Below are 287,403 nucleotides of genomic sequence, written 5' to 3' on the forward strand. Positions count from 1 at the left end.
TGAAAGACCGTGACTAAAGCAATTAGCACAGTGGCAGACCAAAGCCAGGGGGACCCACTCAAGCTTTCTCCTCCCATGTGTTTCAGATTTGTGAAATGCTCCAGAAATCGGTGACCTCTGATCTACAGCCTTATCTCCAAACTCTGCCGGGTAGGCTACTCCATCCATCTCTGGAATACTCTATTAATTTATATATGCACATATTCATACCTTATAAAACTTTAAATGGGACAGAAATGTAGAAAGTAATAACTTTAAGTATCCTTTTCACCCCCAGATTTTCTTCTAAGAGGTAACTTCTGTTTGGGATATAACCCCTTAGATATTTTCTTTTGTATATAAAAATAAAGGGGGCAGTCCAGGGGGCTCAGAGGTTTAGCGCCGCCTTCAGCCCAGGGTATGATCCTAGAGACGCAGGATCGAGTCCCGCGTCGGGCTCCCTGCGAGGAGTCTGCTTCTCCCTCTGCCTGTGTCTCTGCCTCTCTCTCTCTCTCTGTGTCTCATGAATAAATAAATAATCTTTTAAAAAATAATAAAAATAATAAAAATAAAGGGGCACCTGAGTGGCTCAGTTGGTTAAGTGTCTGCCTTCAACTCAGATCATGATCCCAGGGTTCTGGGATCGAGCCCCACATTGAGCTCCCTGCTCAGTGGAGAGTCAGCTTCTCTGTCTCCCTCTGCCTCTCCCCTTGCTTGCACGGTCTCTGTCTCTCTCTTAAATAAATAAAATCTTTATATATATATATATATATACAGAATTCTCCCCATTCTGTGGCTTCTTTGGCATGAAGTTCCAGGTATGGAGGGGATACCAGAGCTGGGCTCCTCCTGCCCTCAGGTGTGTGTGTGTGTGTGTGTGTGTGTGTGTGTGTGTGTGTCTGTATGAGGGAGAGAGAACCCGGAACCCACTCAGGCCCCAGCTGAGCATACCACCTGTTCATCGCAAGCCCACCAGTGGGACAGAAGAACCATGTCATCTCTCTTTGGAGAAGCAGCTCTTTGCTCCAGGGCTGGGCTGGGTAGAAGGTCTCGAGGCAGAGGGGCAGGGGGCCCTGATGAAAGTCAGAAGAGTGTGGCTCAGTCGGAGCCCCCATCACCTGGCTCCTAATTCTTCCTCTCTCCTGGTTCACAGTCACAACACAGATCGACAGTTTCGCTGGCATTGATTACAGTTTAGTGGAAGCCCCTCGGGTAACAGCCCAAATGCTGGACGTGATGTTTAAGGTGAGAGTCCTAGACCAGGGGCTTGGATGGGTTCGGCCCCAGTGTACCGTACCCTCAGGGGCAGCCCTTACTTAGGGCCTCCTGTCTCTCTGGCTTCAGATCTGTCCTCATCTCCCAAGTGGTTCCAGCTGTTTTGAGGATGGGGCAACATGGAGTGGTGGGGAGTGTTTCAAGAGCCCGGGCCCCAACAGGTGTCTTACAACTCTTGGGACTTGAAACTCACCCTCTTCCCCTCCTCATCTTGACTACCATGCAGGTGAGGTCAATCAGAACTGGGCTAGATGGTAGAAAGCGTACAATGGGCTAATTTGCCACAGTCGGGGAGTTTTTCATTTATAAATTCTGGATACACAACCCTTTGATCCAAAGAAAAATAGTTTTCATGGGAGAGTTTTAGGCAACGACTTGCCAGTGCCCCCTCATCAGGCTGTATGAGCAACTGCCCAGGTCAGATGTCTAGCCCTGGGGTAGACTTTGAAAAGTTCAAATGCATCCTATTTCTCTCTCCAGGGTGAAATCTTTAACCGTGATCACTATTCCCCAGTTACCTTCCTGGCTCCTGTCATGAGCCTTCCTGAGGAACACAACCGAATGGTCTACTTCGCCATCTCTGATTATGTCTTCAACACAGCCAGCTTGGTTTATCATGAGACAGGTTACCTGAACTTCACCATCACAGATGACATGGTGAGTGAGGATGGTGGCAAAGTAGCACTCACAAATGACAGGGTAACCTGTCCTTCTTCCTTCTTTCCTTTCCATCCCATTTACATAAATTAAATAGGAAGTTATTGAGAAAAAAGATTCAGACAAGGAAATATCTACATTAGCACAATTTCCCTTTTCATTTTGGTTGCCAGGAAGTTCAAGCCAAAATCCTTTCTCCCTCAGAACCATGAAAGACTGTGACTTCCTTGTCTGTGTTTTACTTTTGTCCTCTAGACCTGTTGTTCTAATTAATATTTTCTCTCATGTTGGTTTGTAGAAGTTTTTTTTAAAAACTTCTAAAAAATTAGTAAGTGAGGCAGGATAATAGATACACTAATAAATGCATAAAGTTTTATTGAGTAGGAAATTAAGACCAAGTTAAAAGTAAAGCACACTTATGAAAGCACTTATAAAAAATCTATTTGGGACCTTCCTTATAGCCAAAGTGAAAAAGGTCCATGATTTCATGATTCCTGGTGAAAGGAGAGACAAAGGCTTCCTAGGATTTACCTCTAAAACAAGTGTTTCAAGTGGGACTTTGTATAAGGAATATTAAATTTTATAGTGGATCACATCTTTAATAATTCTCAAGTTTCTTTAATACTTCTGGGTTTCAGAAAATTATTTCTTGTGGCCTTTTGTAAAGCTGAGGACTCGTGAACAATGTCAGGATGATGAGGGAAATGCAGTGCAGTCCCACTTGGTTGATCAGCTGGCTCTAATAATATTTGAGGGGCCATCTTGTGGGTGGATGGAGTGGCTTTTTGTCTTCTCAGTAACTTCTCACACTCACACACAGGCCTTTTACTTCTATTATCGTGTTTGAATAACCCACCCCGCCTGTGGTGCAGTCCTTTCTTTTAGTGGATTGGATCATGCTAGCGGTGTTTTATAATAGTTATGCGCTGGGCCTTGTGCTAGGTGCTTTGTACCCACTGTCCCACTTAGCCCTCACAATGACCTGAGAAGTGGGAGCTCCTATTATCCCCATTTTATAGATGAGGACATTGAACCTCAGAGAGGTGAAGGGACTGGCTTGTGACCACACAGTAACAAAGCCAGGAGCCATCCCTAGGTCCTTATGACTGCAAATCTCCCCACCACAGACCCTCTGGGTGTGCCCCACATGTCACCTATGTCCCGAGGAGAGTGGCCAGGACTCTGGCAACTGCTGCTTGTGCTGAGTGCAGGGCAGGTATCTCACTGTTGCTATGGTAACCAAGGTAGTATGGTATCCCTGCCCCTCACCTCCCCATCTTTCTTAGACCTTCAGCTGCAGTGGGAGCACCCAAATAAAACTTTGTATCTCTTTGCTGCAGGTTCCCCCTGGCTCTAACATTCGTCTGACCACCAAGTCCTTCCGCCCCTTAGTCCCCAAGGTAAGCCTTCTCTCAGGCCTAGGCAGATGCAGGCCAAACCCACTAGCCTTCTAGGGGTTTCTCTTTAAAACCATGATACAAGGGATGCCTGGGTTGCCCAGTGGTTGAGTGTCTGCCTTCGGCTCAGGTCCAGATCCAGGGTCCTGAGATCGAGTCCTGCATTGGGCTCCCCGCAAGGAGCCCGTTTCTCTCTCTGCCTGTGTCTCTGCCTCTCTCTCTGTGTGTCTCTTGAATAAATAAATAAAATCTTTACAAAAAAACAAAAAATAAAATCCTCGGTACTATTCTCAGTTTAACCAAGAGTCAGAATGTGGCAGTGAGGCCCCCAGTGAGGGCAGGGATTTCCTTCTGCAGGCCTCAGGACCCCTTCTCTCCAAAGCCCAAACAACAGAGACCTGAGCCCCATGTCCCTGGGACCACAGGTTGCCCAGTCTTTTATCAACGATATCTGAGAATCCCAAAGAATGCTAACATGTCCCACCAAATGCATCCTAATTAATAATATCAGATGATTGCAGAGGGCACCCTAGGGACCAGGCACTGTTCTTGGTCCTTTAAAATTTATTTTTTGACTCAATACTAAATTCTCATGGTTCAACACATAAGACATAAGAGATCCTAGAGTGGAAAATTTTCTGTCCACTCCTGGCCCCTAACCACCCAGTTCCCATCCGGAGTCTACATTCTTCTGGGGATATTCTATGTATATGAGAACAAACGCTGTGAATCTTTTCCATTTTTATACAAAACAGAGACATATTATACACACCAATTTGTACCTTATTTTTTTGCCTTACCGTCCTAGGAGATCATTCTGCAGAGGTAGAAAGGAGCTTCCATACTCATGTTTTCCTGGGCACCCAGCCGGCCATTGTATGGACTTACCCCATAGCTTGCTTAATGGGTCTCCCAGGAAGGACTTGGAGTTGTCGCCAGGTGTTGCTACAGCAGTGTTGCAGTGACTAACCTTGCAACTCTCATCGCGGGGCTTAGCTCGTCATTTAATCCCGCAGAAATCCACTTGTCCTCTCCCCCACCTTCCCAGTCCTCCCAAGACACAGTTCAGACAGGCGGTCGTGTTGAACATGGCTTGTAGAAGGCCCGAGGATGGCGGAGAGAATTATAATGGGAAAAGACTTTAAACTTCGAGTCCTGCAGTGCCTGGGTCGTGTCCTTCCATAAGGTAGCCCTCATAGGCCCTTTCTCTCCCTTGAGCCCCAGAACCGTTCATCCTGCTGCCAATTTGTCAGAACTAGATTTGGAGGGCCCTTGGTGGCCACATCCTGGCTCCAATATCCTTTATGTCCTAGAAAGAGGAAGATACTCTCCCTCCCTCTTCCTGCTCATGTCAGCAATAACCTGGCAGAGAAGCAATTCAGCCCACCTTCTAAATAAAGCTCTGTACCTTCTTCAACCTTTTCAGTGCCTCCCTTTTACAAGAGGATGTAAAGTTTACACATTTCATAACAACAACAACAAAAAGCTCACAGGGACTGTCATCCTTCCCCCTAAAAAGGAGCAGTTTTGCCCCTAAGTTAAATACTAGTTAAACAGAAATTTGTGAGTACTTTTGAAACTGTGGGATCTAGTTGTGTCCTATTTCAAAATTGCTGGGGTCTGGTCTCCACGTGTACAGTTACCCAATTACAATAGCTCTCACCCCGTGCTCAGGGAGGGAGGGGTGTGACACATTTGGCCCAATGTTTTTGGAGGACAGTTTGATAATACCCATAAAAGGCTTGAAAAATATCCCTGCCCTTTGACTCAGCAGTTCCATGTCTAGGAACATCCCCCATCCTCCCACCCTCACTCCCAAATAGCCAAGGTACACATAGCAGTGATCATTATAATGACAAAACCTTGGAGACCACCTGATGCCCACTGTGGTTACATTACCCATGCCCGGTAGAACCCAATGCAGTCACGAAATACATGGTGCAGACTCTGGATGTCTGACAGGGCAAGATCTCCAGTTGCACCATTAAGAGATAAAGGGAACAAAGCATTTTGTGAAAATAGAATCAATTAAAAAGCATTCTCAGCTTCATCCAACTCCCTCGGGGTTCCCTTGGTAAACCTGCATATTTCCTTCTCTTGACATAGTATCGTCATTCTGCCCCCAGTTAGCCCGACTGTACCCCAACATGAACTTGGAACTCCAGGGAACAATGGCCTCAGCCCCATTCCTGAACTTCAGCCCCGGGAATCTGTCTTTGGCACCCCTCATGGAGATTGAAGCCTTTGTGCTCCTGCCCAGCTCCAGCAGGGAGCCTGTCTTCCAGCTTAGTGTGGTAAGGTTCAGAGCCTTTGCAAATGCTGTTCCCTTTTCCTGCATGCTCTTCCCCCTTCCTTCAGATCTCAACTTAAATATCACTTCCACAGAGAGGACTTTTTGGATTGCCTCTTACCACCTGAGGCCCCCTGTCATTTTGTTTTCTTAAAGCGCCCTATTATTTTTCTGCATAGCATTTATTATAAAGATACTTACGTAGCTGTCTGCAGGTTTATTTGCTTAATGCATATGTTTCCCACTAAGTGAGAAAGGGCTATTGTTGAGAGGAAGGCATAGTAGGGGTCTTTGACTTGTTTGCTCTGCATCTATATCTGACCCCTGAAGACTACATTTCCCAGGCTCCCTTGGACTTTGACTTCTAACCAAATCAGCAAATGAAAAGCTCTGTGAAGAGAATAGAGGGCAGGAAGAAGGAAGAAGACAGAATATTTCTTCCTCTGTCTTTGTCCTGGACAGAGACTCAAGCAGTGACTGTGTCTCTTCCATGGTGGTTCCCATAACCCCAATTCCTCCTTCTGCTCTTCCAGTCCTGGGGTGGAAGCAGCTTCCTGCCTCTGCTAGTACCTGAGTCACCCCTCTAACTCTCTTTGGCTTCTTGGCAATTCCATAATTCGTGTAGCCAAGTCCCTATGTTAAAGTCCCTCTGAATTAAATATTGAGGGGGGTGGTGTCTCTCCTTTCTCAATGTACCCTAAGAGCGAAGGGATTCTGAGTCCTTCTGGGTTCCTGCTCACTGGTTGAAGAACTTCACTCTCTTGTTTCGGGTTTGAAATTCAACAAGACAAATTTCTGGAGGGATGATTGCTTCTAAATGCTATATCTGCAATTTGATTTGTCATTGTTGTTATCAAATTTGTTGTTATTATATGTTATAAATTAAAACAAAATATCCCAAAATATAAATTAAAACAAAATTATTTTTATTATTATCACCACTAGAATTGACTCTTAGCCCTGAAACAATCCCTTTAGAGATCTCCAGGGATAGGCACTCTATACCTCGTGGTAATCTATTCGAAGTTCAATCACTATCACAGTCAGCAACTTCAAGTAAAAAATGTTCAAGTCCAAGTTCAAACATTTATTGAGTACCTATGATGAGCCTTTGGGGAGTCTGCAGTCTAGTGAATAAGTTCCTGCTTTAACTTACTGAGTTGTTTGTTTAAAGGAAACAGCAGGTCCAAATAGTATCCTTCCTATATGTGACAACCTTTCTCATTTAAACCTGTTTTCTTCTACTGGAATTTCCAGGCTACTAATATATCTGCCACGTTGACCTTCAACACCAGCAAGATCACTGGGTTCCTGAAACCAGGAAAGTAAGTCAGCCTCCTGCCCACATGGAGGCACTCAACTGAGCTCCTTCCATCTGGACACTGTACCCAATTCTCTGCAGCTGGGCGTAGGGATGTGAGCAGATCTTCTTCTCAATGTTAGGGCCCTGCCATTAGGGAAGGAAACTTATATTTTACCCCAATTGGCCCAATTCTTTTGCCCCACTGGTCCTGCCTCCACAAACTTCCTTTCCACCTAATCCCCCATTACTTCCAAATTTCTAAAGAATTTACTAATACTGCTTTTTCTCAATCTGTAAATTTTCTACATCAGCTATATTGAGTTTCTGACACACACTACCCCTTTGTGAGTCTTCCCAGTAAGGTTGTATCACTGATTTGAGTTCTTAACCATCTTTTCCAGTCCCATCCCTACCCTGTCCTCAGCTCTGTGTCTTCTCAAGCCAGTACCTCCTTTCTGGGGACCCCCACATTGCTTAGGTTTCCCATGGACATAATGCCCCCATCTCTGAATCTTCTTTGATTCATTATAGGGTACGAGTGGAACTGAAAGAATCTAAAGTTGGAGTGTTCAATGTAAGTTATTATTGTTTTTATTTATGAAATGATTAAGGCATTAACTAATTTAGTGTGTTAACTAAACAATATTATGGCACCTATAGGAGAAAATGGAAAAATGAGAAGAGCTACTCTGTGCCATAGAAAAGTGTAGAAGTTCTCAAGGACTTGAAACATCGGGCCAAACAACCGTTATATCCCAGTAGAAGATAAGATATAATTAAATTGTCTGTTGAACAGAATTCTTTTCACTACAAGAATAGAAAGCCAACTAAAAGTGTCTTAAGCCAACAGAAGGAATTTATAGGGTCATAAAACTAAAAAAAAAATGGAAAAAGCCAAGGCTAGAAGTTTCAGGCAAAACTGGATCTAGGTGCTCAAATTAGTGCATCAAGAATCTCTCCCCAAGTCTCCCTTCTGCTTTCATCTGTGTTGGCTTCGTTCTCTGATAGGTTTTTCCCACTGGTGGAAAGTCTGAAAATTTTGTAGTTTAATTCTTTTTTTTTTTTTTTTAAGATTTTATTATTTATTTGACAGAGAGATTGAGAGAACACAAGCAGGGGGAGCTGCAGAGGGAGATGGAGAGCAGGCTCCCCACTGAGCAGAGAGCCCATTGTGGGGCTCCAACCCATGAACCCGAGATCATGACCTGAACCCAAGGCAGACACTTAACCGATTGAGCCATTCAGGTGCCCCTGTAGTTTAATTCTTTAAAAATCCAGGTGCTAGCTCTCATTAGGTTAATCTGAGTCATGTGGCCATTCTTTAGTCAATCACTGTGGTTAAAAATTGGACAAACATGGGTTTCACCTATACTCTTGGAGCCAGGATGTTCAGTCCCAAGCCATATGGACTGAGATCGGAAAGGAGGGTCCCCCAGGGGAAAATAGGGACTCTGTTATTGAAACAAGAAGGAATTAAGTGCTGGGTAGGCTGAACCAAGAGGTGATTTCCACAAGGAGGGACAAGTGGCAAAATGGATGGCCCTATATTAAAATAAGAAAGATAGTGGGAAGATCAGTGTGGGCAGAAGTGATCAGGGAGAGATTTCTGACGAGAGAAGGTAAGGAGGAAATGGGTAGAACTTACCTGTAATAAGTATCTTACTTTTCACCATCCTGCTAACACTGGTCCCTCTGGCCAGCCTCCCCCTACCTTGCGCTGCCCAGATCCTCCTTTACGGACTTACAACTTGGAAATAAATGCATAACCTGTGGGGAGAGACGCTGCTCACAGGGACCCCAAAGGATGACCCCTTTCAGGGAATGAAGGAGGAAGTAAATGATGACACACTAATATTGCATCTGTGTGTGGCATGTAAGAATGTTCTCGGAGGTAAAACACTCACATGTAAAGATTCACAAAAAGTTATCAGATTTCGGAACACAGAATGCAGAAAGCAAGAACTATAGAATCAGATAAATCCGGGTTCAAATTCTGCCCCTGCTGCTGGTCCTAAAAGTCACTTTCATTCTGTGGCCTCGGTTTTCTTGTCTGTGAAGTGGGGGCAGTAATACCAACTTCAAGTGGTTATTGTGAAAACTGAATCAGATATATATATAATGCTCTGAGCCCTATACTGGGTACATGGTGTTAAAAGTGGTGTTTTATAATTTTTGTTTCGAGAATTTTTAAAAAATATGTCTTATACAAGCAATTCAAGATAACATGCTGTGAAAAAAAATTAAATCGCAAAAAAATAAAAAATAAAGACAAGGCTAAGCCAAACCTTGATGTTCTTCCTAGAGGAAAGACAATTGGGTGTATAATCTTCCAAATGTTTCTGTCTCTTGCACACAAATGTGTGTCTCAAAATAGTTTTATCTCATTAAATAGTAGCATGAAGTAGGCATCTATTCAAAATTTGAGTTTTTTCAGTCTTGTTTGCTGTGTCAGCACATACAAAACTAGCCCTTCCCCCAATCCCAGGTCCGCCTTGTGGAAGTTTGTTGGTGGGCACAATGGCACACGTGGTCACGGTGTATCTCTCCTGTTCTCCGCCAGGTGGAGTTGTTGGAGGCACTACTCAACTACGGCATTCTCCACACCCTCTACCCCAAGGTCAATGGTAAGGATCACTAGGGATTTTTCCAAGTCAAGGAAGACAGTGCTCCTTTGAGGGAAAAGTTGCTGGACTTGGAGATGGCAAACAGAGCTCTTCGGCAGGCTGAATGACCTTGGCATTTCTCCTCCTTGACCTTCAGCAGCCTGCGAGAAGGGCGCTTTGAAGGTGGTCTCATTCCACACACCGCCCCCCGCCCCAAAGCCCAGGGCTCTAGTGAGCTCTTTGGAGCACAGAAAAGCTCTTCCTAAGAGAGAAGTAAGGACTCACAGAAATGTGCCCCCTATACCCTGAAATGGCAGGTAAAAGACTGAGGACCAAGTTAATATAGAGGGCACAGGGCAGCTCACCTCTGAATTCACGTTTCCCAGTCAATTGCCAACTCCCTAGTCAGAAAATAAAGCATAAAGCCCTAAACGCTGTTTCTAGAAGGCCCTGCTTCATTTGGCTGCAAGAGAAAGCAGGACAGGGGTGGAGGGCAGAGAGCATCGTATGCCGCCCCATACCTGCCACTCCTCCCATACAGCAGCAGGGCTGGGAGCTCAGCCTCCTGTGGCAGCCTGCCTGAGTTGAAATCTCAGTTCTGCCTCTATGACCTTGAACAAGTTACTTGGCCACCCCGTGCCTCAATGTTCTTATCGGTAAAATGGAATTAATAATCTTATCTACCTCATAATCTTTGATGATAGTCAAATGGGAACATACTGTGTATAGAGTCTGCAGAGGGAAACTTGTTTTTTCTATTACTTTATATATTTTTTTAAGTTTTTATTTATTTTTTCATGAGAGACACAGAGAAAGAGGCAGAGACATAGACAGGGAGAAGCAGGCTCCTCACAGGAAGCCAGACACGGAACTCGATCCCCAGACCTGGGATCATACCCTGAGCCGAAGGCAGACGCTGAACCGCTGAGCTACCCAGGCGTCCCTCTGTTACTTTATTTATGATTGTCATTTATTAACAAATCTCTCTATGTTATGCCCCAACCTCCAGAGAAGTTGGCAGATGGCTTCCCCCTTCCTCTGCTCAAGGATACTCGGCTCTATGACCCTGTTCTGGAGATCCACAAGGTCAGTGGGTTCAGGTGGACTTTTGAGGATTTGGGGAGGGGAGTTGGTTAGTTTTTCAGGTTCAGAGGCCATAGTTCAGTGGGTGGGACCCCACCCGGCCTGCAGCTCAGAAAGGGGAGGGTTGCCCCGGGTACGGCTAGGTGCCATGCAGCCATCAATGTGGTCTTCAAAAGTGGCCCCCCTACGGAGGCAGGGGGCATTTGACACAGCTTGTGCCACACTGCCTTCCACACCCCCACGATGGGTGACCTGGGGAAACCACAAGACCAGCTCATCCTGAAAACACTGCCATGGCAACAGCCCAGCTTCTAAAAGCCATTTGTAAGTTTTGAAAATTTCTTCTAGATTCTTAAGTGGAAAGGCTTTATCAGACATACAGGTCTGATGTGCTCCCCCTCATAAACCCATTGCCCCAGCAGGCACACAGTTTGAATTTTGGTGTGCTGCCTCCCACACAAAAAAAGTCTTTTTGCTTTCTCTAGGTATTTTTAAAACTGTGTGCTCATTTGTTTGTTTGTTGGAGATAGTTGTGTTGGTCATACTTATGCCTGTTTTCTTTCTTTGCTGTTTTTCTATTTTGTTGCAATCTATCCCTGCCTCTCCAATGTTAATACAGTTGTATCCATCAGAGACCATAATTTATGGAACTATTTTAATACCAAGGAATACATCTGATCTTCACTCTTCTCTCCACTGTTCTGACCAAGCATTTTCTGGTCTGTCTGTGCCCACGGTTCAGGTTATCTTTCTAGAATAGCATCTGTAAGGTGGGATGGCTGGGTTGGGTAGCCCTGTGAGCAGTAAGGGCGATGCTGCGTTGTGTCTGGTACATCGTCAACATCCAGCAAGTAACAGCCACTAAAGACAGTGAAGGGCAGCAGAGTTGTCAGGGACCTGGAAACATGGACCAACTGCTGTATTTGGAAGACAAAATATCCAAAGTCCTTTTGGTCCAGAGATGCTCAACATCCTGCTGCTGAGTGTTTACAAGGAGTCAGACAGCTGGTTATTTGAAGTAAGGACTGACAATTCACGCAGCTGGCCTCAGCAGGGCACATCAGAAGATTTATTATAAGCTATCATGCTCGTTAGACTGTTGAGGTCATTTGTTTGACCCCCAAAGACAAGGGCTGGATCACTGTAGGAGAGGATTGGATATGGACTTGAGTTCAGAGTTCCCGCCTCTTCGGATGATGGAAACTTCCAAGGAGCTAGGAGAGTAAACTTCAGCGGTGCGCAATTTTGTGTTATTTGTGAAGGAGAGAAAATTTAGGTGACACAAAGGACATTTATGGGCCCTGCCAGGAAGCAGCAGCTTGGGAAATGACAGATAAATTGCCACCTTAGAGAAGGTGGCTGGCAAAAGCTGTGCTTTATGGAGACCTTGGGGATGGAGGCACATTCACGATTTATGCTCTGACCTGGTTTCTGGAAGAGCTTGTGCTTCCCCCAACGTGGGCCTCCCTTTATGTTGGAGATGCATCTTTTTGGCGTAAGGAATGCTTTTGCCATCCTGTCCTGTCTTGTCTTTTCTAGGACTTCCTGTTCCTGGGCACCAACCTCCAGTACCTGAGAGCTTGAGGGCAGGGACACAGCCGGGGTTTGGAGGCCACAGCCGGATTGGCAAATTGCATTTCCAGATGTGCAGCGTAGTACTGGCAATTCTGGGAAGATGAAGACTTCTCTGTTCTCAGCTCTCAGGGAGAGCTCCACCTGGCTTCTGCCCCCACACTGCTCCTCTTCAGCAGGTGCACCCACACCATCTCTGACTCTGGGCTTTACTCCCCCCACCACCACCCTGCTCCCAGGATGGACCATCTTCCCCCACTGGCCTGTACCGTCTTTAAGGGCAGGCATCATTTTTTTAGTCATCATCTGATCCCTGTGCCTGGCACTTAGTAGATCCTCAATAAATATTTATTGAATGGTTCAATGAAGGAACCACTTGGTACCTAGTTGAGCCTCTCTACCATTCACTCTCTTTTGTCTGAGAGGTCTTTGGATGGCTAGCCCCATCCATGGTCTCCAAGGCTCAACCCTGACCACACTCCCCTTTCTCAGTGGCTGCTGCTGTGGGAACCTCAATGAGAGAACAAGAAATTCCACTCCCCACTGGGCCCCAGACTGGCCCTGGTGCTCAGATCTGGCATTTGTCTATCTCAGAGCATGGGCCGCTCATGGGCTCACTTCAGTGTGTGCTTCTTCCCTCACTTCTTGCCTGCTGCAGACAAGGGCACCAGTGGGTCTCCAGAGCAAAAACTCAGCCTCCTGCTGCTCTCCCCCATTGAAATGGATATAAATTAGGAGGAAATGGATCCCCCTAGGTTTTTGGTCCGACCCAAATAAAAAGCTCATCCAACTGTTGTTTATGAGCCCTAAGCCCGGAGGAAGAGGCCATGATTTCTAATTACTGAACAACCAGCCTTTGATCAGACTTACTAAAGAGTCATTTCCAAGTTATGTAGTTGGGCCTCTGGGGACTGGGAATCAGAAGGCTCATTTGATATTTTTTTTATAGTGTTAATGAGCAGATGGATGGAGCTGCTGGCTAACCGATAATTCACAAGGAATAGACCCATTTACCCTGTGTGTGACAGAGATGCATTCCAAGATGGGACACTGTGCTGTCACCCAGCTGTCGGCAGGGTAGGCGATGGCTTCACATCTTCCCTCCTCTTTCCTTTGGTTCACTTGTCCACCTGCATCATCCATCCTTACGGTGGACAGTTGATAGACTTGGGCTTTGTCCATTACCAGCCACGTGGCCTTGGGCAGGTCCCTTTGCCCACTCAGGGTCCTTATCTATAAAATAAGGATGATACTGATAGTAGTCACCTCCTAAGCCTGTTGTCACGGTGATCTACATAAAAAGACTTATTTAGCTGTACTGGGGATTTGATGTTTATTGTCTGGCTCTGCTTACTGAGCATCTCCTGTTTATAGACTTTGCGTGGGGGAAGTAGAGGCAGCACAGACCCCATTCCAGTCCCTGCTTTTAAGAGTGTTGCCTCAGTTTTGGTGGAAAGAGCCAGTCTGGACTCCAGTTTACTTGCTTTGGGCTCCCAGGCAAGTCCTGTGTCCTCACCTGTCAACTGTGATTGGGAATCCCTCCTTGCAGGGTGACCAGGGACTCCATGAGTTCATATCAAGCCCTTGGGGTTGCGCGGGCCATAGTAGGTGCTGGTAAATGGCTGATGCGGTCATCACCTGCCTTACTTTGGGCTCCTTGGATGCAGCCGTGGGCACAAGGAGATGAGTCCAAGTAGTTTATTTGGAAGAAGATCTGGGGAAGTTCCAGTGGAGGAGAGAAAATGGGATGGGTTGGGGGAAAGCAGCCTATAAGGGGTACATGATCAAACCAAAGGTGACCACAGCTTAGTTCAACTGGGAAAACTCTGGAATCCAGTGCAGGACACTCTTCAGAGTGCACACCTAAGGGCCATGGGAACGGGAATATTTATACACCATCTCCTACCACTCACTGGTTGAGGGAATCTTCTGGTGGACCTTAGTTCTCTGGTTCTTCTAGTCTTGGCACAGAGGGCTCTAGCAGCCCTTAGAAAACTCTCAGGCAAAGAAATACAAATGCCGGCAAGCAGAAATCAGGTTGCTGAGCCCAGCTGTGGGGAGATGGGAGGGGCACTGACCCAGTCCCACAGTGAAGTAGGAGCTCACCAGCCCAAAATCCCATATATGCTAGAAAACTGTTTGCTACAATGCCTGGAAAAGTTGTTCTCCTGTGCATATTTTTAAGAAACTCAGGCTAGTTTGCAAGCAAACTTACATTCTGAACATTCTAGGACGTTCCAGAACATGCCAAGAAAAGACTCGGGGAAGCCCAGGCAAGTTCTTGAGGAGTATGGGACAACCAGTTTGCTAAGAGACAGAGGCTTATTTGTAACGGAACAAAATATTTTTTATTCACAAAGCAAGGAAAGTCTGTTCTTACCCAGTGAGACTAAAGGCATGGGTTTTGTGACAGAGTGTCGTCATATCTTGCTGAGATAGGTCCAGGGCAACCACAGCTGGCGCAAAGCAGGTCTGACACCCTGAAGTCTGACTGTGGGCAGATGACTATCTCGTACAGCTCAGACCTGTATAGGACTGGCTTTGGGACAAGACATTCTGCTATCAGTGATCAGAACTCTGAGCTGTCAAAGAACCATCCAGACCACAGTCTCATTATACACCATGGACTCCATCCTCACACCAAGCAGAGATCCACCCTGGAGACCCTCCTCTTGTCTACAAGCTGTAGCTCCCCCTCTGTTCTTCCCTGACTTCCCCACACGCCCTCCTTACTGCTACAGAGAATTCCATGCTTGTATTGATACAGGACAACTCACTCTTTCTTAAAGATGCATAGGATCTCCCTGGTGGGGAGATGCCACAATGTATTTCACCCATCTCCTACTGATGGGTTCTTATGTTGTTTCCAATACTTTACTTTTATAAATGAGGAGTCCGCCTCCTTATTTTAACAGAAGTCAGGCATTTTCACCAAAATCTTACATGTGCTTTCTGAGGCCTGACATAGGCAATTAGAAAGGCTTTGTCTGACAGGCCTCCTGGGGGAAGGCTGGCCTCCCCACACCAGACTTGGTGAACAGCCAGGGCATTGGATCTGGGAATGCTTCTGGCCCATCATGCTCTTTGCATATTTGCGTTCCTAGCCCAGGCACCGTGGGCCCTCTCCATCTGAGGCCCTCGACAGAGATCTTTAGGTGCTTCTGCAAAGGACCCTTCACAGGGAGAGAAGGGGGATGCCTTGCTGACACTTTTCCCCAACTGTGACTCAGTACTCAGTACTTTCTACTCCCAGCCCTACCCCCCCACCCCCACCCCATCACTCCCTGCTGGCCCAGGGTCCATAAAACTGCCCGAGGCTTCTCTTTGGGGCTTCCTCAGCAGTGAAACAATCCCCACATCTACACTTACCCAACTGATCCACCAGCATGCATTTTGAAGGGGGAAAGGGAAGAGGGGGTTGTCGGTGCTTTTTCCAGTTTGAGCCTCTTACACCATCATCAGAGTGAATGACTAAAGGCTTCCCTCTTACTTTCATTTTGGTTTGTTGTTGCTTTAATCAGCCCCTGTGACACCTGGCAGCTCAGCTCCCTTTCCAGCTCAGCCAAGCTCTTGACAATAAATAGTGCTTCAGTGAATAGCTTTATCCATACATCACTTCTATTCACACATCCACTCAGGTATACGCACAGGTACATCTGTAAAATCAATATCCAGAAATTCAAAGCAATAATTGAAGGAGACTCTTCCATAATTTAGCCGGTGGGTATTTGCTCATGGTCTCTCCTCTTACACTTGCTCCCCTTCTCCCGAGGTGGGGCCTGAGTCCCTGGAGAATCATGGCAGTGGAGTGGGGGGCTTTTGCAGTAAACAATTCAAAGAGAGGACTGATCTTTGCTCTCAGCCTGAGAGGTAATCTCTAAGCCACTCAGAAGTCTTGCTTGATCAGAGCGTCTTGTCTACCTGGGGGCACTGGAACTGCCAGTCTAACAATGTGATCGGTAGTGGCAACTTGGGGTTACATGGCATCATCTGGACCTCTGAAGGGGCTGGAGACTGCAGTTACCCACGTGGGTGGTCAGTAGTGCCTACAGATGAAGGTCCAGTAGAGACCCTGGACACCAAGGCTTGGGCGAGTTTCCTGGTTGGCCACACTCTGTGTCCGTAGTTACACACTGATGTGGGGGTGGCAGGGCAGGGGGAGAGAGGAAAGATGTCCAAATATCCCCAAGGAGAGGTTGACTGGAAGCTCTGTGTTAGGATCTTTCCTGGGTTCTACCCTATGAGCCTCTTCCCCTGGCTGATTTTAATTGGTATTTTTCACTTTTAACAAACTGTCACCATGAGATTAATAGCTTTCTGTGTGCTGAGTCCTTTGAGCAAATTATGGAATTTATGTGTGGTCTTGGGGACCATCAAACTTGCAAGGGTGTCAGAAATGAGGGTGATCTTGTTTGCTGTGTGCCTCTGTCTTCACAAGGTGTATTCAGTTCTCTGACTCCTTTGACCACCAGACACACTACTGGCCCCAGACACTTGATATCTGTGTTCTGTGACCTGGCCAGGACTGGAAGGCCCCCACTCCAGCTGCCAGCTGACTCATCTTCAACACTGTTCTTGTTAGCACTGCAAACCCTGTATTGGTCAGGCTTCCTAACTGCAAAGTTCAGAATCCTCTTTGGTTAGTCTAGGCAGGAAGGAGGTTTCAGCCTCCAGGGCTTGGAAGACCATCAGTGGTTGCAATGTCCCTTATGTATGTATCTCCAATCCAGACCTATCCTGAGACTCCAACCTATCCCCTAACTGCAGGCCTGACATACCCCTCGGGCTGACTGGATTTGGGCAGTACACGTGGCCTGTGTGACAAAGGAACCTATAAAGGCATCCTGGGGACTTCCGTGGGAGTCTGGTGCATAAACTACCCCGAACACATCCGCCTGGGCCTGCTTCTCCTGGTCCGCAGAGGAACGCTGGTAGTAAAACACAGCAGAACAGACAACTGTTTTATGGGCCAGAAGAAAACGATTTCCCATCTGGGACCACTAAAGAATCCAGAGCTCAGTTCTCCACTTCCCTTAGAGAAGGCTTTCCTCCCGCCTCAAGTGATCTCCTGGGGCCCTTACTGCAGACCTATCAGCAAAAATTCCAGGGACAGGAAGGCTGTTTTTAAAAGGATGCTCTTGCTAGGGAACCTGGGTGGCTCAGTGGGTTAAGCATCCAACCTTCAGTTTCTGCTCAGGTCATGATCTTAGGATCATGAGTTCCAGCCCCTCATCAGGCTCACATGCTCAGTACGGAGCATGCTTGAGATTCTTTCCCTCTCCCTCCCGCTCTGCTCCCCCTTAGCTCCCCCTGCTCGTGTGCTCTCTCTCTTTCTCTCTCAAATAAATAAAACCTTTAAAAGGATGTTGTTGCCATTACCATCTCATCTTGGGGTGTTGGGTGCAGGAGTAGCACCAGAGCCATCACCTGAATCCCCCAGATCCAATCAAGCCCAGCTTCCTTCCAGCCCCACCCCTCTGCCACAAGCTAGCCTTCTAGGACCTGTCATTCAACCAAGAGTGGTCCTCCAAGAACTGCTCCTGCCCCTGCCCCTGCCCCTGCATAGAACCATTTTAACAATATAAAATGGTTAAAATGAAGCACACAAACAAAATCTCTGTTGGCAAGAATGTGGAGTAACTGAGACATGTGTCCACTGCTGGTGGGAGTGTGCGTTGGTACAACCATTGGAAAGACATCCCAGAGTTGAATGTGCACATGCCCATGACCCTGCAATCGCAGTCCTCCATAGATGCCCAGTGGAAATGCCTCCACACGGTCAACAAAAGACACATCCCAGTATGTTGATAATGCACCCTTCCTAATATGCCCTAACTGAAAATAACCCAAATATCCATTAATTGTAGATGGATAAATCGTGGAATATTTACACAGTGGAATATTATACAGCAATGAATACAAATCAACTTCAAACACAGGCAATAACATAGATGAATCCTGCCAAGACAGTGCTCAGTTAAAGAACCCTGACACCAAAAGTTCCATGCTGTGTGATTCTACTGACACAGTTCAAAAACAGACAAAACCAAGTCGTGGAAGTAAAAGTCAGGAGAGTGCTCATGCTATCAGGGAGGATGAGTAACAAGAAAAGGACACGAGGGTCTCCTTGGGTCTGGAAAATGTTCTGCTTCCTGATCCATGTGCTGGCTGGCTGGGTGAGTTCACATTCATACACTTACTGTTTGCACTTTTTTCCTGCATATATGTTTACTTCCAAGAAGTACACATAAGATGATTCTATCTGTGTTTACAAGACTTCTTACATTGCCTTTGATTACTGAGCCTCCTAATAAACAAAATCCTGTGTCTCCGGGTTTTTTTTCATCTAACACACCAAGATGTACACTTTGTATAGGCTGCTCACTCACTGTGGCATTATTTGTAATAGCAAAAAAAATCACAAAGTGAAAACTGAAAGCAACCCATGAGACCTTTGATTAGATCTGGTAGATCGATTAGTGCATCCATGCAAAACAATGCCATACAGTCATTAAGAAGAATGACTCTGTGCACACATGAAAAGATATCAAGGCATTATTAAATGGAAAGAGTGAGCTATAGGACAGTAAGTACAGTATTTAAAATTTCCTTTTATTTAAAATGATAGGGACACATACACACATGCTTAGATGTCTACAGGAAATTTCTTGGGGTTTACCTAAGATACTAGAAGCAGAGGTTACCTCTGGAGCATGGGAAGAAAGAGTTTATAAAGTTGTGAAGCTTTGATTTCCCCTCTTGCACCATTTTGTATTGTTTGGATTTTTTACAACAGTAATGGGATTACTTTGTCAAAATATAAATTCAAACATGTCAATCAAAGTAATTGAGCACATGCTTTAAAAATCTAATGTACAGGGCAGCCTGGGTGGCTCAGCAGTTTAGCGCCACCTTCAGCCCAGGGCCTGATCCTGGAGACCCGGGATCGAGTCCCACGTCAGGTTCCCTGCATGGAGCCCACTTCTCCCTCTGCTTGTGTCTCTGCCTCTCTCTCTCTCTCTCTCTCTCTCTCTCTCATGAATAAATAAATAAAATCTTAAAAAAAAATCTAATGTACAAAAGGGCCTGTATAAGCAACACTCGGCACAGAAAGAGCAACTTCGAATTCCTTAAATGTTTGGTTTTAGTTCTGGATACCTCCAAATATCAAGTAATGCTTCTATTCCCCCCCCCCTTTTTTTTTTTAAAATACCAATTTTAAACAAAATTACTGACTTCATGAGGGTTAAGCTCATGAACCTGTTCCACTTACCTTCCCTCTCTCAAAATAATTATGTAACTCAATATTTTGGTTCCTCTATTGGTAAGTGTATAATTTTAGATATTATATTGACAATTTTTTTTTGCTCCATCAACTAGTTTCGATGGTCTCTTGACTTCTCTTTACTCACTGTGTGACCTTGAACCTCCCTGAGTCCAAGTTTCTTCCCCTGAAAAAGAGGCAGGTGTGAGAGAACCTAACTAGATAGCTATCCACAAAACCATTTCTCTTTCTTCTTGAACACACAGCTATGTCCCCCAGCTTCTCTTTTAAGTATATGTGGCCATTTGGCAAATGGAATGTGGGTAGACATAATGTGCACCATTCTGGGCAGAGCCCATAAAACACGACCTATATGATCCCCCTCACCCCGTTTCTCTCTCTCTCATTTTCTCTCTCTCTCCCACTTCCCCCATAGCTGAAGCTGAATGTTGACACCCAAGGTGACTAGAGATAATATGTGTTGAAGACGACAGAGTCTCTAGCAGCCTGGGTCTTTGAATGATTGTATGGAGCAGAGGAGCAGAGCTCCTGCCATACCCAACCATCATTTGGACTTTAGAAGAGCAGAAATGAACTTCTTCATATTTAGCAACTGAGATTTGGGGATTTATCTATTACAGAAGTTAGAATTGGTTTAAATTGTTACAGAAGGTAGTGATAGCAACCCATGGAACTGTTGTATGACTTAAATAAGGGCGCTAGGGTGGCTCAGTGGTTGGGGGTCTGCCTTCGGCTCAGATCATGATCCCGGAGTCCTGGGATTGAGTTCTGTATCAGGCTCTCCATAGGGATCCTGCTTCTCCCTCTGCCTATGTGTCCGCCTCTCTCTGTGTGTCTCTCATAAATAAATAAGTAAAATCTAAAAAAAGAAAGAAAGAAAGACTTAAACGAGTTAAGTACAAAGTATGTAAATTTCTGAGTCTGCAGTCAGGGTTCAATAAATAGGAGCAATAATTATTGCTTATACACTCCTTAGGTGTCAGATTGTCTCCCGCTTCTCCATCCAGAGACTTCCATGATTGTCCTGCTCAGTCATTGTTTAATATAGTGATGTTTATTTTAATTGGAATTCTAAAAATCGTTTTATTATGGTAAAAAAAGACATGAAATCTACCCTTGTAACAAGTCTTTAAGTGCACAGTACAGTATTGTTAATTCTATATACATTGTCGAACAGCAGTTCTCTAGGACTGTTTCATCTTGCTTGACAAAAAGAGCCACAATTCCTTACTTCCCTTCCCCAGCAGCCCTTGGAAACTATGATTCCACTTTCTGCTTCTATGAGTTTGACTACTTTAGATACCCCCAAATAAGTGGAATCATGCAGTATTTGTCCTTCTAGGACTTAGTTCACCCAGCATAATGTCCTCAGAGTCGATCTATGTTGTAGCATATAGCAGAATTTCCTTCTTTTTTTAGGGCTAAATAATATTCCATGGTATGAATACACCACATTGTCTTTATCCATCCATTGTGGACATTTGGTTTGTTTCCATCTCTTAGTTATCATGAATAATATTGCAATGAACATGGGAGTGTAAATATCTCTTAGAGGTACTGTTTTCAATCCTTTTGTATATATACTCAGAGAGGAAATTGCTGAATCATGTGGGAGGTCTACTTTTAACTTTTTGAGAAAACCATGTTTTTCATAGTGGCTACACCATTTAACATACCCACCAATAGTACACCAGGGGGTTCCAAGTTCCCCATATCCTCACTAAGGTTTGTTATTATCTGATTTGTTGGTCTGTTTTACAATATCCATCCTAACAAATGTGAGGTGATATCTCATGTGGTTTTCTTTTTTTAAAGATTTTATTTATTTATTCATGAGTGACACAGAAAGAGGCAGAGACATAGGCAGAGAGAAAAGCAGGACTTGATCCAGGACTCTGGGATCATGACCCAAGACGAAGGCAGATGTTCAACCACTGAGCCCTCCAGGTGCCCCTCATGTGGTCTTCATTTACGTTTCCCTGATGGTTAATAATGTTGAGCATCTTTTCATATACTAGTTGGTCATTTGTATGTCTTACTTGGACAAATGTCTATTCAAATCCTTTGTGCATTTTTAATAGGGTTATTTGTTTTGTTTTTGTTTTGCTTTGCTTTGTTTTGCTATTGAGTTGTAGGATTTCCTTACATATTTTAGATATTGTCCCCTTACCAGATATATAGTTTGCAAATATTTTCCCCCATTCTATGGATTGCCTTTCATTCTGTTGATTGTTTCCTTTGAGGTGCAAACGTTTTTTTAGTTTAATGTATTTTTTTCTTTTGTTCCCTGTGCTTTCCGTATCATATCCAAGAAATCACTGCCGAGACTAATGTTACAAAGATTTTCCTCTATGTTTTTTTCTAGGATTTTTATAGTTTCAGATCTTATGTTTGGGTCCTTAATCCATTTTTAATTTATTTTTGTGTATGGTATAAGATTGTAAGTCCAATTTTATTCTTTTGCATCTGGATATCCAATTTTCTCAGTGTCATTTGTTAAAGACTATAATTTCCCCATTATGTAGTTGTGGCACACATCTTGAAGATCATTTGACCATATATACATGAGTTTATTTCTGAGCTCTATATTCTCTTCCATTGATGTAGATGTCTGTCTTTATTCCAGTACCATGTTGTTTTGATCACCACAGCTTTGTAATATGTTTTGATATAAGCAAGTGTAAAGTGTTTTGAATTCAGCTTTGCTCTTCTTTCCCAAGATTGTTTTAGCTATTTGGGATCCTGTGGTTCTATATGCATTATAATGTTGTAGTTTTTTCCTATTTCTGCAAAAAAAGCCCATTAGAATTTCATAGGGATTGCATTGAATCTATAGATTCCTTTAAGTAGTATGGACTTTTTAACAATATTGTCTTCCCATCCACGAACGTGGAATGTCTTTCCATGTATCCCTGTCCTCTTTAATTTCTTCTGCAATGTTTTATAGTTTTCATTGTACAAGGTCTTCTACCTTCTTGGTTAAGTTTATTCCTAGTTAGTTTATTCCTTTGGATGCTGTTGTAAATGATATTATTTTCTTAATTTCTTTCTTGTAGTGTTCATTTTTAATATGGAAATGTGATGGAATTTTGTATGTTGATTTTGTATTCTGCAACTATGCTTATTTTATTAGCTCTAACAGTTTTTTGTGGAATCTTTGGGTTTTCTACATATAAGATCATGTCATCTTTGAACACAGATTATGTTACTTCTTCCTTTTTCATTTAGATGTTTTAATTTTTTTTCCTTGCCTATTTGCTATTATTTTGTTGAGGATTTTGGATCTATAATCATCAGAGATGTTGTCCTATACTTCTCTTTTACTGTTTTTGTCTGGCTTTGGCATCAGGGTAACAATGGCCTCATAACATGAGTTTGGAAGTATTCCCTCCACTTTAATACTCTGGAAGAGTTTGAGAAGGATCAGCATTAATTCTTCTTTAAATGTTTGATAGAATTCTCAGTGAAGCCATCTGGTCCTGAGATTTTCTTTGTTGGGAGATCTTTGATTACTGATTTAATCTCCTTACTAGTTATAGGTCTGCTCAGACTTGCTATTTCTTCATAATTCAATCTTGGTTGGTTATACGTTTCTAGGAATATATCCATTTCTTCTAGCTTACCCAATTTATTCGCATATAATTGTTTATGATACTCTCTTATCATCCTTTTTATTTCTGTGTCATCAGTTATAATGCCTCCTCTTTCATTTCTGATTTTATTTGAGTCTTCTTTTTTTTTCTTAGTCTAACTAAAGGTTTATCAATTTTGTTGATCTCTGCTAAAAAACATCTCTAGGTTTCATTGGTTTTCCCTGCTCAGTTAACCCTTTCCTTCCCCAGCAAGAAAATATGTACCTATCTAGATCATAAATAAACAAATAATATCTCCTGGTTCAGAATTCTAAAAGCTTGTTATCAGCTCTATAGTTCATTTAACAGCTGGTCTTGTGGTATTGTAGATTACTATTTAAATATTTTGTTGTTCTAGTTCTCCTGAGTTTTATGTCTAACCTCCCTAAGTAAATTATAATTTCCTTGAAGGCAGGAAATAGATATTAGATGTCTTTGTGTCACCCATGGCTTATTGCAATCCTGAGTTGAGCACTTAATAAGTACCTGGTGATTTGATTTGAAGTCTCTTAGCACTTAACCTAATACTCCAATCTTTTCCCCAGTTACGGGCTGCCTCAGGCCCTTATCACATAGCTCCTCCAATTTATAGTCAGTTGTTAATCATCTCCATAACTTTGCCTCTGTTTGTGCTGCACATGCTCAGTAGTCCCTGTATTTCACTTTCATGTCATTCCTGTTCAAATCACAGAGCATCCCGAAGGACGTCTCACTCCATTCTCACTCTTTCTCATTGTTCTAAGCTATTGGAGCTCCAAAGGGTGCTGCTCAGGAGGGAGATGAGTCATGAAATGTTAATCCAAGAGGATGGAAACCCAGGGCAGCAGAAAACAAGAAAGGACCCAGGGGACCTGCATTTTGGTGGTTAATCAAGGCCTGCAGGGATGAGAGACCTGTTAGATTGAAATGACCTTTGCCATAGTTAATACTTTGGTGAATTTTCTTGACAATATTTCATTTTAGGAGACTCTATTCATGGTAAAGGCCATGTAAAGGGACTATAGAGTGGGGTGGCTCCAACAGGAAGAGTCTCTTTTAGCTCTAGCATTCCATGATTTGAAGTAACTTACTGCTATGAGGTGAACTGTGTCCTCCAAAAAAAGGATATGCTGATATTTTCACCCCAGTACCTCAAAATGTGACCTTATTTGGAAATAGGGTCTTGACAGAGGTAATCAAGTTAAAATAGGATCATTAGGATGATCCTAATCCAATATGACTGGTGTCCTTATAAAGAGGAGAAATTTAGGGATCCCTGGGTGGCGCAGTGGTTTGGCGCGGGCCTTTGGCCCAGGGCGCGATCCTGGAGACCCGGGATCGAATCCCACGTCGGGCTCCCGGTGCATGGAGCCTGCTTCTCCCTCTGCCTGTGTCTCTGCCTCTCTCTCTCTCTCTTTGTGTGACTATCATAAATAAATAAAAATTAAAAAAAAAAAGAGGAGAAATTTGGATACAGACACACACACACACAAAGGCAAGATGATGTGAGGACAGCTGTCTGATGACAGACGCAGTGCTTGGACTAATGCAGTTGCAAGCTAAAGAATGCTTGAGGCTACTGGAAGCTAGGAAGAGGTAAGGAAGCTTCTCCCCAAAGTCTCAGAGGGAGTAGCCCTATGGATACCTTGATTTCAGACTTCTGGCCTCCAGCACTGAAAGGCAATAAATAGCTGTTGTCTGAGCCATCCAATTTGGGGTCTTTCTTTACAGCAGCCCTATAAACCAATATACTGACCTCCTCCATACTTCTTTTCCTTACCTGTAAAATGGGCACCTAACATCAACCTCCCAATGGTGGGAGGGTTTCAGCTGAGATAAAGATATCAATGGACTTTAAAATAGTCATACAAAAGTCATCTCGCTGAAATAACAACAGGTATTTCAAGTAACCTTTTAAGAGGAAAATTTTCCAAAGTGTTCCCTGGAAGTGTGGCTCTCAGGTGGCCATGTTCTTTTCTCAGGACAATGTCCCAGACTGTTCGGCAACCCCAAGACCACCCCTGCCTGCCCGTGTGAGTCTCAGGTGTGCTGAGAATCAGATGGTGGTAGCTGTTTGGTGTTCAATTATTTGGAAAAATTCTTTTTGTTTCCATTAGTACTTTCAGTTTCCCCGATCTACATGCCAATGGGAGGGAAAGAAAAAATTTACTCATTCCACAAATATTTATTAAGTCTGCACTATATGCCAGGTGTTGTTATGGTACTTGGCCTATATCAGTAAACAAAACAGACCCTCAAATCCCCACCTCTGTAAAGCTTATATTCTAGTGGGGAGAGAGAGGCAATAAACAAAAACATAATATGTTAATTATATAGTTAATTAAGAGATGATAATGGTTATGGGAGAAAACAGAACAAGGTTATAATCCAATCTTCATTTTGTTGCTCAAATAGGCCCTGCTTTAAGCCATTAGGAATAATTCAGGTTGGCTTCTGTGTCTTTTCACTGTGACCCCAGCATTTTCTGCCCACTTCCTTTCTCTCTAGCACCATAATATGTTCCAGGCTCATGTTGTACTTTCTCTATCCAAGCTCTGGAATTAATCATTTCTCCAAGGAACTTTCTTTTTTTTAATTTTTTTTCAAAAAGTAAATTTTTTTCTTTCTTTCTTTCTTTCTTTCTTTCTTTCTTTCTTTCTTTTTAGATCCACTTATTCATTTTAGAGAGAGAGAACATGAGTGCAAGCGTATCGGGAAGGGGCACAGGGAAAGGGAGAGAGAAAATCTTCAACAGACTCTCCACTGAGCACTGAGCCCATGGTGCGGGGCTCAATCCCATACCCTGAGATCAGACCTGAGCTGAAATCAAGAGTTGATCCGCACATCTGACTGAACCACTGGGGTGCTCCTCTTTCACTATAATAGGAAAATGGTCTATAGAGGCCATGAGCCGGACACTAGATATCTCAATGTGCTCATTGCCACTGGGATGTCACTGCCTTCTGAGAGATCAGAACTAGGAAATACACATGGATAGATGAACAAATTCATACAGGTATCGTATTTATTTCTATATTTATCCATCTGTAAATATATTAAAATCCATGGGTTCGTACTTATATTTTTGATTCTAGAACACCACCACACAGCATTCATCCTGGGTCTTTCCTTATTACTAATTTCTTTTTCTGACAGTGAGAAACCTGTCTCTCATGGTCCATAATGTATTTATTTTTTGTTCAATACTAGTAAACATATATTTACTAAATTGAGTTTCCAGTCAAAATACTGTTTTCCAAAGTTATGTAGATTTGTTCCTTTACTCCCCATATGTTTCAGTGGGGTTATCCTAATCACTTGTAACCCAGGTTTGTTTGTTATTCTTTGCATGCCATTTTGGGTTTCTCCCATATATCCCGGTTGGTTTGGGTTAATCATTTGTTTATCGGGTATATGAAACATTATTCTGGTTCTCTGAGTCAGGGCTATACTAAAGGGTGTACTCCCTAGCACTTGGTATTGTCAGTATTTTAAATTTTAGCCATCCTTAGAGGTGTGTAATGGTATCTCATTGTGGCTTCAATTTGCATTTTCCTAACAGCTAATGATTTTAACATCTTTTCATGTGCTTATTTGCCATCTTTACATCTTCTTTGGTGAAATGTGTTTTCCATTTTTTTACATATTTTCTAAGTTGATGGTTATCTTAATGTTGAGTCTAGAGAGTTCTTTCTATATTCTGGATACAAGTCTTTTTTTTTTTTAAGATTTTATTCACTTATTCATGAGAGACACACAGAGAGAGGTAGAGACATAGGCAAAGGGATAAGCAGGCTCCCTACAGGGAGCCCAATGCAGGACTCAATCCCAGGACCCAGGATCACACCATGAGCTGAAGGCAGATGCTCAACTGCTGAGCCACCCAGGAATCCCTGGATATAAGTCTTTGCCAGATTTGTGATTTGTACATATTTTCTCCCAGATTGTAGCTTGTCTTTTCATTTTCTTAACAGGGTCTTTTGTACATCAAATGTTTTTAGTTTTGATGGTCCTATTTATCAATTGTTTTTCTAATATGTCTTGTGCTTGGTCTAATATTGAAGAACTCAAGTTTGCCAAGCCCTAGGTCATGAAGATTTTCTCCTAAAGGCTTTGTAGTTTTGCATTTTATGCTTAGATTTATGATTCATTTTGAGTTAATTTTTGCAGACAGTGTACAGTTCAAGTCAAGGTTCATTATTTTTCCTTTGTAAGTCCAATTGTACCAATACTATTTGTTGAAAGGACTATCCCTACTCTATTGAGTTGCTTTTGCTTCTTTGTCAAGAATCTGTTGGTCATACTTATGTGACTCTATTCCGCTCCCTTGATTTTTGTATCTATCCCTACACAAACACCACTTTCTTGATTACTATAGCTACATAATTAGTAGTAAAATCAGATAGTGTGATTCCTCTAATTTCATTCTTCATTTTTAAGTGTTTTAACTATTCTAGTTCCTTTACCTCTACGTACATTTTGGAATCAGCTGATCTGTACCTACAAAAACTCCTACTGGAAATTTGATGGAAATTATGTTAAACCCGTGAAAAAATCTGGGAAGAAATATCACTTTGGTTATGTTGAATCATCCAGTCCATGAGCACAGTCTGTGTCTCCATTTATTGAGGTCTTTTACTTCATAATGAATACTTCTTAGTTACCATCATGTAGATTTTGAATGTGTTTTGTTAGACTTGTACCTAAATACTGCAATTTTTAGAGCTATTGTTAATGATACTGTGTTTTTCATTTCAGTTTCCAATTGTTCATCGGCAATGCATAGAAATATGACTGAAATGACTGATTTCTGTGTTTCAACTTCCCACCATCTGGCTATCTCTGTTATTCTTTAATTATATTACTGAATTCTACTTCTTAATCTTTCATAGAGGTGTTCTGCTTCAATGTTCATAGATGAAATTAGTTGGCTTAGGCAGTTATAACAAAATACCATAAACTGGGGGGTGTACACGACAGAAATTTATGTCTCACAGCTCTGGAGGCTGAGAAGTCCAAAATCAAGGTAATGGCCAATTCAGTTCGGAGGGTCCAAATCCCCACTTATTAAATAGCTATTTTCTTGCTGTCTTTTTTTTTTTTTAGATTTTATTTATTTATTTATTTATTTGAGAGAGAGAGAGAGAGCATGAGCTGGGGGGAGGGGTGGCACAGAAGGAGAGGCAGATTTCCGGCTGAGTGGGCAGCCCAGCATAGGGATGGATCACAGGGCTCCATTCCAGGACTCTGGGATCACAACCTGAGCCAAAGGCAAAAACCTAATGGACTGAGCCACCCAGGCAACCCTCTTGCTGTCTCGATCTCTCTTGTGTAAGAGGGCTCTACCCTCAACACCTCTTCCACACCTAATCACCCCCTAAAGGCCCAACCTTCCAACAGCATCACACTGGGAGTTAGGGCTTCAACATATGACTTTGGAGGGGAGGACACAATTCAATCTACAGCAATATAGGTGCCCTTCATAAGAATAACTGGGTAGTTTACCTTATTTCTTTATGCTCTGGAAGAGTTTGACTTTTGGCAGGGAGATTACCTGTTACTTGTAGATTTGTGACAAACTATGAAGTTCATTTGGACTTCCTTAGCTACTTCCATAGTTACTAGTCTGTTTAGCTGTTCTATTTATTCTTTTATTTATTTATTTATTCATTTGAGAGAGAGCACAAGCAAAGGGAGAGGGAGAAGCAGATGTCACTGAGCAGGGAGCCCAACGTGGGGCTTGATCCCAGGACCTGGAGATCATGACCTGAGCCAAAGGCAGATGTTTAACCATCTGAAACACCCAGGCGCCCCTGTTCTATTTATTCTTAAATTGATTTTGGTAATTTGTATTTTTTAAACTTATATCGGTTTGAAATCATCCTAATTTTCAAGAGATTAATATTGCATTGTGTTAAATGCAACAATTAAAGAGAATAAAGTAGATCTATATATGCTGACATGGAAAAATCTATGACATAATAGGGGAGGGACGCAAGTCTCAGAAAAATGGAAAATCTGTTTTTTAATACAAACTTTTATTTTGGAATTAGAGTCTCATTTTTATATATATAATGGATGTAAAATGGTCTGAGGAGATACCCACTAATATCTGATGGTAGCAGTTTTATATTACCCTTAGTCCCAACCAAGAGATGCCTCTGCCTTGGGCTTGTACTTCCAAGGGGCTTACTTTAGCCCCCTCTAGATGCACCACACCCCACAGGGGACTTACTCTTCTAAAGCCTGAGCCTTCCTTCTAGACCAGGCTCCTATTCCTGGGACCCTGGAATTTTTTCCAGGGTGTGTGGGAACCTCACCCACGTACATCCTCCTGAGGATGATATGACCCCTGCAAGGTCCAACCAGTAACCAAGGAGCACTGTCTGAGGTGGGGAACGAGCTTGGGTGTGAGGTTGGAGACCCCATACATACAGGTGTGCGTGGGGCCCTCGTGGTGCGGACAGAATCAGGTATGGGAGCAGAAGGGTGGCCCTACTGCTACATCCTGGCAAGGAACTCTTGAGACTCCAGGAATTCTAAATTCAAACCTGGTTTTCCAGGTCACATTTTTATTTAAGGGTGTGTCAGCTGGCTTCACAGAAAATACGTAGACACCTGGCATGTGAGCCTCAGTCTGACCTTTGTCCTGGGCCCCTCAAATGTCACGGGAGGCCTCGTTAGTCAAGACACTTCTGGGGAAAGAGGGAGCTTCTGAGGGAGAAGGTGAAAGGGGGTGTTACAGGCTGAATTGTGTCCCCACGCAAATCCATGTGAAAGCCCTAACCCCAGTACCTCAGAACGGTACTGTGTTTGCACATCGGGCCTTTAATGGAGTGATTAAATTAAAATGAGGCTATTAGGGTGGGCCCTCATCCATGCTGGCTGGTGTCCCTACAAGAAGAGGAGATCTGGACACACACAGACACCAGGGGCACACACACAGCAGGACCACGTGAAAAGACAGCTAGAGGCTGACGCCTGTACCCCCAGGAGAGAAGCCTCAAAGGAAACCAACCCTGTAGGCACCTGGATCTCAGATTTCCAGCTTCCCAAACCATAAGACAATACATTTCTGTTGCTTACGTCCGCCCCCCCTCACCCCCAGCCTGTGGTATTTTGTGAGGTAGTCCCAGCAAACAAATTTAGAGGGCTTTCACCTTTTACTCTATCTTTTCTTATGATTTGCCTCTTGTTTCTAAAGCATGTGTATCCGTGCATTATTTATGTAATTAAAAATGCATATTAAAATGCTCTCATCATGCTTATCTGTCATTTCTCTTTCCTGATTGTGCCTTCTCCGTCTGAGTTTTGCCCTCTGATTAGGCTAGCTAGCGGCTTAGCGGCTTATCTGTTTTCCTGTATGGGGTCCTTTCCCCCCCGCAATGAATCAGCTCCTCCATTTATCAATTCTACCTTTGTTGTGTTTTCTGATTCATTAATTTCTACTTGTCTTCATTCTGTCCTTCTTCCCTTGGATTGATTTTGTTACTCATTTTTTATCTTCCTGTGTTGAATGGTTGATTCCATTTTCCTTGTTCTTCTTTTTCAGAAATTTCAACGTTTAGGACTGCATTTTCTGATCAATATGGGTTTAGCTTCATCTTGTTGCTTTTGATGCATAGTGTTTTCCTTCTTCCTTCAATCTGGTTTAGCTTGCAGTTTTTACTTCCTTTTATTCTAGATTGGAATTTTAAATTTTGAGGAGGGGGTTTTGGTCCCATTTCTTCTCTTGTTTTAATTTCTTATTTTATTATTTGGTGGCCAAAGAGATCTCCATATCTATTTTGGGGAGAGGTATTGGTATTTCCTTTATAGCCATGGTCAATTTTTATAAAAACCACATGCAATTTTTTTAATAAAAGCTCTGGTGGGTGTTTCAACAGAAGGTATATTCTCTGTTTGCAGGATACACCATGCAGTACCATCACTAATGTCAGCCTGATTAGTTCTTCGATGCAGATTCTTTGCATTCTTTTGTGACCTGGGGCTCATGGTAAAGACTTTGAGCCACCTTGTTTCAGTGAGATTTAATTTCTTTATGTCTGATTAGCTGGCATCATGCAAGAGTGATGTCAAAGTATCATTCCCACCTGTCCTCTCTTCATCTTGCCCTCAGGTTGTTGGTCTGGATGAGGAGCCCAGAAAACAGAAGGGTGGTAAGGTCACTGGGTCCTCCGTACAGCTCAGATTCCCACCACCCTGGGGCTTGAAGACAGGCGTGAGGCATGATCTTCCCTAACTCATCCTACCTCTGCTCTGAGTCCTTATCTTTCCAAGGAAAGACGTTGGCCAGACCTTTCCAGATCCTCTCACTTACTTTTGGGAAACTAGACCAACATATTATCTGAGAGATAGGCAGAGGCTCTCAAGACGTCCCTTATATCCCTGTATCTGGAAGACACTCTTTTCAATTTGCTCAAATCGCTAAATTCATGATTGACGGCGTGTTCGTCTGTGACTGGCTCCACCATTTGTCTCTGTTGTTGTTGCTGCTGCTGCTGCTGCTGCTGCTGCTGCTGCTGGGGGTCACCAGGGGCCTCCACACAGCCCTCTTCCTCCTCACACTCATTTGAGCCAATTGTTTCTGCCTGTTGCCATATTCTATGAAAGCCAGGAGCTAGATCCTCACTAAATTGAGAGACTATGTGTTGAAGTGTCTGACTCAAAATAAAAGCTATTAACTTTGTGGATCCCTGGGGACACCTCAAAGGTCATTCTAAAACTGGAATTCAATGGGAAGCCCATGTGCCTGCTGATGAGGACAGATGAGGCATGCTAAGATGCTGTTGAGAGAGAACACAGTGGCTTCAAATGTCTCGTGGATGGGGAGATGCTCTGAATGGTGTCTCACACGGGCGACTTAATGTGGTCTTTAGGTAAGCAGCAACCAGGCTTTACTGGTTTAATAATATTCCTTTTATTTTCCTAGGCAGCATCAGGGAATCTGTTGAGTGGTGTACAAACACAGTATTCTCAAAAAACAAAAAAAAACAACAACAACAACAAAAAAACACAGTATTCTCAAACTTTCTTTGCTTTCCCCTTGACCTTTTCCCTTTCTTTTTCTTCTTTCTATTTTGTTATTTGTATTCCTTCTCCTGACCCTGAAACAAATCTGTAAGTACCAGTATTTCTGATGCCCAGGAAATGTTTGTAGGACTCTTTCTCTTTTCCCTTGAATAAGATCTTGCTAGTTCTTTCTTTAGCCATGTTCTTACCTCCTCACAGTCATTTAAGAAACAGAGAAAACTTCTACTTACTTTAACTGGCAATTGTTATATAAAACATTCTTCATGTATTGGTCAGGTTTCACCGGGTATGCTGCAGAACAAACAGCCTCAAGATCTGAGTGGCTTATCCCCACAATGGTTTATTTCTCATTCACATTACCCATCAGCTGGAGTTCTGCTCCAAGTCCTCTCATTCTGGATCCAGTATACAGAAAGAGAGAGAAAATCAAAGTATAAAAGGGACAAGCCAAACAGACCTAATCCCTTTTAAAAAAAAATTTCCAACAGCACCCTCCCCCCCTTTCCTGGTTTGGGTGCAGCCTCATTCTGCAGCCTCCTCCATTCCGCATGGGCAGCGCCTCCAGTCCCTGGAACCTGTGGTGGGTGACAGCCAGCAGCACTGCCACACCAGCGGCTTCCCCCAACATCCCCACCTCTGGTGATTTTGTATCCCAGTGCCTTTACTGAGATACCTCCTGTGAATAACTTTCCTTGGTACCATAAGAGGGCAGTTTTCTGGTAAGTTCCCCCAGCACAGACTACAATGATGTCTCTGCCATGCAGTGAGCCACAACCTTGCCATCTCCAGCAAAGTCTAGATCTCAGCTCTGCAGGGAGAGAATGGGGGAGGGAGGAGCTGTAGCTCAGCTCTAAGAGTAGTGGCTGCTCCTTATCCTGTGTCCTCTTTACTTCTTACTAGCCAATCCCTCATTACTGCAATCCCCTGTTTTGGTTAATAATTCTTTATATAAAACTCTCCCTATTCAAATTACCATGTGGTTTTTCTCTCCTGATTGAAGCCAGACTAATACACCCACCCAGCATTATTGGTTCACGTCTCATTGGCCAAGACTAATTGCCAGTGCTCTTTAGCTGGGTAGGTGGCCACTTCAGCTAATCTGGGGTTCTGCTAATAAGAAAGAAGAGGAGCTGAGGTCTTGCATAGGCAACTGGCAGTGTCTGCTTCAATAGCAATATATACTGATAAGGATACTTTCCAGAGCCCCGAACTTCTCTGTTTTCTAGGACACTTCTCATGACCATACTCGGAGGTAAAAATTCTCACCTGTCCACATCACCAAGCTCATTTCACATCACCCTCTCAGATACCTTGGAACCCATCTCTTGAAAATCTCCTCAATGCAATCTGTTAGAAAAAGGATTAAATATGTAGAAACAAATATTAACAAGTATGATTTGCGCTATTATGGGTATCAGAGAAACCAACTGCCCCACAGTGTCCCCCCAGTCTTTCAGAGGCTCCCATCCCTTCCAGCCCCCCAGAGTCTGCTAGATAGCAATCCCTTTGAGTCTCCTTCACATGGGGGTGCTGACCCAGGGTGTGTCCTGGGCAGCTCCAGGCCCAATCACACTGGCCCCCACAGGCAGGGAGGAATATCCCTTTCTCAGGACACTCCCAGGGCTCTCACGTCATATGCCTATGGTGCAGACATTGCTCCCCATCCCCTCTTCTAACTCAAACACAAGTTCCAGCCAAGATGGAAAGGAGGTAGTAACAGTGGCTTACTATGTGACTTTGGGCAGGTTACTTCCTCTGTACTAATCCTTCAGGGTTTGTTGTGAGCATACAGGAGACAATGAATGAGTCATGCTTGCCAGTGTCAAGGGCACGGTAAGCTCTCAGTAAATGCTAGACATGGGTAGTATTCCTACTATTGTTTTAACAGTTCCTGGCTAGTTTTTCAGAAGAGGGGTCTCTCACTCAGAAGTGGGGATCATCTCTGGCTGAGGGGCCTCTAAGTGAATTCCGGCCACTTTGAGGTCTTGAGGCATCAACAGAGGTCCCTCTGAAGGAACAAGATGGGAGAGCAGGAGGCAGGCAGTTTAAGGAACCAAGCTCTCCTGATGGATGTTAGCCTTGTATTCACAGGAAAGCCAGCACAGTGAGATCTTTCCAGAAGCCTAGAAGCTGCATTCAAAGTGCAGACTGCACTGCCATCTGCTGGCCATGTCTTAGAGTGTAGACTTGAGGGAACATAGGTAACTGGTCACCTAAAATGCTGGTTAATCAGGTAGGTTCCTGCCCCATGCACCCAGGGGTCCTGGAGATGTCCGCATGTTTGTCGAGTGCCTCAGGGGATTCTCTGCAGGCAGTCCAGTGCTCCCACCTCTTCCTATGAAGACACCTCATTTTTCAGTTGTGAACAAAAATGTTCAAAGTGGTGTGATAAACTGAGATGTATTCTCCTGCCCCAAAACACTTAACCTGAATCTAATTGTGATGAAACGCCAGGCAAACCTAAAGAGACTGACTGGCTTGTACTCTTCAAAAATGTCAAGGTCATGAAAGACAATTAAAACTAGGGAGCTGTTACCAACTCAAGCCAACTAAAGAGACAGGACAAGTGAATGCAAGATTTCTGTTTTGCTGTACAGGATGTCATGGGGCAATTGACAAAATCTGAATATGATCTTCCGATAATAGCATCATATCACTGCCAATTTCATGCTTTTGACCCTTGTTCTGTGACTACATAAGAGCACGTCCTTGCTTTTAGGGAACACACATGCAAGTATTTAGGGGTAAAAGGCCACCAGGTCTGCATCTGATGTGCAAACAGTTCAGGAGGAAATATATATGTGTGTTTAGTCTTGGTGAAGGATGTTCAAGAATTCTTTGCACTGTTTTTGCAACTTTTCTTACAGCCTGAAATTATAACCAAATATGTTTAAGATTTTTCTCACAGCCTTCCTGAGAAAATAAAGGGTGACAAAATGCCACCATACGTTCAGTTATGCACTCCAACAGGAACACTTCACAGCTGGGAGCTACGCTTGCTGTGACCAGAACGTACCGTATAGGCTTGTGCAACCACCATGCTGTACATCTGCAGCCACTGTGACATCCTGTGTCAACTATACAGTTGTGTGTCAACTATAAATTAATTAAATAAAACAGGAACACCCCAGCTTTTTATGGCACCTCAAGAGATACCAGGCATGTCCTAGTTATTTTTCAAGGCTTTCCCCATTTATCCTCACCACAATCCTATGGTAAAGATGCTATTATTCCTCATCAGTTTTCAGAAGAGGAAACCTTCACTCCACATAGCTATGCACCAAGGTCACACAGCTAACAAGTGATGAAACTGGGATCTAGAGTCCTAAAAACCCAACTAGCAGCAGGTAGGGTCTACCACTCTAGATGACTACAGGTCACATCACTGTTGAAAGTCCTCATTGCCCTTCTCACTGCCTCCAATATCCCTCCCCTACTTCCTCTTCTGGGCTGAGTCACCTCCACGCCAACCCCCCCCCGCCCCCCCCCCCCCCCCGCAGCCCATGCCCTTCCATGGGAGTGCTCTCTCCCTCTTCTGCTGTCCTATGGTTTTATAGCATCCCTCTCTCCAAGATTCCCACTCTTCCTCTTCCACTATAATTCCTTTGACAGAGGCAGAAAAGTGTAGCTTTTGCTAGCTCCAGCTACAGACTTAGACCTGGTGTCAAAACCCAGCTCTGCCATTTACTGGCTGGGTGATCCTGGGCAAGTCGCTTACCTCTCTGAGCATCTTAGAAGCAAAACAGAGCTGTATAAGCCAACTCATTATGAAGAGAAAGTGAGCCAAACTATACAAAACCTCTCACATAACATCTGGCAAGCAGTAAGCACTCAGTAAATGATAGCTCCTATTCCTATGTCCTTTCTCCATGACTGTTTTAAATTTCTCAGATAAATTAGTTATAAGCAGGTGTCAAAGTTTTATTTCAATCTTACCACAGAGCCAAGTCACAGTTCTCTTTTGTTAAGGACATTTTGCAGGAAAAGAGAATGGTTGGATAATCACTATTAAACTGAATACAAGACAAAGAATGTCTAATAATCAGCTGAATGTGTGGGTAGCTGATTTCCCCAAAGAGGTTTTAATCTTGTTAAAGTTTATCAGAAAATTGCTTAAGCATTTATCAGGAATGCTAATTTCCTCCCACAAGGAGGCTGTGCATTGCATCAAGCAAGAGAGTTCTACACCAGACCGTGATTGGGGCACTTTTTTCTTAATCACACCCGTAATAATTAAGGCTGACATTTCTTGAGGGCTCACTAGGCACCCAGGCCTAGTAGATCCTGTTAGCAGATCTTGAATGCAGCTCATCATTGCCGCCTGCTCACATGGAACATGCTCCCACATAGTTCAGGGTCAGACTATGTGGGCAGCTGCTAACTGCTGATGGAATGGGTGAATGGGAGCAGTAGCCATCATGTCCCAGGCCTCTGTGCAATGTGGGGCACACACCCTGTCCTGCCCTCCACACCACCAAGATGGAAATAAATGGGTTTGTGAAAGTAGAAACCATCCACTGCTTCTCCAGTTTAATGGGGTGTTAAGTAGGTGCTATTTAGGAAAGTGTGATGTGGTTAGGCTTTCTGGGCCAATACTGTCAAGTGGGGCCTTTACCAGCTAGATGACAAGGTGCTTTATTCTGGCCTTAAAGCCCAGCAGAGCAACCAAGGGCTCATTACCAAGCATGGATGCCTTTTCTCTGACAGACAATAAAGAGTCGGATCCAAGTTGCTCGTTAGCTTCTTTGGGGATTTGTTAGACATCTTGCTACTGTTTGAACAAACAGATGGACTTGGCTCTTGGCTTCAAGGATATTTGGAAGGAGTAGATCTGCCTACCCATTGTGAAGAGCAAAACACCATATCCAAATGGGGTGCACTGTGTCCGAGTTAGTTTGAGATGAGGTCAGTGGTCCTCAAAGTGTGGTACCCTGACTAGCAGCAGCAGCATCACCTGGGAACTTGTTAGAAATGAGAATTCTTGGTCCCCACCCCAAAACTACTGAGTCAAAAACTCTGGAGTGAGGCCCAGAAATCTGTATTTAAGCAGGCTGTCTAGGTGGTGTGGATATATATTCTAGCTAGAGTAGAGTCAGGCTATCGTATTTGTGTTGCTTTTCATCTTCACTCTCTTCCTATCTTCTCCCACCCATCCTCCCCTCTAAACCAACAACTTCTCAGAAGCCCCTGGGGTTCCATCTAAGCACCCTAGCTGGGTTGTGAGACCCCATGGACCACAAGGAAGATGGAAGATTATCACCAAGCTCCCAAAAATGGTCACGTTCTCCTAGCTGAATGTTGGTGAGCAAGCCTGCCTGGATAAACTAGAAAACACCGTGATGGCCATCTGAGGCCATGGCTCCGTATGCTTCTGGGGCAGAAACAAGACCAAGCCTCAGTTTGGAGTCTATGATGTTCTGCAGCCAGCCTTAGCTTCACAGAGATGTTTGAAGTAAAATGGCATAGGCAAGGAACAGCCACCGGAAGAAGCTAAGAAGTAACCACAGGTGACCATAGAGAAGCCTGGAGCAATGGAGCCATTCAGAGAAAAACAAAACAAACAGCTGCAGGACAAATCTATTAAAACATATCAGCAATTTCTAAAGACTCAAATGGATTTTCTGCAGAGCTGGGCTGATATTCAGTGAATGTTTGAGGATACAGTAACTCCTGAAGGCCAGAGAACTGGAGACGCTCAACTGCAAAAGGATGTTACAGTTGATTATTTCAATAAGCATTTGCCAAGTGCCAACAGGTCACCATGATGCAGGCTGGATTTTAAACAGAGGACAGATCTGGTACCTCACTCTGGTGAGGTACCGTGGTCCCTTCTGGCAAGCTCTGCAGCCAGCTCCTCAGCAACTCATGTGGTTGGGTCTGCTCAGACCCCTCAAGATCCCAGGATATCTCGGGGAAACTAAATTCCAAGGCCCCCTGCTATGGACCATATTATGTCCCTTCAAAATTTATATGTTGAAACCTAACCCCCAGTGTAACTATTTGGAATAAGGAAGTAATTAAGGCAAAATGAGGTCATCAGGGTAGAGCCCTGATCTAGTTGGATTAGTGTCCTTACAAGAAGAGACACCAGTGAGGTCTCTCTCTTTCCCTCTCTCTTCCTCCCTCTCTCTCTCTACCATGTGAGGACACAGTGAGAAAATGGCCATCTGCCAGCCAGGAAGAGAGCCCTCACCAGAAACCAAATTGGCTAGTACCTTGACCAGGACTTGGCCTCCAGAACCAAGAAAAAATGAGTTCTGTTGTTTAAGTCACCCAGTCTCTGATATTTTGTTATGACCGCACAGCTGACTCAGGACCCCCCACCCCAACTCTGCCCAGCCACTACAGGTTAGCATTGAGAACTGTCCCAGAGGGGTGCTGAATTGCAAGAAAGGTCAACAATTCCCTCCTTGACTTCTTGTTCTCTCTAATCCACCTTCCCCCTCCAAACCTGAGTCCAGAGAAGGGAAATAGGGCACTCATCTTAGCCATTCATTTCCTGCTCCTCTATTCTCCTTCCTCAACCTCTGGAGGTCAAAAAGGTGATAGGCTTTTCTTTTGTGGCTCCTAATTATATCTTCTTTTTTCCTGACTCCAGCTAAGCCTTAATGGTGGACAGCGGTCCCTACTCCACATCCCTGAAAATTTCAACTGGGACAGATTCTCCAAGTTTGCTTACTGATACAGGAATTTGGAGAACTGGCCTTGCAAGGCTATTTTCCTGTTGTATAATCTGATTTTTGAATGGCAAGAGCTGGAGTTGTGTTCCTTGGCATTCTTTGTATAACAGATTTGAATCTCCACTTGGCCAGAAAGATACCTAGGGTGTAATGGAGAAAAAGATTATGGCTAGGAAAGACAAAAGAGAAAATCACATCAAAATAAAAAGAAGAGGGGGCAGGGGTAGTGGCACCCGTGGTCACCATGGCCAACCACCCCAGATGGGGTGGGGGTAAGGGTTGGAACCAACTGTGCCGTCGCTTGTGGATTGTTACTTCACTCTCTGGTACAAAGCCAATGTCAAAGGCAACCCCCATGCGGACCACTGTACACTATCGCACTGCAGCCGAATATGTGTCATCACATTGGCAGGCTCTCATCCAGTTCTTCAAAGTGGAAAAGCAACTAAAAGCATCTCCTACATTTCTATACAATAACAATGAAACTGAAGAAAGAGAAATTAAGGAATTCATCCCATTTACAATTGCACCCAAAAACTTAAGATACCTAGGAATAAAGCTGACCAAAGAGGTAACTGATCTATACCCTAAAAACTACAGAACACTTCTGAAAGAAATTGAGGAAGACAGAAAGAGATGGAAAAATATCCCATGCTCATGGATTAGAAGAATTAATATTGTGAAAACGTCAGTGCTACCTAGGATAATTTACACATTCAGTGCAGTCCCTATCAAAATACCATGGACTTCTTCAGAGAGTTGGAACAAATCATCTTAAGATTTGTGTGGAATCAGAAAAGACCCCAAATAGCCAGGGGAATATTGAAAAAGAAAACCAGAGCCGGGGGCATCACAATGCTGGATTTCAAGTTGTACTACAAAGCTGTGATCATCAAGACAGTGTGGTACTGGCACAAAAACAGACACATAGATCAATGGAACAGAATAAAGAACCCAGAAATGGGCCCTCAACACTATGGTCAACTAATATTCGACAAAGCAGGAAAGACTATCCACTAGAAAAAGAACAGTCTCTTTAATAAATGGTGCTGGGAAAATTGGACAGCCACGTGCAGAGGAATGAACCTAGACCACTCTCTTGCACCACACACAAAGATAAACTCAAAATGGATGAAAGATCTAAACATGAGACAAGAATCCATCAAAATCCTAGAGGAGAACACAGGCAGCACCCTTTTTGAACTTGGCCACAGCAACTTCTTGCAAGATATATCTCTGAAGGCAAGAGAAACAGAAGCAAAAATGAACTATTGGGACTTAATCAAGATAAAAAGATTCTGCACAGCAAAAGAAACAGTCAACAAAACTAAAAGACAACCTACAGAATGGGAGAAGATATTTGCAAATGACGTATCAGATAAAGGGCTAGTATCCCAAGATCTATAAAGAACTTATTAAACTCAACAACAGAGAAACAAACAATCCAATCATGAAATGGGCAAAAGACATGAACAGAAATTTCACCAAAGAAGACATAGACATGGCCAACATGCACATGAGAAAATGCTCCACATCACTGGCCATCAGGGAAATACAAATCAAAACCACAATGAGATACCACCTCACACCAGTGAGAATGGGGAAAATTAACAAGACAGGAAACAAGTGTTGGAGAGGATGTGGAGAAAGGGGAACCCTCTTGCACTGTTGGTGGGAATGTGAACTGGTGCAGCCACTCTGGAAAATTGTGTGGAGGTTCCTCAAAGAGTTAGAAATAGATCTAGGGGATCCCTAGGTGGCTCAGCGGTTTAGCGCCTGCCTTTGGCCCAAGGTGCAATCCTGGAGTCCCAGAATCGAGTCCCACATTGGGCTCCCAGCATGGAGCCTGCTTCTCCCTCCTCCTGTGTCTCTGCCTCTCTCTCTCTCTCTCTCTCTCTCTCTCTATGTCTATCATGAATAAATAAATAAATAAATCTTAAAAAAATAAAAATAAAAATAGATCTACCCTATAACCCAGCAATTTCACTACTGGGGATTTACCCCAAAGAAACAGATGCAGTGAAACACCGGGACACCTGCACCCCAATGTTTATAGCAGCAATGTCCACAATAGCCAAACTGTGGAAGGAGCCTCGGTGTCCATCGAAAGATGAATTGATAAAGAATATAAAAATAGTGAAAGGGATTAAAGGGGAAAGGAGAGAAAATGAGTGGGAAATATCAGTGAGGGTGACTGAACATGAGAGACTCCTAACTCTGGGAAATGAACCAGGGGTTGTGGAAGGGGAGGTGGGTGGAAGGTGCGGGTGACTGGGTGACAGGCACTGAGGGGGGCACTTGGCAGGATGAGCACTGGGTGTTACGCTATATCTTGGCAAATCAAACTCCAATAAAAAATATACAAAAAATTAATTAAATTAAATGAAAAAATAAAAAAATAAAAGCATCTCTTATAAAATCAGTACTAACTGTAGCAGACTTCAGAACAAAGTCTCTGGGAAATTTAAGCGAAGGGACAGTTTCTTTCTTTTTTTTTAAGATTTTATTTATTTATTCATGAGAGACACAGAGAGAGAGAGAGAGAGAGAGAGAGAGGCAGAGAGAGAAGCAGGCTCCATGCAGGACTCGATGCGGGACTCGATCCCGGGACTCCAGGATCATGCCCTAAACCACTGAACCACCCAGGGGTCCCTGAAGGGACAGTTTCTAACAAAGCCTGCCCCTCTGTGTGAGATTTACTGCTCAGATGGAGAATACAGCACATCTAGCTGCAGAGGACGGTTGATGGAAGGGAATGGAAACACTGTCCATAAGCCATCTATTCTGCAAGAGAAGCCATCCACTGAAGGCTACATTGCAGTTAGTGTTTCCCAAATTTGAAGAACGTGAAAGCATAATAATGGAAGGGTTACTGACACAGAAAACAGTATGAAGAAGCTGCGGTGAAGCGCATTAATGCCACGACAGCTACATCACAGGCCCTGGGATGGAGTAACGAGCAGAGCAGCGTGCTTAGCCCTCCCTGGCCTGGTCTGCGCGCTGAAGGCCAGCACATGTGAAGCGCTTCACACCCAGCCATCTGCAGAGAGGCCTGATCTTAAAACTTAACCTCGTTTCCCCTCTTTGTCTTATATAACGAGCCTTGGTTCCCATTTTGGCCTCGGCCTCCCACATCTGCCCTGCCCGTGTCCTCACCCTGTTCTGTTGCTTTTCTAACAACTGGCAAGCAGAGGATGTTTTTCTGATTAAAAATAAGGCACCCTGAGGAAAATTTGGACAAGACAGATAAGCATTAAGTAGAAATAATTCACCCATCGTCCTATAACCCCCTGGTAAATACTACATTTTGACATGCTGCGGTTTGAACGCTATGGCATGGTTATTGTGTTTGCCTCAGTTTTCCTTCAGTTTGAAGTGGAAAAAATGGGCCTTTTTTTTTTTTTTTTTTTTTATCCAATTTGCTTCCAAATAACACTACAGAAAAGGCTAGCACAACCTTTTCAGTCCCAGGTCTTCTCTCTTTAGGTCATAGGGCGGAGCATAGAGTATACATAGCTCTGGACTGCCCCTCTGAAACAAAGTCAAATGTAACACTGTGGCTTCCTAAATGAGGGATTCAGGAAAAGGCTTGGAATTCTGCAAAGAGCTTTCCCAACATGGAAGTATTCTCATGCAGTGGGAAGCTGCTTACTGCAGTACGTACAGTGTAGCTGCTCAGCCTCACACTCCAGCTGCAGGTTAGCTGGCCAAGAAGTTACCGAGAAGTTGCCAGAACCCAAAGACATAGGTGCCTTTGAATGGAACAAAAACTTTCACATCATCTAAACTAAACACAGAACTGACTTATGGTTTAAAATTGTCTACTTATTTACACTCAATTTCAAATAAAAGGACTTTTTAAATTGTTATTTTTTCCTTAAAGGCTACAACATGTGTACATTTAAATATCTCTGTAAATAAAACAGAAGAATGTCATATTAGAAAAAAGAAAGAAAGAAAGACAGAAAGACTACCCTATTTTAAGTATATATATATGCTCAAATATTTTTTTACTCAAATATTTTTTTTAAGTTTTATTTATTTATTCATGAGAGACACAGAGAGGCGGAGACACAGGCAGAGAGAGAAGCAGGCTCCATGCAGGGAGCCCGACATGGGACTGGATCCCGGGTCTCCAGGATCACGCCCTGGGCGGAAGGCGGCGCTAAACCGCTGGGCCATCCGGGCTGCCCTGCTCAAATATTTTTTAACAAAAAAATTACATCATGTTTTATATACTTCTGTGCTCCTAGCCTCATTCATCTACAAATATCTCCTTGCCCTTCATCTTGGCACACAGAGATCTCTCTCATTCTCTACCTCTATGGTCCCAGCCAGCAGCATGCCTACCCTAGAGCACTGCCTCAGTCTCCTACCTGGCCACCCTGCTTCCACTCTTGTCCTGCCATTCTCTGCTTTCCAAACAGGAAAGAGGATCTTTAAAAAACAAATAAACTAACAAAAACACCATAAAGACAGCAATAAGACAAAACTCCAGCTAAGAACAACTGGAAAAGGTAGATAAAATATAAAAGACATACTTTTAAAGACGCCTGAAAGTTCCAGAGTCCAAAAGCACTAGAGGCGTTGAGTTGTGGTGATGGGGAAAACCTTAACCCCTTCTGGAGAGGGTAGCTGAGCATGTGCCCCCTCTTTTTTTGCTGGGACCACTGTCAATCTTATGTGGGCTGGAGGCTGCAGATCTGGGTTTGACTCCTGACGGGAGTCCAAAAAATGTTAAATTATACCTATGGCTCATGTTACATTTCTACTGTACAGCTAAACTAAGATCATGAGGTTTGGGGAACAAAGACTGTCTAAGACTACACATGTCAGGATGTACCCACTGTGTGAGGAACTATATGTCCTTTGTTTTAGAACAGCTTTATTGAGATGTAATTCACATACCATAAAATTCACTCCTTTAAAATGTATAATTCAGTGTTTTTTAGTATTTAGTACAAACATCACCATTATCTAATTCCAGAACATGTTCATCACCCCCAAAGAAATAACTGTAACTCTGAATAACCTAAAACAACTCTAAGCCTAAAACAACTTTGAGCCTTTTAACAACTTCAGATCTTTTCCATTTGGGGGCTCCTGGAACTATTAAAAATTGAAGAAATTCTATATAGGTTTACAGGTTTGATTTACACAATGTGTAAAAATTTAGATACTTATATTTAACATATAAATACTATTAAAATATCATACAAAAATGCCGTGAAAAATAACTGTGCTTAGCTAAATATGGAATCTTTTTTTAAAACATTACTTCACAGTGCACCAGAAGCAAAGTTGGTCCAGTAATGAGACGCAAATTTATCTTTGCAGATTAGCTTCTGAGAGTTCAAATCAAGAGGTCCCTAGAGAAAAGAGGCCCAATCAAATATGGCCTTTTTTTCACTGCTGCCCACCCCTAGCATTCTGGGCCTTGCTAAGGTTATTTTGGGATTATGAAATACTTTTATAAGTGTTATCAATGCAGACCCAAAAAAGTACACCAAAAAGGACTGACTTTTATTAAAAATTAGGGGGAAAAGCTATTTTTTTAAATTTGGGAGATCATGTGATGAATTTCACCCATCCCTTCTTAGACCAAGGCCAATTTTTTCAATCTCATATGCCCAGAGGCCCCTTCCCCACCAGCTTCAAATGCTCCTTTACTGAGAAAATACAAGGAATGAAGAAATTGAAGCATCTCTTGGCTACTGGACTGTAGTAACCAGTCTCCACATGGGACCAACCTCTCTCCCTTGGTCAGTGTAAGGCCTTATGAAGTTTAGGTTTTGTCCTAAGAGATATGAGGAGTCTTCAAAGTGTCTTCAACCAGGAAGTGACATCATCAGATTAACTTTTTTTATAGGATGGCTCTGGTTGCTATGTGGCAAGTGGACTACAAGGGAGCAAGAATGGAATCAGGGAGACTAGATAAGAAGATATTTGCCATGGTCCAGGTAAAAATATAGGGATAGCTTGGACAAGCAATGGTAATGGTAAGAGGTGGTCCAATTCTGGACACTAGCACTGACATGACTTGCTAATGAACTGGAGAAAGTCTGATGAGAAGAAGATCCTCAATGACTTGGCTTCATTACTGTATGGATGTGTGAAGGAGCCCCTTGAGGTGCCTACCAGATATCATGTGGAGATGTTGGGCAGAAATTTGGTGCTATGAGTCTGGAGCTGGAAATATAACATGAGCCTTAAACAAATAGAAGATATTAAAAGCCAAGAGACTAGATGAGGTTACCCAAGAATGAGAAATGAGAGGAAGGCCCAGACCAGAGCCCAGAACACTCCCAACATTTAGAGGTTGGGAAGAGGAACAGGTGTGAGCAAAGGGCCTTGAGAAGAAATGGTAAGTGAGGTAGGAGACAGTGAAGGAGAAGGTGTTGTCCCAAAAGCAAATGTTTCAAGGAGGGAAGGATCAGCTGTCGAATGCTACTGAGATACTGGCCCATTTGAAGGATGAGAACTGATCATGGGTGCAGAATGATGGAGGTGACTTCAAGGAGAACAATGTTCATACAGTGGTGAATCTGAAACATGACTATTGTGAATTTAGAGAATAATAAGAAAGAGATAGTAAAGGAGTTTTGCTGAGAGCCACTAATTTCCTATTTGCCCTTACTGAGGTACACTTACTCTTCCACTCTGCTCTGTGGCCAGGGAGCTGATCTGTGTGGACCACAGCAATGGGCTCCTTACCCTCTGGCTTCTGAGGGGGTCTGGCAGGGTCTGAGAGGGAGGACAATGATTGGGGCGTCCTCCATAGGAGGCCTCTCTACAACTCTCTTCTCAGTTCCAGCAACTGTGTCCTCTCTTCTCTTCCTGCGCCTGAGGTAGAGCAGCTCAGCTGTCACTAACTCCAGGTTCCTGCACTGTCCCTGTGGCTTCTCTATGCCTTGCTCTTTCTTTTGAAAGCAGTCCCTTTGGGGCACCTGGGTGGCTCAGTGGTTGAGCATCTGCCTTTGGCTTGGGGCATGATCCCAGGGTCCCAGAGTCGAGTCCCTCACCAGGATCCTTGTGTGGAGCCTGTTTCTCCCTCTGCCTGTGTCTCTGCCTCTCTCTCTCTCTCTCTCTCTCTCTCTCTGCCTCTCATGAATAAATAAATAAAAAATTAAAAAAAAAAGAAAGCAGTCCCTTTGTAATTAAACCCTCCATGAATTGTCCTAACTTAAATGTGTCCTCCATTTCCTGTTGAGAGGCCGACTTATATAAGCTATAAGCCAAGAATTGAGCAGGTATCTGGAAACCTTAAAAAGAAAGCAAAATAACTTTGTTATTATGACAAGTGTCCATATATATTATAGTAGAGAGAACTTTAAAATAAACTCCCAAGGACTCATTACTCAGCTTGAGCAACTAATTTATGGGTTCTCTGATTTTCCCTAATTCCTGCCTGCTCCCCACCATTGCCACTGGATTCTTTTTTTAAGATTTATTTATTTATTTTATTTGAGAGAGAGAGAGGGAGCAGGGTGGGGGAGGGGGAGAGAATCTCAAGCCCACTCCACCCACCGCAGAGCCCAATCCCACCCCCCTAGCACCATGACCTGAGCTGAAACCAAGAGTTTGCACACTCAACCAACTGAGCCACCCCGGGCAGCCCCTGGATTATTATATTTTTTAAAGATTTTATTTAGAGAGAGAGCACACATGCATGAGAGCAGGGGGAGAGGCAGAGGGAAATAGAGAGAGAATTCCAAGCAGACTCTGCACTAAGCACAAAGCTAAACATGGACTCAATTTCACCACTCTGAGATCACAACCCGAACCAAAATCAAGAGTCAGATGCTTAACTGACTGAACCACCCAGGTGCCCCACCACTGGATTAGTTTAAAGCAGATCCTGGACATCCTGGACATTAATCCATAAGTAGTTCAGTGTGGATCTCTAACAAAGTAGAGCATTGTTTACATAACCACAATGCCATTATCACACTTAAAAGTAAGTACTAAATTGGGGCACCTGGGTGGCTCAGTCAGTTAGGCATCCAACTCTTGATTTTAGCTCAGGTCATGGTCTCAGAGTCATTTGGTCAAGGCTCTGCATTGAGTGTAGAGCCTGCTTAAGATTCTCTCTCCCTCTCCCTCTGCCCCTCCCTCACCACCTCCCCTGCTTGCACGTATGCATGCTCTCTTTCTCTCTAAAAAAAAAAAAAGTTAATACTAAATCACTAATATCATCAAAATACCTAGTCAGTGTTCATATTTCTCCAAATTATCTCATCATTTCTATGCTACTCAGTTGGTATGTGCCAGGATCCATACATCCAGGATCCAGAATCTCTCAGGAATCCTAAAGCTTCTAAGAGTCCCCTACATCTGCTTTTTACCTTTCTCATTCTTTGTTTGAAGAAATCAGATCATTTATCCTGTAGAATTTCCCATTTTTCATTTTTCTAACTGCATTTCTATGGGGTCATTGAACATGTATCTCTTCTTCTGCACTTTCTGTAAATTATTAATAAGATTTAGTGGCTGGTCTGATTTAGATTTAAGTTTGTGGCAAAAAAATAAAATACTCCTAGGTGTCTCTGTGTATTTCTATTATATCAAGAGTTACACCATACCTTTTCAGGTGCAGTGAGTACACCTACTATGCAGATCTCAATTTCTAAATACCATTCTCCACTAAAAGGATCCAGGCTACTTAGAGAAAGGGCTGATACCAAGGCTGGTGCAGGAAAAGTATGAAATGAATGTGAAGTATCTTCTTTTTTTTAAGATTTTATTTATTTATTCATGAGAGACACAGGGAGAGAGACAGAGACATAGGAAAAGGAAGAAGCAGACTCCCCACAGGGAGCCCAATAGTAGACTCGATCCCAGGACCCCAGGATCACTACCTGAGCCAAAGGCAGATGCTCAACCGCTGATCCATCCAGGTGCTCCAAGGAGTATCTTCTAGCACCACAAAGTAAGGACATGGTCAAAGGATGATAGAGACACATTGAAAGGACATACAAGCCTGCTTCAGTGGTCTCCCATTGGACACATCTGGGATATTTCAAGCATCAAACTAAATAATAGTATTAATGAATTAGAACTCATGGAATAAAGATCCATTAGTCCATATGGATATAAATAGATAGGTGAGTAAAGAAGAAGAAAATTCTCTTCCCCTATAGTAAAATGTCAATGAGTAGGTAACTTTACCTCTTGGTAGCTTTTTATTTTGAGATAATTTAAAAGTCACACAAAAGCTGCAAAAATAGAACAAAAATCTCCTATCTACATTTCACCAAGATTCCCCAATTGTTAACAATCTCCTATATTTAGTTTATCTACCAAAACATAAAGTTATATACTCGCAGTTGAATTGTAGTATGTAAATTTCTACCCCCATTTCCCCTCCAGCGTGTCCATGTGCACACATGTTGGCCAAGATCTGAGATAACATCCTTACAGTAATTTCTTGGCAGTGAAATGAATGGGTCCAAGTAACTTAAACTTAAAGATGATCACACTGTCCTCTGTATCAGCTTCCTAGAGCTGCTGTAACAAATGACCAGAAACTTCATGACTTATGACAACAGAAATTTATTCTCTCCCAGCTTTGGAAGCCAGAAGTCTGAAGCCAAAGTGTCACCAGGGCTATGATTCCTCCAAAGGTTCTAAGAAAGGATCCTTCTTTGCCTCTTTCAGCTTCTGGTGGCCCCTGGCGTTCCTTGGCTTGTGACAGCATCCCTCCAGTCTCTGCCTCTGTCTCCCTGTGGATCTCTCCGTGTGTCTTCTCCTCTCCTTACAAGGACACTGTCTTTGGATTTAAGCCCCAACCTAGTCTAGTACGATGTCACCTCTCTCCTTACCTTAATGATATCTGCAAAGACCCTATTTCCAAATACAGTCAGTCTGGGGTTCTCACGTGGATTTTGGAGGGACACTAGTCAATCCACTACACCTCTCTGAAACGTGCAAATTTACACTCCAGCAACAGAGTGCTCATTTGGCCCCATATTGCTAACTCTCAGTAGCATCCATATTGTTCAGCTTTTAAAACTTTTTGTTGCCCAAGCCCAGTCCCAGCTCCACTGAACCAGATCAATTCGTAAGAATTTCCCTGGAAAAGCAAGTGCCTGACCACAACTTCAATTCCTGTTCCAGTTCTCTTGTCCTGCAGCTGCCGCTGGTCCACTGTGTTCCTACATCTGCCCTGGGTGACTTCCAACATTGCTGGAAGGAAGAGGAAGTGCTCCCCCACAAATATCCCTTCTTTAGTCTGCATGGCAGTGAGAGAGGAAAAGCCCCATCCATTCCACTGAGGAGGACCTGTGACCTGCCATGCAAACACATTCAGGCACCTACGCCCTGGCAACCACGATAGTTTGCAGGGGAAACCAACCACGAGAGGACAATCTGGCAGCTTTTAAGATCCATGCCACCACCTTCCTTGCATTTCTAAGAACATTGTGATTTCCAATGTCTCTTTCTTTGGGTTTAGCACTTCTACTTCCTTCATCTGCCACAACCCTGGGAGGTCACCATGTTTGTCCAGGTTTTATAAAAGGAATGCAAACATTTACAGAGCAGATAAACTTTCTCCAGGTCTCTACCAGTTGTGGCAGAACTGGTATCCTCAGCACATCACATGACACTCTTCTGATAAACATTTCTTCTTCCCAGTGTTCTCAATGCTCTTGTGGGTTAGATTGAGCTAATACAGATTGGCTGAGATCACCTTCATTTGCCTCTTGGGTCCACAAATCTCTCTTTTTTTTTTTTTAAGATTGTATTTATTTATTCATGAGAGACACAGGGAGAGAGAGAGAGAGAGAGAGAGAGAGAGGCAGAGACACAGGCAAAGGGAGAAGCAAGCTCCATGCAGGGAGCCCAATGTGGGACTCGATCCAAAGACCCCAGGATCATGCCCTGGGCTGAATGCAGACGCTCAACCACTGAGCCACCCGGGGATCCCTGGGGCCGACAAAACTGGGAAAGATTTTAGCCACGCATGTGGACATCCCTCTTGTAGCCAAAATGGAGAAAGGGAGGTTGATGAAAAGGCATTTCAGTGTACTCTGTCCAATCCTATTTCAGGGCTAAAAGGAACAAAGTAAAGTCCAAGAAAGGGTTCTGTGTGTGTGTGTGTGTGTGTGTGTGTGTGTGTATTAAATAAAAATAAACAAAAATAGGGGTGCCTGGCTGGATTAGTCAGTAGAGCAGGTAACTCTTGACCTCAGAGTCATGAGTTCAAGCCCCATGTTGGTCACGGAGCTTACTTGAAAATAAATGAATAAATAATAAAGACTGAAGAAATACTATAGTTTAAAAACATAATAATATACATATATATATAAGTAAAATACCACAGACATTATTTTTTGTATTTTAAGCAGAAGGAAAATTTTTGCTACAAGGTGCATCACATATTATTATGAGTTGAATGAGTGTCCCCCCAAAATATATTAAATCCTAATCTCCAGGGCCCTGTGAATGTGTCCTTATTTGGAAACAAGGGCTTTGCAGACAATCAAATTTCATGAGGTCATTAGGGTGGGCCCTAACCCAATATAACTATGTCCTTAAAAAAGACAAAATTTGGACACAGAGACAGACATGCATAGAGAGAAGGCGATGCGAAGGCACACGGAGAATGCCTTCTAAAAGTCCAAGAATGCCGGAGGCCACCAAAAGCTTGGAGTCAGTCCTGGAAGAGATTCACCCTCCAATCCACCAGAGAGATCCAGTCCTTCTGACATTTCTATTTGAGAGTGTAGCCCACAGAACTGTGAAAGAATAAGTTTCTGTTGTTATGAAGCATCTACTTTGTGTTCATTTTTTAAAATGGAAACTCTAGGAAACTAATGCACCTACTTTAGAAGAAAATAAGGAGGACCAAGTAAAATGAAACTTGTGAAGCACTTTGCACAATGCCAACACATAGTAATGATAGTCAGCCTTATTTAATTTTTAATTCCAGTTTCCCTTTTCTAATCATGTAATTGTTTAATAGCCACCTTCTCTGTTAGATTCTATGTTCCATGAGGATAAGGACTGCGACTGCCCTCATTAATACAGCCACCAAACATATCCTGAGCCCCTACCATGTGCTTTCTACTGTGAGCAAAGGGATGCAGTTATGAACAAAACAGACACAGTATTATCCTCATCTTCCCTCAAGAAACATATAATCTGATGGAAAGGTAGAAAATTAAAAATAATAAAAAATAATTTTAGTCAGAATGGCTATAATCAAAAACACAAGAAATGACAGATGTTGATGAGGATGTGGAGAAATAGGAACCCTTGTGCGTTTTTGGTGAGAATACAAACTGTGCAGCCACTGTGGAAAACAGTATGGAGGTTCCTCAAAAAATTAAAAATAGAGTTACCATATAATCTAATAATTCTGCTCTTGGATATTTATCCGAAGAAAATTAAAACATTAATTCAAAAAGATATAATGTATATTGCAACATTACTTACAACAGCCAAATTATGGAAGCAACTCAAGTGTCCATCAAGAGATGAATGGATAAAGAAGATGTGGGATGGATAGATAGATAGATAGATAGTATTCAGCCATAAAAAACAATGAAAGCTTGCCATTTACAACAACATGGATAGATCTAGAACATACAATACAAAGTAAAATAAATCAGTCAGAGAAAGAAAGAAAAATACCACTTGATTTCATTCATATGGGGAATTTAAGAAACAAAACAAATGCATGAAGAAAAAAAGAAATGAAAAAGAAAGAAATGAAAACAGACTCATATATAGAGAACAAACTGGTGGTTGCCAGAGGGGAGGTGCGCGGGAGGGGTATGAAACAGGTGAAGGGGATTAAGAGGACACTTAGCATGATGAGCACTGAGTAATGTGCAGAATTGTTGAATCACTATATTGTGTACCCTAAAGTAATAAAACACTGTATACTAATTATAATGGAACTTTAAGAATAAGTAAATGAAAATAAAGTAAATTTAAAAGCAAAAAAAATCAAATATGAAGTGCAAGGAAAAGAATGAAGATTCTTCTTCATCAAATATTGGCTCAGTAGCTCCTATCAGACCGCCCTCCCTTATATAACAACTCTAAATGCTGGACAAGAAGTGCAGAACAGCCCTCTGAAGGCACTGGATATAGCAATGTCCAAAGCTGGGAGATACCAGAGGGGAGTTAAAAATTGAAATAAAGGATCACCACAGGCTGAGTTTCCCAATTTGTATCGCTTTTAATTTGAGTGAAGGCGACAATCTTACTGGTTTGAAGAACCTGAAGACAGAGTTTGGAGCAACCACAGTGGCTAAAAGTAAAGGAAAAATCCTCTTAGAAAAGGAGGAGCCTTGAATTCTGTGTATAAAGTCTGCCTAACTCTCTCTTAACAGTGTCTCAAATTTGGTGAAAGGTATAAAATTACAGATTCAAGAAGTTCAATTAAACCTAAGCGGGACAAATACGAATAAAACCACACCAACGCAAAAAAAAAAAAAAAAAAAAAAACACACCAACGCACATCATAATAAAACTCTGAAAAGCCAAAGATTAGGAGGAAAGTGTTGACAGAAATCACAGAAAAATGTCACAAAAGAGGAACAGTGATTTGAAAGATCCATGACTCATCAGCAGCTATGGAGGCCGTGAAATAGTGTAATATCTTTAGAGTGTTGAAAAGAACAACCGGTTTCTATAACCAGCAAAAGTATCATTCGAGATTGGAAGGTGCAACCAATTACAGAATGAAGGTCACTGATGCCCAGGTAGAGCAAGATGATGGTGGTGTGAGGGTGGGGCCCATGGGAGTAGAGTTCCAGCTGATAGTTTCCCCGTTTGGTAAAGAACCTGACAGCTGAGTAGCAGCCAGCCTTGGGACAAGGCTCACACCCTATCACACCTTTGCTCTAGCATGTACCAACAGGTGCACCATGCATTTGTCTGAGATGAACAAAGGGAAGAATATATGGATGAAATGTTGTATGTGAAAGACATCAGGCTTTGTCTTGACAGTTCAAGAGTCAACTAGAGTCCTAGAGCCAACATGTGGAATTTGCAGAAAAACAGAAAAGTATTCTCGGAGTTCTGGTAATAGAAAAGGTTTTGATGGCTGGAAGTTTCCCAAGGTGCAGAGCAACTGGTGAGAGGAGTGACAGAGACTCTAGTGCAAACTAGGAGAGGCAGACACTGATGGAAAACCCCACTGGTCCAAATGGACAAGAGGAAGTGCCTCAACTCAGGTGAGTGGGCAGGTTTCTCCGGGAAGATGATTGAAGATGAGTGATATGTTTCTTACTCTTCAGCGGGCAGGCTGGTCAAAGGTGCAGGCTGGTCAGAGGTGCAGATTCCTGAGCCCCACCCTTAGGGTATGCTGTGGTGTGGCCATGCTGCACCCCTGGAGTCTGCACGTTAAAGTATTGGGTTATTTAATTGCAATGACTAGAGGGAAAACACAGGTTCATCACAATATGCTTTAGACCCTTGACCACTGGAGAGGAGAAGGTGAAGTAACTAGACCTCCCTAACTGGAGAGTATGATGCTGCAACAGAAAATCCAGCAAAGCTGGTCCCCAAAATGCATGCGATCATCAAAAATCACTTTATCGAAGGCTCTCTGACAGCACAGAGAAAAGTATGTATGCTTGGTAAAAACAAACAAAAACTAGATAATTACCATTATATTTTACTCTTATCTACATTTACTTCGTATGTACCGAAACCAAGAAAGGATACTGGAAGGCTATGTCTCAAAATGTTGAAATTGCTCATCTTTGATGATAAGGAAACAGAAATCTTGTATTCCCTTTGTGCTTGCCTCTGTTGCCAAATTTTGAACAACACACACACACACACACACACACACACACACACACACACATTTATAGTACTTTTATTTAATTTCTCCCCCTGTTGGATAGGCAAAACAAATTCACAATACACAAGGCTTCTGGAATTTCCAATGTCCCTAGTTTGCATTGTAAATGCACTTCAGGCATGTGAGTTTTATAACGTATCAAGGCATTAGATTCCATTTAGGATGTTTTTGGTTGCAAGTAAGAGAAAATGATAATGAATTATTGTCTCATGTAATAGCAAATATAATAGTCAGCAGCTCCAGATTTGGCTTATTCAGTGACTACATGTTTAACCAAAAGCATAGCTTCTTTCTCTTTCTGCTCTGCCCTCATTAGCATGCCAGTCTACCCTTGACTGGTTCCCCTCACTGTCCCAAGGTGGCTGCCACAGTTCCTGCTATCACATACTCACAGGACAACCTCCAGCAGCAGAGGGCTATGTCTCCCCCTGCAGTTTATGCACTGTCAGGAAACCCTTATTAGGGGACTTTAACACCTCTCAGTGGCCAGGATTAGATCACATGCCTTTTCTAACCTAATTACTGGCAAAGGAATGGAATTGACTGACTTAGATGAGTCAGAATTTACTAGAATGACATGGAGGAGGAGTGGACAGGGACAAAACCCAAGGTTTCCTCGAAGGAAGGTGACTTTGGGTCAGGCAACCAATTGGCTTTCTTACCATAATGTTTCTTCATTTTGCCCACTGAGTGTGAGAGAGATGAAAAGTCAAGGTCTTAAGTTTATCAGCCTCCCTTCACTCATCCATTCATTCATTCAGGCATCCATCCAATATTTATCGAATGTCTACTATAGGTTAGATAGCATGTTGGGAGTACGATATTCAGTTGTAAATAAGATAAGGAAGACTGTCTTCCCACACAATATATGTATTTTAGGATGTGATTTTCACTGTACGGCACCAAATATTTTTTTGGGGGGGGGTGATTTTTTTAAAAAGGTGGTTTATCTGAATAGGAAGTAGATCTGAGACAGGCCCTACATGAGAAGTGTCTTCTGGTTCCTAGCCCAAGTTTCCGAGGCAAAGCCCCCACACTTCCCCCAAATGAAACAGACAGATGTGAATGAGTTCAACTTGTTGGAAGGAAATATAGCAACAATCTAGCAAAACTTACAAATATCCCACCAGCCAAGTATGTGCTTCTAAGAATTCCCACAGAAATAGTCACACAGGAGCACAAATACAGTTGCACAATGATACTATCTGCAGTGTCTTTGTCACAGAAAAAAAAATGGAACTAATCTAAATGTCCATCAAGAGAAGACAAATCACACAAATCATAAATTTCCATACAATGGAATACTCTGGGGTCGTTCAAACAGATAAGCCAGATTCTCTTGTGCTGATGTGAGACTATCTCCAAGGTCTTTTTTTTTTTTTTAACATTTATAGGCAACTCTTTAATGAGTCTTATTTGAGGACAAAAAGGTGAGGTCAGCCAGCTGCTCTTCATGTGGTTTTTCTTGCAGTTAAGTCCTTCAAAGAATGAATACTGAAATAAACTCATTTCTCCTGGAATTTTTCCTTCTTCTTATTTTTCTTTCTTAGAAGGTTATATATAAATGTATGAGGGGGCCCCTGGATGGCTCAGTTGGTTAAGTGTCTGCCTTCGGTTCAGGTCATGATCTCAGGGTCCTGGGATCCAGTCCCATATGGGGTTCCCTGCTCAGTGAGGAGCCTGCTTCTCCCTCTACTCCTCCCCACTGCTCGTGCTTTCTCTCTCTCAAATAAATAAATAAAATCTTAAAAAAAATAAATAAGAGGCACCTGGGTAGCTCAGTGGTTGAGCATCTGCCTTTGGCTCAGATCGGGATCCCTGGAGTCGTGAGATCAAGTCCCACGTCAGGATCCCCGCAGGGAGTCTGCTTCTCCCTCTGCATATGTCTCTGCCTCTCTGTGTCTCTCATGAATAAATGTATGTATGAGTATATGGACATCATAAAAGAGAAGGGATATCCTTTGAGGGAGGACATCAGACAATAAATCCAAAAGAACTATGGAAGTTAAAAATTTGAACTTGGGGGAGGGCAGGAGGCAAGACATTCTTTTCACAGAGCCCTTCCACCCCATGCAACTGTCCTCAAAACCAGGAATGGAAAAAAACTGGCCACTCAGCTGCAGAAGGAAGCAGGGGTGTTGGCCTCTTAGCTTTTCTTAGTTTTTGGAATTGAGCTGAGCATCAAGTGCCTTTTCCAGAATAGGCCAGAGAAATTAAGTCCAACTTCGGTTTTTAAGGCATTAGTCAGCTATGTGGCCAGCAGCTGGTGGAGGGATCCACCCATGTGGGAGTACTACCCAGTTCTGTCCCCACTGGATGGTGAACATAACCAGATTTGCTTGTTTGGGGTCTGCTTGTTGATCTACATTTCCATCCATTTGTTTATTTGTTTTTTTTAAAAGATTTTATTTATTTATTCATAAGAGACACATAGAGAGAGACAGAAACACAGGCAGAGGGAGAAGCAGGCTCCCTGTGAGGAGTGCCACTCAGAACTCAATCTGAGGACCCCAGGATCATGCTCTGAACCAAAGGCAGACACTCAACCACTGAGCCTCCCAGGCATCCTCCATCCAGCTTAGTTGTTAAAACACCATTCCCAGAAGAGACATCATAGTCTTCCAATATGTAAGGTTTGTCTGGGAGGTCTGCAACAAACTCTGCTAAGGTATCCAGTGTCTTCTCTGCCAGTCTCTCATAGGCAGTCTCATCCAGAGTACCAGGGTCGCCCAAAGTTCCTGCCATTCTCATAGTCATCAGACTGCTTTCTGATATTCACAATCTGATTGAAGGGGTGAAGGCTCAAACTATTGTGCCTGGGTAGATGGGGCGCTGCGATCCCACTGTGCAGACCCCTGTGGCTGTAGAGCTGGTGTCCCTTGAGGTCCCCAGGGCCCAGCACTGGCCTGGCTGAGCCTGTAGGGTGGGGGTGAATAGATGCTTTGCCTTCCCTCCAAGGTCCATTAAGTGCAGAAAGTAAGATGCAGAGAACTTGTGTTATCATGTGTGCTTCTGTTGTCACAAAGTACTTTTTTAAAAGATTTTATTTATTTATGTGAGAGAGAGCAGAGAGAGAGAGAGAGTATGAGCAGGAGTGAAGAGCTAGGGAAAGAGAGAAGCAGGTTACCCGCTGAGCAGGGAGCCTGATGCGGGGCTCAATCCCAGGACCTTGGGATCACAACTGGAGCCAAAGGCAGATGCTGAACCGACTGAGCCACTCAGGCACTCTCACAAAGTAGTTTATAAAGAAGAGAAAGACACTGCCTCTGGGGCAGAAAGCTGGAAGCCTGGGGATGGCAGTGGAAGGAAGAACTATTGTCACCCTTTGTACCACTTGGACCCTTTTCATCATGTATAGATATTGCCTATAAAGCTATCTTGTAATCAGGGGCACCTGGGTGACTCTGTCATTGAGTGTCAGACTCTTGGTTTCAGCTCAGGTCATGATTTCAGGGTGGTGAGATCCAGTCTCATTGGGGCTTGGCACTCAGCACAAAATCTACTTAGAGTTCTCTCTCTCCCTCCCCTTCAGTGCTCCCCTCACTCACTCCCTGTGCACTCTCTCTTTCTCTCTCACAAATAAATAAAATCTTTTTTTTAAAGGTATTTTGTAATCTGTAAGCTAGAGCTTCAGCCCAGTCCTGGAAGAAGCTGAGGGGTGGGATTGAGCATGGATAAAGGACACGTGACAGACACAGCGCCCCTGCAGCAGGTCAAGGTCTGTGCAGGCCTGGGTGCACCCAACAGAGAGGTCAGGTGGCCCTGAAGGAGAAGAAAAATGCCAAGGCTAGGCCACCTGTGGGTGTTCACAGGTAGACATGCACTCCCCATCCCTGGAAGAAGAGGGATTTTGGTGGTAGACAGTGAGGAGACAGGTCTCAGGACAAGATGGCAGAGGGCACACCATGTCAGACATGTGCAAGAGGCCCAGGAAGGCCCTATGACAGGGACAGTGCCTGTAAAAAAATGCCTCAGAGGCTTGTCTTCAGCGCAGAGCTTTTGCGGGGCTTTAATCCTGGAGTTCTGACATGAACCTTCAATCTCCTGGCCATGACCTCAAGTTTCAGCCAAAAGAGAAGTGAAAGCCACAATTAGGATGTTTTCTCTACTGCTGGTTTCACGTCTTTGGCAAGATGAGATGTCTCAGGATGCCGGCTCAGGGGATGGTCCCCAATGCATATGACCTCACTGCCATGGCTCAGCAGGTACCAGACACTTCCCAGATGTTAACTTATTTAATCCCCGCAAAAGCCCCACCAAGTCAGTAGCATTACGCTCTTTTGGGGAGCGGGGGGATACAGGCTTATGGAGGCAGTCATGTAGGACCTTGACGCAAATTTCAGCATAACCAAGACTAGAATTGCTATCCTCACTCCTTACAACTCATGGGACACTGTTAGGAGTTGGATTGTGCCTCCCTCAAATGCATATGTTGAAGTCCTAGCCCCTGTACCTATGTTGTTTGGAAACAGGGTCATTGCAAAGGTAATTAGTTAAGAAGGACCGTTAAGGGGGGCCTCCAATCTAACGTGACAGGTGTCCTTATGAAAGAGAAATTTGGAGACAGCCATGAGACGGGAAGAACCCCATGTGAAAATGAAGGTGGAATTTGGGGTGGCACATTTATCAGCCACGGAATGCCAAAGATCAGCAGAGAGCCTCGGTAGTGAGGGGAGAGGACTGGAGCAGATCTCCCTCACAGCCCTAAGAAGGACCCAGTGCCACCAATACCTCAATCTCAGATGTCAAGCCCCTGGAACTTCAAGAAAAGAAATTTCTGTTATTTAATCCTGCCAGCTGTGCACCCTATCACAGAGGCCCTGACAAACTAACGCAGCCAGTTCTGTCTCCCAAAACATTCTGGAGTCCAAGCCCATGGGTACCCTTCACGTAGATCTTCTCCATCCTCCGACTGCTGCTGCTGGACCTCTGAGCAAACCCCAAACCTGACCTGGACAGGATCCTAATGAAACTATTTCCAGGAGGTTATAAACAGAGCCCCTCTACTACCCTCTTCTGCACCATCTTACAGGACAGAGGAGATTTTTGACTGTTCCCCTAAACAAAGCTGAGACAAAAGGGCTCCCAGGAGAACCACACCTAGAAAGGTAGGTTCTGCAACAAGTAGACAAAGAAGAGGCAAAGACTACCTCTCTGATGTCCCATCTACCAAAGGGAAGCGAAACTGGACTCAACTCTGGCCACAGGCCTATGTCGAGGACGTATTGGGGGTCACAGGTCAAGGACAATTCTTCCAAGGGTTGATTGTTGCCTGAAACAGCTGCTTGGAATTGAGTCCCTCACTACCAGAGCCCACGGGGGCCTCTTTTTACCCTCCTTGAGTTGATGGATGTCAAGCTTGATCAGTGCCAATGAGCCCCAGCAAGGGCCACCACCACTGAGATACACGAAGAGGTCTTCCAATTTCCCCCCAATAGCTCTTCCCTCCTCTTTACAGGTCAGAGCAGGAAAGAGGGAGGGGTATGTGAGAGAAAACCAGCCCTACACGCATATGCACACACAAGGCACGCATGCATACCCCTGCAAGCACACAGACATGCATGGATACCCATGCACGCACACATGCTCATGTACAAACACTCACTCATGTGTGGACATACGTGCACACGCACCAGCACACACATTTGCCGGCTCCAAGCCATGAGAGCCTCCAGATGCCTGCCTGCGACGGAGGGAAAACATTATGTGGTGGACATGAGATTGGGGCTTATAGGGACAGGACCAAGTCTTCAATTAAGCTGAACATGATGGAAGTGCTTGAATCAGGACTGAGTTGTCACAAAAGAAGCCCCCTATCCGGGGGAAAAGGAGAATTTAACACAACATAGGGATTGCCAAGGAAGGGAAAATGAAAACTCCTGTGTTCATACTTCAACCAGGCCCTCCAAGAGGAGTTTGCGCCCATGCTTGTGCCTGCTCTTCAGCCATGCTCTTGTCCATTCCCACCCCTCACCCTTTCCTCTCCCACAGTTTCTCGTGCCTTCCAGAATGTGCATCGCTGCCTCAGGCTTCCGTGCCCTGGCTCGTGCTGTTCCCTCTGTCCAGGATGCCTTTCGTCTCTGTGACTGTTTGTCAGACTTCAGAACCCAGACCAAGCGCCTCTCCCGTCTTGATTGCTCTTTCCCTGGGCTCCCACAGGCCCTAAGATGTAAGCTGTCAAAGCACCTTCAATGTCCCCTATCAGTCCCCCATCAGTCAATGTCCCCTATTGCCACATGGCAATTTTATGTTGATTTGACTCAGAGGAGATAGGAGCTGGGAAGATGCAAGAGGGTTAAGAGCCAGACTCCTCACTGTAGGTCTTGTTATATTGATTGACTGTTGAGCCATGTGAATGTATTTCCTATTTGAAGAAAATTAAAAATACGATTCAATGCAATAAAAGGATTGATCCAACAGCTGTGTGGAGCACTACTCTACAATAGACAGGAGTGAATTATTGACACACAAAATAACATGAATTAATCTCAGAAACATAATGCTGCATGAAAGAAGCCAGTCAGTACAGTCGAGATGTGTACTGTATGGTTCCATTCCCACAAAGCTCTAGAACAGGTGAAATGAATGGATGGACACAGAAAGCAGGTCAGTGGTTTTGGAGAATAGGAGACGGGATCAGAGATTTTCTGGGAAGAGGCATGAGGGGAATTCTTGGGGTGATGCAAAAGTTTTTATCTTGATTATGATGCAGTTACATGGATATATACGTGTGTCAAAACTCATTGAACTGTACACTTAAAATGTCTGCATTTTATTGCATGTAAATTATACTTTAACAAAGTAGATTTAAAACAATGTAGGCAAGAGAAAAAATCCAAAACCATCTGCAAAATCCGTTTGTTGTATGTGTGGCCTGACTTGAGATGGTCTTGCATGGTGTAAGTGGGGAACGGTGAGTTCCAGGGGAGCCAGAGCACAGGGTTGGCAGGCTGGCCTGGTAGAAGGTCCAGTTGGAGAGGTGCATTGGAGTCAAGTTGTGGCAGCCCCCGCTGCCATGCTGGATGTTTACATCTCAGTCTGTAGATAATGGAGAATGAATGGAGGTGTTCAGCTAGAGAGAGAGGTGCTACGGGAGTCTCCTCTGGCAGCATTAGGCAGCAGAGCTTAGAAGAGGAAGCGGTTGGAGGTTGTGGTCCTGTTTCCACTGCCCTCTAGGCCAGAAATAAACCTTAAACAATTTCGCAAGCAACCTTCTTTCCATCTCAAGTTGCTGAAAATTGGGCTGCCCCAAAGCCTTGAACCTTCCCCACCCTCTCTCCCAAAGGATTCAGTTCCTCATCTGGCCCCAGGCTTTATAAGCATCTCAGCGCTACTGTCACCTTCAGTAAAGGAGGCTTCTACAGAGAGACTCTGGCCAACCTCTGCCCAAGACATTGCTGAGGATGATGGCCAGACCACACTGCGTGGTAGTGGTCCTACTGCTGCTGGCAGTGGTCTCTGGGCTTGAAGAAGGGGCATCTAATCCTGGGTTCGTGGCCAGAATCACCAGAAAAGGCCTGGAATATGGTAAGGGGGGGCGAGGGTCAATCATTTTTCTGGTGCTCATTGTTGCTCACCAGGTTGGTGTGGTAATCAGGACGAGGGACCACAGGCTTGAGTTCTGCACCTGCCTGGCTCAGAAACCTTGGATATGCCTGCCTCTGGGCTTCAGTTTCCTGGTCTTGAATACCAGAGGCAAAGGATGGGACTAGACCAGCATTTTCCCCTGGGGGTCAGTGGACCACACTGGAATTGCTGGGACACATGTTAAAATGCAGATTCCAAATATCTATCTATTATCAACTGAAGCTAGGCTTGGGAATCTGCCTTGTTAACACATGGCCCAGGCAACAGTGAAAAACCCGAAGGTTTGACCACGCTGCAGTAAATGAGTCCTCAAAAGCCCTGCTGTATTGTATCGTTGCTTCTACCACCTTGTTGACTAAATAATACTCGCCATTTACCTGGCACTTTGAGTTCATGATCTAATTTAATTCTCCGGTCCCAATTGGTATTATTACTACCACCATTGTACAGATGGGGGGAAGTGAGGCTCAAGGAATTTAGAGGACTTGCTTGGGAGCACACCAAGAGTACATGGCAAGTCCGACATTCACTCCCAGTCCGTGTGATTCCAAAGCCTGGCCACCCGACTATTGGGCTTGGCTTCCTCCCACGGAACGAGCTGACTGCCGCTGTTTCCCCACAGCCCGCCAATACGGAGTAGCCATCCTGAAGAAGGAGCTATCCACAATTGAGTTGCCTGATTTCTCAGGAAGCTTCAAAGTCAGTTGGATTAAAATCATGAGCTATGAGTTTTACAGGTGAGGTCTCCATTCTCCACCATAGGGGCAGTGGAGGAAGCAGAATGGGGGCCTAGGTTCCCCGGCGTAAAGGGATAAACATGGAATCATCATTTGGATTAAAGGCAAAAAGGATCATGGTCAGCTCTTGTGGGGCTTCTGAAAGGTGCTATATGTTTCTTGAATCGTCAGGATGGGAAAGAGAGCCTTAGAAACCATTCGCAAGTCCCAAGGTCATTCTTGCAGAAACTACCTCTAAATTTTTGCTCTGCCAGAGACCCCCAGCTACTTTCCTGACTGCCCAGATGAGGAATCTGCTCGAGATATGCGGTCCTTCCCTCCAAAGCCTTTCAGGGGTCTGTAGTGAAGGACTTTAAGTTCTTCTGGAACCTGTTCACATTTTATTTGCATGCTACATCTTGAGGATAGCATCCACACATAACCCTATGGGAAATAAAGCAGATGACCTCCTGGTCCCTGGTGAGCAAGCTCCCTCTCCATAAGCCTTAAATGAGCTTAATCTCCTGTAGCTTTTACACAGTCAATCTTAGAGTCTTCACACCTTAGTGCTTCTTTATTCATTCCTTGGCTGCATGGATTTTTCTTCCCCAGCCCCATAAGTGTCCATAATAGGTTCTTGTGGGTCATTTATTCATCCCTGATAGAAAAGATTGTTCCTTTGAATCTTCCCAAAATCTCTCAAGACAATTTCCTGAAGGCAGTGAACAAAAAGGAGCTACTTTAAATTTGTACATACAAGGGCACCTGGGTGGCTCAGTTAGTTAAGCATCTGCCTTCAGCTCAGGTCATGGTCCCAGGGTCCTGGGACCAAGTCCTTCATTGAGCTCCCTGATCAGCGGGGAGCCTGTATCTCCCTCTCCCCCCTGCTTGGGTTTTCTCTCTCTCTCTCTCTCAAATAAATAAAATCTTTAAAAAGAATATTTTTAAAAATTTGCTCACACACACTCTGTTCAGGCCTTGCCACTTAGAGGTCAAGGGCCCTTCCCACAGCCATAGAGTACCCCTTGCATCTAGTCTTCACAGTGGGCCGCCATAGTCTGTTAACACATCCAGATTTGCCACCAACTGTGAGCTCTTCAAGGACAGGGACTACATTGTGAATCTCTGTGGCCTCTGTGCCTAGAGCCAGGTCTGATGGAGCAGGATCTCAATGGATATTTGTTGAGTGAGCTAATGAATGTGGATCTGACAAGAGCCACAAACTCAAAAGGCCACAGAGAGGGTATAATATAGATGAGTGGACCAGGCAGGGTAGCCATATCCATCACTGACCAGCAGAAATCCACATGAGGAATCTAATACAGGGAATTTTCTTGAAAGACGTTAAAACAACCAAAAAGCCAAATAGGGAACAGTGAAGCAACCCCAAAATTAGCCGTAACAGAAAGTCACTGATAACTCCAGAGCTGGAGACCCTCATTCGGAGGATTAATATGTACCTGGCTTTTCTGGGTTTGATATTCTGCTTTCCTTCCCCAGACTGAAGATACATGACTTCGAGCTCAGGAACTCAGATTTGAGGCTATGCCCAAGGCAGGGGGTCAGAGCCTCCCTGTCCAATAACTACGTGTCTGTTAGTGGAAACTGGAAGATAAAAAAGGCTTTCTTGTGAGTAGTGCTTGGATTAGAATGTCTCTCAGCTTTGAGCGAAGGCATGTCCTCCCACCCTGGGCTTCCATTTCTGGGTGCTCAAACAACCAGGCCCTTAAGGAGCCAGATCTGAGCCTCTCTAAACTTGCATTTATTTACCTGTAAAATGGGATTCATAATAACCCATCTCCTTGATGCAGTTGTAGATTAAGTAAAATAACAGATGTAAGTCAGTTAGCAATGGGCCTGCCCAGCATACAGCAAATCCTCAATAAACGCTGGCTGCAAAGTAGAGGCTCAGTTAGGATACACAGCTAGTTAGTGGTGAACTGGGGACTGGTCTGCATTCTTTTGGCTCCTCTTCCTGGAGGTGACTGATTATATACCATTTGCTTCTCATAACTTCCAATCAGCTCCTTCGATGGTACTTTCGAAATGAAAGTGGATGACATTTGCATCTCAGCTTTTCTGAACCTGGGCAAGGACCAGTCTGGACGGCTCACTGCCTCCATGGCCCACTGCAACAACTCCATTGGCCACATCAGCATTGACATTTCCGGAAAACTAAGGTAAGTGACTCCATGCCCTTGCTGGAGGTTTGTCAGAGATGCCTCAACATCCAGCTCACCCAGGGATGCTCCTGATGGAGCATAAGAGCAAGATTTAAGGTGCATCAGGATCAGAGGTCCGCAAACTAAGGCCTGCAGGCCAATCCAGTCTGCTTCATGGTTTCATAAATAAAGTCATTGGATCACAGCCACACTCATCGCTCACATACCATCTATAGCTGCTTTCATGCTACAACAGCGGAGTGGAGTAGTTGCAACAGAGACCATGTGGCCTGCAGTGCCAAAAAATCTACTGTCTGGCCCTTTAAGAAAAAGTCTTCTGGGGCGCTTGGGCGGCTCAGTAGGTTGAGCATCTGGCTCTTGATTTCCACTCAGGTCATGATCTCAGGATTGTGGGATGAGCCTCACACTGAGCCCCATGTCAGGCTTGGCGCTCAGCAGAGAGTCTGCTGGAGATTCTCTTTCTCCCTCTCCCTCTGCCCCTTCGCCCTATTCACTCTCTAGAAAGAAAGAAAGAAAGAAAGAAAGAAAGAAAGAAAGAAAGAAAGAAAGAAAGAAAGAAAGAAAGAAAGAAAGAAACGCCTGGCCTTTGGCTCGGGTCATGATCCCAGGTCCTGAAATGGATCCTACATCAGGCTCCCTGTGAGGAGCCTGCTTCTCCCTCTGCCTATGTCTCTGCCTTTCTCTCTGTGTCTCTCATGAATAAATAAATAAAATCTTTTAAAAAAAGAAAAGCAGGTAGGAAGGCAGGCCAGAAGGAAGGAAGGAAGAGAGGGAGGAAAACCTGCTGACACCCGGGCAAGATGGCCTTTAATGGCAATCCAGCATCCTGAAGTGACTTGCCAGGAAGAGATCATAGTACACATTTATCTATTTTTTAGTGAATAGCAAAGGAATGAGTCCAGTCCCAGAGTGACTGCCTTCTCACTCTGGTTGGTTGGCACCTCATCCTTCAATTCCTGGCAGGACATAGAGGCAGCTCAAAAGGCTTAACTGACAAGGATCTGATGAAAAGAATCTTCACAGGAGTGTGAGCAGGATAAACAGATGTTCAGCAAGGGCTACTGAAGTACCTGGACACCCATGCCAGTAGGGAGCTATGACTACCCCTAGGGTTGAAGGCGAAAGGGGAGGGAAGCATGTTACCAGAGCCCAGAAAGAGTTGGTGGAAACTTGGAGAAGGGGCCATAGGGCAGGTGTGTAGTGGCACAGCAGGGCACGCCTGAGTACAAATACCCCAACTCATCCCTCCTTGCTGCCTATACCCCTCGTTAGTCAGACAGCAAGAGAGTCTGAGAGACGAATCTGCACATGTCAGCCCCCAGGACACAGGGAAGTAGTGGTGAATAAACTCTTTTATAGCCAATTACCTCTTTGCTGGATATTTATTTGCTGGGTGGCCATGTTGGAGGGAACAAATGTCAACAGAAATGTAGGGTCCTTTAATCTTGTCAGTTTCAGGGGAATTTATATTTTTGGGGAACCCAGAAACTATTAGCTGTGCATTTACTCAACTGACAAATCTTTTCTGCACAAATACTAGAGCCTTTGAACTTAAGTCTGCCTTTTGGAAAAGGAAACTTTTAGTTGAGCCTGGATAGTTTCAAACCACTGTGTTGTTTTAATCAGGTGAGCATAATACTCCATTTCTCAAGATCAAAGTCATGAAATTCCGTGTGGTTCACACACACACACACACACACACACACACACACACACACACAGTGGAGATGGGCACACTGGTGGCCAGAGAAACATTTTAGCTAGTTTGTTACGGTGGCGATAGCTGCATAGTTGGGTGCTATTGATATGGACACAGAAGTGTGAACACCCACGGTCTTGACCAAAATGAGGAGTTGGTAGCCTTATTCAATCATTCATTTAACAAATATTTATTGAGGCCCTATTATTCAACAGATCCTGAGCTAAATGCTAGGAATACAAGACGACGCAAGGTGGGGACCTCTATTGTAGATGCAATATACATTCTAGTGAGAGAAGGAAACATAAAGTATTTTAATATATTTTGAATTACCTTCAACATAGTTATGATAACATGCTTATAAGGAGAGAGTCCAGATGCTATGAATGTAAAGGGTAAACAATTTACCTAACATTTAGAGCATAGACAGTTTCTTCAAGGAAATTAGTCTTGAATTTTAGCAAAAGACGGAGAGAGGAGAGCTTCTCTGGTGGAGGAAGAAGCATGTGAGAAGATCCTGAGGCGTGTGAAAAGCCTGTGCCTCCCAGGAAGTGAGCTAAAGTCAGTGTACCTGAAGGGTGGTGATTAATTAGAAAAAGTGAAGAGACTAGGCAGGAGCCACACTCTAGTCTTTATCCTGAAGTTAGGCAGTGGGAAGCCACTGGAGGATTTTAAGAAAGGCAGTGATATAATCAGATTGGCTCTTTTAAAAGATCACTTTATTTAGAGGAGATTAGAGCAGGGAAGAGTGAGTGGAGGGAGACCAGAGAGGAGAGAGGCAGTTGTCCAGGTGAGAGACAATGATGCCCCAGGACAGGCGATGGCAGCAAAGGTGGGGGAGAAGGGCCTGTGACAGATTTAAGAGATTGGACTGAATTTGGGCAACAGGAGGAAGAATGGGGCCAGAATGACTTTATGTAGTCTGCGATCTGTGGAAAGTGTCCTACTGCTTCAATCTGTTATATTTCAACTCAATGTTGGAGGAGTACCCAGGGACGTTGGAGGGGACAGCCTTTTCAAGCAACACCCCACCCACAGCTGTCAGGGACTCCTGCCATGGTCTCTACATCCAGGGTCATTCAGACCTACCCAGGATCCAACGTTCAACCAGTCTGTAAGTCCTGGGCTTGCCCAGGGGACAGAACCCTGGAAAGTTCAAGATGCTTTCTGCAGAACACCCAGGAAATACTTGTGTCCAATTTTAGTGCATGAATTTATAATATACATATATTCATAGTACATATCACTCAATCAGCAAGCGTTGAATGGAAAAGAAGCATTTATGGGAGGAAAGAAATTTTATCAGACCTAATTCCACTAACTTAGTTCACTTATATCCCACAACCTCTTATCCTTACCCCAGGTGAGAACACAGTTGTGCAATGTCTGTTCTGGGCCACGATTCTCACCGAGTGCGATCTGTGGTGGGGAAAGGTCTCTGAGGGCAGTTTTATCTGAAGTGGGTTAGATCCACACCATGAGCACCATGAAATTGTTCACCAATGTCCCTTCAACACCTTATTCAGTGCTTACCCCATCAGAGCAGCTCAGTAAATGTTTGTTGAATGAATGAGGGAGTGACTACTTGCTAAAATGCCAGGTAAATTGTTCTGTGGATCTTGTAGGGTATAAAGAATAGGTCTGACTCTCCTTCTTTTTCTTTTATTGAGGTATAAATGACAAACAACACCATACTAGTTTCAGGCATTCAATACAATGGTTTGATACTTGTAGATACTGTGAAATAGTCAACCTCAGTAAGTCTCATTAACATCTGTCACCACGCACAGTTACAAAATATTTTTATTGTGATGAGAACTTTTAAGATCTACTCTTAGCAACTTTCAAATACACAATACAGTATTATTAACTATAGTAACCAGGTTGTACATCACATCCCCCTGACTAATTTATTTTATAATTGGAATAAGTCAGGGGAGTGTGATGTACAACATCTTTTGATCCCCTCCACCCATTGCACCCCCTGACCCTGCAACTGCCCATGTATTCTCTACATCTATAAGCTTGGCTGCTGTTGACTTTTTTTAGATTCCGTGTATAAATCAGATCATGTGGTATTTGCCTTTTTCTGTCTGACTTATTTCACTTAGCATAATACTCTCAAAGACTATCCATGTTGTTGCAAATGGTAAAATGTCTTTTTTATGGCTCACTAATATTCCAGCCGGTTTCGTGTGTGTGTGTGTGTGTGTGTGTGTGTGTGTACCACATTTCCTATATCCATTCATCCACTGATGAACACTTAGGCTGTTTCTCTATCTTGGCTATAATAAATAATGTTGCAATGAACATAGAGGCAGATACCTTTTCAAACTGGCATTTTTGTTTTCTTGATAAATACCCAGAAGTAGAATTGGTGGATCATATGGTAGTTTATTTTTAATTTGTTGAGGATCCTCCACATTGTTTTCCATAGTGACGGTACCAATTGACATTCCCACTAATAGTATATGAGAGTTCCCCATCTGGTTGGCTCCTTTCTTGGATAACATGGAGGAAGATCAGATCCATGGGTAGCCATCATTTTGGGAGTCCTAGGTTAATCATAAAGTGGATCCTGACCCTCTTTCCTCTTTTTTCCAGCTGGATCCTGAACCTCTTCCATGAGAGAATTGAAAATAAATTCAAAAATATCTTGGAACAAAAGGTAAACAAAAGGACACATAGATTTGTGATTAATACAAGGGTCATTGGCATGGACATATTTGATATTTGGAAACAGCCTTGTCTCTTAAGTACACTGTCATTTGAATTTGCTTAGTAAACTTTCTTCATTCGTGGTGCAAAGACTAACTTCAAGGCTTTCCCAAGTTTGTATGACCACATATGTTAAATTGGCATTTGGAACTGGCAGAGTGTTTGAGATCTAGTTGTAGATAATATTACAGAGATATGGAGAAGTGACTTGGATCTTTCCCTCACACCATACACAAAAATCAAGTCTAGGTGGTCTAAGGATTTAAATTCCAGAACCAATCCAAAACTTCTTAGGAGAAAATCTAGCATATCTTTCTCACTCTGAGGAGAGGAAAATATTTCTTAAAAAAAGACTCACCTTCTACTCTTCCCCCCAGAATGCACTATATGGAGAACAATAATGGGGCTGGCTTTAGTACACATCACCTCAGGGAAAAAATTTTGGAGGCAGAGTGCCTCTTCCATTTACCTGGTGTGTATCTTTGGGCATGTTGATGGGCCTCCTGGAGCCTCACTCTACTCATTTGTAAAATGTGGACGATGACCCCTACCTACCTTAAAGGAGGCTAGTAGGGATTGATAACCACTTAGTGCACCTGGCACACAGGCTTTGCTCAGAGCACTCATCATATTGCAGAGTCATTTCTGAATCATGTTTCACCTCATGGAATCTTCATTCTTCAGTACATGGGTTCTGCAGTCCGACTTTTGGATTTAAATCCCAGGTCTGCCCCTTTGCTGGCTGTGATGCTGTGGTTAACAGGCTTACCCTCTCTGAGCCTTGAGATTCTTGTTTATAAACCGGTAATAATGACAGCATCTACCCTGCAGGGCTGTTGGGAGGGCTGTATGATGTCATACACACAGGCACTAATGAGTGCCTCGTACAGAGGAAGGACAGAGTAAATGGTTCAAGGTTATTTCCCCAATAGCCCTGTGCAGCAGGCTGAGGCCAGAGGCAAGTTGTGGTCTCTGCCCTACAAATATGGAAACATGGTCCAGAAAACTCTGGACATCGGGCAGCCCGGGTGGCTCAGTGGTTTAGCGCCACCTTCAGCCCAGGGCGTGATCCTGGAGACTGGGGATAGAGTCCCACGTCAGTCTCCCAGCATGGAGCCTGCTTCTCCCTCTGCCTCTCTCTCTGTCTCTGTGTCTCTAATGAATAGATAAATAAATCTTTGGAAAAAAAAAAAAAGAAAACTCTGGGCATCATGTGTCCAGGGGGCATGGGGCTGGTGCCAGAAAGGCTGAGCCCAAGGAGCGGTCAGTGTCAGGGGATGGGGGCACTGGCTGCAGACCCCACAGGGCTGAGAGTACAAAGAGAGGTATGAGGAGAGAGAGGATCTCTGACCAGGGGACTTGGGGTGGATGAAGTCAAGCCCCAGAAGGGCTGGCTGCCTGGGTGCTCCAGGTCAAACCCACCTGACACAGGCTGACTTGGAGTTTGCACAAAACACCAGTTCCCAAAGTGGGGAAACTTCCCCGAAACAAAGTGTTGATTTTAACACGAGCAATCAATCTCCTTTGCAGTCCTTTCTTTTTACATCAAAGGGGAAGTCTCGGTTTGGGGCCAGTGTATCCTGAACATGGCAATCCTATCTAGCCTGGCTTCCAGAACGTTTTTTCAAGTCCTTGTATTCTTTTCTCCCAATTATATCATGTTTATGCCAAGGGATGCCAGTTTTCCGTTGACAAGTGATATACAGTTCCTGTATTTTTTTATTAAAAGTATGTGATTTTTTAAGAGGCCACTTGCTGTAAAGTAGATATTAATAAATGAATAGGTGAGAAAGGCAAAGTCCCAGAGATGGTGTAGGAATAGCTGGAGCTAGGAAATCGGAAGCCGGGGGACTTCTGGGATCTCCCAAGCAGGACTTCTTGATGTACAGAGGAGTAGGTTGTTGGGCCTGCTGAGGAAGGCAATTCTCCAGAAAACTGTCCTTCTGGCTTTGCTTTGAGGCCCTCTGGTGGCCCCGGTCAGTACTGCCTGCAGACCTAGAGCCGCGCTCCCTGGGATCCCTTATTCCCAGCTAGCAGGAGCCTGAGCAGGAGGAGGAGGCAAAGAGGCTGAGGAATGAGGTGATGGAGCCCCTGGTTCACCTGGGAGCTCTCCCGCTTTGCCCCTCGGCTCCCTAATAAATGTGTTGATGTACTCTGCTTCTTGCCACTTAGCAGCCAAGACATTGAACTGGGACCCGTGGCGACAGCAGACCACAGGGCAGTGCCCGCGTGGCCACCATTCACTTCTAATGTAGGTTCCAGAAAAGTCTAGGGACTTAAGCTGAGCCCACGTGCGTGCCCAGCCCAAATGGGACAGTGACCAAGTACTGTGTATTGATGAAGGTAGTGGGCTCTTCTCTCTTTGGACATGCTCACCTGCCCCCCTCCTGCCTGCAGGGTGAGGAGAAAAGCCAGAGAAAAGCCAGGTCATTTGGAGGGCGGCGGGGGAGGCGCAGGGCCAAGGAGAGAGGGAGAGGGGAGCTCACCTGACTTTCTCACCCGCTTCCCGCAGATCTGCGAAATGGTCGAGAAGGCAACCACCTCTCGCCTGGAGCCCTATCTCCAGACTCTGCCAGGTTCGGAGGTCCCTTCCTTCTCTGGGCACCATCAGATGCCATGGCACCCAGGACCCCCGGAGCCATCACCACCCTCATCTCCCTAGAGTCCCGGGTGAACTTTCCCCATTGAGCACCTCTCCATCCTACAGAGCTGGATATGGGGTGACCACCTCTCTTGGGGGGTCTGCTTTGGAGGCTGGGGAGTAAGGTGACTGAGCATAGTGACTCACTATGACTGAACATGCTGGGAGGAGCACAAGAGGATGACAGGCACATGGGAGAAAAACATGCTAGCTCTGTCCTGGCTGCTTTAACAAAACAGGGATGCTCTGCAATCCCCGAGTAGGGCCCGGGATCCGCCCAGCCCTGGCCCTCTGGCTGCCACAGGGACCTTTCACAATCACACAACAGGTCAGGTCTCCCCCTCTTCTTGGAACCCAACAAAAACTCCTCTGACTCTCAGGACACTGAGCCCCGCTCCAAGTGACAAGGCCTTGCATGGTCTGGCAATGTGGCCAGCCACACAGTCCCTACATGCTCCCAATATCGCTAATTCCTCCAATCACCCTCTATGCCTCAACTGTACTCCTACTGCTACAAGATCTCTGCACATGTCATTCCCTCTGCCAGGACTGTCCTTCCGCTACATCTACCACCCTCCACCCAGTCGACACCTACTCCTCCTTCAGATCACAGCCCAAGCAACACTTCCTCTGACTCCCTGTCCAAATCAGGTTGCAGCCCCCGCCCCTCACCATTTCATCTCTGTTATGCCACTGATATCATCCTACGAACTTACGCTACCTAATAGAGTTGCAATTTTACATTTATTTTCTCAAGTATTTGATTGACTATCTTCCCCCCACCCCACCATGGACTGTCAAAGGACAGGGACTCTGACTATCTCACTCAGCTGTTTCATCAGCCCCTTGCATTTGTGCCTGGCATAGAGCAGGTGTTAATACATATCCAATGAATGGGTGAATGAATGAATACAGCACTCTCTTTGTGCCTGAAGTTACCATGGATCAGCCCCATCCCCATTCCAATTCTCCAAAGGCAACAGTCCATGTGAAAGAAGAGCCCTGCAATTGTGCAGTGCACAACACACACAACTGTGTTTGACTACCCTATTCATAACACTGTCTCTTTCCTGTTCCACAGTTATCTCAATGATTGACCAGGTTGCCAGCATTGACTACAGTTTAATAGGAGCTCCTCAAGTGAATTCTCAAGTCCTAGACACACCCTTCAAGGTAAGTTGCTATGGCGAAAGGATCTTAGAGCTGAGGGCTGGCAGAAAATAAGTTCTACCCCCCAGAGTCAGCTCCTAACCTCCTTCTTTAGTCCATCTGCCCGTAAGTTCCCATCCCTAGCCAGTGCCCACAGAAGCAATAGGAAATTAATACACCCCCTTTTTATTCCAGTCTCTTCCATGTTTCCCCTGGGGGTTGAGCTAGGTCCTGGAGTGCCATCTTCCTCCCATTTTATTTACTTAACAAACAAGTATATGCTTCTTACTCTGTGCCAGATGCTGAATATTGGTACAAATATTAACATATTTCCATTTTATGCCACCTCTATGAAGTTGAAGCCATTAGCATCATCCTTATTCTGCAGGTGAAGAGGTTGAGACACAAGGAAGCTAGGGACCCGCCCAAAGTCCCAGAGTTAGTAAGTGACAGTCAATCTCTGGAGTCCATGCTTTCCACCATCAGGCCACATCCTGAGCCCATGAGAACTCAGCACATATCTCCCAGCCGATTCTGTAATAGGGGATTTCAAGCAGCTGTCAGGTCTAAATTTTGTGGGGCCAGAAGGAAGCTTTCAGGACCCCAGGCCCACATTCTGGAGAGGAACCAGGGCACAGGAGGCTTCCCCAGGAAGGCTTTGGACACCTCTGCCTGGCACCCTCTCTGGTAGGAACCTTGGGTGGGTGATGTGTCCTTCTGTTTCCAGGGTGAATTCTTTGGCCAAAACGGGCACTCCCGAGCCCCCTTCGAGGCTCCGCCCATCAGGCTGCCAGAGAAACATGACTACATGGTCTACTTTGCTATCTCTGAATATGTCTTCAACACAGCCAGTTGGGTCTACCACCAGGCTGGATACATGAACTTCACCATTCAAAACCAGCACGTGAGTAGGGGAGGGAGGAGGCTGCGGGGGGTAGTCTCAGGAGAGAGTGGCAGGCTGGACTGGAGACCAAGCCTGGGGGTTTGGGGAGCCAGAGAAAGAATGTATAATCTGAAGCCTACCAAATGTGGGTTCAAATCCAGGCCGTGGATCCCAACAGTGCCTATTCCCCAGGGATCATATGAGCGATTCTGTTAAGAGCTTGGTGTCTGATGCATGATACATATTAGCTATTATTGGCAATACTTAAAAAAATATAAAAGACCCCGTGGTATCATATCGGTCCTCCAAGCAGATGCCAAGGTGGCACTAGACTTGGAAGGGGTAGATTAGGGGAGTGCCTGGGAAGGATGAAAGGGAGAGGAAGGAGGAGTAGGAGGGGAGAGCCCTCCCAGGGAGATGCAGGCCTGGCACCACGGAGGAGAGGGGAAGGCAAGCACACTGGTAGCAGAAGTGCTGCTGTGCAGCTCTGAGGAGACTCAGCTCAGCTGATGGAGCGCAGAGCGGAGCCTGCTGATCAGAGGGGTGCTGCGGCAGACAGAAATCCGGCGAGTCCGGCTCCAGGCTAAAAGCCTGTGCGTGATCTTTCTGGCCTGACCACAGGCAATTACAAAGGCTTGACCTGGTGGGTCCTCCCAGACTAGACTTGGTGCCTGGCCGGTGCTCGTCAGGTTCTGGAGGGAGCTGTGGCGAAGGACATAAGCCTCCGCCCCATCCCCTCCTCAGACTGGCCAAGCTCTTAGGCTTATCTGCATTCCAAGCCTAGACACCTCACTCAGAGGCCTCCTTACAGGTGGAGGGGATGGGAGATCCTCAGGTGAGATTGCTTAGGTGCCTCTGCTGAGACCCCCTTGCCAGGGCCTGGAGGACGGTTTTCTCCAGTCTGACCCGGTACTCAGTACTCCTCTACTGACCCTCCTCCCCCTCCCACACCGGGTCCATAACACAGCAGGAGCCTTTTCTTTGGGGGCTCCTCTGGCAATAAGGTGACCCCCTCCTTCCCTCTGCTGAAGCATCTGACCTCACAGGTGCCATGCCACAGGGGAAATGGAGTGGTGGGGGCCGGTATCCTTTCCTGTTTAGCCTCTTGCTTACACTTTCACAGTAAGTGAATGAGGGCTTGTTACTTTGGGTTTGGCTCATCGTCTCAATCCTGCCTGGTTGGACAAAATTCTCCAGCACTACACTGGCTGTGCTGCGCTCGGGTCTGGGGCTGGGGGCTTTCTGGGACATCGTGGCCCAGCATGAAAGTGTGGGGCCTGAATGAGGTAGCAGGGGGCTATCAGCCAACTGCCCTTCTTGCGGGAGACCCTCCCGAAGGGAGGTCTGAGCCATGCACCCCCCAAGCCAAGCACTATGATAAGTGCTATGGGAGCAGTCCAAGTAAAGATGGGATCTTGAGAGAGGAGAGATCAAGGAAGATAGGCTGTGTGCGGGTACAGGCAGGGTTCACCACACTAGAAGATCAGCAAGTCAGAGGATTGGGTAGAGAAGACTACCAGAAAGAGGGTTAGAAAGGGTTTGAAGGGAGGGATGCCTGGGTGGCTCAGCAGTTGAGTGTCTGCCTTTGGCTCAGGGTGTGATCCCAGGGTGCTGGGATCGAGTCCCACATAGGGCTCCCCGTGAGAAGCCTGCTTCTCTATGTCTCTGCTTCTCTCTGTATCTCTCAGGAATAAATAAATAAAATCTTTTTAAAAAGAAAAGAAAAGAAAGAAAGGAAAAGAAGAAAAGAAAAAAGAAAAGAAGAAAGAAAGAAGAAAGAAAGAAAGAAAGAAAGAAGAAAGAAAGAAAGAAAGAAAGAAAGAAAGAAAGAAAGAAAGAAAGAAAGAAAGAAAGAAAGAAAGAAAGAAAGAAAGAAAGAAAGAAAGAAGAAAGAAAGGAAGGAAGGAAGGAAGGAAGGAAGGAAGGAAGGAAGGAAGGAAGGAAGAAAGGATGAAAGAAAAGTTTTGAGGGGAAGACATACCTGGAAATAGATTCAATCCAGATTGTGGTGGTTATGAGATCTCATTGGCCCTTGAGGGGGCCAAAAATAACAAAAACTGACCCAAAATAACAAAAACAGACTTATATTTACTGAGGTTCCAGGCATTGCACTTAGCACTTTACCTATACACTGTCTCATTTCATCCTTGCCTGTTCTGCATGGTGAGTGCTACGATTATCATCCCCATTTTACAGATGCAGAACCTAACAAAGCTTGCCAGCAAGCCATCAGCTAAAAAATGGCGGGAGCGGTATTTGGACTCGACCTGTCTGACCTCAAACTCCGCACTTCTAGCCACATCCTGCATCTCAAGTAGCCTCCTGCTTCTCCTGCAGATTTCCCCAGACTCTCCAATCCACCTGCACACCAGCTCATTCCCAGCCCTTGTTCCTCAGGTAAGATCTTTGAACATTCACCACGGAGAATTCGGAGAACCCCATCTAGACCAAACGTGGGGATTGTAGCTGCACATCAGTGCATCCTGCCCTCCCCCCGAGCCTCTGCCTTCTTTCTCCAGCTGGCCAGGATGTACCCCAATATGGAGCTAGAACTTGAGATGTCACCTGAGTCAGCTCCATTACTGATGTTCACCCCTGGAAATGTGACCCTCATGCCAGCAATAGATGTCCAGGCCTTCGCTCTCAAGCCCAACTCCTCTGACCGCAAGCCACTCTTCCAGCTCAGGGTGGTAAGTGTGCCCCTGGACAGGGCAGCAAAGGGTTCCATCTGCCAAAGTGTAAGCCCCTCCCTCTACCAAAGGACAAGGAAGCTGATAAATTCTGGAGGCTACTTCTGCCTGGCAGCAGCGTGAGGGGACCTTGCATCCCTGGCCTGAACAGTCAGGCTTCCCAAGGGTGTACTTAATCAAATCATACATTGGCAGAATTGCAAGAAACCTTAAAAGTCATTCACACTAGCTAAGTTGGACGATTTTAGCTGTTTTTCACTGTTACATTTACTATAAAAATAAGTTCAATTTAAAGCATAACTCTTTTGAAGTGGTTATAAATAAAATCATTAAATTACCTTTTTAAAGAAGGTATAAAATGTAAGGAACTCATAATGGCAATACTCTCCAAACTGATTTACACATTCCACACAATCCCTATTGAAATTCCAGCTGGTTTTCTTGACAAGCTGATCCCAAAATTTATATGTAAGCTCAAGGGACCCAGAATAACCAAAACAATCTTGAAAAAGAAAAACGAATTGTAGAACTCATAGTTCTCTGTTTCAAAACTTACTGTAAGGCTATAGTAACCATAATTATGTGATAGTAGTACAAGGATAGACATACAGATCAATGGAATAGAATTGAGAATCCAGAGATAAACCTCCACATTTATAGTCAACTGATTTCTAACAAGGGGACCAAGACAATTCAATGGGGAAGAATAAGCTTTTAAGAAATGGTGCTAGGGCAATTGGATATCCACATGCAAATGAATGAAACCAGATCTCTTCATTATACATACACAAAAATTGACTCCAAGTCAATTTGGGACTCGAGACCCAAATGTGAGAGCTAAAACCACAAAACTCTCAGAAAAAAACAAAACAAAACAAAACAACAACAACAAAAAACACAGTATTGAATCTTCATGACCTTGGGTTAGACCTTCTTAGATACAACTCAAAAGCATGAACAAAAAAATAAAAATGGATAAATTGGACGTCACCAAAGTTAAAAACTTCGTGCTTCAAAGGACAGAATTCAAGAAAGTGAAACGACAATCCACAGAAAGAGAGAAAATATTTGCAAACCATATATATGAGAAGGGACTTGTATCCAGAATATATAAAGAACTCTTACAACTCAGTCATAAAAAAGACAATTAATTTCAAAAATGGGCAAAACACTTCCTCCTCTGGGAAGATTGAGTAGATGTCCATTTCCTTCCCTACTCCTGCTGAGTACAACCCAGAACCTTAAACATTATATATAAAATAAACAAGAAAACTCTGAAAGACAGAGAGAAGAAGATATATCAGCCAGAGGTCTCCAGATCTAAGGAACAACATGATGATGAGCTCCCTGGGGTTTCTTTTTGCCCTGCATATTCCAATTTGGGGCAACCCAGAAACACCAATAGGCATGAACAAAAAAAGCCCCAACAGCATCCCCCTCTTTCTAGCCAAAGGACTAAAAAAGGGACAACCTAGTAAGATAGAAAACTTGTAGACAATCAATAACTTTGCTACTAAAGCCAAACACCAGAGAAAAAGCTATGGCCCTAGCCCCACCCAGGCCAGCAAAGGCTGACTGGGGAGCTGAGGCTTACACTGGCACGAGGCTGTAACAAAATGCCCTGACATCCCTGCTGGGGGGGCGGGGGGGAGTGTCAGTGGAACAGAGAAAAGAACAAATGAATTCGATATAGAACAATAGAAATTACCCAATCTGAATGCATGGGCCTAAAAAAATGAATAGAGCCTCAGGGACCTGTACGACTACACAAAAGTTCTCATCTTACTGTCCTCGGAGTCCCAGGAGGGGAGAAAGTGGGAGGGGCTGGAAAAAGTATTCAAAGAAATACTTTGGCCAGAAATTGCCCAAATTCAGTGGCCTGGTTCAACCCCACACCTGGACAGGTCAGGCTTCATCCTCACACCCAGGTGTCAGTTGGTGGTGTCTTTAAAGGTCCCTAGGACTCAGGGCCTCTCTGAACTTCTCATAGTAGCCTGCTTCAAAGCTCAGTCATGCTTATTGGTGAATGGTCTCCCTATTTGAATGTTCCGTGTCTTTAGCTTGGGCTTATTTGCCCTTGTTGATGCTTCCATTAGGACCTCTAAAACCTCAGCTCACCTTTCCTAGAGTCAGCTGTGGAGTCACCAACATCCTGCATCTTCAGCCCAAATTCCTTGGGGTAGCTGCTTTTCACCCACATGTCTCATATCTTGCTGTGGTTTCTGAAGATCTGTCCCCTGGACTGGGAGCCAACAGGACTTCTATGTCACCTGAGATTCTGGGTTATCTTTTTTTGCTTTTTTAGACAACAAGCATCTCTGCCACCATCAATGTGAGCTCTGACAGGATTGTTGGTTCAGTGACCCCAGGAAGGTAAGCGGCCATGGGCAAGGGTAGGGGGAAGTGGGGTAGGATGAGGATAGCCAAGCAGCAACCTGAGCATTTAATCTGGTCACTGCTATGGCTGGGGTTACCCTTGGAAACAGAGATCTCCACTGGGGCTGGCTTCACCTCTAATCCGGGGGCCCCTTTGGAAAGACATATTGACCATGTCTCAGTGGGGAAGCCAGAAGCCAGACAAGTTGCCACATAGCCCAGGTTACATTCAGGTCCCCTCTCAGTCTCAGGCACCAGTGGAATTGCTGAACTTCTGCAAAGGGATTACTTAGGAGCCATAATCTAGTTGGAAGATATGGAGCTTTGCAAGGACTTTATATGTAAGATTGAGAAGAACAGTCAGTACTGCACATCAAAAAAAGGAGATTTAAAAAAAAAAAAAAAAAGGAGATTTTAGGCTGAGGATTAAAGATGCCCCCAAGCCACTCCTTGCTGCCCCACCACCCAGATACCCAGTCAATAGGAGCATACTCACTAAATCCAGTGAGCCAGTGGGCAGGAGAGACTAAACTGTCAGCAAGGGTTGGCACTTGCCCTGACGTCCTTCTCTGGGGCCCTCACCTGTACCCCGTGTCTCACCCACTCTGAGCGCTGCTCCTGGCTGAAGAACAGGTGCAGCGGGTCCATCAGAGGAACCAAATCCTGGCCTTGGGGTTAGATACCCATTGACTCAGAGAGTGCACTGACTTCATTAAAATGCACATCATAAGAGGTCTTTACAAAGAGAAGCTAATGGTGAGCATGTGAGCATTTTTGGAGGTCCCAGAATTTTAAGTTCATGCATCAGCCTGGCTTGGGAGGTGTGCAGTATCTGAGAGGACAGCCAAGGGCTTGGACTGTGGAGACACAGCAAAATGAGGAGGATCTAGGAGGACCTCACACCATGGTTTTATCAAGGGATTAGCAAAACTACTCTGCCCCATGAGCAGAAAGCAAAGAGATCATCAGTCCAGGGTGGTTAGAATCCCTGAACGAGGGAGCTAGGCCAGCAGCCAAGAGGATCAATGGGGGGAATTGAGGTTTGGCTTCTATAGTGACAGCACCCGAGGCCTCCAGAGTCACTCTGCCTTCCTTCTCTCCGCTGGGTGCCAGCTGTCTGCCAGCAACACTCAGGTGCCTCTCTCTACCATTGTTGTTTATTCCCATGTTATGCAAATAATACATGTTCATGGCATGGAAATTGTAAAAGCAGTCTTTAAAAAGATTTTATTTATTTATTCATGACAGACAGAGAGAGAGAGAGAGAGGCAGAGATACAGGCAGAGGGAGAAGCAGGCTCCATGCAGGAAGCCTGACGTGGGACTCAATCCCGGGACTCCAGTATCATGCCCTGGGATGAAGGCAGGCGCCAAACCACTTAGCCACCCAGGGATCCCCCTGTAAAAGTATTTTTTAAAAATCCTCTACCACCCTGCCACATAGAGACTATCATTACTAATAGTTTCATTTTTCCTTCCAGTCTTTTCTTAATACACATTTTTGTCATTGGACATACAGAGCACTGCTCTTTGCATCCCACTTTTTTTCAGTAAATATTTATACCCTCATAATTTATTTAAGTTATTGAAGATGCTCAGCAAACGTTATTTTCAACAATGCCACTTCTTCTTAAATCACTGTGCCTGCTGAAATCCTTAAATGCACAAGCACCAGGTTGCAGAGGAACTCTTAGGCACCCAGTCCCCAGAAATGGCCTTGTCCATAAGCACTGCACTCCCTAGAGGTAACTGCGAAGAAGTAGCAGCCACGTCTTGGGGTGACCCGTGCTTCTCTTTCTCCACACAGTAAGCTGAAGTTGGAACTGAAACACTCCAACATCAATTTCATCGACGTGAGTTGTTTTCTCCCAGACCCTCTTGCATTTCTTCTCTAAGCAGGGCTTCAGGGGACTCCTGGAGAAGCACCAAGGACCCAGAGAAGATGCACTACAGTCTTGCAGGAAATGGATACCATGTCTAAAAGTTAATCATTTAAGGAGGGCGCAGCCTGAGAGCTAACAGGGAGACAGGACGTGGACGTTAAGAGCACAAGCTTTGGAGGAAGATAGATTTGGGCTCTTTTACCAACTGTGCCACTTGTTACTGTGTGACCTTGGGATAATAACTTAACCTTTCTGAACCATTCCCAGTAAAATGGGAATACTAATATCTACTTCAACTACTTCAAATGGGAACTGAACATGAAACAGGGCAATGAATTCAGTAAGACACTTTGACAAAATGTCTCACATAGTAAGCTCTTGGTATATTTTCACTGCTGTAATAATAGCGGCCCAGGTGTACAATGCCTTACCCAAAGCCCTCAGGGCTGATGGGCTTCAGAATTGAGAATTTATGAGAGGTTAACTTGGGACATGCACCATGTGTTATATAACTCTTCCAGGAGGATCTGGGGCAGCAATCTCTAATCAAACACATTAATACTCCTGCAACAAAATTTTAAAATATTCATGCAAAGTGGAATAAAGAAACACTACATATCCCCATGGCAATTCAGGTCATGTTTTGCCATAAAATGAGCTCGTATGTACTGATGGAGAATGAAGTCCAGAGAGTGGAGTTTAGGAGATTGTGAAGAAGGAGTTGTAGTTGTGACAGTCACAGTCAACCTGTTTTGTAAGTGGGCTGGCATGTCAGTGTTTCTGGAGGTGAGGGCCACTAGATGTTCTTCCCTTGGACTCCTGTTTTCATTCATGTCTTATTTGCTCCCTTTGTTCTGCCCCCCCCCCCCCCGCCAATCCAGGTGGAGCTGATGGAAGTCATCCTCAATTACTATGCGCTCCACACCATATACCCCTCCCTCAATGGTAAGAATAGCTGCTACTGACAGACACTTACTCAGTTAAGTGTCTGACTCTTGATTTTGGCTCAGGTCATGGTCTTGGGGTCCTGAGATGGAGCCTCAAGTCAAGCTCTGCACTTAGCAGAGTCTGCTTGGGATTCTCCTCTCCCTTTGCGCCTCCCCCTGCTCTCTCTCTATCTCACTCTAAAATAAATAAAATCTTTAGGGGTGCCTGTGTGGCTCAGTAGGTTTAGCATCTGCCTTCAGCTCAGGTCATGATCCTGGGGTCCTAGGATTCAGCTCCACATAAGGCTCCCTGCTCAGTGAGGTGTCTGTTTCTCCCTCTCTCTCTTCCTATTGCTCCCCCTGCTTGTTCTCTCTCTCCCTCTCTCTCAAATAAATAAATTAAATATTTTAACAAAATTTTAAAATACTACCTTTAAAAAAAGTAAGTACCTGCTACTGACTGCCCCACGTAAACGTCAAATTCTACCCTTTCTGTAGGATTCATGGATCAATCAGTCATTCAGTTATTTATTCAACAAGCTGAGCCCCTCCTTCTGCACTGGCAGGGGTACTGGCAATCCATGAGCCTGCCCTTGAGGAGTTTATGCTCTGTTGGGAAGGTAGATGTGTAACAGGCAGTGACAACCAGTGTGATAAATGCTGTGACAGGAGTCACAGCTGTGGGGGAGTTAGGAGGAGGCACTGACTGTGACTCAGAGGTTGGTCCAGACTTCCAGAAGGTGAAGGTCAAGTTGAGTCCCAAAGCACAGGGAGGTAGGCCAAGGAGTGGCAGACCAAACGGCACCTGGAGAACACCTGGAGTTAGCACACCTGGGTTCTGGGCCAGGTTAGGTCATTGACTTGATAGGTGACCTTGATGGAAATAATGCTTGGCACAGTGGCTGCCTGAGAACCCATGCCTGGACTTTCTCTAACCGGCCTCGCCGTCCGACTTCTACTACCACCAGAGAAGAGCAGGGAAGTTGTCCTAGAAAAGAGAAAGTGGAAGAGATGGTGGTCCTCAGGGATGAGTCCACTGTTGTAAACACTGCATGCCCCATCCTGGGCCATTTTGGCTGGTGGGGGCTGTCCACATCTGTCCCCTCCTGAAGAAGCTGCATTTATCAGGCATTTGCATCTACATGCTCCCACCAACAGAAAACCAGCCCTGAATCCAATAGCCAACCTCATTTCGAAGTAGCCTGCCCTCTCACCGGCCAGCATCTAATGCAATGAGCGTGTCTCCGCACCTCCCCAGCCTTCCCCCTCCTGCCCGTGTCTCTCTGCTCTTTATCTTCCAGCAAAGCTTGAGGAGGGCTTTCCTCTCCCTCTGCCAGTGGATACCTACCTCAACAGTTCGGAGCTCCAAGTCCATGAGGTCAGTGAGACATGGGGTCTGGGTGGAGAGTTCTAAGACCTCCTGGGAGGGCAGGTTTGGGGCCCTCTAACATCTGGTCATAATGTTTATAGAAATTTTTGTTTTAAATTTTGGAGTACAGGTGGCAAGTTTTGATTGTATGGAATCTTGGCTTCATGTAGAATAGCTCAGTTTCCAGTATTCAGTTCAAACAGGTCAACTGAACATCAACTGTAGCAACATCAACATCAGCTTGCTAGTGTGCAAGGCCCATTAGCCGTGAATGGCAGGACTAGAGTGTGCAGAGGGGTCCAATTAGATGCACCAATTGCGGGTTAATGAGCTGAAACCTCGATGGTGGTGTGAGAGTCTCCACTGGGCCACCAGCTGGCCTTTCTGCCCTCAGCAGCAAGGGATGGTCCTGGAGAAAAATCGCCCAGGCCTTTTAGTGCAAGAACCACCTCACAAGCAGGGTCAGGGACAAGGATAGTTCACTGTATAACTCCAGAGGTGTCATGTCTTCACTGTTCACAGTATGTCCTTCCTCTGAGGTAATCCTGGACCACATCCTCCTGAATTAATTATGTGAGGGCGGTGAATCCAGGCAGCACCCAGATGCACATTGTTCTCCTAGGAGAAAAAAAAATTTTTGGAAGAGGACAGCGACATTCACGCGTGTCTTCCAGAAATCAGAGTATTGGGGGAATGCAAACAAATTCCCAGAATCAGGCAGCTAAGAGGGACAGTGTTTTCAAAAGCCCCCCCCCCCATGGTTTTGGCACTGACCTCGCGTCCCGTTCAAGTGAAAACTTGCCTCTTCCGCTGAAGGTTTCTCTTTCAGGAAACTCCTATCCTCTGCAGCTCAGAAAATGATCGTTCTTGTCTGTGCTTCTTTTGCCTTCTCTCCAGAACTTCTTGCTCCTTTTGGCCAACCTTGATTACTGAACGCTGAGGAAGAGGCAGCCATGGCTGGAGGCATGGACGACACCACAGCTGGGCCTGCCCCTGCCCCTGCCCCTGCCCCTGTCCCTTTGGGGGTCCAGAGGCTGCAGGCCACCCTGCTTTCACTCCCATCAGGGCCTCCTCCACGTGAACGCTACTCACTGGGGAGCCCGGGCCACCTGAAGACACGCCTGAGCATGGGACCCCTTCCCCACCTTTCTCTCTTCCTTCCCGTGCCCCCTCCTGTCCCCTTTGCAGCTGTCCTTAGCCCAACTCAGGCCAGCTCCACCCTAGCTCCCTGCCTGCCTGCCTGCCTGCACTGGAATAAACTCCAGTAAAGGGGAAACCATGAGCAGTGTCCAGTCCCCACAGAGCTCAAGGCACCCTGCTCAATATCGAACACGAACTTAGTTGTATGTGTCCTTCCATGTCCTGGTTATGGGAGCCAGAGTCAGACAGGGTGGGCTCAAAGCCTGGTGTTGCCACTTCCTTGGTGTGTAATATTCATTGAGATGGGAGCAGAGTCCATGCAGCCGCTCTATGAGTTCCACATTTATTCAACAAATCTCAATTTCAAATTGCTAATGACTTGCCTGCTGTGGTTTCTGTCTCTGGGCTTGGTGCTATGGGCAGAGGGAGTCAGAGAGGAAAACACACTGTCTCTGTCTTCATTGAGCTTACAGCTGAAAACGGGGGCCGGCAGACTTTTGCTATAAAGGGCCAGAGAGTAAATCTTTTTTCTTTTTTTTTGAAACAGACTTTATTTATTTATTCATGAGAGACACAGAGAGAGAGGGAGACACATAGGCAGAGGGAGAAGCAGGCTCCCTGAGAGAAGCCTGATGCTGGGCTTGATCCCAGGACCCCAGTATCACCACCTGAGCCAAAGGCAGATGCTCAACCACTGAGCCATCTAGGTGACCCAGAGAGTAAATCTTTTAGGCTTTTGCACACCTCTAGTCTCCGTGACAATGACTCCTCACTGCCACTGGACAGCAAATGAGTGGGCGTGGCTGTGTTCCAATTAAACTTTATTTATAATAACAGGCAGCAGGCCAGATCTGAGCATAAGCCACAGTGTGCCCACCTGTGGTCTAAAAGAATAATTCACCACCAACAAATAGGATTTATACCATGAATACAAATTTTGTTTTCAATTAGTAAATGTGCTAACATATCCTACCTGGTCCTAAGAGTAATTAAGAGTACAGAAGAGGCAAGTCTGGCCTGCTTTCAAATCGTGGTTCCATCACTTTGACTCTCAGCAATTTACAAAATCTCTCCAAACCCCAGAATCCTCTGTCTTAAAATAGTGGGAGCAGGAGCCAATCACCCTGCCACCTGAAGCCTCCTACTCAACCTTAAAGGTTGACTTAGTTGGACATGTCATTGGATGTAGTGATACGTGGAAGACGAGAGATTGAAATAAAGCATGCGAAAAGTGCTCAAGGCGGTTCTTGGTCCACACTGTGCTAGATCAATAAATTAGTGCTGTCATCACAGCCCACTCCTCATTACTAAAGACCCCTTCAATGGCGCCTGGGTGGCTAAGTCAGTTGAGTATCTGCCTTCAACTCAGGTCATGATCCCCAGGTCCTGGGATCCAGCCCCACGTTGGGTTCTCTGCTCAGTGGGGAGTCTGCTTCTCCCTCTCTGCCTGCCACTCCCCCTGCTAGTGCTCACTCTCTCTCTCTCTCTCTTTCTCTCTCTCTCTCAAATAAATAATTAATAATACATACAGACAGACCCTTTCGTACACTAGGAATAGGATGACACATTTTCAAATTAAAAAAAACCTGTCCTGCTCTATCAACCAATATCACACCTGTGATGAGATCATAGAGGTGTTGCGTTTATATCTTGGAAGGCCCAGGAAACAAGCCAGGAATGTCTGATGATCTTGGCTAGGAAAACCCAAGGTGTCTAAAAGTGAAGATGGAAGATGGCCAGCCAGGAGAGTGAAAGATAATGAACCAAAATGAAATATTATCCGGCAATGCTCAGTTAATTATCAAAGTTATGATTTTCCCTGTAGATTATTCTATCTCCTCTGTTGCCCTAATCATTGGCTGTTTGAGAGCAACTATAGATACTGTCCATCCTCCTCCTCCTCTGCCTCTTCTCTGTTTCTGCATCCTCTTGGTAGCCACAGGCTCCCCTGTTTCTCATGGGTTTTTTGGCCAAGGCCATTGGACAACCTTGACTACTCTCCTAGACCTTTAGGAGAAGCACATTCCCTCTAAGCAAAAAGGTCCACTTCACACACACACACACACACACACACACACACACACACACACACCTCTTCTCATGTTGGCAGGAAGAGTGCCTACTTTATATTTAATGTTAGCAGACATGCATGTAGATTGACAGATAAGCTGAGCCTCTGGGAATGAATTCTTGTTTGAAAGCTGTGAGCAAAGGCTAAAGCACACTTACTTAGAGTTTAGTGTGTCACCTTGCCTGCTGGACTCCTGGGTCAGCTAGGCCAGCTTCACAGCAGGCAAGTCTTCCTAAAGAAGCACAACACCCATTGGGCCTCATGCAAGAGCCTGGCCCATCATACACAATAACCATAAGCAGGCATATTGAAAGCTGAGAAAAGACTCGGCCTTTTAGTCATGATGCTGTGGTTTGTAGGTGACAGACACCCAGCTTGACGGTGCTGATGCAGAAAACAGGAGACTTGATCATGTAAGCAAACTAGAGCAGGGGAAGGGCCAGGCCTCCAGACGGTAAGTACCAGGGAATGGAATTCCACTAGGACTCTATCCTGTAGCTCCACTTCTGTGTGTGTGTGTGTGTGTGTGTGTGTGTGTGTGTGTGTCCTTCAACTCACACCCATTCTCCTTCCACCTGTGGAGCACAGTACCAGGCTTATCCCTGAGGGACACTTGTGCCCATCTTCCCTGTGGGTGTACAGGGTTGCCACATGTGGTTATGCAGGCTGTGCACTGTACAGCTCTTGGGAGCACCCTTCCACATTGAGGTCTATAGTTGAGATGCAGAGAGAGTGAGACACGCCATAGAAAAGGCTGGACTTAAACCAAAGTTTCTCAACCTCAGCATGGTAATCATTTTAGGCCAGATAATTCTTTGTTGCAAGGGGCCATCCTTTTACACTGTAGGATGGTTAGCAGCTACCAGGCCTCTACCCACTAGATAGTAGCACACACACTCACACAATGGTGCCAACCAAAAATGTGTCCAGACATTGCTGAAAGCCCCCTGCGGTGGGTAAAATAGCACCATGTTGAGGACCACTGACAAAGGAAAGATGTCCTCCCAGCATATCCTACTCCAGCCCATCCTAGGGGAAGACAGAAAGTTCCAACCTCGCCCAGAAGTGGCTAGTCTTACAAATAAAAAGCCACTGGAGAGTATTTTAAGGATAAAGCCCTTGTGGATTTTTTCTAGCCCCAAGATTTACTCTAAGTAGAAGGTAGCTAAACTTGGCTGAGAGTCAAACCTGTGCCAGGCTGAATAGAAATCTCGGTTTTACAAGAAGTATGGGAGCTCTCCAGGAAGCACAGCCCTTAACCACAATATTTGTGCCACTGAAGCACAAAAGCTCCAAAGACACCTATAGACTTTTTAATTGTCAAAGCTTTATTCATAAAACTGACCTTTTCCATTAAAAAAAAAAAGTGTTCCTTGACTTGGAAGAACACTTTCTATTACAGAGTTGTCCCAATAGTTGTTGGGATATTGGCCAAAGACAACATCTAGATGTAAATCCTGGTTCCTTCAATAACTCCTATGAATATCAGGTATGCATCTTACTCCACAAAACTAGGGTGGAAAAGGGTCTCATTTCTTTAGGTTGGCTAAATTAAGCATAATCTCCCCTGTGCCCTCATTTTATTGAACTATTAGGAAATTCTTCCCCCATTGCCGCTGGATGTCCTTATTCCCTCAGAGACATGTAAAGGTCCCGGGGTATTCCCTAGTCCCAAACCCTGGGGACCCCCACTGGTGTCCAGTCTAGTCCTCTGTGCTTGTAATCCCGTCTAGTGAACCCACACTGTCCCCTGAAGGCAGGGATTCCTGTCTTTCTAGACGAGGTTTGGGCATAAGGGTTTTTTGCCCAAGATCATTTCTTCTGGCACATCCATCTTTCATCTCTCACAGAGAAGGCAGCTTTGTGAGGGATCTGGTCATTGCCATGTGAAAAACATGCAACAGGAGTGCCTGGGTGGCGTTCAGTGAGTTAAGTGTCTGCTTTTGGCTCAGGTCATGATCCCAGGGTCCTGGGATCAAGCCGTGCATCAGGCTCCATGCTCAACAGCGAGTCTGCTTCTCCCTCTTCCTCTCCCTCTATGATCTCTCACTCTTGCTCCCTCTCAAATAAAAGCTTTAAAAAAAGAAAAAGAAAAACCTGCAACATACCCCACCCCCTTCCAAAATGATGGATGACTTTTCTGATCTAATCATTTCTGCCTCCATGACTCCTTCAACCCCAATACTTCTGGGACAATTCAACAAGAGTCTTCCCGAAAGCCCATGGGTCACCCATCTTTCTCCACCTCCATTCCTGTGGGACAATTCTGAAGCTGGAAGAACAGCTTGGCCCATCTCTGGTGCTCCCTGAGTATGTGTTAAACAGCCCATTCAGGATTTCCCTGGCTATCAGAATGCTTGGGTAATTTTCAGCTGAAATCTGTGACCAAAAATTGACCCTCACTTGTACTTTAAGAGCTCAGCGTGTCACCCTGATCGCTAGATGCCTCAGTTTGCTTGCAGATCTTCCTAAAGAACCCTGTTGGGTCTCATGAAAGCTCTGCCTCTGTCAGTGATGGGCAAGGCTGCATTCAGGGGGTGTTAGGTATTAGGGAGCCCTCCCGGTGGGTACAGAGCTGCCTTCCCCATCTAGCTCTTATGAACAACGCTGACATTTTCATTTCTATTTGCCTAATTCCTATTTTTCATCTGGTATGTGACTCAAGAGTGTTTAAAGGGAGCGACAATATTATCAACTCTCAAAGGACAAAGGCAGACAGACTTTCCAATAAGGAGGGGGATGCTCTCCACAGCTCAAGCTGAAGCCCTGCAGGGGCTTTGATCTTATCTTTATAGCATTACCAACTGTAAAAGATAATATTTTAGCTAAAATGTCATTTTTAGGGCAGCCCTGGTGGCTCAGTGGTTTAGCATCGCCTTCAGCCCAGGGCCTGATCCTGGAGACCCGGGATGGAGGGAGTCCCACGTCAGGCTTCCTGTGTGGAGCCTGCTTCTCCCTCTGCCTGTGTCTCTGCCTCTCTCTGTGTCTCTCATGAATAAATAAAATCTTTTTTAAAAAATTGTCATTTTTAGGTCCTTTTGTAAAACCTCAAATGTTAATTTGAGTCCACGGATAAACTTTAAACTTCAGTCACCAAACCTAGTTTTAATATATCCCTTATTCTTATACATTTAAAATAGCTATAAATTAACCAGATGGTGTGCTTTTTTTTTTTAATTCTTTTGGTGTGTTTAAATATAAAAAGAGAATACTAAATGTAAACCAATGGAAAAAAATAGTTATTTTCCTGTCTTCTAGTTTTCTGGAGTCTAGAGAAAACAAAATGTATTTACTTTGCTAATAATGGTAATTAACAAAAATGACTAAGACGATATTTGGCAGAATTATGGGAAGATGCAAGTATATATATAAGATAATACACATAGTTTGTTTAAGGGAATGATTATAATTTATTTAATGGTAAATCACTAGGATATAAGACTTTTTATGTAATATGTTCATAAAATTATATTTTGAAAATAAGATTCATTTTTTAGTCTCTAAACAAAAATAATAAATTATACTGTAAGTGTACAAACTTATTAACAATTTTTTTGACTTGAGTTATACTACCGTGTTCTTAAAAAACAAAAACCCATATTAAAAACTTTGACAAAAATAAAAAGATAAAAAATAAAAACTTTGACAAAGTTGGCTCAATGTTTATCCATAAGAAAGGTTTATAGGGGCATAGGGGCATCTGGGTGGCTCAGTGGTTGAGCGTCTCCCTTTGGCTCAGGTCATGATCCCACAGTCCTGGAATCCTGGGATCGAGTCCCACATCAGACTCCCCACGGGGAGCCTGCTTCTCCCTCTGCCTCTCTGTCTCTCTCATGAGTAAATAAAATCCTTTAAAAAAAGAAGGTAGGTTTATAAATCCTTTACTGCACACTGTTGCATGGTTGACACACACACAGAAATAAAACTAGAATTTAGGGGGTTTTTTGTTTAAAAAATGTTATTCTGTTCCCAGATACTTTAAAATTCCAGTGTAACTGACATGTTACATTAGTTCAGGTGCACAAGGTCTACTGATTCAACAATTCTATACTATATCCAACTCAGTGCTCCATCACGGAAAACGTACTTTTTTCAAACATTTTATTTATATTATTTATGAGAGACAGAGACACAGGCAGAGGGAGAAACAGGCTCCATGCAGGAAGCCCAACATGGGACTCAATCGCAGGACTCCAGGATCACACCCTGGACCGAAGGTGGTGCTAAACCGCTGTGCCACCGGGGCTGCCCAGAAAACGTACCCTTAATCCCCTTCACCTAGTTCACCCATCCCCTCTCACCTGCTGTCTGGCAACCACCAGTTTGTTCTCTATAGTTAAAAATCTGCTTTGGTCTTCTTTTGGTGGTTTTGTTTTTTTAAATTCCATGACTGAAATCACTTTTCTCTCTAGTGGATTTATTTCACTTAGCACCATACCCTCTAGATTCATCCATATTGTTGCAAGTAGCAGGCTTTCAGTTTCTTACGACTGAGTGCTGTTCCATTCTGTGTGTGTGTATATATACATACATATGTATATATACACATGTATATACACACACATTTTTATCCATTCATCTGTGGATGGACAATTGGGTTGCTTCCGTATTTGGTTATTTTAAGTAATGCTACAGTAAACAATAGGGGTGGCTCTACCTTCCCGAATTAGTGTTTTTATTTGGGTAAATATCCTATAGTGGAATTACTGATCATGCGGTAGTTTTTTTTTTTTTAACTTGCATACTGCTTTCCAGAGTGGTTGCACCAATTTACATTCCCACCAACAGTGCACAAGGGTTCCTTTTTCTCCACATCTACAAGACTTAATTTTTTGATACTAGCCCTTCTGACTCCGATGAGGTGATTTTTTTTTCAAAAATTTTTTAAAGATTTTATTTATTTATTCATAGAGACAGAGAGAGAGAGAGAGGCAGAGACACAGGCAGAGGGAGAAGCAGGCATCATACAGAGCCTGACGTGGGACTCCACCCAGGGTCTCCAGGATCACGCCCTGGGCTGCAGGCGGCGCTAAACCGCTGCACCACCGGGGCTGCCCATGAGGTGGTATTTCATTGTGGCTTGGATTTGCAGTTCCCTGATGCTGAGTGATGTTGAGCATGTCTTTATGTGTCTGTTGGCCATCTGGATGCTACCTGGCATACTCTTGATTTGTCTCAACAAAAGTTCCTTATTTATTTATTTATTTATTTTTTAAATTTTTTATTTATTTATGATAGTCACAGAGAGAGAGAGAGAGAGGCGCAGAGACACAGGCAGAGGGAGAAGCAGGCTCCATGCACCGGGAGCCCGATGTGGGATTCGATCCCGGGTCTCCAGGATCGCGCCCTGGGCCAAAGGCAGGCGCCAAACCGCTGCGCCACCCAGGGATCCAAAGTTCCTTATTTAAAAAAAAAAAAAAAAAAGTTAAGTTTCTAATAGCTATGTACTTTTTGCTGTGGTTTTTAAAATCATCTTGCAGTAACTTTTTCTTATATTTGAAAATTGTGAAGTGTTCGTTTGTCCTCTGACAATTGTTGCCTTTTCCTTTCCCAAATTCAGAATCAGATGGTTAAAATGTCTTTTAGTCCTAAGGTATCTGTGTTTCCTTGAATGGCCACCAGGTAACACAACAGATTTGCCCTTTCACCTTAAGTGTAAAAGATACAATTAGATGTTAGCATTCTCTAGGTTTCAATTAATTCAAAATTTGTGAGAGCTCTTTGTTTACCAAATTTAGGATAAAAAACACCACACTGACAGAAGTAGTTCCATCTTTCAGAGTTAATTACATAGAGATTCTATTAATATAAAAACATTTGAATAATTTTATACTTTTTAGGTTCAAAGAAACAGACTCCTGTCCAAGCAAAAAGACCGGTACAAGAATGGTCTAAAGACCAGGATGCCTGGGTAGCTCAGTTGGTTGAAGATCTGCCTTTGGCTCTGGTCGTGATCCCAGGGTCCTGGAATCAAGTCCCACATCAGGCTCCTGCAGGAAGCCTGCTTCTCCCTCTGCCTATGTCTCTGCCTCTCTCTGTGTCTCTCAAATAAATAAGTCTTTTTTTTTTTTTTTTAAGATTTATTTACTTATGATAGACATAGAGAGAGAGGGGCAGAGACACAGGAAGAGGGAGAAGCAGGCTCCATGCCGGGAACCCGACATGAGAGCTGGACATGGGACTCGATCCCGGGACTCCAGGATCGCGCCCTGGGCCAAAGGCAGGTGCTAAACTGCGGAGCCACCCAGGGATCCCCATGAGTAAAGTCTTTAAAAAAAAAAAAAAGTTTAGGGACACCTGGTGGCTGAGGGGCTAAGCGTCTGCCTTCAGCTCGGGGCCTGATCCTGGAGTCCCGGGATCGAGTTCTGAGTCAGGCTTCCTGCATGGAGCCTGCTTCTCCCTCTGCCTGTGTGTCTCTCATGAATAAATTTTTTTTTAAAATGGTCTAGTGATTTTAAAGTTTCAACATCCTTGTCAATCAGTGAGTCAGTCACAGCTCCTACTTTATCAATGTCTTCACAGCTCATGTGTTTTTAGTCATTTATCCTTCACTACATCCTCAGAAATTCCTCAAGAGGCTTTCACTCTCTTCCATGCTCATTGCTGTTTAGTCTTACTGTCTTAGTAGAGGTCCATCTCTGCGATCTTCAGGATTGGTAGGAAAATTCTAAAAGCCTGATCAATGATGTCTCTCATTCATGACCTATCTACAGCTGGATTCTGACCAAACTTGACAGTGTGAAGCCAAAACCTCAAAGACCCCTGTACCCCCTTCAAATAGACTTCAATTTTCCCCAACAATGAGCCATATGTTTGGATCATTATATATTCATTCAGGGGCAGATCCAAGATTTGTCAGAAAAGCACAGCTTTGATAGTGACCAAAAATTCATGTTGCAACCTGCGAATAAATCACCTTGTTGAGCTCTCTCCCCTGCAGTCTTTATTAAAGTTTTCCATTTTGAGGCAATTTTAATGTTGTTCATTTTGTCAAAGTATAAACTTTTATAGACAAAAAAGTAATCTGCTCTAATTTTTATTCTCATTACTTGTTTTGTTATTAAATTTCAGTCTTTTTTCTATTTTAAGCCCTAAGAGGCATAATTTTCTCCTTAGGAATTACTTGAGCTACATCTCAAACTTTGGTATGCAAAAATTTTCAATTCAGTTGTTAATATTTCTAATTCCCCTTATGGTATCATCTTCTACTAGGCTTTTGTTTTGTTTTTAAGATTTTAAGAGAGAAGAGCACGTACAAGTGGGGAGGGGCAGAAATTCACCCAGACTCCACACTAAACAGAGAGCCTGACTCAGGGCTGGATCTCATAACCCTGAGATCAGACCTGAGCTCAAACCAAGAGTCCAATGCCTTAACCAACTGTGCCACCCAGGGGCCTCTGATGAAATTATTTTAAACCATGTTTTAAAATTTCCCAAGCATAGGGATTTTTTCAAACCTGTTTGTATTGTTACTACCTTTATTTTTTTAAAAAAAGATTTTATTTATTCATGAGAGACAGAGAGAGAGAGATGCAGAGACATAGGCAGAGGGAGAAGCAGGCTCCCTGTGGGGAGCCCAATACGGGACTCGATCCCAAGACCCCGGATCACCACCTGAGCCACCCAGGTGTCCTCACCTTCTAGTCCTAACGGAACACCTCAGACTGCAGCCTGCATGCCAAGCCTCAGGATGGTGACAGGAGAGGCTCAGGGGTGAAAATAAGCTGGCTGTGATCCACTTCTTCACACCCAGCCTCAGAGGCACACAGCTCGTTACGAACTTAAAAGGCAGCCACAGTGAGTCTGTAAGACTTACTGAAATGGGTGGGCTGAGAGTAAAGTGATGAGCTGCTACAATTCAAAAGAAAAACTCTTGGTCATTAAGGTCATTCCAGGCACAGCAGAGCGACACGGGGCTGGCCTTCCCAGTCCACGGATTCTCAGGGCACTGATGTCAAGATTCCGAGCCAGCTGAAGTGGACGCCAGCCCTAGCCCCAGGGATTTCCCTCCGATCTCCTGTGTGGAGGGAAGAGTTGGTTCATAATGAGCTGAGTAACAGCAGGGGGTGCTCTGGGGATGCTTCCTCCATCCTCTGGGGAGGACTCCTCCATCCTCTGCTCTTCTGGTGTCCAATAATGCCAAGAGAATCTAAAAAAGAAAGGACAGGTGAGACCAATGGTTTGGAGTTCCCACCCTCTGGGTCCCCCAGCGCTGGGCATGAACTCACCTTGGGGAGACAGATTAGCAAATTCAGATCCCAAGTCATCCCAAGGGTCACGGACTCATTATGGCCTGGGGACTTACTTCAATAGCCTCCAGATCTAAGGCTGATCTAAGAGGGAGAAAAAGCATACAAGCATTTAGTCTCCATTGCCTCCTTCCCCAAGTGACATCACTGAGAGGGTCCCCATTAACCAGGCCTAAGCATCTAGTCTATGCATGCCAAACTAGATTATCACCAGAAGAGAGGCTAATAATAAAAGGAAAACATCTTGAAAATCCAGTTTTTATAATAAATTATTTTCTTTCAAATAGTTCATGATCAGGGCAACTGACCACATATAGCTAGCCATAGGAGGACAGCTCACCGCTGTCAGGGGCTTGACCCTGAGTCCCACTGTATCTTGAGCAAAGGAATGGACCACCATCCTCAGCAGCTCTCCCCCACATTGTCATGACTTGCCCGCTCAGCCTGCCATTCTATTTTGCAAAGTCCCACTTAATAAGACCCAGCCAAGAAAGGCAAATGCAAAATTAACTTCTGATGAAACTTGTCCTGGTTAGGTGCCCAGACCTGTGAAGATCAACACTGCCAGGCCCACTTGAAGGAGAAATGAGGAAATATCTTGAATGCTTGAGGACACAGTGTGAGGGAACCCCAACTCAATCTCCAGACTCTACCCTCAGACATTTGAATTACCAGGTCTGAAGCGGGGTATGGGGTGATTAACTGTCTTTTCAGAATGGTCACCACTGTCCCTTAAATCCTCCAGCCTGGCTGAGGAACCAGAGACCAGGAACTAGGCTACAGGACAGGACAAGTCCCCTGATGCAAAAGGGACAGAGCAGGTAGGAAAGACAAGGGAACCCTCTGGGTTCTTCAATGGCTCCTGGGCACCAGGTTGTTCACATGTTATTCTCACTACCTCCACCTCATTGTGAGATGAGAACAAAACTGGCACAAAGGGATCCCATCTGCAAACAAAATACCTGAATATAAAGGGAAGAGGTCTCGGGAACGAGACAGAAGCCCCGACCAAAAGTTGGGGGGGGGGTGTGTGTCAATGCGATGGACACCTTGACCTCAAACCTCACTGCCCTTGTTACCTGGGAGCCAAGACAGGGCTCTTAGCATCACCATGTTGTATCTGTCAGGGGCACCACGCTGTATCTGAGTATACAAAGTGAAAGCACTGTTGCAGGGTTTCTGCTCCCTGAACACATCGGCAGTGCACAGCACAAAAGGCAGCAGCCAGTCAGCCTGCTGTGGATGGAGGACCACACTAAGCACCCAGTCACAATGTCCTACAGACGTGAACTAGAAAGCAGGCTAGGAAGTCCGCAGTCTACAATACAGATTCAAAGATCCACGGCCTGAAAGTTTTTTCTCCAGTCAACCCCTAGGGTTACCCTTTCTAAAAGAACCCACAAGACACAGACGAAGTCCGTGAAAGGCGAGCAACAGGCAAGATTATAAGTCAACACTCTCCTCCATCAGTGACTGACAAGAAAACTCCAACTGCTGGCAGACCATGACATGGTAACTCCCCCATGCCCCTAGTGCAGGCCCCATCTAGATTTTTCTTTATTTATTTAACATTACTGACAGCTCCTGAAGCAATCCACACTGTGCTCAAGAAAGAGTAAAGGAGCAAAGACAAAACACACATGAGCAATGCATTCACACACTGTCCTGACTAATGTGCTCTTATGGGCTAGCCTCCACTCCCATAAATTCATAAAGCAGAACCCATGATTTGCAATTCTTATGAGTGCCATTGAGTGCTATACGGACTTATTCCAGTGAGAGACCCATACAGAAACGTGTAGACTGACTGCTGACAAGAGGATCTGTAACGTGAAAAGACAGAAAGAGCCCCCAACAGGTCAGGGGGCTAGCCCAGTCACCACATCACATAGGAGCCCGCAAAAGCCCAAGCTCTGAAGGAACAGCAGGAGAAAAAAAAGCTAGCATGAGAAAGCTCCAGGACAGCTGGATCCCTCACACACAGGAATTTTTTCAGTGATTCTTCTCCCGGCCTATCAATGACCAGGGCACAGGTAGCTTGCAATCACTGTTGGATGCAGTAGCAGAAAAGGATAGAAAGAGAGCCTGGAAGGATGGGGAGGATGGTGCCAGGGGTCTGGGGAATGGCCTGAGGGAGGGTGAGCAGCCCTAGCCAAACACAGAGGAGCTTCTGTGTACCCTGTAGAGACCCTGTAACACCTCCATGCCAGAGAGTCAAGACACTTCCAGCATAAAACACTGAAAATGCTGGCATACCTGGGTGGCTCAGTTGGTTAAGCGCCCAATTCGGGTTTCAGCTCAAGTCATGATCTCACAGGTTGTGGGATCGTGCCCATGTTGGGGGTTCTGTGCTCACTGTGGAGTCTGCTTGAGAGTCTCTCTCTCTCTTCTCCATCTGCTCCTCCCCACTGCATGCGCACGCTCTCTCTCTCTCTAAAATAAATCTTTAAAAAAAAAATTCAGAAATGCTTTTGAGTTGGAAAAAATCAGGATCATATGGTCACGACAACTCCATGAAAAAATTTTAAAACATTTCACCATTATCCCAGTTATGCTTTGCTGAAGTGGAGACTGAGAACAGGTCACAAAACTAAGTAATTTCAGAGGCTGGACCAGGGTCTCTGGTGCCTAAATCCATATGCTTTCCATCAGGGCCCACTGCTGACACTAGGGAGCTGCCCTGGGAAGCCCCTCACCTACTTGAGCAGCTTTCTAGAGGCCCATCCTCTCTTGGTACTTGAGGGGTTGCCCACAATGAGGGGACAACTGTGAGCTCACAAGACATACACTTTCATCTCACTTCTCATTTAAACCCCAGGGCACAAGATTCCAGAGAGATGTGAACACCTTACCTTGGGCCCCATGGCCTCGTGCCCACTGAAGAGATGACACCTCTCATGGTGCCTCTGCAAGTGCAGACCCACCTACAAAACACAAGGCACAGATGAGCATTCGGCAGGCCCCAGTGGGCAGAGGGCACCCAGCACAGTGGCTAGCAGATTAGAGTACCCACAAACGTGGCCTACTGCTATTCCTTAACGGTCCCACACTACTATCTCAGAGACAAAAACTTAACTCTAGAAAGGGGTCTGCAGATGATCTGTGACAGGATAACATCAACATCAACCTATGTGCCTGTGTTCAATCTGTTGCTAACCAGTTTATGCCAAAAGGTTGTCAAGGCCGAGTTTTAGGGAGAGAGCCATGCTGACAGGAAGCCATAAGCCTGGGATGAGAGGGGAAACAGGTGGTGGGAGGGCCCTGGGTCCTCCATCTAGTGTGTAAGGGTAGCTTACCTATGTGCCAACTATCATGTGTTCTGCCCAGGTGGATTACTACTCCATTCCCTGCCCCTTAATCTAAGGACAGAGAAACATCATCCCCTGGGCACCATGGGTCCAGCCCATGACCAAGATGAGAGAAACACTTCCAAGAAGAGGAGGATGCCTCAGCTTGAGCAGGCTGGCTTGCTCTGGGGCGCTGTCTTCCCAGTGACACTGTACAATGGGATGGGCCCACTGCCTTACCATGTGGCATCTCAGTCTCCTCCGCCTTGCTTTGCCCTGTCCAAGTACTACAGATTAGACACCAAGGCAGAGGCACTGCCCTTAAGACCACAGCAAAAGAGGCATGACAAGCAAATCACCAATGTCCAGTGTGACCCGGGCTGAAAGATGGTGTGAGGGAGTGGGAAGGGTGGGATGTGAAGGCAGGGAAAGCTTCCTGGGGGGAGCCCTGGGAGAAGAGGGACCTCCACCATGGCTCTACCACTGGCCCAGGAACAGAAGCACCAAGGCAGGGCCCTGCTTGGCAAAAAAGGGCACTAGGCAAGCCACACAGCCCCGAGTACCAGGAATTAACACAAATTTGTGGGAAGAAAGACGTGTATGAAAGCTCCAGGGTTTGGAAGGGATGGGATGGGCCCTTCTAACACGCGGATGTGCTTTCAGCAATTCCTCTCCCTGCACTATCAATGACCAGGGCACAGGCAGCCCACGATCACTTTCGAATGCAGGAGCAGAAAAGGGAAGTGAGTGGGCCAAGAAGGGAGGCTTGGTTGGGCAGCAACCCAGGAACTGGCCTGAACTAGGAGCCTGGCATACAGGCCAATGCCCAGACTAACAGCCTGAGATTACAGAAGCTTCTCCTTACTCACACAGAGGTTTACCACGCCCACCCAGGAGATGAAGGGAAGACAAACAGTGCAGAAATACTGAGGATTCCTGGGTTCTGGAAGACTGAGTGTAAGTGGTCACCTAACAGCGCTCAGGCTCATATAACAGCACTCAGCCGTGCACCCAATACAAATCTCAGTTTGCCTCTAAAATGCAGCCCTCTGGGACGCCTGGGTGGCTCAGCAGCTGGGCGTCTGCCTTCAGTGCAGGGTGTGATCCTGGAGTCCCGGGATCGAGTCCCACATCAGCTCCCTGCACGGAGCCTACTTCTCCCTCTGCCTATGTCTCTGCATCTCTCTTCCTATGACTCTGAGGAATAAAGAATCTTTAAAAAAATAAAATAAAATGCAGCCCTTTGTCCATCCCCACACTGCTGCTTTCCAGGTCACAGGAGCCTTCATTGGGGGCTCTCAGGAGAAGAGGGCCCAGACCTGCTTGAGGGGACAGACAGCTGGGAACACTGGGAAGCAGCCTTCACCTGCATTCATTTCCACATCACATCATCTGAACACCTGTGGCCTCACAGCCCTAAGCTCTAGAGACCCAAGCAGGACACCGCTCACCTGGGACCTCCTGATCCTGGTTCTCCCGGAGGTCACCTCTCACATATGTGGGACAGCAGACATGAGACCCTCCTGCAGGGGACAAGAAGCACTTGGCGTGGCTTTACACATCCAGGAAATCACCATGCTCACTAACAGGGAAACGCTGGGGGAATCTGGTCTGAGGAGGTGAAAGCACTAAAAGCCCGCCTCCCTCCACCTACCTCGTTGTGCTCCGTCACCTCAGGCTGTCCCATTTTGGAACCTGTGAACATCAAGAAAACCTTGCAGCTTCTCCTCATCCTGTGTTACCAATGACCAGGACAGAGGCAGCCCGTAATCACCTGAAACACAGGGGCAGAAAGGGACACCGGGCCGCTGAAATCAGAAACCAGTGTCAGAAGACCAGACAAGCAACTCAGACATGTACTGAGGGAGGACCCACACCCTGCTCCCCCTTTACAGCCTCAGAGACAGAAACCTCGCCCAGCCAGGCACAGAGAGCATGCAAGACGGCCGGCACCAGGAGGCACCTGAGAGGTGGTGAGGGGGAGCAAGTGTGGGAAAGCTCCAGAGTTTGGAAGGGACAGGAGTGGACCCTCCAAACACGGGGAAGCGCTTTCAGCGACTCCTCTCCCTGCACTATCAATGACCAGGACACCGACAGACCACGATCACTTTCGAATGCAGGTGCACAAAAGACACACGGTGAGCCAGGAAGAGAAGCCCTTCCGCGCCCCCAGCTGCGCCGCCAAGCCCAGGACCCCGAGCACCGTCAGCACTTGGTGCAAAGATTCCACCTCCCGTCATCAACAGGAAGACCACCTCCCGGCAAGATCGCCTCAACTGCTTATTCACCCCACAAACGCAGCCTGAGAACCTACTACGTGCCGGGCACTGTGGCCTCAAAGACAAAGGACACCCGCAAGGACTCTCGTCCCTCCAGAGCTCTGGCACTCTCCGCACTTGCAAGAAGCTGAAGCGCAGCACCAGGAAGTGATGAGCCAAGGTTCTGTGGCCGGCCCCGGGCTGCGGCACGATCTGAACCCGGCCCCCTCCGGCCTCCTCCCGCAGAGCCTGAGCTCCAGGGACCCCCCCGCCCCCCCCCCCCACGCGCGGCAGCACTTACCCAGGCCTCACCCCTGCACACAGGGCCGGCCTCGGGCGCCGCGCGTCACGGTCCCGCAGAGCCCGCCGGCCCCGGCACCAGGAGCGGGGGGAGGCGGGAACCACCCTCGGCCGCTCGGGGCCCGTGGGCGCCGCCGACTGGAGGCCCGGACACGCGCTCCGCACGGCCCGGCTCGCGCACTCTCCCTCCCGAGCGCTGCGGGCCGCGAGGCGGGCCCAGGCGGCTCCGCTCACCTGGTAGGCAGCCGGCCGACGGCTGGGGGCGGGGGCGGGGGCGGGGGCGCATCCCGGGCCGCGGGCCGCCTCGGCTGCGCACCCGCCGCCCGCGCTCAGCGGGACCGTCCCGGGAGCCCCTCCTCCAGGACCCGCCCGCAGAGGCCCGCCCCGGAGCCGGGAGCGGGGCCGGGAACCGGGGCTGACCTCCGCCGGCTCTCCGCGCCCGCCCCGGGCCTCAGTTTCCCCTTAAGGTGGTGGGAGCCCAGAGACCACGCGCCCGGCGACCCCCGCCCCGGACTCACCCCGGGCGCCGCGAGCTACGGCGCGGGGGCTGCGGATGCCTGAGGATTGCGGCAGACGGACCCGGGTGGCCCGGGACCGCACGCGACGCCGCGAGGCTCCTCCCCCGCCCGGCGCCCGCCGAAAGGCAGCGGGAGCGCGGGCTGCGGCCTAGAGCGGCGCCTCCAGGGGCGGATCCCGCGCGCGCGGTCCTGTCGCGCCCCCTGGTGGCGGGGAGGTCGAATTCTGACTCCGTGGGGCTTGCGATAATTTTCAAGAACAGCCTGAAATTTTGGAAATAACATTTCTCTCACTTATATTGCTTTTCTTTTTATTGTTTTGGCCACTGGTTTGTTACTAATTCATCGAAATGGTTACTCGTCCACGTAAGGAGCTGTTATTAGCAAGAGCTCATGTTAATTGCAGGTATTTTGGACCATAGGGTTCTTGCCTGATTGACCACTGCATTCACAGTACCTCGTTTTGGGGGCTGGCACAATTGAACAAATGAACGAATTCTGGCCATATATTTGGACATCGCCAGGTTAAAATATTGTTCTGATGACTTGAAAGTGGAACGTGAGAGTGACAAGGAGATAAACCTAGAGAGATGGGCGGGTGTTCTGCTAACCTTTGTCCCCAGAATGAGTCCTTGAAGCAGGAGGGACTTGATCAGATCTGCATAGTGGCAGAGAAGACAGAGAACCCATGCTCCCAGCAGGACACTGCAGACAGGGGGCTTGTGGCTCCCAAATCTCACAAGTGCTAACACTACCTGCATCCTGGGCCACTGTTCGTCTTGAACCTGAGGCAATCCTGGCACTAACTCAGCCCACATTCTGAAGTATAAACAGCCCGAGGAGAGGGTCCCCCCCCCCGCCCCCCCGGCTCAGATTCCTGTTACTGACTAGGTCAGCACAGTGGGGAAATCCAAGCCCAAGGGATACAACCGAGAGGGTGGAAGGAATCTCTGAAGGTGAGCTTCTCCATACTGCGTACCTGGGAGGAGTCTGTGGGATTTCAAGACTGTGAGAACATTGGGGAACTCTCTGATGAGCAGGGACCGCGGATACTATAGCTATGAAGACACTGTACCACGGGGTCAGGTGTGCACTCTTGAAGCCCTGGTGTCCTCTCCTGCCTCCTGTTCTTGCTTATATGCTCTGTGTGACCTTGACTAAATGACCCAACTCCTCTACCTAGCTTGAGTTTTCCTGTTCTGAAAAGTGGACAAAATCATAGCTTTCCCCTCAAAGCATTGCTTCAAGAATAATGTGAAATGATTGATATCGAAACCAAAGCACAGAGCAAATGGTCAAGCATACTAGTTGCCATACTTTAATATTTCTGAGAAAGCCAAGGTCTTCTGTCACAGCAAGGACACTGTGGGATTATTTATGAGCCTGAGAGAATGTGCTATGTTTGAAAAGTCTAAGGCAGCACTGTCAGTAGAAATATAATGCTAGCCACATATTTAATTTAAAATGTTCTGGGGTGCCTGGGTGGTTCGGTCGATTAAGTGTCTGCATTTAGCTCGTCATGATCCCAGGGTCCTGGGATGGAGCCCCACTTCAGGCTCCCTGCTCAGCAGGTGAGTCTGCTTCTCTCTCTGCCCCCCACCTCTACTTATGCACACACTCTCTCTCAAATAATAAATAAAATCTTTAAAAATAAATAAATAAAAATAAAATGTTCTGAGAGCCACATTAAAAAGGTACAAAAAAAGAGTGAAATTAATTTTTTTAAAGAAAGGCAGGTGCTAAATCATTGAGCCACCCAGGGATCCCCAAATTAATTTTTATAGTATATTTTATTTAACCCAATATAACCAAAATCTTGTCATTTCACCATTTTTAAATATCCTTAAATTATTAATGAGATATTTGCTATCTTTTTTCTCTGAACAAAGTCTTCAGAGTCGGATGCATGTGTAACACTGACATTTGGACCAGCTACATTTCCAGTGCTCCATAAGCCTCAGTGGCTGCCAGCTGCTAGGTTCATCAGCCCAGGTCTAAAGCCATCTACCTTTGATCAACTCTTTGCAGCAAGAGGAGAGAAGCAGCAAGCAGGAGGCTGAGAGCATGTCCCTTCCACAGCTCCCAGCACCCCAGGAGTCTGGGACATCCTAGGAGGAGATGGGCCTCCCTGCCTGGCTCAGGCTGGGGGCCTTATTGTCCCAAGCTGGCGATTAAGGCAAGGGTGCCCTAAGAAGATTGTAAAAGGGTAGAGCCACGATTCAATCCTAGATTATTCTCCTGCACCCTTTGCTCTCACGATGCCAGGGAAGGGATCTGGGGCAGTTTCTTTGTGCATCCCCAGTACCGAGAAGAGGCTGAGCGTCTAAAAGGTGGAGCTGAGGCTTGTTAATCATCAATAATCAATAATCAATATCAATAATCATCAATAATCAATAATCATCAATCATCAATAATCATCATCATTATTGCTTATTATGCAATAAGATGCTAAAATGGGCATTGCAGCAAGGCACCAAAGAGTCACCACGATATAGGAATAAAAAGCTAAGCAACAAGAAATTGCCCTTGTGGTAAGCAAATCGTGGCCCAGTATCGGCCATTTCTGAAGGTTCCATCTGATAAAATGGCAGCTGCCTTCCAAAGAAGGTGTTGGACCGGATGCAGAATTTAGGAAGAAAATAACTGAGCAGTGACTGCTCGTTAGACATTAAAACGAGGGAGAATTATGTGTTCTGTTTCTTAAAATAGTCCCACCCCACCACCACCCCTTGCCCCCAAGAGGGAGAACAAGTGGAGGGCCTGGGGTTGCGGCAGAACCCCGTGGGAGCTGGATACCTGCTACCCTGGTAGGGAGCTCAGGGGAGCCAGGTGTGACCCACTCCTCCGTCCAAGGCTCATCATTTTCTTCAGCAGATGTAGCATCGGTGGTAGTGAGGCAGGTGGAATAGGGAAATGTTGGGAAGCAGCAGGAGGAAGAAGGACAAGGAACACGGAGCCGACCTTACACCTGTTGGATAACAGGATACTCGTGGCGGTGAAAACCCGCAGAGACGCCACACGGGGGGGGGGGGGGGGGGGGGGGGCCACCTGCGGCACGCATGCGCAAAAGCCCCAGTTAGCCTGCGACTGACGGAAACGGACCCCTCCGCTGGGGGCGCTAGAGGACTCCGAGGAGACCGTCCCTACCGCGTGACCGCGAGAGGAGACTCAGACTGCGCCTGCGCATAGTCACTAGCCTCGAGCTTGCGTGATGCTCTATGGAGTTCTTGCAACTGTTTCCAGAACCCTACGTGTATATATTCCGCCGGTTGCTCATGACTGCCTCCCTGAGTGCACCTGCACAACCTCCTCTTCGAATGTGTACTTTTGCTTTGCAATAAAGCTTCTCTGCTCTACTTTACTCTGATTGGTCCTCGAATGCTTTCTCGCGGCCAAGTCAGGAACCTATACCCCCTGCTGGTGGTTGAGGGCTCAGGGTGCGAGAACTCTCCCAGTGTCAGAATGTCCGCCTGCTACCCAAGAGGTCCTGCCCGAGAGGGAGCCTGCTAGGGGGAGGGGACCACCTGGAAGGAACTGGCCTGTTCATATCCCTAGGACAAAGGGTAGGTTCTTCAAAGAATCCCTGAAATAGAGGCCAAGAGAGAAAGACCTATCTTAAATATGTGTCCAACCTGGAGAGGAATCTCCCCTCCACCTCAATCTTTATGCCACCTGTTCTGATCCTGGAGATACTGGGGGTAGGAAAGTAAGAGGAGTCCTCCTGGTGAAGAGAGACACATGTTGGGTAAGGGAGAAGTCTCCCCTCCACTCTCAGCTGAGAGCAGCCCACCCTGCGCTTGGCCCCAGATGGTGAGAGAAGTCGCTATGATCGCTAAAAATGTGATTAATATATTAGACTGGCATTTAAAATAATTGAGTGGAAACAGTGTTCACTATTTTCAGCGTTTAAAGACTTAGTACCTAAGAAAAGCTATGAGGCCTGCCTGATATTTTTCTAAAGACAGGGAAAAGATACTTCCTCTATTTAGAAAGTCTAAAGAGGCAAGTAAAAAAAAAAAAAAAAAGGTATAATTACATACCAGGAATCCTGCTTTCAACATACTGGTCTCATTAAGAAAGATTTGGGCTATAGCTAGGAGGCCAACATTCCACCATCCTGGAGTTTGTGACCTCACAGTGGCTGAGAGATCTCCATGGCTTGGAGCCCCTTCTCTTGGGGAAATGGAGCTGTGGCTGCTGGACAGATTGCTCCAAGGAGGTGATGCCCAGGGTCCAAGCTGGTAGTCCAGAATCAACCCTGTGAAGTCTACAGGAGCCCCAGGCCCTGTCTGTCCCTGCATTAAGAATGATCGCCATGCTAGAAGCCTTGCTGTTTCTGTTCATCATCCTCGTTTCCTTCTTGCTGCTTCTCTGTTACTGCTTCTTTCAGAGGGAATCCACTCCGGCTCCTGCAAGGTGGGGCTGAGGCCCAATGGAAGCCATGGCCAGTCTGACCCCTCAGGGCCTCTCAAGCACAACGGACTCTTCTTCCTCAGCTGTCCATGGTCTGGGTCTTGGCCTGTTTTGGGGTCTCCAACAGCCCCAGGACCTCACTGGATGCTTCCCACCAGAGTTGGCTTCCACCTAGGTCTCCATCCCTCCTTCTCCCTAGGTCCCCTAGCTGGGTTCTCTGACCCTCACACCGTATTTCATACTAGTTTTGCTTCTGGTTCATTTTTGTCCTGGGCTGTGGACCTCTGGTTCTGGAGAGGGACTCGGTGTGGGCTCAGGAAAGAGATGAATGGATCAGGCCCCTGCCATGGAAACAGACATAAAAAGAACTGGCCTCCTCCCTCCAGAAACTAGCAACTCTGGGCCCTTAAGAACTGGAATCCCAAGTAAAGACTGATAGTCTTACAGGGACACTGGACTTTCCTTATATCCGTTGTGGACAATCCTTGAAAACAACCATGTGACTACTCAATCTGGATGATCATAGTTAATTTACTTGGGTATCCCTGAACAACAGCCCTGGACCTTTCTTGCTAACTAAATCACTGAGATATTTGTGGCTCATTACTTAAACTTTCCTGGGTTAAATTTTTGCTCGAACACTTAGGCATTCCAGGATGATATTTGACTTAGCCCCATGATCTTTTGCCCTGGTAGCTGACTACATCAATTTTTCACTCTTAAGACCTTGGGTTTTCCTGCCCAAGGGAATCAGACATCCCCTCCTTCCTCCCACTCTGGCTATTTCTCTGGGACTTCCAGGAAGAAAACAGGAATGTTTCTATGATTTCACCATTATGTAGAATATTGACAGATAGTTTACTTATATATTCTATTTCAAGAAGTCTAAGAATTTTTGAAAGTTACTAATGGATATTAGTTTTCATCAGGTGATGATGATACTAAAATTTATTAAACTGCCTTCCTATAGTCCAACACCTATTTTTTAAAAAGCACTTATGGTATTGAGTTTCAATATATTATTTTACCTGCCTTTAAATTTTCTAATTGCGGTAAAATACACATAACAAAAATTATCATCTTAACCATTCTTAAATATTCAGTTCAATAGTATCCAGTACATTCACACTGTTGTGCAGTCTCCAGAAATTTTATCTCGCTAAACTGAAACTGTACACTTTAAACAACAATTCCCCATTCCACACTTCCCTAGCCCCTGACAGCCACCATTTCCCTTCTTCTCTGAACTTAACTACTCAGGGTGCCTCATGTTAGTAGAATCATACAGTATTTGATCTTTTATGTCTGGCTTATTTCACTTAGCATCATGCCCTCAAGGTTCTTCCATGCTGTGGCATATGTCAGAATTTCCTTCTTAAGACTGAGTAATATCCCATTGGTGTGTGTGTGTGGGTGTGTGTGTGGGTGTGTGTGTGTGTGTGTGTGTATCACATTTTTAAAATCCATTCATCTGTTGATGGACACTTGAGTTGCTTCCACCTTTGGCTATCATGAACAGTGCTGCTATGAATACAGGTAGACAAATATCTCTCAGATCACATTCCTAATTGTTTCAAGAATATACCCTAAAGTGGGATTGCTGGATCATAGAGTAATTTTATTTTTAACTTTTTGAGCAATTGCTATACTATATTATTTTCCATAGCAGCTGCACCAATTTGCATATTCTACCTATTTTAAAGTTTAAAAACTGAGGTTCAGAAAGATTAAGTCACTTGCTACTACAGCTAAAACGTGGTAGAGAAAACTTTTAAGTTATGTCTGTTGTATTAATTTCCTAAGGTTGCCATAACAAAGTACCACAAACTGGGTGGCTTAAAATGGCAGAAATTTATTCTGTCACTATTCTGGAGGTCAGATGTCTGACATCAATGGTCAGAAGACATTCACTGGCACCTGAGTGGCTCAGTTCAGTAAACGTCTGCTTTTGGCTCGGGTCATGATTCCAGAGTCCTGGGATCGAGCCCCACATTGGGTTCTCTGTTCAGTGGGGGAAGTCTGCTTCTCCCTCTGCCCCTCCATTCCCACTCAAGTGTTCTCTCTCTCTCTCTCTCAGATAAATAAATATTTTAAAAAAGAAAAGACGCTCACAAGACAGGAGTGCAGTTAGTGCCCTCTGAAGGCACTGGGGGCGAAGGCTGCTTCCACCCGAAAGTTGCCAATATATTTTTAAAGATGTTTACATCTATACTCATGAGAGGGACTATAATTTATTTTCCTTTTATTGACCTTGCCTAATTTGGGGACCATGGTTATTCTGTGAACTGAGAATGACTCCCTTTTTTCCTATTATCTGGGAGACTGCGTAAGGCTGAAAAGCTGGGTATGATGTCTTCTTTATGGAAATATTGTTAACTACCGACTCATCATTTTAAAGTGCTCTGAGATGAGTCAGGTTTTCTATTTTACCTTAAGACAATTTTGCTATATATTTTTCAGGAATGTGTTCATCTTTTTTTTAAAGATTTTATTTATTTAAAAAAAAAGATTTTATTTATTTATTCATAAGAGTCACAGAGAGAGGCAGAGACATAAGCAGAAAGAGAAGCATGTTCCCTGGGGGAAGCCTGATGCGGGATTCGATCCCAGTACCCCGGGATCATGACCTGAGCCAAAGGCAGACGCTCAACCACTGAGCCACTCAGGAGTCCCAGGAATGTGTTCATCTTAAGTTTAAAATTTTATTTTTCTCTGATTGTTTACTCTCTGCTCTGACTGCACTCCAACTCCTCTCTCATTCCTAAAAGTGTTTGCCGCTGTTGCTCCAGATGTGGTTATGCTAATTTTCTGCCATTTTACGTTCTGCTTTTGTAATGTTATTGATTTACTATACTTGGATCAGTTCAATTGTCCTTTTTTCTTATTATTTTAAGCCCTCTGGAGCCGACTGGGACACGTGGAATTTTTCTTACACTTTAGAATTAGGTGAGTTGTTTTTCATAGCAATAATAAGGATTTCTCCTCTCCTGTATCAACATTTGAAGCTCCTCAACTCTCTTCTAAAGTTTTTATTTATTTATTTGAGAGAGACAGAGTGTGTGCGAGAAAGAGAGAGAGAGAGAGAGAGAGCATGAGCAGGGAGGGGGGGTAAAGGGAGAGGGATAAGCAGACTTCTCGCTGAGCAAGGAGCCTGATACAGGGCTAGATCCCAGGATCCTGGGGTCATGACCTGAGCCAAAGGCAGATGTTTAGCCGACTGAGCCATCCAGGTGCCCTAAAGTTCATCTATTGCCATGCAGTGAGATGTTAAGATATGATCCCATGCAGTTCCTAAATGCTTCACATACTCATTCCCCACCTCTCCCCCACTTCAGTTTCTGAGTCTTCCTCTTCCTTTCCGTGAATGTCTCTCTGTTCCCCCCTTTCTACAGGAGCCCTTCAAAATCCTGCTAAGACACACCACTACCAAGAAGCCACCTTTTGGAAATTGATAGAAGACTGACTCTATTTATGGTTCCACAGCACAAGCCTCCAGGCTGCTTTAGAAACCATGCTTCCTCACACTCACCATGAAAAATCAAGGGGGAAAGTATCATTTTCCCAGCTTAGGTCCCACATCCAACTTTTTGTCAGAGGAGGGTGGGACATCATAAGTGACATTCCCAACAAGGTTGAATTCAACAGGGAGAGCGCCACAGGGAATCAGGGAGAAGAGTGAGTAGGTCCAAACTCTGAATGTCCTAGCCACTTATATATCTAGAGTCACATGAAAATACGTAGTTTAAAAAAAAAAAAGAAAGAAAATACGTAGTTTTCTGAGAATGCCTCTCAACGTAGGCATTATTGGTTGGTGATGGTCTGTATTACAGGAGGAAAACATCTTTTTAATCCAAGTATGCCAAAATATACTTTTCTGACCAGTAATAGAAACTAAATACTACCCCCCAAAAAGAAATTAAATATTACCAAACACATTTTCAAGCATTCGATAAATTGTTCTTAGATTGATTCCTGGATTTGAATTTTAACTCTGATGCCTACCTTAGGGGCAGCAGTCTGCCGTGGGTCCTGAGCACCTATGCATATTCTTTCTGGATATGCTAAGAATCCAAGGCCTTGACTCCTCTTTACCTAAGCCCTTCCTCAGAGTTGCGTTTTGCAGGGAGCAATTTTGAACGACGGATAAACTCTCCTCCCAGACTAAAACCAGGGTTACTTCTGTTTGTGATGAGTAGTGAATCCCCTAAGCTCAGTGTCCCTCTCTTGAAACACACTGTGTGTGCAGCAGCCATCACGCCCTGTGCACCATCCCATGGGGCCTACAAGGCACCAGAACCAACATGAATGAACATAAAGCTCTCTCTGCTTTGCCACAATAATAAGATCCTAAGACTCTGACTCAGGAATTTTGTGACCTCTGCTAGCATCTACGACACGGTAGGGTAACGGGTGAGCTTGCAACGAGGGTTTGCTCTCAGGTCATGAATGCACAGTTCTTAATACATATTAGTTGCATGATCTTGGGCACATTAACTAAACTTTCTGAGCCTTTGTTCCCTCATCAGCAAAATAGATAATAATCATATTTACCTTATAGGACTGATACAATGGTTAAATAGATCAAAATCCTGGAATATTATGTGTACTTAAAACTTAGTCATTATTTGACATTATAGTAGTGGTGTCCTTTGTCCTGTTGATGGGATGGGGCATTGCAGTGACAGATATCATGCTATGTAAAACACTGGTATTCCCTCAGGCAGGCCCTTGCTGTCCACTCTGGCTAAGTAGAACCCCACCATTGTACCACCCTGCCCATTTCCTTTGTAGTACTTGCCATGATTTTTAATTATTGCATTCGCTGGCTCATATCCCCACGAGAAATTAACAACAGAAAAATCAGGAAGCCTGTCTATCTTCAATGCATTTCCTTTTTTTTTTTTTAATATTTCAATGCATTTCTAATGCTTAGCACAGTCTCTGATATGAAGTTGCTGCTCTGTAAATTTTTCTGGGTGGGTGGGAATCTAAATGAACGAATAGAGGAGCGTGTGGGTGGATGGATGGATGGATGAGAAAGCTCCCTAAATATTTTCCGGATGAATGGACGGATGGGTGCACGGGGTGATGGGAAGATGTAGGGATGCTTGCGGTCCGGGCCGCTCGATTTGCACCTCCTATGCACGAGGGGGCGCGAACAGCCCGCGCGCGGGTGCAGCTCCGCAGACGCGGCTCTCGGCCGCAGCCCGCGCTGCAGGTGCCTTTCGGCCGGCGCTGGGTGGGTGGAGGGTGTCCCTGCGGCTGCGGCGGCCCTTCGCGTTGGTCCCGAGCCGACTCGAGCCGGGCCGCAGCGTCTCCTCCTGTCCCCGCCGCGACGGTCCCGGTGCCCCGGGTGAGTGACTGCAGGGCCGCGCTGCGCAGGGACCCCGGCGGCCTCCAAGGCTGGTGCTGCACTCCTCTTCCCCCCGACAGGAGGGGAAACTGAGGCCCGGCGCGGGCGCGGAGAGCCGGCGGAGGTCAGCCCCGGTTCCCGGCCCCGCTCCCGGCTCCGGGGCGGGCCTCTGCGGGCGGGTCCTGGAGGAGGGGCTCCCGGGACGGTCCCGCTGAGCGCGGGCGGCGGGTGCGCAGCCGAGGCGGACCGCGGCCCGGGATGCGCCCCCGCCCCCGCCCCCAGCCGTCGGCCGGCTGCCTACCAGGTGAGCGGAGCCGCCTGGGCCCGCCTCGCGGCCCGCAGCGCTCGGGAGGGAGAGTGCGCGAGCCGGGCCGTGCGGAGCGCGTGTCCGGGCCTCCAGTCGGCGGCGCCCGCGGGCCCCGAGCGGCCGAGGGTGGTTCCCGCCTCCCCCCGCTCCTGGTGCCGGGGCCGGCGGGCTCTGCGGGACCGTGACGCGCGGCGCCCGAGGCCGGCCCTGTGTGCAGGGGTGAGGCCTGGGTAAGTGCTGCCGCGCGTGGGGGGGGGGGGCGGGGGGGTCCCTGGAGCTCAGGCTCTGCGGGAGGAGGCCGGAGGGGGCCGGGTTCAGATCGTGCCGCAGCCCGGGGCCGGCCACAGAACCTTGGCTCATCACTTCCTGGTGCTGCGCTTCAGCTTCTTGCAAGTGCGGAGAGTGCCAGAGCTCTGGAGGGACGAGAGTCCTTGCGGGTGTCCTTTGTCTTTGAGGCCACAGTGCCCGGCACGTAGTAGGTTCTCAGGCTGCGTTTGTGGGGTGAATAAGCAGTTGAGGCGATCTTGCCGGGAGGTGGTCTTCCTGTTGATGACGGGAGGTGGAATCTTTGCACCAAGTGCTGATGGTGCTCGGGGTCCTGGGCTTGGCGGCGCAGCTTTCCCCTGCCTGGGAAGATAGCAGGCTGCGGACATGGGCAGCCCGGGTCCAGGTCATTGATGGTGCAGAGAAAGGATTTTTTGAAAGCGCTTCCCCGTGTTTGAAGGGACCCTTCCTGTCCCTTCCAAACCTGGAGCATTCTGCACTTTCTCTTTCCTACTACCTTTTAGATGTCTCCTGTCACCTGGTGCCAATGTCGTGCTCATTGATGGTGCAGGGAGAAGATTCAGGGGAGGGTTGTCCTCTGTTTGGAGGATCCACATCCTCACCTTCCAGTTTTACCACGTTCCATCTTCTCCGCAGACACCTTGGGCCTCGGGGGCCCTGTGTGTGCATTAGTGCCATTGTTGGGGCTTTCACTTTCTGCCCCTGCTGTTGGGAACCAGGCTATGTGTGTTACTGGAGGTTTCCTTGATGCCCAGTATAAGTGCTGTGGGGCAGCCATGGTATGCTCCTGTATATCTAGCCTTGGCCTGTCACTGCTTAATGAAGCGTTAATCAGCAATGGTCACCCTATCGTAGAGCACACACTGTCTCCCTCTTCAGAGTTAACTACTGTCATTTCTATGAGGAGATACGTAACGTGTTAAGGAAATAACAAGAGCCAACATTTGTCGAATGCTTGGTTTATCCAATAACTACTGTGTTAAGCCCTTTCCTGATGCCTAGCGTGCCCTGCTGTGAGCAGGGACAAGTTGGATGCCCATTCTTGGGTTCTTGTCTGTTGCAGATGAGCCCACTGTGTGCAGAAGTGTCATGGTTGTTGTATCAGGAACATTCTAGACCCCAGTGTCCTTGAGGTAAGATCTCTTGTTTCTTCTCTGGAATGTTGGTTCCTTGCATCTAGTACAGTCGTGTGTGGGTTCCTAGGGGCTTTGTATGAATGTATAAGGGAACTGAGAGGTGAGAAGGTAATGTCTATGAGTCTCCAGATCTGCTCCCTCAATCCCAGGCAACCTAGATCACATCTGTCCTTTAATACGTCCTCAGGGCTGCTGCAGAGGAAGGGCCTCCAGGGTCTCACTGGGTAATGAGAGCTCTCTAGGACAGCAGAAGCATGTTGTGATGGGAAATGGCACCCTCATATTGGAGACTCCTGTCCCTGGCTTTGAATCCTCTTGTGCTACTCTCTCAGTGACCTGTTCAGAACCTTATTTTCTTCATTTAAAAAACAAACTTAATCATAGAGATGACTTCTGTGCTGCTTAAGACCACAGGATTCCTATCATTTCCAGCCCTAATATTTTCCCAGCATTTTTGCCCAAAGTGACTTCTCTTTGATTCCCTTTGGCAGGGAGGTTCTATGGGGCTTTTGCAAGAATGGCTACTCTTGAGGTCCTGTTTTGGCTGGGTGATTGTCCCAGATTCAATATATTCCAAAGGCCAGTAGCACCTGCTTCTCTTCCTAGGTCTCTCTCTCTGCCCTTCTCGCACCTGCATTCAAGAGCGATCATGGGCTGTCTGTGCTCTGGTCATTGATAATGCAGGGAGAGGAATTGTTGAAAGCAGCTTCCCGTGTTTGGAGGGTCCACACTGTCCCTTTCAAATGCTGGTGCTTTCACACAGTCCTGCCCATCTCCAACTAGTGCTCTCTGGTCTCTGGCATTGAGCACTGCCTTGTGAGAGTCCATGATGGGACACTTTAGCTTGGCCTTGTTCAGCTTGGCCTCCTATTGTGGGAAACCGGGCTCTGTTTTTTTTTAGATACTTTACAGGGTTTAAGGAGCCAGGATGAATTCTGCATAATGACACTGTGCAATACTGAGTGGTTTATACTGATTGCCATAAGATTTTCAAAAGGTGGCAGCCTTTTGGATTTGGTGGCCCCGGGCAGACCTTCAAAGGGGTGGGTGTGACGGGAGATGAGAAGGTATTGGGTGGGAGTGGGGAGAGCAACCTGGGGAGGAGTTTGGCGCTGAGGTGAGCACAAGCACCGAGGAGACAGATGCAGGGGTGTATGTGTAATGACAGCAGGCTGAATTAGTGACCTTCACTCCCAGTGTGGGATGGGGATGGGTGGCGGGCTCAGTGGAAGAGTCTCTGAGCTTGAGCTCTCCCACCATCTCTACCAATTACTGTATCTGTTCTTGCCCTGAAAACGCCCCTTCTTTAAGGTAGTGTTTATTTTGACTCTTCTGGGAGCACTAAGATTCATTTTTAAGTTGTGTTTGGTGTGAAAAATAACCCAGCAGCTCATGCCTGATTAATTGGGACATTCTCATTGATCATTGATAACAGTTTGGAGAAAGATGAGATCACATTGGAACCCAAACACCTGTTGTGACCACCTGCCCTGTGGCGTCGTCCTTACTCTAGGAGGGCTGCCTTGGATCTGGAGATTGTTGGAGGAATTCTGAGGGGATGGAGGCACTGGTGCTCTCGGATTGACCTTGGTCCCAGCTGTCCTGGAGGGACCTCATCATGGTGAGTTAATGGGGCTTAGCAATGGGGCTAAGTTGGCCTGTGTTTCTGACATGGAAATTCTGGACTGCTGGCCTCATTGAACTTTCTCCTTTAGATTGTCGTTTGGGTGGATCATGGACATTGGAGTAGCATAATGAAGAAAGCTGTTGCCGTGTGAACGTTGCCAGACCTTCTCACCATGTTGCCTCAGCAAAGCATGGAAGGGCTTTTCTCTCTGTGTAAGCAGGCCAGAGGGAAAGCCCTGGGACCCTGGAAGCTTGAGGTGTGGAGCCAGAGACTTGAGCTGGCTCTGCCGTTCCCCCCTGCAGGAGTCAGAATGCCATGGACCAGGAAGACTGGTTTGCTTCGACCTGGGCCAGGTTGTCCAGTGGCATCCATGTCTCCCCACCTTCTCCTCCTCTGACTTTTCAAGAGTTTTCAGCACTGTGCATCCTTGTCCTCTCACCTGCCTAATAAATCTTGAAACTACCCTGAAGCTTGTTTTTGTTATTTCTCTTCTATTTTAAAATCCACACCTCCATATGCCAGCAAGGTAGGTATAAAGAAAGCAGATCATGAGCAGATCTTCCATTTTTTACTCACTGAGATGTTCCACTTAACATACTTCTGAGGCTTGGCCTACAGATAGGAAATGGAATATAGAGTTTGGACTAGGGGTTGAACCATCCCAAGTGCTTCTGGGAGCCTCAGGTTTGGGAGAAAAGGAAAATGTTAGAATCATTGGCTAAAAGACCTTTGAGCCAGGGTTTTGGAAGAGAGAGAAAAAAGAGAGTGGGGTGGATGGAGAGGCAGAGTCGGGCTGAAGTCCTGGAGGAGTCAGGGGTGTCCTGAGCACTGGAGGTGGGGTTCCTCTGGGGATTTCCAGGAGATGATTCTGAGTAGGGGTGGGCATGGCATGGACAGGGTTCTCCTATTCTTTGGAGAACTGTGGGGCCAAAGTAGGCAAAGGCCAGGTTCTCGTCTTTCAGATATGGTCCACACAGGAACTCTTGAAAAGGTGAGGGAGAAGGTGATTGTCCATTCCTTGCATGGAAATTGAAATCACCTTGATTAGGGCTGAAGTCAAAGCCAGGTGATCAGGCCTACCTTTGTGAGTTCAGTACATTGATGGCCTTGGTCAAACAGGAGGCATTCTTGGGGCTGAAGCGTCTACTCTGCCCACCAGTTCCGGCAGGGGCCCTTATTTCTGCCTTGCCCCTTTCCTGAATTCTTACGCAGTGGCCTGATATCTCCTACTCTCTCTTGAAGGTCCCTCCCACCACCCTCTGGGCCAGTGTCTCCAACCGTGGCCCTAGACCCCTTGTGAAAAATGAACACATTTTCACCAGCTTGGCCAAAATCCTTTTGCAGTGAGGTTTTGGTTATTGACTTGACATTTATAGATGTCTTTTCTTTCACCCTGACCAGCCCCTCATTGCCAGGCAGCTTCCTGCCAGCTTCGGTAGCACCGTGCACCACGTTCCCTTCCCCTTTATTCTGTTTCTTACAGTATTCTTAATTTACTTCCTGCCTTGCACCTCAGTCTTGTGGCATCTCTGCTGCCATTTGATCCATGATCTGTAGGAGGGGCAGCGATGGAATGTTGGGGAAGAAAGGAGGAGGTGACATTGCCATGGTTGCTGAAATGGCCAAGGAGAGGAGTGGGGCTATAGAGGTGTGATCACTGATTGTAGCTTGGCCAGTGTCATCAAAATGTCTTTCCCGGTAAGCCCAACTAATCAGGTTGCAGAGGTGTCAGTCATCTGCTGCGTGACACCTCGTACAATGATGGGATGTGTATATCAGGGAGGTAGGTACTTGCTGCAGCACCTGGCACACGGTCTGCACTCAAAGCACAGTTCTTCTCAGTCAATAACTCGTTGACTTTCAGATTGTAAATGATCCTCACCCCTGGCCCAACCTCTTCAGTCTGCCTTCCCCTGCCCTCTGCCACCCTCGCCCCATCTGAGCCTCAGTGCTAGCATTGAAATCCCACTCTCTGGGGTACCTGCGGGGCCCTCCTCACTGCCCACGGTCTGCCTATCCATCCTCAACCCACGCGCCACTCTCCATGAGCAACATCGGCCCCCTCCATGCTACTGCTGAAGGTTCCTGAATGTGCTCTCCTTTTTCTGGCCTACATGCTTGGAATGCAGTTCCCATTTCAGAGGCTGGCCTGACTCAGCGTGTGTCACTTCTTTCAGGAAGCTTTTCTTGGCTAAACCTCCAGCCAGACTGGACTCTCTGCCCTTCCTTTCATTCATACCAAGTGTCAATTATGTGCAGCACAATCCTAGGAACTGGTCAACAAAAGAAGGCAAAAGAGCAAACCCCTGCCTTCATGGTACTTAACATTTTAGAGGACAGAGACAGACCATAAATAAAGCACTATAACGTGTATTATGCCAGAGAAGGGCTAAGGGAAAAAATAATGAAGCAGAGAAATGAGACAGGAAGTCTGGGGCAAGAGGGGGAGTGGCGGGATCCCTGGGTGGCGCAGCGGTTTGGCGCCTGCCTTTGGCCCAGGGCGCGGTCCTGGAGACCCGGGATTGAATCCCACGTCGGGCTCCTGGTGCATGGAGCCTGCTTCTCCCTCTGCCTGTGTCTTTGCCTCTCTCTCTCTCTCTCTGTGACTATCATAAACAAATAAAAATTAAAAAAATAAAATCTTAAAGAGGGGGAGTGGCATTTGAAACTGAGTGGACAGGGAAGGCCTCACCTGGCAGGTGTGATTGGAGTCAAGGGAGGGCCTCTCACCTCTGGGCTTTCATGGCAGCCTGTGCTGCCTCCATTACAGTGTGGATGGGATGGTGGGAAGCTTTCCTCTGGGGTACCAGGCCCAGGGAATTGGGACAAGAGGCTGATGAGGCCACTGCCTTGCTGTACCTGATTACAAATGGCTGCTGTGTGGGGAGGGTGGTGGCCCAATCAGGTTGGGATTGGCTGGTCAGACTGGGCTGTGTGTCTTGAGGGCAGGCTTTGTATCTGCCAACTCTGCAGCCCCCTCGGCCCCCCTAACCACAGCTCAGTGAATTAGGGAAGCACAGCCACCTGAGGGCAGCCCTAACCTGTGACCCTGCTCTAGGGCTAAGACCAGGTTTTTGTCTTGGGGAGTTGTGAATATGTTAGGAGCTGGAGTAATTGGTTGCAGAACAGAAACAGGAAGAGACAGAGGGATTCAATCCCTGTTACCACAGGATCCCAAGGTACAGAGAGCACTGAGCTCCCATTGCAGATGAGGGACCATTTCTAGAACCTTTCTAGGGGGAGGATGATATTCCAATTTCCAAACCACATTTGTGTTCCACAAGGCCTGAGGTCTGGTTCCCCCTGAATTTTTGGGAGGCATGGCCAAGTAACCAAAACTCCTGTCGTCCTCCTTTTTTTTTTTTTTTTCATTAGCTTACATTTACCACCACTGTGCCATTACTAGAGGGAGCCAAATGAGCCTCTGCCCCTAACAGCTTGAAGGATACAGTGACAGACCCATGTAAGGAGCTCTGTCAGTATTCAAGGTTGAGGACGGAGACCAGTGATGGTCTTGACAATGTGTACCAGGAATAGCTCACAGAGGCCTCTCCGTCCCCTTAACTACAACTGCCATGTCACCAGGATACCTAACTACACCTGCCCTGGAAAGCAGCCTAGTGAAATCATTTAGAACCTATTGCATGTTCATGGTGTCCCTTAATCACTGTGGGGCATTGAGCATGTTCTTTTGCCTCCTTGAGCCTCAGTTTCTGGCTCTGTAATTTGACCATCAGCACCTATCCCCAACAGTAAGGATGAAATAGGGTGATGCATGTTAAATGCTTAACACAATACCTGCCTCATACTGTGTGCTCAATAAATGTCAGCCGTTTTTATTGGATGAGCACATCTAGCTTATTGATGGTTAACAAGAAAACAGATATGTCATTATGACAGACTCATCTGTTAATGTGACACCACCAACACTTTCTTCTCTGCTAACTTGCAGATATCCTAGTAGGACTGGTGTTAATCATCACCACAACTGATTGAACTTTGATTAAATGTCACGTACTGTACTAAGTAAGCCTATAGATATAATTACCTCATTCCATCTTCACAACAACCCAGTGAGGTAGATTTCATTATCTTCATTTTATAAATGAGGAAACCAAGGCTCAGAGAAACGAAGGGACCTGTCTTCTAATGAGCGGCTCAGCTGGTTTTCCATTGCCTGCTGTATTAAGTAGTGAAAAATGTTGCAGGCTGATTTCGTAAATAGCATGAGCATATCAGGTTGTCAGATGCTTGTTTGTGCTGGAAAACGAGAAATTTAGGGTATGTTACTATTCTATCCCATCTGTTTCACATTGCCCATTTCCCAGTCTTCTAAAATATTCCCCATCCGAATTGACAGTCTTTGGGATTGAACTTGCAAATCTGACATGTACAGAAACAATAGGCATGTTTCAGCCAACCCCAAAATATCAACTCTTGTTGATCTTTACTATTGCTGCTTTTTTTTTTATTAGAGACCTTACATTTACCACCACTGTGCCATTTCTGTAGGAGAACAGAGCGCCAGAAGAATGAAGTTTCACTTGTCCATTCAAAAAATTAATTGTCAGGCACTGTGCTAAGAATAGAGATACAGTGATGAAAAAGAAAGTTTCTGCCTTCAAGAGGATCACACACAAGTACATATGATAGTAAGTTTTATTAATCCACACCCTACATGTCTATGAACAGTCACCATGTGCTGAGTCTTGCTGTAAGCTGGGCATACAGCTTCGACCAAAGCAGAGGAGGGTATCATGGAGCTTATGGTCTAGAATAGCACCATCCAATAGAAACATAATGCCACCCACAAAGGTAATTTAAAGTTTTCCTAGTAGCCACTTAAATAAAAAGAGGATGACATTTTAATAATATATTTTATTTAACCCACTATATCAGAAAATATTGTCATTTCAATATGTAACCAAAATTACTGATGAGATATTTTACACTTTTCCCCCAACTAAGTCTTTGAAATCTGGTGTATATCTTATGCTTAGAGTACATCTAGGTTTAGATGAAGCACATTTCGAATGTTCAATAACCACATATGGCAGGTGGCTACCTTACTGGAGAGCAAAGATCCAGGTGGTGAGGGGTTCAAGGCTAATTCCATGCAAGAAGAGTGTTCTGAGGCCAACTCCTTAACAGGAAGGCTGCTGCATTTTGAAGAATCTTAAAGAAGCTGCTCTCACCTAGGTCCCCCGTTCTCTTGTATCTTTCCTGGGGATCCTACATCCTGGCAGAGTAAGGCCGAGTATATATTAAGTATGCCTAGTGGAGTCCTCGCATCATAATCCAGAGCCTTCCATAGTGCTTCTCTAGCACAAGCCCCACCTCCTGGGTTAAGCTGAGTGTGTCCAGAGGTTGTTCATACTTACTACTTGTTTACTGAGCACCTACTAAGCATCAGCTTCTGCATTAAGCAATGGGAACACACACCAGTAAACATAGGCAGTTGTAAGCTCACAGCCCTGTCGTGATAAATGAGTAACCCACAAAAGAAGAAATCATCACAGACTATAACAAATGAGGACAAATGAAAGTTGCTATGGAACTAAATGGGGACACCTGAGATCTTGGGAGGCATTCAGAGAAGGTCTCCCCAAGCAAGTGAAGTTAACTGAGCAACAGAGGAGTTGTTCATGTGCACAAGCGGTGTGGGGGACCTAGCGGGGAGCTGGAGGAGGGCCAGCATGGATGGTATGCAGCGCTGAGGACCAAGCGTGGAGTGAGTGTAAGAGTGCTAGCTTCATGCCACATGCACCTAGTTCAACCTATTGGGGTGACTTGGGTGACAAGAGTCACCCTCTCTGGGCCTCGTTATCTCACTTAAAGGGATGTAGTGAAGACTTATGAATACACCTGATACACCAGATACCCTGATTCATTATTAAACTATTGACCTCCGCTCTTATTCATTGATGGTTCTTCTGCACCATATCAAGAGGATGGTCAAGTTTTGTATTTGTTTCCTTGTCTTAGGGACATTGGGGCTGAATGCTCCAAAGTAGTTTTTAGAGTAGTAGAGACAGACACTTCCCTTTATTTTCCCCCTTACTTTATTTTTACTAGAAGATTTGAATGACACAAGTAACAGACTTGAGTTTTAAAAATAAATCTTTTCTTTTGGAATAATTTTAGAGTTATGGAAAAGTAAAAAACCTAATACAGAGACTTCCTGTATGCCCTTCACCCCACTGCCCCTAAGAAGCACATGGCTATTATGTAGCTGGAGTATATTTGACACAATAAAGAAATTAATATTGGCACATTACCATTAACTGAACTCGAGACTCAGTTTGGATTTCACCAACTTCCCCTGTAACACCCATTTTATGTGCCAGGATCCAATCCAGAACACCATGTTACATTTTGTCATGGTGTATCCTCATCTCCTCCAAGCTGGAACAGATTCTCAGGTCTTTCCTTGTTTTTCTAGACCTTGACAGTTCTGGAGAATGTTAGTATTTTGTAGAGTATCCCTCAATTTGCATTTCTTTGCTGTTTTCTCATGACTAGAATGGGGTTATGGGTTTGGGTAAAGAATATCAGAGATGAAGTTCCCCTCTCATCACATGTCAGGGGCACATGATATCAACATGAGTTATCACTAGTGATGTTAACCTTGATCATTTGCTAAGGAGCGACTGCCAGACTTCATTGTAAAGGTACTGTTTCTCCTTTTTCAGATCCTGGTGTTTGGAATATAAACTTGATTTTTTTAAAGATTTTATTTATTTATTCATAGACACAGAGAGAGAGGGGCAGAGACACAGACAGAGGGAGAAACAGGCTCCACGCAGGGAGCCCAATGTGGGACTCGATCCTGGGTCTCCAGGATCACACCCCAGGCTGCAGGCGGCACCAAACCGCTGCGCCACCGGGGCTGCCCCTAAACTTGATTTTAATACATATTTTAGGAAACATGTTTAGAAATCTTTGCCCAAAGGTGAGAGAGTATATATTTTCCTCAAGCACATTTGGAGCATTTCTAAATATTGACCATGTTGTATGCTGCAGAGCAAATTTCACATACCAATGCATCAGTATCATATGGACTACAATATGTAAAGACATAAAACTAAAACAAGCTTTTGAGAATACTCAGACTTGAATGAAATGAAAATGCTATATATCAAAACTTGTGGAATGCAGCTAAAATAGTACACAAGGAGTTTATAATCTCGAATAATTTCTTTGGGATTTTCTACCAGTAAGGGAGCATGTGATCCATCACACAGGAGACTCACCTGTTTTGACTCTTGTAGACAGGAATTAAGAGGGTTCAGAACTCCCCAGTGTTCTGGTCTTTGGCACTCCTTCAGAGCTGTGAGGGAACCAACTTTATTAGGGAGGTGGTTAAGGGTCAGGATGGATTCTTTGAACTCCCTCGAAATGGGCTCACCAAGGGCCACTCTTCACCAAAGAAGGGTGTGCTAGGAAAACCTGTCCTCCTTTTCTTTCCATTTTCTATGGTATTGGCTCAGCCAAGCATCCCCAGCATCTCTGCTTCTCAACAATAAACTATGATGTGAATGGCTCCTGTGAATTGTACAGTGCACGACTATATGTGGTGGTCCTGCCTACGCTCGGTGGAAGATGGATGGGGACGTGCCCTGGGATAAACCCAGTATAAGTATCTCACCATATGCAAAAAACAAACAAACAAACAAAAACCAAACCAAACCAAAACAAAACAAAACGTGACTGAGTGTGAAATCAGAAGTCCACATACAGAGAGAGGCAGAGATGCAAGACAGGGAATTTGGTGGAATCCCAGTCCCTGGTGTTTGTTGTGTTGGCCCAGCTTGACCTCTGCCCTCCCCCTCAGCTGATTCTGTAAGTTTCCCAAAAATTATTTCTTTTGGAAGCATACGTCAGGTTTCTGTCACCAATGCATCCTGGAGAAAAGTCCATTTTTTTCCTTAACTTGCCCCCAAAAGGCCAGTTATCAAGGTATTCCATGGAAGGCTTGCATGAGGCACTCTGGGCATTTTGCTTATCCAGGCTGACTTTCCCCTGTATGACACTTGCCCACCTAACCAGATTCCAGCAAATAGGCAGCATGTCAAGTTTTCAAAATAAACAAATTGTGATGGCTCTTGCTCACGGCTTTCAGACAACAGTCCAGCCTCAGTGGCTCACCCTTATTTGGCCGCAAAATTTATTTCCTGGTCTTAAAAATAAAAGAGGAGGCATACTCCCTCCAAGCAGGAAGGAGTATATGTATAATTTGGGCTTTTGACGAGAGGGGATGTTCTGGGGCACAAGCAGCTACTCCAGTGAGGCCCAGATTGGCAATTAAGATTGCCTTGAAAATGATGCTCTCAAGAGTGAGAAGAGGAGGAAGTGAGCCCAGGGACTTGGGGGGGCTACTAGGGGAGGAGGGCCAAGGCAGGCCTAATATGTGCAAGGCCTTGAGCAAATGTTTTTTGCATAGCTCCTGTCTATATAAGCAAGTTGCTTAAAGATATATCACAGGGGCACCTGGGTAGCTCAGTCAGTTAAGCGTCTGCCTTCAGCTCAGGTCATGATCCCCAGGTCCTGGGATTGAGCCCTGTATCGGGCTCCCTGCTCAGGGGAAGCCTGCTTCTCCCTCTGCCTCTACCTGCCACTCCCCCTGCTTGTACTCTCTCTCTGTCAAATAAATAAAATCTTAAGAAAAGATATTTTATAAAATCCATGGGCCCACGTGGAATATAGTGATTCATTGGTGGTGATTTAGAATAATGGGTAGGGAGGAGGTGTTGGGACTGTATTTATTGTCCTATCAGGGCACATGAAGATTCTTGGTAGTATCCAGGCACCATCTCTTCCAGTTCAAGTCCAAGAACCATCCCTTCCTATTTCTTTTTTACGGTAAAATGTGCCATTATTGCTTAATTTCATATTTCCCACTGCCAGAAAAGGTATGCTATTTGAAACCTGTTAGCACTGAAGCAATATGACCTAACTTTGTAGTCTTCTAATACATTTATTTAATGCTTGGTATATTATTACCCATGACACTACATCATCCATGAGTGGTGGTCTCCATCTACTGGCTTCCAAGGACTCAGAGATTTTTACTGTGCCTCATTGATGAGAACTATAAATACAAATCTTACCTGGAATCTGTAGGAAAATGTGAATGATAATTTATTTTCTGGTCATGTTAAATTTACCTTTTGGAATATTGTTTCATAAACATGAATGACACATATTCCAGTCATGTCTTGAGCTCCTTAAGCAATAGTCACTGTGTTCCTACAATGTGATTGCTTTCAGTGCGGACACACTCCCCTTCTACCACCAGCAGCAGGGAGCACAGGGAAGGGGTCTGCAAGAAGAGCAATCCCATTCATACAAGCTACATCTACCCTTGTCTACATGGCTTAAAGCGATGAGAGCACATACCATCACGTCCATCACAGGCAAGAAAGTACATTAATGGGAACACCATACTGCTATTGCAGAGCAAAAATTCAAGAGTTATCAGAGGAGAAGGGCACAGCAACTCGTGCCAAAGGGGGTGAGGTGACCACCCTGGGGGCCAGCTGAGGAAGGGACTGCAGAGTACACAGAGTACAGGATCCCTACTGCCACCTGCCCTATAGTCCTGGCTGCAGTAGGTCAGGGCAGTATCATGATCTGAACACAGAGGTGTGAACCTACATTTGGGCCCACATCATGCAACTCAAGCCCAAGCATCTACAGTGCACTGTTGGTAGCTCAGAGTCCTAAATTCACCGTGGCTTCAGTGTGAGTGAAAATCACCAAAATCAGCATGCCAACACTATTTTGGCAGCCTAATCTCATACAAGCTGGTGAAAGAAATTCTGCACCAGCCAGCAAGAGTGAGTTCCTTGCCAGGCTGTCCTCCTGGAACCAGAACTGGTCATGAGACTCCAGAATGATTCCATATATGTAAGTCCTGGAGCTCTTCAAGGTGTCTGGTCAACCTTACAAACAAGTGATTGGGGGTGGGGGGAGGCACGGTGGTAAGACAGAAGCTGAAGGGCTCTTCAAAGAGAAGAAATAAAGAATGAGATGCATAGGGAATGGACTTGGACTGGGGGTGCATCACCCTGCCTGGATGGCACTTTTGGCTCTGGCTAGTCTCATCCACTGGAGTGAGGTTTATAAAACTTCAAGGTTGAAATTTCCAGCTAACAGGCTCCATATGGGGCCTGGTCTGATTTGAGGCACCATACCAAGGTCACAGTGTTGACCTTGGAGGGACACTTGGAAAAGTTTAAGGAATATTGATCTTATTTAGTGCACTTTAGTGCAGCACTCCTCGAGGCAGATAGTCTGGGGCAGGGAACCTCTTACCTAGGTCTAATGATGGCAGTACCACTGGCCACTGGATATTACTCATTAAAACTTAACAGTAGAGCAAGAAAGTGGCTAGATGCAAGAAAGTGGTTAGATGCCAAGCCAATGAATTTTCCATCCACCACCCCCACATCCACCTAACAAATGTTTACTGAGTACCTACACTGTGCCAGTACCATATTAAGTTCAAGAGAAATAGAAGTAGGTCTTCCCAACCATTATCTACCCCAAACTAGTTCTGTATATTTTGAAAAAGAAGGAAAAGAAAAAAAAAATTGGCTACAGATGACATACCTCTCCTACCTCTTTTAACAACTTTTCTCAATTATGGCTCTTGAAAGTGTTTTAATTACTATGAATGCATACAATATACCCCAAAACTTAGTGGTTTAAAACAATAAAAATACTAATTTTGCTCATAATCTGCTCTTTTGGCTGGGCTCAAAATGAGTATGTTGTCTCTGCTCTGCTTGGTATCAGGTAGGTTGGCATGAAGTCTGGGGACTGGAATCATCTGAAGGCTTCCTTGCTCACCTATCTGGCCACTTAATGTTGCCAGCTGAAACATTAGCTCATGCTCTCTGAGGGAAAACCTCCGCATGGTCTCTTCATATGGCCTGGGCTTCCTCCCAACATGGTGACTGGGTTCCAGGATGAATATTGCAAAAGGCGGTAAGCTAAGTGGAAGCTGTATCCTCTTTATGACCTAGTCCCAGAAGCTACATAGTATTCCTTCTGCCACATTGGCCAGGACAGTCACAACCAGACTCAAGGGGAGGGAGCATGGATCCCCTTTGCCAGTGAGAAGAATGTTTGTTACATTGTAAGACCTGTAGGATGGGTTTTGTGTATATTTGTGTATATGTATATGTGTGTATGTGTATCTATCTATGTGATCAACTTTGGGGGGAAAAGTCTGCCAAAAAAGGTTAATATAATTCCAGTTTTCCTTTTTCGAATGCAATACCTTTTAATACACAGCAAATGGGTACATAATACAAGGTGATATTTTGACATAACAGTTTCAGATAAAGACACTCCCCAAATTTAATCTTCTCTTCTAGTTAGAAATTATGATGTGGAACATGTTTGAATTAGGCACTGTATTTGGAAAAACCATAAGGTTTCCCTCTGTATGGCATTTCATGTTTCCTCAGTCTGTTTCGTGTGGACACTTTCCTCACATGTTCAAGGTGTCATGTTTAGTCCTCTCCCTCCCTCGGGTGTGTGTGTGTGTGTGTGTGTGTGTGTGTGTGTGTGCAGGTTATAACTTTATCCTCATGCTAGTTTAAGAGAAGCCTTCAAAAATTTAAAAAAAATGGTAAAGTAAAAGGTGCAGAAATGTATTACCTTTAAAGAATGACTCTTGGGTCACCTGGTTGACTCAGTCAGTAGAGCCTCCAACTCTTGATCTCAGGATCATAAGTGCAAGCCCCACATTGGGTATGGAGCCTACTTAAAAAATAAAGAATGACTCTCTTGCATCTTTTCTCCACCAACTCCCACTGAATGTTAAATCTTATCTTCCTGACCAGTACAATAGTCCTTACACTTTGGATTTTATGTAAAAGCCATGCTCTTCACTTAAAATTATTTGTTGCTTATATAATCGTTGTTTGCTTTATTCCATAGATATATTTTTCTGTAAAAATACTTAGGTGTCTTGGGTTGGAATTGAACATGTTTTTTGTTTTGTTTTTCCATTAAAATTAATGGAAATATATTCTTTCATTTAACAGCTTTCACTTAGAGTCAGAATTTTTAGGAATGAATTGAAGTCACCAGGTGGGAGACAGACATATTTTCATTATCTTACCAGGAGCTTTCAGACAGCTTCCTAGTCCTGACCTTCCTAGTCCTTCCTAGTCTATCACTTTCCCAATTCCCATAATCTGTTCCAATTTGTCACCTTCATTATCAGCCCCTTACCAGTCTAAAGCATTATAGGTATTCAGTATTTATTATGTTAGAAATGAGTCTGGTTGAAAGTAACATATAAAGAAAAGAAAGTAAGTAACACATAACTCAACAAACTGTGTTCTAAATAAGATTGTCCCCCCTCTCATAAAACAGGAAGGCAGCTCAAGGTTTGTGCAGCTGCTTGAGTATGTCCTAAAGAACCAGGTTTGTCTTTCTGTTCCACTTTCCTTAGCACAGTCCTCCTCATGGTCTCAAGATGACTGTGGCACCTCCAGGTATTGTGCCTGAATTCCATAAATGAAGAAAGAGAATGGGAAGTAAAGGTCTCCAAAAGCTTCCTTTTTATTCCAGGAGGGAGGCTCTCCCTTAGGACTTCTGCCTGTATCTTATTGGCCAGAACTTCATTTGGTTGCTACTCCTAGTTGTAAGGGAGGTTGGAAACTATATACTTTGCTTTTTAGTCTCTAGTTCTGAAAGGCGAGGGATAAGTGGTTGGAATAGATACTGAGTGAACCTCTTATAGTGTTTGTCGCACTTTGTTTAACTGATACGCATGGCTTTGATCCACAAAGTGTCCTGGATATACAGCCCCATTCCTGTCCTGGAACATCCTTTTTTTTTTTTTTTTTAAGTTTTTAAAAATTTATTTATTCATTCATTCATGAGAGACACAGACTTAGGCAGAGGAAGAGGCAGGCTCCTTGCCGGGAGCCAGTTGGGGGCTTAATCCCAGGACCCCAGAATCAGGCCCCGAGCCGAAGGCAGACGCTCAACCACTGAGCCATTCAGGCGCTCCTGTTCTGGAACATTCTTGCCCCTTGTTCCCCTTCCCTCTAGCAACTCTCCTGGGGGTGGGGTGAGGTCTTGAGATACTCTTCTCTATCCTTTTTATGAGAAAATCAGTCTCGTCTACCTGAAGATAAGGAGTCAGCGTTTTCTCTGCTCTCTTCGGCTTTTTTCGGACAACTATACCTTCAGCACTACCCAACACCCTGACCCCGTCTTCTCTGAATATCAAGGACAGTCTGAAGGCCATGGCCTCCCTCCTCTTTTATGGCAAACCGGTATCTCCTGCTATTATTATTATTATTATTATTATTATTATTATTATTATTATTATTAATGTCTTCTCAGTTCCTTAACCAGAGGCTCTGAATTTGATCTCTGATTCATCTTTGTAATCTGCTCCTGGCCTCGAATCGAGTATTTCTTATAGTTGATACGACGCCCAGGTAATCATAGGGTGGTTAAGTAAAGGGCAACATTTCAAAGAAAAGGGTGCTCTGTAATGGTGGGAATGTGAGAAACTCCCAGAACCTGGAGCCAGAATCTTGCCGAGGAGCCCTTGACTCCGTCCGCAGGGAAACACGCGGAGTCCGGGTTGATCCACAGGCACACAGGTGCAACACCCCCGGGCTGTATGGAGACGAGGCAGGCGCATCCCGCGCTTCGCCCCTCCCACTCCACTTGATCCGGAAAGGAAGGAGGGACTATGCCCCGCGCGGCCACCTGGGAAAGCTGCGCACGCGCAGCTTCCGGCGCCGTATCTCGGGAGTTATTTGACGCCGCGGCTTCGGACCCGCAGAAGTCTCTGATCAGGCGCGACGCGCACGCGCCGTGGTCCCCTCGGTTCCGGGAGTTATTTGACGCTGCCGCCCCTGGCAGTCGGAAGTTGCCGGAGCAGAGCCCAGCCGGCCGGCCCGACCGGCCTTCGTCGTCCCCGGGCGCCCTCGGAGAGTCGCTGACGGGTGGCCGGACCGACCGCCTGAGGACAGCCGGCCGGGGCAGCGAGAGCGCCGGCACTATGGCGCGGGTGGCGTGAGGCGGAAGGCCGAGCGCGGCCGGCGGCGGCGCCCGCCCCAGCGATGCGGGCCCCGCCCGTCGCCTCAGGTAAGCGGGCGGCCCTCCCCTCTCCTCCCCTCCGGGCGGTCCCGCAGCGGCCCAATCTGTGCGTCCGGCCCGGGCGCCGCAAGGGCCCTGCCTTCGGAGCGCGTCCCTGCCTTCGTCGGGGGGCCCCGCGGGGTCCGGCGGAGCCTGGCCCTGACTCCGCGGGGCGGGGGGCGGGGGGGTGTCGGCGGCTTCTGTCCGGGCGGGAGCGACCCGGTCTGACCCTTCGGAGCTACCCGGGCGGGGCGATGCGCCCTCCCGGCCCCCCGGGGGAGGGGGCGGGTCTGGAGCGGAGCTAGACAACTCCGGCGAGGAATTTGGTCCAGCAGAAGGGTTTGCTTGAGTTGCCGCCGCCCTGTGGGGACGCTGCTGCCCGCGGCACAGTGACAGTCGGACGAGGAGAGTAATAAGGACCCTAAGCAGCCAGCCTCGTTCAGCGCTCGCTGTGCGCCAGGCGTCGTGCCAGGCCCTTACGTCCACCACGTCTCACTTCACAGCAAGCCTGTAAGGTAGGATCGTTATCCCCATTTTATTGACGAGGCCGCCGAGGCTCCGAAGGGTTTCGTGGCTTACTTGCCCAAGGTCACGTAGCTGGTAATTTGGACCCAGGCGGCCTGACTCCGGGATTCAAGTTCTTAATGAGGTCAGCGGCGCTCCCAACTTTGCTGCACGTTAGTCGGGGGGGGGGGGGCAGCTTTTAAAGATTCCCGAAGCTTGGGTAGCACATCCAGACGGATTCAGTCCGAGTGTTTTGGGGGGGAAGTGGGGGCAGACAGACTCCGTGTCTCTTAGGGAGCCCCGTGCGGTTCCAGGGTGTAGCAAACTTTGGGAACTGCTGAGACCTCAGAAGACGTTTCAGCGTGTCTCCAGTTTAAATGTCTAGGGGAATCATCTGGGAGTCCGTTAACAATGCAGATGCCACTCGCCGAGATCGCTTGTCTTTGAGGTTTAGGCGTCAGTGACGACTCCACCTTGGGAAAGCCACTTGGGGATGGAAAGTAACTTTCCCGCAGGATTTCTGAGTTGCTGTGCCCCCTTACAGTGTATACGTCTCATGCAAAACTGTTAGTTCTCAGTTTTCCTGGATTCACGATACTCATGGGTCTAGTGTCTTGGACTTCTGGGTCATCTCTGCGTATGCTGTTTTTCTGCCTGTGCTGTCCTCCAGCTCTGTCCCCGTTCCACCCGTATGCATACACTTTTGCCCTTTCTCACACAGGTGCATAGAGCTTTTTCTTCAGTCTCTGGCTGCCTAACTCCCAACATGCCCTTCGGGATGCCTCTGTCTGTGACACCCCACCGCCTTGGGTCATTCTTCTATGCTCTTTAGCATTATCAGGATGGAATATGCCAGTTCTTCTTCTGTGTTGCATTTCGGTCTCCTCTACTAGATTATGAGTAACTCAAACTGTGTTTTCTTTATCTCTGTTCTTCCCAGTGTTTTGATAAAGACGCACACAGGTCTTACTGATTGGCATATTTGAGTCCCTTCTGTGTCATAGATTTCATGCTACAAACAGATTCTTCTCTATTTCCATTTTTGCAAAAGGCAGTTCTTAGCCTATAGAGTTTTTTTTCTTTTTGCTTAGAAATACTCTAGTTAGGTTCATTAATTTATCCATCCAGCAGTTGGACAGACACTGAATTCTTACATTGGCAGGGCACTATGTAGGATTATATGTAAATAACATTGGTTGATTTTTTTTTTTTTATATCTGATTTTATTGTAATCAGATAGGGTCAGTTCTGTGGTAGAAACCTTTAATTGCCCTTAGGCCTTTGCGTATGGTCCCCACCTCATTGTCCAAAATAGTGTTTAGTTGTCATTTACTAAATGTTACTGCCTTGTTGGTACTTAGTAAATGCTAGTAGATGGAATTGGCTGTTAGTTCATTCTGTTCACTAGGAGAGATGACATAGGTAGTATTTAAGGAAAATTAAAACTTTGATGTCAGAAGACTTGACAAACTTAATATAATTTATTGTACAGTGCCTGAACTGCTATTGTCCAAAATATTTACAGATTTTAAAGAAAGGCAGGCCAGTAATTCAGATTGTATTTGTTCTTAGCTGGTCTTCAAACCATGTAAAGTTTATAAAAGGGAATGAGTGAATATGTGTGTGAAGGTCATTATAAAGAGGTTTGGGGACAATGAAGGTTTTTTTTATAGCTGTTAAATATGGTGAAGTGTGGACTGAATAAAGATATAAATGTTTTATATAATGACATTCTTTATAGGATAAGGATTGTTACAGAAAGATTCTCTTGGTTCAACTTTGTACTATTCTGTCAATTTTTAGGCTAAGGCTAATAGAGAAACTGATGGGATAATTCTTGTTAAATTCAGATACTCAAGAAACTTGCCCTTGTTTCTCTCTAATCAAATATGGACAGAGTATCCAGTTCTGGCCTCAGCACATGGAAGAAACTAAATCTTCAAGCCTCAGGCTTTACCCTGTAGTTGATATCCTAAGTAAAGGTGAAAAATTCCACGTGCTCAGTTAAAGACCAAAAGTGACTCCAATCAAGATAGCCTGAGCCGTAGAAATGGATTCTGTTTAATTTGAGATACTCATCAGTGTTAGCAGATGTGTTCTCTGACATGTATAAAGACCTTTTGGATAGAATACATGACTTCCTTTGTTACAAGATGATTAAAGTTTTAGAGTTAAAGTACATGGAGTTTAATTCTAAGTTTTTAGAGGTGAAGAAAGTAGATAATTTTCCCAAGACTACATGGTTGGGTTCTAGCACATCAAGAACTAGAAAGCAGATTCCTTCCTGCACATACAGAATTTTCTTCCACCCCTATCCCCCATGTGAGAGGATGTCTTGTTTGTTATTTGTGTGTGTGTGTGTGTGTGTGTTTGTGTGTGTGTTTTGGGGTGGGGGAAGTGACAGAGTAGTCTGCTATGTTTGAGATACTCAATTAGATGTATAATGTGAATGCTTGGTGTGTGATAGGTACTTTGCTGTGTATATCAAGGATACCAGGATAAGGAAGACATAGCCTCTGTCCTCAAGGAGTCTATAGTCAGAGTGGAAATAAAAATAAAAATGTAGTATCTAAGGCAGCTCTGTTGAGTTGAATTTTCTGCAGTGATAGAGCTGTTCTATACCTGGACTGTCCAAGATGGTAGCCACTAGCCACATGTGACTACAGAGCACTGGAAATGTGACTAGTGTGTAAATGAGGAACTGAATTTGTAATTTAAATGTGATTACATGTGGATATGGCTATGAGTATGGTATTGGACAGAGCAGGTCTGAGGCATGAAAGATGGGAAGTGTGGTGGTGCTGGTTGGGGGCAGGCAGGGAATTCATAATACTCAAACTTTTTTTTTTTTTTTTTTTAACAGACAGCAAAAACAACCTGTTTACACTTTTAGGGGGGAATACAGGCATAACCTGTCTTTCTTTCTTGTGATTCAGGTGTTTGATAGGATCCCCAACAGAATCTGGTGTATAGGTGAATACATACCTTTCTGATGAAACTTGATTGATATTTGCCTTGTAGGGTCAATGGGACTACAACAGAAATGTGAACTACAATCCTTTTGTCTTTGTCATAAAGTTGAATGGGCGACCTTGAGAGCAATGTATGCCCTAAAATCCAGTGTGGTTCATTTATTTACTCAGTGTTTTGGCACCCTGTGCCCTATTTTTCCTAAGAGAAGCAAGGCATGCCTGATAATGTGTACCTTGCCTTTGTACATCTTAAAATATGTTGACTTAATGTTGCTTTATTTGATCCTTCCCCCAAGTTACTTTAGGTAGGTACTGCAGGTGTTCTCCCTGTTTTGCAGATGAGGAAACTATGACAAAGAAATGCCAAGTGACTTGTCCAAGGTCATAATGGTGAGGTATGGAGTCAGAACAAAAGGGAAGAGCATTGGACTTTGGAGCAAAAGGTAGAGTTTCTTGTCCCAGCTCTACTGTCACTTGATGTGACTCTGAGCAAGTTATAGCGTTTTTTGTGTTCTCACATAGTGTCTAGTACATTTGTTTTACTGAACTTTATAGGCTTGTTGTTGGAATAAAATGAAATAACATGTGGATACTCTTTCAAAATGATCAGATTTATAAAGGTACATTGTTATCAAGTAAGATCTCTAATAGTTTTTCTCTTATTTGATGCTGGCTTCATAACTCATTACATCAGTTAATCATGTTGAATATTACAGTACTCTGGTACTGTTGTAGATTTTCTCTTGGCTTCCTTACTATGAAACCTTTCCTTGGACAGCCATTGTGTCCTGTTTATATCTGTGTACTTATACCTAGGATAATACCTGACACGTAGCAGGTGTTTAATAAATGTTTTTCTTCATGAAATAACTGATGTCTTGATATACTTTATGAAGTTTTAAAAAATTGTTCTCTGTAATTAGACTTGAAGCTTCTTGGGAACAGGGATCTTACTTATTCACTGTTGTTATTCCCTGTGCTGGTGTATAGAAGGCATGTAATAAATATTGTTTGAGTCAGTTGATGTAATTAATGTCAAACTGTGGTCTCAGTGTGTCTACCGCTACCACTATATCGATCATTTTGGTAATCTGTCGATTAAATCAAACCTTCGTGTTACTTTGTGGTGGTACCTACACACCATAAGCTATTGCCAGCACACAGTCACCTGATATAGAAACCTCTGGGGAGATTACCTAGAAAATGGACACATGTAGAGTTGGGAAGAAATTAAGTGATCTGCAGGAGAGCTCTGTCATATCCTCTCCTTTCTCCAGTCATGTTTATTTCCGAAGCACTGAGGTAGATAGAGACTTCTCTGCTTGTGGCTCAGGGTGATAGCTGACCATGCCTGCCTGCCTGCCTGCCTTCCTTCCTTCCTTCCTTCCTTCCTTCCTTCCTTCCTTCCTTCCTTCATTTTTATTTATTCACTCATGAGACACACACACAGAGGGAGGCAGAGACATAGGCAGAGGGAGAAGCAGGCTCCCCAAGAGGAGCCCCATGCAGGACTCGATCCTAGCACCCCAGATCACACCCGGAGCCAAAGGCAGGCATCCCTGACTGGGCCTTTCTGGGGAGGATACACAGGATCCTTAACCTAGCAGTCAGAGCCCTTAATCATCTAACTTCACTTATGTTTTCATTTCTCACTGCAATGCCCTGTCCTCTCTGCCTTGTTCCCATCCTTCCTTCCCTTCCCCTCTTCAGTATATTAGCCACACGGTAGTTTAATTTTCTGTTGTCCCTTCAGCCTGTCTTGGACACTTACACCAAATTCTGGTTCCTATTGTATTCTATGATAAAGTTAATATTATTCTCATTCTCTGCCCCAGTTTTTGCTAAATTCATTATAAAGCTCCAATCCTAGCATTCATACTCTCAAAATTGGTCACTGTGTGTCTTTGAAATCTTATCCCTTCTACATATAGCTTTCTTTTCTGCTACTCTAGGTTTTTAGTTTCTGGTGCTGTCTTTTGCTACTTGAAACAAGCACCCTTCCTTTTATATATTTTTCTTTTCTATTCACTTCTTTATACTCTCGCTCTTAATTTTCTTATTGCTGTTGAAATTGTAACCTTCCTTCAATACCCCATTTATTCTTCCCTGATCTTATCCCATTGTTTTCCAGCTCAGCCCTTCTTTCAATCAAAAGTAATCTTTTGTCCTCTAATCTTCCACAATGCCTTGCCTATAGCTTACCATGATAGGTTTAGTTAACATCCGTCATCTCCTATAGATAGAATAAAAAAAAAAAAAATTCTCCTTGTAATGAGAACTCTTAGGATCTGCTTTCTTAACACTGTCCTGTATATTCTACAGCAGTGTTAACTGTAGTCATCACGTTTGTACAGTACATCCCTAGTACTTATTTATCTTGTAACTGGAAGTTTCTACCTTTTGACCACCTTCCTCCAGTTTCCTCTCCTCAAAGCCCTCATCACTGGTAACCACAAATCTTGAACTCTCTTTTTATGATTTTGGTGGGTTTTTCATTTTTATTTATTTATTTATTTATATTCCACATATAAGTGAGATCATACAGTATTTGTCTTTGTCTGGCTTACTTCACCTAGCATAATACCTTGAGGGTCCATCCATGTTGTTGCAAATGGTAGAATTTTCTTGTTTTGTTATAGCTGAATAATACTCCATTACGTGCGCGCGCGCATATACACACACACACACCACAACTTCTTTATCATTCATCCATCAGTGGACACTTAGGTTGTTTCCATGTATTAACACTGCTTTGAACATGGGGGTGCAGATATCTTTTTGAATTAGCATTTTCATTTCCTTTGGATATATTCCCAGAAGTGGAATTGCTGGATCTTATGTTCTTTTTTAATTTTTTGAGGAACCTCCGTACTATTTTCTATAGTGGCTGTACCAGTTTACAATCCCACCAACAGTGTACAAAGGTCCTCTTTTCTCCACATCCATGCCAGCATTTATTATGTCTTTTTGATGATGGCCATTTTAACAGGCATGAGGTAGTATCTCTTTCTCTCTCTTTTTTTTTTTTTTTTGTAGTATCTCATTTTGGTTTCAATTTGCATTTCCCTAAAGACTAATCATGTTGAGCACCTTTTCATGTACCTGTTGTCCATTCATACATATTCTTTGGAAAAATGTCTATTCAGATCCTTTGCTCATTTATAATTGGATTATTTGGGGTTTTTTTGCTATTGAGTTGTATGAGTTCTTTATGTTTTGGATATTAACCCCTTAATAGATACACATTTTGCAAGTATTTTTTCCCATTCCATAGATTGTCTTTTTGCTTTGATGATGGTTTCTTTTGCCATGTAGAAGCTTCTCAGTTTGCTGTAGTTCCATTTATTTTTCGTTTTGTTGCTTGTGCTTTAGGTATGATTTCCAAAAAATCCATCACCAAGACCCACATCAAGGAGCCTTTTTCCTATGTTTTCTTCTAGGATTTTCATGCCTTTCCTACGTTTTCTTCTAGGAGTTTCATGTCTTAAAATCCATTTTGAGTTAATTTTTGTGAATGGTGTAGGGTAGGAGTTGTTTCACCTTTTTACATGTGAATATCCAGTTTTCTCAGCACCATTTATTGAAGAGACTTTTTTTTTTCCTCATATTTTGGACATTTTGAAATAAGGGCTACATAAGTATATATGTAGTTCTTGTGATTGTATTCCTGATAGCAGTGTGTAGTATTAGCAGCTAGATACCACCAGTGGCATAGCTTTTGGTGATGTGAGTTTTCTGAAATGGTCAACAGTTCCTTTTTTTTTTTTTTTTTTTTTAAACAGTTCTTACTATGGTAGGGTTCTAAACATAAAATGGCCCAGTCTTTTTGCAGTTTACATGATTAATTGCATTACTGGAAAATTCAGTACAAATTAAAATAGCACATTAAAAAATTTGTATTTTTGTATAAAATGGAGTTAGATTTCTAGGCTCAGACAGTTAAGGACAGAATGATTTTCTGGCAGACATTTGATAGTCATGTGAAAAGTAGCATAATTGTTCATTGTGCAGGACTGTCTCCTGCATTGCAGGATGTCTAGATTTCCTGACCCTGCCCATAAATGCTAATAGCATGCCTCAATCACTGTGTGAACCAGAAGTGCGTTCAATATTTCCAAAATGCCCTCTAGGAGGCAGTTCTTCCATATTGAAAACCATTGACCTAAATTCTTGAGTATGTCTTGTTGGCCTTACCTCCTAATCAGTATTGAGTTTTATCACTTGTTTTGCTAGTTTAATAGGTACAAAAACAGTATCTTTGTTGCTTTGCTTTGTTTTTTTTTTTAATTCATGTCTGTTTCCTGCTTATTTTCTCTTCATTGTTTTATTTAATTTGCCTGTAATTATAATGCACATCTTTGTCTTAATATTTTGTCTATTTGTATTTTGTTAAAATTTAGCATATTTTTTCTGTTATATACATTTTAATAGTTCAACTTTTTCACTGTATCCTTTCTATACCTTTCTACTTTACATGTTTCATTTTTTTACATTTTAACTATTTAAAAATACATTTAAAGAATTAAAATTTCTTAAGAGTTTTTAAGAATTTTTTTTTAAGATTTATTTATTCATGAGAGACACAGAGAGAAAGAGAGGCAGAGACACAGGCAGAGGGAGAAGCAGGCTCCATGTAGGGAGCCCGATGAGGGACTCAATCCTGGGACTCCAGGATCACGACCTGAGCCAAAGGCAGATGCTTTAACTGCTAAGCCACCCAAGGCGTCCCAGTTTTTAAGAATTTAAGAGCTATTAAGCCTGTTTTGATTGGTCTTTCATTGTGTGTTTGTGTGTTTGTTTAAATAATATGTCTTTCAGAATTGGGAGGGATGGCAGCTGTTTTTTAAAAATGTCTATTCCCAGGCCCCAATGCAGACCTGTACAGAATTTCAGTGACAAGAACCTGGAAATATGCAGCACCCCACCCTCCCACTGCACTTGCCCTTCCATGATTCTTATGTGTACAGTGGAGTTTGAAAGCTAGCTCTCTTCTTGTTTGTTTGGCCTTAAAACATTTTTTTCCTCCAGTAGTGTGTTTTCTGGAATGCATGCCAAATATTAATTATTCTTTAAATATTTGGAAGCCATCTATTTTCTTTAAAAACCAATAGCATAAAACAAATGGACATTTTCCAATTTTATTTGTGTATGGCTTGCAAAATTTTAGACATACCTCAGATAAATAAAGGGAACTTTCTAATATCCTCCTGTTTCCCACTGGTAAAACTTAACATTCTGAAACATTTATTTAGTATCTATTATGTGCTAGGAACTACTCAGAGATTGAGAAAGTGAGGTTTCTACCCAGAAAAAGTTGATAGTCTTGTGATGAAGGTATCATTACATGGCTAACAAGTTAATGTGAGGCTTGATATGACCAGCCTATAATAGGCACATGGAAAAGAGGTGATTTGAGATGTGTAGAAAAGCCTTACCAAAGGGAAGATATTTGTGCCGTTCCCTGAAGGAGTAGTATTTCATAAGGTGGATCAAGACTTGGCGTGGCAGTGCAATCAGTGGGAGTAGCTTGAGCAGTAACACAGGGTGGGAAAAACCTTGTTGGGTTTGAGTGATCATCAGTAGTCCTTTGTTGCCATAGCTAGGGGAAGGGGTCTGTGTGGGAAAGTGTCAGTAGAAGATGAGGCTGGGCAGGTGGACACTGAGCAATTTCAATTAGATTCCTGGCAAGATTTTGTCTATTTTTTAAATTGTATAAAATCAGCTTAAATTTTATATAGAAGAACACATATGTAATAATTTGGGCTGAGAAAAAAATTTGAAGTAAAGTTTTGAAAAAGCTAGAAAAGTTTTGAAAAAGAATGGGGGAGGTGGAAGGGGCTTCTTTCCAGGTATTAAAACATTTTGTAAAGCTACCGAATTTAAATCATTATGACATTGGCATAGGAATAGATAAATAGTTGAATAGAACAGATTCATAAATAGATTCCTATATAAATGAGGATTTAGTGTATGACAAATTGGTGTTTCAATTTGATGAGAAAGGATGTATTTTTAATAAATAATAATGGCACAGTTGACTGTACATTTACAAGAAAATAAATTGCACCTTTCCTATACCACTTACAGAAGTAAGTTCCAGATAAATATAAAACTTAAGTGTGAAGAAATAAGCAGTTGTCTTGCAGGAAATCTGGGAGATTACATGTATAGCTTAGGCTTATGTTTCCACACTTTTGGACCTAGATTGATAATAAATGTATTTTACATTGTGACCCAGAAATATGCATTTATGAAAAGTGAAACAAGTTTTACAGAACATTGCTTACCTTTACTAAATGTGATTCCTTTGTTGTATATCTTATTGCATGTAATTAAAAACAAAAGTATTACCCATTACATTCATTTCATGACCAACAGTTTGAAAAACACTGATAGAGGAGATGGGAGGCACAAACCACCTAAGCCAGAACTAAAAGCTATGAAATATAAATATGGGATTAGAACAATAAAATTTCACTTCATACCTATCACATGTTGAAGAAAGAAAAAGCAAGCAGTTCCTGGCAGGAGATAGGGAGTGAGAGGCATTCCTAATGTAGATGGAAGTTGTAACAGCTTTTTTGGGTAAGCAGTCTGACAGGACCTATTAACATTAAAAACAAATACCCTTTGATCCGATAGTTTCATTCTTGGGAACTTGTTCCATAGAAATTAAAAGGCCACTGTTTATATGAACAAGCATGTTTATTGTATCATTTCCTGGTGACAAAAAAAATGGGAAATGAAGTAAATACACATCATTAGGAGACTGGCTGAATAAGTTATACCACACCCATGCCATGGAATGTTACACAGTCATTAAAAAGAACCTATTATTAGTTGGAAGGATGTTCATGAGGCATTGTTGAATGGAAAAAAAAAAACATATAGAGAGGGATAGAATCCCTATCTATGCCAAGTATACAAATTATTTTAATATGATTAAGTTAGGTCGGAGCAGATACAGGAGGAAATGTTAGATAGTCAACATGGATTATTTACTACAGGGAAGTAAGTGAATTATTTGGACAGGCCATGAAGCCAAATAAAATGAAAAAGTTAAAAAACAAAAACAAAAAACTACACTAAAACAAAACAAAATCCCCTGTGGTATAATACTTACATGCATTCATGTAAGAAACTGTGTATATAGCATGTATATATGTATGTGTATATATAACTCTATATAGTGTGTATATGACTTCATGGGGTCACTGAAAGGTACCTGAGCCCAGAGTCTACCAGATTCCCAAAGAAACTGAGAAGATTGAGTAGGGGTGGGAATGGGAGGTATGCAGGAGGGGAAGGGAACGTGATGGGTTCCTCTGTATGGAAAAGGGAAAGGTAGTTTGGGAACAGTCTGTGAAGAACTTTGACTTTTGTGCTGAGGAGTTTCATCTTCATTCTGCAGGCCTATAATTCTCAAATGCCATATCTTTTTAAAAAACACTGATACCTGTTGAGCTGGAGTGAGGTTTTTAAAAATAAAATTGAACAATGCTAGTCTTTCCCAGTATGAAGAAAAATTAGTTTAAGGGATAGAACTTATTAAACATTAAGTGTACCCATATGTTTTGCTTAAACTCTGCTGGCTGGGCATACAGATTTCAGAACAAGTAGAAGATGAAAGTTAACAAATGAATTGGAAAGAGCTGACCATCTTTGATTCTCTTCATGAGCATGGTGTTTATGATTGTAACATTTATATTGCATTCATACAGATACGTTTTCTGTGGCTGAAAGTTTTTCATTTGCATGGTAGATATAGATCATTTCATGGAGAATATACAGTACAGGGAGAAGCAGTACATGCTATGGAGAATGTATAGAATAGGGAGAAGGCCGTATATGCCATGGTTAAGAGCATGGTCCCTGGAACCCAACAGACATGGATTCAAACCCAGATCCACCACGTTATAGCTCTGAAGCCTCAGGTAAAAAGCAAACCTCTCTATGTCTCAATTTTTTTGTCTGTGAAATAGAGATAATATTCCTTAATATTCATTGAGTTGGTTTTTTTTTTTTTTTTCAAGATTATTTATCTTGAGAGAGGGTGTGTGCATACACACACACAAGTGGGGGGAGAAAGGCAGGGGGGAGAGAGAATCCCAAGCAGACCCCCTGCCGAGTGAGGCTGGATCCCATGAGCTGATCTGAAAACCAGGAGTCAGATGCTTAACCAACTGAGCCAGCCAGGTGCCCCTGTTCATTGAGTTATTTGGATGATTGCCTGAGTAGCATGTAGTAAATGCTCATAAGTGGAGCTCTTTTTTTTTTTTTTTTTAAAGATTTTATTTATTTGAGAGAGAGTGTGCATGAGCAGGGAGGAAGGGCAGAGGGAGAGGGAGAAACACTCCCCACTGAGCAGGGAGCCAGACATGGGACTCAATCCTAGGACCATGACTTGAGCCGAAGGCAGACACTTAACTGACTAAGCCACCCCAATGGAGCTCTTACTTTGTTTTCTGAAGAACACTAACTTCCAGATGTTTCATTACGAGAAATTTGTGTTTCACTGCTGCAGGGAATGAAATATTCTCAAATAATTTTATGTCTAATCTGAGGACATTGGAGGGAAATTAACAGGGATATGTTTCTAGCATGTAATAGGTATTTGGAAATTGTTGACTGAAAAATCAGGATCTTGGAGTAAACTCTTTCCTATGTCTTCATTTCTTACTTAGGACACTTCATTCTGCCTTTTCTAACCTGGAACATAGAATGAGGAGGGCTTCCTCATGTTTTGAATGTACCAGATCAGATCATTTTATCCCCCTGCACAGTGGCGTCTGTCCCAGTTCTGCTCCAGGGCTTCTGAGGCTCTTCTGGGGAGGTGCTTAGATAGCTGCTTCCCAGGGTCTGCCTTCCTACCTGATCTTGCCACGAGGCTATTTTAGCACAATCTCAATACATTTAGATGCGTTTTTCCCCCTCAGTCTTCTTGGCAGTGTGTTTGTAGCTGCTTTATCTTACTGTGTAGGGTAAATCTGGGTTTTACTTATTTTTATTAATCTGCAGTAGTGTAATTTAACAGTAATTCTCTTTTGTCTTTTCAGGTGCCATTTGGATAGTCCTTTAGCGGCACAATGTACTCTGAGTGGAGGTCACTGCATTTGGTGATCCAGAATGATCAGGGCCACACGAGTGTGCTGCACAGCTATCCAGAGAGCGTTGGGCGAGAGGTGGCAAATGCAGTGGTCCATCCCCTTGGGCAGGCCTTAGGTACCCCTTCAGTGGCTGGTAGTGAGAGTTTGTTAAAAACTGACAAAGAAGTAAGTGTTTCTTCATTTCATTTTACTGTGTAAAAACATAATTTTGTTACTGGTGAATTTATTATCCTTTTAATGGCTTTCTGTCTAATGTAGTATGAACTTCTTATTTTGACCTTTGGGTTGAGGGTTGGGGCTGCAAGTTTGTGGGGGTCAAGGAATAGGTTGTACCATTGTGCTTGTTGGCTCCTTGCTAGCTAGACCCAATTCTCCACTTGAATTGTGCCTGAGACAGAGGCGTAAGTATCAGGCCCTTTCCCTTAAGCTCTGGGCCCAGTCTTCAGATTTCTATTCAGAGATGTGTTTGGATGTTCTTCATTGCTACTCCCATAAGGCCTCTAACGGAAGGCCTGTCTTATGTCAAGTTTTTAGGCTACACATATGCATTGAACTTAAGGCCCTCCTGTGTCTCTGTCTGTCTTTGCTTACCTGACTCAGGGGTTTTTTGTTTGTTTTTATGTCTTATTTTATTTAAATTCAATTAATGAACATAAAGTGTATCATTAGTTTTTTGTTTTTTTAAGATTTTATTTATTCATGAGAGACATAGAGAAGCAGAGACATAGGCAGAGGGGGAAGCAGACTACCCACACGAAGCTCAATGTGGGACTCGATCCCTGGACCAGGCATGCCCTGAGCCAAAGACAGATGCTCAACTGCTGAGCCACCTGACTCTCAGGTTTAAGAGTGCTGCAGAACAGCTAAGCCCATCTGGCTATGAGCCCAGTGGTTGGAATTGAGGTTGTGTTTGCTGTCCCCAAAGATAAGGGCCATTGGGGTGGCTCAACTTGGAGGTGATCCTCTGTTCTTGGGTTCAGGTGACTGGGCTAACGTGAAGTTTTCAGGGGGAGGTCATGAAGGGACCCTGAAAATGGAGGGATACAGGAACTTGCTAGTGTGATGTCTGGCTAAGATACGGATTAGAACTTTGTGCTTGAAGAAGTTTCTACAACCCTCAGACTTTGGGTTTTAGACCCACTTTTTCTCCCCATTACTTTTTGATTTCTTTTTGACAAAGGAGAGATTAGATTTAATCTAGATAGACTAGTCTAGCTACAAGACCAAAGCTTATAGCTCTAAAAGCAGTTTATTTACCCTCTGCAGGCCATAGATGGCTGGAGGATGAAGTACTTCAGTCTGAGGAACGGTTTTCTCTCTTCAGAGCACCTTAGCTAAGACTTACCCCTGAGGACCAGTGCTTGCTCTGGTGCATACTCCTCTTGGTGGGCCTGTAATCTGGGAAGAGATAGCACATGAATGGATAGAAGTGCTCTGGTGCAACCCTCATTTGTTCTCCTTTTCCACCTTTAAAATGATATGAGAGAATATTCCTTGAATCCAGTGTCCTCTGGAATCATACAATTGAGCTATTATGAAGGTATCACTAGAGATGTTTTCTCCTTTGTCTTTTCATCTGACAATTAGGGACTTGTAGTCGTTTTTAAAATCCCTCTTATATTTGTCACAACTTCGTTGTGGTGTTAGAGCCTTTAAGGTTTATCACTGTTGTAGATTATATTGTATCAGAATATCTATGTTTTATTGCTGTTACGTATTTTTACCTTTACTTAGCCTTTCTAGTTGTTTTTGAGCTTAAAATTTTGAGTACATGTATTTATTTTGTTAGATTCAACCTTAGTTTTAAGCTGTTGAAGTTTTATTGAATCCTGAATTTCTATCTAACAAGTTAGCTTTCCATTTTAGTTTTGTGGTATCTACTGATGGTCAGCCTGTAATCTGTTTTTCTCTCTTTTCCTAAGTTAAAATCTCAGCAGGGCCTTTGGCATGCCACTGGGTACCTTCTTCCAAAATGATCTTAGTACATTAACTCACTGTATTCTCTCAACTTGTGTTTCAACCACTTACAAATCCAGCCATTCTTCCTTTGGGCCACATGTCCCCATCTTGTCCACAAAGGTATCCTGCATTTGACAACAGTTCTTGCTAAAGCCCAGTTTCCCTTTAGCCAGACAAGGCTATTGATGGTGTGGTGAGAGTAACCTCAGATATCTGGCTGGAAGACTAGGGCCCAGGTTTTCAGTTTTACTATTTCTAAACCAGTGACCTGGGCCAAATTTCTTAATCTTAAGTGTCGGTTTTCTGATCTGTAAAGTGAGGATAGTTTGCTCTCTCGCACAGGGTTATTTTAATGGGTAGATGATATTTATGAAAGTGCTTTATAAATTGCCAGGGTTATGCAATTGTCCACTGCCTTCATAGTAACCTTGTTAGTAAAGGAATGAAGCTTATCTGGCATGACTTGTTCTTTTTGAGTAGGCTGGTTCCCAGTGATCATGCTTCCCTTTTATAAGTGCTTACCGATCATCTGCTTAGTAATTTGTCCCAGAGTTTCACTTGGAATTCACTAAAACTTTCCGGTTTGTAGTATCTAGAATAGTGTTTTATCCTTTTTTGCAAATTGTGCTATTTTCCCTTTCTGGCCATAATCGTCTTCATTCTTCATGACTTCAGGCAGTGGGTTGGCAATCTCTCAGACAGGTTCTCTCAGCCTCTGTGATGTGATGGCAGATGGGTCAAGAGGCTGGAACTCATTTAGTGCACCAAGTGCCTTGTTAAGATCTTACTCAGCTTAAGTCCCTTCTCACTTGTGTTTGATCTTACCTTCCCATGTTAATTATTTTCTTTAGCAGGGAAAGTCACAGGATAAGAGTTGAGCAGTTCATATTCCTTCTCGTTGTTGTTAATGTTGTATAATCTGGAAATGGAGTGTGACTGAATTTATGTATATGACTTCCCAAATGACACACACACCTATATAAAAATTAAAGGAGAAAAATTGCTAAGATGTTCTATTTCTGTGCCTCCGGTGTCTAGGGAAAAATCAAGATGACCCCATATTGCATTTTATTTCACATAGCAAACAGTAGTAACGTCTAATGGGTAAAAGCCAACATGGGCTTAATATTTAGAAATAAATAATTATTTTTTTCTTAAATATTTTACTTAGGAAATGTTGTTTATATTTTATCCATGGAAAGTACATCCTTGAGAATAAATCTGATGATATATGGTTGAGATGAATGTACTGTCACTTGAGAGGTTTTTGGTAATAAAAGAGGTAAATATTTTAAATTAGTCTCCTGAGGTATAGTAGGGATGTGTGATGATTCTGTATGTTTATTTTCTTTTGTTTAGGTGAAATGGACCATGGAAGTAATTTGCTATGGACTGACCCTTCCATTGGATGGAGAGACTGTAAAATATTGTGTTGATGTATATACAGACTGGATTATGGCTTTAGTATTGCCGAAAGATTCTATTCCATTGCCAGTTATTAAAGAGCCTAATCTATATGTTCAAAGTATACTAAAACACCTGCAAAATCTTTTTGTACCAAGGTAAGCTATATCTGTCTGGCCTATTATCAGGATTGTAATAAAATATTCACAGATACTACTTTTTTATATTAAAAGGAGCTCATTTCATTGTTACTCTTTTGAAAAGTAACTTTCATTATTGTTCAAAGAATGTACTAATATGCATCAAAGGGATGGGCTTATATAAAGTTTACTAAGAGTTTTTAAGAAGTATGTGCTCATTAAAGGTTTTTGGTTTCCTTTCTAAGATCTAATAGCTGGTAGATATTAAAATATTATGACCCCTTTCCCCTCCATTCAAAAAACATACTTTTGCCTGTCATAATTTTTTCTACTTAAGCTAAAGGCAACAAAGCTTACTACCTTAAGATGGAGCTTTCCTATGAGAGGATGAAAACATCGAAGTAAGCAGACTTGAAATTATTATGGGCAAATTCATAGGCCAAAAGATTATCTTAACAGCTTTTTTTTTTTTTTTTAAAGATTTTATTTATTTATTCATGAGAGACAGAGAGAGAGAGAGAAAGAGAGAGAGAGGGAGATAGGGGCAGAGACATAGGCAGAGGGAGAAAGAAGCAGGCTCCATGCAGGAAGCCCGATGTGGGACTCGATCCCAGGACTCCAGGATCATACCCTGGGCTGAAGGCAGGCGCTAAACCGCTGAACCACCCAGGCATTCCTCATAACAGTTTGTTACTGACTTTTTTCTCATACCTTCTGAGAGTTTGGGAAATAGAGGAAATAATGGCAAAGGAAGCATTAGTTAGTTTCTTATCCATTCATGAATATTTCTTTTAAGAAAGACCTGTTTTTAGCTATTTTTTATGTTTTTAAAAGAGGCAGAGGGGCTTGCTTCCTTTTGGAAAAATTATCATTATAGCATTTTTCTATCAGATGGTGAGGGACTTTGAATCATCCAAAAACCACTCTATAAATTTTAACTTTTTAAATTAATTATTTATTTATTATGGAACGCTTCATGAATTTGCATGTCATCCTTGAGCAGGGGCCATGCTAATCTTCTTTGTATCTTTCCAATTTTAGTATATGTGCTGGTGAAGTGAGCACTTGGCTTTTTAAATTTAGAGAGAAGATTACTTTGGGGGCACCTGGCTAGCTCAGTCGGTAGAGCATGCAGCTCTTGATCTCAGGGTTGTGAGTTTGAGCCCCACGTGTGGTGTAGTTTACTTCCTTAAAAAATTTTTTTTAAAAGAGTTTTAGAAAGAAGATTACTTTGCAAAATTTGAATTAGAAAAAATCTCCATTGAGAACTCTGATGTGTAGGATCAAGTATAAACTCCTTGCCTTGTGTGAAATAAATGCTGGCAGTAATCTGGCCCTTAGGCAGATTAGCTGCTGTTAATTCTGCACGAGTCCTGCTCATTGGTCAGATTCGTAAATTAAACATTCCCTTAAGACTCCTTAATGATCTTCCCCATCATCACCTGCCTCTTTGTCTTCCTCCTCTCTTTCTCCTAGCTGTCCACATCTCACTGTTGTTGGCTTAAGTTCTGTCTTATAAAGAGATGCCTAACTTGACCATCCAGACCCACAGTGATCATACCTTTTCTGAACCTGTGTGGTACTTCCTGTGTCATGCTTTTATGTCTTTACTGTTTTTTGTTTATCTTTTAAAGTGTGTGTCTCATTTCCCCAACTAACCAACTTGAAAGCAGGAACTAGGCTGTATATATTTTGGGCTTCTGTAATAACTGGTGCAGTACTCACATTATTTTAGGTGTGAATTAAATGCTTGTTGCTTATATTTATTGATTTCAAATAGAAGTAATAGGAAGTAGTTGGCAGTGATTAGCATATTATTTGTGTCTAATCAGGTTCTTCTAAAATGATGTAATAGTTCTAATGCCTTTGCCATTCTATGTAGGAGGCTAATTTACTAGCCTTTTCTGGGTGGCATGGGACAGTCTCAGGAGTAGTATTGTCACTGTTTCTTTACTGTTTGTACTCTTACCACTTACTTCTCCATGCTCAGTTCATTGTATTGATGAAAAGTATCAATGGCATTTGAGTTAATTGGGGGTTTGCTTTTTTCCTCTTCTGAGAACATGAGTACCTTGTTCATTTAACATTTGGTAATTAGCTTATTTTCTTGAGCATGCTTCAGAGAGGATACCGAATTGAGTACTAGGGATCTCCTGGCCAACAATGTCTTAGGGAGCTGAATATTTTCAGTACTATATACTGGGAATTAGGATCTCATCTCCCTTTATTGGAAGTTATCAGGGTTGTTTTTTAAAAAATTCAGATCACAAAATTGTCATCAAGTTTACTTAGTTTTTATAAAGGGTGACACTCAAAATAGAAAAAACTTTTTACCACTTTGCTAGAAATAAGTCAAAGTGGGGGATAACCTCCTTTGGCCTATCAGTTTGATCTCTTTTTTGTTTGTTTGCATAATTAAGTGAAGAGTGAATCATCTTTTAAAATTTTTTTTAAGGTTTTTTTTTTTTAATTTTTATTTATTTATGATAGTCACAGAGAGAGAGAGAGAAAGAGAGAGGGGCAGAGACATAGGCAGAGGGAGAAGCAGGCTCCATGCACTGGGAGCCCAACGTGGGATTCCATCCCGGGTTTCCAGGATCGCACCCTGGGCCAAAGGCAGGCGCTAAACCACTGCGCCACCCAGGGATCCCTCATCTTTTAAAATTGATTAGGATTTTCATTGCTCAAATATATTGTAGTTTAAAAAATGTAATATTCTTCTAAAGCAGTGAATGGCAAACTTTTTTGATAAGAGACAGATAGTAAATATCTTAAGGCTTTGTGGGCTGTACAGTGTCTGTTGTAACTACTCAATTCTGCTTATGTAGAGAAAGTGGTCAGAGATAATATATAAATGAGGTTGCATGGCAGCATTCCAATAAAACTAACAAAAGTAGATGGCAGACCAGATTTGATCCATAGGCTATAGTTCATCAGCGCTTGTTCTAAGAACAATTTTTTTCTGAAGAACAAGTTCTTTTTGAAAACATCTAGGGGAAAGCAAAATCTCTGGTGTTTAGACCTTTCTGTTTATTTCTTAGTAAAGATGACCTTATTTCTCTTACCTTTAGAAACTTGGACACTGCTCCTGAATTAGGCCTTCTTAGTGAGGCTACAGTTACCTATAGAATAGAAGTTTCCTTTTGTACCAGTGGACAGCCGTAGGTTACTACCTTGAAGTGTTATCATTGCTCGCTAGTTTGGAAGAGTGTCAGCCCCAGAGCTATTCTTATTTCTTATTCTGGACTTTTTGAATGGCTAGATGAGATTTGGGGCTATTACATAGTTTTGTACTGTTCTTCAGATAACCAGAGCAATAGACACAAACTTGAGCCTCATGGCTTCACAAGACATGGGACATCTCCCTGCTCTTTGTGGGGGTCTTGGTCTTTCCTAGGTAAATGTCTCATTTCACCCTACGTAGGACTTTAGGAAAAACTTAGTAGTATCATTTGTTTGCAACTTCAGGGTAAGTGTCTGGTTTTCTGGGCCATGGCCCAGAATCTGAGAATCTTCTATCCTAAGGTTGGGGTGAGAGCCCTAAGGTCATTCATTTTCTGGATTTCTTGAGGAAGCTCTGTTTTATCAGTTCTTTGTGACATGAGTCATAATATAGAAACTAGTCCTCAAGATTTATTTCAGTAATATTAATTACTTATCTTGGGTTTCACATAGGAGGTCTGGAGGCCAATTTACCACTCAGTTATGCAGTGAGTTTCCTACTGTTCTCAAAATTCTCAGGTGGTCCAGCCCGGGTAGCTCCGCGGTTTAGTGCCGCCTTTGGCCCAGGGAGCGATCCTGGAGTCCCAGGATCGAGTCCCACATTGGGCTCCCTGCATGGAACCTGCTTCTCCCTCTGCTTGTGTCTCTGCCTCTCTGTATCTCTCATGATTGAATAAATTAAAAAAAATTTTTTTTTTTAATTAAAAAAAAAAGGAGCAGCCCGAGTGCCTCAGTGGTTTGGTGCTGCCTTCAGCCCAGGGCCTGATCCTAGAGACCCAGGATCGAGTCCCACATCAGGGTCCCTGCATGGAGCCTGCTTCTCCCTCTGCCTGTGTCTCTGCCTCTCTCTTTCTGTGTCTCTCATGAATAAATAAATAAAATCTTAAAAAAAAAAAATCTCAGATGGTCCACTTTGGAGAGTAGGGTTAAGGGGCTGTGGCTTGGACCTCTGTCTTCAACTCTAGCCCCAATACTTTGATCTATTTTATTCTCTTGAGAAAAAAATGGTTCTGTGGAGATCACAGTGGCAGGTGCTCATTTGGGAGGCATTTGCCTCTGTACATCATTAGTTTTAGGGACCTGTGAGGATATTCCATTGGATCTTTAGGCTCTTCTTTAGTAGACATTAGTGTCAAAGGGACTGTGAGCACTATGAATTCACATTCTGAATTCTCGTGAATGTGTGTTTAAAAAATTTTAAAAAGAATGCAAAGACCATTCTGTTTCAATGTGAGCAACAGAAGTGGCTATGGGTATTTACTCATTCACTCAGCGGAAAACAGTATGCCTGCTATGTGTAAGGCACATTTTAGACTCAGAAAATCCAGAGGTGAAGCTTACATTCCATTATTCCTGCCTGTCCCCAATAGCTTTTCAAGCTCTCAGAGGAGTGTTAGGTTGGGATCCCAGAGTGCCAAACTGTATGGTGGCGAAATAGCTTTGAACTAAAGAGGGTGTACCTTGTCCTGTCTTCTGATGCTCTTAGGGAGCATTGCTTTCTGTGTCCATAAGTTGCCTGTCCTTGAGCCTTTGCTTTCTCTCCTCAAGGCTTGTCAGTGATATGTCTGTCTTCTTCAGACAGGAACAGGGCTCCAGTCAGATCCGACTATGCTTACAGGTCCTGAGAGCCATTCAGAAACTAGCCCGTGAGTCATCCATCATGGCACGAGAAACGTGGGAAGTCTTACTATTGTTTCTTCTGCAGATTAATGACATACTTCTAGCCCCGCCAACTGTTCAAGGTCTGTTTATGTTTTTTCTAATTTATATCTGAGCTCTGGATACAGTTCACTTTAAACTGAATGAATAATAGACTCAGTGGGGATTTACAATTTGGCATGACATTTGACAAACCAAAGTTAACGGTTCTTAGAATAGAAGCCCTCATAGGCACAATACAAGATTATTTTACCTTCACTGATGATTTTGCTAATGTAAGGAGAGACTCAGTGCATTAATGCATATTTGATAATGATAGGAACAGTAGGTTGTGTAGTTTATAGGATAGAGCCTATATAAGAAACAGTTAACTGAAGTAGAACCTGTCAGTATTGTACCTGATTACAAAGTAGTTATCAAAGTAGATGCTGAAAACTTGACAGCTACAGAACGTATTTTGTTCAGCAGATGAAACCTATAAGGTCTTTAAGGGTTCTATTTGGAAGTATGACAATATGCCATTCATTACCTTGTCATTAAGAAGCCTCCAGTTGTATGCCTTCAGACTGTATTTTAGAAGCCCTTTTGTGTATTTTATAGCACAGTGTACACAGGCTGAAAGTTGATATTCTAGTTCTAGGTTCCTTTGTTGCCTATTCATCTGTGTAGTCTCTTTGCTAGTGGACATGCAAGTGTGCTGGTGATCTCACACTAATGGAGTGTCCAGGAAAGGATCTAAAGGAAATCACAGAATTCCACTGTTGAAAGTGACTCCATAGTAGGAATACCTTTTCAGTTACTGACAATAGTAGCCAGTCATGGACTCATTAGCTCTTTGGTACATAGTCTCCATGCCAGGGATCTCAACAACTCAAAGGAAGTAATTTTTCCCTTTCTGGGGCCCAGTATTGTTGAAACTTCAGTTTTGCTTATTTGAAATATGCATCCTTATAACTTTTCCTACTAATCCCAAGTTTGCCTTGTGGAGCTATGCAGAGTATAGACCACTGCTTCTCTCCCTAGTTCGGGGCTCAGAGCAGAGGAACAAGTTTGTTTTTCGTGAATGAGGCTCCGTCCTGCACAGCACTCATCCTCTTGCTCCTTTCTTTGTCTCCCTTTCCCCTGAAGGGCAGCTTTCAAATACCTGAAAGTTTTACAATGGAGTTTGAAGGTAGAAAGATCTGTATATTTATTTGCTGTGATTCCTTCACTTACTATGTAAACTGGGACGAGTTACTTAAATTTTCTCATCTGAGTTTTCTCTTCTTCAAAATGGGTTTAATTAATAATTGGTAGAAGATATAATATTGCAGAATTAATGTGAAGAATATGTGAGGTCATGTACATAAACCAGTCGGCACAGAAACTGACCCAGTAATCACACATCATAGACATTTGTCCTTCCCCTTTTCCTCTTCGTCTGTCCTACTTGCTGGAAGATAAAGAGTTTTGATAAGAACCAAGCAGGGTGACTTGAATACTTTTTAAATGGTAATTGGTTGAGTAGTCATGATTTTCTCCATAAGAGCTCCTAAGAATTATTTCTCATTCTTACTTATTAAATGGCTACTTGAAAGTCAGAATTTAACATTGTAGTTACTTTGATTTTTTTTTTTTACCATTTATCCCAAATCAGTGAAGTAAAGATTTTTCTTTAAAAATAAGTATATCAAAGATGTTTTCTTTTTGTTGGTAAGGTGGCATTGCTGAGAATCTAGCAGAGAAGTTGATTGGTGTTCTCTTTGAGGTTTGGTTACTAGCTTGTACTCGGTGCTTTCCAACACCTCCTTATTGGAAAACCGCCAAGGAGATGGTGGCAAACTGGAGGCACCACCCGGCAGTGGTGGAGCAGTGGAGCAAGGTCACCTGTGCCCTCACTTCAAGGTAGGTTACCGTCATCCATTTACCTTCCTTCATCCACCCAGCTTAAGGCACCTTTCCCCTAGTTCTGTGTCTTTCTGGGATTTGTGGAATATGTTGTGAAAAGCCCGTATCCTGTGTCTGTTATTACTTGTATTTTAGTGACAGAATCGAGCCACGTTTTAAAAATAGATGCAGCAATTTGGCTACTGCCTGGCATATTTAAAACCTTTCAGATTAAGCAAGTATGGAAAAGCAAATACATTCTGTACCCTGCCTCCCTTGCCAAAATCCCATTCTTAATCTGATTACTAAAATATTCATGATTATTATGTTAAAGAAACCATAGAAAGGTATAAAAGAAAAAAGTTATTAGAAATTGTATTATATATGTTTATACATAATTTTACAGAAATGAGACTGTACTATAACATGCTATATTATAACCAAAATAGGTAGTTTGTTATGATAATTTTACCTTTTTTACCATTTATATGTAGTACCATGACTATTCTATGACTAAACTTCAGGTTGTATTATTTTTTTTTTTTCAGGTTGTATTATTTTTCAAACTCATTTTTTTTCATTTCAACTCTATATTTTATTTATTTATTTTTTTAATTTTTATTTATTTATGATAGTCACAGAGAGAGAGAGAGAGAGAGGGGCAGAGACATAGGCAGAGGGAGAGGGAGAAGCAGGCTCCATGCACCGGGAGCCTGACGTGGGACTCGATCCCGGGTCTCCAGGATCGTGCCCTGGGCCAAAGGCAGGCGCCAAACTGCTGCACCACCCAGGGATCCCCCTCAACTCTATATTTTAATATGTAACTCTAAAAGATGTGGATTCTTTTTAAGTGTAATCACAGTACTGATATCATACTAAAAATCTTGAGTCTTTTTTTTTTTTTTTAACAGTTCTTTAATATCAGCCATTCGATATTTAAATTTTCTTTTCTTTTTGGGCAGCCTGGGTGGCTTGGCGGTTTAGTGCCGCCTTCAGCCCAGGGCATGATCCTGGAGACCAGGGATCGAGTCCCGCGTCAGGCTCCCTGCATGGAGCCTGCTTCTCCCTCTGCCTGTGTCTCTTATGAATGAATGAATGAATGAATGAATGAATGAATCTTAAAATAATTTTTTTTCTTTTCTTTTTTTATGGTTGATTCCATTGAATAAAAACAAGCAGGGTTCACATATTGCATTTAGTTGACATTTTTTTTTTTAAATTTTTTTTTCAATTTATTTATTTATGATAGTCACAGAGAGAGAGAGAGAGGCAGAGACACAGGCAGAGGGAGAAGCAGGCTCCATGCACCGGGAGCCCGACGTGGGATTCGATCCCGGGTCTCCAGGATCGCACCCTGGGCCAAAGGCAGGCGCCAAACCGCTGCGCCACCCAGGGATCCCAGTTGACATGTTTCTTAAGTCTATCTTAAGCCATAGGTTCCTACTCTTTTTTTTCTTAAAGATTTTATTTATGAGCGATACAGAGAGAGAGGCAGAGACATAGGCAGAGGGAGAAGCAGGCTCCTTGAAGGAAGTTTGATGTGGGACTCGATCCCCGGACCCCAGGATCACGCCCTGAGCCAAAGGCAGACGTTCAACCGCTGAGCCATCCAGGCGTCCCTCTCAATTTTATTTCTTTACAGTAAAGTTTTTGTTATTGAAGAAACTGAGATGTTTGTCTTAGAATGTTTCTACTCTGAATTTTTCTCATTATGTCCTAATTGTGTTAATATATTTCTCTGTCCTCTGTATTTCCTGTCAGCTGGCAGTTATATCTAGAGACTTGATGTGATGTAGGGGGAAGGCAGTGTGGAGGCGGGGACAAATAATTTATAGGTAGCATTATGTATCAGAAAGTAGACTGGTCTTTTTCTGAGTTAGTAAAATGTTTACGTTTATAACTTTAACATTATTTAAAGTAAAAGATGGAGGTTTTGGAATATTCTGTTGATTCTGGTATATCTTAGTGAATGTCAAAATTAGAAAATAATACTTCTTTTTATCTTGCTTATAAAAGCAATACATAGAAAATTTGGATGACATAGGGAAAAATATCCATTACTTATAACCAATGTTAATGTTTTAATGTATTTTTTCCATTTCTCTTTATTACAAAAATTGAGATTATTTTATAGAGTATTATTTTTAATTTTGATGCGTCCCATTAATTACATTTGCCTTTTCCATTCTTAAATAAATCTCAAGATCATATTTTTAATGGCTTTGTAGTTTTTCATTATATAAGTGGCATTATAATTTATTTAATAATTTCTTTGTTTAGATATTCATGTTGTTCCCAGTATTTTACTTTAAAGATATTGTTGATATGAATACTTTATGCATAGTTTGTGTGTGTATTCTGGTTATTTCATTAAAATATAATTTCTAGATAAAAGATAATTGAGTCAAAGGAACTTTGAACAGTTTAAATACATTTGGAGTAGTACTACTAAATTAAGTAATTAAATTGTTGAATTACTTTTAAGGTACACCATAAATTCTGAACTTCATGCAAGTTATATAGCAGTTATTATGGATAAATTACAGCTAAGTTGTATTGAAGGAGTTTGCAGTGGGATGACTCTTAAAAATAATTTAAATATCAATTTATATTATAATTAAGCAAATAATGGTAGAAACGTAAAGCTGCATATATGATTATACAATTTACTATATATGTTATTTGCAATTATTTATAAATAAAATTTAAAAGTAATTTATAATTTTATAATTTGATTTGTAATTTTGTTATGAAATCATAAAATTATAGTTTATATATTACATATTAATGTTATAAAGCTATTATATATAAAAATAAGGTTATAATATGATATATATTTAATGTGTAATATATGTAATTTTATAATTTATGATACATTCATAATATAAATTGTATAACTTAAATTACAAAGATATATGTTACAAATAATAATTTTTAAAATAAACACATTATTCAAATGTTTAAAGGTTTTTTAAATCTTACAAAACTAGAAATCCCGTTTTTGTCTCTTATCAATGAGGGTTTTCATTTATCTTCTTTGAGGTATCATACACATGTCATCTATTTTCTTTTGTATTTCTCATCATATTTTAATGCTTAATACATATTTTAATATATTTTTCATTCTGTTAAGAAATGAACGTGGTGGTTTGCATATTTTTTGTATTCTAGATTGCTACGCTTTACATATGGTCCTTCATTTCCTCCATTTAAAGTTCCTGATGAAGATGCCAGTCTGATCCCTCCTGAAATGGATAATGAGTGTGTAGCACAGACATGGTTTCGCTTCTTACATATGTTAAGGTACTATTATTTAGTATTGTGTATGCTCTTTACTCCTATCTTAGGGCAGGAACCGTACTGTAACTTCTGTGTTGGTGCTCAGTGTGTGGCTGCTAAGTACAGCCCTCAGATGGAGCCACATTGGACAGTAGTCACATCTATATCATGTGCCTCTTGCTCTCTTGCTCCCAGCAGACTCAGGCTACCCTCAGCTGCGTTTAGTCTACACTCTAGAAGCTTGTCCCCTGTGTTATATGTAGCATTTGTTCTCTTGCCTACTGTTACATCCTGGATGATATCTCTCTCAGGACTCTGTTGCATTCTGTGGGACAGGAGAGTGCCTTGCTTCTCTATGTGACCAACACTACCTGGTCCATCTGGCCAGGAGGGCCTCTCCTCTAGTGGCCTTGTTTAAAATGTCGCTGAGGGTGATACAATAAAATTACACAGAGGGATAACTTGCTGCTTCCTGGTCTCTCTTTATAGTAATTCTATTCAGTTCAATTTTATTGCTGCTTGTTTTCTCTGTACTAGCTACATCCTTGTGTCCTATGGAACTTTTGTTCTGTTGCATACTGCCTTAATTCTTAAACCATTTCCTCTCCATATCCTCTCATTCTGGTTTGACTAGTCTCATTTTTCTGTTTGTGTATTAGTGATTCTAAATTACCCTTTTTATAAGTTAGGGATGTTAACTATTTTTTTTTTCCAGGTTGTAGTTTTTGTTTTTCATCTTTTAGTGATTTCAGTTTTTTTAAATGTCTTTTTCAACGATCATTTTCTGTTTCCTTTAAAATTAGAAAAGTCTTGGGGATCCCGGGGTGGCTCAGCAGTTTAGCGCCAGCCTTCGACCCAGGACATGATCCTGGACTCCCGGATCGAGTCCCACGTCGGGCTCCCTGCATGGAGCCTGCTTCTCCCTCTGCCTGTGTTTCTGCCTCTCTTTCTGTTTCTCATGAATAAATAAATAAAATCTAAAAAAAAAAAAAAAATAGAAAGGCTTTCTGTGTAATTAATTCTTTTTTCCTTTTTTGATAGTAATCCCGTGGATTTGAGTAACCCGGCCATTATAAGCTCTACTCCCAAATTTCAGGAACAGTTCTTAAATGTGAGCGGAATGCCACAAGAATTGAATCAGTATCCCTGCCTTAAACATCTGCCTCAAATATTTTTTCGTGCCATGCGTGGAATCAGCTGTCTAGTGGATGCATTCTTAGGTGAATTTTGTGTATGTTTCTAAATGTTTGGAGACCTACATGTAGATAACTCTAGAGTATGGATTTAGAAACATTATGGAAAGCCCAAAGAAAAAGATGAACAGCTTTGGTTGCAAATGACAAAGTAGGAAAAATTATTTGCAACAAATGTAATAGCTAGAACACTTCCATTGTCTTTATATAAATAGATCAAACAATGCTAAGAAAAAGAATAAGACTTGGTAGATAAATGGACAAAGGATATGAATAAGTGATTTGCAGAAGGGAAAAGTTCATTCTCCGTAGTAATCCAAGAAAATACAGATTAATATACGTTAGGTATGTGTCCCTGGGAATAAAATTACACCTTTTGTGAACCATTATTTTAAACCATTTTTCACATTTTAGGAATATGAAAAGTCAATATTTTTAACCTGAAAGGCAATGATATTTTATATCTATTTTTTTAAAACATTTATGTGCACTTGTTAATACATTACATAGGTAGTATATTAGTTCAAATTAAGTTTGGCTGCCACATAACAATAAAAAATACCAATGGTTTAAGCAAGATAATTATTTTCACATATGATAAGGGCAGAGCTAGGCAGTATAGGGCTGCTATCGCTGTTCCATCATTGTGAGGGACCCAGGGCTCTTCCATCTCTTGGCTCTCCATCCTTTGTGTACTCTCTCATGGGCCATGATGGTTAAATGAGTTCCAATCCTCCTTTTCAGGAATTAGGAAAGGAGGAGAGTTTATACTTGATTGGTCCTTTTAAGAAGAGTTCCTGGAAGACCCACCCCACAGTCATCTACTTCTTTATGGTCAGAACATGGCCACATCTATCTGTAAGGGAAGCTTGAAAATGTAGTTATTTATTTTGGGTAGCCATGTCCAGCTAAAATTTGTATTCAGTAACTTAGGAAGGAAGAGTGAATGGATACTGGGAGGCAGCTAGCAGTGTCTGCTGTAGTCTGTCCTGAGCCGTCACTGGTGTTGCTTGAGGAAGATTTTCTGACCATGTGTTTGAAACTATGAAGAATAACTCCATTTGTCTTTTTCTTAAAGGCATTTCTAGACCCCGATCAGACAGTGCTCCTCCAACACCCGTGAATAGATTAAGTATGCCTCAAAGCACTGCTGTCAGTACCACCCCACCACATAACCGGAGGCACCGGGCTGTTACTGTGAATAAGGCCACCATGAAGACAAGCACAGTAAGAGTTTTCATCTCCATTATTATGCTGTATAAAGTTGCCTTTTTAATCTGCCAACCTTTTAAAAAAGTCTTTCTTTTTTCTCAAACTTTTCTTGAGTGTGGATTTATTCTTGTACTCCTCCAACAGGTTAGTACTGCTCATGCCTCGAAAGTTCAGCACCAGACATCCTCCACCTCTCCTCTGTCAAGTCCCAATCAGACTAGTTCTGAACCCCGGCCACTGCCTGCCCCTCGAAGACCAAAGGTTAACAGCATCTTGAATCTCTTTGGATCATGGTTATTTGATGCAGCATTTGTTCACTGTAAACTTCATAATGGGATAAACAGAGACAGCAGCATGACTGGTAAATATTGCTCAAGAAATATGTTATCACTTTTTTCTTTTCTTTTTTTTCTTTTTAATTTTTCCTACCTGCAAGATTAATATGTATCTTAAAAAGCTTTCTGTCTCTGACCAAGCAGTGTCTTGTGTTTAACCCCTTCCAGCTACAGTAACAAATTTTTGAAAGTTTTCCTACCTGTCCTTTATATGTCTGTCTATGAGGTTTGGCTCTTGTCTGTTTTTATTAGGCACACTTTAGGTCAGCCACTTTTTGTTGAATCAAATTGCTTTACTTAGGTGGCCTGGAAGTTCCCTTCATGTCAGCCAGGATGATAATATTGATAGAAAGAATTAAATAAAGATTTTGACCAGAAATTTATTCACAAGAAGTGTTTTCTTAGATCCTGACAGCCATTCACTTATTAGTACATAAAAAAATTAGAAAATTTCTGCCTCATGAAAAACTCTTATTCTCAGGTTTTAGTCCAGAGAACTTTATTTCAGGGCACACTTTAAAAAATACCATTTGCTCTGGAACTATTTAAGAGTGGGTGAAGAATTAATAACTCAATCCTGATATCTTCATTTTGATTTTATTACAGAAACGACCCTTTCTAAATCTGATTTATTTTTGTCATCTCACTGTTGTACTTGGAAGTAGTAGCATAGTGTGCAGGATGGGAGTGTAGGGTAGTGCAGAATATACTGGATATTTATGACATGTCTTATAGAGAATAATAATCATGGCTAGCATTTATTGAGCTGCGATAACTATGCCCAGGCACTGTGTTATATGCACTAATGAGTGTATTGGTTGTTTGATAAGAAAGCACTTTTCTGATTGGGGTTAGAAGTAGGTTGAGAGAAAAGGATGCCTAATTGCATTAGTTCATGCATCTCTAGGGAGAATATTAGTTCCAAGAATTAAAACTAACATGGTGACCATAAAGGTCTCTGTTTTCTCTCAGAAATGCATTCCTAGCTATTATGAATCATCTCAGAATTAAGGTCTATATGAGCATTATACATGTATAATCATTTTGGATGTTCTTAAATTTTTAAAATAATTTAAAAAGTCGTGAATATGAAGATATTTTGGGGACTATAATTCAAGATTGCATGTTTGAGTTTACAGATTCCTTTGTTTTCTTCAAATTCAGACACTTTATATTCTTCCATTTCCATATTTTATTTAAAAGTTTGAAATTTGTGCTTCTGTATGGATAAGTATGTACTTATGGCTAATGAAAACTTCTAGAAAACCATTTTTTGGCTTATATTTTCTTATGTTCATGTACCTTATATGTTGAGTTTTCTAAACCATGTTTATATTTGTTAATTTGTATTGTATTTTCTAGAATGAATCAGTCATGTTTTTTATTTTTATTAAGGTGCAATTTTTGTAGTATAACTTTTGGGCATCAAGCTGTTGACACTAAAATCCCTGAATCCAGAATGTCTCAATCTCCTGCCTCCTTGGTGGGCTTGCTTAAGGGGAATATACAAATCTTCTCATTCTCTAGGGAGTTTGTAACAGCTTTACTCACCCTCTTGTGCCAAAAGATAGAAACCAGAACTTAGATATGTGGTAAACCAATTCTTACTTTAACCCTGAACATTTTCCTTGGTGCGGAAAAGATAGAAGGTCCTCTTGCCCCTGTTGTGTTTGGAGATGAGAAAGGCTGTTACATTACCCAGGAGACAGGAGTGTCCTGGTATTTCACTGGGTTTGGGTGCTCTTGAGAGCTGGTCTTGAAGCCGCAGGGTGGGGGGGGGGAAGGGGGCGGAGGGACGGGGAATGAACACTGTTAGTCGGTTCTCTAAGTACTGGCTGCCATCAAGGAATTCTGCCCTGCAGTTCACCTCTAACTTAAGGTCTTTGCTTCGATCAACTGGTTAGCTCAAGACTGATGCGACATTACACTGTAGTTTGCAGAAGTGGTATTGAGCTGGGAAGGGTTAATGAACTAAATTTTAATGCACGTTATCAGCAGTTCAAAACCTCAATTCTTTGTAGCTGTGTAATTTTCTTCGTTCATTGTTTTGCATGATACAAAAATCATAATTTTGGATCTGAATGCACAATTTCCTGTTTTTGAACTAGCTTGTGGTATCATAAAGCTTTTAATCTAACTTTTAAAAAGCTAAAAAGCTTCTTAACTTATTGTAAAATTTCACCATCTTTAAAGTATTTTATAATTACTGCTGTCCTTTGATTTGTTTCCATTTATTTCTATTATCTTGCAGCATCTTTTATCCAAATTCTTCTTTCTTATAAATCTTGTAAGTAGGAACCAGAAGCTTCTCCTTAATTGCAGTCATGTTTTTATTTTTTTCATAATTCCATTAAAAAATTTGATTGTCATTGTCTCTTGTAGTTTTTGCACTTGGGAAGAAAAATACTTTTCTGTGTTTTGAATGGGGAAGATTGTTGGCAAAAGCAAATTAATCTGCCTGAATCAGTCCCATTATTTCTGTACACTAGTCTGGTCATGTCATGAATTCCAGGACTTTGCACTAACTGTGTTTTGGCTTTTTTTTTTTTTTTTTTTTTTAAAGCTTTAAGCTTATTTTTCTACAGATTTAGTGTTTGATTTGTATGCATTCTGCATGTAGTGTTTTTTCAAATGTATTATTGCTGGATAGCTTATTCAGGACTAAAAATGGCTCATGGGAAGTTGCATAAAGATTTATGCTTGACTCTGCATTCTATTAAAACTATTACAAAATAATTTAAACATTTCATGTAGAGCGATAAAAGATTTCAGAGTGATTTTCAATACACTATGAAATCTTTTGTTAAAAATAAAAGCAACTTTCAAAGGGCTTCTGTTTCAGTGACAACGAATGACCATGATAATCTTTCCTACCAATCCAATTTTCTGATTTATCAACCTCAAGTTAGCTGCTGTCTGTGGTTGTTAAAATTCATTCTCATTTTGCTTGGTTGGGCGATTCTTTGGTGTGTGTTTTGGAGTTGGGTGGGTGGTGGGAATGCTCTCTCTTCCTCCCTACCCATTTCTCATCCTTACTTTGCCCTTTCCCTAAAGTATACAAACTGGCATGGGCTTGCCCATTCAATTATGATGTCTGTCTGGGGTAATAATGTAAATTGCAGTAGCTATTTTTCTTAATGTTTAAGCATCATTCTACAGGGGGAGGAAAAAGCAGAATGAATAATAGAAAAGCCAAATTCTTTGTTATATCTCTGTATGTGAATACAGATATATACAAATGTACTCTGCTGATCAAAAATTCAGTTGAAAAATGCTTCAAGTAGAATCTATTAAACTGATAATACCACTGTAAATTAATTGTTACCATTTTCAAAGAAGATTTCAGAGAGCCCCTTAAAAAAAACTAAGATATAGTTGCAAACAAAAGCATTATTGAATTCTATTTAAGTAACAATTTAATGACACCAACAATTGATCTTTGTGTCCAGGGTCCCATGAGCCTATTTGCATATTGACAAATATAATAAAACGTTCTTTTCTCTCCTCAGCCATTACAACACAAGCTAGCATGGAGTTTCGACGGAAAGGGTCACAAATGTCCACAGACACCATGGTTTCCAATCCTATGTTTGATGCAAGTGAATTTCCTGATAACTATGAAGCAGGAAGAGCTGAGGCTTGTGGGACACTGTGTAGGATTTTTTGTAGCAAGAAGACTGGAGAAGAGATTCTGCCAGCTTATTTATCCAGGTCTTAGAATTTTTTTGTTTATTTTCCCATTTATATAGTTTTGATAGTGGCTTGGTAAGGCTGAATTGAAGTAAATTTGAAGTAAAATTTGAAGTAAAATTGAAGTAAATTTTGATCTGTAGTACTTGCAAATGTCTGTTAAGTAACTGGAATTTTTGCTTGACATTCTTGCATTTTACCTGCCTTAAGATGTTTTTTTATTTTAGAAGTAGTATTTATTTCATCATATTTGACATTTATTAACGATGGAGAGATTTGGAAGGATCACACTAATGAAATATATGTTTAGCACAGTATTAGGCACTATAGATGATCCAGAAATATTAGCTGTAAATCTGGCCTCTAAGGAGCTTATTTTCTCGAGTGAGCAAAGCCGTGTACACAGGTAACAATGATCCAGTAATAATAGGAAGTTGATAGGAGAGAGGTAGAAGTAAAGTGCTGCAGGCATTCAGAAGAAGAAGAAGCAGTACACGCTTTCCCCAGGGGTTCAGGGAGGAGATACAGAGGATGGGATGATTGTCCTGGACTTAAAAAAAAAATGAGTGGTGTTTAGCCTATGTTAGGTTGAGTAGGGTCTTCTGACTTCAACCATCTCTGTGTTTGTCTCTGCCAGCCATTCAGTTGCTTAGACCAGAAACTAGGAGTCATTTTAGACTCTTCTCTTTAGAGTCTTTGTCTTTAGATGGTGAACCAAGTCCTGCCTTTCTTCTACTTAACCCTCTTTCTAATCTTTCCACTCTCTCCTCATCATGACACTTTAGACCTTGTCATTTTTTTCCTAAATTGACTTGTAGTGGCCTCCTATTTTTCTTGACTCTGTTTTGCTTTCCTGATCATTCACAAAGCTGCTAAAGTGATCAAGAAGAGCATTCACGTGTCTGTACCTGCTGGGTTCTTAGGAATGAGGATTAAAATGAATCAGAGGGGACCTAGTGCAGAATCCTAGAGGCCTGAGACAGACAGAATGGTAGATGCAGGGAGCTAATCAGGGGTATCTTACTAGGTTCTTAACTTTAAGTAACAGGAAACTCCTCGGTATGGTTTTAGCAAAATAGTAGTGAGTTATGAGAAATTATGCTATTTAATACATTCTAAGGTCAGGACATGCAGCAGGGCCTCACAAAGGGCAGGGACCAGGAATCAGAAAGTATTCAGGGAACAAAACAACTTTCCTCCTTTCTGTTTCTCTGTCTCCATGGTTTCCCAGAAGTGCTTTAGTTTTCTCTTCTCCACAGATTTTTTTCTTATATTCAATATGCTTCTGAGTTCCCAAATTCCATGGCTTTGGTATGGATGGCCAGCAGGGAAGTTAGCATTTCTGAAGCCTAATTTCAGATTCCTGGGAAAGAGGATCTGATTAATCAAGTGTCTTCTGTTCTAGTCAGCTACAGCTGTGAGGGAGGGGTCACATGGAGTGCTGGAGCTCATCCCTTGTGGTGGGGGCATGGTCTCAAGAGGGAGGCTCTGGGCTGGTGATATACCCTGAACAGTACCAATGGCAATAAGGCTATGACCATGTGCTTTCTGTCTGGCCCATAAGACTGGACGGGTGGAAGTATGAGCAACCGAAAGAGCAGATTTGTTAGAGGGCAAGTGATGAACTTAGTTGTGAAACTGTTGAACTTTAGATGCATGTAGGATATGAATCAACAAATCTTTATTAATTTCCTACTGTGTGCAGACAGTGTGTGTGTATAGGAAGTACTAGAGTAATCAGTACATGTTATCAATAATCAATAATTAGACATGCCCTGCCTTCAGGTATCCAACACACTTTTGGCTAACAGATCTGGGGCTCAGTTGGGACGCATGGGCTAGAGATTCATTTGATTATATTCAGTGGCTTAAACCCAGGTTAGCATGAGAGAGAGCTTAGAGGGTGGAGCATGACAGCCTGATGGACACCAGTATAGGAGGCAGGAGGAGTAAGAGGGTCTGTTATGGGAAATAACTTCAGGGGTCACAGAAGGAAAAGAAGAGAAGAAGGGAGTAATTAAAGGGTTGAATACTTTAAAAAGGCAGATTAAATTAAGACTTAGACATGTCGTCTGGATTTAGCAATTGAGAGGCCGTTGGTTATTTGCTGACATGGTTTCAACTGATTTCTAGAAAGAGAGGCTAGATGGCAGTGTGCCGAATAGCGACCAGGAGGTGAGGGAGTTGTTTCCGAAGAGGTTTGTGGAGAAAAGTGCCTCACAGTAGTAGAATTCACAGATATAGTTGCTTTTGAATGATGGAAGATTGAATACTTAGTTGATTGGGGGTTAGGAAAGGAGGCTAAAAAAAGGTAAGCTTAGGTATATCCCTAAAAGACTCACCTCCATGTGTGGTGGTGAATGCAGGGTTGAATGAGGTTTCTTTCTTTAATTGATGGAGAAGGGGAAAAAGACACAATACACACTTTTTTTTTCCTTCAGGAATTGGGAAATGTTGCAAAATTTTACTAATATGGAATTTAGTTCACTAATTCCTCTATTTACTGATAATTTCTACAGCCATTTGTCTTGTTTTGGTGGTTTCATTTGCAGGCACCTATAACTGAGTTGCAAGGCTTAGCACTTGAAGGAGGTCTAATAGATGTGAATCTTTTTCTCTTTTCATTAGGAAAAATTATTGGTTTATAGTATATTTGCTTTTGAATTATTCTAACTCCAGTAATACCTTTTAAAGGATAGAAGTAGTGAAGAGTGGAAATAGACTTTCAGATTACTGTAGAAAATATTAATAATTATGAAAACAATTGATCAGCAGTTTATTTAAAATTTTTTTCTTGCTTTCCTAGATTTTACATGCTTTTAATTCAAGGTTTGCAGATAAATGATTATGTGTGCCATCCTGTCTTGGCCAGCGTTATTCTAAACTCCCCTCCTTTGTTCTGCTGTGACTTGAAAGGGATTGATGTTGTGGTTCCTTACTTTATTTCAGCTCTTGAAACCATTTTGCCTGACAGGTAAGCTCTCACTCTGTACTAGCATATCACTTGTTGGGTTTGGCTTGGTCTGTTTTGGTGCTTCCTTCCCAGTTTCCTAATTTATCTGTGTGGTTGTCTTTATAGCCCAAGGGAACTCAGGTCACATTATGTGAGCATAGAGCATCCAGATACATCTAACCCCTGATTTTATTTAGTTCTAATTTGTCCATGGGCATGTTGAATCCCTTTTGGACTGGTCTAGAGGGCTAAGAGCAACCCCAGCCCAGAGGTCCTACTTTTATAGAGTAGATCATGCACGTAGAATCAATCAATCAGATTCTAGTTTAATTCTATAATAGTTTAATGTAGAAATTCACACACACAGACACACACACACCCTAGAGAATATAAACTCAGCAGAAAGTAGTTACTGCATTCTTTATGAAACCAAACCCAGTTGTGAAAAATTGACATAATGTGTATTTGGCAAAAAGCTAAAAACATACTTTGGTTTGGAAATACCAATAGCTCTTTCTTTCTTTCTTTCTTTTTCTTTTTTTCTTTTTTTTTTTTTTGGCAGAGAACTCTCAAAATTCAAAAGCTATGTAAATCCAACAGAATTGAGAAGATCTTCCATTAATATCCTCCTTTCTTTATTGCCCCTCCCTCATCATTTTGGCACAGTCAGATCTGAGGTAATGTTTTACTAAAGTTCTTCATATTCTATATTCTGTTCTGTGTGCTTATTCAAGTCAAATTTTAAAGATGGAACATGAGCTTTTTAAAAACTTTTTTTCAGATTATTTCAGACAAATCAACGATTTGTTGTGGTATTTATTCTATCAGCCAGCCAGCATGCCTTGGTCTGCCATTTCAAGTGGTGATAACTAGTGACAGCTAATTAACATGTATTGTGTGAGTTAGTGCAAGACTTAATTAGCACAGTGGCTAACTAGACAGATTGAAAGCCTCGCTTGTTAGCCTGGTCTCTTTGTCCAGTGTAACAGTTTCCACATGGGCATAGTGCACCACAACAGTTGATGTTGAATATTATGTTTCTTCCATAGGTGGTCCTGGAAGGGAAGTTTAGTAATGATGACAGCTCTTCATATGATAAACCAATAACTTTTTTGTCCCTGAAGTTGAGACTTGTGAATATACTAATAGGTGCCTTGCAAACGGAAACGGACCCCAACAACACTCAAATGATACTAGGTTTGTGTTCATATTTTCTTGTAGGTGAACCCATATACTGTTGACCCCAGGCGTGCTTGGAAGGCAGGGTCAGTGTTGGAGCCCGAGTCTAATACAGCTCTACTTAACCAGAGGCAGAATTTGTTTGCTTTTATATGCGAAAAAGTTTAAAAAGGTTAGATGAGGGAAGGGGAAAGCGTTAACAGTTGTCTTAGGGGGTCATTTTTGCTTAGTCTTATTTGTGTTATTTTTCTCTTTCCTCACTCCTCCTCTCCCCATCTCCCCTTTTACTCTCCCTGTCTCCTCTTTCCTTCCCTCCTGTATATCTGCATTCTCCTCTGCCTCCTGCCTGTTATGTCCATGGGGAACATTCTTGAGATGGGTGTAATTCTGGAAGCCATATCAGAACCCTGCCAGGAGGAAACTGAGGAGTAGCTGCTGCTGTGCTTCCTTCCTTTTTCCTTCATGTTCTCTGTTGGTTTCCTGATCATACTGATTCTCTTAAATCACTCTTAAATGACTCTTTATCATTGTGGCCATTGCCATATTTCAGGCTTCCATGATTTTTCAGCTTGATTACTACAACTGTCTCTTTCTGTACTTAATGGCTTTTCATCAAAGCCAGGACATGGTCCTAGGTACAGGTGCTCTGAGGAGAGCACTAAAGAACTGAGTGGCATGGCTTTCATCCTGGAGCAAGTCTTATTGAAGAAATTAGTATATCCTCCAAAAGTGTCAGATAATGACAGAGGGTAGGGCTGATTGCTTATCTTGTTCAGTGTCTTCAGTGTTGAGAGAAGACACCAAATGAGCAAGGAAGAATTCATAGGGAGAAGTGAAAGTTAAATTTGATATTGTAGGGCAGAATTTGAATAGGCAAAAAGGAGGCTAGGATTTCATTTCAGGAGAGGAAGTGTCATGGCCAAAGAATTGGTGATGGCAGGAGTAGTTGGAATGAGCGTTCAGGAAGTATAGTATGGTCTTCAGTGAGAAGATGGAGTAAGTGGGGAAGAATAAATCCTTTCATTCTATAAGAGTTGAAAGAACAGAGGCTAAACCTTGCTATGAGAGAACCTCCAAGTTGTAATGTTTTAGGTCATTCAAATAACGTATCACTTGAAATCAGATAATTTTCTACAAAGTCGTTACTTAGTTTTGCCTCACCCTTGTTCTGAAGAGTTCCCTATGTGCATTTCAAGAAATAGTCAATTATCATTTCTTGCCATAGATTGCCAAAGCTGTGTCTGTCCTCTCCTTACCCATTGTGGACAAGAGTACTCCTGCCCTGAGATGAGAAGCAGTATAGCTAGGCTCACTGTCTTATATCTGTTCTAGTCTTTCTAGGGTTGTAAATTCCTTGATAGTAAATATGTGCAGCTCACCTTCAGAATATGCAGCCAGGGGTAGCCCTGAACCATATGGATTTAATCAGTCTTAAAAAGTAATCTGATCAGGAGCACCTGGGTGGCTCAGTTGGTTGAGCTTCTGACCGGTGATTTCTGCACAGGTCATGATTTCATGGGTTGTGGAATTGAACCCTGCATCTGGGCCCCAGGCTTTGTGCTCTGTGGGGAATTGGCTTGAGATTCTTCTCTGCCTTTGCCCCCTTTCCCCACTCATGCTCGCTCTCTCTCTCTCTCTCTCTTTCTCTTCCTCTCCCTCAAATAAATAAATTTTTTATAAAAACAGTATGGTCAGAAAGATATAGCTGTGATTTTTATTTTGTGATTTCTTTTATTTCTAAAAGAATATGATCTGTTTTTTAAAAGTATTCTATAGTATTTTTCTTCGTTTTTATTAGCCTTGAAATTGAGATGTCTACAATCGTTTTAAACACCAATTTAAAAATACCTGATAGTGGTCATGTTTTTATATAGTTAAGTTTGGGCTTCAGACTTATTTTAGAAAATGTAGTTTTAAAACTTTGAGGGCAGGGACACCTTGGGTGGCTCAGTGGTTGAGCGTCTGTCTTTGGCTCAGGGATCTGGGATCGGGTCCCACATCAGGCTCCTTGCACAGAGCCTGCTTCTCCCTCTGCCTCTGTCTCCGCCTCTCTCTCTGTCTCTCATGAATAAATAAATAAGATCTTTAAAAAAAAAAAAAAAGAACCTTCAAGGCAGATCAGAATTAGGGCATTTCTAAAGAGTGTGTTGTTTTTTTTTTTCATGCCAGTCAATGGATTTATTAGTAATTTTATGGATATTTCAGGAATAGTCAGCTAAAATCATATTCTTATCTCTGGTGTTAATTGAGATAGTTTAGTCATTTTAGTAGTCTTGTCCTATATTTAAATAATTTTTTTTTTTTTTTTTGCTGTTACAGGGGCAATGTTAAATATTGTTCAAGATTCAGCACTTTTAGAAGCCATTGGTTGCCAAATGGAGATGGTAAGAAGCATACCACATGTAATCTGTCAGATAATAACAATACCTGATTTTATGTAAATTGCATTCCAAAATGTCTGTCCCTGTGATTTTTAAAGGCATTTGTTTGTAAATGCAGCTCAATGATTCAGAAGGATCCTATTTTAAAATGTATGTTTTGAGGTTTCTTACCGGTGCTTCCTCAACCATTTGTCAGGTCCCTGGGAGATTCTGCATGAGAGTAATTTCAACTAGATGCAGTCTTTATTTCTGGACAGTTTGCACTTAAAGCTCTTAACTTCTTTTGCTGTGTTGGTGAACTGGCTTTAGTAATCTAGGAAAACCCTCCCTATTCCATAATTCCTTCTATCCCTAGTAGATCTAACACTGGCTAGAAACAAGCATCAAGTTTATTCTTTTTCATCTCATGAGCTCTTTTAGCTCCTTTAGACCAAATTCGAAGGTCCCCCAAAACACCAGTACTTCCAAATTAAAAAACTTCCCAGAGACTCCCACTGCTCCCTGCTTCTGGCTTCAGGATATGTGATCCCCATGCTTAGAGTAGAGGCAGGAGAGTGGGGAAATTAATATGTTGGATATAGAGCTGGGTAGATATGGGATGAGTGATCAAATTATTATTAAGGTAATTATATTCCCAATAGGTGGCTAATAATAATCAGCTGATCTGGATATAATGAATTTTGTTTATATGGGGAAAAATGAGAGAAATCTTTAACAGATACCTTTCTTAGCTGCTATACATATAGGAGTTAATCTTTATACTAACCATGATATCATTTGTGTTATATAACTACATTTGAAAGTTATTATTGTTTGTTTATTTGTGTTTTCTTGAGATTGTACTCCTGTTCTGAAATTTTGCTTAGGAGGCCCTAGGGTAATTCTTTAAGGGCCCAGAGTCATTAGCTAGTTAAGTCTAGTGAAAATAGGAAAGGTCTTGGGCTGGCCCTTTGTAAACAGCAGCAAAGAAGACTCCAGAATAGACATCCATAATCATCAGACCCTTCATATCCTTCAGTAGATGGTGTCTCTGAAGAAACACCACTAGTAGTTTTAATCTCTTGTCAGTTTTTATCTGTGAATCCGTTTGTGCTACTTAGTTGGCCCATTCCCTTTTATCAGCATGACTTTTAATGACTGACTTATATCTGTGCTTGTCAGTTTTGGATGTAGCCCTCAAATACTTGATTCATTTTTATTTGACTAGGGTGGTGGAGAAAATAACCTGAAGAGTCATAGTCGTACTAATAGTGGTATTAGTTCAGCAAGTGGTGGAAGCACAGAACCCACAACTCCCGATAGTGAAAGACCTGCTCAAGCTCTCCTAAGGGATTATGGTAAGCCATGTTTGTTTGTTTGTTTTTTTTTTTTTGAAATCCAAAGTTCATTGAATAACTTTTAATGCCCAGATATATAAAACAAAATCTTTTTAAACAAAATTTTAATGTTCATAATTTTAATGTACTTAAGTATAATAGATTATTAGTCTGAAAGATTTTTTAAGAGAAAGCAAACCTTTTAAAATTAGCTCTATAACTTTTAGTAGCTAGATTTTGGATAGTTTATTAGATTTTATAAATGATTATAGTGAGTGGTCAGAAAGTCTCTATATTCTGTATCAGATACTGGTACTGCAGAGAAATAGGATGTCCTCTGCCTCAGGATGACAGAGCTAGCCAGCACATCAACTACTGGTAGTGTGATAAGTGGAGTAGTAAAATATACATTAGATGGAACCCAAAGGAGAGAGTCTTTGTGTTTAAAAACTATAAATGCTACTATATACAACTGGTTAGATTTTTCAGTCACAAATTTTAAGTGAAAGTAAGGAAACATTTGCTAGTAGAGAGCATCCTATTCAGTTATGGCTTCTACCCTTGGCAATTACTTTTATGGGTTCTTTGAATTTGTGGGTGCCTTTGTATTTTTACACATAATTATTAATATTGTATTGAATCTGTGAGTGCTAGTCTGATTTGACTGGAATGAAATCTAGATCCTTAGATGTGAATTTAATTTTTTAATTATCTGGAGAATTCATGAGCCTAGGAGTCCAAGCATGTTTAAATTTGGGTTAAGTATCCTTGAGCATATCAGATAACATCAGGTCATTGTGTGGTTATTCAATAAATTTAGATATTACATTTATAAATAAGCTATTTAAATTGTTACCTTATTCATTATGTTCATGGATTTAAGTGTATTATAGGTGAAAATTTGTTTTTCATGCTTTCTAAAACATTTTTAAACTAAAAAACTTTTGAATTATTGTATGTGTTCTAACATGAATGTTTGAAGTGATTATTGTTTGTTTCAGCCTTTTGAACTGGTGTTAGTTCTCCTTGTAATGTCATAGTTTTTATTAAGAAATCCAGATTTGTGTTAGTGTCGCATGAATGTCTCTCTTTAATGATCATTCCTTTTTCTGTTGTCACTGCCCTCTTTCTGATAGGATCGACAGGTATAATGTCCCTAAAGCTTCCTTTATAAATTCCATTTAAATTTGTCCTTATTTATTATTAGCTAAGTAGTAATTACATTTAAATGTAGAACTGGAGGCCATATAAATACATGGTGACTTGGTTATTTACTTTTTTAAGAAGTATTAAAGTAGCTTTAGAGAATTAAATGTTAAAATGTGTTTGAAAAGGCATTGCATGTGACTTTTGATAGTTTAAATCCTAAAAATAATTTCAACAGATGTTTTGGGATAGTCCTAGCATCTGAGGAGATTCTAAAATGTGAATTATTTTTTCTATAAAATTCTGAGGAAATAATTGATAGCCTTTTCATTGTTTTTATGAAAATATAACTATGAGTTAATTAAGAAATTCTAAAATTTATATTATTATAAGAATGATACTGAACTGCCAAATCCTAGTGGATGTCTGTATAAAAGTACCTGAGCTGGGAGCTAGAAGCTGCTTTGGTCCAGTGTGTGTGCCCTGTGCACTGTTGTTTAGTCAGGCTTGATACTCAGGCCAGTGGGGTGGGGAGCATAGCACTGTGTGGGTGCCCGTCGTGCTCACTGTGGCTGCTGTGGTCTGTGCCTGGTGGAATGCTGTGCTTCTCGTTACTAATGCTTAGTTGTTTTCCCTCCCTGTGGGATGTGGCATTGGGGTTATATCCTAGCTCTTAATACAGATTCAGCTGCTGGGCTCCTGATTCGCAGCATTCATCTTGTCACCCAAAGACTCAACTCTCAGTGGCGGCAAGACATGAGCATATCACTGGCAGCGCTGGAGCTCCTCTCTGGCCTGGCAAAGGTGAGAAGGACAGTCCTTTTATTTTAGCCCAACAGCTTTAGACCATGACTCTTTTTCCTGTATCTCCCAACTCCTTGGTACGGGTATCACAGTGTTGCTTATACTCAACATAGTTTGTATCCAGAGTGTGCAAAAATGAGCCTCCAAGTGAAATTTTACAAAATGAACTTTACTTCTTTTAGTAGGTTGAAAGATTATGAATAATACTTTTGCTGTTAAGTTACAGGAAACATTTCAATCTTCCTATTTATTTGCATATGCTAATAGAATACTTGTTGATTTTGTATTTGCTTATAATACCCTTAAATTTCCAACATGACATTTGGTGCTGTTGTAGGATCATATGATTTGGATAAATACATATAAAAATGTACATATGTCTCAAAAATGTTTGTGCTGAGTAGAAGAAGCTAGATCCCTTCCCCTCAAAAAGAATACAATACATATAATTTTATTTGTATAAAACTCTAGAAAATGCAGATTAACCTGTATTGACAGAAAGCAGATCAGTAGTAACATAGGAGGGGGCATAAAGAAGTGGAAGAAAGGATTAGAAAGGTGCATGAGGATATTTTGGGGGGTGATGGGCATGTCTGCTATTTTGATTGTGGTGATATGATAGTTCACAAGTGTATATTTATGCCAAAATTTATAAAATTGTTCACTGCAAATATATGTAGTTTCCTGTATGTGAATTATACCTCTGAGCAGCTAGCTATACAGAACTTTATAGCCCATAGAGCATCACCGCAGCATTGGGTTATAGGGCTTAAGAAATGTACACATGTTGCATTGCCAGCTATTCTTTTGATATCTAGCAATGATGAATAGGTGCATCTAGGAGTTTAAAACGGTTTTAGCCAATGAAGAAATATGCTAAAATGAAATAACTGTTGTAGAGTTTGAAAAATGTCCTCTGATTTTATAGAGTATTATGTGATAATTTATCTGAAATATTGTTTCTCTGTATAAATAATATTTTATTTTTAAGATATATTTATTTGAGAGAGAGAGGGAGAGAGAATTTCAAGCAGGCTCTACCCGCAGCACAGAGCCCCATCTGGGCCTTGGTTGTAAACCCTGACCTGAGCCACAATCAAGAGTTGGACACTTAATTGATTGAGCCACCAAGGTGCCTCTGTATAAATATTTTAAAAAGCAAAGTTTTCTGTGGTGTATTACTGTGTCAGAAAGGCCAGGCTACAGTGAAGATACTGTGAAATTGGTACAGTTTCTGGCTAACTGTGTTCCCCATATGAATATGCTCAGGTGAAGGTGATGGTTGACTCGGGAGACCGGAAACGAGCCATCAGTTCTGTGTGCAGCTACATCGTGTACCAGTGTAGTCGGCCAGCTCCTCTTCACTCCCGCGATCTGCACTCCATGATAGTAGCAGCTTTTCAGTGTCTCTGTGTCTGGCTGACAGAGCATCCTGATATGCTTGATGAAAAGGTTAGTTTACTAGATCTTATTTTTAATTTTTTAAAAAAAGATTTTATTTATTTATTCATGAGAGACACAGGCAGAGGGAGAAGCAGGCTCCACACAGGGAGCCCCGTGTGGGACTTGATCCTGGGTCTCCAGGATCATGTCCTGGGTCGAAGGCAGACACCCAACTGCTGAGCCACCCAGGCGTCCCAGTTTACTAGATCTTAAAAGAGGAAGGAGAAAAAAAAATGTATGTTGGGAAAATGCCTCCTAAAAGAGAATATTTAAATACAATATTGCATACTTTAAACTGAATATACTTGTTATATTTTGATAGAACACTTGTCCTTTTGAGCACAACTCAAAATTGTCATCATGCTTGTATTTGGTTGCAAATTAACCCATAGAGAAGTTCTTTTGAAAGATAGAGCCTTGACTGATTTATCTGAACTATCAAGAATATTCTTTCTTGAAAGGATGTGGTAGCCTCAGGATGGTCAGAAGGCACTTTGATCACCCATTGCCAAACTTCAAAGGGCAGTTGGTAGCCAGGCTGCAAACCTAGAGCATAGCTTGATGTAAAGGTTTGCCTGTATGTAAAAATTCCATTTCACATGTTTTCCACTTTCAGGTAGGTCCAGATATCCCAGATATCTAGGCTGATTTCCTTTGCCATTGTTTTATTTAATAATTTCCTTATATGGAGGCAGGCAGTTATGAAGAATTCATAGTATAAGTAAGAGATATCAGGCTCGTTGAATATTTATGGAGAGCTTTATATCGTTTATAAAATAATACTGTTGATTAAATCTTAGTTATTTTCTTTATGGCTTCTAATGTTATGGTACCAAGAATTGCTTAAAAATGTCAGTAACTGATGAACTTCCTTTTGGACAATCTAATATGTCTTATTAAACTACCCCGGGTTTAGCTGAATTACTGTTCTGTCTCTTTAACTTGGGCTTTCTTGATCCTATAGTCTGTGGTAATTTTATAAGAATTATGACTGATAAGATTGAATTAGATTTATCATTAATTATTATCTAACTTAACACTCAAATTCATTTCTTTAAAGAGAAATTGGGGGGCAAAGTTTATTATATTATTGTGAAATTAACATACACCTATTAAAATGAGAAGGAAGCTTGAGCCCACCAGCCAAAACAGAACCACTGTTAGCATTTTGATGTACTTATCTTCTCACAAGATAGGTATATTACAAAAACTGATTTGCTTCTCCTGCTTCTAGGACTGTCTTAAGGAAGTATTGGAGATTGTGGAACTGGGTATTTCAGGAAGTAAGTCCAAGAACAGTGAGCAAGAGGTCAAGTACAAAGGAGATAAGGAGCCAAACCCTGCATCTATGAGGGTAAAGGATGCTGCTGAAGCCACTCTAACATGGTATGAAAGTGACTGCACAGGGATTGTGCCTGGCAGTTAGATGGGGTTAGCTATGATCCATGTTGTTTCCTCTCCCCAGTTGTTCAGCATTAAGTGATATAACCTTCCAGGATACTTTTTCTCTAGAGTAAAGTGGAAAGGAAAAACATGTTTTGGGAACCAAACCAGGAATGTGGGGCTGGGAGTTTGAGTCCTTGTTTTTCTGTGCTAGTTGGCATTAATTGAAGACATGTCGTGGTAGAATTAGAAAGGATCTTGGAGAACTTTACTCTCCTCTTCACTTTGGTGCCTGAGTCCAGAGATGGGATCTGCCTGAGGTCACACTATTAGGTCTCCTCCTTTTTAGCTTAGTGGTCTGTAGTCTGTTACATTTATAGTACATATTAGAAGTTCATTCAGTCAGGATTTCTTGAGTTCCCTCTTAATAGGGTTGTAAAGATGAATCAGATTCAGTTACCGCCCTCAAAGAGCTTCTTGTCCAGTAGGGAAGATAAGAGATGAACACAAATAGCTGTAGTGTTGGGAGGAGATTAGGTGCTGCAGGAGAAGAGGTATAATAATGTGTTGGAAGGGGAAAATGAATTTTCACAGGATGGATGAAGTTTCATCAGAAGCCAGATTAAGGAGTAGTTAAGGCAGCAAGAGAAGATTCACTACCTAATCATTTAGGTAGTGAAGGAATGGAAATAGGTTGGAACCTTAGAAAAGTAGCAGCGATTGCTTAGAGAGTTTGCATTTGGCAGATAAGTGAGGAAAGTGGAAAGAGGGAAGGAAGGCAATGTAGGCCCATTTATGGATTAAAGAGAAGGAGTTGAGTGGAGAAGATTAGGTAGAATCATAGTGCAGATGGAAAGATGGGACTTAGGAAAGGGTGAGTGTGAGTGTGGGTGAATACCCAGAACACATGAGAGCAGGAAGGAGGATGTCTGGTCAGTCTGGATTGCTCGTTGTGGTCTTAAAGTGGTAGGCAAGACTACTCGCAGATTTGTATGTACATTGGCCGGTACCAAGGTCCCAGAGTCTTTGGAGTTCAGTGGTCTGTTTGTCACTTGAGGCATGCACAATAAAGTTGGATCTCTTCCTTGTGGGCTTTGGTTACTCAGTACATTTTTAGAAGCATGCGTGCTTCAGTTTAGTCCTGCTTACTACGCTAGCTAGGCATTCATTGGGATTCTGGAAGTTTGGCTAATAGCTGGAAATTAAGAAAAATGTGAATGTGGCTGTTGAAACATTTGCTTACACAGACGATGAGTATTAGAAATAATAAGAGTTCAGGGAGGTGCCTGGATGGCTTGGTTGGTTAAGTGTCCAACTCTTGGTTTCAGCTCAGGTCATGATCTCATGAATGATGAGATCAAGCTCCATCTTGGGCTCCGTGCAGAGAGTCTGCTCAAAGATTCTCTTGCTGTGCCCCTTCCCACCACTCTGTGTGTGTGTGCGTGCACGTGCACACACACACGTATGGCACACACACTCTCTCTCTCTCTCTCTTTCCTTTTTTTTTTTTTTTTTAAGATTTTACTTATTTATTCATGAGAGACCTAGAGAGACATAGGCAGAGGGAGAAGCAGGCTCCCCATGGGAAACCTAATGTGGGACTTGATCCCGGAACTTCAAGATCACACCCTGAGCCAAAGGCAGATGCTTAACCACCCAGACATCTCTCTCTCTCTCTCTCTCTCTCAAATAAGTAAATAAATATTAAAAAAAAAAAAAAGTTCACAGAGAAGACCATGTGGGTGTGGGGTAGACTGAAAAGCTTTATGAAAGAACTGAGTCTTGATGTGTGCCTGGAAGAGTAGGAAGGATATAGAGAGAATGGGGGAGAGCATTTCACACTGGGAACTCTATTATACAAGAGTAAGTCTGCTGCATCCAGCCTCAGTGAGACATTCTGATGAGAGTATGACTGGCAATGAGAGTTGGATGTGTGCTCAGAATGAGTAGTGAGCCCTGGCTTCCAGGCATCCTAGCCAGTGGTTATCTAGGTGGCTCATCTCTTTTATCTGCAGCTGTCTTGTCTCTGCTGGCAATTCCACAAATGATATCTCCAGTTACCTGTCTTGAAGAGGGCCCTGCAGAGTACTGTCATCATGAAACCTGTCCCAAAATAAATCTCACTGTTTCCTCAAAATTACGGCTTTATGTCTGCATCACTGCTGTTTTCTGGTTATGCAAACACAGACAGACCTTTGGCTTTTTTTCTGATTTTATCTCTGCTTTATTTGTCATTGACATATGAAGCCAGTGACTGAGTCTAGTAGACTTTATTTTTGGAAGTATTTCCCCCATCCCCTCTAACTTCAGCATGCTGGTTTATGCTCTTCTCACTTCTTGTCTAATTTCCCTGTTTTTAATCTTACCCTTCCTGTCCATCTTGCATTCCATTTTTTTAACTCGTCCTTAGGAACTGCTTTTTTTTCTTGCTGCTCGAGTGGTTGAAAACTGAATAGATCTCTGTTTCCTGCTATGTTGTCTGAACTCCTTGTCCAGTTTTCAAGGCCCTCCTTATTCTATCTCCACTTACACTGTCTGATATTTCCCAGCACATCCCTTCTGCCATAGTGGGACCTGGCAGGCCATTTGTGGCTGTGAACTGGGCATGCTCATACCTGTCTTTGTGTATTCCCTGGGTTTCATGACTTCCTTCTTTTCCCAGAGGGTCACGTCCTCTTACTGTTCAGTGCTCACATCAGATCTAGCTACCTCCTTGGAACCTTCCTGGCTATTCTGCTTCTGAATGATGACTCTTTTCTGCACCTCTGCTCATTTAGCCAGACCCTACTGCATAGTATGGAATTCTATACTGTCACGATCATATCTGGTTATATTTGATACATGCTAGTGTTGTCTCCCCAACTTGGGCAGAGGCCACATTTCCTTCTTTAACACCTCTCACAACGCTAAGAATAGTAGACAGTTATGAAGTACAGATTGGCTGGTTTGGGTGTTTTCTCCTTCATGTACTAATACAAATTCAGAATTAGGACTCTTGAAGTTTTTTCAGCAGGCGCTCTGCTTAGGCCACTTGTAAGACATGTTTACAGAGTATTTAGTCTCTAATTCGGGGATACTCTAACCCCCAAGGTTTCCATTTCATTTTTATTATTAAAAATTCGATGTTTACATTGAACCGAAATCTCTCCCACTTTGCATTCTACTTTTATATATATATATATATATATATATATATATATATATATATATATAAAATTTGAACTTATGGTTTTTTTTTTAAAGATTTTTATTTATTTATTCATGAGAGACACAGAGAGAGAGAGAGAGAGGCAGAGACACAGGCAGAGGGAGAAGCAGGCTCCATGCAGGAAGCCTGACGTGGGACTCGATCCTGGGTCTCCAGGATCAGGCCCTGGGCTGAAGGCAGCGCTAAACTGCTGAGCCACCCAGGCTGCCCGCCTTCTACCTTTTGTTTCTAATTCAAACTCTTTTTTTTTTTTTTAATTTCGTTTTTGATTTTTCTTTTTAAATATTTTATTTATTTATTTATTCATTCATTCATTCATTCATTCATTCATTCATGAAAGACAGAGAGGCAGAGACATAGGCAGAGGGAGAAGCAGGCCCCACGCAGGAAGCCTCACGTGGGACCCGATCCCGGGACTCCAGGATCGTGCCTCAGGCCAAAGACAAGCACTAAACTGCTGAGCCACCCAGGGTCCCTAATTCAAACTCTTGATAGAGGAGGAGTCCTTTTTTCCAGGCAGTAACAATGTCTGAAGATAGTGCTCATGAAGATAATGATTCATTTCGCCAATACTTCAAGCTATTTGTTGTATGACAGAGATTCAAGTACCTTTATTATCCTGGTTATTCTCTCAGTGGTGTGGGTTTGACTACATACCTCTTAAAGGTGGTTTACAAGTACAATATTCTAGGTGGGGTCGGATGATCTTTACACTCTATAGGATATTATATTTTCATTAAAATGTACTTGGAGACTGCACTGGGTTTTCGAGAACTTGATGATTTGCATAAAGTCAACTAAAATTAGAGTCTTTTTCACACATTTATCTTTTGTCTGTTTTTCTCATCCTGTACTTACTTGTTTGGGGGTATTTAGATGTACAGAACTCTACATTTAAACTTGAGATCTCGTTATGTAAGATTTGCCTCATTATTTGGATCCCAACTCCTCCTCTAACATACTAGTTCGCAGCTCAACTTTTGGTCAACCAAAGATTTAATGAGCCTGCTATGCATGTTTCCTAATCAAAGACACTCATGAAAATGTTGAACAGAGATAGATTCACAAAGCATATCATCAGAGTTTTTTTTTTTTTTTTTTAAAGGTTTTATTTATTGGGACAGACACCTGGATGGCTCAGCATTGGGGCATCTGCCTTTGGCTCAAGGTGTGATCCCAGTCTGAGGAGGTCTGGGGAATCAAGTCCCGCATCGGGCTCCCTGCAGGGAGTCTGCTTCTCCCTCTGCCTATGTCTCTGCCTCTCTCTCTGTGCCTCTCGTGAATAAATAAATAAAATCTTATTTTATTGATGACCTGATTTTATTTATTTATTCACGAGAGGCACAGAGAGAGAGAGAGGCAGAGACATAGGCAGAGGGAGAAGCAAGCTCCATGCAGGGAGCCTGATGTATGATTCCATTCCAGGACCCCAGGATCACAACCTGAGCTGAAGGCAGATGCTCAACCACTGAGCCCCCCAGGTGCCCCTCAGTAGAGATTTCCATTCAGATTGACAGGGATATTTTAATGATGTCTCCAGGTTTATACCATACACCATCAAAGACTTGTATGTCTTGATTTCAGAAACCATTCTCTACCTTTTTGGTCTAGTCACTCACTATATGAAGTTACATTTTCCTATTTTCTGGTCTGCTGGTATTTCATCTGTTTTCCACAAACCCTTAGAGGCTTGAACTCACCATCAGATTCTCTTGGTCTTTGAAATTTTTAGACCATTCTCCTAACAGGAGGGAAAATTTTAGATGAAAAACGTCTGTTGAGCAGTGTTGCCTTCCATTATCAAAGGTATTTGGGTTCAGGCATTAGAATGAAGGAGAAAGGGAGAGGCCACTCAGGTTAAAGATTGAGATGACAAAAATGTGTTGGAGAGTATTAGCTTTACAAATGAGGTACATATGGGGAAGGCTTCGCAGCAAACCAGTAGTATGTCTGATCTACATGAGATGCATATAAGGGATCAGGTAATATTAGGACCATAAGATAAAATTATTACAAGGTACTTTCTGTGCTTCAGTTTCTTCATTATAAAATGAGAATAATTATGGTACTTACCTTATAGGGTTGGTTTGATAGCTAAATAAAAGAACGTGTGTAAAGTGCTTAGAGCAGTGCCTCATGATAAGTGCCAATTATTGTTAATTGTATGCAGAAATTTCTATGGACATAAACATTTCTGAATGTTAAGTCTTGTGTAGTTGAATTCCAGTTTACAAAGCATTTTTTTTCGTAAATATTCTTATTTAGTAATTACAATAGTTCTGTGAGATGTACTAGTAATGCCTCTAGTCTCATCTGTAAAATGAGGACAATGTCTACTCAGGGCCACACAGTGCTAAGGCAGCAATCCCTGGTTTCTGGTTGCTTAAAGATCACTTATCACATCTGAGCCTGAATTTCCTCATCTGAAAAATTGAGATTTGGCTGGTCTTTGGGTCCTTTTCTAGGGCTAGAAGGCATTAGCTAGCACAGTCCTGATACCTGGAGCACATAACATGTTTTTTTCAATATATCTTTGGGAGCTCCTCAGTTTGGAGATGTGGTTAGTCAGGTTCTCTGGGTTAGCAAGCTCTGAGAGAAATTTCCTTGCAAGAAGTTTATTAGAAGGTGCTCTTAGGATCAGGTGCTTATGGGAGTGAAGGGGGCAGGGCTGAGCAGAGGGAAGGACTAAGCTGGAACAGATGCAGCAAAGAACTCTGGGGCTGGGTTGGGCCTTCAGGGGTCTCAGAGGTAGGGCAAGGGGCCTGGGACTTGCCCCCACACCCTTTCACTGGCTGTGGGTTGTTCTGGGACAAAACGTTGATTTGGGGTGAGGTGCTTTTTCTTGACTGAGAGCAAGTCCTAGAGAGGGATGCAGCTGAAAGCTGTGGCCACCATCTCTCTGTGCTGTGGAGGAATGAAGCTTTCAGTCTTGAAGGCAGGAATCTGGACCACACACCACAGTGTCCACCACAGAGAGTAATCTGACTTGCAAAGAGGAAGCATGGCTGTGGTCACTTAAAATTCAAAGTAGAAGGACACATTGATGCATGAGGTTAACCTAAGATTTTGCTTTGGGGATTTACTGTTATCTTTTGCATTCTCCTAGTATTATGCAGTTGCTCGGCGCGTTTCCTTCACCCAGTGGTCCTGCCTCTCCTTGTAGTCTGGTGAATGAGACCACTTTGATTAAATACTCAAGGCTGCCAACCATAAACAAGCATAGTTTCCGGTACTTTGTCTTGGATAACAGTGTCATCCTGGCAATGCTGGAGCAACCTCTTGGAAATGAACAGAGTAAGTTTCAGCACTTTGGGCCTTCTCCACTGCTAAATTGACATGTTCATCAGTACTCTCAGGCTGTTTCCAGGATCAGGGAAGAAAAGACTGCAAATTTACAGAATTTTGCATTTGTCAAAAGGTCTTCTAGCTGTGTGATAATAGTACCTGAAGAATAGAGGGTCAGAAAATAGAATATACGTATTAAACAGAATCTTTAGAGGCTCTTTGAATGTATCTGAAATACCAGAAAAGAGCTCTCTAGTTCTATAAAAAGTTTATTTTAGTGGGGTTTTATTTTATTTTATTTTTCTATGTATAAAAATTATTATTACTCTTCTTGAACTTTGGATCTTGCCCTTCTCTTCTACTGGCCCTGACTCCACTTTGTGGGGCCACCCAAACAGGTGGGAGGTTTGAGGAATTGTCTTGGCCTGCTCCTTCCTGTTTCTCCTTTCCACAATTGATGTCCAAGTTTCTACCTACCCAGTGACTCTTGAATCTTTTTTTCCTTTCCATCCCTCCCAATACATCCAAATGCAGGGCCTTATTATTTCTTACTGAGATTATTTTAGTTGCTTCCTACTTAGTCTGATCCCCCCTTCCTTCTGCTTCCAATATGTCTGACCCTGCCCCCAATCTTACTTGCTGCCACCATTGTATTCTTCCTCAAATGTGGATCTGACCATGCCAGTGCCCTCCTGAAAGCCCTTTAATGATTTTCCATTGACACACCATGCACTGGTTCCCTCCTCAACTTCAATTATAAACCATCTCAAGGTATATGATTACCACTGCAACTCAGGCTACTCAAAGTACATTTTTTTTTCTGATGGTAGTTGGAATCAGCCAGTACGTAAAGGAAGCATGTTCTCAGAGAGACCCTTATTTCTTGAAAAGTGAAGGTTACAGAACCCACAGAGAGGGTCCCGGGAATCATTCACTGTTCCTTCATTTATAGGTGAAGAAATGGAGGCTCAGAGAGGATATATGACTTGGTCAGGGTTACTCAGGAAGTACATGGTATGGCTAGGACTAGTGTCCAAATTTTGAGTGTTTCTGTTGTCCTTGTCCCATAAGATTTTCTCAGTAATTAAAGATTTGACTTCTTACCTTTACAAAGGTGAACAGTGTCTTACAGTCCTAAGCAGATTCTTTTGAGATTGTAGGAGTAGGATCTCATGAATCCATAAAATAAAGTGAGACATTTCCCTCTAGTTAGGGGATGAGTGAATACCATCACAGGTTTCCATTGTATGGTGATAAGATACAAAGACTTTAATATAAAAATAGATGTGGCCTTTAATCATTTTCCAACTCCAGAAGCGCTGGTTCCAACTCTTTCCTGCATGTACTTCTTCTCTATCCCAAACCTAGGGCTTGCTTCACTTTCTTCCCTGGTTCCCTGGCTTGTGCCTATTATTCATGATTCCTCCAGCTTTCTACTCCCAAGCCACCTGCTAAGGAGTCTGAAATCCCAGTGTCCCCTTTGGGTTTCCTGGCCTGAGGGGTAAGTGTCAGCCCTCTTCCAGATTTTTTAGGACTTCCTTTCTCTCATTCCCAGTAATTTCACTGCATCGGAAGCCTACTAAAAACATAAGCAGATGGGATTTTATAGATTTACAAGGACATTTTCATAGTTTATTTTAATAGTTAATAACAGAAGAAGTGAGAAAGTTTGAACAGGTTTAACTCTCACACCAGGACAAAAGGGAGGAATAAGAAGGAGCATCTGGGCCACTCCACAAGTCCATCCTAAGTTTTTTTCCCCTCCCATCCCCTGCCCCTGAACTTCCCTGGGGTGGAACAGTGACTGCCTGTGGTGGATAACACACAGGTCTGGATGAATGCAACAGCAGCACTGCAGAATCCCAGTCTGCCTTTCTGTACTTTGGTTCTTCTCAACACTGGAAGAGTATTGCTTAGGAGAGTGTTTGCCAAAAATGTATATTTGTACCACTGGAGGCATGTGAGATGATGTTAGTATGTTGAACATTATTTTATGTATTGTTAAACATGTGTTTAAAAAACACATTATTAGCACACCACAATTCAGAGTTTTCCATTTAAAGATACACTGTTTCCTTTTAAAATAGACTTAAGTTTTAAAAAGAAAGTAAGTGGTTGTTACAGAATAAGATAATAGTACTTATGGTCTGTGGATAAGGCAGAAACCACAGAGGCAGACCACTAAGAAAAACCATGCTATGTTTTTCAACACTATGCTAGGGCTTTGATTATTAGAGGCTTTTCAGTTGATAACAGGTGTATTATAAATAGTTGTCTGAAATAAAAACTTTTTTTTTTTTTTTTTTTTGAAATAAAAACTTTTTCCATCAATATTTTATTCCAGATGATTTTTTTCCCTCTGTCACTGTGCTGGTTCGAGGAATGTCTGGAAGACTTGCTTGGGCACAACAACTTTGCCTTTTACCCAGAGGAGCAAAAGCAAATCAGAAGGTATCCATTAGATGTTACAGGGAAGTGACAAGGAGTGAGTGAGCGCATGCTAGTGTGCATGCGTGTTATGATTTAAAGGTTAAATAACATCCCAACAAAATTCATTGGTAAATACTTTTGATCCTAGCCAGGGTTCAGTCAGTTGGTTCACATCAGAATCATCTTAGGAGGCCATAATTCCCACATCCTCTAAATTACTCTTTAAAGACATCTTTAAGGTTGATGTGTTTTCAAAAAGCTTTCCAGGTGATTCTGATATCTGTTTATGATTAGGAACTACTGTTCTGAGCTGTGGCCTCAGTTTTTAATGTAACGTTAAAATATAATAAAACTCAGGTAAACACCATATATGCAAAACATTCGGCCAGATTCGTGATCTCTCTGGCAGCAGGACTTAGTTTCAAATCATTTTTATATAATTTATTTCTGTATAATTGATAATACACCTTATAAGTTTTTGAATATGCTGTATACTGAAATCTTATTTGGGGTGGCATAGTTTATTTTCTTTATAACATTTGTAATTTTGTGAGTAAAATTTGCTTATGGGAAAAGGTTGGAAAATTCAGATAATCAGGAAGAAGTCTTAAGTCATCTGGACTCTCGCCTTCTAGAAGTAGTCACTCTTAATATTTTAGTGGATTTCTTTACAATATTTTTTACTTTCTGTACACAATAATATTAAATAGAATTTGAGTCCCATTTGTATGCTGTTCTTTTCACTTATTATATTACAAGCTTATACTTATGTTACTAAAAATTCTTTAAAATATGACTTCATAAAATGTCACCAGCATTTAAGAGAGACAACCGCAAAACTGGAGCATGTGTCTAAAATCATTTAACATCCTAGATGTCTTTTAGGTGAGATACGTTTTTACCCTGTGAGGAACACACCTCTGTTTTCATATGGTGGCGTCATGCAGATCACATTCCGTCAGCACTGTAAGCCACTAAATTAGCATTAAAGACAGGAGGAAGGAGATCAGGAAAAGAACGAAAATTTGTTGATGGTTTAATATGTGTGTTATACATTTTTATTTAATCATTACAACAACCTTGTGATGGATTATTTCCACTTCAGTTGCAAAAACAAATCTGCACAGTTAATGTATGTTAAAGCAGGGATTTGGAGCCATGAGGATCTGGATTTGGTATTCATTTGAACTCACTGTCTAGAGAGCCCCAGTGGACCTAAACTTGTACTTTGTTATATAGGATAATTTGAGACCCCTTGGGGAAGAGGAAAGTTTGAGTCTTAAGCTCTGAACTGCCTTATCCATTGGTTTGCCACTTAATATGAGAGATTCTGGCCTGGGGCAGTTGAGGTTTACAACCCGTAAGTCAAAAAATCTACAAATTGATGAACATTTTTATAATAGTAAAAGAGTACCCTGGAACACAGGCTATTTACCTTTGTGTTAGCAGTGGTATTTGTAGATTATTACTGAGTTCTAGTGTTATGTAATCCCAGGAAAACAGGCATCCAAGAGACCAGGGAAGTACATGTCATCACAGATGGCACCAAATGTAATACACATAATATTATTTGTTTTATTTTAACAGCTTTTTGTACCTGAACCTCGTCCAATTCCTAAAAATGATGTTGGATTTAAATATACTGTCAAACATCGACCATTTCCTGAAGAGGTGGATAAGATTCCTTTTGTGAAAGCAGATCTGAGCATTCCAGATTTGCATGAAATTGTCACTGAAGAAGTAAGATAAGTTATTGTCAGCTTTTGTTAAAGGGAATTACTATAAACATTCTTGAACAACTGCCATGGTTGAGACTACTTTTTTTTTTTAATTATGTTACTGGAGGTGATTCATAAGATGGCATAGATCTCTGTCATCCAGGTTATCATGGAAGACAGTTATAGTTTGTGGCTGATTGAAAGGACCTGGACTTCTCTCGTAGAGAGGTGTCTGGGCTGCCAGGGCTGGTCCGTGGTAGGTTTCTGCAGGATGGGGATATGATCAGACTCTCGTGGAGGATATTTGGAGAAGGGAGACCCATTCAGAGACTTTGCTGACCATTCAGACAGGGAAAAGGAAGGACCGCCTGACTGATACTGGAAGTTGAAACACATGGAATGTGCCGTAGCGGTAGACCCAGGCAGGCTTCAGTTGGTAAAGGAAGCCAAAGAGCTGAAGAGTATAGATTCTAAACCTGAGTGACAAACTATCAGTGCTACTTACAGAAATATGGATTAGTTAGGAAGAGGACAGATTTGGGAAGATGGGAAAAATGTATTTGGTTTTAGATTAATATATAGTTAGATTAAGTAATTGGTATCTTAGGTCAAGAGAGAAGAGTTATAAGAAGTACGGGACAGAAGGATGTCAGGATATGAGAGAACAGAAGGGCAGAAATGGAGGCTGCTTATACTAGCCAGGGAGATGAGGGAGAAGGAGCACTAAGGAGAGGCCCCTGGATTTTGGCATGAACGTGCCGGTGACCTTTGAGAGCAGTTCCAAAGGAGTGTTAAAGTCAGGGACAGGAGGGTAAGGGGCTGGGAGAGGCATGGTTAATGAGCGACAGTGAACATAGACTATACTGTTAGCACTTAAGAGAAGGGTATAGAGTAGATAATAGCATGAGGAAATTGTATAGCTAAGGCAAGGCAAAGCTAGATTTTACTTCTCTTTTTCCTTTCTCTCTTTTTTTAAACTCATGGATGTGAGGAATATGAACATGCTTAGAAGCTGAGAGGAAGGAAGCAGTGGAGAAGGGCTTGTGTCTGCTAACACTGTAAGATGGGCTAGGAAAAACCATGATTAATAGAATAAGGCCCTGGAGGCAGTAGGGTCAAGATTCTAAGTGATTGCATCTAGAAGAACCATATTTCTGGTTAGACAGAGGAGGAGAGAGCAGGTGGAGATTCAGAGACATTTAAAGGTGGAAAGGAGGGAAACTGAAGGATCTTATGTAAATTTTAATTTTAGCTCTTAGCAATGAAATAGGGAATAAAAGATGGCTCATAATATTGCCAGGCAGCCCAGCCCAAGTTAAGTAGCATCGCCTGTAGTGAAATTATTTAACTCACTGTGCTGACATTCTTCGAAAATCCTTGAGGTCTGGAGGCATTAAGTTAAAAAATTTGAGTGGTATGGAGATGGATGGGGTAAAAATATGGAAGAGTCAAAAAACATAGCCATTTATATGTTTAGAAGAGGTACTAAGATGTTAGACTTGGGGGATTAGGCTTGGTTGGGAAGTAGGTGTAGGTAAAGCCAGGTACTAAATGGCCTGGGAAAATAGGAGGAGGAATTGAATGCTCACAGTGCTGGCAAAGCACAGCTTGAGGAGTGAAAGTGTGGGAGAGCTGTAGGACGGGTCTTATGGTTGGAGAAGAGAATCTCAGGATTGTAATTCTTAAAGTACAGCTTCTCTAAGGTACAGAGTGTGCTCATGGATGGCCAAAGTTGTGAAGTTTGAGGAGGTTATGGAAATAAAAGCCAAGCAATTGCAAGGATCATTGCTCGCACCACAGAGGATGGAGTTTAAACTAGAATTGTTCAGAAGGGAAGCAAGGGTTGCGGAGAGTCTCTGAATCTAGTGGAGTAATCCGTATGGACGAGGACTTTCAACATGAGGCCCCTGCAGGGTGAGGGTGGACAGTGATCTGGGAGTGGGAATGAAAGCAACAACCCTGTCCCCTTTCATGCCTGTTTGAGGGGAAGCAGAGATAGAATGGTTTCATTTACAGCAAGGAGATGAAGGACATCATTGTTGAGGCGATAGCGCAGGGGTTTTTGGTATTTGTTTTAACCTTGAACATGTTTGCTTGGTTGCAATCTCTATTGAGTTGAAACTCAGTGTTGATCACTGAAAATTATCTGCATTTTTTTCATTGCTTAATACTTTATTTTTAAATTATGATTAATCCTAATACTTTTTTAAGATAGTTCCAAAAAAATTAAATATTTGGTTTATTTCAGTTAGAAGAGAGACATGAAAAATTAAGGAATGGCATGGCCCAGCAGATTGCTTATGAAATACACCTTGAACAACAAAGTGAGGAAGAATTGCAGAAGAGAAGTTTTCCTGATCCAATTACGGATTGTAAGCCTCCACCTCCTGCCCAAGAATTCCAAACAGCACGCCTCTTCCTTTCACACTTTGGATTTTTGTCTTTAGAAGCATTGAAGGTAATTTTCCTAAATATCTTTGAGTAAATATATTCATAAATTAACATGAAGTTGATGATAGCTAAAACATTTTTTATGCAAATAGAAGAAATTAAAAAAATAAATCTTACCCTGCATGCAAGTAAATGAAATTCTGTGGTGCTGCAATTTTTACTTTGTAAGTCCAAAACAGTTTGTCCCACGAATCCTTCAGGATTGAGGAGACAATCCCCCTATCTGAGGGAGATGCTTTGGTAATACACTAAGTTCTGAAATTCCCTGTGTAGGACCCATATCACATGTATAAATGAAATCTATAGATAATTAGAAAAAGAATATTAAAAATCTCCTAATGAACATTTATGACTGAAGGTACAGGCTATAATGAGCTCTGCTCTTTCATACCACTTTTAAAAAGTAACAAGTATTTGTGAGCCGAGAACTTCTTATGTTGTGTAGGTTCTAAGATCAGACTGGCTGGGTTTATAGCCTAGTGATGCTTGCCAGCTGTGCAGTCTTGGGCAGTTGCCTGATGTCTCTGAGTCTTAGCTCCACATCTGTGAGGAGACGATGAAAGTACCCACCTCACTATGGCTGTGTGAGACTGGGTGAGATGCTTCATGCTTTATTTAGCACACAGCTGGCCAGCCTGGAAGGTAAATACTGCCTTTTTTTTTTTTTTAAATAGGCTCCATGCACAGTGTGGGACTTGAATTCACAACTCTGAGATTAAGAGTCACACACTCTACTGACTGAACCAGCCAGGGCCCTGATATTGCCATTATTCTTTATTCCATTATCCTTAAAACAGTTTTATAAAGAAAAGAGATACTATTCCTATTTTCTAGATGTGGAAACAGGCTAAAAGTGTGAAATAGCTTGCTTGAGGTGAACTTGGGATTTGTACTAAGGCCTCTTTATTTTGAAAAGCAGAATTGAAGAGTGCTAGGCAAAAAGTTACTCATTGCACAAGTTGTCCCCTGCCCTCACTCCCTAGCAGCTGCTTGGTTAAAGGCCATTTAACTTTTTAGAAAAGAAGGGGCAAGGGCACCTGGGTGGCTCAGCAGTTGAGTGGCTGCCTTTGGCTCATGGCATGATTCTGGGTCCAGGATTGAGTCCCGTATCAGGCTTCCTGCGAGGAGCTTGCTTCTCCCTCTGTGTCTCTGCCTGTGTCTCTGTGTCTCATGAATGAATAAATAAAATCTTAAAAAAAAAAAAAAAAAGGAAAGAAGGGGCAACATTGCTAGTTTTAGGTTTCAGCACACTGATGGAAAATGTTCTGTGTTGTAGAAAAGTGAGTTGGTGATGGAGAGTATGAACATTACTCTGAGCTCACAGAAGTGGCAGGAAGGACAGAGGGAGAGAAAGAATCTCAAGCAGGCTTCAGTGCAGAGCCTGATGTGGGGCTCAGTCTCACAACCCTGAGATCATGACCTGAGCAGAAATCAGGACTGGGCCACTTAACCAAAATTACAATCATAGTATGATCTTTATTGTCTTTAACAAAAAAGACAATTGATAGGAAGTACACAAGAATGTTAAATAGTTTCTTTAGGATAATGGTGGTGCTTATTCCTGCCACTTTATAAGTTTTTTACTTAATATTTATTAAACTATGAACAAGTGTTGGTCTTATATATTTTTTTAAAGATTTTATTTATCTATGAGAAACATATGGGGTGGGGGTGGGGGATGGGCAGAGTCACAGGCAGAGGGAGAAGCAGGCTCCATCCTGGGAGCCTGACGTAGGACTCAATCCCTGGTCTCCAGGATCACGCCCTGGGCTGAAGGTGGCGCTAAACCGCTGAGCCACACAGGCTGCCCAAGTGTCGGTTTTATAATTAGAGTAGTGAAAAGAGAGAATAATTTCTCCTTTCTTCCTTTGGTGGTAGGAACCTGCAAATAGTCGCCTACCTCCTCACCTTATTGCACTTGACTCCACGATACCTGGATTTTTTGATGACATTGGATATCTGGATCTCTTGCCGTGTCGTCCCTTTGACACAGTTTTTATTTTCTATATGAAACCAGGTCAGAAAACAAACCAGGAGGTAAGATTTCTGAATTTGGGGGATAATTTTTTATGCTGTAAATGTAAGAAGTTTTACTTGCCTTGTGCTTATCCATAGTAGGAGATAGGTTATACTTGATGCTTAAAGACTCGTGAACCAGTTCAGAATGGAATTAATGAAAATTATCATGCTCAGAGTCCTAAGTCTTGACACTCAAAAGAATGTGATTAGGGAGGAGCCACAATGTGTCTTTCTTCCCCTTAAGGAATTTAGATTGATAGGACAAAAGAAACTAAAATACAGAAGGTTAGCAACAAAAAGCTAAAACTAGGCCCTGTTGTTTAAGAAGAGTGAAAAACAGCAGTAGATATTTGCTGAACATCTTCTGTGTGGCTCACTGTGCCTGGGTATAGAAGTAAGTAACAGTCTTTCCTCCTGAGGAGCTCATCTTCTAGGTAATATCGAAAGCAGGTAAATTTCAGTTGAGGCCTGCTTAGCATATGTTTGGGAAAAGACCTCCTGAAATAAAGTAAAGGGTAAAAATGGAAGACTTAAGTAAAATTTAAGTTAAAGAAAACTTTTAAGTTTTAGAGTAGGAGAATGATGAAGAAAAATAAAAGGGGATAATGGGAAACTGAGAGTAAATGACAAAAGATTTAAAGCATCTGTTGGAAATGAATAGTTGAAACACAGAATAGGCAGGCACCTACCAATTTTTGACTAGGAAAGGGCCGAAATTATATTTATCAAATACAGTATTAGATGTGTAGGGCATTATGACTACATGATCTTGGAATTTTACTATAGTCCGTGTAACACTGTTAGCTTATCAAATTGAAGATACTTTAAGAAATTTATCAAAGTCACAAAATGTTTATTTTTATTATAAGCAGTATTTCAAATTATTAGTGAACTACTAGAAAATGAGAGGTGAACAAGCTCTACAGGGTATCTAACCTCCCAAAACTACTGTCTAAGGGGGGGGAGACAGATGACTAAATAAACAAGAATTGTAAAGTATGTTAATTAGAAGCATGTTTTAGGAGCCATAACCAGGAAAACCTAACCTCGTTTGGAGTTTAGGAGGAAAAGACATTTTTCTGATATCTGCAGTTATGTTTGCAGTAGGTAAAAAGGTAGAAGCAGGTTGTTACTAACAAAGTAGTAGCATATGTAATGACCCTGGAGGTAAGAGAGAATTCCATCTTCACAAAATTCATTGTGGAGTGAGTATACTTGGAGCTTAGGAGGATATGGGCTTATGGTAGCTGGAGGTGAGACCAGTGGACTCCAGGTTTTTGAAAGAACCTCAGAATGGGGTAGATTGGAGCAATTGGGGATTTGTTTGGAAGAAGTCTAATGCATGGTTCATATGACAATAATAGGGCCATTTTTCTCCTTCCTGTAAAAGAAGACATAAACCATTGAAGTAGCTCTTAAACTAATTTAGTTACCTTAGCTCTTTAGGGACTGAGAGTGATTAGAACAATGCACATTTTCTGCAGCCTCCTGTAGAATGTCTGAGCCCCACCTTTCCTAGGCACAGGGTGGCTTTAGATTAATTTCTAGCTGCCAGTCAGTGGCTTTGTAGGTTGAATTTGACTCATCTATTGCATCTTGATGCAATACTTTTCAGAAATTGTTTATTTAAAACTTTCACTCCTGAATAAAAATTTTAATTGGAAAAAAACTGGAAGTGGCTGTCAAATCAGTTTTTTGGCACTTACATGACTGTGAAGCGCTGTGGGTGAACTACATATGTGTACTTCTAATGAGAAGTGTTTAAGACATAATGGCCTGGCAATTTTTGCCCAGTGGATTGACAAGTAATAGAAGGAACACTCCATATTTTGGTTTGATCACGCCTCTGTATGGTCTTGACATAGATCAGCATTGATGAACCACATCTGTGACTTGTGGACTCTGTCACTGTCTTTTGAGTGGGGGGAACTTTTAAAAGTAGTGATTCCAGGATATAAAATCAATGCACAGAAATCAGTTATATTCCTATACACTAACAATGAGACAGAAGAAAGAGAAATTGAGTAGATTCCATTTACAATTGCACCAAAAACCGTAAGATACCCAGGAATAAACTTAACCAAAGAGTCAAAGGATCTGTACTTAGGAAACTATAGAACACTCTTGAAGGAAATTGAGGAAGACACAAAGAATGGAAAAATGTTCCATGCTCTTGGACTGGAAGAACAAATACTTTTAAAATGTCATGCTTCAGAAAAAAAAAAAAAAAGTCATGCTTCCCAGAGCAGTCTATACTTTCAAGTCTGTACCATCAACTTTTTTCACAGAGCTAGAACAAATAATCTTAAAATTTGTATGGAACCAGAAAAGACCCCAAATAGTCAAAGGAATGTTGAAAAAGTAAACCAAAGCTGGTGGCATCACAATTCAGGACTTCAAGCTTTATCACAAAGCTATAATCATCAAGACAATATGGTACTGGCACAAAAACAGATATAGATCAGTGGAAAAGAATAGAGAACCCAGAAATGGACCCTCAACTCTGTGGTCAGCTAATCAACAAAGCAGGAAAGACTATCCAATGGACAAAAGACAGTCTTTTCAACAAATGGTTTTGGGAAAATTGGGCAGCCACATGCAGAAGAATGAACCTGGAGCATCTCCTTACACCATATGTAAAAATAGCTGGATAAAAGATCTACATGTGAGACAGGAATCCATCAAAATCCTGGAGGAGAACACAGGCAGCCACCTCTCTGACCTCGGTTGCAGCAACTTCTTGCTAGACGTGTCTCCAAAGGCAAGGGAAACAAAGGCAAAAGTGAACTATTAGGACTTCATCAAAATCAAAAGCTTTTGCGCAGCAAAGGAAACATTTGACAAAACCAAAAGACGGCTGACAGAATGGGAGAAGGTATTTGCAAGTATCTTATAAGATAAAGGGCTACCAAAATCTATAAAGAACTTACCAAACTCAACACCCAAAGAACAAATCATTCAATCAAGAAATTGATAGAAGACATGAACAAGACATTTCCCCAAAGAAGACATACAAATGGCCAACAGACACATGAAAAAATGCTCAACATCGCTCATCATCTGGGAACTACAGATCAAAATCACCATGAGATACCACCTCACACTAGTCAAAATGGCTAAAATTAACAAGTCAGGAAATGACAGATGTTAGTGAGGTTTCAGAGAAAGAGGAATCCTTCTACATTGTTGGTGGGAATGCAAGCTGGTGCAGCTGCTCTGGAAAACAGTATGGAGGTTCCTCAAAAAGTTGAAAATAGAGCTACCCTACCACCTAACAATTGCACTACTGGGTATTTACTCCAGAGATACAAATATAGTCCTCTGAAGGGGCACCTACATCCCCATATTAATAGCAAATTCCACGATAGCCAAACTATGGAAAGAACCCAGATGTCCATTGACAGATGAATGGATAAAGATGTGGTATGTGTATACACACGCACGCACACACATACACATACATATAGTGGAATACTACTTAGCCATAAAAAATGAACTCTTAAAAAAAAATGAACTCTTGCCTTTTGCTACAATATGGATGGAACTAGAGGGTATTATGCTAAGCAAAATAAGTCAATCAGAGAAAGACAGTTATGATTTCACTCAAACATGGAATTTAAGGAACAAAACAGAGGATCATAGGAGAAGAGAGGAAAAAATGTAACAGGATGAAACCAGAGGACAAACCATAAGACTCTTAACCATAGGAAACAAACAAACCCTGGCTGGAGGGAAGGGGGTAGGGAGATGGGGTAACTGGGTGTTGGACGTTAAGGAGGATATGTGATGTAATGAGCACTGAGTGTTATATAAGACTGATGAATCACTGAACTCTACCTCTGAAACTAATATATTAACTAATTGAATTTAGAATTTAAAAATACTGCAATCAATATAAATGTACAATCTCCCTAAAAGCCAATAAATTGACACCAGGTAAAAATAAAAAATAAAAATAGTGATTCTAGGATCCTACCTCTGCTGGTGTTGTGTAGAAGTCCACAATGGTCTACGAGAATCTCATGTTCACAAAATTGTACAGGTGACAGAATTATGTTGATCTGGTACTACAGAATCCATGTCAGCTCACTCCTCTCTGAATTAAAGAATGCCTCAAAACAGGATTATAGGGGAAAAGAGTAAAAAATAAAACAAGATGAAATTAGAGAGGGAGACAAACCATGAGAGACTCTTAATCATAGGAAACAAACTGGGGGTTGCTGGAGGGGAAGGAGGTGGGAAGCTGGGGTAACTGGCTGATGGGCATTAAGGAAGGCATGTGATGTAATAAGCACTGAGTATTATATAAGACTGATAAATCATGGACCTCTGCCTCTGAAACCAATAATACATTATATGTTCATTAATTAAATTTAAACAAATTTTAAAAATGTAAAAAAAATTAAAAATACCTCATCTCTATTTGCTGATTTTGAGTGCTATCAACAGTGATACCAATTGCAGTGTTGATAGGTGATCCTTGTACTCTTTGCCTTTGTGTTGTATGATTTATTTTTTTATAGACCTAAGTTCATACTGCATACTTTTAATATTCTATTTTAGATATTAAATTATAGGTTGAATGATCTTAGATTAAGAACTATAGATCAAATACATCACTTAATTGTCATTTATGCTTATAAGGTAATAATGCTAATACAAAATTAAAATTAAATGTTTTATAATTACTAAGTAAAAAGTTTGATGAAATGTCCAAGAAAAAAATATTCCCTGGGTGATTTTGATACATGCATTTTGATTTTGATAATTTGTAGAGGATTTCCCACTTTCCTGCCTTTAGCATAGAGTTTTCAACAGCAGCACTATTACTCTTTTAGGCTAGCTAGATAATTCTTCATTATGGAAGCTGTCCTATAAAAAGGACATTTAGCAGCATCTTTGGCCTCTACTCACCAGATACCAGTAGCATCCCATAAGTTGTGATTTCCCCCTCCAGGTGCCTCCTGGAGGGGGAAGTCACCCCTGTGAGAACAACAGTTTTAGGGGGTTTTCTTTTTGAGGCCATTTGTAAAAAGCCCAGGTATTAAATCTGGTATTTAGTGAGGAGCAGAGAACCTTCTGATCACCTTATTTTATGCTAAAATGGCTGCATTCTCTTCTTTGGACTAAGAGGAGGATGTTTTCTCACTTGTTTGTTAATTATACCTAATCTTCATTGAACTTATTAAAAATAGATTTGTACCTTTTACAGCCTTTGTCATGGTGTGTAATAAAATAATCACATACCTGTGTAATGTGTCTCACTAAGCAGACAGTAAAGTCTGTGAAGATAGGGACATAGCAGTTTTAGTTTACTTTTAGTAAACACATCTGGTTCAGTAATTGTTTTGCTAGAGAGGGAGCTAGAATTATCTCACTTAATCTTCACAACCATTGTTACTATCTCTGCTTTAGAGATGAAGACACTGAAAGAGTGAGGTTAAGAAACTTTCCCAAGACCCAGCCATTTGAACCCAAATCTGTCTAACTTCTATAGAAGCATCATTTTTAACTATAGAAATGTATTCCCAAGTTTATTCTGAGCTTAGGCTTGATTTGTCAGGTACTTCAAAGCTAACTGATTTTTATGGAGATTTATTTTGATATGCTCTTTTGTTTCCTTCATTATAGCTGATGATTGGTATGTATTTCAGATTTTAAAGAATGTGGAATCTTCCAGAAATGTTCAGCCACATTTCCTAGAATTTTTGCTCTCCCTTGGCTGGTCAGTAGATGTGGGCAGACACCCAGGTTGGACTGGGCATGTTTCTACCAGTTGGTCTATTAACAGTTGTGATGATGGTGAAGGACCTGAACAAGGTAAAACTCATAATGGTCATTGTTTTTTCTTGTTTTATTATTCTTAATTTCTGTCTCTTTAAGTTTGTAGTCTTATTTTACAAATAAACCAGAGGTATATTAAAGAATATTTTTCTCCTAATTCTAGTCCTGACAAGAAGTCACTTAACACTAGTTTATATATTCTTTCAGATGTCTTCTGTATATGGGGGCGGGGGGGGGAGGAATTAAAGAAAGATAGACAGTTCATATAAAATTCATGGCTCAAATGTCACAAGGCTAATAATAATAAGTTCCTAAACTAGCAGCAGTTTGCTAGCAAGTACATTTTGTCCTTTGTCCAATACAGTTTTCTATTAAAAGGTGTGTTATATAGACTTTGTGGTTATCATTAAAGGTTACATTTTTGGGATATTACATAAAAACCTTTGTAGTAAACAGCTATCTCTGAGAGATTGATGCCCATATCTACAAATCTTCCTGAGGAAGATAATCAGGATAATAAATACAAGAGCAAGTATAAATTTAAACTTAAGACCTTTACCCTCTCCTCCTCCCCCCCACAATGCTCTTTCTTCTGAGGGCTCCTGAAGAGCACTGGAGAGTTAATATCTCTGAAGGGGGTGATACCTGTGTCCACGCTTTGAATTACTAGAGTTGCTCTGTGAGCAAGATTGTACCCTCTCAAGGTTTCCAATTGAATACCATTGTGACTTGTGACCTGTCATTTTTTTCTAATTTCAGTCAAGGCTAAATCTAAGTATTTAGGGATATACTCCAATTTTAATTTACATATATCCTTTAATATATGCTTGAGTATATCTAATTCCCATAAGTAAATTTATAAAGGATATGCACATGTTTCAATTTGATAAATGTATCATTGAATGCTTATGGTTGCAGTAACAGAAGACTTGACCCAAACTGGCTTATATTTTAAAAGTCATTTATTGTCTCATGTAGTAAATGAAAATTCTAGAGATTAGTGTACATTTTTGTTGTCATTTGATCAACACCCTGTTCTCTTTCTCTGCAGTTTTCCTTTAGCTCTGCTGTCCATATGTTGGCTTTTTCCTTAGCCTGGCTTCTCTCATAGTACCAAAAGGCAGTTCCAGGCTTTATATTCACATGCCAACCCTCGCCTGAAGAGGAGAGATTAGCTGGGTCTCAGAACCTCCCTACTTCCAGTCCTGAGATATGCAGTGATTTGGCCACTCTACACGTGTGGCCGTAGCAAGAGAGATGGAATGACTCTTAACCCTGGTAGAGAGATAAAGACAAGGTAGAGCCAGTGTGAAGGGTCAGTTCCACTCACAGTTCACATCTGCTACAGAGCAGAGGAGGGTGGAGTGGGTGTTGGGGCAGTAACCCAAGTGTCTATTACAGTAGACACAAAGTGCCTTCCCAGAGTCTAAACCAGGAGTTGGCAAACTATGCTGTTTTTGCAAATAAAGTTTGCCACATCCTCACCAACATTAGGTATCTTCCAATCTGCTAGGTGAGAAGTTTTCTGAATTAATTGATTAATTAAGATTTTTAATTTACTTATTCATGAGAGACAGAGAGAGAGGCAGAGATAGGCAGAGAGAGAAGCAGGCTCCATGCAGGGAGCCCAGTGTGGGACCTGATCCCAGGACCCCATGATCACGCCCTAAGCCGAAGGCAGACACTCAACTGCTGAGCCACTCAGGTGTCCCAAATTTTCTGTTTTTAATTATAACTGAGTTTCAGCATTTTTTCAATTTTTTTTTTATTTCTCTCCTGGGAACTACTTGTTCCATTTCCTCTTCCCATTTTTTTGTCAGGTTGTTGGTCTTTTATGCATTCCTGGTAGGACATTGTGTTCATTTTAATTGAGAAGTGTACTAGTTCTCAGGAATGTTACTTTTGTTAATTCATTCTTTTTTTTTTTGTTTGTTTGTTAATTCATTCTTGTTGGCTTAGAGCAGATACTACTATTCAATATACTGCCTGTACATTTTATGTTCTGTCACTGGCCACTGGGGAAGAAGCAGAGCTGAGGAGCAGTAGAGAGAGACCAAGGACAGAAATAACCTTGAAAGCAAGAGTGCAAAACGCACAGACACCTGCCCTCTTTTTAGAGGTCTGTGGTGGTCATCTTCCTTTAGATTATTACCTCTTCCCGAAAAACTGCCTCATAATCTGCCTCATACAGATGAGTTCAAGTCTCTGCTTTTCAGAAGTAGCCTAATTTAGTGTAGTTTCAGAAACTGTAAAATTAAAGTTTAATCATTTAAAGTTAGTGTAAAGACATTTAATGAACATTTATATTTTATTCTTCTTACATACTCATTGGTTCTTGCTGGAAACATACCTTCTGTTGATTATTACTTTATTAACCAATTAAAATTTCATGAAGCAGGATGAAATGGATTTTTCCCACCTTTTGGAGCAGTAATGTAGTGTTTCTCATTCCTAGATGAAGTGATTTCCTCTGAAGACATTGGGGCTAGCATTTTCAATGGACAGAAGAAGGTGCTGTATTATGCTGATGCCCTTACGGAAATAGCTTTTGTAGTTCCTTCTCCTGTGGAGTCTTTAAGTAAGCATTTTTTATATGGTGCTGTTTTAAAATCTGTTTTTATATTCACTGGTTTGTGCAGTATTTTTGCATTGGGAGAGATTTCTGAAGTCATCTAAGACACTGTTTAACTTCTAAGGCATGATAGCATTTAGATGATGCAAAGGTATAGGATATTAGCTCCTCTTTCTTAAGGACTTTTAAAGACAGATGGACCAAACCTCTTATAATAATCTTTTTTTTTTTTTTAAGATTTTATTTATTCATGAGAGACACACAGAGAGAAGCAGAGACATAGGCAGAAGGAGAAGCAGGCTCCCAATTGGGAGCCTGATGTGGGGCTTGATCCCCAGACCACACCCTGAGCAGAAGGCAGACGCCCAACCGCTGAGCCACCCAGACGTTCCTATAATAATCTTTAAGTAGAGAAGGAGAGATCCACTTCAACCCATTTTTTGTCTTTCTTTAATTAATCAATGCATAGAAGGCTTGTTTTGCAGTGTATTCATTTCTTTCTCCATTTATGAATTAGCTCCCATCTACTTGCCTGCTTCCATGTGAGAGCCTTATCTGGAACTCTAGAGAATCCTACAATTGGAAGGCTCTCTGATAGCATCTGGCTGATCTGACACCAAGCTGGAGAAACTTCACAGCCTAGAAAAGGTGGTGAATTAAGCCAGTTCTTCCAAAGGATCAGGAGTGATTATTACTTCTCAGTCTGAACCCATAGTCTTATCTTGCCTCAAACCTTTGCTTCTTGCAAATTAAGCCCATTTCTTTGTGCCTGACCAGGTAGTACGTGAAAAACTTCACCTTCATTGAGACGGTCTGTAGAATGGGCTGCTATATATCACACTGTCATGGTCTCATCTTCAGGCTAATTACTTTTCTCGTGCCCTTGCTCTGGCAGCCTTCTGAACTTTTTGTACTTGGGCCCTTGATTTCCCACACTAGGTCCCCCACCCCTGTCTTATATTCTTGGGCCAGTTGTGTCCCTGGTAGGAGGGGCCTTCGATGGTCTAGGTCAGTATCCTTAGCAGCTCTTTGCCTTCACATCAAGGCTGTGATTTATTACCTTGATTCCAGAAGCGAGGCCCTATTTGTCCTCTGTGGGTTGAGTCCCTCCTTTGTGGTGTCTCTAGGCCAGCCTATTTGCACCAACAAAGCTAGAATCTTGTCCTTCTACTTTAGTTGCTACAGTTGGGTCTTTATCTCTTGTCATGAAATGTCCCGTGTGCCAGCTGTGCCCCTGCTCTGACTCAACCTCTTCCGGTTTCTTGAGATTTGTCTTTGTTTTTGTTTTTTCTGACTCTGTGTGCTTGTCTGTAACCAGATCACTTCTTAATCACAAGGACTAGGTCCTCTGTAGCTTTGGAATGCCCCAGTGCCACTGGGTACCACGCCACATGTTTGAATATGTAATCAAAATAATTAAGAGAATGACAGGTGGCTTATATTTTGCATCTGAAAAGTCTAAATATTTTCTAGTCTTATCTCAGTTTTTCTGTAGTGCAGGAGCTGGCAAACTATGGCACATAGGCCAAAATTAGAACACTAAGTACAGTTCTTACATTCTTAAGGTGTTATAAATAAAATACAAAGAATATGCATTAGAGACCTACATAGCCAGCAAAGCCTAAAATATTTACTGACCCATTATAGAAAAGTTTTACCAACCTTTTGTCTAGAAGCAATGCTTCTCCTAAGTGACTTAGGTTAAACTGTTAGCATAATTAGTTGAAACACTTCTCTAAAGAAGTAGTAAATATAATTTTTTTTCTTTTCCCTATAGCTGATTCATTAGAAAGTAACATCTCGGACCAAGATAGTGATTCAAATATGGATCTTATGCCTGGAATTCTGAAACAGCCATCCCTGACACTTGAGCTTTTCCCTAATCACACAGACAATCTTAATTCCTCACAGCGGGTAAGTAACTTTGTTGATACAGTTTTAAAAATTTGTCATGAATTGAGGGTAATTATAGAATCATGCTTTAAATCAAGCTTTTAACTGTAACATAAAGAACAATGATAGCAGTACTGATTCATTAGTATCTTAAGTTTTGCCTTTTTTTTTTTTTTTTAGTATCTTAAGTTTTTTAAATCAAATTCTTACAATTTTCTTTTTTTCAGCTTGCAACAAATAGGTCATTCTAAGATAGCCTCTCGTGGTTTCCTTGATTTAGCCATTCTGGTACCACGCTTAGGTCTCTCACCCATTCCTTCTCAGGCCTACACTTTTATTTGGTCCCTGAAATACACATTGAAGGTACAACAGTGATGGGCACCTGGTGGTGGCTTAGTCAGTTAAATGTCTGCCTTAGGCTCTGGTCATGTTAATGATTAGGGTCCTGGGGTCGAGTCCTGTGTTGAGCTCCTTACTCAGCAGGGAGTCTGCGTCTCCCTCTCCCCCTCTCACTTGTGCATACATTCTCTCTTTCTCTCTTTCAAATTAATCTTTTTTAAAAAATGGTACAACAGCAGCTATACATTCCATGTCTTTAATCATGTAACATTCAACTTAAACAAGTCTGCTCTATACAAATGGTAGCACTTTGGAGACTAGCCCAGTGTATGAATAGACACACTGAGTGAGGCACACAGCAGCCACCACAAGAAGGGAGTATTTTACTTTTATACTTTTTTTCTTGCCATATCAGTAGATATTATTTTTGTTTTGTCTTTATTTTTGTTTTCTCCTCATGTTAGCTCTTCCTACTGGAAAGTGGACGAGTGATAGCAAGAGTATAAGATGATTTCATAAATGTGGGAAGATTGATTTATAACACATAATAAGAAAGGCAAAAGAAGTGTAAACTTGATTGAACCATTCTTTGATTTTATAGGATTTTTAATTTGGCTCTTCAACAGTGAAAGTTGTTTTTAACATAATACAGTTGACTCTTGAACAATAGGGGTTTAAATTGCGTAGGTTCATGGGATCCCTGGGTGGCTCAGCAGTTTAGTGCCTGCCTTCAGCCCAGGGTGTGATCGTGGAGTCCTGGGATTGAGTTCTGCATTGGGCTCCTTGCATGGAGCCTGCTTCTCCCTCTGCCTGTATCTCTCTGACTCTCTCTCTGTCTATGTCTCTCATGAATAAATAAAATAAAAATAATAAAAATAATAAAAATAATAAAATAAAAAATAAAATATTGCGTAGGTCCAGACATCTGTGTTTTTACAATAAATACAGTACAGTAAATGTATTTTCCTTATGTTTTTCTTAAATATTTTCTTTTCTCTAGCTTTACAGCACATAATACATCTAATATACAAAATATGTGTTAATCAACTATATTATTGATAAGACTTCTTTCTGGTCAACAATAGGCTGGATCAACACCTCCAGCCCCTGCATTGTTCAAACATCAACACTGTATATATGCACTTGAGAGAGAATACAGAAGTATTCACCTTTAAAATTAATATAGTAAAAGTAGAAAAGTAGTTAAGTTGTTTAAGACTTTCTGAAGTAACTGATTTTGAAAATCAGAAACTGCTATATTTAGAAGGTTTCATAGAATATAGTTTGGAGATGAACATGTCTATGTAGGGTAGTAATGTAGGATTTCAGCCAGATCTAATGTTCAGTGATTGGTAGACCTTGTACTCATTTTCTGAATGTCAGTATGGTTATTCCTTAAAATCCAAAATCTTTAAAGCACCGTATTTTTATTATTTATACTTTGTAGACTGCTACTAACCTTTAAAATAAACGTATTTTATCAGCAAAAATGAGTTTACTCAAGAATAGCAGAGAATTGCAACTGGGGACATATAAGCTATGGCAAAACTATTGGCAAGTCCTGCAAACAAAGGAGAGGAACATCGTTTTATGAAGAAGAAGGAAGAAGTTGGGAGGGGTTGTTCTGAGTGAAAGTCATTGGAGGAAAGCAAGAGTTCAGGATGGGAATGACCAAGGTCTCTCATTGGCTGAGTTGCAGAAGATTCCATGTACATCTTTTCCTGGTGGGGCTATAATTGATGTTTCTTTCCTGTTGATGATTCTTCTGTTAGGGTCTGTAATTGACAGTTCTTCATGTAATTGCCATTGGGTGGTACAGCTCCTTTTTCTAGCCTACCTACTCCATTTTAGTGAGGTTTCCCTTTACTGATTTCCACACTACTAACTAAAAAAAAAAGAAAGAAAAAAACTCAATAGATACAGAAAAAAGTTGACATAAAACTCAACATTCATTCATGACAAATATTTCAGCAAACTATCAGTAGAAGAGAACTTTCTCAACCTGAGACCGAGCTCTACTGGAAGCCTAAAGCTAACATTATACTATATAGTATTGTTGACTGCTTTCCCCCTGAATGGAAGACAAAGCAAGGATGTCTGCTCTCACCACTTATATTGGACATGGAGTCCTATACAGGGAAATATGACAAGAAAAAGAATTGATGCATAAGGATCAGAAAGGAGAAGTAACACTGTATGGATTTGCAGATGACATGATCTCTTGCTAGAGATCTCCCTAGAACTCTTGCCCCAATATGATTTGCTCCTTTGTGTGTGGGCAGAACCTGTGAACACGATTTATCCTGTGCTTATGTTACATTATACAGCTAAAGGGATTCTGTGTATATAATTATTAAAGTTACTTTGATTTAATAAAAAGGAGATTACCCAGGTATGCCTGACCTAATCACAGAAGCCCTTTATATTTAGGGCTGAAGTTGGAGATTCAAAGCTGATTAGGAGCCATGCTAAGAAAATGGTCTCTTAAAAAAAAAAAAAAAAAAAATGGTCTAAATGGTCTCTGAGTGTGACTGGTGTCTGCCACCAGTTTGGGGAAGATCTTTTAGTCACAGTCATTTTCTGTGACTGTCAGAACACAAATAGAATTGGAAACAAGAATCTAAGGGAATTGCCATGGTCTCTGGTCATCTGCTAAACACAGGTATATTTCTGTGCTAATAAGGCAGTTTTGTTTTTAAAATACAGCTTAGAGATGAGATTCTACCTTCTGTACACATACCTTTGTTTAGGACTTTTGCATAAACTCATTCCTGCTGCATGCCCTCAAAGTGGTGAGGCTCAGAGTGCTAAAGGGGAGCCACAGAGTCCTGCTAGCTCTTCAGAGAGACTTCAAGCCAATTGGTGGGCAGGGAAACCAGAAACAAACACTGTGATAGTAAAGAGATAAGCAACTCTTTTTTTCTTTCTGCTGACAAAAAAAGTGACTTTTTTGGCCTAGACTGTAGTAGGAAATTTCTGGCCTAGAAATGAGAACTAGAAGTAACTTGCTGATGGGACATTTTAGAGGTTAGGATCCCCAGGCAAACCAGTAACATTGTGATGAAGTGATGAAGAAAGCATTCTGTTTGCTGGCCAGAGATAGACTCAAATCCTTTGGTCTCACATGATCTCATTAAGACATTGTCCATAAATTTTTTAAAAGATTTTGTTTATTTATTTTAGAGAAAGAGTGTGCACACACAAGTGGGTAGAGGGGCAAAAGGAGAGGGAGAAAATCTCCAGCAAACATAGGGCTCGATCTCACAAACCGAAGGTCAGGACCTGAGCTGAAACCAAGAATCAGATGCCCAACCAACTGAGCCACACAGGCACCCTGCCCACAAATTTTATTTTTATTAAATGGAAATTATAATTGGTCAGTATTCCTTATTTTCCTTTTGGAATTTAAGACCTTCATTTCTTTGTTCTAGTTTGAGACTTGATAAACAGAGGAGTCAAAGAGCTTTTTTGCAAATATATTTGCAAAAAAGTGAAAAAATAACTTTTTTCCTGAAGTGATATCCCATGGCCTGATACATCACTGGACAACTTGAATATGTGGTTGAGTAGTTTTATTAAGCCACTTCTTTTTTTCCCCTCTCCCTTCTCCTTTTCTGCTTTTCTCTACCTCATATAGCTTAGTCCCAGTTCCAGAATGAAGAAGCTGCCTCAGGGTCGCCCTGTGCCTCCCCTTGGACCTGAGACAAGAGTTTCTGTAGTCTGGGTGGAACGCTATGATGATATAGGTACTGTGTAAAGACTTTGTCCATTATAGAATGACAATGACTTGCTGAATATGTGGGGAGAGGCAGCACAGATGTGGTATGGTGACCAGAAGCTGGGGTTGGAGTTCAACAAGCCTGGGTTGGCATCCTGGCTGTGCCCCTCACTCAATTTCTTTAAGCCTTAAATTACTCATCTATTAAATAGAGACACTCATGGCACCTCCTGCTTGTGATGATTTGATGAGACTAGTGGATGTAAGTGGATATAAAACTTTTAGCTATTCTTGATATCACAGTGAATAGCTTGTTGCCAGTTGGTCCCTCTCCATGTAGCTCCTGGTCTTCCCAGGTCTTCTGGAAAGGGGAAGAGGGAACACTTCCCTCACTTCTGCATGAACCCTACTGTCTAGTTCTGGTATAAAGATAATTTGTATTTAGGAATTCTGCTATGGATGTTTCTCGTGATTTTTATGTAAGCAACATAAGAGCATTAGAAGTGTATACTTAACCTAAAAATCACATCCAGGTCAGGGTTTTTGGACAAGTGTGATTGTTGCTTTCCAACCAAGCCCTCAAAGGCCACAGATCATGTTCTGTAAAAACTCAGCTTTAGATGAACTTATCTAAAATATGTCTTGAGGGAGATTTCTTCTTGGTGAGGAATGGTTAGGATTATGTATTTTAAGGATACCGTAATCCATATATTTATTGCACCCTTATATAAAGAGATTAGAAGTTAGATTTCATACTATTTATTTTAGAAATATGAGGGAGATATGAATTGTTACTGTTACTGTTACTTTCTTCCAGAGAACTTTCCCCTCTCAGACCTGCTGACAGAGATCAGTACTGGTGTGGAAACTACTGCAAACAGCAGCACTTCTCTGAGGTACACTCTTTGTTTGCCTGAGGCTGATCAGCATGTCTTTAAGCATGGAGAAACCTATTTGTTACAATGTGCCAGTTGTGGTTACATAAAGAAAGACATAAGGAAACAAGAGGGATGAAGGAAATAGGAAATAAACATAGAGGGGAAAAAATCAAAGAAGTTGGTAGATACATGCACAAGGTGATAAATTAGCAAGTATTTTTAAATGGCATCATTACTGTTGTACATTTATCTGCAGCAGAGAGAAAAATGAATAAGTGTAAGCAGGTAAATGTTAACCATAGTAACAGCAATATTAGAAGTAATAGAGTTAAATTGGTCAAAACATTCTGGATAGTTGAAATATCCTAGTTAAATGAGCTATTTAATGGAAAATATTTCTAGATAAAATGTAATACTAACTATATTATAGTGATATGATTCCTATTTTAGCTGCCCATGCCAAAAAAGGGATATAAGAAGAGAATAGTTGGATTCAGATTAGTAACAATGTATATCTTTAGGCTTTATAGTTTCAAGGCTTTTTGCTTGCTTGCTTGCTTGCTTTTGGTTTAAACAAATATTTTAAAACAACCCAAGAGAGGTACCATTATCATCTCTGTTTTACAAATGGAATGAAATAGGCTCATAGAGATTATTCTTCAGTATCACACATTCAGTAAATGAAAGAGAAAGTGATCTGAACTCACTCAGGCTTTTGACCCCAGATGCCAACCTTACCTTGTACAGCAGAGAGCTACCTTTGATATCAAGCTACATGATCTGATTTGTATTGCATGTAAGATGAATTTGTTCTTAACATCATTAGATTATTGTCATAGAATTGAAGTAAATATGGTTTATTTTTTTTTTAAGATGGTTTATTTTAACAACATATTTTTAAATTTCCCGAAAAGGAGAAGTCATTCTTAAAACTTAGGTGTTTTTTTCTGCTGAAGTATTTTAAAGCAAGTTGCAGGAGATCCTAACATTTTAAATATTAGTCTGCATTTCTGAAAAGTAAAAACACTTTTCAGATAGACAAAGATAACATTATCACAGTAGTAAAATTAGTAAGCATTCCTTAATTCTATCTAGTAACCAGTTCATATTAGAATTTCTCCATTTTTCCTAAAATACCCTTTAGAGTTGGTTTGTTCAAACCAGAATCCACTCCATCTGATGTTAATATGGCTTCAGTCTCTTTCACCCCAGAACAGCCCTTTTTGTCTTTTTTTTCCTCCATAATGCTGACTTGCTGAAGAGACTAGAGTAATTCTTGAGGTAGACTTCTCCAGAACTAGTTTGGAAGAAAACTTTGAAGTGTCTTGTGTTGGTGGTAGTAGTGTTACTGTTTCAGTCTTTTTAGGTCAAAAGTTATAATAATATGACTAGCCTGTAAAAATCGTATTTTGTTGGTAGACTGGCAAAAGTCAAGAATTTGTCTTGGTGACAAAATTAACTAAAAGACTAACTTTTATACAACATACTGAAAATTGACTCAATGTTGCTTTGGCCAGAATCACTTTACCTATATAGAACAGAAGCATTGTATTGAAAGCAAAAAAACAAGAAATGCCAACATGTAGCAAGTATCACAGAGTAATAACATGGGTACCTCTAGATGCAGTGACATATCCCTGAGCATGATGTGTGTCTCAGTCTTCTAAAGGTACAGTTTTGACATCAGCACCCATTACCTACTCAAAGGCTTTGGCCCTGCAAAGATGTAGCCATTTATTACCTCTGCTAAGGAGGACATTTTCAGCTGGCTCAGACTAATGGGCCTAACTTCCTCCCCCAACCCCTGAACAAAAATTACATTAGAGATTCCCATAATGGGGCCTAAACTATATTCCCACTTGTGCTCTGAGATTCCATTGTTGGCTCTGGTGGAATTCCCTATACCCTGGCCACTCCCACTTTGGTTAAGGAGGAATAAGGAGGAACTCTGTGAAAGTCCCATAGCTGGTTGCTAGATTCATAGCTCCCAGACAGATTCCTCTGTGTTTCCTTCCACCCTGTATCCCTAGTGGCTTTAAAACACATTTTTTTTTAGCCCCTTTCTTGTCAATTTGGAAAGACTAGCAGCAGTGATGGGCATTTAGGGCTAAGTGTCGGTAGAGGTGGGAGTGGGAATGCAGCAACATGGACTCCCAGAAGGAAGATTCTGAGCAGACTGTGACACATTGGCTCTTACAGACTACATCAGGCTTGGCATCAAGCGTCCTTAATTTTCTTACATGGTATGTGGGGGACTTAAGCTTTTATATGTCTGGGTGAAAAGTTTTCTTTTCTTAAGATCTACCACTCTTGAAAAAGAAGTTCCTGTCATCTTTATCCACCCTTTAAACACTGGATTATTCCGGATAAAAATTCAAGGAGCCACTGGAAAATTTAACATGGTCATCCCGCTCGTGGATGGGATGATTGTCAGCAGACGAGCACTTGGTAAGGTCTTCATATATTGCTGAAGAGTTAAGATTTCTCTGTTTTTTATTTACTTGTTTGTTTATTTAAACATTTTTATGAACCAAGAAGAAGTAGAAATAAGGAAATGGTGATATTAATAGATGCTACATATAGAAAATGCTATAGTTCTTGTTAAATAAGAAGCATATTTTATGAGACAGACGCCTGGGTGGCTCAGCGGTTGAGCGTCTGCCTTTGGCTCAGGGCATGATCCTGGAGATCACAGGATCGAGTACTGCATTGGGCTCCCTACATGGAGCCTGCTTCTCCCTCTGCCTGTGTCTCTGCCTCTCTCTCTGTGTCTCTCATGAATAAATAAATAAAATCTTTAAAAAACAAAGCATATTTTATTCTAACTTTGCTTTATCTACTTAAGTACAAATAGAACTACGATTCGCAAACTTCCAGGCCTGGAAAATGCAGATAGCTGTTTATAATCCAGGGCAATTAGAAATGGGTTGTCAGAACAGACTTTTGCTTGTTTTTCCTTGTCATTGTGTATTTCTTGCAGTCTTGTTGCAGTGTTGTCCTTCTCTCTGGAGATGGGGAGTTTTGCAAATGGAATGAAATAGGTTTGACCTTGAAGGGGAGAATAGTTCACTTGAAAACTGATAGTTTGGGCAGCCTGGGTGGCTCAGCGGTTTAGTGCTGCCTTCAGCCCAGGGGGTGATCCTGGAGACCCGGGATCGAGTCCCATGTCAGGCTTCCTGCATGGAGCCTGCTTCTCCCTCTGCCTGTGTGTGTGTGTGTGTCTGTCTGTCTCTCTCTCTCTGTGTGTCTCTCATGAGTAAGGTCTTTAAAAAAAAAAAGCGACTGATAGTTCACCTAGATGGTTAGTTATTAATGTGGATTTTAATACCCTCTGTTTTCAAGGTTTTCTGGTGAGGCAGACTGTAATTAATATTTGTAGAAGAAAGAGACTGGAGAGTGACTCCTACAGTCCACCACATGTCCGCCGGAAACAGAAAATCACCGACATTGTCAACAAGTACCGGAACAAGCAGTTGGAGCCAGAGTTTTATACTTCACTTTTCCAGGAGGTTGGACTCAAGAACTGCTCTTCTTAGACACTGTCTAGGACTATTGAACTCCAGTTTGGGGCTATGATATCAGAGCAAAACAGTTTGATAGGTGATCACTGTAAAAAAGACAAACAAATCACTCCCCAAGAGCTTACTGTTTAATCACCAGAATAGAAGAAACACATTATAAACCCATTTGATAGAAGACTTTCGGCTTTCTAGTGAAATGGGCTCCCAGACACAATCATATTCCTGCTGGTAATGATGATACACATTTTAGCCATAAACTTTCTTTTAAAAGTGACAATTTTAGTTAAATATAAGCCTTTTGAGGAGAAAGGCTTTATGCATCTCAGTTAAACACGTGCATTGGTAGTATCAAATTTGCAAATTAGAAGTTGAAGATAGTTTTATACTTCACTTTTTAGGAGGTTATGTTCAGAATTAAAATCTGTCTCAGAATCTTCCAGGACATTTAAAGATTCATACTGATGATAGCATGGAGGAGAAGGAAAGAAATCTCAGCTTTCTGCTCACTTGTAAGTCCATTTGTCGTCCAACTGTCCAACTGACAGAAACAAACATATATGTGTTTTGTTTAGATAAGAAGCCTGACATTAAAATATTTCATGTTTCCTCTCCACATTTCACAAAGTTATCATCCTCATTACTGCACAGATCTATCTGAAGGCCTCAGTTTCTGGGCAACCCAGGAGCAGATCTATAATGGAGGCTCGGCCCTGTCCTTTTACGGCGACACAGGTGGCGTTTGTGGGTTAGCAGTTGTAAGACGACAGCAGTGATGCCTCCACTCTCTCCTTTGCTGTGTGGCTTGGGGACATGATGATAGGTTAAACATTCATAATTCCTTGGTAATTTCTTGGTTAAATTTTGAGAAATGTAGACTCACAACAAGGGTTGAAAATTATTTGGTTTCATCCATTGTCTCTTATTTTAGGACCAAGCAGGAAACTGCAGTAGTTTATGAAGGATTCTAATTTGGGGTTCAGGAAATAGCCTCTCAATGCTACTAATTCAGATCTCTCCCAGAGAGCTACTGGATTTTATCATAATTGACAAACGTTAGTGACCACCCCTCGGGTGGCTACTGTTAAAAATGGCTGTTGTCATGTTTTTTTGGACTTTTCAGCTGAAGGCACAACAAAATCCCTGCCCGGGTTTTGGAAATACTTCTGTTACCTCGCTGCTACTTTTTTGCCAGGGATATATCTTTTGAGGTGGCCAGACCCAGAACAACCTTCCAAGGATTCCTGTTACAGTGCTAAGAGTATACACTGCTCATTTCTCCTATTCTTATATGCTTTCTTCTTTATTAAGATTATTTTATGTTAAGAAAGTAAGTGACATCTGAAGTCCAAAGAGGAGTGCTCACAGCTGTGTTAGGGGTGGTCTCCCTATGTGAACTCTGTTGTCAATAGACTTTGGTCAGGGCCGCAGTGGTGTGTTTCATTTGACGTTTGGGGATTTTAACATTAGAGAGTGGGGGATAATGTAGGGCCTAGCTCCCTGTGCAGATATTTCTATTCCAAAAGTATGTATTTTGTCATCTGTGAGCAAGAAATGTGGGTATTATAGCACCTCTTGGTTTTAAATTTGCTGTACCCTTTTCATCATGTTTGTTTTAAGCTCAGGTAAAGGTTACCTCCTCCTTCTAAGACTCCAGTTTCCATTCAGGGTATGATATTATTGAGTAATTGATTTTCTTTTTACTCTGGGCAATAAATCAATGTTTCCAGATGGTAGCATGGAGGCAGGGGGTATATGATAAAGAGGAGCAAACTCTACCCTAAAAATGTTTTTACTAATTCAGCAGGTATAAGGTGAAGTTTAACAACTTTCATGGAAATTCCAGATTGACATTTCAAAGGAAAAATGGTCCCTTTTTATAGTGGAAATGAACAAAGAAGGCTTAAATTGATATGCAACTTACAACATTCCAGAGGTTAAAAATAACTGATGTAGGTGTATTTCCTCGGTGTAATTCTTCGGATAGAACTTTTACCTTTAGCATAATTTTACTGTCAGCTAAATGTACTGTGATGTGCGTGTTGAGGGTAGGCCTCCTGACCCTTCAGTTTGCTCTAATTTCTGGCAACTCTTTGTAATTCTCATAACTGATGAATGAATAACTGTGTTGAATGCAGTTTGTAATCTAGAAGCCTGTGCTCTCCCAGGGAAAAAGGGATCGATTCAGAGCTGTGCAGCCCCTGGAGGCATGAGACCCCAGTGTGTACAGTACAAACAGAGTATAGGGTACATATACCTCGTGAGGTGCTCTTTCCTTCTACTCAAAATAGCATTCACCTACGGAGTGAGTGCAGTTAGAACCCTTGGAAACTTTCATTAGTATGGGTTTGAGTATATGGTCACTAAGTTCACCCAACTGCCTTTGTTAAAAATCATGTTGAGTAGAATAATGCCAGAGGAGCATATTTAGTCCCTAGTTACAACCTTTAGTAGTCCACTTGATAAATTTGCTAGCATGTATTCTTAACCTCTGAAGGGAAGCCAGGACCATTTTGGTCTGTGGCTTTTAAACATTGTCGTTGCTGCATGTGACAGGAGTATCGGGATGGATGAGTGTGGCATTTGGTGACAGGGAAAGCATTACCCAAGGGACAGAGGCAGGTAGCCCCTCAGAGTCCATTTTACCATTTGGGAGATGGGGGCTTTCTTCCTCCTTTCTGGTTGGGAGCACTGATGACAATGAGGAGGCTTTGCCTTTTCTCGGTCAGCCAGCTCCCACTTGTGTTCTGTGCTCCTCCTAAGACCTCCTCCTACCTAGCATTGGCCCTCTGAAAGGAATAGTTATGTGTCAGGTTCACCCCCTCCTGCCCTGACCATACACCCATGCACATGCATGCTGTCCTCCATTTCCAGGTCCTCGATTTCAGGGGCAGCCCATTCTCCTCTGGACTCACTTCTAAATACAGAAGACCTACATCTTTGGCCAGTAATGTCAGTTGCCCACAGGTTGTGTGTATGAGACCTTTATTAATGGTTACTTTCTACATACTGTGGGGAAGCATTTGTCAGGCTCTGCAGAGTGATTATCAGAGTATAGACGGTCTTTGGGAACATTTATTTCCATTGGAAGGTGGAACTTTACCCAAAGTGGGAATCAGTTTTGCTCAAAGACATGTTTTGTGGTAGATAGTAAAGATGTGTTAGGGGTAATTTGACACTCCTGCTGGCAGTGGTTCTCCATTCAGCATTTTAAAACCCATTCAGGTTATATCTTCCTAAAAAGAATTGATTTCTGTGTTTACATGAAATAGTTAAGTTAAATTCGATGGTCTGTTTTAAGGATTTCGGTGACAGCCTCTTTTCCTGAGACAGAGAGATTGGAGGTAATCCACTCACTCAGTGTGGAATCAAACTGTGGGTTCTCAGTAGCTGAAGAAGCCATGTACTGTATAGTGTTTTTCTCAGAGTTTCAACTCATGTTCTTCAGATGCTTTTCTTTTTTTTAATGGTGAGGGAAAAGGTGTAATTTGGGATTCCACAGTGCCTTGCATATAGTAGGCGCCCAATAAATATTTGTTGAAGCAAACCAAGTTTTCCAAGTCCTTGCCTCTTGCAGTGACCAAGAACATCTTTCTCCTCTGAAGGGCTTGGCAGTTGTGGCTAAAAAATAAGCAGTATCATTATTTGCTTGAAATCATATATACAATTTGTATGAATTTCGGTATGTTGCCAAGACATGATCTTTTTCTTATTGTATTTTCTGTAAATATTTCTGGCACTGAACTGTAAAGTAAAGGGGAAGTGTAAATACGAAGGTGTACTCGTGTCCCCTCGCCTCCTGTGTTTTCTCTTCATTGGTTAGGGGGAAAGGCCCAGAGGCTTGTTTGTATTTATGCCGATCCTTTGTCCAGAAGAAGCCCATGGAATATTGAATGTAATACATTTAGTCAATTAAATTTTAAGGAGATTCTTATCTAATAATGTTGTGTGTACTTTTGGTTACAGGCGGGGTTTGATTCCTGCACGGGTATTTCTGATTTACTCTTTCCAGGGCATGTGTACTCTGCTTTGCCTCACCTTCATAATTTAGATCCGTGGGTTTTCATGCTGGTTTTGTAGAGTTTCATGGAATATTCAAAATGAGATTGACTTTTAAAAATAATTTTTAACTGAATTGACATACAGCATTGTATTAGTTTCAGGGTACAACATAGAGCAAGTCACTATTTTTATACATGTCACTATACAAAGTCATTATAGAGCTTGTGTAATGAAAATGCTGTGAACAGAAGCCCAGCATACAGACGCTAGTGTTCACTGGGGGGCTGCCTGCCTGGATCTTAGGAATGTGGAAAGGCCAGCCGTCCTCCTGCCTGCAGATAATCTGGGCTCTGTCAGGGTTAGCAGTCAGGAAAGGAGAGAGACACAGAGGAGGTCATCCTTCCCCCACCCACTGCCCCTGTGAGTAGGGTTGGCTACAGAGGATTCCAGGCAGCATGACTAGCACCTTCCTGTCTACATCACATGTGTAGGGTGGTTGTATCACTCGAGGGAACAATGATGAGAATTGGTTAGGGTACATGCCTCTGCCAAGAGTCACCCCTCCACCCTGGCACTGGCTCGATATGATGTTAACATGTAACCCCCTGAACTGCACCTGGAGGCCAGGGCTGGCCTGTAGTTGTGAGTCCATGCCTGTTCTGACCACAGGACCTCTCACTGGTCCTTTGGTGGCCATTGAGGCGTCACCTTGCGCTGATTGCACAATTGGTCCTGTTTGGGGCTGGGCAAGAAAATGTGTGTTCAAGCCTTTCCCACCAGTGCTCCTCAGCCCTTTCTGACCCCACCCCTTTCAGGACCCAGTGTTAAGGGATCTCCCCCACCCCAGCACAAACCACTCCTGGTCTTCGCCTCTGGGCTGAGTGGCACAGCCTACCAAGGCACTGTTCTTCTTGGGCACACGTTCCAGTGTCATCTACCCAGGCCTCCTCTTCTGGGGACTCCAATCGTCCCATCACTGAGCTAAGACTCAGCCACTGGCTTCCAAGCTCCAGCTTTCCCCTCCCTCCCACCCCTTCTCTATTTTTCTGTGGCTGGCCTTCCTGCCTTTCTCCCTGAGCTGGTATCTTCCTGTAAGGGGATCCTTCCTCCCCATGTCTCCCTTAGGTCTACCGCTCGCTTCTTGCAGCTGCTCTGCCAGCCTGGAACTGGGTCTGCCTGACTTTCCAACCCATGCTCCATGAGTTGCTGTGGTGCCAAAATAAGGGCTTCATCAGACTGCTTGCTCATTAACATGTCATGTCCTAAGCCTCATCTGGAGGTTCTGACTCAGGAGAACAGGGGGAAGTGTCAGAATTGGGGTATTTCATAGACACTTGCTTATAATGATTGAGTTAGCTGATCCAAGACCCTCCTGGATGGAACGCAGTGCTTCTGCCTCCCTCCCTTCCACAAGCAGCAGCCATTCTCCCCGTGAACTTCCTGCCCCTATCAGGCTGCCGGTCTGGCCATAGTGTCCCTCCGGCTCAGGAATGTTCGGGCCCTGGAGGTCCAGAGCCTCCTTCCTGCCACAGGCTGGCATGGCACATGGAGGTGTACTAACTACTACATGAATGGACGAATGACAGTTGAGGTGGGAAGAGACAAGAATGGCATTTGAGAGTATTCTCTCCACTTGGGAGACGAAGGAACAAGGGTAACAACTTAGAATCCCCTCACTGAAAACTCTAATGAAGTGTAAAGTTTCCAAATTAAGTAGTCATTTATTGAGGGCCTAATGTGTGTTAGAAAGTTTTTAAATGGCAGCCCAGTGACCTAGGCTGGCCCAGCAGACTTGTTTTGTTTAGCCAACAGTATTTCAATGCTTGATGCAACATTTTTATATTGGGAGGTTTCACATAAAAGTGCAGATTTGGGGGGCTCTTTTGGGAAGAGAGATGTGGCAATACTGGGCCTGCCTTTTTTTTTTTGGGGGGGGGGGGGCCTGCCTTTCTGACGCAACATTTACTGCCTGAAGCTGTGAAGCTGCCTGCTTTCGATGCACCACACTCCATCCAGTACACCACAGGCCCTGCCACTGCCACAAAGTACAGATGTGGTCAGGACAGGCCCCCCCACCCCCGCTGGCTCCTGAAAGAATCTGTGACCTCAAATACTTGAGCAGCCATCTGGGGGCGATGTTTATCCCATTATTTATTCTGACTTTCAGCAGCTTGCTGAGGTAAGAATCATTTCCCTCTTAAAGAGGATACAAGGAGGTATCCCATGAACCCATAGCATCTTAGCAGGGATTCAAACCCAGGCATGCCTGCCTGGAAGCCTAGGCTTTTTTTCTTGAGCAAACTCTCACTGCCACTAGCTCCCACCCATTAGTCCAAAAGTACTTGTCCAAAACAGCTCTCCCTTTGCCTGAAGGACACTGTGACTTCCTTGTTACATCACTCTCTCAATCATAATTGGGCTAAGAGCAGAGTGTGGCCCGGCCCACTAGGTCCCCAGGGCAGCCCTGCCAGCCCAGCCCAGGAAGGCCTGGCTTGGCCACGTACACACCATGAAGTACCCCCTGGTGCCACTGGTGAACGACCTCACGTTTTCTTTCCTGGTGTTCTGGCTCTGCCTGCCAGTGGGTCTGCTGTTGGTCTTGTTGATCATCTGGCTACGCTTCTTACTTAGCCAAGGTGAGTTGCCCATGCTGGGCCCTAATCCTGAAGCTGGGCAGGGGGTTCCCGAAACTGGGCAGGGGGTCCCCTGAAGCAACTGCAAAGAGAAGTTTTCTTCATGTACTTTAACCACTGGCTGAGACAAGCAGTCTCCAGTAGGAGCAAAGGATTAGTTGAGTGAGGCTAAGAGTGAGCGCCGGAGTTTGGGAAGCAGTGTGTGTGTGTGTGTGCTCACACCTCTGTCCCCTCAGGGCCACTGCTAGCACAGAAGGTCTTTGGTACAAATCACAAAGAGGTGGCCCCTGCCCACAGATGAATTCGTAAAAGGGGCCCTTTCCTATGAACGTAGCCAGGGCACAAGGCTGGGGGAGCAAGGCGTGGGCTGGATTTCAGCCTCTCCCAGTCACCCTGCTGGGTAGTTCTGTGCAGTAAACAACTTACACAATGGGATATGGCAGCCCTAGGCATTTATCAGGTGCTAGGAGACCATTCCCGCTGCTTTCTGCCCAGACTATACATCAGGGAGGCATCTGGGTTGCAAGATCACAGAGGCTGACCCTTGTCCTGAGCTCAGCATGTGGCCCAGAGGCACAGGAGGCAGGGAGGAGCTGGCCAAGAGGAAAGCTGAGGGCCTGTGGCGGGGATGACCTGCTCCTCAGATATCCTGTCCCCCTGGGTGCTCGCCTCACCATAGGGCCTCTCCCCTGGGGATCGCTTGACCTTCCACCTCCTTCCTTCCACCTCCTGCTCCTCAGTTCCAAGACTTTTGCCCAGCTAGGCAGGGAAGTTGCTGGGGTACCACCAGCTCTGGTTAGATGGCATTGAGACAGGCTAAGCAGTTCATCCCCAGAACTGCCCCACGTTCTCAAATGTGGGCGCTGGTAATGGTGTGATTATTGGGAGTTCCTGGGGAGACCTTCCAGAAAATGCCTGTTTAAAGTATCTCACATTCCCAGGGTGGGTTGCAGCCCTCCCCAAGGGGCATAACTCACAATGGGCTGGTGGCTCGTGACTGGCAGGAGAGCCCTTGTCTGTGTAGCGGCTCTAAAGCCATCTCTGGAGTCTAGCACCTGGGCCCAGATTTTAGCCTCGCCCCTTAATAGTTCAGAATGATTGCTAACATTTTCTCAACACGGTACTAAAGGTGGTGCTAAAGACTGATGTGCATAATCTCATTTAATCCTCAGAATAACCCTGCGAAGTAATCCTTATTGTACGATTGAGGAAACCGAGGCTCGGGGAGAGAAGCCATGTGCCCACGTCACACACCTGTGAAGTACTTAAGAGTGCCGCTTACCTGGTGTCAGTCACATCCTGGCTCTGCCTCCTACCAGCTCTGTGACTTTGGGCAAGTCCTCTCTGAGCCTTGGGTTTCTCATCTACAGGATGGAGATAATACTGGTTCCTACCCCTTGTGGAGAGATACGTGTGAAGGGCAGGGCACTCAGTGTGTGTACACACGTGGCACCTACTAGATGCTTATAGGCTGATGAATAATCCAGTCCGTGTTGGTTTTGTCAAGGTAGGAGGAAGGGTAGGCATGGCTTCAGATGGCTTCTCTGGAAGCGAGGAGATGCCTCACCTAAGGTCTAAGGCACTCCTCTCCAGCAATTCATTCTCCTTGAAGGCCTCGCTCTAAAGCCATCCACAGCCTGCCCCGCCCTGCCCTTTTCTCAGACTTTCTCCCACATCCCATGTGGCCCTGTGCAATAAGGCATTGGTTATTTGCCAGGACCAGAAACTGTCCTTAAAGTGAGATGAGCAGTCCTCCCTCAGCGGCCCAGCCCAGTCTTCTTGGAGCTCTTAGTATTATCTCACCGGTAGTGTCCTGGTGCCGGGGGTGGGGCCTGCCAGGGTTCGGGGGAGCTGGTTCTCAGGACACCCTGACCTGTAGTTTTCTAGTCCGCTGTGGACCTTATTGGAATCAATTTGGCCAGGAATCCAGTGTGAAAAGCAGATAGGACTAGCCCTGATCCTCCCTACCTACCCTGCCTGGCCTGGCTCAGCAGGGCAGTTCCAGGACCCAGGAGGCAGCTGGTTTGAGCAGGGAAGACCATGTGGCCCAGGAGGATGTGCTTTCTTAAGTAGACATGGGAGCAAGGGGAGGAGAAGGGAGCTGCCTGGCAAGCTTGACACTCAGGCAAGAGAAGGTCGTGGGCAGGTGAGCCCTGGGGACACTAATCCTGGACAACACTAACCCATGACATGAGGAGAGAGGATGCAGCCACAAGTGCCCTTCAAGGAGAAGATACTCTGCTGAGGACATATCTTTGGTGATTGGAAAGGAATTTGCAGAGAGAAGAAGAGAAACCTCCGGAGATGGATTTAGGGCCGATACATGCCTTTTGAGGGTCCTGCCCACCTTGTGATGGTCCTTGGAGTGAAGTGTTATAAATTCAAAGCTACCTTTGAATCCCCTGACTTGAAACAAGTGTACCCAGTGGAATTGCAGGGAACTGGCACTGGGGATGCTGATCGGAGTCCAACACCACCACTTCCTGCCTGTGAGCCTGGACATTCTACCTTTCTGAGCCTTCCTCATCCGTAAACACAACACTAGTCATTGCCTTCAAGAAATTGTTAACAGGATCAAATGAGAACATACACATAAAACTCTTAGCACAGAGCATATGTGCAAACAACAATCACGATCTGTAGTGATGAGTGGTCCCTTCAATCACACTGCTTTGTAAAGCATCATCACTGCCAACTTTGATGAATGCCTGTTGTACGTGTTCTGCTTCAGTCAAACCCTCATCGTAGAAGAGGCTGAAATATGCCCATTTTACAGCTGAGGAAATGGAGCCCACCTTTTCTGTCTCCTGCTCTTGGTGTGCCAGCCGAGGGCTCTCTTCAGCCTCCATTACTTCTCTGCCACCAGTGAGACACCTGAAGAATATAGTAAGAAGGAGAGTCCCCCCTCAGCCTCTCCTCCTCCTTCACCTTGCCTTCCCCAGATAAATCACATTAGCAGGCTCATGCACCTACCTAATAACACATGCAGGTTTTCCAGAAAAGGGGCGGGGGGTAGTTTTTACTTGTTTTGCAAAACAAAGGAGAATTTCTCTGAAACTTGCTTGTGATGTATCATAGACATCCTGCAAGTTGAAAGCTACAGGTCTCATGTGGTTGTTTTAACAGCTTCTGACATGCCACTGGATGGATGGGCCAGCTCTTTATGCAGTGGGCATGTGCCACACTTCCATCGCCCAGACCGCTCATGTTGGACACACACACACACACACACACACACACACACACGCGCGGTTTCCAGGTGTTTTATTGCTTGTGTGTGTTTCCCCACAAAACAGTGCTGCAGTGGAAATCATTGTTAATGATATTTGTTAATAAATGGATTGGTGGGTGAACAGATGGATGGGCCAATGGTTGGATTTGTGTCTCCTCAGTGCCTGCTCTTGGACTACACTCAATACAGGTAGGTCATTTGCTCACCTCTAGGGCCTGTCTCTATATGATAGGTGGGGATGGTCACTTTCTGAGTCATAGGACAAACGTTTTTGGTCTCTGGTCACCTTCGAGGTCCTAAAGTCTTTTTTTTTTTTCATCTTTTATTTTTAAATTTTTTTACTTCAATTAATTAACATATAATGTATTATTGGTTTCAGAGGTCGAGGTCAGTGATTCATCAGTCTTATATAACACCCAGTGCTCATTACATCACGTGTCGTCCTTAATGTCTATTACCCTGTTACCACATCCACCACCCCTCTCCCCTACAGGGCGGGCCCTGAAGTCTTCCTGAGATCTCAGGGCTGTCCCATGTCATGATTCTGCCTTGGTCTCTTGGTCTCAGATATAGCTGCAGGAATGGCCAGGCTTGGTAGGGGGCTCCTTTTGGGTGAGGGGTAGGAGACAGGATATGACCACCCAAAACGCCTTGTTTTGTACCTCCACAGATTCAGAGGAAAATGACTCAGATTTATGCTTTGACTGGGAGCCCTGGAGCAAAGGCCCAGCACAGTTTTGCTGGGAGGGGACATTCCATAGCTAAGAGGAGGAGAGACCCTGCTGGTGAGCCTCTTCAGCCAGGTGAGACCCTTTTGGGGGGGCAGGAGTGGGGAGCAGGAGGGGAAGCCTCAGTTCCTACCCAAAGCCTAGGTGGCTGCCATGTTGGAGGTCTGCTGTTTGGGAATACTCTGCTTCATTCTGTCGGAAACCTGTTTTCACCATGTTGGAGAACCAGCCTCCTCTGCCATGAAGAGTTCCTTTACAAAGGTCCCCTACCCTTTACCTCTGTGACCTCACCTCCCACCACTCTCTTTAGGGTCTTTGCACTGGCTGCTCCCTCTGCCTGGAGCTTTTCACCCCACGTCCACTTGGCGCACTCCCTCACCTCAAATGTCCCCCTTACATTTCTGCCCTAGCACTCACCACCTCCTGACATTTCTGATAATTGTTGCTCTAAATCCAAAGTGCTTGATGGGCAGCCCTGGTGGTGCAGTGGTTTAGCGCCACCTTCAGCCCAGGGTGTGGTCCTGGAGACCCAGGATCGAGTCCCACATCAGGCTCCCTGCATGGAGCCTGCTTCTCCCTCTGCCTGTGTCTCTGCCTCTCTCTCTCTGTCTCTCATGGATAAATAAATAAAATCTTAAAAATAAATAAGTAAATCCAAAGCATCCCAGCACTCCTGACACACATGGCGGGGGGGGCAACAGCTATTTGTAGAAGGAATGACATGATGCCAGTGATGACAATTGCTGATGGTCATTGGACACTTAACAGGCACCAGGGCCTGTGCTGAGCACTTCCCTTTCACAAGCTCATTTATCAGATCCTACGAAGATGGTATTATTCTTACCTCCATTTTGCAAATAAGAACTCTGAGTGGCAGTGCAGTAAGTAATTTGCCCAAAGTAACAGGGCTCTGGTGGCACCCACTGAACAGCTGCAAAGACTCATCCATTCCCCTGGAGTTAAATGTCATCCTTGTGCCAAAGACCCCCACACTCTAATTGTCCTTCTCAACTCTATTATCTCTTTATACCTTTTCATGGCCGGAACGGGAGTCTTGATTCCCTTGGCTATCCAACAGTGCAAAACACAGAACGTGATCTCCTGCCAGCTTCTTTCCATCTCCATGAATAGCACCTCCATTGATTGCCTTCATTGCTTGAGTCATAAATGTGGAGGTCAACCTTCATACCGTTCTTTTCTTCCCAGCCCACATCCAGTCCATCAATAAGTCTTAAACTCTGTCCCTCGTGCACCCACTTTTCTCTGTCCCCTTGGTTCCATGGCTTGCCCTATTCCAAAGTCTGCTGATGCCAGATGTCACTAACCCCCTTCTTCCCCTTGTGGTCACAATGTGGAGCCCCTGCCTGCATGGGGTGAGAAGCAGGGGCACTCACTTAACCTCAGTTACACTGATTCTTAACCCTTCTGGGGCATGGGGTTGACAGTTGAGGGTACTTTTCCTGGAAAAACACACACTGTCCTTACACTCAGAGTTCTGTGTTCAGGGCCAGCTTCACGAGTGGTAACCTGTGCAGTGCCATGAGGTCCTATGTTCTCAAGAGCCCCATGCTTGCTTTGATATTCAGCCGTCACTTGTCTTAAAATTTTTAATTTTTGGTACGGGGCCCCGCGCATTCATTTTTTAATGGGCCCACAGATTATGTAGCCTGTTCTGTTTATGTACAATTAGTGGGGTAAGAAATGGAGACTAATGAACTCTGTCCAGAATCCTGTCCCATTTATATAGACCCCTTCCCACCCCATCACGCATCTTCCTCTCTCACCTTTCATTCCATTATCATCCCTAGACTCAACCTGCCATGCTTTTCCAGCCTGGTTTTCCTGGAGTCAGCTGGGTGGTTGCAGTAACCAAGGTGGATGGAAGAGACTCACCGGTGAGGGAAGAAGAAGACCCTGGCAAGTGAGGTGCTTCCCTAGGGCCCCTGACTCATCTCCACCAGTGGACTCAGGAAAGCCTCCAGAGGACCCTGCTCTTCTCCTGCTACAGATGACCTCCCAGGGTCCTTGGGGAGGAACCCAGGCCTGTGAAGATGATATAAGCAGGGACACAGGGAGAAGGTGGCCAACTGAACTCAGAGGAAATCCTAGGACAGGGCTGGGCTGGAAGGTGTGGGTCCATATTAAAGGAACGAGGGGGTTCCTGTGCTCAGGAGACCCCTGACAAACCTGCTGGGCCTGGCCACATCCATTCACTTAGCAAGCTGTGGGGCCTGGGCCCAACCCCTGGCACTGACTCCAACTATCGCTGACCATCTTTGGGAATGCCTGACTCCCATCTGTTCAAAGGGCTGGGGATCCTGCCTTCAGCTCCCACTCTCTGATTTCATACTCCCTGATACACCTTTAGGTTGACTTTAATAACAAATACTCATTTTATAAATATCTACAGAGTGGCTATCATAGGCCTAGTTATGATAAAAAAAAAATAGCTCACATTTTATGAGCGCTTGCTATGTACCAGGTACTCTTCATGTGCTTTACACAGGGGTTTAACCCTCGCAAGAATTCTGAGGTAGGGCCTTTGGCTATCCCTGTCTCAGAGATGGGGAAGATGAGGCACAGAAGGCCAAGTAACTGGCTTGGAGCTACACGGTGGAGGTGGGGTTTAAGCCGAGGCCCTGACTCTGCTGTGCCAGCTCTTCTCTAGGGAGAGGTGTGGGGGAGATGCAGGGGAGGCAATCCCCTGTCCTTACACCCTCACTGGTACCCCAGAGTTGACAGCAGAAGGGGCCAGGCCTTCCCAGTGTCCCCTCCTCTGCCACCCCACATCCCACCGGTCACCACAAGCCTCTTCAATTATCCAGAGCAAAGAGAAAGGAACCTGAATTATTAGCTCGTCTGGAGCTCAGTCTCCCAGCTCTGCTTTTTCTGCCCTGTCAGAACCATCCATCCAAAGCGCGCATCGGAACATGAACAACATGAACATGCCCTTCCCCCTGCTAAAAGCCCCCTATGGCTCCCTATTGTCCTAGAGCTGAAGTAGAGTACAGAGCTGCCCTTTGGGAGATGGGCCACACCCAATTTGCTGGACCAGGTTTCTGTTCTTACTGACAAGGCTGCCGTGAACACCCTTGAACTTTTATCTTCGTGTACAAGTGTGTTTCTATCTAGAGGGTCAATTCCAGGAGGAGAAATTTTTGAATTTAACATCTCTGCATTCACATTTTGAAGATGTTGCTGGATCACCCACCATATGGTAACACGGAGGGTGTACATTAGGTGCCTGCCCCCCCGGGCCTTTGCCCTACTGTACATGTCCCTCCCAGTGCGTGCGTGCACACACGCTCTCTCTCTCACATATTCACCCCCACACACACCGCCCCACCCCTTCCTGCACACACGCCTTGTTCTAGCTGAGGAGATTTTGGCAACCTGCGTTTTCCTGGGATGTTTCCTGGCATTGAATAAATACTTTTTGGTAACGGACATCCCCTCTCAGACTTTGGCAATTTCTCTAACTTCCCAGTTCTGTAGAGTCTCATGCACTGCTTGATCGCCTCTGCCCCATCTGCTGGGAGGGGTGCTGGAGGTCAGCTTCCGTGCTGACCTAGAAAAGCCAGGGGAGACACCAAGCTTCACCCTCCTGCCCCCAGCCACTCTGGGGGAGCCAGGGGAGCCTCCTGCAGGAAGATCAGACCCTGAGGAAGAATGGGCACTGCCTGGCACTGCAGGGAGGGCATCTGGACAGGTGCCTGGGAGCACCTGCAGCAGAAGGCAAGGGAGACAGCTGCCTGGGGCTCCTGGCAGGTGAGCAGCTCTGCATGGCAGTTGGTGGGAACTGTGGGGAGATGCCCTCCCTGCTCTGGGTGGGAGGCTGATACCCAGGGCCTCTGAGGGATATGGATTAAGGCCCCCTTTTAACATTTTGTTCTATAAGGCAGGTTGTGTGTGTGTGTGTGTGTGTGTGTGTGTGTGTGTGTGAGTGTGGTAAACACAGCCTGTGATCTTCTAGTACTGAGCTCCCCAAGAGACATCATCCCTATTACAGCAGCCGTGGCTGAGTGTCTGCTGCTGTGCACCTGCCCCAGTGCCAAGCACTTCCCATGACTTGTCTTATTTGATCTTCACAACAACCCCATGAGGTGGGTCATCATTCCATAGTCAGATGTGGAAATGGAGGCTCATAGAGGTTAAGTAATTGACCCAAAGTCACACAGCCTGGAAATGGCTCATTTTTCTGACTGCTAACTGAGAGGTATTTCTCAAGATCCATGTCCTGGATGATGCAGCTGAAGGTGGTGTTGTTGATGTTCGTAAGAAACACGAGTAAACTCAAATCAGTGAGTGGACAATGTCTCTCTCTTTGGACCTCTTGTCATGACACAACTCCCAGGCGTGCCCTTATTTTCCACCTCTAACCAGAGGCTCTGGAACCTGAGTGCAAGCCCCTCCCTCCCCACCCCCAGCAGCCTCAGTGTCGTCCTTGGCAAAGTGAGGCCAATCCTCCCTGTATTAGTTTCATGTGGCTGCCACAACAGAGCATCACGAACTGGATGGCTTAGAACAACAGAAATTTATTGCTCCACTGCCTGGAGGCCAGGAGTCCAGAAGGCACTGGCAGGATGTGCCCCCTCTGAACCTGTGGGAATGATCCAGCTTCTAGCAGCTCCAGATGTTCCTTGGCCTCTGGCTGTGTCCCTCCAGCCCTGCCTCCCTCTTCATACAGCTTTCTCCCTGCGTGTCTTCCCATTGTCTTCCCTCCGTGTATGTCTGTCTCTCTGTCCAAATTGCCCCTGTCTATAGGGACATCTCATTTGTGAGGGCCCACTCTTATGACTGCATTTTAACTTGATTACCTCTGTCGATACCCTATTTCCAGAAAAGTTCGTATTCTGAGATCCTGGGGGTTAGGACTTTCATGTATATGTTTTAACGGCACACAATAATTTCTAGCACCCTCTTCTGTGAGGATTGAATGTGGCCATGCATGTGGAGCTTTCAGCACAGTGCCTGGCTGACACTTTATAAATGTTCCATAACCTGCTGCCAGAAGAAAAAAGTTGAGCACCTGGAAATAAGGTGCTTGGTGTACATCATGCACCCAGGCACAATTTGGGTCCTTGACTTGTTTTATCCCCCTGAATCCTCACAGCCGCCCCTGGAGACAAGCATGATTTTCATTTAAATGATGTGGAAGCTGTGACTCAGAGAAGTTAAAGCACTTACCTGAAGTCAGACAGCCTAAGTGGCAGAGCTGAGGATCAACCCCAGGCCTGTGTGGCTCCATCTACCACAGTGGGTGGGACACCTGTTTGGAGGGGAGCAGGAGATGCTCAGAGGGGGAGAAAGGCAGGGAGGAAATGCACACAGGGCACAAAGCCCTGGGAAGCTTTCTGGGTCTGAGGGGTGGGAACACCTCTCAACAATAGTGAGTGGGTGGGCTGGATCACAGGCTCCCCCGGGAGGTGCTGGCAGGCTGCCAGGATCTAAGTCATTCCACTGTCACCTATCCACCTGACAGATACCCCAGCGCTGGGACCAGGCCCAGCTGGGGCTGAGGAATGTTGCCCAGAGTGCGGAGCGCTGCCCTACTCTGAGTACACGTGGCTCTCCAGGAAGTTGAGAGGTGGTACTTCCTTAAAGAAGCTTGAAAGTGCAGCTTCTCCAGATGCAGGATACCCTCTCCTCCTCCCCGCTTTCTTTCCAGGGTTTCCTACTCCTAAGTGAGATGACAACAAGTTAGATTTTTTTGTTACAAATCAGAAGTTCATTTATTCAGGTATTAACTTGTTTACTCATTCCAAGCATTTATTTACTCCTCCACTCATTTGTTTTTCTACCCATCCACCTTATGGTTCACTGATTTATTCATGCACTCATTCATGCTCTAATATATTCATATACACACCCCATATGTGCTGTTTTCCCTTCCTCTGAATGCAGAGAGTATTAGGGAGTATTAGGGACCCAAAGGTTTATTTGGGGTTCAGGATTCAGGACTTTTTTTTTTTTAAGATTTTATTTATTTATTTATTCATGAGAGACACACACACAGAGAGAGAGAGAGGCAGAGACAGGCAGAGGGAGAAGCAGGCTCCATGCAGGGAGCCCGACGTGGGACTCAATCCGGGATCCTGGGATCATGCCCTCGGCAGAAGGCAGGCACTAAACCTCTGAGCCACCCTCGTGTCTCAGGATTCAGGACCTTAAGCTACAAAATCTCAGCTGGGTCCTTGTGACTGTTTGGTCACCTCGGTTGAGAACTATGTCACCCCTCTTTCCTAGTCAGCATGCCTCTGACAGCCAGACTAGAATTTTTAAAAAGCCATTTCTCCCCAACTATAATTATGGCATGTTATAGTGTTATTATAGAAATTCAGACAGTATAGACGTGTATATGCCTATTCTCCAGAATGTACTACTGTTAACATTTAAGAATGTTACACATTCCTTGGTATATATATACATATACAAACCTCTGTGTGTTTGCTTCTACACAAATAGGATCATGCGGCCCATGTGCTTCTAGGCTTCCTTTTATACTTTAATTAATGTTATGGACAACTTTATAGGTGAGTAATATCAAAATTAACTCATTTATAATAGCTCCCCAGAATCCAACCGTATGGCTGTCCTTTGTCCTTTGGCTCATTTAAACTGGTCCCTGGCTAATGGACATTTAGATTTGTGTGGGTAAAACTCATTCCTGGAAGTATAACTGTAGGTTTCAAAGAAACAGTTAGAATCTTAATGGATCCTGCCCAATTGCCCTCCAAAGATTTCTAGCTCAGAACACACCTACGGCCAGGGAGCCCCATTGCCTTACTCATTTCACCCCATGACCCAGAGACTGATGTGGAGAGCAGATTTAGGGAATAGGGGATCCTAGTCCTAGGATAACGGAGCCCACAGAACTCCTTGGTGTGAGAACAACTTCTAGGCTCAGGGAGAAGAGGGGGAGCTCAGGGAGCTCATTTCATTCATACAGTGTATTCACTGAGCTCCTGTGAGTTGGGTGCTGTGTCCCATCCCAGGCAAAAATCACTCAGGACCTCAGGACATGTGCTCTTTTTGAGAGACAGTTGTAAAAAGCCAGAGACATATCTATCATTTATCTATCTATCTATCCATCCATCCATCCATGCACCTATCTACCTACCTACCTATTAGGGCTGTTCTCCTTCCCTCCCTTTCCCTCTCCTCCCTTCATCTCTTTGTTCCTTGTGATCCTGAGGCTTTTAGCACTGAATTCACTATAAGACAGCCTCATCCCCTCAGCCATGCTCAATATTTATCAATCAATGAACAAAGGAATTGTGTTGCCTTCCCTTTATTATTTAAAACAAAACAGAAACAACATCCTTACTTCCAGCAGTTTTTCAAACTCCAGAGTTCTGTACATATTTTATTTGAATTTGATCGTTATTATATTTTTGAGTATTTTTAATACTTTAATTTTTTTATTTTTTAAAAAATATGTTATTTATTTATTCATGAGAGACACAGAAAGAGAGGCAGAGACATAGGCAGAGGGAGAAGCAGGCTCCCTGTGGGGGAGCCAGAAGTGGGACTTGATCCCAGGATCCCGGGATCACGCCCTGAGCTGAAGGCAGATGATCAACCACTGAGCCACCCAGGCGCCCCTATATTTTTTGAGTATTGAGACACTAGTAAGATGTCACACACACTCAAGTGTGTTATATCCCCAACATTTTTGTCCATCAAAATTATATAGACGCATGCTTTAAATTGAACTTATATAATGAGTTTATAATAGTATAATTTTCTCTCTTTTCTTTATTTCTAATTATAGCCTCACTGGGTGGGCTCGAGTTTGGTTTTATATATTGACCTTCTTGACTGGACAACTTCGTTCTTTTTAGTCTATGCTAATTGTATCTTGTTTTTAGCTCAGCTTTCTTACAAGTACAGTTGAGCACTTTTCACATGCTGAGTGTCTGATAGATCACAGAGGCAGAAAGACCATTTTGAGTCTAGGGCAACACTCAGGTCCCGTTAACACAGTGGGTTAAGCAACTCAGCCAGTTGCACGCAGATAACTTGTGGAAAAAGTCAGTTTTACAAAGTCTGCCTGAACTCATGCTTTGCTCATGTGTAGCTCTGAGGTCTCTGTCATGGGTTAATGTCACCTATCTCTCCAGATATCCTGTTTCTTCAAGGCCCCAGGTACACGCCCCTGTTTGTGAACCCAAGCACCAAAAGATCACCCGAACACGGTTTCAAAGCATCAGTGGTGGAAGGTCAGTCTAAATCTCAAAGTCTAGCTTCCCTGCTTACCAGCTGTGTGGGGCTCCAGGGAAGTTACTTAAACTCTCTGAGCCTCAGCTTCCTTTTCTGCAAGATGGATGCAGCAACAGTTCCTGCCTTCTCTGCTATGAGGATGCAACGAGGTGAGTGCATGTGAAGTGTCTAGCACGGAGCATGGACGTGGGGAGCGCACTGTGTGCACCAAACATTAGCAGTCCGAGGGAATCCTCTGGAAGGACTCAAACAGAGGTAAATTCAGGCCTCCTGACTCCTCCGAGTGGTAGAAAGATCAGTATTTGAGCCCTGAGTCCTCCACTTACTTCGCCCTTCTGAACCTGTTCCTTCATTTTCAACAAGTGCCATTCTGATAGCTGCTGCAGCTCACACACGCCTTCCTGTATGTCCACCACGGAACTCCCACCTGGGCGCTGCGTTCCCTGGGACCCAGCGGCGGCCCTGGTGCTGCCAACCGACCACCTTTGCTGCAGAAGTGCGGGCAGGCAGGTTCTCTCCAGGGCTCACCTTGCTTACAAACCAACAAAAGGCAGGTCCCTTCTGATGGGCTCCGTATTTCCTCTCTTGCCTCACAGTGAAACAAAAGGAGAAGCCTCTCATTATGCTGAGGGGTTAGGTTGGGACCCTTCACAGCTCAAGGATTCCCCAAAAACAAACAAACAAACAAACAAAAAAGGATTCCCCACTCCTCCTACTCCCCTCCCATTGGGCATTGCCAGCTCCACCCAGGATGGCCAGCAGATGCTCACAGAATGTGAAATGTCTTTTTCTTGGGTATTTTCCTGGGTATTAGTGATCTTTTTGGTGTTTGCCAATTGGTAGGTGAAAACATTTCGTTGTTTTAATTTACATTTCCTTAATCACATCTTTTCCTATTGAGCGTTTACCTTTTATCTCCAGTGGCTGTTAATTCAGATGTGCTGTGTACTTTTCTATCAGATGTCTTTTGAAGGTATTTCATTCCTTATCGATTTCTAGGAACTCTTTATATAAACTTGATAGTAACTTTATCATTTGTTGCAAATATCCTATCAGCTGGTCACTAACTTTGTTTATGGTATCTTTGTTACACAGGAGTTTTGAATTTTGTTGTAATCCAACCTCAGGTGTTGCTGGTTAATGGCTTCTGGATTTTATTTTGCTTGGGGAGTTGTTCCCCACAACCCTTTATTTCTTCCCAATTTCATTTTCATCAATCCCTAATGTTGGCTCCCATCCCCCCCCCCACCGGGAAAATTCCTTTGTACTTACCAGCATAGTAACCTGCTTCCTGTCCTGCGAGCTCTGCACATCTCATTTCCTCCCTAGTGTTCACTGACCCTTTAAAACTGAGTCCTGGGACTCCTGGATGGCTCAGTGGTTGAATGTCTGCTTTTGGCTCAGGTCCTGATCCTGGGATCCAGGATCGAGTCCCCTCATTGGGTTCCTTGTGGGGAGCCTGCTTCTCCTTCTGTCTGTGTCTCTGCCTCTGTGTGTGTGTGTCTTTCATGAATAAATAAATGAAATCTTTAAAAAAAAATAAAACTGAGTCCCAACATTGCCTCCTCCAGGAAGCCTTCTCTTCTGAGCCCCATCCTACTCCGGTTACTGTTCTGTCCCTCTGGGCTGTTTGCCCCATCTTAGGTAGTTTGTAGGCTGTGTTGAAGCACAGTTTTGCTTTTAGACATTTACTGGAGCCCTTAGTAGAAGCCAAATGATTTGTATGCATTACTTTACTTCTTCCTCACAACTCTATGTATACTGTTATCATCATCGCCACCCTCATTTAGCAGGAGGAGCCAAGAGCCTAACTAAGATACTTTCCCAGGGTCACACATCAAGAGGACAGACCCAAACAGTCTGACTCCAGGCCCTGGACCCTAAGCCACTGTGCTAATTATTTCCTATTGCTGCCATAATTTAAGTGGCTTAAACAATACAGATTTATTATCCTAGAGTTCTGGAGGCCAAAAGTCCAAAGGGGGTCTCCCAGGGCAATCATGTGTTGGCAGGGCTATTTTCTGGAAGCTCTAGGAGAGAGCCCGTTCACCAGCTTCTAGAAGCCGTCTGCCTTCCTTAGCTTGTGGTCCCCTTCAACCTCCAAAGTGTGCCACCCAAGTCCTTCTCATGCTGCTGTGTCTCTGTTTTTCACTCTTTTGGTTCCCTCTTCCCCATTTAAGAACCCTAGTGGTCACATGGGGCCCACCTAGATAATCCAGCGTAGTTTCCCTATTTCAAGGTTGGCTGGTTAGCAACCTAAATTCCATCTGCAATCTTTTTTTTTTTTTTTAAGGTTTTATTTATTTATTTATTTATTTGACAGAGCACAAGCTGGGGGAGTGGCAGGCAGAGGGAAAAGGAGAACCAGGCTCGGGCAGCCCGGTGGCGCAGCGGTTTAGCGCCGCCTGCAGCCCGGGGCGTGATCTGGAGACCCTGGATCGAGTCCCACGTCGGGCTCTCTGCATGGAGCCTGCTTCTCCCTCTGCCTGTGTCTCTGCCTCTCTCTCTTTGCATCTCTATGAATAAAAATAAAAAAAAAAAAAGGAGAACCAGGCTCCCCAAGGAGCAGGGAGCCAGATGCAGGGCTCAATCCCAGGACCCTGGGATCATGACCTGAGCTGAAGGCAGATGCTTAACTGACTGAGCCACCCAGGCACCCTTCCATCTTAATGGAAATCTTAATCCCCACCTCACCATGTAGCAGAACATATAGATTCTGGGGATTGGGACCTGGGCACCTTTTCTGTGGGGAGGGTAGTATTCTATCTATAGCATTCACACTTCCATGCTGCTTCTCTGGACAGTAATCATCTGCCTCTACCTGCAGGGCTTCATCCCTGTCTGGTCCCTCAGACTCACTCACAAGGTTAAAATGAAATAAAATAAAAAATTCAGCTCTGCAGTCATACTAGCTACATTTCAAGTGCTTAGTAGCCACACATGACCAACATGATTCCAGATGTTGCCTAGCATATAAAATAATCTGATTAAGTGGCTCAGGTGGGGACAAGCTAGTGTCCATGACCTTGCTTACAGGAAGGATGGAGGCAAACCTCAACCCCCTGGGAACTTTCAGACCCTCTCTGGAAAGTAGAGCAAGGACTCACTGCTGGCTGGAAGCTCACTGGAAGGGGTGGCCATCACCCAGCTTCTTAGGGTTGGGGCCTCAGGATTATCATCTCTTCTTATTTCTTTTCAAGAGAAATTGTAACTGGGGGATTTTTAAAGTTAAGACCTCCTTATGTTCAAATGATGGCAAGCTGTATTAAGTGTTTAAGACACAGGAGGGTGGCCACTCTGCCACTTCAGGTGGAGCTTGGTATCGATCCGGATCTTCTGGTTGGGCACATTCATCATCCCAGAGGTCTTGGGCAGAACTTTCATCTCCCCTAGCCATCCCAGAAATGTTCACCACATTTATGCAGTGGTGACCTTTAGGAAGGTCAGTCTAAATCTCAAAGTCTAGCAATCCCGTCTTAAGGGGAAAGTTGTTGCCTTACAGGTAGTTTAGGAGCTCAGTTAACATGATACTCAAAATATAAACACAGGATTTGCCTTTTATTATATGTTATTCCTGCCCTGCCCCCATTCTCCCAGGGACTGCTTCATAAATAGCAAAAGTGCTGTGTACTGATGTTCCGGTTGTGCACTGCATAAAGATGTTACATCCAAAGGGGCACATCCATATCACAGTCATAGACTAAGTTACATAGCATACTTGTGTGGGCACAGAGAGTTCAGACTTCCATGCAAGTTCTAAAGCAGCAGAGGAAAGACCCTCCATAAGCCCACATTATCACACATGACCATGTGCATGGGAAAGTATGGACCTACACGTTCCCTGATGTACCCATTGCCTTTCAGCCTCTGCTCTGAGAGATCCGATTCCCACCCTTCTCTTGACTCAGAACCTAGAATGTCATTTCATCTGGGAGTTGGGGGGAGGGTGGGACATGGAGTGTGCACGGGGCATGTGCACCTAGCATCTGGAAATGTGTGTGAGTGGGAGAGAGTGGACCCACTAGTTCTCTGGCCAAGCTGTTTAGGTTGTTCAATAATACACTGTCTGTATCAGCTATTGCTGTGTAACAAATGATCCCAAACTCAATGGCAATCGTTCATGAAAGCAATATTCGTTATTCAAGCCATGTGTCTGCTGGCTACCTGAGGGGTCACTGATCTGCCCCAGGCTCTGCTGGTGGCTCCATTTCAAGCTGTGGGTCTGGCTGAACTTGCTTCTCCTGCTGGCTGGTCTCTGGTCTGTGCCATGTGTTCATTCTGGGACTCGGGCTACAGCCATCCAGGGACAGTTCTTCCTATGGTGATGGGAAGTACAAGAGGGCCAGCCCCATCATGCAGGCACATTTCATGCCTCGGTTTATCTCATGTCCACTAAATTCCATTGGCCAGAGCCTGGCATGTGCCCAAAGCCCAAGTCAATGGATGGGTGGGGTCAAAGTCTGTCAGTAGAAGGAGGAATAATGAATTGAGAACAATAATTTGATCTGCCCAGTACTAACTCAAATGACACAGGACAACACAAGCTGCACACTTAGAACTCTTTGTTGGGAAGACATTTTCAAACATTGTAAAATATAGTACTAGGACCAAAAACAGCTGAGTTGCTACCAGAAGCCTCCTCCTGCAGCCCAGGAATCAAACCATGGAAATGCCAAATGTCTGTGGCTTTTCCCTTCTTGTACCTTCGTCTGTGCCCTCTTTGAAATCAGGGGTGGTTATGACCGGGTGTAACCAGGCACCTCTGAGCACCCAGCGTTCGTCTGTCTTCATTCCACCCTGAACCAGCAGCTGATGTCGGCATTTTAGCAACTGGCTCTAAACCCAATTCCAGGGCACCTAGGTGGCTCAGTTGGGTGTCTGCCTTTGGCTCAGATCATGATCCCGAAAGGGACACACCCATGGTTACACAGAGTAAGTATTAGAGGATACGGACTGGAGCTGAGGACTTCCAGGACGCTGCCTTCTCCCACAGGATGCTTGGGGGGACGACCAGCTGGCGTGTGGGGAGAAACTTCGCATTCGGGAGAGCTCTGAGCAGCTGTGAGTGCTGCCCTGACCATCTGACCCAATGGCATGTTTTGTCACAGGCTGGACTTGTAAGCCTCTGGCTCCTCGCTGCAGACCAGGAGCTAGAAACAGCTCATCACCTGGGCAGCCTCGGGCAAGTCACTTGTCCCTCTGAATGTCAGGTGGGAAGCACCTAGAAGCAACATGTATTTATCAAGCTGCCAATCACTGAGGACTTCTGTTCCAGCACTTGGCGTACATTAGCTTTCTAATGACTGGCTGTGTCAGGAGCTCAATACACACTGGCTGGCTGACTGGAGTAGCTCTTAAACCACACGAGGTGGTCTCCATGTGAAGATGAGGAAGCTGAGGCTCCCCAAGGTTACTTCACTAATAAATGACAGATCTAGGATTCAAAGTCAGACCTGTCTGACACTTGAGCCAAAGTTCTTAACTTCTGAACTGTCTGATGTGGTTAACCGTCGCTTAGTGAGTATGTAGTACGTGCTCGGGAAATGCCTAAAAACAAAATTACAATTAGAGACATCTGTGCACTTTTCTGCACACACTATACATCAATAAAATGTTGAAAACAAAACAAAAGAAATTGACTGTGTTTGCGAAGCTCAGAATGAATTTTGTGGATGCGCTGAGCGCCCGTAGTTCTGCTAAACTGAAGATTTGTTGGCCACGCTGCACACTGTGATCTTGGCACAACAACACCTTTAGAACCGTTGGGGTTTTATTTCATCTCTTCTTTTTTTTAAAAAAAATATTTTATTTATTCATGAGAAGCAGAGAGAGAGAGAGAGAGGCAGAGACACAGGCAGAGGGAGAAGCAGGGTCCATGCAGAGAGCCTGAGGTGGGACTCGATCCTGGGACTCCAGGGTCACGCCTGGGCCAAAGGCAGACACTTAACAGCTGAGCCACCCAGGCATCCCTCATCTCTTCTTTCTTGTGCCCCTGTCTGACCCCCTTAGGATGTTCACCCAGAGAAATGATCGTTCCTCTCTCATTGCTTAGCTGTTGAAATGGTGACACAGTTGACTTCTGTTTGGGTTTAGTCACTGAGGTTTTCAAATTGTCACAAAAACACACAGATGCCGGCAATTTTCAAGCGAATCACAAAACAGCTAAAGAAACCAAACTGTGTGCCAGCATGGGGGACCAAACAGATTCACAGGAGGTGCGCCGACTAGCAGCTTTCTCAAAAAGCATAAATAGAGTGGAACAGCCAATTTTATAATTAACTGGGAATCGGTCTCCAGTTAAGCTTCTGCTCGGTGAAAATGGCCAAGCCGTTACCCAGGGAGAGCTGGTGCCCTGCCTCTTCCTTTGGGCCCTGGCGGACCTAAGATTTCTCTACTTTACCACATTTGAGTATGTTTCAGGATGTGAGTATGTATCACTTGGAGTTGAGCTCAGTGTGTGGGCAGGACACTTGGGAAAAAGGCACAAGCCATGCATGCGCCACATGAACATGGGGACCCTTGTTCAAACATTATCAAGAATCCCATGATGATGGTGAAACCAAGCAGGAGGCCCTTCTAAGCAGGGGACCTGTGACTGCTCAGGTCACATATCCATGACACTGGACCAGGTTATTGGATCACATCTCCAGAAGCTGGGGGAACACTGACAGGTGGGATCTCAAGTTGTGGGCAAAACGCAGCCCCAGGGACTCCAGGGCACAGAACCCCCCAAGACAGAGGCCAGGCAGGCAGCAGGAACAAAACCAGCACCCTGTCCAGGCTGCAACAGCAATCACGACAAACAAATCCAATAGAACAATCCTTTTTTGGAAGGCAATTTGGCAAGAGGAGTCACAGTCCCGCAAACCCTTTGATTCTGCAAATCTGCTTCTGGCCCTCTGTTCTCCTGGTACCTCCACACAAGGGAACAGGATAATGAACATGAGGATGCTTGTCGTGATACTGACAGATGGAAAAAACCCAAGCCTCTGTCGGGGGGGATGGATTAAAAAACCATGTTACCTCCTCAACAAGGTTCTTTCCAGTAAAATGCACCATGTAGGTGACCCTCTTGTGACTCAACTGCACAATGACATCATCTAGGACCAAGCTTTAAAATTTTCTATTTATGTTGAGTATGAGATCCACTTTGTTCTGAGCCTGGATCCCCACTGTATGGCCACCACCTCCTTGGGGCTACTCGCTCTGCATCCAGGGCCAGAGCCAGCTGGTTGTCTCTATCTCAGAACTCCCAGCAAGTATTCTGTGTTACCTTCCATGAACCAATTCCTGTGGCTGGAGGAATGTAGCTTCCAGCTGCATTCTTTTCTTTTCTAGTGTATTGTTGTTTATGTCTTTGTTTTTTTTTTTTTTTTATTTATGATAGTCACACAGAGAGAGAGAGAGAGGCAGAGACACAGGCAGAGGGAGAAGCAGGCTCCATGCACCAGGAGCCCGACGTGGGATTCGATCCCGGGTCTCCAGGATCACGCCCTGGGCCAAAGGCAGGCGCCAAACCGCTGCGCCACCCAGGGATCCCTATGTCTTTGTTTTTTAAATAATAGCTTGGTGGAAAGTTCGTCCACGGACAGCATTTAGATGGAGGTGGAGCGGATCCAATAGCGAGATGAGCCGAAGCAAGAGAACAGCAGCAGGGGTGAAGGCCAGCTCCCACTAGGTGAGGCCCCTGGCTGGGTCCTGCTGGGTGCTCTGCCTTCTACAGGGAGAGATGCTATAGGAGCCTGACGGAAACCAGAACAGGAAAGGGCTTTGCCTCACATCTGGACTGGTGCAGTATTCTCTTCACTGACTTCCCTGCCCTGCCCTTGCTCCTGGCCATCTGCTGTCCCCCTTTCCCGTGCAACAGTCAAAATTATCTTTTTATAATGTAAATCAGATGCCCTGCTTAGATTAATTCATTTAGCAAATACTGATGAGTGCCTATTACATGCCAGGTACTGTTTGGGGCACTGAGGCTATACAACAGCCAACACAAAGGGAAGTCTGTCCCCTTGTGGAGCTGACTTTCCAGTGGAACTCCAAGTGCTCTGCTCAAATGTAAGTGTCTCCCCATCTCTCTCTGCGTGACAGACAACCCTGTGTCCCTGTTACCTATTACTGCATGGGCATCCCAAACTCAGCAGTGTAAAGCAGCAGTCACTGTGATGATAATGATGACGACAGTGATGATAATGACGACGACGATGATGATGAGGCTATCTCACTGCTCTGGGGGTTGACAGGGCTCAGCCATGCAGTTCTCGCTCAGGACCCAGAATGTCAGCTCCACAAGGCTGGGGACATTGTCCATCTTCTTCACCGTTACTTCCTCAGTGCCTGGACCCGAGCCACGCACATTCTCATACTCCATCCATAGTTGCTCAGTGAATGAGGGAATGGAGAGAGCATGCCGTGGAAATCTCCTTGGTTGGGCATATAATTCAACTACACTAGCCCATGGTTTCCAGAACATGTGGTTGTATGGGAGACATGGATCCCTCAAGGTCTGCTGCAGCATCTCAAGTATGGAATACACATCACTGGGCACCGAAACAGTGATTTGGGGAGATTCCCCCTCTGCAGGAAAGCGGCCGGCCATCATGACCTGGCCAGCAATCCAATTTCACACAGAACAGGGGTTGAAGCCAGAGTGGATAATGGAGAAACCCATGTGGATAACTAAATAGAAACAGGAGCTTTTTAAGACTCACAGGGCAGCGGGAGCCTCTGGGAGCCATGGGACCAAAAATGTTAACATAGTCATTGTTTTCATTAACTTCTACTTACAGAAGTGGTGGTAGATGCTCCATTTAATGGTTGGGATATTGAGGGTTTAAAAGAATAGGCGTTAGTTAAAATGTGACCCCGGATTAAGGGAAAATATTAAGTAAACAATTGTACATGACTAATTATATACAGATACAAATTATAAAGGCGGGATGCTTGGGTGGCTCAGCAATTGAGCGTCTGCCTTTGGCTTGGGTCCTGACCCAGTGGTCCTAGGATCAAGTCCCACATCGGGCTTCCTGCGTGGAGCCTGCTTTTCCCTCTGCCTCTGTTTCTGTCTCTGTCTCTCTCTCTGTCTTTCATGAATAAATAAATAAAATCATAAAAAAATTATAAAGGCAATAGGTAAATGTCTTGATTTCAGGAAACACTGGTTTGTTGAAAAGATCCCACGCAAATGTCCTGTGGCTAGCAGGAGGGAAAAACTCCTGGCATTGCAATGAAATCAGTGCCTCCACCAGCCAGCCCGTGTTAGGGGAGGACCCACAAAGCTGTGGCTACCCTGGAAGCATTTGCTTGGTGCCCAAGTATAGGGAAAATGTTGTAAGACTGGCGTGTCTGGCTTATGTGTGCAATCCATACTGTCATAAAAGCAGTTTTAGGTTTTTTAAACCACCAGCACCTGGTGGACTAGCTTGGTCACACTGGGTACAACCATATACAGCCCCTTCCCCCGCCCCGTCTGCTCACATGTGTGTGCGACTTCCTCTTTGAGCTCTCATCTGTTCCCTGTCATAAGGAAGGAACTAACCAGGCCAGTGTTTCCCAGATGCTCCAGTAACCTGGGGATGTTGTTCCAAGTGCAGATTCCCAGGCCCAGAGCCTGAACTCCTGGTGGAATCTGTGGAAGTGGGACTCAGGACTGATTTGGGTGAAAGGTTTTGCTGTAGGACGGTGGTGAAGCATAGCGGAGGGGTGTATTCCATTATAAATAAGGTCTTGACTAGGAAGAGACTTTCCAAGTGCACACCACCTGCTTGCTGGCACTCTACACAGCAGCGTCCACGTGGTTCTGTGGTCACGGCCAGATCTGGGAGGGGGAGTGAGCTCATTGCTACATTTCAGAATCAGAGCATACAGGAGGCCTTCCCCAGCCTGCTCTGTTTCCCAGGAGTGGCATCCAGGAAGTGGTTACATCCAGATAGTGGTTAATCCCATCAGCATCCCCGGTATTCTCAGGCATCCTATTAGATCTCCCCATTGATGAGTTTAGTTGGTGTTAGGGGGTCTCTGGTGATCAGATATGTGGATGCCCCTTGCGTCCATGTGAGTATGCATTCTTATATGTGGCTTTAGTGCATGTGGCTGAGCATGTAGCTGTGTGTATTCATCTGGGTGTTCTCCTCTGTTGGTAAGAGGAGAAGCCAAATCCCAGTGGCTGCAGGACACAGGCCTGTAAGGCCTCCTCGGTGGCCAGAGCTTGGACAATGAGCACCAGGGGCTCCCATACACCCTGACATCGACCCAGGAGGTTGCTGTGTGCTGCCGGCTGGACATCCGTGTCTGCTCAACCGGAAGACAACACAAAGCACCTGTCAGAGATGTCAGAGACATCTTTGGCTTCTTCAGCTCAATGGTGAATAAGTGGCATTCATGCCACCACCTCCTGCAGTGATACTGTTGGAGGGCTGTGTTGGCGCACACACGTGCGTCTGTGTGCACCTGCACGCTAGGGCATGCATGCTACCTGCGTGCTTGCAGGCCACTGTGCTCCCATTTTACATGGAGGTCTTTAGCAACTATGGGACCTTGGGCAAGATCTCTGAGCTTCAGCTGCTCCATCCGTGAAGGGGTTGGGAATGGCTCCTATGTCCCAGGGCTTCCTGAGTCTAACTGGGAGCTGCTGGTAATTTGCAGAGGGCGTGTCTTCAGAGAATGGGGCCTGAGGTATGCAATGAAACGAAAAGCTGCAGCTCAGGTCCCGGGCTTCTTCTTCTTTTTTTTTTTTTTTAGGAATGAAATACTTTTATTTATTTATTTATTTTTTTAATAATAAATTTATTTTTTATTGGTGTTCAATTTGCCAACATACAGAGTAACACCCAGTGCTCATCCCGTCAAGTGCCCCCCTCAGTGCCCGTCACCCATTCTCCCCCACGCCCCTCCCTCCTCCCATTCCACCACCCCTAGTTCGTTTCCCAGAGTTAGGAGTCTTCCATGTTCTGTCTCCCTTTCTGATATTTCCTACCCATTTCTTCTCCCTTCCCTTATATTCCCTTTCACTATTATTTATATTCCCCAAATGAATGAGAACATATAATGTTTGTCCTTCTCCGATTGACTCATTTCACTCAGCATAATACCCTCCAGTTCCATCCATGTTGAGGCAAATGGTGGGTATTTGTCGTTTCTAATGGCTGAGGAATATTCCATTGTATACATAAACCACATCTTCTTTATCCATTCATCTTTCGATGGACACCGAGGCTCCTTCCACAGTTTGGCTATTGTGGACATTGCTGCTAGAAACATCGGGGTGCAGGTGTCCTGGCGTTTCATTGCATCTGTATCTTTGGGGTAAATCCCCAGCAGTGCAATTGCTGGGTCGTAGGGCAGGTCTATTTTTAACTCTGTGAGGAACCTCCACACAGTTTTCCAGAGTGGCTGCACCAGTTCACATTCCCACCAACAGTGTAAGAGGGTTCCCTTTTCTCCGCATCTTCTCCAACATTTGTGGTTTCCTGCCTTGTTAATGTTCCCCATTCTCACTGGTGTGAGGTGGTATCTCATTGTGGTTTTGATTTGTATTTCCCTGATGGCAAGTGATGCAGAGCATTTTCTCGTGTGCGTGTTGGCCATGTCTATGTCTTCCTCTGTGAGATTTCTGTTCATGTCTTTTGCCCATTTTGTGATTGGATTGTTTGTTTCTTTGCTGTTGAGTTTAATAAGTTCTTTATAGATCTTGGAAACTAGCCCTTTATCTGATACGTCATTTGCAAATATCTTCTCCCATTCTGTAGGTTGTCTTTCAGTTTTGTTGACTGTATCCTTTGCTGTGCAAAAGCTTCTTATCTCGATGAAGTCCCAATAGTTCATTTTTGCTTTTGTTTCTTTTGCCTTCGTGGATGTATCTTGCAAGAAGTTACCGTGGCCGAGTTCAAAAAGGGTGTTGCCTGTGTTCTCCTCTAGGATTTTGATGGATTCTTGTCTCATGTTTAGATCTTTCATCCATTTTGAGTTTATCTTTGTGTGTGGTGCAAGAGAGTGGTCTAGGTTCATTCTTCTGCATGTGGATGTCCAATTTTCCCAGCACCATTTATTGAAGAGACTGTCTTTCTTCCAGTGAATAGTCTTTCCCCCTTTATCGAATATTAGTTGACCATAAAGTTGAGGGTCCACTTCTGGGTTCTCTATTCTGTTCCATTGATCTATGTGTCTGTTTTTGTGCCAGTACCACACTGTCTTGATGACCACAGCTTTGTAGTACAAACTGAAATCTGGCATTGTGATGCCCCCAGTTATGGTTTTCTTTTTTAAAATTCCCCTGGCTATTCGGGGTCTTTTCTGATTCCACACAAATCTTAAAATAATTTGTTCTAACTCTCTGAAGAAAGTCCATGGTGACATTTCTATACACTAACAATGAGACTGAATAAAGAGAAATTAAGGAGTCAATCCCATTTACAATTGCACCCAAAAGCATAAGATTCCTAGGAATAAACCTAACCAAAGAGGTAAAGGATCTATACCCTAAAAACTATAGAACACTTCTGAAAGAAATTGAGGAAGACACAAAGAGATGGAAAAATATTCCATGCTCATGAATTGGAAGAATTAATATCGTGGAAATGTCAATGTTACCCGGGGCAATTTACACGTTTAATGCAATCCCTATCAAAATACCAGGTCCCGGGCTTCTAAGTCTCCTCCCGGTAAGTGGCCTTCATTCCTCAGGCGTGGGCATTCTCCAGCTGCCCCACGGGGCGGCGCTGTGAAGTAAGAGAAGGGCGCGCCTCTAAGCATCCCACTCTTCCTTCCTGCGGTTTGCTCAGGCAAAGGCCTGAATCCTCCGCCTAAGAGCTTGATTCCTGGGGTCACGATCTCAGGCCCTAATCGTAGGCGATTGCTACTGAGTCTCGTGGGCCTGTGCAAGGGCACAAGCCTGGGAATTTGCTTCTTGGGGCTCTGAGCTTGGAGTCAATGGGGAGGCAGCCAGTCCTGACTCACTGCCTCTCTGCTCAGTTTCCTTTTTTTTTTTTTTAATTAAAGATTGTATTTATTTATTCATGAGAGAGGCAGAGACATAGGCAGAGGGAGAAGCAGGCTCCCTGCAGGAGCCCGATGTGGGACTTGATCCCAGATCCCGGGGTCACGCCCTGGGCCAAAGGCAGAAGCTCAACCGCTGAGCCACCCAGGGGACCCCTTCTGCCCAATTTCCAACCGCTGAGCCTGAGGGACCTCTGGACAGAGGCCGGGAGGGAGGGAGCCTTCCCCTCGGAAGGAAGGTGCTCGGAGGCCCCTGTGCCTGGGGCAAGGGTTCCCTGCGGTGAACACGCTGTCCAGAGGGCTGGTGGCCAGGCCCATCCTCCAGCCCTTCTGCCTCGCCCTAGCCTGCCTCGCCTTCCTCACCCCTGCCAAGCTGCCAGGCACCCAGCACACAGGGGTTGAACCTTTCATTCACTGAGCTCCTACCACAGCCACCTGCTGAGTAACTGCCTGTGCCAGGGACTGGGGAGCAGGGAGCTACAGGCCTTTATGCTCCTTCTTCACCTTATGTTTGTTCATTTGCATTCTTTTTTATTTTTACCCTTAGAAAGTTTTTATGCTTCATCCAGCAAACTGATAACTATTCACCTATGTGTTTTGTTTCTAGTTATTTTTTGAATTAATTGTGGTGTCTGGTATGAAAGAGAGAGCCCAGCTTCTGCCTTTCGCGCCTCCCCCACAAAAGGTTCAACTGTCCCAGCACAGTTCCTTCCAAATGAGGATGCCATCATTTATATTTAGGTTTTTAAGATGGAAATACAGTGCATGGTAAGGTGCGCAGATATTTACCATGTGCAGCTTAATGTATAACTATCACCAGATCAAGATCTAGAACATGTCCTGTACTCCTAAAGCCTTCCCCACACCTTTCCTGGCTAATCCCCACCCTCTAGGGCGGCCACTGTTCTGACCCCTCTCATTGCGTATAGGTTTTCCCATGTCCTGCTGTTACTTAAAGGAAGAGGTTCTTCACTGACCATATTTTGATGTGATTGGATAACCACTAGGTAGCTGGCTCTGGGCCTTGTTCCAGAGATTTCCATGCACTGGCTTGTTTCGTTACCTCACCCTAGGAGATGGTGTTGTCATTGCACCCACATCTCACTGGCAGGAAAGGAGCAGTGAAGTTCAGAGAGAGGTGATAGAGCTGACTGATCTTGAGGCAGAACCGGAGCCGCCAGCAGCCCTTACCAGCCCTTCCCGATGGACCTTACTCTCCACTGCTTAGGAAGCATGCCCCCTTCCCAATGGGAAAGCACTTTCATTCACCCAAGTATAATGTTTCTTTCTCATTTTGAGAAGCAAGAAGTTGCAAAAATAGTACAAAGCTCCCATGTACTCTTTACCTAGATTCTCCCAGGGAAAATATCTTATGTAAGCACAGGACATCAAAATAAAATTTTAAATATTGACTTTCTATTTCTAAAGCATCAGAGATAATTAATGCTCAACATTATCTTACCTTCTAGCCTTGATCATTTGATTTCACCCATTAAACCATGAATGATGATGGTAAATAATCTAAAGATATTCCATATGGACCTTTTACAATGGACCAGGCATTATACCCAGTACTTTACATTCATGATTTCATTTCATTCTGCTATGTTGGCAATAACCCCCTGAATAACTAAACTAAAAAATAGTAATAGTTATAATTATTGAGGACTCACTGTGTGTGAAGCACTGTTTTATATGCTCTATTTAATTGGATCTCCCCCACAATCCCATGAAGTAGATCCTGTCATTAGCCCTCTTCACAAGTGAGACACAAAGAAAGGTAAAATGATTTACCCAAACTCACAGGGAACGTCAGACTTTGGATCCAGGAGGTGTGACACCACAGCTCACGCGGCAAGTGTTAGGCTGTACCACAGCTGATTTTTTTTAAATTTTTATTTTATTATTTTATTTTATTTATGATAGGCACACAGTGAGAGAGAGAGAGAAGCAGAGACATAGGCAGAGGGAGAAGCAGGCTCCGTGCACCGGGAGCCCGATGTGGGATTCGATCCTGGGTCTCCAGGATCGTGCCCTGGGCCAAAGGCAGGCGCCAAACCGCAGGGATCCCCTGTACCACAGCTGATTGACGTAACATCATTACCTACAACCAGAGCACACTTCCTTTCCCTTCGTGGGGCACTCGAATGCGGCCTTCTGGAAAAACCTGCTCAAGTCCTCCTGGCGATACTAAGCAAATTCATCAGTCCCTCCCTCTTGCTGGTTTTCACCTCTGGAAGAGGGAATGGCTGGTGCTGCCTGCGGGACCCCACTGTGGCCTCCAGAGGCGCAGTCGAGCATACTTTATTTTTCCATTAATATTCTGTTATTATTCAGAGTAATAGGAAGAAGAGCATTGGAGCCATGGGTGGCACCGCCAAGGGTGGAGACAGATGGGGCAAAGGAGAGCAACAAAGGACCGGAATAGAAGCGATGATAAGAGGTCCGTGCAGTGTTCCCACTCCTTCAGCCCCTTCTGTTGGAATGCAAGTAATAAAGATAGCTTCTGTTTATTGGGGCCTTCCTATGTGGGTGGCTCCCTAAGCACTTTACATCCCTTAGCCCGTTGCACAAAACGCTTTGAGAGAGGCACTATTTTATGGTGAGAGATGGGAATTTAGAAGCTCAGAATGTAACCCTCTCAGTCAGAGATAGAGCTTGAACTTGAACCTGGGATGGAATCCTGAGCCCCACTTCCCACCCACTCTGTTCTTCCTTCTCATAACCTCCTTCAAGGGATGGGAGAGCCTCAACACACATACCAGACATGCAGCTTGAGCGATCGCCTTTTTTTTTTTTTTAATTTTGTTTATTTTGAGAGAGAGAGAGAGGGAGTGAACAGGGGCAGAGGCAGAGGGAGAGAGAAAACCTCAAGGAGATTCCACACTGAGCATGGAGCCCTATGTAGGACTCGATCTCAAGACCCTGAGATCATGACCTGAGCCAAAACCAAGAGTCTGATGCTTAACCGACTGAACCAACCAGGTGTCCCTTGAGCAATTGTCCTTACCTCCCTCCCTAGAAGTTTAGGATTCCCAAAGGCAGATTTGGCCTGACCTGGACAGGAGACTTGTCCCTGCAGGATGTGCAGAAGTCCCTGCTCTGGCCCTCATGGAGCTGATTGTGCTCTGTGTGGTCTGTGGCTCAGACTGAAGAGGAACAAGGCAGGGAAGTGGAAGGCAACAAGTGAGCAGGACTCCAAAAACCCATGGTTTTCTCATCCAAGGAGCTGCATGGAGAATCTTCCACTAAAGCATGCTTAGCTGCTGTATCTCTTTGTTATATGTATATATCCATCCATCCATATATGTCTATTCTGTTACATATATGTGTTATATATATACATATATGTATATTTCTTCAACTGAAAACAATTTGTTCATTTTTTTTTTTACAATTTGTTCATTGTAGGAAATTTGGGAAATAGAGAAAATACAAAAAGGAAAAATTCAATTCATATATAAGTGCTATTAACTCTCTGTGCATCATCGTCCTGTGTTACATGTGTATCTTTTTTTTTCACTAAATATTATAGAATTATGGACATTTCCCATTGTATCATTCAGCTATTGCCACAATACTGCCTCATAACAAACAACTGCCAAACTCATGACGTAAAACAACAATCACTTACTCTTGTTCGCATGTTTAGGGATTGGCTGATGTAGTGGCCTTGACTCAAGCTGTTGGCTGGGTCTGGATCTGCTTCATGTATCTCATCCTCCTGGACCAGCAGGCCATTTGGAGCCTGTTCTTCTGCCAGTTAATGGCAGAAGCACAAGAGAGCAAACCCTACCATACAATGCATTTGAACCTCTGCATGCATCACGGAGTTTATTGATCCACTGGTCTAAGCTATTGTGGGACGCCTGGGTGGCTCAGTGGTTGAGCTTCTGCCTTTGGCTCAGGGCGTCATCCGGGGGTCCTGGGATTGAATTCCGCATCTGGCTTCTCGCAGGAATCCTGCTTCTCCCTCTGCCTAATGTCTTCTCTGCCTCTCTCTCTCTGTGTCTCTCATGAATAAATAAATAAAATCTTTTAAAAAAAGCTATCACTTGGCTGACTAGCAAAGGAGTGGGGAAGTATGCAAATTCATATGGGAAAGGGTGTAGATACAAGGAGGGGTAATGAACCTGGTTGGAATAATATTATCATTTATGACAATTATTAATAACAGTCTTTGAAAACATGATTTTTATTCATGGTATTATTTTCCTCCTTAGGGATATGTTCTAATTTATTTAACCATTTCCTTATCAGTGGACATTTACTATTTCCCTGTTTCTCCTATTATAAAATACAATCCCTATTATTGTACATACAATTTTGAATGTGCCTTAGATTATTTGGAATATACCTATTCGGTTCTTGGTGTGTGTTACCCTTCAATAGATTATGAGAGTGTTCATTTCACTGCATCAGGGTCAACACTACACACTGTGAATTTTGTTTGTTTATTTTTAAAAAATATTTTATTTATTTATTCATGAGAGACACAGAGAGAAAGAGAGGCAGAGATACAGGCAGAGGGAGAAGCAGGCTCCATGCAGGGAGCCCGACATGGGACTCGATCCTGGGACTCCAGGATCACACCTTGGGCCGAATGCAGATGCTCAACCGCTGAACCACCCAGGCTGCCCTGTTTGTTTCTTTAAAGAAAAGAAGATAGTGGATAAGACAGACCAGGGGTAGGGGTTTTGCAGAGAGGGGAGTAGACAGGTGGAGGGAGAAGGAAGGTAGAGTGGATTTGGAAGGAGGAGCATGCCCTAGAAGACCGTAAGACAGGATGAGTAAGAAGACCTGGGGAATATGTCTTGGGAATGTGGCCCATGCCTGCAGAGCTGGACTATCTACCCCAGGCCACTGGTACATACCTTACCGCGTGCTCTGTGGGGCAGCAGCACATTTTCATTTCAACACCTTTTCATCCAGCTGAGATTTTCTGGTCTGGGATGCAGCTAACATTTTCATTACTGCTGAGACCAAGGGTTCTGCCTGAGAGATGTGAAGTTTGAGCTCAGCTGTTCTCCAGCGAGCCCAGTCTTCACACAGGGAAGGAATCTGACTCAGTTGCCCAGAAGATCTCGCAGGTTGGAACCCCACTGTCATTCAAGGGTGTGAAATGCTCCTTCTGCTCTTGACTTTCCACAGAAACGTGGCTTTTCAGGGTGCCCCTTGATGTCCTGCTAGAAGCTGATCGCAAAGCCCTCCCAAGCACCTGGTCCTTCAAGCTGTATGTTGTCCCCAGCTTTGGCTCATTGCTCATGAGAGGCTGTGTCTGGGGCCACCATTGGGAGATGTCTAGCCTGGGGAGTAAGTGTGGCCTTTAGAATTGGGACTCCTGGTTTCAACATCTGGCTCTGACACTTGCTAGCTCAGAAACTGGGGATGAATCTTTGAACCTCTATGACTCTCCCTGTCAAGATCTCTGTAATGAAGTTATAATAACAGTATCCTCCTTTTATGAAAGAATAAATGAGAAAAATGCGTATGAAGCTCTCAGAGCAATGGCTGGCTCCCGGAAATGGCCAAGAAAGCTGTTCTCCTTCTCCTAGCTCTCTCCTCGGCCCGGTTTTCATGGGAGATAAACACACCGGTTTGAATCCCACTTTTCATGGTTTAAACGCTGGCTTCCTTCTCTCATAGCTGCTGTCCTATTTTGGAAAAGAGAGAGCTGGACACAGAAGGCATTCTCAGGGTGCCCGGATCCCAGGCCAGGGTCAAGGTAATGGTGTGGTTTCCCCCACATCTTCGAGGCTGCATCTCCCGAGTTAAGCCAGGGGAGAACCCAGTTCCCAGATTGTCCGTGTTCTGTCTTGGGTCCTGTTTGGGTCAGGGAGTTCCAGGAGGGTTGAAGGCAGGGAGGCGACACAGTATGGCGCAGGGGTGGAGCTGCGGGCCTGGAGTCAGCCTGCCAACATTTATTGGGTGAAACCCTGTGCCATGAGACTTATACAATGAGACCATTTCGTCTTCGGATCAGCCCTCAGAGATGGTTGGTTGCTTTCCAGATGAGGAAACAGGCCCAGAGAAGTGGTAGAGCAACTCTCCCTAGAGCCTTGGGCCAGCTTCTCACTGGCGCCCCTCCACCCTGCAGGGGACGGAACAAAACCTGGGGAGAGATTTCTACACTGGCCTTTTTAGCTGGGACAAGGTTCACCCCAAGATGTATCCCCAAGATGTGCTCAAAAGGTTCACCCGGGAGCTGCCGGAGGCTCTGCTCACTGCTGCATTCCTCCCGGCCTTCCCTGTGATGCCCAGGCAAGCTGCAGGGCTCAGGCAGTCCCATTTCCATGTGTGGCCGAGGGCAGGGACCCCGAGAAGTCCTCTCCAGCTTTTGCATCATACAGTCTCGTTTTAAAACAGAACCAGGACACCTGGGGGCTCAGCAGTTGGGCGTCTGCCTTTGGCCCAGGGCGTGATCCTGGGGTCCCAGGATCACAGTCCCGTGTTGGGCTCCCTGCAGGGAGCCTGCTTCTCCCTCTGCCTATGTTTCTGCTTCTCTCTTTGTGTCTCTCATGAATAAATAAACTCTTTTAAAAAAATAAAAAATCAAACAGAACTCAGACCAGATCTTGTCACCACACAGCTCCACCTGGTCCACGACCCACTGCCTGGGATAAAGCTTGGTGTCTCCCATTCTCTGCCCCCAGGGCCCTCCTGTCTCTGACTGGGCTCCTCCCGGCCTGGGCCCTGCCTCCTCACATGGGCCAGGCTCCCAGCCTCCCCACTCCTCCTTCCTCCCTCAGGCCCTGTGCCCTGCCCTCTTGTTCTGGAAACCTGCCCCCTTGCACGGCTTGTGGGCTGCCGCTGGGCACTGGGATGGCAGCTGGGGGTCAGCGCCTCCCCGAGGCCCACCCAGGCGCTGCCTATCACAGTACCCTGTTGTTTCCTTCCTAGTGTGAATCAGCGTCTGAAGATCCTTAGTCATTTCTTGGCTCACTTACTATCTTCTCCTCTGAAACATAAGCTCTGCAAATCTGGGTCCCGTTGGTTTCCCCTGGACTGGAGCATGGCACCCAACAGGCACTGGATGATACTTGCTGAGTGAGGAGCAGATGAATGAATGAATGAATGAATGAGTGAATGAAGAATGAAGTCGAGCCATGCAGGATCTGAGGGATGAAGACCTGGTGCTCAGCCTCCGTCCCCGACCCCATGTGTCCACCCCCCGTGCAGCTGGTCCCCAGGCTCCACCAGCTATCAGCTGGTGGATCTGGTCTGGCCTGGTGAACTCTTTCTCTGAACTCTGTAACTCCCACCTCCTCTGCTCCCTGGAGATCCTGACCCCAGCTGGGCGACACTTCTTCCGTTGAAGCTCTCAAAATGCAAAGGGCTCCATTAAACCTTGTCTCTAGGGCACTTGACTATCTCCCCTCCTAAAGGTGACTGTGGGCTCAGTGCATTTCTCACCCTGGACTATAGCTCTTGGACCACACATCTGAGTGTGTGTGTGCTCACATGTGGGTGCATGCATGTGAATGTGTGTGTGCATGCGCATGATATTTATTTATTTACACAGTATAGGGAACGAGCCTCGAGACTAGCATTGGTCAGAGCTCTCTGAGCTGACACCAGCCCAGGAAACAGTTCCAGGTCTCCTGATGAAGGGTTTCCTGGCCATTCCTGGACTTGGCAGCCTCTGCTATCTCCCTTCCCCAAGAGGGGGTCTCCACACTGACAGGGGAGAGTCCCTGAACCTCCCACAGAGACCAGAGACCAAAGGCCAAGTCCTCCCTCCTCCCTCAAACAGCCCCGACCTGAAGCAGTACCTGCAGGCCCTCCACCTGCTCAGCGGATCCTCCCAGAACCCAGCAGACATGCCCTGAGGGTAAAGGTTACTGGGGCACCTGGCTGGCTCAGTCAGCAGAGCGAGCACCTCACTCTTGACCTCAGAGTCGTGAGTTTGAGCCATTGAGTGTAGAGCTTACTTAAAAAAGAAATAAAAAGAAGAAAAGGAGACACAGTAACCAGAGCTGCCTCTTTCCACCATCTCAGCCCACAGCCACCATCAGGTCTCTAAATCTGCTCACTCAATCATTGATTTATCCATCCCTTCAACAACCATGGCCAGGGCTGCGTGCGGTGACGGCCACGGGACGGCTGAGTCTTTCCTGAGACCTCTTCCCTACAGCAAGCAGATGAGCCCTGAAAGAAATCCGTGCTTTCCGGAGCGGGGACTGCCGGACGCTAGTCCCGTGTGGTGCTGACAGGTGTTACGGGGAAAGGACTCTGTGTCCAAACAAGAGGGGTGAACCCTGACTCAGTGGAGCAAGGCTGGGGCTCGGTCTTCCCTGCAGACTTCCCAGGGCTGCGGGCCCACAGCCTGCAGCACTCCCCCAGCCTGGCCGAGCGGACCTCATGTGTGTGCGGGAAAAGCATTGCCCCGCTGTGTTCTGCTGCAGTGGGAGGATGCCAATCTGGGAAACACTCTTTTAGGGCACTCCCACTGTGTGTTATGGGCGTAGGAGCTCAGGACTGGGGGTGGGGCTCTGGCACTTGGCTGGCTTTGGGTCAAAGCCAAGGCGGACCTCTAGGGTGGAGCTGTGAGGAAGCCCAGGCCTGCTGGAGCCCTCGTCTGCTGCGGGCACGGACTTGGAGGCCCCGTGGAAGTCTGCAAAACCAGACAGCCGGGCTCAAGGGACCTCGCTCTCGGTGCCTCGGCTCTGGTAGAAAAGACAGCCTCTTTGAATTTCTGTTTTCTTTTCAGTAAAATGAGGATAATAATAGCATTGTGTGCAATGTTTTGGCAATTACAAGAGCTAACGCACGAGAACTCATAGAGTAGAAGGTGTGGTACCTTGTAGATGCTCCATGTATGCTCTTCCTCCATCCTTCCTTTCATCCGTCCATCCATCCATCCACCATCTGTGTCTCCACCTTTCCATCCCTCCCTCCCTCCCTCCTTCCCTTCATCCTTACTGGTTATGTGACCTTGGGTGCATTCTCCTTCTCTGTAAAATGGGCACAATGATAGAACCCACTTTACAGAGTGGTTGTGAGGACTGAATGAGATGACAAATGCATGTAAGATGCTAACACAGAGGCCAGAAACACAAAGAATACTTAATAGATGACAGTATTATAATCTCCCCCCCTTTCTCCCCATTGTCTCTGCTCCCCTATTTTTTTCCTTTGCATTTTTGGCAGATCCAGTCTCCAGAAAAAGCAGCTCTCCTGGGGCTATCTGGGAAAAGACCCATTTCCCAGAGCTGTGACTTTTCTGCCGGAAACTTGAAATCTGGTTCAGATGTTTCCTTTGCCTCTGAGGGAGGAGGGAAGGGGAAGGGTATGGGCACATGTGCACCGCAGGAGACTGAGACGCAGGGAGGTCCTGATGGGCTGATGGCAAAGCTAAAATGGACACCCATATTGCAGCCTCAGGCTCCCTCCAAGTGCCCCCTCGAGTTGTGCAGCATGGTGTTCTGGGAAAGGTAAGGATTGCTGGGACCTGCTAAGATCCAAGGGAGGTTCTGTGGCCTTCCCCAGGCACTCCTGAAATTCTTCAGGAAGGAGGCGGCCTGAGAGCCAAGCAAGAAGATGACTCTAAAGAACATTTCCATGGTGATGCCCCCAAATTTCCTGCCCCCAAACTCCCCAAGGGCAAAGAGAAGCATTTGGCAGAGGGGGTGGCTGAGGTGGTGCAGATGACTGTGTGCACTACCAGGACCTGCTATGGGCAGCGAGTGCTGTGGCTCCACCATGGGTGGAAGGGATGAAGTGTCGATCCTGGTGACAGGGACAGGCTCCTATCCTCCTCTAGGTCAGCTGCCCTGATGCTCCTGCCAGCGTGAGGGACATATCCCTAGTTGTATTTCTCCAATCCCTACTTGTGTCTCTTCTGGGATCTCCATTGGATCCTACGTGTGGGCCTGTGTTTCTTCCCTCCCCTGCCTTAGTGTCAGAGAGCTGTCTCCACTTTCTGTCTCCACTGCTATGCCTCTCAGAGAGTCCACAGCTGTCTGGTCTACCCCAGATTCTGGGTGTTCCCTCAGCTTCTACAAGGAATTCCTTCACATGGAAGCTTTAATGATGCTGAGAAAGCCATCATTAAAGGCCCCAGGAGGCCCCAGGAGCACAGGGCCTGCCTAAAACAGGCCACAGCCAGATAACCAAGGCACTCCCTGGCGCACCATGAGCCTCACCCTGATTAACAGTCCAAGGCAAGGGTGAGGAACAAGAGTAAGAAGAGAAATCCTTCTGTGCTGTAGGCATACAAGGCCTGCTGAAGGCTGAGGGCCGAGTAGGAGCCCTGGGAAGACCCAGCCAGGCCTGGAGACCCCCGTGAACGCAAGGCAGTGTGGCCCACCCCTGCTGGCGGGCCACAGCACTGGGAAGTGCTCAGCCTCTAACATCCACCCATCAATCCAACATGCACCCATGTACCTACCCGCCCACCCCTCCACTCATCCATCCACTGACTCACCTTTCCCCCTCACTCCCTTCCTTCATCCATCAAGTCAGTAAGATCGGCATTTTTTTTTTTTAATTCTAGAAACCAGCAAGTGAAGCTCCAACTGTTCTGTTTCTCCCCCACCAAGCCCAGGCGTTCTTCTGTGTTCTACGCACACCAAATGCCAGCTGGTTCTCCACACTCCTCCGGCACCTCACACCTCTGAGTTTTTGCTTATGCGGTTTGCTCTGCCTGCAATTCCCTTCCGTTTTCAGGAAGGGCTTGGGCCTGGTAGCTCTGCTCAGCCTTCCAGCCCAGCTCAAGAGCGAGAGCGTGGATGGCCCGGCTCCTCCCCCACGCGGTACCGCCTACACTGCCACAGTTCTTGCTTCCCTGTGTCTTTCATCTCTGAGCTGATGTGATTACTAAGACACATTAGATTATAATAATTTTTATTGTAGGGAGTTCTAAAAATTCCAAGAATACCTAAACATTTTCTTGTTGCTAACATTAGTAAATGGGAGAATTGCCTCTTCCCTTTCCCCCCCGTGTATTGTCTTGCTCAGGTGTCTTGCAGGCAGTAAATCTAGGATCCCAGCATGGAATCCATTTCTTTCAGAGCTGCATAAATGCTCTTTGTTATCAGGTCCACGGGGCCTAGATTCATCGGTCTCTGTCTGCTGGGTTCTGATCCAACAGACGGGCATGTGCTGATCTGATGGTCTTTGGGAATTTGCCAGTGCAGGGTTGGCTGGGGTTTCTCAGAGCCTTAGCCCACTCACTCCAGGTGTGTTCTTGGGGACACCTCTGCCTGAGTGTGCCATCGAGCAGCTGTCCCACAGCACCAGCTGCCCCACAGCACACAGCACGTACCTGACCCTCCTCCTCCAGGTGCTCGCGACCTGGCTGCCGGGCCCGGCGCTGCCGATTCGGCCACCAGGGGGCGCGCCGGCCCCGTCCGAGCGGGCGAGGAGGAAACGGGGCGGGGGGGGGGGGGGGGGCGCGGTGCGTTGTGAGCTGTGCGGTGATTGAGGCGAAGAGATGAGTGGTAGGAAAGAGAGGCCTTCGAGGAGAACACGGAGTGCTGCTGGGAGGAGTTCGGAGCAGGGCCCGCACAGAGAAATTGACCAGCGTCACACACGTCGCGCATGATGTGCATTTATATAAACTGTATGCACGTCTGTAGGTGCATTGCATGCGCTCCTCGTGTGTGTGTGAGTGTGAAGGTATGTGCACGTATGTTTCCATGCCTGTCTGTGTAAGCACACTTTGGGGGGCCTTATGTATGTGAACATGAGATGCTGTGTGCACAAAGGGCTGGCGTGCATGCGTATGTGTGCATCTTGTGCTTCTGGCATGGGTATTTGTGTAAGTGCACGTGCATGTGTGTTTATGCTCACACATTTGAATTCCAGGCATGCACGCGTGTCCTATGTGGATGGATCTTTTTCTTTCTTAGTAGACTCCCAAAGTGGCAAAGATCCAGGTGGCCTGGCCTATCACAGATCCCCTGGAGGTGCCCCTGACTCCCAGCACTGAACTGGCCCGTGTCCCCAGGCGGTTCACAGAGTGGTTCAGTCCTGGCTCTCACAGGGTCAAGAAGGCAGTGAGGACATAAACAGCCTCCCCTCCGTGGTAAGGGGCGCTTCCTTGAGACAGGAGCCTTTCACCTGCAGGGAGCAGGCAAAGGCGGGGTCGGCCTCTCAGAACCGAAGGCCACTGAGGGGAGTTACTCATGCCATTGGCTCCTTCCTTTCTGGAGTGGTCAGAACTGGGTTCTGCAGCCTTCTTAGAGAGCTTCTTGGCTACAAATAATAATGATATTTAATCACTGTCTACCATAGACCAGGTCCCATGTGCAATGCTAGAATCACCATGAAAAGAATAGACAGGGGCGCTGGACTTACCAGCTGTCACCCTGTGGAAAAGACGGACCTGAGTCTAAAGCCACAAAATAAATATCAAGTTACAAACTGTTTTGGTTTCACAAGAAATACAGGGAACAATGTAAATGGAGAACAACACACCTGGTATAGTTTGGGGAATGAGGTAGTGCTTCCAGGCAGAGGAAACAGCATGTGCAAAGGCCCTGAGGAAGCCTGGCCAAAGAGCTGAAAGAGGATTAGTGGGGCTGATATGCAGCAGTTGCTCCAGGATATATGAAACAGCTGAGCTCTCAGGAGCCTCCTTGATGGAGTTGGCACAAAGGACTCTTGGATTGCCAGTCCTCGGCAAGTGTCTAGTCTACTTCCTCTTTGTATGGATGGGAAAACTAAGGCCCAGAGAGGGAAAGGGACTTGCCCAGGGCCACACAGCAAACTGGGGACAGAGTCTGGAGTTGAACTCAGGATATCCATGATTATAATATGATAATTACATAACAACTATATGATAATTTAAATTACCATATGTAATCATACCATATTCATAATCCACCTTGACTTAGAATTTGCCTCTCACAGCAGGTTCCTACCTGCATCTGTCACCCCTCATCCTACCCCTCCTCACAGCCTCCATCCAGATGCTCTGGTGACAGGGGACCCATGGCTGGCCCCCTGAGTGCCATCCAGCTGCTGCTCCCTTACCTTCGGGCCTTGGGCTCCTTCAGGGACTTCAGCTCTGCCAGGAGGGTTCTTATGTCTCCTCTCCCAGCTGGCACCCCAAATCTGTGAGGACTGCCCCTTCCAGGTTTTGGGGCCATAAACAGTCGCTGTCACTGCCTCTAGGAGAGAAGGTCAGAGGTTTCACTCTCTCCGTCTTGTGGCAGCAGGCCTGTGAAGGCAGCGGACATCCTCCTCTGGGAAGTTGGAAGAAATATCTCTAAGCCCCGGATGGGGAACGAGTCCAAGCCCAGGTCCCTGGGAGCTCTTGACCTTGAGGGTTCACTGGACCCCTCTGGGGGAAGCCAGAGTCCACTCGGGGTTAGCCTTCCCCTCCAGCCTCTTGGGGATTAAGGGTCAGCCTGTGCCGAGCCTCAGGATCCTGTCCAGGAGTGTGGAGTTTTGCCTGGAGCTGGCCTGAGGCAGGGGGAGGGCAGGAATTTCTGTTTAGTGTGACAGTTGCCCTATGACCAGTGAGACTGATGCCTCTGGGGCACCCTAACTGAAGAGGCTCCTCCTGGATCAATGGCCAGGGGTTCCTTAAGGAATTCTGCAAGCACATGCCCCGCTCTGAGGCTTCTTCCCCTGGCTTCATGGGAGCCAAGGATGGGCAGCTGTTCTCAGTTGCATTCTCTAGTGCAGTGATTCTCCAACTGTACCACGGGGTCGGAATCACCTAGAGGGCTGTGAAGACACAGCGGCTGGGCCCTGAGAATCTGCATTTCTAACGAGTTCCCAGGTGATGCTGCTGGTGCTTGTGCAGGGACTGCACTTTGAGAACCACTGGCCCAAGGGCAGAGGCTAAGATAAGATTTCTGCAGCCGAGGTGCTTTGAGGGGTTGCTCCTCAGGCACAGCCTTCCGAGGGAGGAGGGGAAGAAGGCCAGGAGAGAAGTCCAGCCTTGGCCACATGGGGGCTCTGGCGTGCAGACTGCGTCCGCGTGGTTCCCTACAGAGGCCTGGAAGTCGGTGGCTCCTACCTGGGCACCAGGCAGACATCGGCTGCGGGATGCCCTGGGGGAGGCAGCGCGAGCCCCTCTGCCAGGCATCCGACATCTGCAGAGGTCAAGTGTCTAGAGAGGGGTCGCTGTGAGCCACAGCAGCCAAGGCTCACACAGGTAGGGGTGGAGGCGGTACACTGGCTCGGTGAGGCTCCAAGACCGCTAGCAGCGTCTTCCCACCCACCACCCTCAGCCTCCTCCGTCCCCACTTCCACAGGTGAACATCACCTGGCCTCAGGTGCCTACCCCTTAGATCTGTATCACGCCAACCCCTGTGGCGAGTGGGTCATTCAACAGAGCCTCACCTAAGTCCTGGACTCCAAGGAGCAGCCCCACATGCCACCGCCCTGCCCCTGTGGCCTGTGCCAGTGTACACAGCATGACAGCACAGCTGCCTAAGGGGAAGTCTAGGTCTTCCTCCAAGGGGACCTTCTCTGAAATGCCTCTCAGATCCCACAGAGGACTCTCAGGGCTGGGACTGTCCTCTCTCAGGACCACACCCACAGAGCCCCCTCTCTCTGGTGTGTTCCCCAGCTCTCCGGATGGTGGCTCCTGCCCCATGCCAGCTGTATGGCGACAACACTTGGGTACTTGGATCTCTACAGAGTCTGGTCCATAATTCCCAGCCTGAGTAGAATAAAAAATACAGCAGCTCTATCAAGAGGCAGTTTTTTTTTTTCCCTCCAGGAAAAATTACTTTGAAAGAGGCCCTAGAATAGATCATGGGACAATACTGGAGACAAAGCCAGAAGAACTCTGTGGCCTGGGTCAACCCCCTTGCCTTCTCTGAGCTCCCTGGAAAGATGAGGGTTTGGGTCCCAGGGAGGAGGAGCTGGGGCTGTGGCTGTGAACAGCCCAGGGAGAACCGGAAAGACAGAGTCCTCTCTCCGCAGCTCTCACGATTTACATGCTGCTTTGTGCAATCTTGTCATTTTGAAATATCATATTTAAATTCCGCTTGAAGATGAAAGGCACACGTGAAATGTCGCTTATACTTCATTCAAGGTTTTTTCTCTCCAGTCCAGCACTAATGGGCTCTGGCCACACCTCTGCACCTGCAGCTTCCCCGAGGGCCAGGAGGAGATCTCTGGAGAGGGATGGAGTCCTGACCAGCTGCTGAAGGTGGTGGGTGTGCTGCAGGGTTGCCTCTGGGATCCTCCCCTCTCTCATCTTCAAGGGTCCCAGGTCTCTCCCTTCCTCCTTCCCCTTTCCCGGGTCTGTCTCCTCAGAGCAGGGGAAGCCTTATTCATTCATTTGTTCAACAACAATTTTATTAAGTGCTTAACATATGCCCAGGGCTTTATAAGTGTAACCTCCACAATAATCCAGTGCCTCCGTTTGGGTTCATCCAGAGCTGACCCTGAGACAATGATTCAGGTGCAAATAGTGATCCCAAGCAACTCAAGGGGGTGGGGAGGTGAGGGGGAGGCAGCTCATAAGGGATGCATCATGAAGCAGCTTACCATGGTGGGCAACCAGAGCTTGACTCTACTGGAGAATTCTGAGAAGCAATGTTGAAGATATCCTTCTGACTTACCCCCACCTGCTCGCAGTAAAGTAAGAGTGTTTGAGTGGCCTTGGTTCCCCAGCAGCTCCAACCAAAGAGCCCAGACTGGAGGAAGCACGACTTTAGCCCAACACTAGCCCCACAGTCCTGGGAGGTAGGTGTCACTATGGTCCCATGTTACATATGAAGGAACTGAAGTTCAGCAAGGCTAAACCATGGGTTCGAAGTCACACAGAATGAAAAGCTTAAATGCCCGATTCCAAATCCAGGGCTCTTTCAGCCATACCGTGATGGACTGAAGCAGTATCAGGACCTGGTAGGGTCTAGTGAGAGAGGACAGACAAGAATAGAAGTAGGAGGATTGGGTAGATTAACCTAGCAGGGAAATACCATTCCGCCAAAGTTGCTGCTTCTGTTTCCCAATTCCTCCCTACCCCCACAATCCACCTACAAGCCCTATGGAACCTCCCATCAAAATACACCCCAATCTAACCACTGCACCTTTCGCCCCTACCACTGTCCTAGTCTGAGCCACAATCATCTCAATGCCTTTGATTGTGGTGATGATGATAATTATGATAGTGATGGTGGTAGTGGTGATAATGATGGTGACGATGATGGTGATGGTGATGATGGTGGTGATGGTGATGATGGTAATGATGGTGGTGGTGGTGGTAGTGGTGATAATGATGGTGGTGATGATGATGGTGGTGATAATGATGGTGGTGGTGATGGTGGTTGTGATGGTGACGATGGTAATGGTGGTGGTGGTGATAATGGTGATGGTGATGTTAGTGGTGGTGATGTTAGTGGTGATGATGGCCGTAGTGGTAGTGGTGATGATGATGGTGATGGTACAAAGTGTCAATGGCTTCACTGCCTTCAAACTATTCTTTCTTCTCACCCTTCTATCTCTGTACAGCAGGCAGAGTGGTTCTTGTAAAACAAAACCCCAATTCTTCTGAAAGCCCTCCTACTAAAAACCTTCCAGAGAGATCCCATACCACTTAAAATAGTATCCCAAATACTTGCCCTGGCCTCTGAGGCCTAATGTCTCCCATACCATTCACTGACAACCAATCCACACCTCACTTTACAAAGCCAGCCACACAAACCTCCTTTTGATTCCTGAGACATACCAAGCTCATTCCTGCTTTGGAGCTTTTGCCCTTGCTGTTTTCTCTGCCTAGAACACTCATAGTCCAGCCACTCCCATGGCCAGCTCCTTCCACATCCGGGTCTCTGTTCAGATGTCCTTCCTTCAAGAGGATTTCTCTAATCATCCCATATGACATTGCCTCCTCTGACACGCTCTCTCTCATCACCTTAATTTTCTAAGCATTTATCATTACCTGAAGTTATCTTATTTGATTCATTTTTTTAATCATCTGCCCCCCTCAATACAATGTAGTTCCTTGAAGGCGGAGATCACGTGGATTTTTGCTCACCTTTGTGTATATGTGGTACATAGTAGGTGCCTAATAAAAATCTGTTGGATGGATGAATGAATGAATGAATGAATGAATGAATGAATACCTCTTTGCCCCTCTGTTTCCTCCTGAAACTGTCGCCTCACCACCCAACTTAACTCTGACCTCCCTGGTCCAATGAGTGAAATGAGAAAATGCACTTGAAGTACCTAGTGCTCATTCATTGCTCTCACGATTAATATAATAAGAACCAGGCAGCCTGAATGATAACTAATGTTATTCTCTCCCCCATGGTTCCCAGCACCCGCTCTGGTCCCACTGCCTGCCTCATTCTCTCATTAAGAGGGCTGGGATGACAGAGAGCTGTGCGGTCCTGGGTAGGAAAGGGGCAGGTGCCTCGGTGGGTGCCATGAGCCCAGACCCAGCTGTGCTAACTTTGCACCCAGTGTGGGCCATCAGCCACCAGCAGAGGATCCCAGTTTAATCATATGTCAGCTTCCCCATTCATCTTCGGCTCTATCTGAGGGCTCATCTTTCTCCACCCTCTGGTATCATGGTGATTGATGATCCTGCACCAGCCCTGCTGCTGGCTTAGCACAGCTCACACTGGGTGCCCCGCTTCTCTGAGCTCTTTGCAGTTGGGGCTGACTTGGGTTGGGATCATCTTTCTTTTAAGGAGCCCTGTTATGGACTGAATTATGCCCCTGCCTTTATGTGTTGAAGCTCTCTCAAGTTGACTGTTTTTGGAAATAGGGCTTTTAAGGAGACAAATAGGGTTAAATGAGTTAATATGATGGGGACCCTGATCCCTTTACTTGCATCCTTATATGAAGAAGAGACACCAGAACTGTCTTTGGGCACACAGAGAAAAGGAAAGGCCATGTAAAGACACAATAATAAGACAAGAAACCAGGAAGACAGTTCTCACCAGAAACCTAATTTTCTGGCACGTTGACCGTGGATTTCTAGCCTGCAGAGCTATGAGAAAATACATATCTGTTGTTAAACTCCTTCAGCTTGTGGCGTTTTGTTATGCAGCCTGAGCAGACTGAGACAAACCCTTCCTGCCTCCAGATTCTGGAAGGAAGGAGGATGGGATTTGGAGAGATGTCTTCAAGTGGGAGTGTTTCCCTGGGCAAAGGCAGAAATGCCCCTGAGCAGAGGAGGTGTCTCACCTGGCATTCAAGTGAGTGCTTCTCTGGGACAGGCAGTGTTTAGTGGCCAGATGGAGCTGGATGGCAGACCTGAGCTCCAACCTACCCATGTGGGGCTGCGGGTAACTTGCCCAACCTCTCTGTACTCCTGTAGATTCAATCTTCTGTTCCTATGTCACCACAGGCAGTGGAAGGATGATGCAAGGGAATCTGCAGCCACTCCACAATGACATTCAGTGCCCAGGACTGGGCTAGGCTGGGGCCAGAGTAATAAACAAGACAGGGAAGGTCCCAACTCTCTTGGAACCCACACACTATCCAGAGACATACACTAACATAGAAACAAAATTATTGGGGCGCCCAGGCAGCTCAGTTGGTTGAGCACATCCAACTCTTAATTACAGCTCAGGTCATGATCTTAGGGTGGTGGTATAGAGCCCTGCATCTGGCTCCGCCCTCAGCATAGGGTCTGCTTGAGTTTCTCTCCCTCTCCCTCTGCCCCTCCCCTTGCTTGTGCATGCACACATGCTCTCTCTCTCTCGCTCTAAAATAAATAAGTAAATAAATAAATAAATAAATAAATTCTTAAAAAATATTTAAAAAGAAAAGCAAGCCTCTAGAAAGGAGAGAGAGGAAAAGGGAATGTGGGTAGGTCTGTGTTTTGGATGGCCATGGAAAGGCCTGAGTTTGGAAGCCCCAAGAAGCAGACCCTGAGCCAAAAATTGGAGGGTAAGCAGTTTATTTGGGAGGTGGTCCCAGGAAGACCCTGTTGAAAGGAGAGATGCGAGATAGGAAGGCTGGAGCCAGAGCAGGTTTCGATGGTGGGCAGCTGGGGCTGGATGCTGCAGGGATTTCTGGGAAACGATATAGATATACTTGAGGCATGCATCAATGAAGGAGTAAAGAAGACACAGTGTTATCCACTGACCACCTCTGTTGGTTGAGTGCTGCTTCCAGGGGTGTTAAATCTCTGGTACATCTGGTCCATTTCACAGATTCAAGGCTGACCAGCTTCTGTGTCATAGAATAACCCTGGGCCAGGGTTCCTTATGATAGGAAGCCATCAGTGAGGACAGGATCGGTGGGCGCCAAGGGGATGTGGGTGGGGCAGATGTGGGTGTAGCACCTGCTACAGAAGGCCTCTCTGAGGAGGTGACCCTTGAACTGGCACCTAAATGAACAGGGGCCAGCCATTGGAAGAGTCTGGAGAAGGGGGTCTGAGGACGGAGGGAACAGAAAGAGGTCAGCCAAGGCCATCGTTGCTGGAGCAGCACATGCCTGGGAGGAGAGGGTGTCTGGGGCAGCTGGGCTAATGGATATTAGCTGCCTCCCAGGGCTTTCCCATCCTGCCCTCTTCATCTCCTTCCTCAGGACACCTCCCACCCTTGTACCCACCTACAGCAGAGTCAGTGATTGGCTGACCAGGGGTGGGCGGGGCCTTGGTGGCCCCAATCCCAGGAGGCCCTATCCTTTCATTGGCCCCCCGAGGGAGGTGGGAGGGCTGCAGAGATGCTGCTCACCTAAGGGAGGTGACAGGCAAGAGAAGTTGGACTTCTATGGCCACTACTGCCCTCACTTCCCCCAGTGCTAGAGGAGACAGTGATGCGCCTCCCTGGCCACTCAGTGATGCTCTGATGTCACACGGGCATGCGCCCTTCACACCCAGTGACCTCGGTAGCCCAGTCTAGTCCAGTGGCCAGATCAGGTGGGCAAAATGGCAGTGAGGTGACCCAGTGAGGCCCCTTCCTGGGAGGGGGGATCATTCCACATTCATCAATGCCCCTCCTCTCTGGTGGGCCCAACCAGTGCCCAGCTCTGACGCCCAAGCAGCAGAGCGAACCCTCCCCACTCCCTCCATACCTATCTCCTTGCTCCTCCCCTTCCCCTCAGGGGTCCCAGCATTTTCTGAGCTTAGCCGTCCTCCCTGGCCTCAGAGCCTTGCTTGTGCTGTTCTCTCTTCCGGGAATGCACCCCCGTCAACTTCAGGCCGCTAACAATTTCAACATGCAATCAACCAAAACTTCTGTCCAAGCCAGGCTCTGGGGATGGACCACTGGATCAATGCAGACCTTCCTTTCAGAGTGTGTGGTCTAGGGGAGGAAGAAAGACATTAAAATAACTCGGCACACAAAATATGGTATGATCACAAGGTGCGGTGAGTAAGATGAAGGAGAAGGAGCCACGGGGACACAGGGCAGGGACGGGCACACAGGGCAGGGACATGACCCGGGCTGCTGTTCCCCAGGGGTTTCAGGAGTGATTTTTAAGCTGAGCTTGAAAGATGTCGGAAGAAGACAAGTGGGCAGTGGGCCGATGGGGTGGGGACTAGAAATGGACCCTAAGAGGTTTGGGAAGACTAGAAGGTTTATATCTATGGAACCACACAGCCTAGGAATTCTGAGACCACTCCCAGCCTTGCCCTCAGCAACCCCGAGTATGGCCCCCCAATGCTCTGGTGTGCAACTGCCCTGCTGGTCTACTCGGGGGTCTGTCTGGGGTCCCCCAGGGCTCTAGCCGCTGACAGGGTCTCGTACATTCTTGGAGGCCTTCCTTAAAGTTCCTCTGCTGGGAAGCCTAATCCTGAAACCAGAAGAGCTCCGACGGCCCACACGTTGGTCTCTGCAGTGGAAATTCCTCAGGCTGCCACTGGGGGGGCAGGGAGCCCAGGCTTGGGCGGGGAGGGGCTAAGGGTGCGAGGGTGCTGCTGGGACCGGCTGTGGGCAGATGACTCCTCACCTTGTCCAAAGGTCTAGTACCCCTCCCTGCCTCTCACATATGGAGAGCACAGGATACGTGCAGTTGGGGCTTTAAGGGATCCGTAAGAGACTTCATCCTCCGACGGGTTGAGGAGAGGTCCCCTGTCTTGGTTTTCAGGCCTGGATGGGGAATGAGTGAATGTCACTGCTGTGCTTTGTAAGTCCTGGCATCAGTGTTGGGGTGGTGGAAAGAAATGATTCCTGGCAAACCCATCCCACTGTCTTCTACCCCCCTGGGGGGCTGGGGAGGCACTGATGAGAGGGTGGGACATGCGTTCTATTGAAAGCCCTCATCCCACCCCAGACACTTTGCATTCTGGGGGAAGGGAAATGGGAGCCACTTGTCCTCCTCCCTGAATACTGGCTGGCAGGAGGCCCAGGGAGGGGGCTCCCAATAGGGAATCTGCAGCTGCCTGTCTTTAAGGTAAAATTACCGTAATTACTCCAATTACCAAATCCATCAAGAGCTCCGGACTGAGGAGGCCCAGAGAACAATTGGATCTAAAGCAAGTGAGTCATGGGGAGGGGGCACTAAGTGTAGAGGGGGGCAGTGATTGATGTGAGACTAGGCTCTTGATTGGGATGGGGGTGGGAGGCAGCAGAGAAATCATGATTAGCAAGACGCCACTTTGCCCCCTCAGTAAGATTTTCCTCCTTATATTGGGTGGATATTCTCCTATATTTTCACCAGCATATTTTGCCTCTATTTCAAATAAGAAAATAACCCTCTCGGCTTGTCCTTTCACAGAACCCTGTACCCCGTAGCCAACTGACTTGGGCCTTCTTTACCTCCCGTCAGAGTGTAAAGTAGAAAAAAACCCGAAGAACCATGACTGGCTCCTGCTCTGGGCCAGGCCCTGGGCACAGAGCTGTTCAAGCTTCCTCCCTTAAAACCCCAAGGAGCAGGTGGCGGCCCCTCTTACAGCCCGGGCTGTCGTGCCTTTCCTCTTGACCTGCATGCTCCGGAGACCAGACACAGGCTTGGCTTCCTCAGCACCCCTCCCCGCAGCCCGCCTGGTAACCTGCACTTGGCACACACAGGAGGAATGTGGTGAGGGAAATAAATACAAGACGGGCAGATGTGGGTTACTAAAAAAATCACCTAACCGGACATGTCCCCTTAAACCACCCCGTCTCTTCCTGTGCCTTCTCCATCCAACTGGCATCCCGGTTGGACCCTGGTGCCTGCAGCTCCTGATGGGACTGGACACGCGTGGAAGACGGCCGTGACCATGCCCCTGAGATGGAAGGGTGGCCTCGACCCCCTGCGAGAGTGATTGTAGCATTGTGGTGGTGTGCACGCATTACTATTATTAAAAATGTGTGCGTAACATAAAGTTTGTCATTTTTAAAAACTATTTATTTATTCATGATAGAGAGACAGAGAGGGGCAGAGACACAGGCAGAGGGAGAAGCAGCCTCCATGCAGGGAGCCCGATGCAGGACTCGATCCTGAGTCTCCAGGATCACGCCCTGGGCCAAAGGCAGGCGCCAAACCGCTGAGCCACCCAGAGATCCCCCAGAAACAGCCACAATTAAAAAAAAAAGTGTTAACCTGTCACCTGGTTACTTCCCCCATATGCTGGATTTAACGGATGTTCCAAGAAGGGGCACCCATGACTTCTGGCACCCTGCTCCCCTGCCAGCCTACTTCTGAAAACCATGGCTCTCTTCAGTCACTTATTCATTCATTCCTCAGTGTGTCAAGAGCTCTGCTGGATGCTGAGGATTGAGGATGAGCAACACTGGATACGGCCCTGGCCTCCAGAAGCTCTCAGACTGCAGGAAAAGCAGGCCTTGATCGTGGCATCTCTGTCCTGTGGCATTAAAGACCCAGAAGCTGTTTCCAGAACCTAGACCTGGAGGCATTGTCTCAGCCCCCCAGCAAGGATGCTTCTTGGTGGCCTGGCCAGATGTCCCTTCTCTTCCCTCGGCCTCTGGTTTCTCATCTGGGAGAAGAGGTGATCACTCCCCTCCCCGCCTCATTCATTGTCTCTTCCTCCTCAGAGAGGTCAGCTAAGGAGAATTATCACACCCATTTTGCTGAGGAGCAGACTGAGGCACAGCAGGGGAGCGCCAGTGTCATGTTTGCTCTGCTGAGTCCTCGCCAGGGCCTTTCCCTGGACAGCCCCCATCCTCGGATCTCCTCTCCTGTCCCCAGGCCCCCTCAGCCTGCCAGGCACTGACCGCTCCTCCACGTGGGCTCCTGGAAGGTCGGTACCCCCCAGTGTCTGAGGGCAGAGGCAAGGGGCTTGCGGGACCCTCTCAGGGCACCTCCCCTCCACTCCCCGCCAGCCTCTGGCCTCCAGCTGGAGCAGCCTTGCCCCAGGGCACCAGTGGCCCAGGACACCAGGTGGCTTGCCTGCAAGCACCTGTTCTGTGCCACGTTCTGCCCCACCCCTGTGAGCACAGACTCCACAGTCCCCCAGAGGTGGCTTTGCTTCTTGGCTGATGGGTGGGGCCTCAGGTGAGGTGCTGGGTGCCTCCAGGTCTGCTTCCTGGTCCATGAGACCACCACCACCGCTGGGGGGATGCACTGTGCCCGCTTGATGGGATGCCACTGTATTGTCAGCTCGGCAGCTGCAACCACACCGCAGATGGGGTTTGAACAACAGAGACACACTTCTCACAGCCCCGGAGGCTGCAAGTGCCAGATCAAGATGTCATCGGGCTCACTTTCCCCGAAGGCCTCTCTCCTTTCCCCGAAGGCCTCTCTCCTTGCCCCAGAGTGAGGACAGCCGCTCCCCACTCTGTCCTCACAGGAACTTTCCTCTGTGCGTGCAATGTCTCCGGGGGGCTCCTCCTCTTCTCCTGAGGACTGAAGACCTTAGGACCTCATGTAACCTTAATTACCTCCTTAAAGGTCCTCTCCCCAAATACAGTCACACTGGGGGATGAGGGCTTCAAACTGTGACTTTTTTTTTTTTTTTGGTGGGGGGATATTCACAATTCAGTCATAACAACTACTCAGCAATTAAAAGGGAGAAAAATGAATGATAGACAAGAGAAGCCGGATGTAAGATGTTCACTCTATGATTCCAATGATTCGCATAAATGCTGGAAAAGTCAGAATGAATCTATAGTGATAGAAAGCCGGTCTGTGGTACCCGGACTGCGGGAGGCCAGTGGGGGGACTGGCTGCAAAGGGGCGTGAGGGGACTTTCAGGATGATGAAAATGCTGCATCATGATGGTGGCAGTGGTTGCACAGGTGTATACATTTAACAAAACTTGTTCAACTGTGAAAACAGGCGCATTTTATTGTGTTTAAATTATACCTCCATAAACCCTAACTCGAAGGGTTAAAAATAAAGTTCTAGTGAGGTTGCTGTTAGGAGGAAATGAGTTAGTGCCTGCAAAGTGCATAGAGTGGAGCCAGGCACAGAATAAGTGCGCAAGTAAATGGTAACCATGGTAACCTGAAAACAAGACATTGGCTCCAGCTCTGTAAATGGGGCAAGAGAGAGAAATAAACCACAGGGGGGCCCTGGGTGGCTCAGACAGATAAGCATCTGCCTTTGGTTCAGGTCATGATCATGGAGTCTTGGGATCGAGCCCCACTTGGGGCTCCCAGCTCAGTGAGGGAGCCTGCCTCTTCTCCCTCAGCTCCTCACCCCGCTCAGTGCCCTCTCTCTCTCTCTCTCTCAAATAAATACATACAATCTTAAAAAAAAAAAAAAGAAAGAAAGAAAGAAGAAAGAAAGAAAGAAGAAAGAAAGAAAGAAAGAAAGAAAGAAAGAAAGAAAGAAAGAAAGAAAGAAAGAAAGAAAGGAACACAGGGAGTACACCCGGAGAAGGGGAATGAGGAGAGGAAGAGCAGACAAGCTGAGCCAGTGAACTTGGCTCCTAGGCTCAAGGAGGGAGTCCCCATCGTGTCAGTGGTTTCCAGGGACCAGCCACCAGTGCTCTGCTAATTCTGATGCTGGTTCTCTTCATTCACTCATTCATTCGTTCCCTGAACAGCACCCTGGATGACCACCCAGGACAACAAAGACGTCAGTAGCTGCTTCTCAGGCGTTTGCCTGGCTCAGTCAGTAGAGCCAGCAACTCTTGATCTCGGGGTTGTGAGTTCGAGCCCCACATTGGGTGGAGAAATCACTTAAAAAAAAATAAAGCTGCCTCTATTTACTGAGTGCTTCTTGTGTGCAGGACGCTGCTCGGTGCCTGACAGGTAAGGTTGAACCAAATGGGAGAGTTGATACTCAACCAGTTTTCACTCACCGACACAGTAGTTTCCCATGGTTCAGCCAAATATGTGATCGCTCTCATGCTGATGACAAGGCCGTAGATATTCTTCTTTCTGTGGTGGGGAAGAGTGGTGTTCGGGAAGGTGAAGTGACAAGCCCAAGGTCACACAGCTGCAAGTGGCTGGCCTGGAACGCAGGCCCGACTCAGAAACGCATAGGGTACGCATTCCTTGCCTTAAAGAGACCAACTAGGAGGGAACAAGCACGTTAAATAGTCTCCCTGGATTTCCTTCATGCATCCCCTTAGGCCCCAGACAGGCTGCCTTAGGTCTTCAGACTCTGGATAAATGAGCCCTGGCGTTTCCAGGGTGCCAAGGTCCCCCCACCTCTGCACACAGCTCCCCTGCCCACCAGGACTTCCCACCCCTACCTGGCTTGCTTCTCCCCAGGGCCTTGGTGGGGCTTGTGGCTGGGGGCACTGGCCCCGCTCCGGTCAGTGTTGTATTTGCGTTGTCCTCATTCTGCCCATCTTATCCTCACTCTGTACCAGCCTCCTGAAAGCCTCCCACCATTTCAGATTTGTCTTTAATTCACAGCTCATTAGCAGATCAAAGAAGACAGAACTGCCCTGCATCCAAGATACCCCAGGCAGCCCCCTCCTCACACTCCACAAGCACCCCTGTTGGCTCCAGGCAAGGGACATCCCTTGGTTGTTCTGTGAAGCTGGAGTGGGGCTGGGACCTGGCTCTGGACTCCTCCATCTGTAATTGGACCAGAGATTCAGCTGGTGGGGCTGAGGCTCAGGCACTGGGAAGCAGCCTCAGCCCCCTCCTCCGGAGCCTGACTGAGTAGGACAAGGACAGTTAATTCCTCTGGTGTTATCAGCTGGGCACAGGCGCTGGTTGCATAGCAACCCAGATTGCTCTCTGTCTCCAGTGCTCAAAAAAAAAAAAAAAAAAAATCAGCATTTTTCTCCAACCCCACATCAGTGAGATGGAAATGGGCCCTGGGGCAGCCCAGACTGGCTGCCCTCTTTGCAGGAAGGCTCCACCTATCCCCACGCAGACTTCTCGCCTCCTGGATGCCAGATAGGGGTAGGAATTCACCAATCATCTACCCCTGCCATGAAGGGCTGGGTCAGGGCTTGTAGGAGGGAATGCTGGGTGGGCCTGGGGGCTGAGTGACAGGACAGGAACTGGAGGAGCCCCAGCCAGTCCTGACAATGGAATTGATGGAGTCATTCATTAAGAAATACTTACTAAGCACCGACTGGGTGCCATGACCCTAAACTGCCAGATTTGGTGAGCCAAAGATGGCTGCAAGTTCTTCCCTGCTCCCCCCATGGAGATGGGCAGCCTGGTTCCCTCTTCCTAAATCAGGGCTCGCTCAGTGGCTTTGTGGGACCAGTGAAAAGTGACAGTAGTGACACTGTGGCTCTGTGACGGGGTCCTAATAGATCAGTAGCTTCTGCCTTTGCCACTTGGAATGCTCCTTCCTGGAACCCAACCAACGCAGCACAAGGAAGCCCGAGCAGCCACATGGAAAGCCCCCCGCCCCCCGAAGTCTGTATCATTTGCCAGCCACATGAGAATGTTACGTGATGCCACGTATGCAGAAGAATCATTCAGCTGAACCCCGAGCAAATCCTGGACCCACAGGATCAGGAGTGAATTAAACTCCTCTTGCTTTAAGCTAGTAAATTTTGGAGTAGGGTGTTAACAGAATATTGCCTGAGACCCCGGGAGAACTTGCTTTTTCATGCATAGACTGTCAGATACCCACCGACACGGCTTAAGTACCAGCTGTCGCCAGGTCCTATGCTAAGCATCCCAGCAAAATGCCGCTCCAGAGAGCCGAAGTCTAAAATGCTGGGAGGCTGGGGGTACCAGGAGATGGCTCAGAGGCAGGAGAGAATAGAACCAAGAGCTCAGAGACAGAAGCAGACAAGGAAACATAAGCCACCTGCAACTGGGTCAAGAGAGCAGGTGGGGAAGGCAGCCTCAGGTCCTGAGCAGACCACATAGTTGTGAATTTGGGCACCAGCTCTGCTTATTTGGAAATGGGTGCCTGGACCAAACTGGAAAATATTCTGAGGCTAAGTCAGCCCCCGGGGTAGAGAGAACTGGGATTGATTGGTGATGTCTGCAGTGGGTGAGGTGAGGAGCCTAGAGGTTCCTGCGCCAGACATGCACCCACGGGGCTCCTGCCTCTGTGACTAACTCTTCTGGGCCACCTTGGATGTGGGAGAAGCTGCAAAACAGGTTGTCCAGGCAGGTTTCTCAGGGGCTGGAGCAGAGAGGCCCCTGGGCATGCATTCAGTACGTTGACATTTGGAGTTACAGACCTCTGTATAAACCAGCAGGGCAGCTTCAGAGGGTTTGCTGTTTTTTTAGTTTTTGTTTTGTTCATGGCTCCTAGTCCTTTCAGTTCCAAATCCCATTGTCCCATCTTGTGTGCTTGGGTCAGATTTTCTTGACCCTTACCACACATCATAACCACCTGGCTTAAAAAAAAAATAACCACCTGGCTTTTTAAAATACTGGTCATGGACAATAGGCATGGAGTGGGGGAAGAAGTACTACGTAGAGGACATGGGGCGGGATGGGATGAGATGGGAAGAGATGAGGCTGGAGAACTAGGTTCTCAGAGTGTGGTCCGCAGTCCAACAGCATGGGCAACCCGGAAACTTGTTAGAAAGGCAAATTCTCGGGCCCCACTCCAAATCTACTGACTCAGGAACTCTGGGGGTGCAGAACTTGTGTTAACAAGTCCTCAGGTGGCTTATGCTCAAGTTTGAGAAGCACTGGGCTAGCAGGAGCAGAGGGAGCCACGGAAGGTCTGATGTGGGACAAGGAGGCATTCTGGGCAGCCTGCAGGTCCACAACTCCCCCTTGCTGCCTCCAAAGACTCCCTCCCTCATGGAGCCGCCTTGACAAGCTATGGGAGGAGGCAGGGCTGCCATCTTCCCCTCTTCTGGCAGCACCTGACTGTAATGTCTGTCCTTACCTCTCTCTCAAGATTAAGGACACTTTTGCCCTGAATCACAGCATCAGTCACAATGGCATAATCGAGGCTAGTCATGGGCAATTCCCTTATTCATGTGCCTGTGTTGTGTACAAGTGTCACATCAACCACTCCCATGGTTCACTCCCCACGTTCTGATTTCTGCAGTAGACAGATAGACAGTCAACTTCCCTCATGTGACGACTGGAGAGGGTTCTGTTGAGCACCAGTGGATTCGCTGAAGGGGCAGTTAGGGAGAAGGAATCCCGTGGAAGCATCCTCCGTCCCTTCACCTTACTCTTTGTCTGAATGACTCACACAAGCTCTGGGCCTTGCTGGCATGCGTCTTCTTCCATGAAGCCCTCCCAGACTGTCACTTCCCTCCCCCCAAGCCCCAGGTGGATGTTGCTCCCTTCCCCATCACTGTGAACCCCCAACCCCCTAAAACTTCCCCACCGCAGCACCTCTGTTCTGTTCTCTAGTTGTGTGACTGCCTCTTTCTTTACTACAGGCAGGGGACCTTGGGCACCTTGCTTAGCAAGGCATCCCTGCCAAGGGTCAATACCCTTCCTGTGGCTGGTCATCCCAGTGTCGTGCTGAGGGCTGCATAGACATCTTATAATGCCCTATAGAGGTAGGAAAGACGTTGGGGTTCAAAGCTGATAGCCAAGAAAAATTCTTGAGACACCTTTGGTGCAAAAAAGGTGGTTATATTAAAGCAGGGGGACAGGACCAAGGGGCAGAAAGAGCTGCACTGGGGTCATGAGAAGAGGCCCATTACATACTTTCAAGTTGGGAGGAGGTCAGGGATACGATAAGTCTCTAAGGAATTTTGGAAGCAAGATTCCCAGGACCTTGAGGGGGCTAGCTATTGGGAAAAAGTCATTTATTACTGTCTACTAAAACCTGAGTCATGAGACCCTTCAGATGTATATCAGTGGGTCATATGCTTGGACTTGGTTGCCAACATGTATCTTGGGGGTAGAAATAAAAGAAGTTTCCAATGGAATTTTTATAAATTAAAGTAGACTTACAGGATCCTGGGGGTCAGGCTAAGATTGCCTTTTGCCCTTAGCAAAGTACTAACATTGAGGCAGCTGAGTCCCTAGAGGAAGGTCACTCTGCCTGTTCCAAGGACTACTGAATGGGCTGTAGATAGTAAGGAAATTTAATTTTTATTTTGTCTTTATTTTCCATAAAGGAAAATCACCATGAGATGGGTGTGCTATTGCTTTCATCACGACTTTATAGATGAGGACACCTAGACCCATGGAGTCAGATACAGCCACCGAAGCTACTAGGCTGGTGAGCCACAGGCAGCCTGCCTCCAACAGATGAATACATTTTGTTTTGTTAGTGTGGTTATTCTTGTTGGTCGAGGGAGGGAGGGAAAATGAGCAATTTTCCTGAGCGCCTTCATCACCCCTGGAGGCTGCAGCCCCCTTCTGACCCCTGGCCCTGAGTGCTGGCCATACGCCCTGCACGCGTCTTGTCTTGTCTGGGACCAGGGGCCACTAGGTTTGGGGGCAAGGAGCAAGCATCTCTGCTATGACTTGGTCAAGGTCAGGGATCTCCAGGAAACTGTCCTGCAGGGGCCGGGCTTACAGCCCCCTCAGCTTCAGTTTTCCTGTACTCCCAGCTGTAGCCCAGAGCACAGCAGAGCTGCAAATTAGCACTGAAAATGCCTTTTTTTTTTTTTTAAACTATTCAGGGCTGTGATGGAGGCCAGGCTGGCCCCTACTTCCCCTCCCTGCAACTGCCAGATACTGGTTTTCTGTGGATGGCAATGCTCTGATTTTCCACTTACATAAATGTAAAAGTAGTAATAGTGAAATTTAATAAAGTAGTTGAAAATAGTAAAATAGTTGAGTCAGTTTAAAGAACAATATTAAGTCATTAATAGTATGGGTGGCACGTGGATAAAACATACATTTTAATGATGAGTTGCAAATGATTAAAATAGGGAGCGCTGCCTCAGTCTTCAGAGGGTCAGAAGGTTGAGCTTTCAGAAAGAAGCCTGGAAGAGATTGGGGGCTGCAGGTGACCCTCAGATCCCATGACCCTGAGATCCTGACCTGAGCCGAAAGCAAGATTCAGACGCTTAACCAGCTGAGCCACCCAGGCCGCCCAGTAAGGACCAATTTTAATTAACGTGCTGTTGCAAAAGGGAAGAGAGTCCAGTGTGACCTGAACTCAACTTTGGTTTATGCAAAGGTGACTGGGTATTTTATGAGGAGTTAGGGAGAGGGGTGAGCAGGGGCTCAGTAGTGTCTGGGAAGTGAAAATTTACAAAAAATTGGGGGGCGGGGGTTGTTCCATGTGAAACCCATCTGGGTTTGCCCCTCCCCTCCCATCAAGGCTGGAGACCAGAGCCCTATCCTTAGGTGTCCTCTGGAAAAAAAATGGTCTTTTGGAAAAGCCTTGCATTTTCTCAGGCAAGCACTTTAGTGGGGGGCTAGGGTCATCTTAGGGATGCAGCCCTCAATATGTTAGTGTTTGTTCAAGTCTTTCCAGGCCAAGTTTGGGGCCTCACAGAGAAGAGGGTTCAGAGGGGCCCAGCTTGAGTTCTGTCACGGAGAGAACGTGTCACCTCTGGGAGGGTCTCAGGCTAGTGGTAGCACCACCTGAGCTCTGCTTGGGGTATGTGGGTGCACGCATTGTCCCCAGACTCCATCTGTCCTTATTCAGTTTCCAAGGTGTTTAAATTCCCTTGGGAGGACAAAAATTGAGGGTGGGGTTAGAGATGGAGGGTGTGGAGGTCATCTCTTGGGATGACCTTTAGATGCTTTTAAATAATGATGCCACCAACTATCTATCAGGGCTCACTGTGTCGAGAGACACCCACACATCATTTAGTCCTGCAAACAAGTGTGAGGCAAATATTACCCGTTTTTCACAGATGGGGAAACTGAGGCTCAGGGAGGTGAAGTGCCTTGCCTAGGGGCACTCTGTGGGTACATCGTAGAGCCAGTTTGGACCAAGACCTTCCAAATTCCAGAGTGTTTTCACTTGGATGGCAGAGAGCAAAGGATACTGTAGTGGCTTTAAAACTTGCCCCCAAATTCTTTGACACTGAAGGTCAAGAGTGGACTTGAATCCCCTCTGCTTGGGACACCTGGGTGCCTCAGTGGTTGAGCATCTACCTTTGGCTCAGGTCCTATTCCTCGGGTCCAGGTCCCCGCAGAGAGCCTGCTTCTCCCTCTCTACCTATGTCTCTGCCTCTCTCATGAATGGGTGAACAAAATCTTTTTTTTTTTTAAACATTTATTTATTTATTTATTTATGATAGACAGAGAGAGAGAGAGAGAGAGAGGCAGAGACACAGGAGGAGGGAGAAGCAGGTTCCATGCCGGGAGCCCGACGTGGGACTTGATCCCAGGACCCCAGGGATCACGCCCTGGACCAAAGGCAGGTGCTAAACCACTGAGCCACCCAGGGATCCCCGGGTGAACAAAATCTTAAAAAAAAAAAAAAAGAAAGAAAAAGAAAAAAGAATCCCCTCTGCTTGAATATGGGTGACCAAGGGCTGAGGGGCAGACCCCTGGCATAAATCAGACATGTCCTTCAGCACTGTCCAGAGAAAAGCCACAATCATGAGCCACATCTATCATTATACATTTTCTTGTAGCCAGATTTTCAAAAGGGAGCCAGGCAGGTGAAGTTAATTTTAAGGATACATTTTATTCAACCCATTGGATCCAAAATATTGTCATTTCAATATATAATCAATTTAAAGTTATTAATTGGCTATTTACATTCTTTTTTTTTTTCTATTTACATTCTTTTCTCCACACTAAGTCTTTAAAGTTCAGCCTGTGTTTTGCACTTGATGCACATCTCAAGTGGGACTCACCACATCTTGCACTGTCAACAGCCACACATGGCTAGCAGCTACTCAAAGGGACAGGGCAGCCTTCTGTCGAAAGGTGCTTAGGGAACAGCCCCAGTGGCTCATTGGTTTAGTGCAGACTTCAGCCCAGGGCCTGATCCTGGAGGCCTGGGATCAAGTCCCACATGGGGCTCCCTGCATGGAGCCTGCTTCTCCCTCTGCTGCTTCTCCCTCTGCCTGTGTCTCTGCCTCTCTCTCTCTCTCTCTGTGCCTCTAATAAATAAATCTTAAAAAAAAAAAACAAAAAAAAGCCAAAAAAACAAAAACGTGCTTAGGGCCTGAGCTGGATTTGGGGTCAGGGCCTCAGGAGCCAGGTCAGAGAAGGCCTTGTCCACACTGAGCACCCATGTTCCCTGCCACGGGGATGCCCCCTGTGCTCAGTCCATGCTGTTGCCGACCATGGCAGGGATGGGCTGCCTGAGGACCACAGTGGGGAGTCAGGGTTTCATTCAACCCTTTAGCATTTACTTCTCAGGAAGGAGAATGAGGGGGAGGGGAGAAGACAAAGGGAGAAAAAGAACCTAAGATAGGCCAGACATTCAGTGGGTACCTGAGAAAGAGTAGTGAAAAAGAGGCAGCTCCTCCTCTTGGGGGTAAAATAAATATCTAATTTCAATAAATAATTTGTCTAATCACAAAGTTCAATAAATGCCTTAAAAGAGAAGGAAGTGAACAGGGTAATATAGGGGCTAACAGAGGGGTGGGCCTTCTTCTGAAAGGGCGGTCAAGGAGGGCTTCTTGGAGGAGGTGGTATTTGAGCCGAGCCGGGAGGAGCCAGTCCTTTAGAGTAGCAGGTCAACAGCTTCGCAGGCAGAGGGAACACGATCGACCGGAAGATCTGGGGGCAAGAGGGCACTGGCCTGTCCGAGGGCCAGACAGGACACTGGAGGCGTGGAGCACAGCAGAGGGCCCTGGGGCAGGGCCAGGGACGGGGGCGCCCGGGTCCCGCGGCCGCGGCGAGGAGTCCGGGTTCATTCACCTCGGGCGTCAGGAAGGCCGGCCCGCCCCCGAGCCCCGCAGGACGCGTGTCCGCGAACCCTCGAGCTTGGGCCCGGGCCCCAGCGCCCCGGAGCCTTCGGGGGCCCCCGCGGCGTCCCCTCCTGCGACCGCGGGTCCCTTCGCTCCTCTCTCGCTCCCCAGCTCAGCAAGCACGGTGGGGGGGGGGGGGGCGGATGCAGGTGGCTCCCCCGGGCGGCGGCCTCGCCCCTTCCCGCCCTGTCTCGCCCCGGGGCTCCCCTTGCCTCGGCCACAGCCGGTTCCCCCGGGTCCGCGCCGCCCGCGACCGCCAAGTGCGCTGTTGCTCGCTGGCCGAGCAGGTGCCGCGCGGCTGGAAGGAGCGCGCAGCTCGGGAGACCCGGCGGCAGGCTCGGCGGCGGGCGCGCACCCCCTGCGCGCACCCCCTCCGCACGCACCGCCCCCTCCGCGCGCACCGCCCCCTCCGCGCACCCCTCCGCGCACCCCCTCCGCGCGCACCCCTCCGCGCGCACCGCCCCCTCCGCGCACCCCCTCCGCGCGCACCCCTCCGCGCGCACCCCCTCCGCGCGCACCCCCTCCGCACGCACCGCCCCCTCCGCGCGCACCGCCCCCTCCGCGCACCCCTCCGCGCGCACCCCCTCCGCGCGCACCCCCTCCACACGCACCGCCCCCTCCGCGCGCACCCCAGCCGGGTCCCCGACCCCTCCCACACCTGAGACCCCGCTCCAGCCCCTCCCCGCGCAGGCGCAGAGCGCGCGGCGGGAACCGGGGGTGGGGGGCCTGGGGCCGGGGCGCCCCCGAGTCTGCAGCTGCGGCCGCCGAGGGCCCTTTGTCCCACCACGTGCACGTGGTCGCGGGCCGCGAGCCCCCCACTCCCACCCCCCAGCGCCCCTCCCCCGCCCGGGATGCCGGGTGGGAGGGGAGCTTTGGTTTCGGCCCAGTCCTGCGCCAAGACACAGCTTTCCCGACCTTCAGCCCGGGGCTGGCCCCCTCGGTCTGTACCTTCGTTCAGTGTGGACAATTATATTTAAATCGGGGAGGTGGGCTCAGGTGCTGTGGGAGCCCCAGAGCAAGGCCCCCAAACCCAGCCTGTGGGATCCGGGAAGACCTTCTGGTAGAGCCAGGGTGGGTGGGCTTGGGTCTTGGAGAGCCCTGGATTCCAGGCAAAGGACCCGGGTGGGGCCGTACCTGAGGGCAGCGGGGATCCAAAGAGAGCAGGGGGCGGAGGTGCATAGAGGGGTCCTGATCTGCGTTCCAGAAAGATCCCTGTGACTTTGAGGGCTGAATGGGGTGGGGAGGTGACACTGGAAGCCAGGTGACCAGGAAGGAGGCCTGTGCTGTTGTCCAGGTGAGAGAGGATGTGACCTGGGAAGGGTGGGTCTGAAGGATAGAGAATAGGTGGAGACTTGAAGTCTATTTGGGAAGTAAAATCTGCAGAACTAGTGGCTGGTTAGGTTTAGCGGGAGGAGGGAGGAGGAGTTGAGGACTCCTGGGGAATGTGAATTCCAACACCGGGTGGAAGACACACCACTCCTGAGAAGCAGGAAGCAGAGGAGGTTGGAAGCAGGACTTCCCCCATCGCTCCCTATACCCTTAACTTGCCCTTAGTTTCTCAGCAATAATGACCACCTAAACTTGGATTTGGATTTGTCCGTTGGCTTCTCGTCTGTCTCCCCCACTAGACTGTTGGCTCCTGGAGCTCTGCTCTCTGAAGTATCTCCAGGTCCTGGAGCAGCACCGGCTGGTATCTGTTGAATGAATGAATGAGGCAGTGAAAGAATCAGGCCTCCCCTGCTGGTGTATCTCAGACCCAGCACGAAGTAGCAATTTCTTTTATAAATGCAGGAATGAAAGGATGGTCGCTTCAACACCTGGCAGATGGAATCTAGAGTCAGAATGTGAGAAGGGGCGCCATGAGATACTATTGGAATAATAGATGAGTTCTCAAATTCAGTCCTCACCTCAACCCTGTAAAGTAAGGATTGTTGGTAGCTCCATTACACAGATGAGGAAACTGAGGCCCAGGGAGGTAGAATAATGTGCCCAAATCCACATAGCTGGTAAGTGGCAAGGCCAAGATCTAAACCCAAGAAGTTGGCTCTGGAGTCTGCACTGTTACCAAGTTACAGCACAGTTGAGTGCTGTGGCTTGTTGGAAGGGTCAAAGGCATGCTGATAGCCCCATGCAAGCTTCCTCCCAGGTAAGATGATCCCTTCCTGAGGGACCAGAGGCCCCATGTTACCCCCAGCCAGGTCCAGAAAGGCAGCGCAGGTCTGAGTGCAAATGCTGCCACCAAGCAGCCGGCCCTGGCCTCCATCCACTGAGACCATTGCTCTATCTCATGTGTGTTACATTTAATCTCACAGCAATTCGATGAAAGCCCTGCTGCTACCACTATTCCCATTCTCTGGAAGGAGGAAGTGAGGTGTAGTGTGGCTAACTAGCTTATCTAAGGCCAGGTAGCTAATTACGTGGGAGAGCTGACATCCGAGCCCAGGTAGGCTGACTCCAGCTCCCACGTCCTGTACCTACTTTGCATTGACCACGGCGGGAGGCCAGGTGCTGTCACGCCGGCCCCGCGAGCCATTCTCTGTGTCCGATGTGGCTGGGGCAGTGTTTGCTCTGTGGCCATCCTGTCCCTGCTCCGAGATGGGGCTGCCCCTGGGAGCATCATAAAGCCAGCTGCGGCTGAATCGAGATAGCGATCCTAGTCCTCCATCCCCTGTCACTGGACATCCTGTATTCAATCACCCACATATTCATTTTCTTTAATCATTCTCGTCTTGACTATGATAAAGTCATTTTTATAGCTCCAAGAACGTGCATTTCATTTAAATCAAGTGCGCTGGAGTCAATCAGTTTTGTTGGAGAATCAGGCTGATAAAGGAAGACATATTTCAATGATCTCTTCCTTTTAACCAGTTGTTCTCCAGCACTCTATAAGAGTCTCATTTAGGGAGTGTGTGTAGACGATCTGTACACCCATTTCTGGAACTCTGGGATGCTAAGGAAGGATGCCTGGAAGCCTATCTGTAGAAAGGGCATTATTAGATTTTTCAGACCATGCAAGGGTCCCTATGTCCACACCTAAAGCCAGGTCTTCAAGAATTATATGAGTCTTCAAGAATTATATGAGTTTGGATAGTGTGTATTTCAAAAGCGACCAGTGGGAACAGAAAACAAGAGGATTATCCCCAAATGACCTGCTCTGAGTAAACCCTTGTGACCTTAATTCAGTTGGCAGAGGCGGAGGTGATAGGGAGGAAACTCAATTATGACTAGTTAAATTTCCTTCCTGGCCAACTGGATGGGACTTTAAACTGATTACATTTGGTTTAAGGAAATAAATGATGTAACAGTTCTGCCTCCTGAAAGTATGTAGTTAATTCAACTTATTGAATGTGTTACATGGGGTTGCCCAAGTCCTGCCCATCCTAGGGGAACCCTTTAAGTTCTTCCGCCTGTCAAGCTGATTACTTTGTCATAAAGGCTGGAATCTCTAAGAGGCCAGGTCTGCTGGACACTAATGGTGCTATAGACACTATTAGTGTGGCTGAAGAGAGAGGCCTCCTAAAAGCAGCCGGCTTGGGCCAGGGCTGCCATGCCTGGGGACAGCATGTCACCAATCCCATGAGCCCATTCCGCCTGGCACTGGCACTCCTCCTCATCTCCTCTCCATGGATCTCCTCCCTTCCTCCTCCAGGAAAATACTTCAGCATGGAGTCCCCCAGAGTGAGGGATGGCTGTCAGGTTTGTGATTGTACATGTGTGTGCAAATCCCTGTGTGTGCACCTATGCAGGTGTGCTCTGTGTGGGCATGCGTTTTTGTGCCCTGTCCTGGATGTACATGTGAGTGGGCATATGCGGTGGAGGCTCTGTGTACATGTTTGTGTGTGTCTGCATATGTGTGTACATGAGCTTGTGTGACCATAGGAGGTGGGACCCTTTGATGATCGGAGAAACTTCCCTGCTCTCCTCACCTGCTCCCACAGCAAGAACTTGTGTGTTGGTTAAGGACTAGCCTTCTGTAGGAAGGACCCACCCACTCGGTGGTCCAGGAGGCCCTAGTCACAGCCTGGGGCCAGCTGCTTCTGTGCTTCAGAATTCTCCTGCATGGCCAAACCACTGAGAGCATGTCATACCTACATCAGAAGGAAACAGTGGCAACCTCAGTTTACCTGTTTGAAGGGGAAGTGGGGCCCTGGCCCCAGATTGTTCAAGATTCTAGTATATAGATGGGCTGATATCCTCTGGGCCACCCATTGCTTCTGTCTCTTCCACCAGCGAGCAGGAGAGGGGAGTCCATCATGTAAGCCTCTGCTAAGACCTTAGGAAAGTCATTTTACCACATAGAAAACTGCATAAGATTGTTGACAAATCCTGTGCAAAATGAGAAAATGTCCTCTGGCTGGGCACTTCCTGAGGGCATGGGTCATGGCTCCTCATCTTTGTTCCCTAGTACTTTGTAGGGGACCCAGTGAATGACAGCTCACAGTTCATGTTTTCTGAAGTTGTGAACGAATGGATGAATAGTTGTCTGACACACAGTTGGGCCCACAGTACAAGTTTGATGTAATTTTCAAGTACTCTGTGGCTGAACTTCTCAATTGTGTTCCACAGAGCATTAGTGTTCCTTGAAGGATCAATAGGACAAAAAGGCTATGGTGAAGAACCAGTACTTAAAAATTTTTGGAATACAGAAGCCCTTGGAGCTCCCCAATATTAATTGATTCAGTATACTTTTATTGAACATCTACTGTATGTTTGGCGCCAATCTGGGTGTTGGGAATAGATACAGTTGTCAATAAAAGAGACGAAACCTCCTGTGCTCATGGAGCTTACTTTCTAGTGCATATTATTGTTTTATTTTTTATTTAAATTCAATTTACCAACATAGAGTGTAACACCCAGTGCTCTAGTGCATATTAGTCTCACATTGGGCTCTGAGAAGTCTGGCAGTAAAGACACATGATACAGTTTGTTTAATCCAACATCTTCTGTATTTATTTAATTATGGAATTTCCCCACACACACACCTTTATTTCTGAAATGAAAATTTAATCCTACTTCATTTCTCATTAATTGTCTCACTCCCGGCTCAACACCCTGCCCCTCTGCCATAGTGCTATGGAATATAATAACTAAAATAACCAGAAATAACCAGTTCATTTTGTGAAGGGGAAGAGGGTAGAGAGAAAGGGGACAGAGAATCTTAAACAGGCTCCACACCCAGCATGGAGCCCGACATGGGGCTCTATCTCACATGACCTGAGTTAAAATCAAGAGTCGGATGCTTAACTGACTGAGCCACCCAGGTGTCCCTAAAATAACCAGTTCTAAAACCAGAATACCTGGATTCTGAACACATCATCAGTACTTAATAGCTATGTGTCCCTGGATATGCCTCCTTTTCCTCAAGTGTAAACTGGTGGTAATAGCAAGGATTAAATGAAATAATGCTGCATCTCCAATGCTGAGTAACATGCCTGGTATGTAGTAATTGTTCTTTTAAATATTATCACTCCAGCTCTCCTCAAAATATACAGAATAATAGCCAAGTCCCCTACATAGTATCTAATGCTCTACTCACCTCCCCAGGGTCATCTGACATCATTCTTCCTCCTATGATCTCGTCATTCTGAACTACTTACCAATATGCATGGTTCCCAAACACTTCCCAATCAGTTCATACCTTTGTTCATATGCTGCTGCTTCTTTCTAAAATATTCTCTCAGTCATGCCCACCTGGAAGACTCATCTTCCAGATTCATTCCTGGCATCAACTCCTCTATTAAATTCATTCTCACTGCCTGACCCTCCAGCCCCAAGAAATCCACTAGCTGGGTACCCACACTTTCATTAGTTGCCCAGGCAAGGCCAGTAGAAGGATCACCCAATCAGCAGCATCATAATAAATAATTGTTGTCTTATCCCTCTAATTCTTGAGGGTAGCTAATTATGCAGTACTACACAACTAATAGAAGCTCCTTGAACTCAGCAACAACTGGCTTCAATTCATCTTCACCTTGACCATTGTCATATGCATAAATACATAGGGATCCCTAGAACCACTGATGAAGCCAGGAGACAGTGAATACCCTGGATTAGTCCCACTCCAAGTATAGCTAGGATAAATGAGGGGCCTTCCCTAAATCATTCACGGAAGGACCCTAGTAAGAAAGAACTGTTGAGAGTGTACTTACCGACAGATCAATGGCAGACTGCATGAGCTGTCCAGGGTGCTGGCTCTTGTTTTAGGGGGAATACAGTACCATTCTCTGTATCTGGCCCCTCCTGCCCCATGGTCACCTGCTCAACCCCTACCCTAGGTTTAACAACATCAGTTGAAATCAATTCTAAGTAGAACGCTTGCATCTTCAACTTCCCTTCTCCCTTCCACCCGCCCTCTGGGGAACTATCTGACCATTATAATAAAAATCCAGCTTTATGTAAATACCCTATCCTCCAAGTAATAAATGCCATTAGCTGAGCCTGTTTGAGTAACCGCAGGCTTTTAAACATTCATTTGGAGATCTTTGAAAGCTCTCTCGAGGCTCTTGCTCATAATTCACTAAGTGGGAGTTGGTAATAACTGTGTTAAATGGCCAGACCGTGCAACTTGCAGGAGGTGTGTCTGTTTGTGTGTTGGTGGTGGAGATGGCAGGGGGTGTGCTGGGAAGAGGATGCCCTTCCTTCCACGCTGATCGGTTACTTATTTTTAAGAGTGCCCCTGGGGGCTCACAGTCCTTTGATGAGCCACTAATGAAAGAACCAGATTTGACAATTAATTTCCCCAGAGTTATTATTTGTTGTTTTGGCAACAATTCTCTGTAAAGCCTTAATCCTCACCTGGCTTCCCAATGGTTGAAGGGAGCCATGAGTTGAGGGAAGAAATGCATTCTGCCTATTTGTTCCATAGTCATGTACTGAGCACCAACTGTGTGCGGGGCACTACATTTGATCAAGATACACCCCCTGCCTTCAGGGATCCCTCAGTCTGGTGGTGGTGTGTGTGTGTGTGTGTGTGTGTGTGTGTGTGTGTGGAGTAAGACAGGAGAATGAATAAGAAGTTATAATTCAGTGTGATACATGCTATGGAGGGGATTATGGGAGTATGGGGGGGGCATATAACCCAGATTTAAGGAGTCAGGGAAGACTGCCAGGAGGGAGAGTCTTTAATGACCACCTTAGAGGTAGCAAGATAAATAAGAAAATAGGAAAAGAAAATGTTCTAGGAAGAAGAATCAATATGTTCAGACTCTGAGAAAAGAAAGAGTATCCATAAAGTACTGGTGAGAAGGTGCAGTACTAAGAAGTCTCAGTCACTGCTGGTGGGAATGTAAATTGGTACATTTTAGAAAGCAGTTGGGCATTATTTAGCAAAGTTGGAGATATGCAAGCCCTGTGACCCAGCAATTTCATTTCTTTCTAGAGACACTTGTGTGTATGACATTAGGAGACACATACACAATGTTCTTAGCAGCATGGATTGTAATAACCAATAACCGGAAACAACCCAAATACCCATCAACAGCAGAACAATTAATTATGATGTAATCATGCAACAGAATCCTATACAACAATGAAAATGAGTGAACCATAGCTAAATATGGCAAAGTGAATAAGTTTTTTTTATATTGACACCAAAGAGTACATATAATGGTAAGTCCATTTATATTAAATTCAAAGTAGGCAAAACTAAAATATTGTTTTGGGATGCATACAAAAGTGGTAAAGCCATAAAAACCAGCAAAGAAATGATTGACCATAGCAGATGGAATAGTGCTCTATTCTAGTGGGAAGATGAGAGTATGATTGGAAAGGATCACATGGGGAATTTCAGACAATATTCTATTTCTTGGTTTGGGTTTACACGTTTATGTCATAAGTTCTTGTGTGGTGTATTTCATAATTTTTGCTATGGGGGGCAAAAGAGGGACACCTGGGTGGCTCCAATGGTTGAGCATCTGCCTTCGGCCCAGGGCATGATCCTGGAGTCCTCGGATTGAGTCCCACATCGGGCTCCCTGCATGGAGCCTGCTTCTCCCTCTGCCTATGTCTCTGCCCCTCCACCGTCTATCATGAATAAATAAATAAAATCTTTGAAAAAAATAAAGGGACAAAGGAGAAAGCATCAGCGCAGCATCAGTCTCTGGGTCTCTACTCTGTTCACATCCATGAGAAGCCTGGCATGCCAATGGAAAGGCTGGAGGTGTCTCTCAGAAACTAGGGCCAGCACCATACGTGTGTGTGTGTGTGTGTGTGTGTGTGTGTGTCCCATAGGCAATTCTCATTATGGTAGTACCAGGGACTTCCTGGGATCCACAGTCCTTGAGAGTCCCCTTGAATTGTCTCCATGACATATACCATGGTTCTGTCTTCAGAGAATCTCAGGTGCACTTGGGTAAGTTGTACAGGTTTGAAAGGAGCAAGGTAATGCTCTGGGTGAACTTGATATATAGGGCATTGGTTTGTCTTTTCACTTAAGTCCCCATGGGGGGCTAGGATCTAAACGTGCAGTCTAGTCATGAAATCCAACTTCAGGAGCTTGGGTCTTTCCCACGTGGGCTCTCAGGTGGGTGTGCTAGAATGGACATCACTATAAAGATATGATGTGGTTATGGGAAAATCTGAACCTTTAAGTAAATGGACCTTGATGTAGGGCAGGGGAAGGAAATAGCTCTCCCAAGATGGTCAGAGCTAGTAGGGATCTAAATGATCCCTTGAGTATAGCCCTTAATATTTTTTGGCTCTTTTTTTTTAATTTTTATTTATTTGTGATAGTCACAGAGAGAGAGAGAGAATGAGGCAGAGACACAGGCAGAGGGAGAAGCAGGCTCCATGCACCAGGAGCCCGACGTGGGATTCGATCCCGGGTCTCCAGGATCGCGCCCTGGGCCAAAGGCAGGCGCCAAACCGCTGCGCCACCCAGGGATCCCTATTTTTTGGCTCTTAACTAAGTCTAAAGTCAACTTTATAGTTATTCAGTTAAAAGAGTAATATATTCTTTTGGTTTTTAAAAAGATTTTATTTGTTTATTCATGAGACACACACAGAGAGATGCAGAGACACAGGCAGAAGGTGAAATAGGCTCCCTGCAAGAAGCCCGATGTGAGACTTGATCCCAGGACCCTGGGATCATACCCTGCTCTGAAGGCAGATGCTCAACCACTGAGCCACCCAGGCATCCCAGTAATACATTCTTTTGGAACAAGTTATACAATATGTGAATAAATAAAGCATTATGGTTTCCCCCAAATCCTCTTATAATCTCATTCTGTGAAGAAATCAATATTAATAGCCTGGTATATTTCCTTCTACATGAGTGCCAAACTCATTCACATAAATACAGAGTCTGGAGTTTTCTTCTTTTTATTTTTCAAAAATGGAATCATATTATATCTGTCACTTGACTTTTCACAATTCAATATATCATGGACATCATTTAAAATCAGCCCTTCCAGATTTAATAGATAGACTTTCAATAATTGTGGAATATTCCTCAGTTTGGCTATAGCATAAAACCAGTCCCTTGTTGATTGACCTTTAAGTAATTTCCTATTTGGGCCACTAACAATAATATTCAATAAATATCCATTATATCCATATGTCCTGATACATTTTTTTTCTGTAGGGTAGATTCTTTTTTTAAAAAGATTTTATTTATTTATTCATGAGAGACACAGAGAGAGGGGTGCAGAGACACAGGCAGAGGGAGAAGCGGGCTCCATGCAGGGAGCCTGACATGGGACTCGATCCCGGGTCTCCAGGATCACACCTTGGGCTGCAGGTGGCGCTAAACCGCTGCGCCACAGGGGCTGCCCTGTAGGGTAGATTCTTAAAGCAAAATGGTTGAATGAAAAAAACATACGTTTTAATTTTTTAATAAATTTCTGACAGATTATTTTCTCTAAATATTGTAGTCATTCATACTTTTAAAAAAAGATTTATCTATTTTAGAGAAAGAGAGAGAGAAAGCTGGGCGGGGAGAGTCAGAAGGAGAGGGAAAGAAACCCTCAAGCAGACTCCCTATTGAGTGTGGAGCCTGATGCCAAGCCTAATGCGGGGCTTGATCCCATGACCCTGAGATCATGACCTGAGCTGAAATCAAGAGTTAGATGCTTAACTGACAAAGCCACCCAGATGCCCCATCATTCACACTTTTACCAATGATCCAGGGAAACTCTAATTTTTCCACTCCCTTTCTAAAAATGGTTTCATTGTTATCAATTCACAAGATTTCCTTCCCCCAATATGATGAGCAAATGAGCAAAAGAAAAAACTAAAACAAACAGTACTACGCCCCTGTTGTTATTTTGATTTGCACTTACTTGGGCATTTTTAAGGTTGATTATCTTCTCAAATGTTTGTTCATCATTTTTTTTCTCCAAGAAATGCTTGCTCGTTTCACTTAACCATCTTTGTATCAGGTGGCTGCTCTTTTCATTATGGGTTTTCAGAAGATCTTTGCATATTAAGAATATAAACCTGTTATTTACTGCATGACCCTTCATTTGTAAAGATAGAGAAGTTGTAACATAGGGGAGATGTGAGTTGCCTGAGGACACCAGAATACAAATATCAGAGCTGGACAGGGTCACATTTTTAGATTCCCTGCACAGGGTTTCTTTCCTGGCCCACTTCATAGCTTAGACCCCTGTGGTAAATTTTCTGGAAATCTCTAGGACAAATTTTCCCAAAGAACAAAATTTATCTTTATTAATCAGAATTATCATCTTATACTTCATTAAAATTCAGATTCTGGGGCCATACCCCTAACCTCCCCTAACCTGAATCAGAGTCTCTAGAAGTAGAGCCAAGGAATCTGCTAAGATAGAGTCCTGTTTTTGTTGTATCAATCAAAATTAGAGAACCATAAAAGCTCAAAGTCCTTGCATAGGCACATAGGGAACTGTCTGGGGTGGAGAAGTCAGTGGGCAAATGACATAGTAGCTCCCCCCACCCCCACTCCCTGCTCTGCCATTATCACCACCAGCTGGGGAGAGAGCCCTTAAAGCTGAAGCATCAAAACAGAGCTATCACAGGGGACCTGTTGGCCTCATGCTGCCCTTAAGCCAAAAGCAAGCTTTTGTGACAATAAGGGTGAATCTAATATATCACTTTCTTGCTGGTATAAAGGTGTAAATGTCAATTTCTCCTCATTTTTGTGAAGATTTGACAAAGCACTTAAAGCAGTACCCATTTTAATCAACAAAGCATCCAGAAAGATCACAGGGCAGCAAGTGTGCCATATCCTATCTGAGCTTTAGGTGGATTTGAAAATTGCACTTTTAATTAAAATTGGCATTTCTGAAGCTTGGGTTAGAGCTGGCCATTTTGCTGGGGAATTGCAGACTGTGAAGCAAACAATCTAAGGGAAGGGTTTAAGTGAGCGAAGAGGAAGGCTTGTGTATGAACAAGAAGAGCTTGTTTAAATAATGAAGTGGAGAAAAGATAATGTAAAAATGCCTTCGTGTTTAGATAGGTTTCCTCAGAGATCTGCGTAATTGTAGCTGAGCTGTCCGAGGTGCTGACGGTTGGGTGACGGGAAAGCTTGCAAGAGGTAAAAGCCTGGCCTGTAGTTCTCAGTCCATCAGATTTGGCCTTTTTTCATCAGTTTCTTTCCAACCAATGACAAATACACTGCCAGATGTTATACTACAATCCCATTCATTCATTCAATCCACAAAAGTTACGGATTACCCACTTTGCATACTGGGTAGTGTTTAGAAGATTAGGAAAAAATATCAACCCAGAATCATTGGATTCTATTCTGTATATGTTTCAGTGAACCCCAAAGTTGATATTATTCCAAGATTTAAAGACTTTGTGAACCAGTAAAATTTTAAAACAGTCAAGGGTAATTCAAAATAAAGACATGTAAGAACATCAACTGTCACTTACTCTCTCCATCTTCTGAGAGAAAAGCAGATTTTAAAACTGAAAACCTTGGAAATCCATAATCACAATGAAAAACAGTTATTCAAAGTGGCTCTGTAAAAATGCAATTCATTGTCCTTATTCTTCCCATTTAACTAAGAGCCACAGAAAATTTCACCATACACTGGCATCAGTTTCAAAACTGGTATTTGGAAGTAATTGATCCATCATGAAAGCCCTCTGGAAATAAATAGATTTCTATAAACATCCTAATCAGAGGTCATCTAACATAACAGATGAGTGCATCTCTGATCTCCAGGGTCAGCCTGTTGGATAGTCTTGTTAGAAAGTTCTCCCTCTTTTGATAGTTATAGCACCTTGAGTATGATGAAGTGAGTGTCTATGAGAGTGGGTGGGAAGGGATGGAATTAGCACTTATTAAGAACCCACTATGTGCCAGAACTGTATCTGTGACAGATGCTATACCTACTTTATCCCTTGTAATCTAATGTTCATTCTCATTTTATGATGTGGGCATCATTAGCATCCCAATTTGAGTATGAGAAATGTGTTACATATAAGAATTTAGTTTAGGGACGCCTGGGTGACTCAGCGGTTGAACGTCTGCCTGTGACTCAGGATGTGAACCCAGGGTCCCAGGATCAAGTCCCACGTCAGGCTGTGTGGAGCCTGCTTCTCCCTCTGCCTATGTCTCTGCCTCTCTCTGTGTGTCTCCCATGAATAAATAAATAAATTCTTTAAAAAAAGAATTTATAGTAAAAGAACTCTCAAAGATCAATTTAGAGAGGAGAAATTAGTCAATAAATGGTATAAGGACAATTGATTAGGGAAAAAAATCTATTTTGACTTCCGTATCAGAGCAGTCATCAAATAAATTCCAAATGAACTAAACACTTAAATATAAATAATACAAACCTATAAAGTATTTTTAAAGCAGAAAACATAAAATTGAAAAGTTAACAAATCTCAGGAGGAAAATGGGTTTTCAAAGCTTAGAAACAATTGGAAAAAAGAAAAAAGTTGAACAATTTTAATTTCTAGGATGGAAAGATCCTATTACACTTTAAAATCTATTTTACAACAGTTGATAATTACAGTGGATATATAAAGTTAAAAGTGAAACCCATAGAGATCACTTGGGGGTAAAGAACTTGACTAGAAATCCTATAGGGGAAAATTTATCTATTTTGATCTGGGTGGAAATTAATTGAGCTGGATATATACTCGAGATTAGTGCACTTTACTGTGCATTAGTCATATCTTGATTTTTTTTAAAGTGAAGAAAAATGAAGTCCAAGCAAATGTAAAACCTCTATTTTAGACAACTTAGGGGATGGGGTGCCAAGTCCACTGGTAGTAAAACCTCTTGAGACAATTACACTTTGAGTGAATTCAGGCCAGACAATACTGACTTGATCCCAGTTCACACAAAAAATATTTGAAGTTTTTGGTTGGCCACAAACTCAAGAATGTCAACCATGTGATTCAGCTAGTATCAAGAGAAGGTACAACCCAAGGTTTCACTGGCAAAAACAGTGCCAACAGGGAAGAAATAGATAGCTGGCTTAATGACCATTACCCAACAAGGCCAGCTAATGTTTGAATAAATTAATGAAACCAACTCATTGTCTCAAATGGCAAACTATAAGGAGGAGGGCAATCTAGCCCTGGACTTTGGAGTAATAGTGGCCTGAGTTTGAACCCCAAATCTACCAAATACATGTATGACCTTCAGGAAATATTCTCACTTCCCTGAGCTCAGTCTCCTCATCTGTAAAATGGGAATACTGATAGCACCAGCATTGAAAGGCTGTTGCAAAGACTAAATGAGGTACTGTATATAATATACTCGACATAGTGCCTGACAAAATAACTACCCCCACCCATCAAGTTAATTATTGTTAATGGTATTGTTAACCACGAGTTCCAGGGACTGTCGTTGTACGTCATCTGCACAAGATTCCTGAGGAAGTTCCTTTATTTCAGGAGCTAGGGAAGTTGTGCAATCATTTACAAGTCAACCAAGTTGCCTCCCCCTGCTCCAGCTCCTGCCACTGACCTAGAGATACCCCAGAGCCTGCATGGTCTTATTTCACTGCATGAGCTGCTGCAATCAATGTTCAAAGCAGTGAGCAAGAGAGGGAGGGGGCTCTGCTGGAGCGAGAAGATGAAGAAATTGAGAAGCCAGCACAACAGTGGCAAGAGCTCATTGACTCCTTCTCCCCAAGGGCCAGCTCAGCCAGCTGGGATGGCCTGTCATTAACTCTCTTTATTGTCTACATTTTCTGCCTCGCTGGCTCATCTGAGAAGGCAAATGGCACTGGCTTTAAGTCACTCCTTACATGGACATTGCTTCATTGGCTTCTGGAACTAGGAGGAGCTGGAATCACTGAAAACATTGACTTCCCAGGAGGCATTCAAACATGTGAGATGGGGAGCTGGGTGTGCACAGAATTTGGGGTTTTCCCTGAGAACTTATCCTTAAAGGATCATGGTATTTTTCACCCAACCATGCCTTCTTCTGAGCCCAGAGTCTCCTATCACTACCATTTGGAGGGTCAGCCTTGTCCTTTGTAGCCAGACTCACACAGCTCATCCCTTGCATTTTAAAAAATGTGTTCATATGGTATTCTTTCACAAAGGCAGTGGCAGTGTGGCACGGACTTTGCATGTAGACATTGATGTGCTGCTTATTAGCTATAAGACCTTAGACTCTCTGAGACTCTGTCTTCTTGTCTGTAAAGTGAAGATGATCACACCTGCCTTGAAGTGCTGAGTGAAGACTAATAGCATGGTTCTCCATATTGAGCATTTGTCAGACCTTAAATGCTACAACGGGCATTAGCTCAATCAAACTCTTTGAACAATCCAATGAGGTAGGTACTATTATCATCTCTATTTTTAGGACGAAGAAACTAAGACACAAAGAAGTTAAGCAACTTGTCCAAAGTAATATACCTCTCTCTTTCCCACCCAACCTGCCCCATGGAATTCATTCATTCCCATGGCTTCTATGTTTATTTTATTTTTCTAGCCCCATTCTTCTGAGGTCCATCTTTGTATATCCAATGGCATATTTGACTTGTCAACTTGAGGGTTAAACAGATCTCTCAAACCTAACTGTCCCAAGACAGAAAGCACTGAAGCAACTTGTCCAGGGTCAAACAACTAGGGAGTCATTGAGCCAGAAACTGAACCTGGGTCTCTGTCTGCAAAGCTTGCACTCTTGGGCACACACTACCTATTAATTGATTTTTCTCTTCAAAATGTCCCTCTACAGTCTCTGGTTTATTAAATCAGAAAAGTCAGACATACCAGATCACCAGGAGTTATGTTCTTGAGGATTTCAATGTGCATGAAGTATTAGGGAGGGTCTCTGAGCTTCCCCAAAGACTCAGAGTATGTGACAATTCTCATTTATCCAGGCTACCCAAACCGTCTCCCATTTGCCATCCACCTACCTTCATCTTGCCCATTGTCAAACTCCCACTAGCAGATGCTCTGTTATCTCCATCTGTAGTTCCATCCTCTGTGTGGAACCCGGGCTTAGGCACTCAGATAGGAGTGTGCTACAAGGCGGGGAAGCCCTTCTCGACTTTCCAAAGGAAATTAGATGGGAAAAGGTCATATTCTGTTATCTCATTCGTAGTATTGGGATATGTCAGCACCTACTCCCAATGTTGCTGAGTGGATTTTATGAGCTGTAACATATAAAGAATTTAGCACAGAACAAGGCACAGCAAACTAACTTGTCGTTGTCATCTCTTTCTTCAAGTTCCTTCTCTGGCCACTATTGGCGTAGATTATCTAGTCTCCCCAAGTCCTTCTTGTCTATAGTCAGAGAACTTTTATTCTCATTCACCTTGCCTTGGTCAAATAGTCTTTTCTTCAACCACTGGGCAAGTTGAAAAGTACAGACCCAGAAATAACTCACTATTATTTGCCCTGCAAAAGAATTGTCCTTCCTCTTCACCATTCTCTCCCCTTTCCCTCCCTCACTTCTCCCTTCCTCTTTCCCTTCCTCCTACCCTTATACCTGCTTCCTTTCTTCCTTTCTTTTTTCCTTCCTTCTTTCCTTCCTCTCTTTTTCCCTCCTTCCTTCCTTCCCTCCACTTCTTAGAGGAAAGATTTATAACATGCTGTTCCTTGGTAATGACTCCTTTTTTTCTCCCCTGCTTAGCCAGGGAATGAAACTGTGTATGCAAATGAAAATATGTATAATTCCACACAGCTAGGGAGTATTGAAGCTGGGACATTTCCCAAGCTAAGTTGTGTACCATTGGTGTGGCCGGAGCTGCCACAGTAAGATGCCCAGAGGTGCTGACCTGTAGTGGAGATGCCAGCCTGGGGGTTGCCCCTCCCCAT

At 44.4% G+C, this 287,403-nt stretch overlaps 5 protein-coding genes, 2 long non-coding RNA genes, 5 other non-coding genes and 1 pseudogene across 23 annotated transcripts in view; 9 read left to right on the forward strand and 4 right to left on the reverse strand.

Annotated features, from left to right (window-relative positions):
* The window catches only part of LBP (lipopolysaccharide binding protein), a 23,071-nt gene extending 10,540 nt beyond the window's left edge, over positions 1–12,531 (forward strand). The window contains exons 6-15 of the mRNA XM_072801002.1: positions 87–150; positions 1,133–1,224; positions 1,735–1,911; positions 3,252–3,311; positions 5,435–5,602; positions 6,856–6,923; positions 7,433–7,475; positions 9,462–9,525; positions 10,514–10,590; positions 12,127–12,531. Of these exons, the coding sequence (XP_072657103.1) occupies positions 87–150; positions 1,133–1,224; positions 1,735–1,911; positions 3,252–3,311; positions 5,435–5,602; positions 6,856–6,923; positions 7,433–7,475; positions 9,462–9,525; positions 10,514–10,590; positions 12,127–12,171 (858 nt within the window). The 3' untranslated portion in view covers positions 12,172–12,531. The remainder of the gene's footprint in view (positions 1–86; positions 151–1,132; positions 1,225–1,734; positions 1,912–3,251; positions 3,312–5,434; positions 5,603–6,855; positions 6,924–7,432; positions 7,476–9,461; positions 9,526–10,513; positions 10,591–12,126) is intronic.
* Positions 12,532–32,636: 20,105 nt separating this feature from the next.
* Positions 32,637–41,788, forward strand: LOC140618875 (protein Abitram-like; annotated as a pseudogene).
* Positions 41,789–60,998: 19,210 nt separating this feature from the next.
* On the forward strand, positions 60,999–91,517 carry LOC140618876 (lipopolysaccharide-binding protein-like). The gene is made up of 17 exons (XM_072801871.1): positions 60,999–61,119; positions 61,802–61,916; positions 63,396–63,524; positions 63,920–64,075; positions 68,382–68,445; positions 71,008–71,071; positions 72,218–72,309; positions 73,013–73,189; positions 75,365–75,565; positions 75,688–75,858; positions 78,164–78,231; positions 80,041–80,086; positions 80,998–81,061; positions 81,712–81,816; positions 82,344–82,420; positions 85,982–86,076; positions 91,463–91,517. Exons 1-17 carry the CDS (start codon positions 60,999–61,001, stop codon positions 91,515–91,517), a joined length of 1,800 nt encoding a protein of 599 aa, XP_072657972.1.
* A 6,238-nt stretch (positions 91,518–97,755) lies between these two features.
* LOC140618904 (small nucleolar RNA SNORA71) lies at positions 97,756–97,888 on the reverse strand. Its single transcript, XR_012018899.1, has one exon. It is a non-coding gene; the product is annotated as a small nucleolar RNA SNORA71 (small nucleolar RNA).
* A 1,258-nt stretch (positions 97,889–99,146) lies between these two features.
* Positions 99,147–99,280, reverse strand: LOC140618903 (small nucleolar RNA SNORA71). Its single transcript, XR_012018898.1, has one exon. It is a non-coding gene; the product is annotated as a small nucleolar RNA SNORA71 (small nucleolar RNA).
* A 4,355-nt stretch (positions 99,281–103,635) lies between these two features.
* On the forward strand, positions 103,636–113,821 carry LOC140618446 (uncharacterized). Of its 5 annotated transcripts, XR_012018578.1 has the most exons (7): positions 104,138–105,573; positions 107,539–107,590; positions 108,037–109,997; positions 111,653–111,722; positions 113,161–113,346; positions 113,441–113,564; positions 113,655–113,821. It is a non-coding gene; the product is annotated as an uncharacterized lncRNA (long non-coding RNA). The 5 variants fall into 5 exon arrangements; XR_012018576.1 differs by lacking the exon at positions 104,138–105,573 and adding an exon at positions 103,636–103,794 and having other exon boundaries at positions 113,441–113,821; XR_012018577.1 differs by lacking the exon at positions 104,138–105,573 and adding an exon at positions 103,802–104,041 and having other exon boundaries at positions 113,441–113,821.
* LOC140618906 (small nucleolar RNA SNORA71) lies at positions 110,941–111,067 on the forward strand. Its single transcript, XR_012018901.1, has one exon. It is a non-coding gene; the product is annotated as a small nucleolar RNA SNORA71 (small nucleolar RNA).
* On the forward strand, positions 112,355–112,487 carry LOC140618905 (small nucleolar RNA SNORA71). The gene has a single exon (XR_012018900.1). It is a non-coding gene; the product is annotated as a small nucleolar RNA SNORA71 (small nucleolar RNA).
* A 13,522-nt stretch (positions 113,822–127,343) lies between the features above and the next one.
* On the forward strand, positions 127,344–210,375 carry RALGAPB (Ral GTPase activating protein non-catalytic subunit beta). Of its 7 annotated transcripts, none has more exons than XM_072801006.1 (32): positions 127,437–127,482; positions 131,288–131,392; positions 140,006–140,221; positions 143,375–143,577; positions 148,360–148,523; positions 150,138–150,324; positions 153,478–153,609; positions 154,627–154,805; positions 155,857–156,005; positions 156,135–156,351; positions 158,577–158,612; positions 159,835–160,036; positions 162,822–162,989; positions 163,531–163,645; positions 164,018–164,165; positions 166,467–166,531; positions 167,736–167,865; positions 169,661–169,794; positions 171,064–171,246; positions 172,472–172,623; positions 178,935–179,122; positions 181,458–181,564; positions 183,131–183,283; positions 185,510–185,719; positions 187,591–187,749; positions 193,386–193,551; positions 195,971–196,093; positions 197,865–198,001; positions 201,957–202,065; positions 202,855–202,933; positions 205,215–205,363; positions 206,258–210,375. In XM_072801006.1, exons 3-32 carry the CDS (start codon positions 140,036–140,038, stop codon positions 206,449–206,451), a joined length of 4,524 nt encoding a protein of 1,507 aa, XP_072657107.1. In that variant the 5' UTR covers positions 127,437–127,482; positions 131,288–131,392; positions 140,006–140,035; the 3' UTR covers positions 206,452–210,375. The 7 variants fall into 7 exon arrangements, with proteins under 7 accessions (XP_072657104.1, XP_072657109.1, XP_072657110.1 ...); XM_072801005.1 differs by lacking the exon at positions 127,437–127,482 and adding an exon at positions 127,863–127,988; XM_072801003.1 differs by lacking the exon at positions 131,288–131,392 and having other exon boundaries at positions 127,344–127,482.
* Positions 144,518–144,624, reverse strand: LOC140618886 (U6 spliceosomal RNA). Its single transcript, XR_012018885.1, has one exon. It is a non-coding gene; the product is annotated as a U6 spliceosomal RNA (small nuclear RNA).
* Positions 210,376–212,869: 2,494 nt separating the features above from the next.
* Positions 212,870–219,218, forward strand: ADIG (adipogenin). Its single transcript, XM_072801011.1, has 3 exons — positions 212,870–213,071; positions 216,971–217,103; positions 218,837–219,218. The coding sequence occupies exons 1-2, from the start codon at positions 212,945–212,947 to the stop codon at positions 217,063–217,065; spliced, it is 222 nt and encodes a 73-aa protein (XP_072657112.1). The 5' UTR covers positions 212,870–212,944; the 3' UTR covers positions 217,066–217,103; positions 218,837–219,218.
* A 6,213-nt stretch (positions 219,219–225,431) lies between these two features.
* Positions 225,432–252,667, forward strand: ARHGAP40 (Rho GTPase activating protein 40). The gene is given in 24 exon segments (XM_072801872.1): positions 225,432–225,506; positions 225,629–225,757; positions 230,245–230,312; positions 232,817–232,929; positions 235,397–235,614; positions 240,582–240,734; positions 241,267–241,336; positions 241,339–241,392; positions 241,395–241,430; positions 243,396–243,477; positions 243,891–243,969; positions 244,342–244,501; positions 245,991–246,035; positions 246,038–246,075; positions 247,734–247,827; positions 247,830–247,894; positions 247,897–247,976; positions 248,913–248,998; positions 249,425–249,603; positions 250,100–250,222; positions 250,225–250,272; positions 250,780–250,781; positions 251,405–251,458; positions 252,456–252,667. Coding segments are annotated over 24 exon segments (2,142 nt in total). The 3' UTR covers positions 252,547–252,667.
* Positions 252,668–260,417: 7,750 nt separating this feature from the next.
* On the reverse strand, positions 260,418–264,113 carry LOC140618449 (uncharacterized). Of its 2 annotated transcripts, none has more exons than XR_012018580.1 (2): positions 263,701–264,113; positions 260,418–263,383 (listed from the first exon to the last, which is right to left on the reverse strand). It is a non-coding gene; the product is annotated as an uncharacterized lncRNA (long non-coding RNA). The 2 variants fall into 2 exon arrangements; XR_012018581.1 differs by having other exon boundaries at positions 260,418–263,518.
* Between the last annotated feature and the right edge of the window lie 23,290 nt (positions 264,114–287,403).

This window comes from Canis lupus, chromosome 26 (assembly GCF_048164855.1).
Source record: "Canis lupus baileyi chromosome 26, mCanLup2.hap1, whole genome shotgun sequence".
Classification (NCBI taxonomy): Eukaryota; Metazoa; Chordata; class Mammalia; order Carnivora; family Canidae; genus Canis; species Canis lupus.

Bases quoted from the DNA above. Each gene is read 5' to 3' on its own strand.
- LOC140618876 (XM_072801871.1), top strand. From the start codon at position 60,999: ATGGCCAGACCACACTGCGTGGTAGTGGTCCTACTGCTGCTGGCAGTG. The intron at 71,072-72,217 runs GTTCGGAGGTCC...CCTGTTCCACAG, and splicing joins CTATCTCCAGACTCTGCCAG to TTATCTCAATGATTGACCAG. The intron at 81,062-81,711 runs GTAAGAATAGCT...ATGCTGTGACAG, and splicing joins CATATACCCCTCCCTCAATG to GAGTCACAGCTGTGGGGGAG.
- RALGAPB (XM_072801003.1), top strand. From the start codon at position 140,036: ATGTACTCTGAGTGGAGGTCACTGCATTTGGTGATCCAGAATGATCAG. The intron at 153,610-154,626 runs GTACTATTATTT...CTTTTTTGATAG, and splicing joins CGCTTCTTACATATGTTAAG to TAATCCCGTGGATTTGAGTA. The intron at 169,795-171,063 runs GTGAGAAGGACA...GAATATGCTCAG, and splicing joins TCCTCTCTGGCCTGGCAAAG to GTGAAGGTGATGGTTGACTC.
- ADIG (XM_072801011.1), top strand. From the start codon at position 212,945: ATGAAGTACCCCCTGGTGCCACTGGTGAACGACCTCACGTTTTCTTTC. The intron at 213,072-216,970 runs GTGAGTTGCCCA...GTACCTCCACAG, and splicing joins ACGCTTCTTACTTAGCCAAG to ATTCAGAGGAAAATGACTCA.